At 45.9% G+C, this 288358-nt stretch overlaps 6 protein-coding genes and 1 long non-coding RNA gene across 16 annotated transcripts in view; 3 read left to right on the top strand and 4 right to left on the bottom strand.

Annotated features, from left to right (window-relative positions):
• The window catches only part of LOC142814328 (uncharacterized), a 15984-nt gene extending 11463 nt beyond the window's left edge, over positions 1–4521 (bottom strand). Inside the window, exons 1-2 of the mRNA XM_075893005.1 lie at positions 3323–4521; positions 1318–3263 (exon numbers count right to left, since the gene is read on the bottom strand). Coding sequence (XP_075749120.1) covers positions 1318–3263; positions 3323–4521 — 3145 coding nt within the window. The remainder of the gene's footprint in view (positions 1–1317; positions 3264–3322) is intronic.
• Positions 4522–8699: 4178 nt separating this feature from the next.
• LOC119171594 (signal peptide peptidase-like 2B) lies at positions 8700–26379 on the top strand. The gene is made up of 14 exons (XM_075893006.1): positions 8700–8786; positions 9997–10113; positions 11910–12092; positions 12681–12767; positions 13915–14048; positions 16047–16288; positions 17246–17342; positions 17784–17979; positions 18844–18918; positions 19303–19350; positions 21175–21328; positions 22673–22750; positions 23759–23913; positions 26269–26379. Exons 1-14 carry the CDS (start codon positions 8700–8702, stop codon positions 26377–26379), a joined length of 1764 nt encoding a protein of 587 aa, XP_075749121.1.
• A 23398-nt stretch (positions 26380–49777) lies between these two features.
• LOC142814211 (uncharacterized) lies at positions 49778–55391 on the bottom strand. Of its 4 annotated transcripts, none has more exons than XR_012894853.1 (8): positions 54072–55391; positions 53406–54011; positions 53169–53308; positions 52898–53070; positions 52615–52816; positions 52342–52535; positions 52070–52263; positions 49778–50448 (listed from the first exon to the last, which is right to left on the bottom strand). It is a non-coding gene; the product is annotated as an uncharacterized LOC142814211 (long non-coding RNA). The 4 variants fall into 4 exon arrangements; XR_012894852.1 differs by having other exon boundaries at positions 52898–53100; XR_012894855.1 differs by having other exon boundaries at positions 52898–53100; positions 53169–53328.
• Positions 55392–66831: 11440 nt separating this feature from the next.
• On the top strand, positions 66832–70949 carry LOC119171822 (uncharacterized). 2 transcript variants are annotated; one of them, XM_075892455.1, is made up of 3 exons: positions 66832–67145; positions 68073–68356; positions 70640–70949. In XM_075892455.1, the coding sequence occupies exons 1-3, from the start codon at positions 66903–66905 to the stop codon at positions 70731–70733; spliced, it is 621 nt and encodes a 206-aa protein (XP_075748570.1). In that variant the 5' UTR covers positions 66832–66902; the 3' UTR covers positions 70734–70949. The 2 variants fall into 2 exon arrangements, with proteins under 2 accessions (XP_075748570.1, XP_037278573.2); XM_037422676.2 differs by having other exon boundaries at positions 66833–67145; positions 68073–68607.
• Positions 70950–74699: 3750 nt separating this feature from the next.
• Rad9 (cell cycle checkpoint control protein Rad9) lies at positions 74700–75972 on the bottom strand. Its single transcript, XM_037422675.2, has one exon. The coding sequence runs from the start codon at positions 75836–75838 to the stop codon at positions 74867–74869; it is 972 nt and encodes a 323-aa protein (XP_037278572.2). The 5' UTR covers positions 75839–75972; the 3' UTR covers positions 74700–74866.
• Positions 75973–76280: 308 nt separating this feature from the next.
• On the top strand, positions 76281–79922 carry LOC119171823 (uncharacterized). Its single transcript, XM_037422677.2, has 4 exons — positions 76281–76638; positions 77617–77798; positions 78640–78711; positions 79436–79922. The coding sequence occupies exons 1-4, from the start codon at positions 76573–76575 to the stop codon at positions 79665–79667; spliced, it is 552 nt and encodes a 183-aa protein (XP_037278574.2). The 5' UTR covers positions 76281–76572; the 3' UTR covers positions 79668–79922.
• Positions 79923–86886: 6964 nt separating this feature from the next.
• On the bottom strand, positions 86887–237302 carry LOC119171824 (rho guanine nucleotide exchange factor 11-like). Of its 6 annotated transcripts, none has more exons than XM_075892450.1 (35): positions 237148–237287; positions 227943–228052; positions 222775–222873; positions 215261–215340; positions 204295–204399; positions 203520–203815; positions 201458–201538; positions 199228–199542; positions 188727–188888; positions 187991–188062; positions 186079–186138; positions 181269–181376; positions 179977–180093; positions 178058–178156; positions 176918–176963; positions 175280–175417; positions 174053–174167; positions 173500–173674; positions 172142–172268; positions 170115–170345; positions 168700–168775; positions 165099–165156; positions 128423–128481; positions 127826–127900; positions 125644–126055; positions 122203–122328; positions 117893–118159; positions 112710–113191; positions 105677–105939; positions 101855–101964; positions 93678–93741; positions 90464–90544; positions 89344–89426; positions 87909–88014; positions 86887–87243 (listed from the first exon to the last, which is right to left on the bottom strand). In XM_075892450.1, the coding sequence occupies exons 2-35, from the start codon at positions 228005–228007 to the stop codon at positions 87068–87070; spliced, it is 4929 nt and encodes a 1642-aa protein (XP_075748565.1). In that variant the 5' UTR covers positions 228008–228052; positions 237148–237287; the 3' UTR covers positions 86887–87067. The 6 variants fall into 6 exon arrangements, with proteins under 6 accessions (XP_075748565.1, XP_075748564.1, XP_075748566.1 ...); XM_075892449.1 differs by having other exon boundaries at positions 125644–126058; XM_075892451.1 differs by lacking the exon at positions 227943–228052 and having other exon boundaries at positions 125644–126058; positions 237148–237300.
• Between the last annotated feature and the right edge of the window lie 51056 nt (positions 237303–288358).

Consider the following 288358-nt stretch of genomic DNA (forward strand, 5'->3'; position numbering starts at 1 on the left):
AATACACAAAAATGCACACTCCACAATAGTTGCACACAATACGTCACCAATCAAACCAATCAATCAACGTACTACACAATACAATCAGCCACACTTGCAACAACGGACACGGACAACAATACGCACTACAATGCAGTCGCATGCATTGAACAACCAAGACACTTAAAGACTAAAGAGATAGAAATCCTATTCAGTCCAAAGTTCTTGGAAACAAAGTCGAGATGATACTCTTCCGAGAATCACTCACTCAAAGTCCAGTGTTGTTGTCGTTCCGCAGCCCTCGAAGTTTCTCTTCCAGGAAACCTCGCGTCCTCAAATGGCCACTCTCCAAGCTTCAAGCTTCTTCGCCAGAAATCCGTCGGCTTCCCACACGCAGCTGTTGCCCGCGTCTTCGCTCGATAGCGGTAAACCCACGCTCTTGCCTGTAGCTCGAGCCGTCCCTACGGACCAAAAACTTCGCCGACTACACGGCGGACTCTCTACGCACTCTGGCGCTCACTTCCGTCTCCTCCTGTTCTGTCACTACGGGCAGAACCTTCGCCGACTACACGGCGGAATTCCTACGCGCTCTGGCGTTAACTTCCGTCACCTCCTGCTTTCTCGTCTCGGCTGCTCGATTAAATACGTTCCGCGCCACCTTCCAGAACGTTCTCCTCATTTCGTCGGCGCGACGCGCAGCGAAGGCTGGGGAGAGGCACAAGACGGTTCGACTGCCCTCTCCGGAGGATGATTCACTCGGTCTGACCCCGCCTCTTTCGTTCTAGAAAAATCGCGGCCTTGCTGGGCCGCCGATGTGGGGTGAGGAGGATCGTCTGCGAAGCCGTGCTTCTGCGGGGAGAGCGCGCGCCCGGGAGCCCTGGATGTTTGTTTTCTTTTTTTTTTTACCTCGCGGCGTTTCTGCCGCCCGCTGTCGCAGGGATTTGGCGGCGCGCTCTTTTTTAGCGCTCGTTCTGTGACACTGCCCCCCACTTTAAGAATATTATCTCATAATATTCAAACCACACAAACGAGCGCGAACAGTCACCACACACTCTCACAGACTGTAACACAATCCGTCGCTCGTGACACGTCACATTCACAATATATCACGCAATACAATCTTACATTGTAGTTCAATTCCACAACACATGAAATATAACCACAGGCACATGAGTACAACACTCCACCACAAATTCCCAACTATACAAATGTACAAAGTTCATTCATTGCAACAATTGTACAATACATCACATCACATCACCGGAACAAACATTTTGATTCGCTCGATACTGGATAACACAATAACAACACAGCCTATTGCATTCATTACTGTCAGACCCTTCCAAAACATTCTAACTCGGCTAAGGTAGTCGGCACCAACGTTCTCGCTTCCCTTGATGTGCTCGACTCGGAACTGATACTCTTGCAGAAGCAAGCTCCACCTCAACACTCTGCTGTTGAGCTGTTTAGCCTGTTTGATGTATTGGAGAGGCTGGTGGTCAGTTTGGACCAAGAAAGGAACTCCGTAGAGATAAATATTAAACTTCTGTATCCCCCACACCAGGGCTAGACATTCTCTTTCGATGGTGCTGTAGGATGATTCCCGGGGAAGTAGTTTGCGACTGGCGTAGGCTATGGGATGGAGGGTCCCTTCGTGTGACTGCAAGAGCACAGCCCCAAGTCTGGTGTCGGAAGCGTCGGTGCGGAGGATGAATTCCTTGGTTAAGTCTGGGAGGCGGAGCACGGGAGGGTTCGAGATACATTCCTTGAGTTTCGCAAATGCTTTCTCGTGTGTCGTCGTCCATTTTACTAAATTGCTTTCACCCTTCTTGATCAGTTCTGTGAGAGGGGCGCTGATCTCGGCATAATTTGGAATGAACTCCCGGTAATAACTGGTCAACCCGAGAAAAGCGCGTACCTGTCGCTTCGTTTTTGGGGCGGGTGCAGCTTGGATTTTGTCAAGAGTCTTTCCCAGTGGAGCAAGCATGTTTTGTCCAATGTGATGACCCAGGAAATCAATCTCATTCATTCCCAACTCACACTTGCTCGGTCTCACGGTCAACCCGGCAGCCTGAATTCGAGCGAAGAGTTGTCTGAGAGTGGATAGGTGTTCCTCCCAGGTCGTGCTTGTTATGAGTACGTCGTCGTAGTAATGTTCAACGCCCGGGATTCCCTCAGTGACTAGTCGCATCAGCCGGGCGAACACGGCGGGTGCCGTTTTGATCCCGAAAGGCATGTAGCAAAACTGGTAGAAACAGGATTTTGTCGAAAACGCAGTTTTAGGTCTCGACTGCTGGGAGAGTGGGATTTGCCAGTAGCCCTTAACAAAATCTAACTTAGAGAAGTATCTTTTGTTTGTGGCACTGGCAAAAACGGCATCTGCCCTAGGCATGGGCTCTGCATCTGCTATCATGAGGTTGTTCAGGCGCCGGAAATCGACTACAAACCGCTTGGTTTTGTCTGGTTTGTCCACAAGCAACACTGGGGAATTATAGGGCGATTTCGAGACTTCAATTATGCCCAGTGTTTTCATTTGCTGTACCTCGGCCTCGATGTCTTTAGTCGTAGCAAAAGGTAACGGGTACTGTTTGACGTGGACTGGGGACTCCGTCACTGTCTCGAGGTGGCACTCCACCCAATCTGTCTTGCCCGGGACATTCGAAAATATTTTAGAGTGCGCTTTCATGGTTTTCTCCAACTCCTCCTTTTGTTGGTCCGTCAAACTTGGGCAGATCTTGACTTCAGTAATCCCTTCTGTCTGCACGAACTCCGGCACCGGTAGTTCCTGTTCATCTCCATTGTCAATAACCCCTACGATGGCTTGGCATTGATGTGGCGCATCTTGGTTCGTTTCCCGCTCCGCATACTTCTTCAGCAAATTGGCATGGAAAATTTTCGGCCCGCCCGGCGTCTTTATGGAGTAATCGAAGTCCCCAATTTTCGCCTGCACTTCGAAGGGCCCCTTCCAATGCAGCAAGAGTTTATTTTTGTCAGTTGGGAGCAGGATGAGAACCTTATCTCCTGGTTGGAAGACTCTATCCCTTGATTTTCGATTGTAGTGCTTAGCGTAGCGTACTCCCGCCCTTCGGAGTTCTTCGTGAGCTAGGCGGCACGTCTCTTCTAGACGATTTCGGAGATCCAATACGTACTGATAGGTTGTCTTCAGCTCATCGTCCAGCTCTTGGTTCGTCCAAACTTCCTTTAAGATCGCCAGGGGTCCCCAGACATGTCGGCCGTACAGAAGCTCGAACGGTGAAAAGCCGAGACTTGCCTGGGGAACCTCTCTGTACGCGAACAGCAACGGACCGAGGAGTCTGTCCCAGTTTTTGGTTTCTCCGCACACATTCTTTTGAGCATAGTCTTCAGGGTGCCATTAAATTTTTCCACCATACCGTTGGCCATCGGGTGGTAAGGGGTGGTATGGAGTTGGCGCACCGATAGAAGTCGTGCCACTTCCTTCATTAACTCCGACGTGAAATTCGAGCCCCGATCACTTAGGATTTCCCTCGGTACACCAAAACGGGAGAACATCTCCACGAGGGCCTCTGCGACTCGTTCGGTCTCTATGCCAGGTAGTGCAACTGCCTCCGGATAGCGCGTGGCGCAATCGACGAGAGTCAGGATATAGCGGTTTCCTTGACCAGATGGAGGTCGGATAGGGCCTACTATATCAATAGCTACCCTTTTAAAGGGGGTGTCTATGACGGGGGACTGGCCGAGTGACACGTGTGGCACCCTTCCTTTTGGCACAGTTCGCTGGCAGATATCGCAAGATGCCACGAACCGTTTCACGTCGGCTGTGACACCGGGCCAGAAGAATTCTTCCTGAATTCTGTCCTTGGTTTTCTCGGCCCCCAGGTGCCCCGCCATTATCCCATCGTGGGCTAGCTTCATAACAGCCTCTCGGTGGTTCTTCGGCACCAAGAGCTGTCGTATCCGCCGACCACTCCTCTCCGTATAGTACCTGTAGAGCAGTCCATCTTCCTGCTTGAACATTATCGCGCATTTACTATTACGGCATCTGAGGTCCTTGTCGATTTGCGCAAAGCAGGGTTTTAACGACTCGTCCTGGATTTGTTCCTCGGCATAGCTGAAGCTCGGGTCCTCTTCGGAATTGGGTGCAGGGAGGGGCTGGAATGGCTTCGACTGGGCTTTGGTCTGTGCTCGGCTTGCAACTGCGACTACGTCCTCGTCGGCCGTGGCTGGTTGGTCGTGAGGGATTGCAATCGATGGTAGATCGATTTCTGGGCCCTCTTCCAGTGGTTCGGGTTGGTCCGGCGAACGGGCGCCCTCGATGTTCCCCACGATTACGTCATACAATGGATCATCCATGCAGAAGGCAGAAACAATCCCACTGTAGAAGGGCGTCTCGATCCTGACCTTGGCCTCAGGCAGCCTCATGACCGAACGGTCGACGGTGTAAATCAGGCTGGTCTGGCCCGTGAGTTCATCGTCGCGGACTAGGTCTCTTCGTACTATTACAGTGGAGCACCCAGTGTCTCTTAAAACGTCTACACGCCTTCCCGCCACTTTTCCAGCCATCACAGGCATTCCCTTCGTAGCACCCGTTTGTTGTTTTGCCAATACAGCACCCACAATAGGGATTTTCTCCCCATTTTTCAACTCTACGAATCCATCGGTGACGTCATCAACGGTTTTTGGCGCCACTTGTGCACAGGATACCTGGTGAGTTTGACTCGCTCCGTTACGACATGCGTCTGCCTTGTGCCCAGTCTGACCACATTTGAAACATTTTACAACCGTGGGGCTCGTGAAGTTAGTTCGGCAGTGGCTAGCACGGTGACCCACTCGGTTACACAGAAAACATCGCGGAATTTTCTCCGGTGCACGCTTCTTTTCCTCGGGAGCCAATTTCTTCGAATCATCGGGACACTCCTTCTTGACCTTGGCCAAATTAGTTCCACCTTGTGCTTCCAAGAATTGATCAGCCAATTCAAGCATGTCTTCAAGTGACTTAGCTCTCCTCTCTTTCAAGTACAGCGACAGGCTTGGGTGGCAACTAGTAAGAAATTGTTCTCTAATTAGGAGCTCTCTAAGCTCATCGTACTCCTGTGCTGTCCCTGAAAGTTCAATCCATCTGTCGAAATAATGGCAAAGTCGGGCGGCATACTGCGTAGCCGTCTCACCATCAGCTGGCTTTCCTGTCCGAAATCTGTCCCGGAATCCTTCCACAGTGAATCTAAATCGCTTCAACAAAGCAGCTTTCACCTTTGCATAGTTGGCTGCATCGGTCGGCGTCAGCCTACCGTACACACTGAGCGCTTCACCACTCAAGCAAGTACTCAAAGCAGTTGCCCATTGCTGTTCCGGCCAATTCTGGCTCCTCGCAATCGTCTCAAATCTGTGGAGGTACGCGTCTAGGTCGTCCTTCCTTTCATCAAACGCTACGAGCAGCTTGCTTGGGTTCAAGCGGAAGCCGTGATCTTCCCGTTCGCTGCTTTCAACTCTAGCTTGGACGGGAGTTTCGCTTCGCTGTTGTAAACGGAGCCGCTCGAGTTCCATCTCGTGCTGCCGCTGCCGTTCCCTTTCAGCCATCTCCGCTTCTCTTTCTTCTCTCGCCCTTTCGGCTGCCAACTTTTCTCTCTCCAGCTCCAACTTCAATTGCTGCTCTCTTTCTTCTTTCAGCTGTCGCTCCTTTGCTTCTCTTTCTTCTCTCGCCATTTCAGCGGCCAGCCTTTCTCTCTCCAACTCAGCTGCCTTTTCTTCCTTGGCCCTCTCTGCCGCCAACCTCTCTCTTTCCAGCTCGGCTGCTTTTTCTTCTTTGGCTCTCTCTTTTTCTTCTTTTTCCTTCTGGGTGACCCACTTCCGTAGTTCGGCGCCAGAAAGACCCATCTTTTCACCAAGAGCAACTAACTTTTCGAGATCCATGGTGTCTCGCAACTCTCAAATAAAACCTTGCCGCGTGCAAAAAGTATCTGCCTAAATCAGTCTATCGGAACACTCCCCTACACTCGTTAACGAGAACACTGAACAACACACAAAATCGTTCCGATAGCACTATCAACAACTCGAGGCTCTTTCTCACTACTTTGGACACACTGTGCACCAAAAGGTCCTGTCTCGCGGACGCCAGATTAATTGTCACACATGTCCCGTTTATTAGGGAGGCGATCGCCGGGCTAATTCCAAGAGCCGAAGTATCGGCCCCCCGAACCGCACCACGAAAGCGTGGACAATTTAGAAGTGGTCCTTTTTGGTGCGCCAGCGGACGCCGGCCGTGGCCCAAAGAACAAGACAGAGCCGAGAGTTGATAAACAAACAAATTATAATCTCAATAATGGCAGATCGAAAACAATACACAAAAATGCACATTCCACAATAGTTGCACACAATACGTCACCAATCAAACCAATCAATCAACGTACTACACAATACAATCAGCCACACTTGCAACAACGGACACGGACAACAATACGCACTACAATGCAGTCGCATGCATTGAACAACCAAGACACTTAAAGACTAAAGAGATAGAAATCCTATTCAGTCCAAAGTTCTTGGAACCAAAGTCGAGATGATACTCTTCCGAGAATCACTCACTCAAAGTCCAGTGTTGTTGTCGTTCCGCAGCCCTCGAAGTTTCTCTTCCAGGAAACCTCGCGTCCTCAAATGGCCACTCTCCAAGCTTCAAGCTTCTTCGCCAGAAATCCGTCGGCTTCCCACACGCAGCTGTTGCCCGCGTCTTCGCTCGATAGCGGTAAACCCACGCTCTTGCCTGTAGCTCGAGCCGTCCCTACGGACCAAAAACTTCGCCGACTACACGGCGGACTCTCTACGCACTCTGGCGCTCACTTCCGTCTCCTCCTGTTCTGTCACTACGGGCAGAACCTTCGCCGACTACACGGCGGAATTCCTACGCGCTCTGGCGTTAACTTCCGTCACCTCCTGCTTTCTCGTCTCGGCTGCTCGATTAAATACGTTCCGTGCCACCTTCCAGAACGTTCTCCTCATTTCGTCGGCGCGACGCGCAGCGAAGGCTGGGGAGAGGCACGAGACGGTTCGACTGCCCTCTCCGGAGGATGATTCACTCGGTCTGACCCCGCCTCCTTCGTTCTAGAAAAATCGCGGCCTTGTTGGGCCGCCGATGTGGGGTGAGGAGGATCGTCTGCGAAGCCGTGCTTCTGCGGGGAGAGCGCGCGCCCGGGAGCCCTGGATGTTTGTTTTCTTTTTTTTTTACCTCGCGGCGTTTCTGCCGCCCGCTGTCGCAGGGATTTGGCGGCGCGCTCTTTTTTAGCGCTCGTTCTGTGACAAACATCAATAAAATGTAAAAATGTAAAAAAGACGCCAGGTGTTTTCTAAAGCAATGGTTTTATAATCAAAACCATATCGATACAGGTTTGTAGTTGCCGATGCTCGTTGCCGTCGGTGTGTGCTCGTATGGATAGCTGGCTATTGTACACTGGGAGGGCGCGCGTAGCTTAAAGATCATTTCATGTCTTCCGTCAATTTAGTCTTGGTACAAAGGTGACAAAGTTTAGATAACTAGCAATCAGCAAAACCTTCTTCCCGTCATGATCCTTGCAGCCACGTTAAAAAGGGTTTTATGTCCACACCGCTCGTGCATGTGAATATGACGCATATGAAAAGTTGGCAGTCGTACTGCATGTTCTTCCAAAACGCCCCCTATTTGTTCTTACACCATCGCAACGTATATGTAAAACCTTGGGGAATGCCCCGCCACAGTGGTCTAGTGGCTAAGGCACTCGGCTGCTGACCCGCAGGTAGCAAGATCGAATCCCGGCTGTGGCGGCTGCATTTCCGATGGAGGCGGAAATGTCGTAGGCCCGTGTACTCAGATTTGGGTGCACGTTAAAGAACCCCAGGTGGTCAAAATTTCCGGAGCCCTCCACTACGGCGTCTCTCATAATCAGATGGTGGTTTTGGGACGTTAAACCCCACAAATGAATCAACCTTGGGGAAACATTATCATCACCGTCGTTTCGTTAGCGTCCACAGCGACAGGTGCAGATATAAAAAAAATTCATTACGTGATGGTGACAAGTTTTAGCCATAGTTATCGTAATCGGCACGTACTGATTTTGTTCTCATGCACCTTCCACAGAGAGTCAAATTTTTTTGTTATTAACCCGCAGTCTGTATCGGCACAACAGTTGTAAAACCCTCCAGGGGGCGCTACTGTATCGTGGTCGCGCCTTTCCTCAACTTCACTATTTAAAGAAAAAAAAAGATAAATCTAGTTTTTAGTTCACTAAGCATTAAGGCTAGGTGGCGTTAGCCGCCGCCCGATATAAAGGGTACAACCATATCAATCCATCCATCCATCCATGGCACACACCATCTATAGCGCAGTCGCATGAAAGATCAGTCCATAGGTGTAGTCACCAGTGGAACCAGGAGCTCGAAGCTGGTCCGAGGTGGCCGGTTGGTTGGAAGTGCCGCGCAAGGTGTTTCGGTTTTCAGATCAACATCGAGCCATGGCACAAGCACGCAGCAGAACGCGTTGCCGTGATAGCTGATACACATGGTTTGGCCAGGATCGATCTCCTCCTTCCAAGGTAGAGGGCGTCTGATCTAGTGTGCCACGTTTGCAGCTAAGCCCCCCCCCCCCCCAAAAGAAAAACAGTGGCCCGGGTCGTTTACTGCGGAGGCAGGCACAGCCTCACTGATCCGCGACGACACAGTGCTACCTGGGACTGTGAGCGCAGCAACAGGAGGCACAGTGTTTGCTTGTCAAGAAAATGGCTCTGATAGCAGCTCCAAGAAAGGCCAGCACTAGGACTGTTTGCCTAGTAGCAGCCATCGTCCCAGCTTTCGTTGCTTTGACGGTAAGTGTATCAAGACATGATCTGATCGCTGCTTCTCCGTTTGCATGTCTTGCCTGCACTGAAGTGTTCATTCTTCGAAACCATGTTGGTGGTTAACCGCTTCTGCTCTACGTCCGTGACAGCTGACGGGCTCATTGAGGAAAAAAAAAAACATTACACAAGGTTGTCAGAAACATAAGCCTGCAGGAAAAGTCAACAAAATTGACGTTCAATTTGGCTCCCTTTCAGAGGGGTGACATTAGCTAAATCATACTGTCAATCATTGTGTGCGTAATTACGTGCGCTATGATCTATGATTGCACGCTACATTTACAACCGTTTGCTTGTTTCAAATTATAAGTCGGGCCTACACTGGAGCCGGGAAGCCGTGATCAAGTGCTAGCCAATTCAGTATGCGAATGTTCACTAGACAAAAGTAATGAACTAGGCTATTTTATTAAGGTTGATGCGGAGGAGGAGTAAACTTCCCCTCACCCTTTAGCCCCAGCCTCGAGAACGGACCTCGTACTGCCAGTGAAACCCAACTCGTTCGCCAACACAGGATTTACCCTGTAGCAGCTCGGCGCAAAGTGAAGCGAGCAAATGCGGCTGTTCTTCTAAGGCGTGCTGTCCATCGGCGCGTACGAAGTCAACCCACAACTGCGTTGACTCCAGGTTCGTGGCTTGGAAAGGCATGAAACGCCACGCAATCTCCGCTATTTTCCGCGACTCTACGTGCAGGTTCTCACCGCGCAGTGGTTCCCCGACACGTATTGTCACTCTGAATGATCGTACTCGCGCTGTGGGGCACATGTCAAATCAGTCAATGCGAAACGATGCATCACACGCACGCTTCAACACAGCAAGGAGAACCACTAGCACCATTAGCGAGAGCCCGACCGGAAGTCGGCTCCAAACACACTCATATCGTCAGCGTCATTGTTGCTAGCGTATCATCACTCAGGATGGTATTTGTGAAATGTATCAAACCAAACACTTAGCACTAGTTTCGATGTCGCAGGGCAGCCTATTTTCCGTTTTTTTCCTCCTCGGATTTTCTACGCTGTTCGACATCGAATAAAAATAACTTCCACGCGACGGATGTCATGCGAATTTGCCCAAGAAGGCCTATGCATACCAAGCGATCGAATGATGGGCACATCTCGATCTTGAAATTTGATGTCAGTGCTCCTTCAACTGACGGTCTTTGGTAAAAACACTGGTGTTACAGGATGCCAGACAAGAGATCGCCGTGACGTCCCTGATTATGTCGAGCGACCGTTCAGTCGACTTGTGCACGTTTTATTATCCGGAGTTCAAACCGCTGCCGCAAGGTCCGGATGCTGCGGTGAGTATCTCGGTATCCTCTTTGTTTGTCACTGCTATATCGAAAATGTCGCCATTATTTGCTTCTTCCATTATTTGTTGCGGCTTCGGCATAATGTAAGCTGGTGATAGAGCGTTTAGCGTTACAATAACTCGACGTACTTTTATAGCGTTTCACGCTGCACGCGCGTCACCTTGAATTGGGATGACTCAACTTTCGCCGACATTGTTGTCTCATAATCGCTGCTAGCTAGGAAGGCGTGCATCGTTTCACTTTCCGGCCATGATGGTCGCCAAGGACGTAGGCAGACATTTTTCGAAGGGAGGAAGACCTCCTTGATTTTCACTCTGCATGCAATGATGAGACGTTTTTGCTACGTTATTGACATTTCTATGAAGCTAAGAAACGAACTTCACTAGCCTGCTTTGCCAGCCACCCAGCCGCACACAGCTCTGTATGTGACTGTCGTGCATTGTAGGATCAGTTCAGAATACTAAGACGCTATGGTGATCAAAGACCACGCAAAATATACTATGGCACTGCACTGACAAAAAAAAAGTGTTAGCGAGTGAGTGTGCCGTTGATAGCATTACTCATAAAGAAACTAGTGTGTCGTTCACATGGATAACGGGTTTTTCATTTTTTGTTTGATTACGTTAAACTGTTAACAGATACCTTGCCACTCTCCTCCTCGCGTTTTCATAATGCATTTGCGTATATGTACTCCCTTGTACGAAATAAAGCCGTGGTTGTTTGTCAGCGCTCGGTCCGTCTTCGTAATTGTCCTGTGTTTCGCGCTGTTTCCCGTTACTTTGAAATCTGGAAACGTGTATTGTGTTTATATTGGGTGTTTACGCTTCAAATCATAGGAGCGGGCCATCCGAAATCCCCCGCCCCATTCGCATCTGCGTAGCTAGTGTCTGACGTCACCTCTTTATCCAAGAAACTTAGCCGCAATTTAGACGCGACAGAAGTCACTGTTTCACATTGTTGTCACGAGATGGCTTGAGTAGCTACACTTTTTTCAGTGTTTGGATTTTATTAACGTTAGCCTAAGCACCCAAGGCTGCCTTGAGATAAACGCAGGCTAATTTGTGGCGCATTGAATCCCAAGGTGCTTCGGTTCCCAATTCTCAAACACTGGAATCATAACTGGCACCGGTCAACTTTTGCTGGATCTTAAGTACGGAGCACTGTCGTGGGCTGTGGTCATGGGTGTGGCCAGGGGGTGGCACACCGAGCACGCCCCCCCCCCCACAAGTCTTTTTTCGCTATGGCATAGAGAGCGAAAACGGCGATTTTAAGGGCCCTCCTGAAATCAACGTGATGCCCCGCCCCTCTCGAAAAAGATTTCTGGGCACGCGCCTGGCTGTGGTCGTCGCTTTGCGTAACGCTCAATGTGCAACAAATTGGGAGCTCACTTGCACCAAGGAGAAGTATTCGTACAACTGTTCTTCGAACATCTTGATGTTTATCACTAATCATGAGCAAGCAAAGAACTAGTGTGCTTGGCGTAACGAAGGCAGAAGAATACAAAAAAAAAATATCGAAAGCAGTATGAAGAGAGAAGAGGAAAATGATTAAGGAGTAGTAAGAGCTAATAAGTGAGCGAAAAAAAAAAGAGGAAAGAGACCGCAAAATGAGTAAAAGAAAGAACAGAAAGGAAAGTCGAAGAGAAAGTGCTCCACACTTCCATCAGGCTTGGCACCATTGTAGGGCGAAGATATCTTTTTTTCTTTAGGTGGTTTTAAGTTGTATCTGTATCGCGCTCCATTTTGCATCAGCAGTTCGCTGAACATGTTCCCCGATTTTTCCAGGACGTCCTCCATGTGATCAGTTTCACGAGTCAGAGTAGCTGTGAAAAGCCATATGGAATCGACCTTAAGGATAAAGTGGTTCTCATTCTTGACACCGGCAACTGCACTCTGCAAAAAGCCATGCAAATATACAAGGATGCAAGAGCTTACGGCATCATGATTGGGCTTGCCGCCAATGAGATCGTAAGTATCGAGGCAACCCAAGGTATGCTTAATGTTATCGACGCCACAAAAAACATTTGTTCTTGCTAGGCCTGCGAATTGTCCCGCTGCTTTGACGGGTAAACTTTGGCTAGACATAAAAATAAAGCCAATTAAATTGAGTGATGTCAGTGGCCATATCTTCTTGTATTAATAACTGCAAGGTTTCACGAATAAGAAACTAAGGGGCCTTGCATACCATGCGGGAGTGATAGCACCTAGTTTATCTTGCCTAAGTGGGGACGCATTTGCATTATTTTCGTGTTTACACTCCCAAGAGATATGTAGATTGCGTTATTCTCTCCTTGCAGAATTTTATCTATTCTTCGTGGTACTTTGCCCATGGGCAGCACTAGCTCTCGGGTTCGTACAAGCAACCGCTAAACACGTGGGAAAATATTTATTTATTTATTTATTTATTTTTGTTGATGATGTTTTATTGGCCATGGTTTCCGTCAACACAGAGACTGTACCTGCTCAATTCAAACCACATTCTAAAAGTAACAATTTATTGTCGCTATGGCGAAAATACAATGCAAGAATGCGTTTTTTTTTTTCTGCTCTATGCAGCAAGACATTATTGTCGAGAAGACTGCTTCATCTGTGACGGATCTGGTACTCATATTTGCAGAAAACAGAACGGCTACTTTTCTTGAGGTATGCATCGAGCCTCTTGCACCACGTTTCTCTCTCTCTTCTCTCTCTCTCTCTCTCTCTCTCTCTCTCTCTCTCGTTGCGGTTTCTTTTGTTTAGCTAAGGCCACCACGCTGGCAGTGGTTACGTTTCCCGGATGCTGACCTGGAAGACACGGGTTCGATTCTGGCAGCAACATTTACATTTTGATGAAAATTAGATCTTAGAGGCTCGAGGACTGTGTGATGCCAGTGCACGTTAGAGAAACACAGGTAGTCCTGACAAGAGGTGTCCACGTGCCCCAGGTAGCCCGAAGACCCAACCCAGGCCCGGCCCGTGGCTCTGGCTCCGGCACGCCACCGTCTACTCATGTCATTCCGGGCTCGGGCTACCTTGTTTTTTTATTGGCCGTGCTGGGCCAGGCACAAAGCTCAAACCAAGCCAAAAATATATCCGTTGTGCCGCAGTTCACATCTCATAACATCACATCACATGACCGTACTTCCTTAAAGACCCTTCAAGAGGATATTACGTAGGGGTGGGTTTACACTGCAACCAGGCGAAGTCATTCGGAAAGAAAATTGGTTACATAGTCCAAGAAGTTTTATGGAATAGTGATCACTGCAATGTTGTGGGAAAGGCCATTTCAGACTGATGTTTCTGGGAAGGAAAACGAAAAAGGAAATGTGACGGTGTGAACAGGTGAACGTAACACGTGTAGTTCGTGACCGCCACGATAACATATGCGGGTAGTGTGAACGATGTAAGACGTATGGCCGAGATCACCAATAAAACAACGTGGAATGAAGACAGCGTATCCGTTGCTTTCTAGTATCCAATGATGGGCATACAATATGACCTTCGGGATTAGGTATCGATGGGTTCATCCTACGGTCCTGCGTCTGTGGCACTGAATTTCTGTAAGAACAACCAGTCGGAATACGGCAAGCTTGCTATGCTTGCGAAAAAAACTGTTGGTATTTCTTGGGGCCAGTACGATTACCAACTGTTTGGTGATATATGTGATGTAGGGACGCCGTGCTTCACTGAAACCTGAGCAATTGGGCAGCTTGTTTTTACGCAACTTGTAATCTCTGCATATATAGACTGTCTTGTGCCGGTTGCTATTTTTTCACTTTGATACATTTAATTAAATGCCACGTCATTGCAGTACAATATGTTGTGTCTAAAGAAGGCCTTCATGTTGTCGCACTGGATCGGGCCGGGCCCATGCCTGCTGACCGTGCTGAAGGCCAACCCGAGCCCGAATCTCGGGCGGGCCTTCGGTGCAATCAGCAGGCTCGGGTCAGGCTCGAGATTGGAAATGCTTCCCGTGCACGGCTAGCGCATGTTATCGAAGCATTCTATTACGACGTACTCATGCGGTGGTTTTCACTCGTGACCTCCCAGCAACTGTTATTTTGCGGGCCTATGAGCTGCAATTGACGGCATCGAGCACAGATAAGGCGGTAGGTCTTCTCAGTCATTATGAGTGATAAAAGTAAATCTTTAGTAGTGACAAGATTAAAAGATTATGAGAAGTTAGATGGAGTAAAGGAAACGATGGGATACAGCACTGACTCTTGAACAAAGGCCATTATAAAAACACGCAAACAAAACGTTAAGTTCACGCCCTCTGATATTGAAAACAAAAACGAAAACGAGAAAACAAACTCCTAATTTTCGTGGTGTAGAACGTTGTGATGGAGCACAAAGCATAGTAGATTTAAGGCGATACATCGACAACTCTGCAGCGGATACCCTTTATATACTATTTTTTAAAAATATTCTTTGACAGAAAAAAAACTATGCGACAGCAAAATGTTCTGGAATTGATTTCCATTTTCAGGAATTCATGATACCGAAACAGCCATATCCGGCGAAATTCTTCACGAAGGACATAGAATTCGAGCCTGCCTTGGCCGTAATGTGGTTCCTCGCCGTCTTCTCTGTCGGAGTTGGTTCATACTGGTCGGGAAACGTCAGGCATCAAGTGTGAGTGTGTGCTCTTGTTTCCCAATGAGTTGACGATGCATTATAGAGGAGGAGCTGTTTCACATGGCCGCCTTCCTTGGGGTATACGCTAACGGGTCCGCCCTTAAATATGATTCACACCGAGCAGTGCAACATCTGGTGCTCTTTCACTCGTAATCTACAAATTACAAAGATAAATGGCCGCCTTATCGCGGATTTTCACCGAGCAAACGAGAATATCGTCGCTTCCATGGATATATCCAAATGGCCTTACTTCAAAACGCGTTGCGTGAGCTTTTATTTTTTAACCGGATAAAACCTGGTACCGGAGATTTTCGATGCATTGATCGCGGTTTCAATATCCAGATAAGAATAATTTTTAAGCATCTATAAGACAATCTAGATTCATTTGTGGCTTCGAGCTACGAACGGCTGGTTTGGAAATTTCCCTTTCTTTTCATAAATGATCGTTCTACTTTTCATTTCTCTACATTTTTGTGAATCGGTGACTAGGCCTGTTACTGCATTAAGCAATTCAGGTCGATGAGCTTGTTAGTTAACCCGCTGGTTTGCGAACTAACCCCATCTAGCTATAGAGTTCATTCGGAGCGCTGCGTTGTTGTGGTCGCCATAACCCACAGTACTGTTATGATGGGTAGGAAGCCTTTGAATTTGGTTGGTTGGTTGGTTAGTTAGTTAGTTAGTTAGTTAGTTAGTTAGTTAGTTAGTTAGTTAGTTAGTTAGTTAGTTACCCACCGTGGTGGTCTAGTGGTCGAACTACTCGGCTGCTGACCCGAAGGTCGCGGGATCGAATCCCACTGCGGCAGCTGCATTTTCGATGGAGGCGAGAATGCTGTAGGCCCGTGTGCAGATTTGAGTGCACGTTTAAGAACCCCAGGTGGTCGAAATTTCTGGAGCTTTCCACTACGGCGTCTCTCATGATCGTATGGTGGTTTTGGGAGGTTCAACACCACATATCAATCTAGTTAGTTAGTTAGTTAGTTAGTTGTTTTGTTAGTTGTTTAGTTAGTTGTTTAGTTAGTTGTTTAGTTAGTTGTTTAATTAGTTGTTTAGTTGTTTAGTTAGTTAGTTGTTTAGTTAGTTGTTTAGTTGTTTAGTTGTTTAGTTAGTTAGTTAGTTAGTTAGTTAGTTAGTTAGTTAGTTAGTTAGTTAGTTAGTTAGTTAGTTAGTTAGTTAGTTAGTTAGTTAGTTAGTTAGTTAGTTAGTTAGTTAGTTAGTTAGTTAGGTCTGTTGGTCGGTCGGTTAGTTTGTTAAACCTGTGAGCTGCACTTGTGACAACGCTGCGCGTGGGGGCACTCTTGTGTACAGAAGAGACGGCGGTGCATCGGCTGCACGCAGGTACGAGTTCGAGGTGCACAGCCGTCGAATGCGCCGTCGACGTCTCTCGAGGAGCGGCGGAAGCGCGGCTAGCCAGGCTCCCGTCCGGCCACAAGGCATGAGTTTCATCGAGGAAGAGAGCTCGCTCGACATCACCCCGATCTGGGTGCTTTCGTACATCGTCCTCATGGCCACCATGCTCGTCGTCCTTTATTTCTTCATCAGATACCTTGGTATGGGTGCTTTCGTACATAGTCCTCATGGCCACCATGCTCGTCGTCCTCTATTTCTTCATCAGATACCTTGGTATGGGTGCTTTCGTACATCGTCCTCATGGCCACCATGCTCGCCATCCTCTATTTCTTCATCAGATACCTTGGTCTGGGTGCTTTCGTACATCGTCCTCATGGCCACCATGCTCGTAGTTCTCTATTTCTTCATCAGATACCTTGGTCTGTTCCGTATGGAGTAATCGCGCGAATCTCTCTACAGCTTCATTGCACTGGTTGTACGTAATCGCATAGAGTGCACGCTTAAAATGCTCACTAGCGCAACTTAAACTAGAGAAAACACTCACCACAAACAAACACTGCTCGCCACTATGTTCCTCAAATATGCAAAGAGCCGGGCAAGCATGCAAAGGGTCATCGTTCATTTCAGCCACAACGCAGCACATCATCATGCAGTGCGTATATGTAGCAGACAAATTACAACAGTTTTTTTTTTTTTGAAATGCTGCATTTCTTTCCTCGCGTTGTGCTAAACCTTTGCTATTGAGTACTCATGAACATGAAACAACTAGACAATCAACCAATTTTGTTGAGTAAACGCAGGTCACTTTAGTATTGTGAAATCCAGCCTGAAGGCTCGTGTTCTTTCACTATACAATAGCAATAAATTTAATTTACCCTCATAAAACTTAAATACCTAACACCAAAGTAACACCAAAGCGCTTGTTAACACCAAATCGCTCGTGGTGTTCACTTTTTTGTCCTCGTCCATTTTTCGGGCTACATTTACGCCGTAATTAATAATTCATTTTGCATTCTTCTTTATTACGATATTCCGTTGATGGCTGCTCTACTAGATGATGGCGTATGTTCTTCGTCACTTTTCGTTGATGTGGTAGCGCGTGATAAGACTGACATTATGCGTTTTGTGTAGTACAATGTTTGCATTCTTTCTCGCAGTTTACTTCATTCACGGCATGTTCGTATTGTCGGCGTCCATCTCCGTTCTTGGTGTGCTTGAGCCGCTTGCTTACAAGATGCCCTGTGGCACCGGCAGGTGTGCATACACACGCTACATGCAAAATATGCCGATGGCCTTCCATACGTATGCTTAGTTGCTTATTGATCGCACCACTGTGTAACGATCTTACTCTCTTCAGCAAGCTGTGCTTGGACATGTTTAAACTCTAGCTAAATAACTTGGCCCTCTGTGAAATAGACCCCCAACTGACTGAATCGCTGCTGTACAGTTGTTCAATAACTGATTAGCTTTACGCTGAAGGGGCCGGCTGTATGAGAGAGAGAAAAAAAGGAAAGACTGGGGGTAGCTTTTGATAAATTTGATCACCAGGACATTTAGCACACACCCTTCATTCTGCCCTATAAAGGAATGCACCCGTAGGAGTCAAGAATGGGTCGACTGTAGTGGCTGAGTTAACTTTTTAGTAAGTTTTTTTTCCCCCTCAACGCACGCAGTGCCATCTGTTGGCGCGTGCAGACTACCGGATGGCGCCATTCCCTGCTTCCACGGTTCCCTCGAGGTGCGGCAGGTGCTCGTGCTTCTCGCTGCAGTGATTGTACCCGCTTTCTGGATTTACCTCAGGCACAGCCCGCTCTCCTGGATTATGCAGGATTTGCTGGGTGTCTGCTTCAGCTTGTACATCCTGCGCGTGATTCGGATGCCCAACCTCAAAGTAGGTGTTACGTGCCACCAGTGCGCCAGTAGATGCCAATGAGTGCGTTCATTGACGTACACATTTTATTCTTGGCGTTCTCCCTAACGGTTGTTCTATATATGGCACTTATATGAATTATATGCAGCCATACACGGAGTATATGCATATGCGGCTACCGTTCACCATATATGCATTTGAACAGATATATACCGCATGACTGGTTCATATATGGAGCCAATTCAGCCATATATGACGTGACTTGTCCATGTGAGGAGTGAAATCTAGTAATATACGGTACGGCCACACCATATATAACACCAAATAGATTTTTTTCACGTGGTGAGGTGCCATCATATATGAATTGAACAACGACTACTTAGCAATTTGTGGTAGGCCGATTGCTTTTCCGCCTCGTCTTGCTATTCATTCTTCAACTGAAAATTGCGTTTCCGGTGGCGGGATTCGAGCCATGGATTCATAGCGTAACAGCGCGACGTTAGTCATTGTGCCACATGTATTTTTGTGCTTGTTCCCCACCTTTAGTTTATTTGCGTAGTAAGAATGTGTATCAGTTCGATTGGGAAAGCCGGAGAGTGTGTGCGTGCCCGTTTCTATTAAGCAGTTGACTGACAACGTCAAAGTAACTTTACGACTGTCTCTTGAGGGCAACGATTCCGTCACTGTCAGGTTGACCTTTGTAAGCTTATGCACCAGAGTCTTATAATTCATATACTAACGTCGCGAAGATCTGCACTCTTCTGATCTGTAGCCGAGTTGTCAATCGTTAGATTGAGGAGGCCCGCTGAAAGTTTCTGAAACCAAATGTGTTCGGTGGATTCTGCACCGCAGATAACGTTCTTGCGTACATTTTTTTTTTTTCAGATATGCACTATGTTTCTGACGATTCTGTTCTTCTACGACATATTCTTTGTATTTATTACTCCGTATTTTATTCCGGTGAGTCTACGTTGGATGCTTATCTTTTCTACGTGATTTTGTATTCTACTAACATAATTAAGAAGAATACTGACAACTGCATATGTGGCGTGCGATTTTTGTGAAACGCGCAGAAACACTTTTTCCAGGCGTTATCGAACTTATTCCGAGCATAAAATACCCTGATAAAGTTTTTTTACATTTTTACTTCTACGCTAGTTACCTTTAGAGCATCAAACTCGTTATTCGAAGGTCGCAGGTTCGCTCCCTGCTAGTGGCAAGTTACTTTTTGGTCCACTTTACTTTCTTCGCGTTTCCGTCTTATTCACAACAATTGAAATGCCCACGTACTTTCCTTCGCATTATGGTCTGTTAGTCCTAATAACTTACTTTTGACATTTACAGCCGAAAGTGATTCACAACACAACAGCGAGCTTCGTAGATGCCGCGGGGGTAAGAATTATCGTGTTTTTTAAATCTTTGTTATATAGTGATTTTTACTTTAAGCGCATTCTCCCATTCGTGAATGGTTATAGCGTCCTCTTGATTGTCGTTTGCCACAGCAGTTTCAGCGCAAATGATTCGCTGTTATGTCTGCTATACAAAACGGCACTCACAGTCATTGTCCCACCAATGTTGCCCGACTTGCCTGTTCTCGACATTGTCATTGCGTGGTCGTGGTATGACGGTTACGATGGCTGCACCTAGTCGGTGAAATACATAACTCTTTATTTGCGCGAACTTGGGCGCCTGATGAATGATAAGTCAATGTACGTACAAACAATTGCTTCTGTACAAAATAGCGGCGAGAACTATCGTCAGCCGTCGAGTAATTTGGTCAGCTGTCAAATGGGTCGGCATTTTATAACCGTGGCATTGAAATTCCACGCGTTATCATTGGTGGCCAGATTTCTTCCAGAATAAACTGTACGTTTTGCGTTGCACGCTCAGGCTTATCAGAACATTTTAAGATGATATGGAAAGTTACTAAACATTTGGGCATGGTTTGCGCCAGGTGGTGTACGTGTAGCGGGCCGATTTTATGAAAATGCAAAACGAAGCACGTTGGGCTATATGCATTACTCCAAAGAGCTTGATACATTTGTTACATTAGCGTCACGTGGCGACATGCATTGTTCATTTAGCAGCTATGGCGTTATGCTGATAAGCACGATGGTTCAGTGATTGTTTCTATTGGCACGAAACAAAGACTACCTTGTACCTAAACTTAGGCCTATGCTACAGAACGAGGGGCCAGGAATCATTCAGGTTACTGCAGAGCTAATTCATAATGACATGCCTTATAATGGTATGTAAATTGTGGCTCACAACACAGCATAATTTAATATCTTGAACCTCGTTCACTTTTTCGTTTAATGTAGTTTATAAAAATCTGGTGTCTCCTAGTACAGCGTGCCTCATTATTATATGTGGTTTTGTCGTATAGTGATGTTGGTTCAACAGTTATTATTATGTTTCGTATCTATGTTATTGGGCAAAGTATTATTGAAGCCGTGGTGGCAGCATGATGGCAATCGCCTCCCCCTGTCATGGATAACTACGCAACTTCAGCGTTACTATTACGCCAACTCGCGTTTTTACACCACCGCCGCGGTGGTCTAGTGGCTAAGGTACTCGGCTGCTGACCCGCAGGTCGCGGGTTCGATTCCCGGCTGCGGCGGCTGCATTTCCGCTGGAGGCGGAAATGTTGTAGGCCCGTGTGCTCAGATTTGGGTGCACGTTAAAGAACCCCAGGTGGTCGAAATCTCCGGAGCCCTCCACTACGGCGTCTTTCATAATCAAATGGTGGTTTTGGGACGTTAAACCCCACAAATCAATCAAATCATCGCGTTTTTACACACGTCTACTCAGAGATATTTCAACGCACTAGCGTTCATTCGCCAGCTCAATAATGCTTGATGAGGGGTGTTAGTCAAGGGGAAAGGGCTACGTGCTACATGCCCGGCCCATGTCCATTTCCTCTTCTTAATTGCAACTTCCCTACACGCTCCTTGGTTATATTGTCTGATATATATATTGCTGTCTATAATAAGGACGTTCATGGTGTTCCACGCGTTATCTTTTTTTTTTCGCTCTTAGCAAATATATCCATGCTGATCCACACAGTATAGTTCTTGGTTTAGCTAGCTCAATAATATTGTGTATGCTTATCATTTTATCTGAATCAAGTCTCAAGCTGTCGTGGAGTAGGTTGTCCCTTCGCTTTGTTTATTTTTATCAGGATAAATTGTACGTATTTAATTGATTTGTCCGCAGAGAGGCGACAGTATTATGGTTGAAGTGGCCCGCGGTGGTGGCTCCAAGGAGCAGATACCGATGTTGATGCGAGTTCCTCGTTTTGGAAACCACGACATCTCCGTGTGCCTAAACCCTTACTCGCTTCTCGGTTTCGGCGACATTGTCGTACCAGGTGAGTGATAACTCTCGGCCGCCTCGCCGCGGTGGTCTAGTGGCTAAGGTACTCGGCTGTTGACCCGCAGGTCGCGGGTTCGACTCCCGGCTGCGGCGGCTGCATTTCCAATGGAGGCGGAAATGTTGTAGGCCCGTGTGCTCAGATTTGGGTGCACGCTAAAAAACCCGAGGAGGTCGAAATTTCCGGAGCCCTCCACTACGGCGTCTCTCATAATCATATGGTGGCTTTGGGACGTTAAACCCCACATATCAATCAATCAATAACTCTCGGCCAACGACTCCATGTCGTAACCGCATTAATGGTGATTAACTCTGCTTTCTTATGAGACAAAAAGAAAGCAGAGTAGGGTCAAGGAACAAATAGATATGAATGGCATATTAGTCGAAGTCCAGAAAAAAAAAAATGGGCATGCGTATGTAGAGTAATGGGAAGACAAGACAGGCAGTCCTGTGTGCTTCCTATCTATGCACCTTTTCCATAGCGCTCGCCTGTTTCGCAGTAACACAGCCACTGATCATCCTGGACTCTACTTCAAAAAAAAAAAAAATACACGCCAGGGGGAAGCAGAAAGTTAGGTGGGCAGATGAGTTGCGGGTATAACGTGGGCGCGGTAAGCTCAAAACTACCTTGAAGCACATGGCCGTGGTCTAAGAGGTTTTCGCCTAGTAGTCGACGCAGTCAGGATGATGATGATGATAATGACGACGACGACGATGATGATGATGATAGACAACGTGGAAAATCAATTGGCAGATCCAGCGTTCGAGCACCATAAGATTAGCTGGCAAAGAATTTTATGATGGATTGGCCAAGCGTACATGAAACAACACCTAGAACGACGAGTTCGTTCAGTGTATACGTGTCGTTGGGACAAAAGTAGTGCATTGACACTGGAATAAGTAAGATAAAATATTGAAGATCGATTGAGATGGTCGGTGCGTGTTTCATCGTGGAACTACCACCCGTGCTGCACATGCGTATGTTGTGGAACGAAAATCCATGCTTGCAAATAAATACATAAAGAAAAATACTAACATATGCTTCAATGCAGTAATACTAAAATAGCACAAGACATGGAATTTCAGTCTCCCGGTACTTAGCATTCCCTGTTTACTTACATAAAAGTAAATATCCGTAAGGTATGCATAACGGGCCCACGGTATCACGAAATTTTAGTATGCGGTATGAATTAGCCCTAAAGTCGGAGCCTCGAGCTTTGGGATTGGAAGTGAGAGCATCGTCATCGTATTCACTCCTCTTTAACGCAATGAGCTAAGATGTGCCAAATTCGTCCAATGAAAGCGTACTGAAATGTGTAAGGTATGCACCCCATTTGTGCAGGCTTGCTTATTGCGTTTCTGCGTGGCTTCGACCTCATCAAAGTTGGTGGCTGCCTGTACTTCCCTGTGGTTCTAATATGTAAGCATATTTTAAACCTTTGTTTCTTAATGTGTGTTTGGTTTGTTTCTGTATCTGCCCCGCCGTGGTGTTGTAGTGGCTAAGGTACTCGACTGCTGACCCGCGGGTCACGGGATCGAATCCCCGCTGTGGCGGCTGCATTTTCGATGGAGGCGGAAATGCTGTATGCCCGTGTTCTCAGATTTGGGTGCACGTTAAAGAACGCCAGGTGGTCGAAATTTCCGGAGCCCTCCATACGGCGTCTCTCATAATCATATGGGTGGTTTTGGGACGTTAAATCCTACATATCAATCATTGTTTGTGTATCCACAGCTAAATAGAGGAGAAAGAAAAAGGGACGTCTAATTAGCAAATGAAAATAAGTAAAATGCAACCATTGAGCTGCTTGGATGGTGATCCTGTTTTTTTTTCGCTATTCAGCAATTCAGCAGCTCAGCAAATTGTCGTGTATATATGCTCAGGGGTTCTTTTAGAAAGAATACAGTCGCTTAATGTAAGAGTCTGGTGGGTTGACTATTACGTTATTTGAAAAAAGCTTTAGGAAATCGAAAAGTGTGTGCTACTTGTTTTCTATTCTACGTTATAAGGCGATGCACGTAAACTGTGTGTACAACACTGCAGCTGCTATTTTTGCGCTTGGTTTAAGCTTGTAGATCTTTTTCAGATGTCCCATGTCTAATGACCTTAGTGTCCGCAAAATTGAGTGCAGGCTGCGAAAATTCGAGCCTCATTATATTAATGATGTTTTTTTTGTTTAAGTTACGCGGCCACGCAACCATAGATTTCTAAGAATAATTTTACGGTATTTGCATACTTGTAGTTAGTGCAACCGATATAATATATACATGAACAGACCTTCTTCTGGCTACCACATTTAAAATTGTTTTGTTTCTCCTATGTTGCAATAAATATGTTGCACTATTCTCGAACTTTAATATACATATATATGCGTGTGCGTTCAAGCTTTAGTGTCACTACTGGTTTGCTTTTTTTTTCCTCGTTGCGCAGTTTATGGCTTGGGCCTTTTAGCGACGTTCGCCGCCCTCTACCTGATGCGCATGTCTCAACCGGCACTTTTGTACCTCGTGCCGTTCACAGTGATACCTGCGCTGATAATTGCGCGGTGCCGAGGCGAGCTTGACGACATCTGGAGCGGAAAGATGGCAAGTTTTCGATTTGTGTGTGCATACGTGAAGTACGCGTAGATTGATGTGGGCTATAAAAAGCGCTTAGCCAAAGCAATGTCGGCACCTAAGTCTGTTCTTTTGTATGTTTCTTTTTTTAAGTTTCAGGTCAATTTCAGGCTACCTCATTGTGAATAATTATGAGTGTAACATTTTAGTTTCAGGTCAGTTTCAGGCTACCGCGTTGTGATTTCTTGTGCGTGTACTTTGATATTAGAGTTCTTGTATAAGGGCTCTACGGGTTATGTTCACAAGCGTTGTGCCCGAAATTTCACCCCCCCCCCCCCCTGGAGCGACATCGTGTTACAATAAACATCATCAGCCTGTCCATGCCCGCTGTGGGGCAAAGGCTTCTCCCATGGTTAACCAACTAACTCGGTCCTGTGCTTTCTGCTGCCATGTTGTTCCTGCAATTTTCTTAACCTAATCGGCCCACATGGCATTCTGTCTCCCCTTCATGTGTTTATCTCCTCTTGGAATCCAGTTTGTTATCCTCAAAGACCAGTGGTTATCCTGCATATACGAGCTACGTGTCCTGCTCATGTTCATTTTTTTCTTCTTGATTTCAACTACGATGTCCTGAACGCCTGTTTGTTGCCTGAGCCACTCCGCTTTCTTCCTTCTTCCTTCCATGCTCTTAAATACACTACATCCAAAAAAAAATTTTCCTGAAGTAGAAATATTGAGATTAATAGCGAAGTGTAGCGTTTGTGCTTGAGCTCCTCGCGCTGTGCCACAAACCGAGGGGTCATGTTAGCCCGACGCAGAAAGCGAGTAATACTATGGCTACACAGAAGTGTCAGCTGGTGAATAACCACGTTCCGAAATGACGACTCGATGAGGACTGCCGGCAGCAGCTTTCCTAAGACGAATATTTTTCGAGGTGGGAGGGGGAGGGAGAGTCATTTTTTTTTTCAATTTGGAGGAGGGCCGGCAGGCAACTCGCTAGTCATTTTGCGCTCTGCATGCCATGACGAAAAAAAAAATGGTGGGAGGAGGGGGGAGGGCAATGAGGCACGGCCCCGGTGTGCCATCCTGTGACCCAACCAGTCCCGAAAAGTTTTCGTTTAGCGTAATAATTCTAATGAGTTTTTTTTTTTGCGGATTTCACTGCTTCGCATTACAAACTAGTGCGAGAGGTACAATGTTAAAGATTTCGAGCAATCTCGTTTCATTTCAAATCGAAACAGCTAGACCTAATTAGCATTGCATCAGTATACGCCTTGTCACATTAGGGACATTTAGAGGAGCGCACCGCGAACGCTTGCGGTGCAGTCGCAGCCACTGCGCATGCGTCGTAACGCGAGTCGCGTTCGCCGGCCGCACGCAGAAAATCCGAAATCGCGTGCGGCGATCGCGGCCCGAATGGGGCCCGCAAGCGCTGGTTTCGAGGATACGGTGTCACTGCGACCGTGCGTTGCGGTTCGCAGCAGGGCAAACGCTATTCTAAAACTCATATGGCGCCTGCTACGCCCGCAACGCCCGCAGCGCTTGAAAACGGTATTCTAAAACTACCTATTGTGTGCACAGCGCACCCGTTCCTGCATACACGTAAGAGGGTCGTAGCCGTCACTGTTGCTTTTAACGGTGTAACAGACGGTTGTGAAAAAAAAAATAAAATGAGGAAATATACCCAGGATCGAATTGGATTGGAGCCCACTCTATACGCGTGATAGCCGAGTATTCTGGCACAGAGTCGCGCTGGTGTTGTAAACTCATTCCCGAAAAACGCTATCAGGCATCATGTGCAAGGAGTTGAGTTGGCCTATGTAATGTAGCGTGTCAGAAGAGTAAATGAACAACCAGTCATTGCGCAATGCCAATTGCTCGATCAATGTGTGGTTTAAAATAGGCTGTTCAGGGTCCCCATCCATGGGGCTGGGGGAAGCCTCATCGTAGCACCCCTCCCCTCTCTCTAATAAATCAATGTATTTGGCAGGCTTCACACGCTACCACCCCCTACGTGCGCACGCGTATATGGGTTCACTGCCTCCCACCCACTGTAAATCGTTCAGCCATAGTTCTTCATCATCATCAGCCGCATATGCAACATTAAAAAGTATACATAATATTTCACAGGTGTGTGGCGAGTCCCTTCCTTATCCTCATACGGAAGAGTAATGGCTTTGTAGATGCTGTCTAGCTACTCAATAATCTAGCGTAACAAAAAGTACGATTTAAAGCGTAGTCAATATCTTGCGGTAAGTAAGAAGTTCAAAGACAGTGTGCATTTCCCTAACAAAAGGTTGAGCTTAGAATTCCCGTCAGGCAGTATAGCAATCGTAGGTGTCTTTTGTGTGTTTTTTTTCCATTACTTTTGCCAATTCGTTCCAGCCTGAAGATTCCGGCCTCTCGGAGAGCGACATCTCGGGAGCGGAAGAGCCCTCCAAACCCACCGACGCCTGGAAAAACCTGGAGGCCCAGCCTGTGCAGGCAGCGATCTAACCTGCAGGATCATGCGGACCCGCATTATATATTTGCGGGCGACGCTGCACAAACTCTTCTTACTACAGAACAAGCACGCCTACGCATCGCGGGAACATTTTTTAGCATTTGCGGAGGTTTATCGTATTCGAACTTTAAAAACGATAGGTAACATGCAGAAATTAGTAATGACTGCCTCATTATACTTAACATCTCATAATTATAGTACGTTGCCTGCCTGCATATAGTATCTCTCAATGACATTGTTGATTATGTGAGTACGTGTCAAGTCGAAAATATTACTTGGCTTAATTAACTAAACATCGTTAGAGTAAATAAAATAGTAGCGGCTACTACAGAATACTGGAGAACACATACACTGTATATAAATACTTTGCTTAACTATACGCTCCTTTTTTTAACACCATACTGCGTAATATATGGGATGCCCTGTATATATTTGGGATCATTACAGAGCTGTCTTGGTTGACGCGCCTTGACTAGGCGGGAAAAAGCTGGTAACAAAGGTCAACCCTTATACGACAGACAATCAGCAATGAACAAACAGAAAATGGGGTTTCCTAGTGGGCAAGGGAATGCATGCTGATACAAACGTGACCAAGGCCAACGCCTAGACGAGCCGTTTCGGCCGCTGCATTCAAGATAAGATTTCCAAGGGCTAACCCTCATCTTCGAGAAGGTGTCCACAATCGATATCCACATTGGAGGAAACTTATTGTAGATCCCGAGAACATGAAAGATTTTGAAAGTCTATATGCTTACCTTTTTCTTTAAGGATGTGTCTCCAATTATTTATTACAATTGAATGAAAGCTCAAAACTTCAAAAAATTTACATAGTACTGGTATCGACATCGGACGAAACTACAAATTCTCGAGAAATGCAAGATTTCCAAAAGCTTGCCATTTTTGTCAAAAATGGGCCCTGAAGATTTCATTAAAGTATGATGAAACTTTACTGCCTCGGTGAATAAAAGATTTCTAAATGCAAATTAAAATGTATCCATACTCAATTTTATTAATTGAGAATGAAGTGCTTGAACCTCCAAAAATGCAAGATTTTCAAAAACTATAGGCTTCCATGTTTGGTCAGAAATGCTAGTCTGGTGTGCCATCCCGAGCGTAGCCTAAATTTTGATAATATGTCTTACCAGCTAGCCCACCCAGTCTACGCTTCTCAAACCCACAAGTGAATTGGTTAAATGTAACTTAAGAACATCGAGCTATGCAAAATGCACGTCGGAAGTGTACTCCCAATTGATTTACTGATAATTGAATAATTTTTTTGAAATCTGGAAAAGTGCATGATTTGCATAGGGGGCAGCTAGGCTTACCATTACGATAAATAATGTATCCTGAAGTCATCGTGCTAGGATTGTATGAAAAATCGAAGAGAAATACATTTGTAAAAGGCGCGCTGCCAGAACTAATCACGGAGGTCACGACTTCTTGGGCAATAATTCACCCACAAATAGTTAAACCCAGGGAAGCTTCGTATGGGAGTACCTAGTCTACCGCTTTTCTTTCTTTTGTGTTTTTGTTTCGTTCGTCATTTCCTGCGTCTATTTATTTATTTATTTATTTATTTACTTATTTATTTATTGCGGCAGTCCCATATAGAACACTGTTTTCGAACTGAATTAATATGGTGTCCATGTGTTTTCCAGCGCATGGAGAACAGCCCAATAACAACGAAAGGACCATCAGGTGATCATGAGAACGCAAGTTAAGAATTTTATTTCTGAGAAGGCAGACTCGGTTTTCTTAAATGTGCCATTCGTCATATAGATCATACGCATCGATACCAGGGCCTCGTTTCTCCGGCTGTTTCGAGTGAGGAGAACAAATTTTGAGGGCCCCGATCGTCGTCCACTCATTTCGCGTGGTGTGATCACGCTTGCAATAAAGGGTTCAACACATGCAGTAACATGGCTAGCAACGCTCAAACTCGGTGGGAAAAATGAACGGATGAGATCTAAAATGATATAGCCTACCATACTGAGCTCCATTTCTACTACATCTAACCCTTTTCTACTTGTTCCCCGGGAGCAGACAGCAGCCATCGGGTTCATCACTGGTGCTGTTTGCGAATTTCGGCGTCTTTTCACTTGGCACCTGTGTGTGTCACGTTTCTCATTTCGTCCACTTTGCCAAATATTTCTGCTATCACGCTCACAACAGGAGCGTCTGAGCAAGACAAAAGCACCATTGCTTTTACATGTTATAGAAAGGTTCGGCATTTTTAAGGGCACCGAATTTTGCTGTAATGGCCAACTAAAATTATTTCAACTTTGCAGATGCTTGGAAGGTTTGGTATTCGAAGCTCTTTATACATCGGCGGTTTGCTAATTGGTAGATAGTATTTAGCGTCCCAAAGTGCCTCAGAGTATGTGAAAGGCGTCGTGGAAAATCACGGCCTTCTTCGAAATGTGACCGTGGCGCCCGTGATCGAACCCTTGAATTTCTGGTGAGCAACCGAACACCGTAGCCCATGTGACACCATGGCGGCTTGTACATCTCACAGGGGGGGGGGGGGGGGGAGATTCAGCACTGAGCACGACTGAGGCCATTGGCGTGCGCAGGGCTCACCTTGAGAGGCGAGGGGGTGGTCTTAAGGTGCGAGTCAAAGAAACAGTACGTGGTTTGGTATGGCCACTGATTCAAGATCATCACATTATTGCAAGTTATGCCGAAAATTTTGTTGCAGTTCCAGAACGCAATGCATACGCGCGAAAGCGACTGCATGGAAGCGATCCGGACAAATTCAGATCGGTGGTTCAAGCGCGTCTGGAACGTTCCGAGTCCAGCAATCATGCGCCGCACGTCGGATGATCTGTCTATTTTGTTTTTGTGCATCTTTTCTTTGATTTCGTTACTCCGCAGTACGCCACGCACAGATCTATCCGATAACCCGCGAACGAGCAATCCCGTGACATAGCGCCGGTGTGGCCACAGAAATGTATGCGCAAATGTGTGAGAACTGTCTTGGAACTGCCATTAAAAAAATGTTACACGTGGGTGGCCCACTTCCACTTTTCATTTACTGTCAGTGGCGCTGTGCATTTTGGAGACAGAAGTTTTTCGGCTGATGTTCAAGCACGGAGCTTGCGATACATGGTACGTACGAGTCGCATTTCAACATTCATTTTTGTGTAGACTTTACCGGGGGCATTGCCTGACTCTGTTCACCAGGAATCACGTCGCCTGGAATTCAAAGACCAATGCGAGCTTTGTCTTTGGCATGGCAGGCCTTCTAGGTGTTGGGGAATGTTCACCGAAAATCATTCGCTATAGATTCACAGTTCAACCTAAGTTTAAAGTTGCGTAAAGCTTTAGCGAGCGTGTTTATTGAACAATGTAATCATGGGTCTAACTTACAGAGGTAAATGAAGGACTTAGCTGACGGTTAAACAGGTACATGGCTTTGTTAGGCTGGTTTCTGGAATGCACACGTGGCTCTCCTGCGGCCATCATTTTGTGCCAATATTGTTTTGCTGGCGCGTGATGTGGTCTTCACGGGCCGTAACGTGGCGTCCCAGTGCTTAACCTCGGCTTGTCCCCGCCTTCAAGGAAATGGCAACGTCCAAACATCAATCCTTCACAACGTGTTGTGACGAGGACGTGCTACGGGGGGTGTGCAGGTGGGTTAACTTTCTTCAACGTTCACTCGTGTTAGTTGGTACTGCTCATGGTAGCTGGGCTCTTCTTAATGGCTTAGTAGTCACTTTGCCGTGTTAACCCTTGCCCTGTTTTGTTTTACAGCTTCATCTTGGCTACTAAATACGAGTGCACATGAACCAGCCATGGCTCCGCGCTCAAGCGGTATTTGTGAGACTGCGTTTATATTTCTACGCGTGCATCTCCCTAGAAGTTTTGCTTTTGTTCCAGGAGCGCTGACGTACTGACGCACCCCGTGCCACTCCGGCATGTCTTCGCACCATCGCCGATTGCAGTCTTTATGGCGGACGTGCTCCCAGCATTGCACCGAGTGAGCATCTCTCGTATTTCCATGAGTAGCACATTACGCGCGAAGGGCCATCTTGTTTCAAGCTTGGTCAATCGCAGCAATCGTTCTCTGTACGGCGGTCTTCGTAAGAAGCGGCTTCATTGGCAGCTTACTCGCTAGCACTTGGGCCCTGCGGTCACCACTGCCGGCCATGGTAGGCGCACGCGTCGCAGTTTGTAATGTAAGCGTGTAGTTTTCAAAATTTGTTAACATACATGTTTTCTGCTGTCTTTTCGATGGTCCGTTACAGAGCATGCACTTAAAAAAATAACTGTTAACATTTACAGTCAATATACTAAAACAAGTTCACTACAGGGGCAAAAAAAATTGTAAGGAGGAGGGGGGCTATGTTGGAATTGGAATACCCTTACGCATCGTTTACACTCACCAGGATTTTAACTATGTTGGAAGGAGTTACTTGCTACATTGTGGTGCACATAAATACTACATTATCTTATCAGAATCCCGGTCGGACTTGTCTATTCCTTAAATTCATGGCTCTTCAGATGCTTGTTGCTCTTAAAGTTGCTGTTCGTGTGCATTCGTCTTAGTTCTAATTAATGCTTTTTTCGTTAACTAGTAGTGCGCATCTTGTTCTGGGAGATTGGATGCCTGTTCGTATGCAAGGGACGATTGCTCAGCTGTCGGCTCGTAACAAGGTCACTTGCTTAGTGATGCCAGCACGTAAAAAAAAAAAAATGGCAGCATATCCACGGAGTGAATGATGGGTAGTGGGGCGAAGCATTCGTCCGTCCATTCGTTCTTGCTTCCGTCCATTCCTGCGTACGTCTGTGTAACCGTCCATGCGTCCATCCACCTGTCCGTGCGTGCGTCTGTTCGTGCGTCCGTCCCTGCGTTCGTCCATGCATCCGCGCCTGCGTCCGTTCATGCGTCCATCCATGCATCTGTCTGTGTGTCCGTTCGTCCATCTATTCAGCACTCTAAGTACCACCATCTCACATCTTTTCATCATATATTCTCCATATAGAAGCACCGCCATCCAGCGGACATTTCAAGGACTAAATGGGAGCTGGCACATGCACACTTTCTTACGGCTTGCGCTTCGGGTTTGCTTCCCACCTTTAACCACCTCGAGTTCAGGGTATATACTAGTTCACTGTATTCATGGCACTGCGGCCCAACGCTCGCTAAACCTTTCTAAAACCAAGGAGGTTACACCCAGCGAGTATAACGTAGCAACCCTTTCTGCGATCCCCAGTAGCCAATAGCTGCTAATGGGGATCGCAGCGTGCGCGTTACCTAAAGGCCGAATGCTCCTGTCTCTCATTCCCCCTTAGCAGCCATTAACATGTGCATTGAGCACTATCTTTTATTGTTCAACAACGCACAGAAGAAATCTCTCACCGGAACCACCTTGGAGGTCAAAATCGTAAGGACCGCTATTTCGGGTATGTGCCACTGGTGGTTACGTACTACGAGGGACGCACAAGCCACGCCATAAGAAGCTTCACCCCTAAAATCAAACTCGCCGTCGTGGATACTAGCGGTGCTGACTCGCGTACAAACTACGTTCGCGGTGCCACCACGGATGCGCTAATATCCCATCACCATTATGTTGGTCCAACAAACCTAAGGGGGAACAGTGTCTGATCATGGTCTTTAAGAAAACTTGTTCCATAGGGCTACCCCTTTGTACATTAGCGGAAGTTGTGTGGACAGTGTCAGTTTTTATGAAAAGGAACACGGTGACGCGTGGCCTGCCCGCTAGGGCGGCTGCTGGCAGCGCGTTCACGCGGGAGCGATAGCAATAAGTCTCTTATCGCATCATCTCGCGGCGAGCAAAACAACTATGCTGATATGGAACGGCAAGCTTGTAACCCCTCCCACATCAAGGCGATTACCGGCTCTCGCGTAATCGCTTTGAAAGGGGAGGGGGTCGCAATCTTGCCGCTGGTTCCATATCAGCAGTTGTGCTCAAATAAAAGTGCTCGTTTTATTCCTGTTGAACTAGCCTTAACAAGTTCATAGATAACGAGACACTGCATTTGTAAAGATGAGTCAGTTAACTGCAGTGCTCAAAACATATCCCTGATGTCCTCGTTTTTTTCAATCAGGCGAAGAGAGTTCAAGTCAATTTGAGGTTGGCAAAACAATTCCGTTATAGAGCAAGATTCTGTCAACCTTTTTAACAAATCGTGGCCATGTGCAGTACTACCACGTGCAACTTGCATCATCGCTTCAACTAATAATGAATCTACTACCAATACTGCAATTACATCTAGATATAACGCGTATTTTGAGGCTGTCCACTCAAAATAACCAAAACTTTATCTTTTAGTGTGTTAGCAGCGATAATGGACCTAACTGTATGATGCGGTGGTGTTTTAAAGTTGGTGTAATATGATATTAGTGAAAGTTAGTGAGATTTATCGATAAAACAGGTACAGCCTGTCTCGAAATATTGAACAGGGGACTTTTTTCTTCTAGCTTGCCAACCTCTACGTCTGGCGCATGCAAAAGACGACTTCGCAGCTCCCTTACGATCAGTGTAGCTGCTCTGCTTCGTGAACTTCCTCGTTCTGACATCCTTCATACAAGTATCGGACCTCTCTGCCTGGCATTATACAGTGACTCTGGTAAGTACATTTTATTTTTGTGGTGACTTCTTCAGGGCACTGTGTTTGAGTATTGCTAAGCACTGGTGAGCCTTCATGTAATAAGGTGTTCTGTAGCATTGGGGGCGATTATCTCTTGAAACCTAGTCTTACGAGATCACCTTAAAGGACAGAAATGGTAATCTGTAGGCTTGTGTGAACATTCTAGCTCTACGAATATTCGAAGAGCCAGTGGGCTGCTAAGTTTTGATACTCTGCAGTGTACAATAATCAAGTCATGTGCAAATAAGACTCTTTCCACCTGTCGATTACATTTCTACGACAGCATATGCTCGCCGCTGTAATTGCACTTTTACTATATAGCCTTTAACTGCACAAAAGCGTTGGGCTAGTTGATTTGTGCTCGTATTGGAACAGCGAACTTTTGTTTAGTCTTCCTTCATGATTAGTTTCTACGCTGTTCCAATATGAACCTTTAATCACTCAACTCTGCTCGTATAGATTGAGAACGACAATGCTCCTGCAGACATTGCTTACGGGTCTAAAACTACTGTGGGACTGCATTTCTTCTGTTACAGAATTCTGCTCGCCTCTAAAGCTTCCAAAGGCTTTATTAGTTTATTTCTGCTACTGTTCCAAGTTTAAGCAGACATTTTTCTTAGTCAAGATTTCACCTTAAATGTGCTGCTATTTCTACCTTCCCAAATTTATCAAACTGTTGATTATGCAAGAGGAACCATAGGAGGGACATGTTTGTATGTGTAGTGTAACATAAACAAAAGGGAGTTAAAGAATACGAAAAAGTAGCAACTTTCTCAGATCTGAGCCTGCAACCTTTACGCGTCCAATGCTCTACCAATCAAGCTGTGATAGGTGAATCGCCATCCACTTTTATTTTTTTGGTATCTCTGTACATGTAATCCTTTAAAATGTTAGTGACATGTCGCCTTAGAAGACGACATTAACGAAGTGCGCGCGGGGCACTGGCGCTGTGGCACGAGCGCGAGCCTGGCGTCGAACGCTGGCCAGGAGTGACTCCAACGCCTGGGCTACGCTTTTGAACTTGTTCACGTTTCCTGTCCTTTAATAAATCGTCTACAGTCACAAGCGGCTGTACAGACGTAACAGTTGGCGACGAGGAAGACTGGATCGACTCATCGGCACTCCACCGACGTCAAGGAAATAACATGGCGACGCCCGACTTCGGTCGGCTACCCGAATTCAGCGGCAGCCCCAGCTCCTGGAGATCCTGGTATGGGAGGCTACAGTTCTTCTTCGAGGCTAACGAGATTACGGACGCATCGAAGAAACGTGCTCATCTGCTAACGCTGTGCGGGGAACAGACTTATGACATCGTCTGCGCCCTCGTTCAACCCAAGCAGCCCAACCAAGTGAGCTACGAGGACATAGTCAAGATGCTCAAGGCTCACTTCGATCCACAACCGTCTGAGGTCTTCTGCAGGGCACGATTCCAGCGACGTGACCAAAAGCACGACGAAACGGTCAGTGATTACGTCACGGCGCTCAAGAAGCTAGCAGCAGATTGCAATTTCGGGACAAGCGCAGACACTGCAGCGAATCCGACAATGCTGCCTATGGACGTCATGCTGCGTGATCGTTTCGTTTGCGGTCTTCGGAACGAGCAGGTCCAGCAACGGCTCTTCGCAGAAAAGGACTTGACGTTCAAGAAAGCTTTCGACCTTGCACTGCGAGCTGAAAACGCCATCGAAGACCAGAAACGCGTGAAAACCGAATTTAAAGAGTTTCACGAATCCTGCATAAGCACATGCAAGATAGACAACCAGGGTCACTCTAGTGCCTCTGCCCAAAAGAAGAAACAACGCTGTTGGCGTTGTAACGCGCTACATAATCCGGACACTTGCAAGTTCCAGACAGTCTCCTGCAACTACTGCAAGAAACGCGGACACATTGAAAAAGCCTGTCTGAAAAAGCGGAAAGAAGCAAAAACGAGCAACAGCATCGAATATCCCCAACAAGGAACTTCGACAGCTGCCTCAGCACCAGTGTCGACTCAGCAGGACTCATCAGACGTGGCCCTTTACGAGCTCAACACCGTAACCAACGCGTTCAGCACACAGAAGGTCATGACTCGGCTACGCGTACATGGCAAGTTCTTGGATTTTGAAGTCGACTCGGGTGCAGCCTGCACACTCATCAGTGAGGTCACGTTCAAAGCTACGTGGACAGATGATCGACCACGGCTTCAGACCGACAACATGCTCCTACGCACATGGTCAGGACAGTCTCTTCGAGTTCTCGGATGTGCAACGGTGATTGTTACGCACGGAAACAAAACCATGACACTACCACTTGTTGTCATCAAGGGAGCAGGTTGTAACCTCCTTGGACGAAACTGGTTTCCTCACCTGGGTATACAGATCACGGGCATCAATGATGTATCCGGCGATGAACTTGTTTCGAAGCTTCTCGACAAGTACCAATCTGTATTCGACGAGGACATATCAGGACACATCGGTCCAGCGGTACAACTAGACCTCGTGGAAGGAGCGAAACCAAAGTTCCTAAAAGCACGGCCGGTTCCTTTCGCGCTCCGGTCAGCTGTAGAAGCAGAATTGGATCGACTGCAAAGTCAAGGCATAATCGAGCCAGCACAGCAGTCGGATTGGGCAACGCCTCTCGTACTGGTTCGAAAGAAGAATGGCTCGTTGCGAATATGCGGCGACTACCGTTGCACAGTGAACCAGGTATCAAAGAAGGCAGACTACCCACTTCCCTCAACTGATGAAGTGCTCAGCCACTTGAGGGGAGGCAAGGTCTTCAGCACCCTGGATTTAGCACAAGCGTACCAGCAACTTCACGTGACGCCAGAGACAGCAGAGATATTGACCCTGAACACGCTGAAGGGACTATACAGGGTCAAGAGATTGCCTTTCGGAATTTCTGCAGCCCCAGCCATTTTTCAACGTTTTATGGAGACAATGCTGTCAGGCATCACAGGCGTGTGCGCATACCTAGATGACGTGATCATCAGTGGGAAAGACGCCACGGAACACGCCGAGAGACTGGAAGAAGTGCTGAAGAGGCTACGAAACTACAATCTGCGCCTCGGAAAAAACAAGTGCTGCTTTGCGGTGCGACAAGTTTTCTTTCTGGGACACCGAATCGACGAGACAGGCGTCCACACAAACGAAGAGAAAGTTCGAGCCATAACGGACGCTCCAGCACCAAACTGCAAACAAGCGCTTCAATCATTTCTCGGAATGCTGGCTTTCTACGACAGATTCTTGAAGAACAGGGCAACAGTTGCCAGCTGCCTATACCAGCTTCTTCAGAAGGACGCCACGTGGAGATGGGAGACAAAGCATCAAGAAGCCTTTGACAAGCTTAAGGCATTGCTGCTCAGTCAGACCGTACTGGCACACTACGACGAACAGAAGGAGCTTCTTGTCTCTTGTGATGCTTCACCATATGGCATAGGAGCTGTTCTGTCTCAACGTGATGACCAGAATAGAGAGGCGCCAATCGCTTTTGCATCTCGGACGCTAGGGCCGGCAGAACGCAAATATGCTCAATTGGACAGAGAAGGCCTTGCTGTGGTGTTTGCAGCCCACAAGTTCCACAAGTATATTGCGGGAAGAAAGGTGACTTTCGTCACTGACCACCAACCACTGCTCGGCATACTGGGTCCACAAAAGCCAACGGCTCAAGTCCTTTCTCCACGGATGACCAGATGGTGCATCAAGTTATCGGCGTATGACTACAGCATAATCTACAGGCGTGGCAAGAACCATCAAAACGCGGATGCGTTGAGCCGTTTGCCATTACAAGAACGTCTCGATGAACCCTGGCCTCCAGGTGACGTACTATTGTTCGAAGCGTTATCGAGACCTCCGTTGACTGCTGCCGAGATAGCACGCCTGACACAACAAGACAGCATCATGCAGAGGTTGTACAAGGCAGTGCAGGATGGTACAGTGGAGAAACTCACTGGAGATGAGTTTGCTCCTTACCGACGACGAGCGACCGCACTAGCACTACAGCGCGAGTGCATCACACTTGGATCCCGAGTGATCATACCGAGCTCAGCACGATCCCGTGTTCTGGCACTTCTGCATGCGGGTCACAGAGGCATGGTAGCCATGAAGAAGTGCGCAAGGAGCTACGTATGGTGGCCCGGAATGGACAAGGTGATCGAGGAAACGGTGCGACAGTGCCGTGAATGCCAAGCAACGCAAAAGAGCCCACCCAAAGCTCCTATTCCTACGTGGGACCGTCCCCAGACAGCATGGAACACGGTGCACGTTGACTTCGCGGGGCCACTACTCGGACGCACCTACTTAGTTGTTGTGGACGCATACACAAAGTGGGTGGAAGTCCGGCACGTGACACAAGCAACATCCGCGGCTGTAATCGACGTGCTCCGAAGCCTCTTTGCAACGTTCGGCATTCCCCGAAAGGTCATCTCCGACAACGGAAAAGCATTCATCTCCAACGAGATCAAGCAGTTCTATGCGTCGAACGGCATACAGGCTGCAACCTCACCAGCATATCATCCGGCAACAAACGGCCAGGCAGAACGCTATGTGGCGGAGCTGAAAAGAGCGCTGTTGAAAGATGCAGACAAGTCCATACAGTGCCGACTTGCAAGATTTCTGTATCGGCAGCACACGACAATACACACTACCACAGGTATGACACCGGCGAGAGCGATGTTCGGACGAGAATTGCTCTGCCCTCTCGATCTTCTTAAGCGGGAGACGGATAAGCGAAGTCCTGAGAGCCAGGAGGCATTGCAAAAATCACGCCGCTTCGCTATAGGGGATAGAGTGCTTATCCGGCAGTTTTTGAAAAAGCCAGATTGGATTGAAGGCGAAATACTGCGCCGCGTCGGACCACGATCCTGGCTTGTAAAAAGCGACCAAGGAAAGGTTCGGCGTCACCTCAATCACATGAGGAAAACGAGTCAGACCAGACAAACAACCCAATCGCGGACAGATTGGAGCGCAGCTGACGATCTCTTGGACGCAACGCCAGAAGAGACGCCATCGAGCTCAGCTGCTCAACCGCCTGAATCGCCCGAGATGCAAGATCACACTCCCTCGCAACCGTCGACGTCACAGGCAGTGGCCACTCGGCAACTGCGACCACCAGAGGTTAGGCGACCTCCAGACCGCTATGGAGACTTCGTCTAAGGGAGGAAGAGTGACATGTCGCCTTAGAAGACGACATTAACGAAGTGCGCGCGGGGCACTGGCGCTGTGGCACGAGCGCGAGCCTGGCGTCGAACGCTGGCCAGGAGTGACTCCAACGCCTGGGCTACGCTTTTGAACTTGTTCACGTTTCCTGTCCTTTAATAAATCGTCTACAGTCACAAGCGGCTGTACAGACGTAACAGTTAGCTAGTGCCGCTTGTAGTCAAGATTGAGAGTGGGAAAATCATCACCGTAGGATGGCACGTGACGTTTGCTTAAGACAGCTAATTACTAACAAATCCTCGTATGCTAACCAAAGGCTATAAATCTACCAGGGTGAGGTTCCTGCTAAGAATAAGCAAAAGGGGTACTTTTTTTTCTTGGAGGGTACTTTTTGTTAGTTTCTACCACATAAATCCAATGGATAATCAGCCAAACGAAAGCATTGGGGACATTGTCATAGACTGTAGCATACCAATAATGACTAGAACTGAAATAATGCAGATGGAAAATCACCCTTTCAGTCCGTAGGATTTCAAGCCACCACTTTCAAATATCGTTTCCGATGATTCGCATATCGTGAAAAAAATGCTGTTCTTTTGTGCATTCCCAGGTTAAGCGAAAATTCGGCATTGCCTCAAATACTGGGCTCTCCGTAAAATTTAGATCCTGCGTATATACGCAAGGAACGCACAGCAACACATTAAATCTTGGTGTCTCTCCAGCTGTTCAACCTTCAATTTCAGAGGACACTTCTTCCGAACCCACATTGCTTTCCGTGGATGACCTGTGCCTTTTGGGTGGGCTAGACAATCGTCTAGATAGGCCTGTCCTGCAGCCATGGCGCCCCTTCATCCACAGGAATTCGTCTTCTGGTTCCTGCTTCTTGCTTGCCTTCTGGAGAATGCATCATGCAGGCAAGCCCATCGCTTTTACCTGCACTTCTGTCTACAAACCATGTGAGGGCTTTCTTTGGCGTAGCTGCTTGTCATCACTCCGCTGTGACCACTAGCGGGTGAAGAGTGGATGACAGATTACACCTTGCATTGCCTCCCACGAGACATGCCAATGTTTCCTGGATCCACCGTTGGCTGCCAGCTCCCAATGAAGTGCTGTGCAACACCTCCACGTCGGTTATCTATTGCCTATATTGTAAAGAGCCAACCCACCTCACGTCTCTTCCTCTCTTCTCTTTCTTCCGCTTTCCTACATCTTTACTCCTATCCTTTTTATCCCTCCTCACCCCCATTCCTCGTGAGCTACTGTGGCGGTGTCGCTCACTGAAGCAGACAATAACGGGGCTCACTTTTCTCTTCCTTCCTCTTTTTAAGAATCACTTCTTGTAAAGAGCCGTTTCAAGGATGGTCCCAAGGTTTACAGAGTCTATCGCATGTTATTATGGCACGCTGTTCAGCTGCCATTCAGCGTATCTAGTGTTTTAGAGACCATGTCAAATATATTGTCCTCATATTGATTAAATTTCTGTAGTGTAACATTTGGTGCAACGTTTCATCATCATCAGCCCCGCCGCGGTGGTCTAGTGGCTAAGGTACTCGGCTGCTGACCCGCAGGTCGCGGGATCGAATCCTGGCTGCAGCGGCTGCATTTTCGATGGAGGCGGAAATGTTGTAGGCCCGTGTGCTCAGATTTGGGTGCACGTTAAAGAACCCCAGGTGGTCAAAATTTCCGGAGTCCTCCACTACAGCGTCTCTCATAATCATATGGTGGTTTTGGGACGTTAAACCCCACAAATCAATCATCAAATCAACGTTTCATCGTCATGTTTTTATTTCATTACCTTATGACTTCAGCGACACTGATGGACGTGTCTGCGTATTTTTTTAAACATGATTGAGGCATCCATTCACATTGTGCAATTAGTGGCATATTGATGATCTTGCTTGCTCTAAACTACATTGAAAAGCTGGCCAACTTCGTACAGATTTCATCTATTGATCTGTGTAGCACGGCAACTTCTTTTGTGCCTGTGCGCGCGTGTGCGTGCGCGCGTGTGCGTGCGCGCGTGTGCGTGCGTGTGCGTGCGTGCGTGTGCGTGCGTGCGTGTGCATGCGTGTGTGTGTGGGAGAGAGAGAGAGAGAGAGAGAGCGTGTAATCATGCGTTTTTTGCGTATCAAGGTAACATGGTCCTTCATCCCTTCATATTTCAACTCGGTGCTCCTTTGGTTCGGTCTTGATGTTATTGTGTGGACTTGCTTGGCAGGTTCTCATTTGTCCAATTAAGCGGTTAAGCTGAAGCATTGCCAATAGTTACGTGTTGGGGATCGAGTAATCAATTTTTTATAAATAAATTTGCTTTGGGCGTCCTTGTTGGAGGGTGTCTGAATCATTGGTATAGGGTCCAATGCTAACACTTGGTCACCTGTTCCACGACTTCATCTAAGTACCCCTTACATCCTTCAGTCTGTTTCTGCTGATACAGGTTTTTCTACACTGTCGTCAAGTCTGCATGCTTTGATCTTCCTTCGCCCTGTCGGTGAACATGTAAGAGCATCAATGTGCTAAAAAGCGCGCAATGTGACTGGAAGCGTATGCGGGGGTGGGCCACAATCGTGGCAAACAAAACTTATCTGGTGGGAATCCGTTTCTACATGAATGGCGCGTTATACTTCCTTTTTTATTTAGTTTCTTACTGCAGTGTTCTTCTATCTGCTTTCATAGAAGTGTGGCAATGAAACTATGCGTTTTACTGTGAGTCAAGAGTTTTTGTTCCTTGAGAAGTTCTAGAATGTTGACAGATTGTTATTGAATGAATGGTAAGTCCATGCACACACTAAATGTTATTGAAGGTTTTTTTTTTTTGCCAGATTGATTTTCTCCAAGTTATACATATCCACCATTATGTATATTTAATTAAGATACACTCGGTAAATACATTTCCTCTTAAATCTCCTGATTACTATAATCTGATACAACTTCAGAAGACCAGAGAACGGCAACTATTCGTCTTTAAATGAACAAATCTGTTGACTTCTAAACTTGTTTAAGTCAATCTAGTGGGCTGCTAAGTTCTTTGAAGCCTTCATTAGTGTTACATTCAATAAAAATCAATATTCAGGAATATTGAAGATCGTGTTAAATTGCTTGATATTTGCTGCTGTACTATGTTCCTTTCTAGAATTTGTCCACGTTTACTATGTACTTCTCGGCTTCTATCATTTTTTTTTCTTCCGTTGGCTAAGACATGCATATTGTCCCTACATTGTTTGTTAGATTGAAGGTATGTACCAGCATGCCCTTTCTAATCAATGATACTAGCACAGGTCTTTGCTCAATAAAGTGTGAATTTTCATATTGCTATCATTTGTTTTCAGACTATATTTGCATGCTTCCGAAATGTATTTCTTGTCAAAGCACTTGAGCTGTTGCAATGGTTTACATTGTTTCTGTTCCAAAAATAACACCGTGGCTGCGATTTGTTCATTTAACATGTACATTGTGTGTCATCTTTCTTGCTTAGCGTTCTTTGGTGTTGAACCTGTCGAGCACTTTCCTGCTCAATCGAGCTTGCCGTACAGGATTGTACTCTGTAAGAGTCATTCATGAAATAGTTCGCGAGATATTGGAGCAATGGTTCAAATGAAAATACAGTCACAAGATACAAAAAAAATGAAGCAGAAATTATTAAAAGCAATACTTCGCTTGTCCTACTCGCACAATTGTGTGGAAGTGTTCTTTATTGTTCCGAATTCTAATTGCATATTGTCAGATACTGATATTCGGTGACCAAGCCTATAATTGAAAATCACTTGTGATCTAGCCACTTTTAACTGACATCTCTGCTGTGTCACAGTAGCCATTGCATAATGTGTCCTGGTATCACACAAACTTCACTTCTAAAGCAGTGTAAGATCATGTATCTGCCTCTTTGTAATGGGTGTACGTGAATGCTCAACTTTGCGGGCCATGTTTGATGTCATGCAACTCTTGCATACCTGCTGAAATCATTACCGAACTGAGCCGCTTTTGTTCGAGAGTAAAGTAGTTCTTGGTTCATATATTCCTAAGGATCTGATTGAAGTTGGTTAGGATATATTAATAGTGAACAGAAGTAGTTGAGGTGCTGAAAGTAATGTGTATCGTACGCAAAAATGTCCCAAAATTGCTCGAATACATTGTTGAATTTCACGTAGCAGCCCTTACAAAGGTAAGTTTTGCGTCTCGTAGTTAGTGGCAATTGCTAAGCAGGGGGGGAGGGGGGCACGTGCTTTTTCATTATTACTGCCCATTTCCTCCCCCCCCCCCCCGCTCAAAAGCGACAACTCAAAACACATCGAATAAGTTCCCAGCTTGCCTGCCCTCTGAAAGGACTGTCTGTGGTGGGTGCCACCCTCCCCCTTTCCTCTACCTCTGTTACCAATTAAACGTAATTGTTTCTTCCCGTAAACAAAAAAAAATTCTGGAATAATGCTTCCTTTGGTTACATATGTACATATGTGCACCCCGGCCCTTCACTGATATTCCGATGAAGGTGTAAATATTTGCATTAAAATTCGAATGATCATTGTACGTTACTGTCAGGTATCGCGTTCAACAAGGCACATTCTGGTGATGCATTGACCATTGTTGCATTGCCTTGCCTTGCCCTAGAGTAATGGCTGAATCTTTCTTGTAGCGTTCGCCCCGCCGCGGTGGTATAGTGGCTAAGGTACTCGGCTGCTGACCCGCACGTCGCGGGTTCGATTCCCGGCTGCGGCGGCTGCATTTCCGATGGAGGCGGAAATGTTGTAGGCCCGTGTACTCAGATTTGGGTGCACGTTAAAGAACCCCAGGTGGTCAAAATTTCCGGAGCCCTCCACTACGGCGTCTCTCATAATCGAATGGTGGTTTTGGGACGTTAAATCCCACAAATCAATCAATCAATCTTGTAGCGTTCCACGCACCGACGCATCATAACGCGTCCTTGGCGTGTCGATTCGGCGTCGCGTCACGTTCTATGGAGGGAGTGGGCATGCATGGATAGAGAGGATGCCACGCACTGATGGGTTAAACGTATATATGTGTGGTTAGAGGTCTGGGCCAGCCTGTGTCGTAGTAGTCGGCGTCTGCCGAAAATTTCTAGCAACTTCATTGGCTGATCAGGCAGAGCAGATAATCTTGCTTTGACCAATCAGGTGGAAGCGCGCGCAAATCGGGTCTAGTGGCGGACCCACGACATGACGATGCGTTTGCTGAAATGCCATTTTAGGGGCGAAGTTGCTTAAAGCGGCACCCTTTGGTCCCTCGTAGTCGTAGTCGTAGTGTGTAACAAGTGCTACATTTGACCTGAAAGGTGGTGCCGGTGGGAGATTTCTCCTGTGCTTTGTTGAACAATAAAAAGTTCGCGGCGTGCGCGTTAACTAAAAGCCGAATGCTCCTGTCTCTCATTCCCCATCGGCAGCCATTGGCATGTTCCAGTAAGAAACGTTAGTAGAAGTAGAAGTGTTAAAAGCCGACTTCTGCTGTCTCTTATTCCCAGTAGCAGCCATTGTTTACCTCCAAGGTAGTGCCTGGTGAGATTTCTCCTGTGCGTGATTAAACAATAAAAAAAATTTTTGTTCAAAACACCGTTGATTGATAAAATAAACCAACGACAGATGCCAGATGTTTTCTAAAAGCAAAACGAAAAGACGCCAGATGTTTCTAAAGCAAAACAAAAAGACGCCAGCTGCTTAACAAAAGACGCCAGGTGTTTTTTAAAGCAATGGTTTTTATCGGGCGAATTAACGGAAGAAAATTTCACGGTATTACTTCCGGGAGCTTCGCCCAATCTCATCATCATTCACCTCGTGGATCTGCCGTCAATTTTTCTGTTCCGGCAGAGCACGTGATCTTGATTTGACCAATGGAGGGTAAGCGTGCGTACTTCAAATCTAATGGTGTATTCACGACATCACATGAGCTTGCTAGCCATTAATTTGTTAATATGTCACCGTGCCGAGGACTGAATGTTTCGAGCTCGCAAAGTGGTGGTCAAGTGCTAGCGGATACTCCGAAATGTGAGCGTGCGAAGCCTAGGCAATACGGCATCGAGGAGTAGCTGGTACTACAAAGGGCAGCAAGGCCCATTGCAAGGAATGTCGGAAGGAGGCTTGTCATGCATTGACAGCCTCGATGTACCACCATTTTAACGCTGTGGATGCGTGCCAGTGGATTTTCTTTCTATGCGTCTTTTTCTGGAGCCATGAGGTAAAACGGTAAAAGTCCATTTCTATAATGGTAGTTCCAGTAACTAGAGTGTAGCCCAGGCCATCCTCGTTGCTCGTAATAAACAATACGCACAAAGCGTATAGCAATGGCGTACCACGTTTAAGCCGTGCATGAGGAAAACGTTACTTCTTCCAGGCAACAACTGCTTTCGTCCTTCCCGCAATAACCGCCATGGTGGTCTAGTGGTTATGGCACTCGAATGCTGACCTGAAGGTCAAGGGATCGAGTCCCGGTTACGGCAACCGAATTTTTATGCTAGCGAAAGGTTAACACGGCATTCATATAGCGTTTTTTTTTTTTCGAATCAGTATGACACAAAGGCACGGCTCTGCTATCGACCACCTACTTGTCACGCAAAAGGCCTGGGTTCAATTCTCACTGGAACAAAAGTATTATTTATTTATTTATTTATTTATTTATTTATTTATTTATTTATTTATTTATTTATTTATTTATTCTTTTCTCTACTTCTCGCCTATAGCCAATAACGCCGACACCAAAATTTCCGCAAAACGAGCTCCTTACTATTTCAAACATTTCCTTATAGCGATGCATGTCCAGTAACACAAGGACAGACAGACTGGCAGTTTTTCTTTTGTTAATACAGCACAGGAAGTGTTATGTTTTTATTGTTTTTCTGTCGCAGGTACAGCACAAATACGTAGCTCAGATGCATTCCCGCCCTGCAAGTGTCGGTTAAGATGGGCGCCTGCGCAGAGGAGAGCCTATAGGTTCAACTCCTGACACTACCGAGATTTTTTTTTAAATTTCTGAGTTGAAAGTTCCCCTTGAACGTTACCTTCACCGCAATGGTGGCCAAAAACAGTAAAAAAATTGGAATCCCTTATCACCCCTGATAAGGCTCAACTTTTGTGTAAAGTCACACTTTTCAGCGACGGGCGTGCTACGCGTTGTTTCCGATCTAGAAGTTCTTATGGCACGTTGGCATCACCGCAATAGTGGCCAAAAGCAGCCGAAAAAGTTTAGGCTCTTATCACCCCCGATAATGTTCAACTTTTGTCTGACGTCACACCTTCAGCGACGGGCGTGCTACGCGTTGTTTTCGATCTAAATGTTCCACTGGTATGTTAGCATCACCGCAATAGGCACCAAAACCAGCCGAAAAAGTTTAGGGTCTTATCACCCCCGATAAGGTTCAACTTTTGTCTGACGTCACACCTTCAGCGACGGGCGTGCTACGCGTTGTTTTCGATCTAAATGTTCCACTGGTATGTTAGCATCACCGCAATAGGCACCAAAACCAGCCGAAAAAGTTTAGGGTCTTATCACCCCCGATAAGGTTCAACTTTTGTCTGACGTCACACCTTCAGCGACGGGCGTGCTACACCTTGTTTTTGATCTAGAAGTTCCCTTGGCACTTTGGCTTCACCGCAATAGTGGCCATAAGCAGCCGAAAAAGTTTAGGCTCTTATCACCCCGATAAGGCTCTACTTTTGTCTGACGTCACACCTTCAGCGACAGACGTGCTACGCGTTGTTTTCGATCTATGAGTACTCCTGATACGTTAGCTTCGCCGCAATAGTGGCCAAGAGCAGCCGAAAAAGTTTAGGCTTTATCACTCCCGATAAGGTTCAACTTTTGTCTGACGTCACACCTTCAACGACGGGCGTGCTACGCGTTGTTTTCGATCTATATGTTCCCCAGGTACGTTGGCTTCACCGCAATAGGCGCCAAAACCAGCCGAAAAAGTTTAGGCTCTTATCACCCCCGATAAGGTTCAACTTTTGTCTGACGTCACAACTTGCAGCGACAGGCATGCTACACATTATTTTCGCATTGAAAGTTCCCCTGGTACGTTAGTTTCACCGCAATAGTGGCCAGAAGAGTCGAAAAAGTTGAGGCCTTTATCACCCCCGATAAAATCAATTTTTGTCTGACGTCACGCCTTCCGTGACGCGGTGCTAGTTCGCCTGGCACGTTGGCTTCACCGCAGTAGGGGCCAAAAGCAGCCAAAAACGTTTAGGCTCTTATCACCCCCGACAAGGTTCAACTTTTGTCTGATTTCACACCTTCAGCGACTGTCGTGCTACGCGTTGTTTTCGATCTATATGTTCCCCTGGTACATTGGCTTCACCGCAATAGGGGCAAAAGCAGCCGAAAAAGTTTAGGCTCTTATCATCCCCGATACGGTTCAACTTTTGTCTGACGTCACACCTTCAGCGACGGGCGTGCTACGCGTTGTTTTCGATCTATATGTTCCCCTGGTACGTTGGCTTCATCGCAATAGGCGCCAAAACCAGCCGAAAAAGTTTAGGCTCTTATCACCCCCGATAAGGTTAAACTTTTGTGTTACGTCACAACTTGCAGCGACAGGCATGCTACCCGTTATCTTCGTGTTGAAAGTTCCCCTGGAACGTTAGTTTCACCGCAATAGTGGCCAAAACAGTCAAAAAAGTTTAGGCTCTTATCACCCCCTATAAGGTTCAACTTTTGTCTGACGTCACACCTTCAGTGACGGACGTGCTACGCCTTGTTTTTGATCTAGAAGTTCCCTTGGCACGTTGGCTTCACCGCAATAGTGGCCAAAAGCAGCCGAAAAAGTTTAGGCTCTTATCACCCCCGATAAGGTTCAACTTTTGTCTGACGTCACACATTCAGCGACGGGCGTGCTACGCGTTGTTTTCGATCTATATGTTCCCCTGGTACGTTGGCTTCACCGCAATAGGGGCCAAAAGCAGCCGAAAAAGTTTAGGCTCTTATCACCCCCGATAAGGTTCAACTTTTGTCAGACGTCACACATTCAGCGACGGGCGTGCTACGCGTTGTTTTCGATCTAGAAGTACCCCAATGTACGTTAGAGTCACCGCAATAGTGGCCAAAAGCCGTCGAAAAAGTTGAGGCCCTTATCACGCCCGATAAGGCTGAACTTCTGTCTGCTGTCACACCTTCAGTGACGGGCGTGCTACGCGTTGTTTTCGATCCAAAAGTTCCCCTAGCACGTTGGCTTCACCGCAATAGTGGCCAAAAGCAGTCGGAAAAAGATGAGGCCCTTAGAGACCGTTAGAGGGAGGTTCTTGAGGGTGTTCTGACCTCCTGCCTTCCGAATTAGAACAAATTTAGAAAAAAAAAACAGAACAGAATGCACACGCAGCAATAGGGTTTGAACCTGGTCCTTCAGGCTCTGTAGGCCAGTGCCTAAACCACGGAGCTAACCATTTAAGCTTGCTTTATTCGAATACATCTGAACCATATGATAGCGTCCCACCGACAAAGAACAACAACAAGAAAAGGACTTCACCACAGCAGCGGAATTCGAACCTAGTTTCTCACGCTCCGAACACCAGCACCTAAACCACATAGCAAAGCACCAAAGCTGGCTTGGCTCGAACACATCTGAACCACATGAATGCGCACTAACGACGAAGAAAAAGAAATAGTATATTACCGCAGAAATGGAATTCGAACCTAGTCCCTCATGCTCTGAAGACCAGCGCCCTAAACCACTGATGATGATGATGATATGTGGGGTTTAGCGTTCCAAAACCACCATATGATTATGAGAGACGCCGTAGTGGAGGGCTCCGGAAATTTCGACCACCTGGGGTTCTTTAACGTGCACCCAAATCTGAGCACACGGGCCTACAACATTTCCGCCTCCATCGGAAATGCAGCCGCCGCGGCCGGGATTCCCTAAACCTCTGAGCTAAGCACTAAAGCTAGATTGGCTCGAATGAATCTGAACCCTGTGAAGGCGTTCCACTGACCAAAAGAAAAAAAAAATGACCATATCCACTATGAGCATGATGATTGAGCAGCTGGATCAGAGAAGATTTCATGAAAGATTTCATGTGCAATTCATGAAATGTTATCATAACCACCTCAATAAAATGAATATGGAATGAAAGATCGGTAAAAAAACCATGAATGTTCCGTACAAGTTTCATATCATCAAATTAAGGCGTGACACAGGTTGCTATTACCCACCTTGCGGCTGTGGCCGAACGATCAATTGAGGAACTCGCGCTTGAAGCGCGCGTCGGTGCCGGCAGCTGCGGCTTGCGACCGCTTTCGGCGCTTGACAGCCGCTTGCCGTGCCCGCTCTGCTTCAAGGTTCTCTTGCCTAGTAGCAAACACCATCAAAATTTCTAACGTAATGGCGTTTAGGGAATGAATATTAAGGTGTTGTCACCGCCAGACATTTCCTTACGCGCTTTTTTTGCTTACCAAGTCTCCCGCGCTCGCTGTTGCATTACTTTCTATCTAAATACTCAAATGGTTAAGTTTTATGCGCTGAAACCATACTTACAAATAGGAACGTTCTCCTCTGGTGATTCTAATTACGCGGCTACAATTAAGCCTGCTACTCGCATTTCGATGGCTGCGCGATGACAGATGCCCATGACGTGTAATGTGAGCGCACGGTAGAGCATCTCAAGTGGTCGAAGTTTCCGGAGCCCTCAACTATACGCCCACAGCGTGTCCTACCAGGAGTTTCTTAACGTACACCTATATCTAAGTACACGGGCCCATAGCTATCTTACCTCAATTAAAAATGAGACCACCGGTATCGAGCTTACATCGCAAAGGTCAGCAGCCAAGCATGGCCAATCTCCTAAACAGGGCAACCGGTGCGTGATCACAGCCACGTGCTGGAAATGGCGTAGAAATGCTGATCAATGACGGCCGCAGATTAGCTTACCTGTCTTTCTTGTTCCGCTTCGTTTACAACGATGGCTTATCCACGTACGACTGGACGATTGTAGAGGTTTTTCGACATAGGTCTGCTAAACACTCTTACATGCAATACTACACTACTTCTAGAAGGAATAATATTGCACGGCTTTGGACACATCACTACACATGATTGACATGACAGTATGACATGAAAGAAAAATTAAAACAAGATGCATCTAAAATATCGCACTTCTTATAGTAAAGCGAAAAGTGTACTAACGTAGCTTGCGTCAGCTAACGAAAGTTATGTTCCGGGGAAAAGGAGCGTTCTTCGGACGTTATTCTCGAAAATTTAAGCAAGCCTGTCACGTGACCTCTTGTTCATTAAGTACACAATACTGGTTCTTTCCTAGTCAACTGACCCTGTATGCAGTATCTCCAGTAGAACGACGCTGCTCAGGCCTTGTACTCTGAATAGTTTTCCTCATTAAGCAGGTCATTATCCATATTATCTGTGGATCTTTATTCAATCAGTACGCTCTCATATCTAGCAATGCCCATTTCCATCAGGTCTATATAGGACAGTTTCAATTTATATCTATATCGATCTCAATTGTCGGTTGGTTAACTAAGTGCAAAAAAGGTATCACATATGTACAACCCACAGCCGTGCTGATAATGCAAAAACGAAAAATACGTACCATTGTGCTTGTTCTTTTGGTTTAAGTCGTAGTCAAAGCGTATGAAAGTAGGGAAGTCGATGTGCGCAGGAAAGCCCCGACCATAAGAAATTTACAAAGGACAAAGCTCAGAACATTTTTATTTGCTTTTCAAGCAATGCGCGAACGTCTATTCAAGTTTACGGTCATGAAAATATCTGCTACTACACGCAATGGAATCATACATACTTTTTTAAATTACTGAATGTAGTCATGACATCATTGTGGCAACGCACGCGATTAACAGTACGAACAGGAACAACAGGAAAAGCTGAAGCCCACTGCAGGATAGCCGCGTCTGTCAGGATTCTACGCGTAAATAAAGTTCCTCCATCCAACAATTTCACTGGGCAAAGATTCACAAAGATCCGCTGGGTAAAGATTACAACACCTCGATGCCCCATACATTGGCTGGCATATTTTTTTCAATATAAGGCAACTTCCTTCACTAAACTATTTACATCCTTTCCTGCTTCTGTTAAAAAAAATGCTGCTTAGGATGCAAGATGGGGCAAGTGCTTGCGCGAAGGTGACTGGATTTTACCCGGAAAACACCCACACGCAGCGTAGACAATACAGGACACCTTACAAAGTTTTACAAATGTACGAAGACTTGACTTGTCGAGTGTCCCCGATAGAACGATCAGGCCGGACGTCGTCGCTCTTGGGACCATGCCGCGGTCGTTACCGATGTCAAGAGTGGACTGGACCAATCTTCTGCGGCGGGTCACGAGCTAGAAGACACGTTGAGATCCTGAAAGGACATTCGAGATGCCTGTTAGTATACTTAAATCAGAACAGGACGAGTTGGTAATAGAGCATATATAATTCTGCTGTGGGTGGCGCAACCCGAACTGAAACTCGGCGTTCATTCGTTTTAGTCGTCTGTCCGCGTATCACGACCCGCAGCAAAATTAAATATGCTTCCAGTTATCTTAAAACACATCGCTTTATAATTTTCACCTGCATTGGGAAACAAAGTGAACAGGAAGTGTCGCCGCAGCCAACGTTTCCGCAAGTGGACTTATTTTTGTCAAGGCAGCGAACATGCGAATACAGATTGACTGCATGAAACTTCCATTTCACCGACTTTCCTGACAGTTACCATGAGTTGCAGGCTTTTTCCTCCTGGTCGTTAGGGAAATTTCAGTCGCTTGACGCGTCTTCTACGCGCGTCAAGTGACTTCGTGCGGATTTCAAGGCAAGATTGAAATGCGCGCTTTTTGTGCCAATATAGTTATCCTTCTCTGAAATAAATTAACAAATACCGACCTTGTAGTTCCCTAATTGCGAACTTGTCAATTACTGTCGAGTTGTGCGTCGAACTTGACATACGTCGGTATCACTCGCGTAGCCGGCCGAGTATAGGGAGAAGCTATGAGGTTTTAGTCTCTAACGGCTTTTTTTTATTTGACGTGTTTGCACGTACATACATATACATTATATAAAATCAGCTTTCCTATACAACTGCATTTTGCTCAATTCCAATCTTTAGCACGCGAAGAGCAGGGACATCGCGCAGCTAGTACAGACGTAACGTTCTCGGGAACGTGCAGATTATTAGATCTTGCATAGACGTGCGTGAGGGGGGGTGCAAAGTCTGCCTTATTCATTAACTTAACAGGCAGGGGGTGCAAAATCTACCCTATACATAGACTCAATAGAGAAGGGGGCGCTACAACCCCCCCCCCCCCAAACCTGCGCACGCCTATGAGCTCTTAACGCACCACTGCCTCGTTTACACGTCTACTCGGTGAATGATGCCGTGAAGCTTTATTGCAGAAAACAGAAGCTGCGAAAAACGCGCACGGTTTGCGAGGTAAAGTTGGCAAACATGCACACGAAGGAAGAGTACAAGACACGGCGTTTTTTGTTGCCTGCATTGTTGTGGGCTTGTTTGCATGTCTTGTGTTAATTATGAAAAAGTTGTATATAGTGAGCAGCTCAGTCTTATTAACGAATAGTTCAGCACAATAAATTTTGGCGTGTATGGTTAGTCTTAGCCCTCGTCACGTAGAAACTACTAAACAAACGAAACAAAGCAACTGTGAATTTGTTTTTGTTTTGCAAACACTGTTCTTTCTCAAAAGAGATCAGTAAGGCACAGTGAGAGTGTGGAAAGTTCAGTTGCGACACCCCAACAAACGCTCATCATCTTCTAATGGCCGCTTCCGCGTGCGTACATGTATAGGCATAGCCTAAAGGAGGCTATGGTATAGGCGTTTAAAATAAATATGTTCAAAGGTAGAGAACATGTACAAGTGAACTTTATCCACATCAGTTCCTCTGTGCGGATTTCAAGGAAAGACCGAGGGTGAAATTACGCGTTTTAGATGTCAAAGATGGAGCTAAGATGAAAAAATAATACTTCTTACTTTTTACACGGGCAGCAGTAGTGTGCCGTCTGCCAGGATCACGTCATCAGCAAAGCTGTGAGAAGATGCCAAAAGCTTCGGCCATACGGCGACTGATGCCCCGGGTGATCTCAGGAACGGATAGCTTTGGAAGCAGACTGCAGGCACCAGCGCCGTGTCCTCATGGGTAATGATGAAAGACCGACACGGGGAAGCTGCAGCATATACGTCATAAATGTTATAAGCATGCATGTAAACACAGTCTGTAAGAGGCGTATGAATGTGTCACTAACCAAGCGAATTCCAAGGGTAGCCGCAGTGTTCCGTCTTCACGGATGACGTCATCAGCAAAGCAGTGCCAAAGGTTCAGCCTTGCATACGACGACTGATGCCCCAAGTGATCCCAAAAACGGATTGCTTTGGAATCAGTCTGCAGGCGCCAGCGTTATGTCCAAATGGGTAGTGATGAAAGACTTACACGGGGAAGCTGCAGCAATATACGTCATAAATGTTATAAGCATGTATGTAAACACAGTCTTCAAGAGTCGTTCGAATGTGGCACTAACCAAGTGAATTTGAAGGGTAGCCGCAGTGCGCCGTGTGCACGGACGACGTCATCAGCGAAGAACTTCGAAGGTGCCAAAAGTTCAGCCATGCATACGACGACTGATGCCCCAAGTGATCTCAGGAACGGATAGTTTTGGAAGCAGATTGCAGGCGCCAGCGCCATGTCCTCACGGGTAATGATGAAAGACCAACACGGGGAAGCTGCAAAAATACACGTCATAAATATTATAAGCATGTATGTAAACACAGTCTCTGTAAGAGTCGTATGAATGTGGCACTAACCAAGTGAATTCCAAGGGTAGCCACAGTGTGCCGTCTTCAGGGATGACGTCATCAGCAAAGCAGTGCGAAGGTATCGAAAGGTTCGGCCATGCGACGACTGATTCCCCAGGTGATCTCAGTAACGGATAGCTTACGAAGCAGTCTGCAGGAGCCAGCGTTATGTCCTCATGGGTCTTGATGAAAGCCAGAAGCATGCAGGAAAGCTACAATTAACGGCGACATCGTTAAGCACATCTGTACACAAGCGCGGTTGTGCGCAGGTGATATTTACCAAGATTAGGGCATGGTGCTTGTTGAAATATCTCCTGCTGCCAGAAGTATCGGCGATTGTATGTGAAAACGCTGCGACATGGCTATACGGTCTAACGCAACTTTCTCGTGGTCTGTGGCTGGACAGTCTTCGATCCAGAGCTAGTTCGGAAAGAGGACATCTGCAGGTCTTGGTGTGTATGAATGGATGCAAAAGTGGCTAGTTCAGCAATGAAAATGAAAACACTTAGCTACTCACCATCTCTGCAGTGTGCTGATATCCATACATTGACGCGTGAACGGTCGGCAGGACTCGGAAAAAAAAAAGCCTTGAAATAAACTTCCAAAGTGTCATGTAAGCATCGCAGTGTGAATAAAATGTGATTTACACAGCAACCATGAAAAGCAGCAATGAAAGTAATGAAACCTTGCTATATTGATGACAATACATTTTCCAGCGCGGTTAGATGAAGCGATGGAGAGGTAATGCTGGATGTCATTAGTTTTCCGCGACACCACATTTACCTCGAGCGCACTATCGCACATAGGCTACTTGACACGAAATAGTAGTCGCTTCACAAAAACATTCGAAACAGGTTAATGTCCCTAACAAAATCTCAAAAGGACACCCGTAGTATAAGGCCAGTCCTCTTCGACTCTGTCACAGACAAGACCCGATGCGGCTGCAACAGCCAGCCGCCAAAGCTGGGGGCACTGATTATAGACACCAGAACTGCAACCTCGTCAGCCTCGGATACCACTGTCAACCCACTTGCAATATTACGACTTCGGATTCACATGATGGTGCTCGTACTGATTGCCGTAGTTTGACGTCGATGTATGGCAGCCCGCAGTGACATGGCATCTGAAACGTTCAAGCAGCACTCTTTAGAAACACGAATGTAGGAACAACTGGTGTACTCACCGTGACGAGGTTCACACGCGTATGCAAACCATTCGTGTTCACAGAAGTCGATCAAAGCGAGGCACGTATCCACAGCGATGGACAAAGACTGCTCACACACGCTCATCAAGTGCAACAAGTAAGGTTGACCACCACTCACATTGGCTGCGACGGAAGCGCTGATCTACAACCTGAAGTTCCGCAGCATTAACAAAGCTATCGAGCTAACGAGGCTACTCCGTATGCCGTTTTCTTCCTCAATACCACATTTCACATAATAGGAAACCACGTGTCACTATAACTCATACTACGCGAGTATACCTAATCACGAAATAGTGGTCGAGGTCGCAACGTCATTCGGAACGGCCAAATGTCCGTGACGAAATTGAAAGAGGACGGATACCAAGCTAGTGTCGGCTACATCCTTCTCTGCGAGCTGAACCCGAAGCTATATGCGTCGCCACATCAGCGACGCAGCCCGTCCTCAAATTCCGTCACGGCGAACACCCGATGCGTGGCTGCAGCCCAGCCAGAAAAAGATTCGGGCTTAATTTTACGATGCAGCTAACTTCACACAACTTTTTGCGCGCGTAACCAAGACGCCCGGTGCCTACCAATTCGAGATTCTCAACTGACAGATTCTCTAAGCAGCGTACCACCCTTGCGAGCTCGGGAATTCCCTGTCCTCCTTGTTGACCGATGACCAAGCACTCCGTGAACGGTGACCCCACTGGTCCTCGGAGAGATGTCCACCATGAATAAAAGTTATTTGTTCAGGCAACGCCGACGGTCGGTAAACGCGCACACCGAAAAATGAGTCCACGGCAGGTATGACTTGAGTTTTGTAAGTTCTCTTCTCCGGCTTCAACGGAGCGCCATTAGCGTTAGGCCTACGATAACTTCGTGAACGAAGTTCGGTGAATCCGCCGAGCGTAGCAGGTATTTCAGAAGCTTGCGTGGATGGCGAGAATTGTCGTGCGGGAACAACTTGTGGTAGAAATAAAAGTTCGTGGCAAGTTGGTATCCACTCTTAATTGTTCATGCCGACCAGTGAGCAGTCCCTGCTATAGCAACTGGAACACATTGCCTGCGGCATTGTCCGAAGGCTTGACGGGCACGAAGCTTTCCAAAACTTTCCTTACATTTTCAATGTCCGGAGGTTGAAGCCGGTTCTTCTAGAGACAGCACGGAACACGCAAGGTAACACGGGCACCACATCGCCAAGTACAGCCACTGTCAGGGCGTAAATACGTCAGCAATGCGACGCAGAGCTCGGCAGTCAACCACAGCAAAAGTCGAGAGAATAGAGCAAAATGGCGGTTCCAGCCCTTGGAAAGATGCTGTCCGACTACGAGGGTCACGATCACATGATGTTTAAAGCATGCGTTGATATGCCCGAAAATTTTTCTTTATTCGCGCATTGGTCGTTCTTTTCTTTACGTCACTGTCACACGCCGGCACAACACCGTTGTTATCACAGCGATCAGTGGAACTGGCGATGTAGAAAAAAAATGCAACAACAAAAAAAGGCTGCGTCAGCGTGCTGTGGCCAAGAATGTAATGTTCTAGAAGCTTTCCCCGTGTTCTTCGACATCAACTGCGTAGTTGGCGCTGTCACCTTTGTTTTATCGATGGAAAATGCAGAAATCCGCGATAGCGCTACATTAACGCGAGATTTTAAAATTGCATTCGGCGCATACCATTATTTTTAAGTACTTGCGCACAGAAAGCCTGCCTCTGGTTTTCGAGAAGACGAATGTGTTACCGAACGTATCGCAGCAAGGCCGCCTTGAGATTTGCGACAACGCACTGATCACGAGCGTTGCCGCACGTTCTATAGTAAATAAAATATAAGCTCTTGTGCGCGCCACAATCCACTCATGAGGCACGCGGAGAGTGGCTGCGCCAGGATCAATCTTGTGGGTGTAAATTGAAGTACAGACGACTAAATATTTAACTACAGCGTGCGCGAGTAGCAATTTTTCGTGTCTGTCTATATATACATTATCACAATAATACCGAATGAAGTTCCAAAATAAGGTTGTCAGGTGCATTCGCACACAACTTTTTGCAACTTCGTTGCATCATATGGCGCTGACACAAAGAAATGTCGCTGCTGCGCATGATAGCTAGAAATTTGGGCGGCTGTAGCGAACTCGAAGAACAGCGCATCAGAAACATAGACGAGACAAAGGCAGGAAGACACGTAAAGGTTTTTGACTGATAACTGACGTTCGTTGTGTTTTCACGTGACCGGTTACTAGGAAACAACCCGCCACGGTGGTCTAGGGGTTAAAATGCTCGACGACTGTGGACCCGCACGTCAAAGAACCCCAAGTGGTCTATGGAGCCCTCCACTACGGTGTCCCACAGAACACCTACCAGTTGGGTGTCCCTTATAATATACGAAACTGAACGCTTTTTTTTAATAATATACGAAACTGAACACACCGCGTTGAAATGGTCCCAGGGACTGAACAGGGCAGACGTAAGTTTAGTCTCTTCACACTGACTTCCGAATAAATTGAAAGCCGTGTGACAAACTTGGCATTCAAGCAATAAAATTTCGAACGCTATATAAGAATGCACGCGAAAGTGATGTGGTAGTTTGCCGACAGCTCCGAGAAGACATGAATGCCCCAACAAATGCGCGTTTTACCAGTAACATACATATAAAATTTGCGCCGTAACCTCACTTTTAATGTCATATGAAGGCAGTTGTTCCCCATCGACATTCACATAGAACTCGCTCAAATACATTGTGTTTGACTTGCTTGGTCCCGCAAAGGTTCGCCCCGTGAAACATTCACACCGTGAAAATGTTTTTATAATCTTTTTAAGCCTTCGCAACAAGTCATAGGTGACGCTGCACGTAGCGGGCGATTATAGTTATGTGCAGTAACTCTAAGGGCAACCAGCCCCACCGCGGTGGTCTAGTGGCTAAGGTATTCGGCTGCTGACCCGCAGGTCGTGAGATCGAATCCCGGCTGTGGCGGCAGTATTTCCAATGGAGGCGGAAATGTTCTAGGCCCGTGTGTTCAGATATGGGTGCACGTTAAAAAACCCCAGGGGGTCGAAATTTCCGGAACCCTCCACTACGGCGTTTCTCATAATCCTATATATGGTGGTTTTGGCTCGTTAAACCCCACAATTGAGTAAATCAATCTAAGAGCGACCAGATAACAGTGCGTGCCGAGCGCGTGAACGTGCTGAGATAGCGCAGGCAGAAGGCGGGAGCGGAGTACCGGGCGACCGGCAGAAAGGCGGTGAAGGATGGATGGATGGATGGATGCGGCTGTACCCTTTAGATCGGGTGGCGGCTAACGCCACCTAGCTGCAATACTTAGTGAACTAACCATTAGATTTATCTTTTTTCCCATTAAATATTGAGGTTGAGGATTCGTGCTTTGCAGTGAAGGGTTTAATTTTCCTTCGTGCCTTGACTTTAGCCACCAATCAGATAACCTCCTTCTAGTTAAGTATACCCGCTTAACGTCTATTTTGCCCTCCCTGACCCTAAACCCCAGTGCTTTGAAAAACTCTGCGCCATCATCCTGAACCATTGGGTGTAGCCCTTTACAGAACATTATCAAGTGTTCGACAGTTTCCTCTTCCTCTCCACACGCACTGCATACCGTGTCTACCCCTTCGTATTTGGCCCGACATGTCTTGGTTCGCAATACTCCCGTCCTGGCCTCAAACAGTAGAGAACTACCCCGAGTATTATCATAGATCCTTTCCTTGGCAATTTTCTGCTTAAAAGTTCGATAGATCTCTAGTGCGGACTTCTTAATAATGCCAATTCTCCACATGTCAGTCTCCATTTCCTTCACTTTCTTCTTGACCGATAGTTCTTTTTGGTTTGGCCACCTGCTGCTTTCTCAGTATTTACCAGTCAATTTCCTGGTTCGCTTCCTCCATTTTGTATCGATATTCTTCATGTACAAGTAGCTGAAAACCTTTCTAGCCCAACGCTCCTCCCCCATTTCTCTCAATCGCTTCTCAAATTTTATCTTGCTGCTAGCTTCCCTGCCCTCAAATGATGTCCATCCCATATCACCTTGCACTCCCTGATTTGGTGTATTCCCGTGAGCTCCTAAAGCAAGCCTACCTATTCCACGTTGCTTAATTTCTAATCTTGGTTGAACTTCTGATCTCATGCACAAGACCACATTGCCGAACGTCAGCCCAGGAACCATGACCCTTTTCCATATTCCTCCCACAATATCATACCTATTGTAATTCCACAGTGCCCTATTTTTCATAACTGCTGCATTCCTGCTACCTTTAGTCGTCACGTATATTTCGTGTTCCCTTAGGCACTCGGTCCCATTGCTTATCCATACGCCCAAATATTTGTATTTATCTGTTATCTCTAGCGTAAGCTCCTGTATTCTAAGCTCACTGCCTTCGATATCTGATTAAAAATCAAGACTGCTGATTTTTCCTTACTGAATCTAAAATCTAACCTATCTCCCTCATTACCACAGATGTCCATCAATCTCTGCAAATCTTCCTTGTTGTCGGCCATTAGCACTATATCGTCTGCGTACATTTATGCTGGTAGTGCCTGATAAATGAGTTTTCCTTGCTTGACTAAAGAGAGGTTGAAGCCAAGTCCACTTCCCTCTAATTTGGCCTCTAATCCTTGTAGGTACATCATGAATAACAAGGGTGACAGTAGACACCCTGCATAAGTCCCCGTTTCACCTCTGTGGACTTGGATACCTGTTTTTCCCACTTTATAACTACCTTATTACTTTTATAGATTTCCTTTAAAAGATTAGTGACTTTATCGTCCACACCCAGTGTGTCTAGTGTTCCCCACAAGTCCTCTTGAACCATGCTATCGTACGCTCCCTTGATATTCAAAAATGCTAGCCACAGGGGCCTGAGTTCCTCTTCTGCTATTTCGATGCACTGCGTCAGTGAGAACAGATTGTCTTCCAACCGTCTGTGTTTCCGAAACCCATTCTGCAGTTCCCCCAGCGCCCCCTCATCTTCTATCCATGCCTGCAGTCTTTCCTTAATAATCTGTATCGCCAGCCTGTAGACCACTGATGTCACCGTTATAGCACGGAAAGTTGTTTATGTCATCTTTTTCCCCCTTTCCTTTATAAATCATGCTCATCCTGCTAAGTTTCCATCCATCAGGGACTTCACCATCGATTATAGTTTTGCTCACTGCCTCTCTCAAAGTCTGTTTAGACTTCGGACCCAATGTCTTTGTCAGCATAATTGGAATGCCATCTGGGCCTGTTGATGTACTACTTGGAACCCTCTTCTCAGCCCTTTCCCACTCTCGTTGTGAAAAAGGAGCCATTGCGCCACTTGATTCATCCCTGTCTATTGTGGTAGATAAGGCACTTCTTTGTTGAAATTTTTCTGTCAACCTTGTTCTTATATATTCAATAGCTTCGTCCCCGTCTAGCCTATCACCTTGAGCTGTAGTTATAAACCTCTGCTCTAGATTTGTTTCATTTCTTAGGGAGTTTAGATGGTTCCAAAATTTCGCAGCTGCCTTTCTGTCCTTTTTATGTACTTCTGCCAGCCACTTAGCACCCTTTCTTCTAATCTTTTCATTGATAAGGAGGGATGCTTCCCTTCTAGAGCTTAGAAAGATTTCCCATTTTCTTTCAACATCATCTGTCGGTTCACCCCGTTGCTTAGCATGTCTGTGTTCCCTAGAGGCGTCCTGACGTTTTGCTATGGCTCTCTTAATTTCCTCATCCCACCAACTTTTGGGTTTGTGTCTTCTTTTCCGAGGTGACTTCTCACGTGCCTTAGCAAGCTCTAGCCCAAACAGTCTAATTAGATTTGTGTACGTCCACACAGTTTTATTGTACTCAGTGATTACTTTCTCAATTTGTTTAGTAGCAATTTCTTTTTGTTTTTCTGAATGAAAATTTTCCTGTGGTTGCTCATCTTGTCTCCTTCCCACTTTCGCTGCTCTTCCAAAACATAGCTTGATACGTTTGTGACCACTACCCAGACTTCTGGAGCCACCTTCACCTATGTGCATTCCGCTGAGCTTATCATACATCCTATGTGACACCAGTGCGTAATCTATCGTTGACTGCAGCCTTCCTACCTCCCATGTTATTTGCCCTTCACACTTCTCGGTACTGTTGCAAATGATCAAATCAATCCAGCCCTTCACACATATCCATGATCATTTCGCCTCTTGAGTCAGTATACCCATCTATATCTTCTATGTGCGCATTCATATCTCCTAGTATAATTATCTCGCACTCTCCTCCTAATTCCTCAATGTCCTTTGATATACACTCCACCATTGCCTGGTTTTCCTCTCTGGCCTTTGCTCCTGTCCACAAGTACACCAAACCAAGGAGTGTCATCTGCCCAGCTACTTTCCCTCTTAACCCTAAATGTTCCATGCATCCCTGCTTGACTCTTCGCCAACCCACGCTCTTATGTATAAATGCACCAATTACACCCTCCTTTTTGCTGCCTTCTGTTCTATTGCAATATTCCCATACGTAGTCCGGATTGAAGGGTGGTTGCTCCATGTCCCGAAGATGTGTTTCCACAACCCCATATACCATCAGCTCCTCCTTCCTCAACTGCTCTTATATCTCTTCCCACTTTAACCTATTCCTGCCACTCTGCATGTTAATATAGCCTACGTCTGACTTAGCTCGGCTATTGTGCTTACGTTGATTTCTTCTCCCACGGACTTCGTGGGGCTTGAATATTTGTGCCCCTTTAGTTCCGTCTTTGGCTACACTGTTGACCTCAGTGTTCTGGGTCCCCCTAAAAAAGCTGCGGCTTGACTACCCATCCTATTACCGACCCTCCTGCCCGTCGCACCGCTGTAGTGAATGCCATCCTGTGCAAAGGGGCGAGCGCCGGGCTCGTACACGTCTTGGTTAACTTCCATTACGCTGTATCCGAGTTTCCGGCTCAAACCCTTGATCACACAATTGGCCTCCACTACCCTCCTTTCAATCCCACGAGGCTGCCCCCAGACCTCTGGGACTGTGCATATGGTCACACGCAAACTCCCAGAAGTTTCTCGGAGCTTACGCATCCCATCCTCTAACTTTCTTTGAAGGTTCTGATCCTTGCCCTTCAACACATCATTGAGCCCAGCATGACTAGATTTTCGCCCTCCATGCTGTTTTTTACAACCTCCTGAGCTTTGGCCAGTGCATCCACCATGCTCTTCCCTGACTGTGCCTCCACCCTGACTCTCCCATCTTCCTTCACTGTCTTGAAGACACCATCCCTAACCCTGGCCACGTTAGAGTCCCCCACCACTAGGACCCTTCTGTGCTCCGATCGCTGGCTTCCTGTTTGTGATGGCGCCCCTGTTTGCTTCACCTGTTTCGCGGTGAAACGCGTGCGGCACAGCGCCCCCTGGCCGAGCTAGAAATACCTTCTTCTTATCGCTTCAATGATTCCGCACACCATTGCGCAAGCTTCGGGGCATGCGAGCCGAAACCGAATGAGTGATTCTGTGCAGAAATATATGAATGAGGTGGCACGGGAGTTACTAGAAGCGTGTCATATCGGGAGGAGAGGGTGTGTGCGCGTCAGTGACATATCCGTGAGACTTTGGAAGGCAGAAACTGGATATCTTGATGATTTTTGGTGAAGTGAAAACGTGTAGACAATGCATTGGACTCTTGCGCTTGTGTTTGCTGGCGAAGCCTCAAATAAAGTTAGATTAAACTAGCACCCACCCTGCTTTTCTCGCCTCATGAATGTCTTGTTTTTGTGCTCCAAAAATTTCCCAATAGGTATTCACCATCTGCCTAACTAACGTCGAAGTTTTGTTAAACCTTACGAGTGCATGGCCAATCTCTTTGCTGGTAGCCATTTCATGACTACATCCCGTGTAGTCGTTTACGAAGGGGCCAGCTTTTTTTTCAGCGGAAGTGAGACATTAAGTACGCCAATTCCACATGAATTTTGATTAAATGCTTCCATAATATTTTTCTCCTACCACTGCTGAGGAAGTTCCACAAGCATCGGTGATGAGGCTACACGCTGGCCACCGACATCCACCCAACGCAGCGACAAATAAATCAGTCGAGGAGGCAAGCGGAGCACTGGTTAATCCGCTGAGAGTAATGCTGGTCATCACTCTATCATTAGTATAGTTGTCTCAAAGCGAACACCATTAGAAATAGTGGAAAAGTATAGCTTCTAATTATAGCTTCCCCTACCTGGCACATGTGCTCACTTTTTTACACGTCACCTATATCACATAGATTGCACGTCACCAATAGTTCCAAGCAGAAAAGTTTTCCCATTAATGAAGGCAATTATTTGTGTGCCTTTGCACGCCATAACGCAAGGAAAAATTTACAGTAGTTCCAGCTAGCGCTATGGGGAAAATTGATTGATATGTAGGGTTTAACGTCCCAAAACCTCCATATGATTATGAGAGACGCCGTAGTGGAGGGCTCCGGAAATTTCATCCGCCTGTGTTTTTTTAACGTGCACCCAAATGCTAAGGGGAGAGAGGGGGGAAGTGTTTATGTTTATAAGATGGAAAAGAAAAAAAGTGAGAAACTGTCTGCATAAGGGTGCGACATCTCAACAGTAGCTCACAAGGGATGGGGTGAGTAGGTATTAAAAAGATAGGATTAAAGGTATAGAGAGGGAGAAAGATGCTCTGGGACAGCGAGCGAGGACATATCGAGGGATAGGAGAGATAGGAAAGATGGAAACACGGTCACAGGAGTCCGAGGACGGGGCACCACTTGCGAGAGCTCTTGTCGGCGTCAGGAGATGGCGTAGAGCAAGTTCAGTAGGTCAGAGCTACGCTGTCGTCGGAGATCGGCGTCAGGAGATGACGTAGGGCCAGCCCAGTCGGCTAGAGCTGCGCTGACGTCGGAGATCGCGAGGGCACAACCGGTCGGCACGGAATCCAGCGAGCGAGACGCCGGGAGATAGAGCAGCTAGGCGAAAGCGTATGCTCTCACAAGCATATATACGTGCGCAGAGTTCCCCTTCAGGGGGAGGGGTGAAGATTCGTCTAAGTGCCCCCCTTACCTATTATGTATATGCACGGGGCTGGCTCTGCGCCCCCCCCCCCTCTATAGGTAACTATCTCCCACCCCCCTTCCCCCTCTGAGCATGCCTATGCTCACAAGGTACTCATTACATTACTTTGACGCTTTGAATGCCTCTTGGCATTCTCGTGACGTCAAGACAACGTCACGATTTCTGTGTCTAACTTCTGTTCAGGACAAGGATGTGATCGTGAGCCATGCGGATAATGCGGAGCCAGCGCCATCACTCGTCGAAGCAAGTCGTTGCAAGTCGTCGGTCCACTGTACGTGCGTCGATGTGTATTTAGGCGTATTTTAAATCGGGAAGTTAATTTGGCTTCTGTTGTCCGTGACCTTCGAGTTACCTTGAGTCTAAAGCAAGAGCCGTTATCCAGGCACTCAGACGAGAAGACGCACCAAGCCTATAGTTAATAAAAATGTGCTTTTCAGGCTATACATGACCTCATTTATTACGCCAGATAATGCCAAAAAAAGTAGCAGGTCTATCGCAGAGCCCCACCTCCCGATTTCGTCAGTGTATGGGGCTGAATTTGCAACTCACCCAACTCGGAGCACACCGCTCCTAATTATATGTACGTATAAGCGGCTCCCTTGTACGTCGTTAAGCCTGAACAAATGCATACGACAATAGCGGCTCACTCTGACCGCTTGAGTGTGTTGTCTGGAGAAGGAGACATTGTCGGACTCGTAAACTGTACGCTGCCCAGCACTTGGAAGTTGAGTATCGACGCGTCTGTCTTTTGTAGCGGGCTCCACTCCATCGCGGCGACGATCGGCTTCTTTCGGAGCCAGTACAAACTGGTACTGCTCTACATCTTCGTGCACGTCCTTGTGGAGATCGGCCAGTTTTATTGTGCCAAGCAGCTCATTCAAAAGGAGCCCACAGATGCCAAGAATATGTGTCTCGAAGCATGCCGAGATGTTGTCCCCGCAGTTATGGTATGCAGCTATCAGCAAGCACCCTCGCCAGTGTTTCGGGTACGGCAGAGCGGGGGGGGGGGGGGGGGTGGGCCGACATGTTCTACAGCGTCCGCAGGCGGTCGTCGCTGCTGTTTGCCGACATAGACAAGAAACATTGCTGCACGTGAAGCTGATGCATCACAACGTCTCATCGCACCTGCTCTTCAATGACTCTGACAGCGTGAACGTCTTCGTGGATTTCGAAATTGACTACCTGCCTCTTGAAACTTTTGAGGCGTCGCGACGCTTCGCGCAACCCCTTTACAAGGAATACGTTCTTCAGAACCACTACGAGATTACGAGTGACCTACGTAGGCACGCTCAACGCGGTGGTCTTTCCTTCGGCGCTGAGGCTTCCTCTTTTCGTTTACGCCTGCCAAGTGCCCGTCCAGTTCGGCATGGCCACAGCGGGCACAATGCTGACCAGAAAAGTGCTACAGGCCGGCCTGCCTCGAAGCGGAGAACATCATGCGCTTCCTACATTGCGCACAGCAGCTGATGAACAGACCGTTGCTGACGCCAATCCATGTTCGCGTGGACGCGGTCCCTTAAGGTCGCACATCTAGTCATAATAGACCAGTACGAGTGGCTGCTGAACGCGACCAAGTCCGAGTAGGACCACAACTTGGCGCATCGCATGTTTTTTGGCAGGTTATGCTTGTCGACATGCAAAGGCACTGATGGAAGTGACTCTAGGTTGCGCTGCCTGCTTCCCATATTAACTGTGGCAGAATTTTATGCGGCATTCAACTGCGCTTTTCTGGAGGTTGAAAGCCTACAACGATGCATTTATTGATTCCTAACAACTCTTGCATTGATAGCGCAGCAACTTCCCGTGTGCCTTTACAAACTACTGCGTCCCTGTATTCGTCTTACCTCTTACAGGTTGTAACACCCAACGAGCGGTGAAACTTTGATCATGTAATTCGTTATTAATGACGATTTTATCAGCGACATTCGGCAGAAAACATTGTTAAAGTTACATTCTTTTTCATTGCATGCTCACCTGTGAATCACTCGCAGGTATTTTTGTAGACAGAAAGTATTTGAGGCAATTCCACCCTGCGTGCATGCAGCCACCGACTGATTATTTTGCCGAACCCGGAAATCGGGTCTTGACCATTGTTGTTGTGAAGCCCCTTTCTCACATTTCTGCCGCACTAGTAAAATTCTGATTTTACCACTAAGGTGTCACTAAACCAAAACTTTACATCCGTCATTCTGCATCATGCGGGATATTGCCGTTGATTTCGTGTGACCACTCCATCAAGTCACGCCAGAATGATGACGCAAATTTTGACGATCAGCATAGGTGCGCGCAAGGGGGAGGAGGGGAGGGGGCCGAAGTTTCTTCCTTCTACAATAGTCTTCTCCTATGACCGTTACTAGTAACCGGGCCTATGACAGCGGGGGGGGGGGGGGGTACACAGACAATGCCTCATACACTTACTAATTAGGATGTAGGGAGAGGGCGCTGTGATGAACCTTCGCCCCCCCCCCCGTCTTAAGGGGGGCGCGTGGCTGATGATGATTTGTGGCTTTATAACGGGCGAACACGCATAGGAGTGCCTATGGCAATCAGTGACCTCGTGTCCGTGATGAGAATAATTAATATCTAATCACGCGACTTTTTGCAATGTTCGTGATCAAACGAGGAAAGTGACGCCGACGGTCACTTTTCTCGTTTGATGAAGCATGTCGTTGGGCATGTTCAGTTAACTCTACACTAGAACCAGAACCCATTTCTAACGACTATGCATAGGCGTTGTAGCGGCCGGTTGTAGCGTCTTCTGTTCGCGAGAAAACCATATGACAAATTAATTTTTATGAGGTGCGTTGCACAAGCTTGCCAGCGATGTGTATGGCTTAGATTTTGCAGATGATACTGCGGCAATTGGAGTCTTCCACCTTTCTCTGAAGTACTTTTTTTCTAACTTTTGCTGCAGCAGCGAGGATCATGGAGATTAGGTGTTTTCAACCCTCACTCCCAGCCTTCGTTTTTTGACATATATTCTATCTAAGAATGTTGCTCCCAGCTGGCGGATCAGTTTTAGAAAAGGACGTGGACTACACTAACCATGCGACCTCAATTCATGATGATCATCATCGTATTTGCCTATTTGTCCATGAGCATTTAGGACCCCGTCGACCAACCACCGTCGCTTGCAGGGCCCCACCCGCAATAAGCACAAACGACCAAAATTCCAAATCATGAATGCTTACGTGGGGTCCCATTTACAGGTACGCGCGAGTCATGCTCAATTCGCTCCAACTGCGTCGATAAAGCAGCCTTCCAGGCATATATAGCTGTAGCATATCCGACGTACCCCGATTAGCCAGCCTTGGGACGTTTATTCGTCACGTGTACACGAGTCCGAACGATATGTCTTGTGCTGACACAGCTAGGGGAAGCGTAGCGTCCCCGTCGTGGCACGTGGTCGACGCGGCACAATCAGCTGTGAAAAAAAAAAAAAGAAGGGGGGGGGGAAGCGCACCGCCTGCTGCGACTCTATTCAGTTTTTCCCGTCGTTCCTAATACTGAGACGCGATCTCTTAATTGCACAGCAGCGCACACAGCAAGAGAACGCGCCCCGACTTCTGGAACACTCGTTTTACGCTCATTTTGTTAATTAAAACGGCCAACGTAGCTCACGCACTCGCAAAATGCACCACGGACAACGCCAAACCCTCACGAAGAAGCCACAACAACAGGGGCAAATTCATCCATTAAATTTGATGGCAGTCTGGCAACAACAACCCCAAAGTCTGGCAACTGATTTATGCAATGCCAAACAGAACCTTGCCTCCATCCTTCCTCCGTGCTTGCCTCTCGTGAGGAATCGCAGGAATGGCAAAGCGGCCCTGGGTGCGCTGCTGCGTTCCTGGCTGCAGCAAAGGAGCGTTGCAGAGGGAGCGAAGTCGGGCTCTGTCGGTGTTTCGAGTGCCTCGCGATGCCGCGGCCAGAGAGCTGTGGGAGAGGCGGCTTGAAATGACACCCGGGTCTCTGCGGACCGACAGCCAGCTGTGCGAGCTCCACTTCGAGCCCAGCCAGATCCGTCGCGATTACGTGCACCACATTGGTGGAAAAGAGGTGAGGGGGCACCAGTTTGCCACCGGATGGAGCTAAAAATAGAGCGAAGCGTTGTCGAGACGGGTTACTGAACTCGTAATTGCGGGTGCCCCGCGGAACACTTTCGATCCCGATCGAATTCATGTGACACTCGTTTAACACTGTTGTCGAACGGTCACTTTTGAACGCGATCGGGCCTGGCCCATCTAAAATTTTGTGTGCTCGAACTGCAGATTCAATCCCTCCATTGAATAATTTAATCACTAATCGCGATAAGCGGTGCACTGTGTGACACCGGTTGAAGATGAAATGCGCACAGAAATTTGTTTGAATTTCTAAACTATATGAGTAGATCACGAAGTACACAAAATACTGCCAAATAAGATATATTGTTAAAATCTAGATGCTTTTAGTACGCTCAAAATAACATAAGTGGAGTGCTTTGACATTGTTAAAAAATAATAACAAATAACTGAATTATCAGAAGGATGCATGCTTGCTTTTGCTAAGAGCTGGTTTTAAAACTTTGCATAGGACAGTGTTCTCTCTTTTTTGAAGATATTCGAGCCTACCTTGAAAATCTCTCTCTAGTGCAGAAGCATCGTGCTTAATGAAAAAAAATCTACAAAAGAAGAAACAAATGAACAAGGACTTATTGCATGTGCTGCTGCACCACATACTTCAGGTAATCGCCCATTGCATGATAAATGGCCTTAAAAAGATAGCTACAATGCAGAAGTCCTTTGTTAGGCATGATTTTGTGTAGCTGGGAGCGGTTACACCAATCACAACTCAGTGCCTCCGGCCTTTATACATGTTGAACCAATTTGCATTATGTCTGGCCACAACCGCATGGAAATGTAATTTTGTGTTCGTGCTTTTTGTTGGCATTTGGGAAGTCTCAAGAATGCAACATTTATGCACTTTTTCTTCCTTTATCGAGTCCAGGTGAGGATACCACGCGGAAGGGCAGCATTACTGCCTGGTGCGCTACCTCTGGCACCTCCTCATGGAGAAGAGCATCCGGATCCCAAGAGGCCAAGCAGTGAGCTCAACTCCATCAAAGAACATGTGCACAAGCTCTCAGCCATCCACCTGCCCTCCAAGTACTGGTCCTGCATTCGTTGCCACAACCTCGAAGGAGCAGTGTTTGCCACTTCGTCATTTAATCCTGCCACAAACGACTTGATCACTGAGAAGATGGTGGTTGTGCAGTGGGCTCCCAATGAGAGGCGAGAAACACTTGTGTGTGAGACATTTGTACATGGACGTCGCTTGGGGGATGTGATTGTGGGTGATCTGTGTGTCGTTCAGCAGGCACTTTGTATGCTGGACGCATTGCAGCTCTGTTCAGGTGTGGGCAGCATTGAGTATGTGCTCGAGCAGTTGGGTGGTCGCCTGACAGCTCACTTGGAGCACAGTCTAGTGGCACATAAAGGCACCTACTTCAGCCATGCATGCGTGGCCACTGTGGAAGCTGTAGGTATGTGGAGATTTCGACCCCACATTTGGTATACATTCAGACATCTCTGTCACAGCACAAGGGTTCCTAGACGGGCCACTTGGTTTAAGCACAATGTCAGTGGCAATAGATTGGCACAAGTGACTAGTGGCCGGAGTGGCAAAATGGTGACATGCAGCGCTGTTCCCATGTGTGCTCATGCCGAGTGCTAAGCACACGGCTGCACAAAGTAACTCATCTTTTGTTTTGTGTGTCTGTGTGCCTTTTTGCACGGTCTTTGTGAGCAGCTGAGATTCTGCGAAACCAACAATAGCTTTCAAAATGTCTGCTTTAGATGGGTTGCCTTCTTCTGGCCACCCTTGCTTTAAGCCCCGCCACGGTGGTCTAATGGCTAAGGTACTCGGCTGCTGATCCGCAGGTTGCGGGATCGAATCCCGGCTGTGGCGGCTGCATTTCCTATAGAAGCGAAAATGCTGTATGCCCGTGTGCTCAGATTTGGGTGCACGTTAAAGAACCCCGGGTGGTCAAAATTTCCGCAGCCCTCCACTACTGCGTCTCTCATAATCATATGGTAGTTTTGGGATGTTAAACCCCACATATCAATCAATCAACCCTTGCTTTGGAAAATGGAGTATGCCTGGTGCACTAGCTATTGTCATGCTCGGGAACGACAGTGCAGCATGTCCCCATTTCGCCCCTCTGACCACCAGTTGGTTGTGCTGATCTTTCACTGAGACTATAAATTGTGGCGAAGCAGTGCGAACAACATCACCATTGGAAGAGCAAAAGAAGACAAAAAGCTGCCCAGTACCGTGATTTTCAATGTCACATTATAAAGATAAAAGAGCACTTGGGGCCTCCATTTTTTTTGGATACTGGTCACTTTGTTGTAAAAATAGCTCACTTCAAAGCTCGCAATACTGCAGACAAGGCCATTAAGCGAAAAGATTTTGCAAAGTTCAATGGCAAGCTCGGTAAACAAAGCCACTCAATTTCTTGCACAAACTATAGCTAACACAACTTGTGACCAGAATGGCATTCTATTAAACCTAAGGAATCTTTTTTCTTGAGATCCATCTTTTGCGCACACTCAAGTATTAACATATCATCACTACTATGAGCTTCACTATGACCACTACAGGACAAAGGCCTATCCCAACGCTTATCCTATTCTGTGTGAGCTGATTCTATTTTATGCCTACAAATAGCCCGATTTCGTTGCTCCATCCGACTCTACGCTGTCCTCGCCTGCATTTACTATTCCATTGCTCTAATTCACCACCAGTTGTCTGTCTAACGTGGCTGGTAAAGGTCAATTTCTGCCATTTACATTCAACTACAATATTGTCTACCTTTAATGTTATGCGTATCATTGTTTATAGTAGACTATATGGTCCTTTGTCTCAAGTTTCTTTGTCACCCGCCACTTTTTAGCCCTGTGTGTTAAAACAGGCAGTATGTAATGATTCCAACAGTGTTGCCTAAATTACCATTTGCACTTAGTATTTACAAATGCGAGCATGATTAAATAATGATTTGTTTAGCCAAAATGAAGTGAAAAAATTGTGTGCAGGCTATGCAGATTTTGTTTTAGACGGCTCGAAATAATTGGCTTCTTGCACAAACATTCATTTAGTAACCAATGCATGTGGGCAATATTTGTAGCTGCAGAATTATGTTTATCACTTGCACTTACTTGTAACCCTCCAATAGTCATGGATATTTATATTAAGCCAGACATGATATTCAAGTGGACAATTCCCACATCAAATAGGAAGAAAGTAGAATTTGTGTTCAAAATTTCAAATATGCTCAAGCTCTTATTAAAAACATCTACATTTTCCAGCTTCTTTCGAAATTATGAAGGTTGCAGGCACAAAATGGAATTGGTTCGCACAAGATAGGGTTAATTTAAGATCACTGGGAGAGGCCTTTGTCTTGCAGTGGACATGGCTTGCAGAAAATTTTGTATTAAAATTTGATGATATCTCCTGTGAACATAATTCACATGGGAAAAAATGTTTTTCTATCCTTCATTTATTGACTTTTGCAGGTGCATCCTGTGCTTCTTGCAAGCTAGCCAGGAAGGCTGTGCTGACCAAGAAGTCTGCGTTACTCAGGAAGAACTTCCTTGTGTCATATGTTGACAGCTCTGCAGAGATTAAGTGAGACAAAGAGACTGCTAGAGCCATGGGCAGCAAGAACAACATTGTAAACCAAACCAAGAGCTTTTTTTCTTTTCACCAGTTCAACTGCGGGTGGAGTCCGCTTCTCCTGCATTATCCTTCCCCCTCAAAAGTTCACTTGTTCATTTTTCTTTTCTAATTGGCATTGCCTGCTATATGTTTGTGGTGCGGGCTCAGGATTTGTTTTTCATACCTCACAATGAAGATTGCTAAAGCCATGGATGTGGTGGCAAGGTCGTGAAAGAGACTTGCCGTATGGTTGCCTTCTCATTCTTTGTGGCGTCTACTCAACTAGAATTGACTGTGAATTCATGAACAAAAGTGTGCATATTACGTCTACCTTGTATGCTTTGTAAAAAAAGATTAAAAATGGTATCAACTTCTGCATGTAACTACATCTGAGTACAAACATTGTTGTGCCTTGCTCTGGATCAAGCAGATTAAATATTGAAGAATGCGCCTCTTAAAAGGACCCTGCAACGCTTTTCCAAGTAGCCATCCAATGGCTTCTGTTATCTATCTCTAAACTGAATAGGTAGCTTGAAATAATTGAGGTCTACACGTGAGTAAGGATATAATGAAAAACTGTATTACATGCACATGTACAAGAGAACACACTTCTCTAGTCAAGTTCAATGTTCAGACTACCCCACACAACCAAATTCTTTCCTTGGGGAGAAAGCAGCCCTTTCTCTCCTGTGTGGGTTTTCACTCCACAGTGAGTCTGGCTCTCTTATGTCAGCGGTTCCATCTTCGCAGTTTCGACTTCTGCAAAAGACTGCCTTTTGTGGCTTGTTATTTTGTCTGGATTTTGGTGCTCTCGGAGTTTGTTACATCTTCATTGAAGGAGTATATTGGTTTGCGAATTGACCACCACGAAATTTTTTATGAACGGAGTTATGGAGATTTCTCACACGCAGTGATTGCATTCTCTCTTCTCTTGCCCCGACAAGCGCACTGGAATCTAAGCAGGGAGAGGGAGAAAGAAGTTTTGTCTCGTGCGAGCTATGACTTTGGGCACTCTTTTTTTATTCGAACAAGTGGTGTACTTTTTGTATGAACGTTAGCACATGCACAGGTACGTGGTGGCCTCTCACAGCGGCAGCAGTCACAATACAGCTCGCAATGCTCAAATCCACCAATGGCTGTGAACTTGGGTTTATGACGTAGTAATTTCAGGCATGGTATGTAGAAAAAGCATGGAACGATTTCTAGCTGACCTTGAGAATGAATTGTGAATTCCAGGCCGCCCACTACGCCATAATGTTTGGCTTGTGTGTTCTCAGAATCCTCGACTACCAATTGGCGATGTTTTCTGACGATGCTGGAAAAGTGTTGCAGGGCCCCTTTAATCAGTTGAATACTAGTTTGACTGAGCAGAGAATTCTTCTTGTAAAAACGCATTTTATGCTATCTCCTCCCATGGCAATAAAAGGTTTTAGTTTGAGCACATAAAAAGTATGGTCTATGGCTGTGTGCATACTCATCATTTGGTAGGCAATACAAATAATACTTGCATTGTAATGTATAAAATCAACAATTCTTTATTGTATAAATTAAGGCTGCACATTAGGCGTGCAGGAACAAGGCTGGATAGAAATCAGGTTAGCAGAGACTAAGGCTACGCAGTTTCATAAACTGCTTTAAATACCATAGATTCTTCGAAAACACCTTATAGTGAATGCATTCATATTATAAAGTAATTGAGTCTACATAATGCAAAGTAGCCATGTAAACTTGTCTATTATTTAGGATCATAATCCTAAATACCGGACAAGAGGTCACTTAATAATATAAAAGTTTTTCCAGTGGTTACTATAGCAGCGAATGAAAATTTTTAAAACAGGATGCTTTGGCCTGCAGTTTATGAAGAGAAAGTTATCCGATAGATATACTAGGTTACTGAATGAGTACCTTTCTAATGCATTTTTTTTTTTGTTATCTACAGGCATGGGCATGTGCTAGCATTGGCTACTGGCATGCATGGAATTGCAGATTGGCCAATAGCTGCACATATTTCAATGTATCTTATGTAATCCAATAAATCTGACACGATGCTTGGAGGACATTGCATAAAACTCATGTGAGGCAAATTTTAGGTATAAAATTAAGAAATTATAAAGTCTCTAGGCAAGGTGCACACATGATGGCTTTTCCAATACAATATTGCATGCCTCAGTATGTCTATACCTCTTAAATAAAAGATGCAGAGCATGGGATGACCAAATTTTTTGTACAACTTCTACAGCACTGCTAGTTTTGCATGAAATTGAGGGTACTGCCTAAAATGTGCCCTCAAAATGATATAGCCTGCTATACCCTGTGATAACTCTCTCATAATGTGGTCATTGCTTATTAGGTACTGCTTATCCTACTTACAGGGCAACACCAATGTGCCCTGCCTCCATAGCCTTCGCTCCGATGTCAGGATAAGTTGTCGATGAGTCTAGTACAACTCCAAATGATAAGTGCAGCTCGTGTGAGGAATCTGATCAATGTCTGCCTAAGCCCAATATGAACTCACGGAGATGGATGCATGCTGATGAAGTCACTGCAGTGTTCCCGTCACTGCTGCTGAATTGTGCAATACAGTAAGCAGTAAGAAACTAAGACCACATTATGAGAAAGACAGAAAACAGATCGTCCGAAAATCAGAATGGATACAAGAAAATTTGGTCCCATTTCGCCTAACTTAAGTAAATGCTGGTTTACAGGTTATAAGTCTCGCAGGTTTCGTGAAGTCGTTGGTACAATTATTGTTCACCTTACAAGAATGCCTTCCTTCCAATTTTTTAAATAGCACCACATTTACAGCAAGCCTGTATTCCAAAGTAAACGTGGCATTCATGACGTAGTGGGTGAGTGTGTGGCCACAGATGCGTTTAGTTTTCTAAAAAAAATATATTTGTAATATGGCCTTAAAATGTTCACTGAACCATCGAAACATTTTCCCCATTTACATTTTCGTGTAGACAATATTTGAAACGTGTTAATGATGCGAGCGAGCAAAACCAAAATTAGCCGCAAGCTGCTGTTTTATTTGCAGAGCAACACAAATGTGTGGAAGTCCTGCCTCTGTAGCCTTCGCTCCAATTTCAGGATAAGTTGCCGCTGAGTATAGGACAAACCTAAAAGGTAAGTGGAGCTCATGTGAGGTATCTGATTAATGTCTGCCTGTCACCAGTATAAACTTACCGAGATGGATGCATACCAGTGAAGCCACTGCAGTGTTCTCATCATCATGATCAGCCTGACTACGTCCACTGCAGGACAAAGGCCTCTCTTATGTTCCGCCACTCAACTCAGTCCTGTGCTTGCTGCTGCCACTTTATACCCTCAAACTTCCTAATGTAATCTGCCCACGTAACTTTCTGTCTCTACCTCACCAGCTTGCCTTCTCCGGGAATCCAGTCAGTTACCCTTTATGAACAGCAGTTGTCCTGCCTACGTGCTACATGCCCGGCCCATGTTCATTTCTTCTTCTAGATTTCAACGATGATATCCTTAACCCCGGTTCGTTCCGTGACCCACTCTGCTCTCACTGCTGCTCAATTGTGCTATACACCAAACAGTAATAAACTAAGACCACATAATGAGAAAGACGGCAAACAGAACATCAGAATGGATACCACAAGATTGCAAATGCAGACGGGGGGGTCTGCCAGGAATTAAACAGAGTGAGAAACTTAAGAAACTTTGTGGCATAAAATAGAAGCAGCTCACAGGGGATACACGAACTTAGAGATAATTGAGAGAGGCCTCCGTCCTGCAGTAGACATAAGACAAGCTGATGATGGTACAGTAGGATCGGCAGTTTCTGCAATATGAATCACTACACGTGGCATTTACAGTATTACGAGCAGGCAGCTGCACAACACAATCTTATTCGTTCCAGCACGCACATTATGTCGTACATACCACATGTGCTAATAAGTGGTAAATTCATTTATCGTGCTCCATAAAGTCCGCAGGAGCACTGCGAAGAACGAACACCGCCTCTCAAAGGTGCAGAGCCAGTACTTTGCTGCACTGGCAGCTGATTATCAGCGTAAGGTTTTACGTTCAACACAAGTCTCGCCCATTCGAAGAAAACCTTAGCCTTCTTCCTCGTCGCTTGCTTCAGCATACACCTGATCATCGTGCGGCAACTGCGACGTGAACTCGTCCAGCGGCGGCCGCGTGAGTCCCAGCAGAAACGCCCGGTGACGCTTGCTGGCAGCGTCTGTACACGGCCGCGCCGCCGGCCGGCGCTCGGGCGGCGCCACGTTGCTTGCCAAAGGTCGACCGCCGGCTGCCAGGGTGGCGGCGACGTACGTCGCCTCCAGGCCGGGCACGCCGTCCAGGCGTCCCACCAAGGGCATGCCTGGTTCGTCGAGTTGCAGCCGCACCGTTAAGCCCTCGAAGAATCCTAGCGCCGCCCGCAAACCGCGCAGACAGACCGTCAGTTCGGCAACGTCACCGCTGCACTGCAAGTCGTCCAGTTCGGCGGCTTGGACGCTCACGCTAGTGCGAACGGAACGCTGCGTGTCGGCGCCCTCCAGGTGCGTGAAGACGTCGAGCCGATCGGGCGATAGCCGCAGCGTCACCTCGGGCACGTTCACGGGAAAGTTGCCCAACACGTCGGACAACAGCTTGGCTTGGCCGCACACGCTTCTCGCGTACGAGTCGGCTCGGAAGGAGAACTGCAGTTCCTCGTACTCGATCAGCGGCAACCAGAAGCGCTTCGTCAAACCGCGCCGAAAGCGTAACGCGACCAACGCCTGATCGCCAGTCAACTCGACGATGCACTCTTCGACTGTCCGGTCAAGCGTCTGCACGGATCGGAAGGCCAGCAGGCTTGATCGAGCACTCAGTTTACCTCGGTAGCCTTCGCTCTCAACCTCACTTGCGCTGAAGAAGTTACGTTCAAAACTGAAGCACATATACGAGCTTCGAGAGGCACTGAACGCTTTCAGAGACAGTGTGCGCTCGTCGGCGATCACATACACTTCGTCGCCGACTTTCGTCAACGTTTGCACGGCGCGGCCGAATAACTTGACGTTTGATGCCGGAATGGTGTACTTCATGGCGTAATAACGTAACAACTTTACGGTGGTGCTGTACTGCTTCGTCGCTGCTTGATTCAATCGCCGTACTTTTATCCCGTGTCATCACACCACTTCACAGAAAGTTGTCTCAACCACGGCGCGTGCGGTTTCGAGTTCCCGCCCGCGCCATGCTTGACTTGAATTGGTTTCTTCTGGATGGCAAAACGTCTTCGACATAAACATGTTGCAAAAAAAAAGCAACAAGAAAGCTGCGCATTTAAAAAGACAAATTATTTTAAAAATTCGAAATAACTATAGCGAGCATGTCCCGAATCAAAATTTTTTTTTTTTGGTTTCAATCAGTGACTTAACCTAAGATGCTTTTCTGCGAACACAAACGCTTGTGTAGACGTTCTTACTGAAGTCAACCGACGGGTCTGCGTTGGTGTTTTTTTCTTTTTTTTTTCAGGCTAGGTCGTGTTGTCTTTAATTGAGAACGGTACTTGAATTGAGATTGGATGAGTAGCGATTTATTGCGGGGGCTGCAAGCCCTGCGTTAAAGCGAGCTTCGTTAAATATGTCGCTGTGAAAGTGCATATGAAGAGCGATCGACAGGCGCCAGCTGCGACTAGCCGATGTTTCTCAAGACTTCTTCGTGCCAAATAGTTGCACCGCCACAGAACTGTACGATTCTACTGCGAGCCCAATTCAACAAGGGTATGGTTGTACTGTGAGTGCTGTGCGTCGATTGAATTTGTGCGTCAGCGTCAAAAATGTTTACGCGCGCAGCGAAGGAACTTCTGCGCAATACCATCAGCAGTGTCGACCATCACAACAGGGTAAGCGGGCAGCAGCTGCAGTTCGCTAGTCTACGTTGTCCTGTCGCGACGCTTGTCTGGGAAGGCAAGGCTGCTCGACAGATCTTTCTGTTGTCGGTCATTTCTATCGAACACAATCGTAGTCTAAATTCGCTTCAGCTTGACGGTCGTGGGTTTACCAGAAAGTGTCAGACACAGTACACCTACCAGAAAGTGTCAGACGCAGTGCCCGTTGAACGAAATATCTCGTGAAACGTGACGGCAACTTGTAGTTGCGTACCTTTCGCAACATGTTGCGTGAGTTTTTCAATGCAGTCATTGTAAGGAGATGCTTTAGTGGTACCTGCCAGTGGGAGACATTTGACTTCAATGTGATTTACAAGTGCATGGGTTCGGTGCATTTGTATATATATATATATATAAACGTGCGGAAACACGTTAACATGAACTTTAAAGCCCCCAGTGACGACTAGTCCAGTACTGTTTCAGGCATGCTCTATTGACCTACGTAAACACATAATCTCTCTTCACTTATGCTTCGATCAAGACAGCATTTACAGATTGCGTGCTTCTAGATTAAGAAGCAGTTTTAATCACTTACCTTGACCTTTTCAAAGCATGAAAGCCGCTAGTAATAGCTCCGACAAGAACTTGTCTGCGTTGGCTTAACAGGAAAGTGGTCAGACAAGAAGACCCTCCTGATTGTTCATCACATCAAGCATACACATTGCCGTCTTGCTTGGCCGTCTCAGAGCCGAAATTTGCTAATGTGAAAAAAAAAGAGAGAACTGAAAAGTCTAGTAAAATTATTCAAGAGCAACTTTTTGTGAGAGTGCTATGGAGCGTCCATATAGATTTTATATGACTTTTCTAAACTGGTGCATTTTGTCTCAGCAAAGCCTTAGTGGCCAGAAAGTCTGTGACGGCAAGAAAAAAAAAGAAGTTGGGAGTGTGGCCACTTCTTGTTGCACTAGACAGCCATTGCTTTGTGGTCCGCAGGTTCTAGAAGAACAGGAGATGTGGCGCCAGTGGGAATTGGAGAGAGGTCTCACCATGATGGTGTCTGACGAGGCTCTTCGTGCGCGCCAACATTCCCAGCGGTCCTTCCAGCGAGGATCGAAGCGTCAACGGTCCCCTGAGCCATCACTGCCAACAGCCAGTAGCAGTAGCTCTCAAGAAAGGCAAGATGTACTTCGGAATTCAGCACCAACTTATGGTGTTTTGCTAGTGCATTTTGCGGTGTTACAGCTTTCACATTGCATGTGGCTGCTGCCTGAACAATTTTATAGTGAAGGTTTCATGGCTACAGAGATGGTCTTGCTTTTAATAAACTGGAAGCCAGCATTCTTTGTGTGTGCATCGCAGGTGCAGGCAACATACCTTACTTAATTCTAAAGTAAATGCGAGTTTTATTTTCCTGAAGTTGACTGTTAAGACACAACCAGCAAATACCACATGTATTGCACTTCATGCCTTTCAGTGGGTGTGATTTGCATAGCTGTACTTACATGCGTAATAACTGTGGCCATGGTTAGCTTTCGCTTGATGTTACCTGTTACAGAATACTGGAACTGTTGACGACAGTCGAAATGCTTGTTGCAACACCTTGTGAAACATCATCTAGGTACAATGTATTCAAAATGTTTTTGTCTTTGGAGGGTCAAAGGAAAATTATAAGCACACAATGATGTAACTACCCAGACCAAGAGTTAAGTAAGATGTCGTACTCGCACAAGGTGGCTTTGCCAGCATTGTTGCTGCTGTTTTTGCCCCTTCTCCAACATGGTGGCTCCATGAAGGGCGACACGTTTACATTCAGTCAAATAACTGTCTGTTATAAATTTTACCAGTGCGTTCATATTTTTTTGCTGACAGTTAAACATATATTGTGATGTGAAAACAGCCCCTTTGGCAGTTTCCTGTTCACTAATTCTTCTGGCGATGCATGCATGAAAAGTTAACATGCTATTCGCAGTGCACAATCTGAGCTGCCCTGATTGTGACTGAATGCCATGATTGCAGGTGGGGCCACAGTGGCTATCGAGAACTCTACCCTGAGGAGTTCAGCCCCCCGAGAGAGAAGCGGCAGAGACGGTGAGCATTGCTCTAAATTAGCTACAAACAGCTACTACTGATTGCACAATGCTCATCGATAGAAGAAGTGTTCAGGCATATTATCAGGGGATAACAAGCGCCAGTCAATTGAGGCTGATTTAGCATTCTCTGAAAATGCTTCAGCATTTCCTGGGAGTGGTTAGTATAGGTGCAAAAAATCACTGTTGAACCACTTCTTCAGAGCTTGTGCCCGATCATGTCAAGGATGAAAAATTACATGAGCGTTCAAAGTCAGGCCTGTTCATATGAACCTATCGTAAAACAAAGCAAAAGCCAAGACGCAGGCAGCTTTGTGTGTGCCGGTGTCTAGGTTCTCATACTGTTTTTACAAGGATTACGTGCAGGGCACTGTTCTTTTTAAAATTAAATATGCTCATCCTCATGCACAATGAATAAACTAGAGCCATGCTATTTCTGTAAAGAAACTGTGTTATGCATGTAAAATCTATGCTCTAAAGAACTATCTCTGCTTTGGTGTCATTTCTGATATGACGTGCCTAGTGTCATGGCAGTGCAATGCAGTTGGAGAATTATCATCTGCTTAACTGCAGGTATTTAATGCTAGCACTACCATTTGCAGCCATTCTATTTCTTTTCCTGTTGTGCGTGCTAGCACTGTAGTTTCACACAGCGTCACCAGACATGCTGTGGTCACATGCTCTTGTGGCTCATATTGATGGCCTAACTGTGTCTTGGTGAGCAGGTCCTCCAACCGGCGTCGCAAAGGAAAGTCACATCACCGCCATCGAAAGTCACGCCACAAGAAGGCCTCCAGCCAGGAAGGTCGTCGCAGCCGGTCACGCCACCGCCGCCAATGCAGGGACTCCTCGACCAGTAGTAGCAGCTCAGACAGCAGTACTAACACCTCAGACAGCAGCACCAGCTCCTCGGAGAGCAGTGATGGTGAACTGGTCTGGGAAGAGCGCAAGACTTGAACTGCCATGACGTGGTGATACTGTGAAAAAAACTGTTATACACATGGCTCTGTATTGCAATGGCTTGCGAAGTTCAGACAGAACAGCTTTCCGACGTTGAGCTGCATGCAGTGGCCTGTGTGGCTCATGAATCTCCCGAGTGCCACTAGTTTTCTTTCCCCCACTCTGTTCTATCTATCGAAAGCCTTCCAAGTTTATGGCTTGTGTTGTTCCCGTGACCAAGGAGCAATAAAATTAAAAAAATGTGGTGTACAAGGTTTCATTGACTGCATGAAGGGCGTACAAATCACTGTATGCGAGGAAGGAAGGACTAAAATACTACTGTGGTTGGTGAATTGTTCTGTGTATTATTACCCTTACACACAGTGGCGGATAAGGGTTGCCTGTTTCTTATAAAAGTAAGCTTCATCTTCAGCATAGTGTTATACATAACTTTTAACAGTTTAAATTCACTGCACTGTATCTTCTTTACGTGTACTGTAACGTCAGTGCAAGCTAGAGCGCCAGTTGGTCGAAATTTTTGGAGCCTTCCACTATGTAGTCTCTCATAATCATATTGTGGTTTTGGAATGTTAAACCTCAGATATTATCAAGTTTCACTGTAGTAGCTCAGTCCTGTAGGTTGTGGGCACCACCTTTCTGTAGTATCCACCTTACGATTGGAAAGGAGTGCAAAAAGACTAGTGTACTTCGTATTCAGTGTACTACATTAAAGAGTCATGAATTACTCTTGAGAACTCTATAGTCGTTGACTTTCCTATTGAAGTTTTATAATAAAAAGAAAACATTAAAAGTAAAAATTCAGTTTTCTATCAAGTTCACTCGAAATCACAATTGCAGTACGGTGGAAAACCAAAGTATATGTGCATTTTAACTTTGTTGGCTGAATACTTGAGAAGCATGCAAAATCGAGCTTGTTGGTGCACATTCATATTTAAAAAATGGTGCGAAAAACCAAATACAAGAAACACCAAACAGGACTTGCTAGGTGTGCAGTCAGCACTAGTCCTATTTGGTCTTTCTCGTCTTTGTTGTTTCGCACCATATTTTAATACGGCTGAATACATGCTTCTGAAACTTGCCAGATATTCAGTATGTGGCTCTTATTCAACACAATCTAACTACTTTTTACTGAATTATATATGCTTTAGCGGAAGCTCTCAAACTCTATGACACAGCGAGCTGCAGGGAAATTCAAAGCGGTGGTGGTGCAATCAGAAGCTCAGTGTCTTACCCCCTGGGTAAGACACATGCTAGCAAAATGTGAAGATATTAAGGTGATAGTGTTAAAGAGCTCGTTCCGCAGAAATTCCAGTGTCGGCGGTTATTAGCGCTTGTGCGTGACCGAAAAATCAAATATGTAAACAAAATAAATAAAACATTCTGGGTCTGAGAAAGGACAAACCCGGGTCGTTTGCGTGGCAGGCAAGTGTTCTACCACAGAGCCACGGGTCTGCTTGGAAATACAGTAAAAATAAATTCCTCTGTTTGGAAAGGCAGTGAAAGTAACTTGCATGCTTTACAAATGCAAACCCTGCATACATGCGTCAAAATGCATGTAATATCGCAGTAATAGTACATAGCACAAGCATACATTGTGATCGGGTGTCAGAACGTGTGATTATCTTAAATTCATAGTTTCAAGCGGGCCACCCACTATGAGAGGCACACACATTACTGCGCCTTTTCCCTCAAAGCCGCGTAGTGTGTGCATAGCAAGGTCTAAAAAAATTTCTCATGCACGATTGCCAGAGGTTTAAAGCATGCTGCCCATTTCACAGAAGGCAGCTATATGCAAAAGCTTTATTGCACAAGCAATATTGAACTCGTTATGCACTAGGGACTGAATATCGCTATCCCCCTCAACTCTTGAAAGCAAAGCTTAAAGATTCTCCAATTTCTGTTAAATTTTTTTTATGAACGCTTGGCTTACTTTGCTATCCCGCTCAACTCTTGAGAGCAAAGCTTAAAGTTTCCCCAATTTCAGTTTTTTTTTTTGAACGGCTGGCTTACTTTGAGTGATCGTGAGCCCCCTGGCAAGTCGCAGCCATGACAACTACACAGCTCAAGATGCTCAAGTTGGCCAATGGCTGCGGACTTTCGGCGTATGTCATTATTTGTAGAAAGAAGAGAAAGTGATTTCTGGCCGATTTTGAGAATAGTCAATTTCAGGCCGCATGCTGTACTACAATATTTGGCTTGTGGATTAGGAGCCTCGACTACCAATTGAAAGCGTTTTCTGACCATGCCTTAATGCAGTTGAAGTGTGCATAGTTGATTGACTGATTTATATGTGTGGTTTAACGTACCAAAACCACCATATGGTTATGAGAGACGGCATAGTGGAGGGCTGCGGAAATTTCGACTACCTGGGGTTCTTTTCACGTGCACCCAAATCTGAGCACATGGGCCTACAGCACTTACGCTTCTGTCGAAAATGCAGCTGCCGCAGCCGGGATTCAAACCCGTGACCTGCGGGTCAACAGTCGAGTACCTTAGCTACTAAACAACCACGGCGGGGCGAAGTGTGCATAGTGGCTTCGTGAGTTCATTCCATTGGCTTTTCCAAAAACTAAATTTTTGCCACCAAGATGCAGAAATATAAAATTTGCAATCTTTAGGATATTGTGTATGATTTGCCATGTTTGAAACTTAAACAAGTCAATCTAAAATTTGTTTAATTAAAAGCTTACTGTTGCATTCTTGATCTGCAAGTACTTACAGGGGATTTTCTGACCATACTGAAAAGTGTTGCACGGCCCCTTTATTGCAGCTCGAAGTGTGCATAGTGGCCTCTTGACTGCATTACATTGGCTTTTCCAAAACTAAGTTTTCCCCACCAATATGCAGAAATATATCATTTGTAATGCCTAGGATCTCAAGTATTGTTTCCAAAGTTTGAATCTAAAATTTATTTAATCTAGAGTTTACTGTTGCAATCTTGAACTGCAAGTATCAATAAAGGGACACTAAAGAAGAAAACAATTTTAATGTCGATAAATTACCCATTAACAATTCCAAAATCACCATGCTCGCCACGAGAAGGCACTTGGTAACTGAGAAAGCGTGCAAAAAGAAAATACGGGTGGCAACACCACCTTGAAATTCCTGCACCTCTAGTAATGAACATATGACGGCAAGATCAATGAATGACATCCGAATTCACTGAGAAAACTTTTATATAATCTAAAGGAATTCATTGTTTTACTTTAGTGTTCCCTAAACATGGTATAACTAACCTCAAAATAACCTAATTCTTAATATAAGACTAGTATTTACATTTGTTTTGTCCACAGAACACCGTGTACAAAGCTACAGTATAATAAAAGGTAGGCGAAGGCACTAAACTGATACCAAGACAGGCACCAGTACTAGTCGAATTGTTGAATTACAAGCAGCCGTCTGCAAATGTAGCATTCAAACTGTGTGCTTCACAAAGCAGGCACTGAATCAGAGAAATGCCTTTTCATGACTGGCCACAGCTTTGATTCATTAGGAAAGAAAAGTGAAGGTCTGAATGATAATTAACCCAATATCGTGATCAGGTGAAGCTTTTTAATTTAAAAGCAATTATTTCGCCAGAAACCATTCCACGGATAGCAATGGAAAAGTAGAGCTGTGCGAGTTGCGAAGCTTTGCGTGCAAAGCAGATTCAAATATTTCTTGAATATTTTTCTAATAGTTTGAAGCGAAATTGCGGAAAAAAAGTTGGAGAGGATTCCTAAGGCCCGTATTCTGAAATGCTCCTTACCTTACGCGAGGAGCCCTTCATGCCGCCTTATCTTAAGAAGCTCCTTGAGGGAGCCAGCGTATTCTCAAAGTTCCCTTCAACCTCCCTTTGCAAAGGGCCGCCTCAGTAAGGTAAGGCGAGTCTTCCACACGTCTGGGTTCAAGAGTACCTGTGAATTATGGACAAAACACCCGTTAAAAAAATAGTATAGAATATTTTCTACGCATTTCGTTAAAATAACGGATAGACTGCCTTTTTTTTCGCAGTATACTACAGATACCTATTCATGTTTGAAAAAAGTGCGGAACAAAAACCCCAACACACACACGAAGAAAACAGGACGAGGCGCGCATCTGTGTTCTGGTTTTTTTCGCGCTTTTTGTCTCTGGCTTGCATTCTGAGTTGTCGTAAACAGTCGGAATATTTGAAGGTTATCGGTCCACCTTGCCATGACACATGGAAGCTCGCTTTAGGCGGCTAGTTTGTTTGACGAACTTGTGAACCACGTGCGAATAAACCACTTTTTCTTACACACAGCAAACTTGTCAAAAGGGACATTATTGGGACTTGCTTTGTGAATGCATCAAACAAGTTCCGATGGGTCAGAGTAGGCGCCAGCTTTCAAGCAAAGGTCACTCGCCTGACAGCCTCATCACGAAAATCTGCAGAAAACTGAGAACGGATGGCACGTATAGTTGTGGTATGTATGACCGGCGTTGTGTACAAGCTGTTTTGCTTGTCCACGGCTTGTCTAGAGGTGCGCACTAGAAAAAAGCTAGCGCGCGTTTTCAGACCGGCCGTGGCTTGTCACGCATAAAACGATTTATCGTGAGAATATGCCAGCTATGTTAGAGAAAAAAAAGAAGGCTTTCGGCGACCTTCTCCTACTCAGCTGCACCAGCATTGTTGTAGGAAAAGCTCAAAAAGCAAGTAAAGAATCCCCATACATAAAAAGCCATCACTAGCTTTGCACGAACGAAAGCTGTCATTCCAGCAAGACGCTACGACGAACCTCTCGCATTTTCTATTTTTGTAATAAAAAAATGCTTGATGTAACACTGATCATTCAGTCTTCGCCATCTCTGCGTACCTGAACGAACTTAAGACAGCCGTCAGATTGCACTTGGGAAAACATGCCTGGGAAGCAATTTTTCACTGACGACGAAAAGGACGTGGTTACCGAGCTCGTGCAGAAATACAGGTCATCGATAGAAAATAAGAAATCGGATGCAGCGTCACTGGGAAGAAAGCAAAAAGCATGGAAGCCTTGGCGGCCAACGATGCTAGTGCACCATTCTGTTTTTTCGACTGGCAGCGGCAACGTAGCGCTGCGGTGCCTCCTTTTCCCCCCTGTCAGAAGACCCGCGAGTACAGCAGGGAAGCGCCTTTTCAGGGCAAGGAGCGAGGTAAGGAGACATGAAGGCTGCCCTGCCGCTACCTTAACTTGAGGGAGCACCAAGGAAGGCCTCAGGAAGGGAAACTTAGTAAGGAGCATTCCAGAATACGCGATAAGGTGCCATTAAGCAGTTGAGGCTCCCTCACCGAGATAAGGAGGGTTTTAGAATGTGGTTTTACGTATATTCTTATGAGATATAGCAACATAAAGTGTTTCTTTACGCTAGGCTGATGAAGCACTGACGTGCTGGTCTTATCAAGAATAAGGCGTTGTATAGGTCAAATTGTATAAGTACATGATTTAGTGCAACCAAAGTGTTGCCAACAACACTTTACACTGAAAGGCAAAATGTTATTTCCTCAGCCTCTCCTCCTTTTTCAGCTTCTGTGAAAGCCCAATTGATGGGGTGGACAAGGTTGTGCTCCCTTCAAGTTGGGAGTTTCAAATTTACACACAAATACATTTGAAATTTCGGATCTTAAAGAACTTTGGAATCTAATTTTTCGGACTTCCTGGCCGAATTTCAGATGCAAAACAGCATTAACTGAGCCCCCACTTCTGCCACATCTATCACCTCCATGTTGGAACCAGCGTTTTCATGAGTCAATACAATTGCGATCGCAGCAGTGCCTGAAAGGCAGCTTTGCCGCAATATGAGAATGTATTGAGGTGAAGCATACTAAGAATCTTAAGGGGTCATTTTTAATTGGACGTTGACAGCATTTGTTTTTGGGAAGTTCAAATACAGTTGACTCATAACCGGAACTTGAAGCAACCGGGAAAATATGTTCCATTTAACAGGAGTTCTGTTTACTGAGAGGTGAGCATAAGTGCACAATACAAGCCCGAAACCAAGCATTGCAGAGTTAATAGTTCCGTTTAAAGGGGCCCTACAACACTTTTTGAGCATGGTCAGAAAACACTGCCGATCGGTAGTAGAGGCTCCCGACAACACGCGAGCCAAATATTATAGCACAGCATGCGGCCTTGAGTTCACAATAAATTATCAAAGTCAGCTAAAAATTGCTTTCTATTCTCTCGTCAAATGGCGGAATATGCCCAAAAATCACACTTGAATTACCCATCTATCAAGCATTGGCTGATTTGAACATGGCATGCTCGCTCGTTACAGACATCGCGACAGGAGGCCGCGACTTGTCCACGCGCCATCACACCGAAAAAGCGGGGCATTCGATGAAAAACAAGAAAAAAAAAGTGCTCAAGGCCACGAGGCGCGTGTGATGTTTTTCTGTGGTCCTGCCATCCCTTCCTGCTTAGCTTCCAGCACTTTCGTTGGGACGAGAGAAGAGAGAATGCAATTGCAGCGTGGGACAAACCTTTAACTCCACTCGCACTGGACGGATTCTTAAAATTTTTGTGGTGTTGAATTCATGAAGCAATAACCTTTTCCTGTGAATTCATTCCGTGGTTACTTGAAAAAGCTTTTCAGGGCCTCTTTAAGCACTAGTTCCGTTTAACAGATTTCCATTTACTGAGAGTCTACTGTAGTAAAAATTACACAGCAAATCGAATCGAACAGCAAACACTATTCAAAAAATGTTCCAGTATTCGCACACCCCTAGCAACACATTTGCTGGAATTCCCAAGTATGTTGATACATTTATGATCAAGGTACCTATACACACATAAATAATAACAATAAAAAACAAATGACTTCAACATAGCCAATCAAGTAGTATACCACACCATAAAGATACTTCTTGATTTATAATGAATTATAGGCAGGAGCTTGAGTATCATTTGGCTTCGAATGAGTGTGTGTGTGCGTATGCACATGCGCAGATTTTTTAATTTTTTTGTGTTTAAAAATTTTTTTCATTTTTTCCTTCGTTGAAACATCTGTCCGGTATCTTTTCACCAAGTGCTACATTCTCTGAATGCAGCTCGTGATAGATTGACAGCGCCCGACTGACTGCTTTCCGGTAATGAATGACCTGTGTGAAATTCCATGCTTCAAACAAGTCTGGGTTTCTGCATTTATTGAAGAACAATGCCTCACTGGCCGTAGGTTTCAGAGCCCTGCTTCAGAGCTCACAACAAGGTCTTTTTCCAACAGCAGACCACACCGGGAATGCACGGCCAACTGGTTTATTTGCTGTCATTAAATTAAAGAGAGAGCGGACACATAGAAAAAGAAACTATATACAGCAGCATCAGCAGCAGTAGCAGCAGCAGCAGGGTGCCCCCCCCTCCTCTGGGCAAGGTATCTACAACTGGTGAGGGGTAGGGCATGCAGTAGGCACTTGTGCTTCATTAAAAGTAGACGGGCTGCGCCTGAGCCGGTTGCGGTTCGTCATGTGGCAGCTCGTCGTCTGCATCCAGGTCCGTGGTCGGACAGTGGCAGACAGCCTCTTCCTGCGTCTGCACAGCAGCCTCACGGCAGCACTCCGGAGCCATTGCAACGTCGTCATCAGCCGCTGCAACCGCACCTGCAAAACGAACCAACCGGCATGCACCTCAGGGTTTGAGACCGAAGTACACCGAAGTAGCCTCTGAAACCGGCTCCCTGTACTCTGTTTCGTAGATCATCTGCAACGCTGTGGAGGCCAGCGAGACTTCTTGCAGCCGATATGTTCGCAACAAAAATAGCTGTGTTCTTACCACCACTAACAGAATATTTTTTCATTATTATGGCGAAAAGTAACTGAATATGTTTTGTACCTTACAAGTGAAAACGCCATTGAACGTCTGCCATCATGCGGCTGGATAGCCTTGTTTTCATGTGACATCACAAATAGGCGAGATCTCTGCTCTGATATGTCACGATGGCGGCCATCTGAACTTTCTATGTTATGATACAGTGTCAGTACAGAAAAGGACACCAGAGTCGTTTTATCCCCGCGTTCTGTTGTGGTCTCCACGCTTTTTTTCTGTTCGCCAGTCACGCCAAGGGGGAGCATAAAGAAACACAAGGGTCAACTGGCATTAATAAGATTACCCGTGAGTGACCACAAGACACGCGCAGATTAATACATTTTGCAAGCCAAACTTCTCGCGTAGCTTCCACAGCGTTGCAACTGAGCTTAACTACACAATGACAGCGTAGCTGCCAGGATTCATGAACACGGGCACAGGGTGCCAGTGGAATGCATACCTCCATAATCGGGCTCCTCGCAGGGCGGCAGTTGTCGGGCATCCTGCAAGCGCGACAGCTCCTGGCGCAACCGCTGTCTTTCTTGCTCCAGCTCAGCCAGGCTCGGCTGCACAAAGGCACAGTCTTGGTGTGAAACATCAGCACTGTAAGCTCTACACTTAGTGTTTGACACTGCTGCTTGATTAATCTCCGTCAATATGGGCAAGCAGTGCAACCAAATGTGGATTAAACTGCCACAGTTGCTGCAGAAGCTATGCACACATGACAATCCTATTTATGCGATAGTACAGTTCAGGTGATAAAGATCTATGCCCCAAATATAATTTTCATTTCCCCCTGTTTTTACAGTCCTTGCATATAGTACTGTTACCTATATGCCAATTTTCGTTTATGCATTCTTTTCTTTACAGGAAGACAATCCTTTTGTCAGCTGTTTTAACTTTGTGTAAGACTGTTGCCATAGAGTTACATTTCTTTTACACAAAGAGTGAAGCACGTCTTGTTTTCCGCAGGCGAAATTTTCAGTTGACCACAGTACCACTTTTTTTTTCTCGTTCTGAAAGTAGCGAGGCTGGGGTGCTTGAGCTGCCACAAATTAGTATTGCTACATTGCGTCGCCTTGTGGCTCTTAAGGGCTGTTATTTCCACAGATTCGCGGAGAAATCGAAATCTGGAATTAGCACATGACATTTTAAGTTTTTGAATTAACTGGACTGGTGCTGACCGCCGCTTCAAGTTATCCACTCAGACTTGTACATTACAAAATATGGGACTGCAGAAATATTTCGAATTAAGCGGAATTCCGAAATAACGAGGTTCACATTAATGACATTTTACTGTAATTTAAGTTGTTGCATGCAACGACACCTTGTGTGGCAGAGGTTGCGACTATGAGAACTACTGCAGGCACACATCATGAAAGCTGTCTCGTTCCTGCATGACACGAAAGTGTGTTCTGTTATGAGTGCCGAACCTGTCATGTACTGAATTTATCAATAACGGCTAATGTAAACACGATGTTAGTTTTAAACAGTAGCTGGAGAAACAAAACAATCTGCTGCTTCTCGTCAACCGTGAAAAAATCTAATAGAGGTTAGTTTTCTGAAAACCTTTTTTTCAGCATCCCAATTTCCTCAATCTAAGCAACAAGGCCCGATAATAGATATGCTCCGTGTATGCACATGATAAGCCCACTTAACATGATGAGCGCACTTAACCATTACGACGGAAATGTACACAGCGGGCGCTAGCTGGCACCAGATTTTGCATAATGTCTATTCTCCTGCTTCCATCTGCAAGGAAGCATGCATAGTGACTACGCTACTGACAGTAGTTGCTGCCAAAATGATGCTTGTTTCCTCTTTGAAACAGCTTGTTATATTTACAAATAGTTTTTTAGTATAATCACTAGACAGTAGCTGAGCAAAGCACTTACAACAAGTAGAACGAGGTAGCGCAGTAATGGCTGTACAGATGACAGCAGGCGGTGAGGGCACACTCCTTGATGGCGAGCTGCACCTGCAGGAAGGGAATTTGCAGGAAGCAAGCCATGAAATACAGTGAGAAGTGTAGCATGTTATGGTTCAAAATATATGTGGGGCTGTGCTTAAAGGCCCACTGGTAAAATACACTATGCTTAAAAAAATGTACTATATTTAAGAATGGACACTGCAGCATAGCTGCAAGCTTGTTTACTTAACTATTTACAACACACAACGCAGGCTAGACAAGACTGTGCCCGTCCAACACAGCCAAAAAAGATGTGGACATACCCCTCGTTCAAACAGATACACTGCGGCGGCTGTTCTGTATTATTGTAAGCCCATGGTGTCTATGTAAGTTTCTGTGTGGTTGTTCATACGGCGCGACGTTGACTATATAATCAAAACCGTATAACAAGCCTTTAAACATAAAAAATTGTTACCAAAAGCGAGGGCAATATGTTCATTTAACATTAAAATGAGACTGCAGTGGTACGTATAGCTCCCCAAAAGATGCCCTCACAGCATTCCGCTGCTATGCTGAAGTGAACCCACCTTTACAAGGAGATTACATACAGTTGAAGGCTACCATGCTACCAATTCCATTTGTGTCGTTGGCACTAACAAGAGAATTCAGAATTTATAAGACATAGATGGCGTTGAAAGAAGCTGTAATAATTTGCAAGACCAAAGTAGGGAGACTTCAATCTGATGCTGCTTAGGAGTTCGAGTCGGGCAACGATAGGTTAACAATACACTTGTTCGTTCATTTCAAATAATTTAAATTCATGTCGTAAGTGAATTCGAATACTGTAATATTCAAATATTCGAAGTGCTCCAATATTTGCACATGCCTACTAACAACCTATAAAATTGAATGACATGTTACAGAGTAAAAAGGATGACCATACAATCTTGCGCATCAGAAGTTGTCCAGAAAGGATAGTTTGAACAAAGCCCTGCGTCAGCTGTATGCTGACAAGCCATGTAAAAGCCCACCAGCTTAGTCAAGCCTGTTCCCGCATCACAATATCTAGTCTGAGGCTATGCATGCCAGATTAATAAAACACTCACCTTCAGGGCTTGAGGCAGCAGCAACAGCGTCCTCCTCCGTGACGTTCATCGCCTCATTGATCAGCACCGGTAGTTGGTTCGCTGCGCCACACAGACCAGTCATCAGCCACTTTCTCAGGATTATATGCTTGTGCTAACTGTTGCTTGCACTGGACTGAAGGCAAGCTACAGCTGCTCTGCTTTCCTATAATGTCAAATCTTAAAAGCACAATTCAGGGGTGGGACAGCTGGAACTACCTCAGAAACAATCCTTGGAGCGTAAAAATCTGTCTTTGAATTGAATACATTTGAATTTTGATACAAAGCAGCAAAGGCAGTGCTGAGAAGGTGAGTAACATATGATTGCCCATAGCTGCATTGTTGCAAGGTATGTCACCTAACTTATGGTGCAATTAATTTCATAATACTGTAGCCAAAATAACACAGTACCATACCTGCCAAGTTCAAGGATTCTGAATCTGGGAGATTTCCACAATGAGGAGGAGGGGGGGGGGGGTCGCCGCACAAAAAGGGACATACAAACAAACAAAAAAACATTGTGAAAAACAAAAGAAGGTGGGAGGGGGGGGTCTTTTCAGTCACAAGTGCCAACATCAGCGTTGCAGTCTTATAGTGACTAGGAGTGGCTGAACACACAAGGGTAGAGTTTTTCGCTAAGGCGAGAGTCTCAAAGGATCAATACAACTAGCATAATCTATTTCAGTCAAAACAACTCGCGCGTGTCTTCCTGGGACACACGTGACCGGACGGGACAGCGCAGCTAGCTGCCGCAAAAGCGCGGGTCAAAGCTTTCCTCCCTACTAGATTCTTTTGACAGGAACGTCAAAATGCGTCTGGCCCCATTTTATTGCGATAGCAATTATATAGCCTGTCAAGGCTGTTTTCTTGCTGGCGCCACCGCCGCCGTCCTTCACAATATATTTATATATATGAACACTCAAAGAAAAAAAGCTGCCCGCGCTCGCTTATTTCTCACGTGTACTTTGCTTCGCGGATGAATGCCTGTGCACGCGCGCTTATCCTTTGGCGGGGGAATCGTGTGCCTTCGGCTTTCACTGAAACGAAAGCCTCAGTTGCCGGGCCCACAAAGGTCACTTTGGTCTCTGAACAGGCCTCTTTTGCAAAAACAGCGTGCTTTTCATACACAGGGAGGTATAACAACCGGGGCACCTGTTAGTTTGTACTCATCTGTACATGTGATTACGTATCGTGCATCGTTTTTGTTTAAACAGTGCGTTACGTGTCGAGCGGTAAACGTTGTTAGTTTGCTCTCGTCCTGCGAGTATCAATTTCGTGCGGCATTTATGAGCAGTGCGCTGCACGTTTCGATCTGCTTGCCGTTCTCAGCGTTACATTCCAAGTTGTTGCTGTCGCATTCATTGCGGCGAAACTAACTTTTTTTTATTTTTTACATATTTACTGTTTTGAACCTACCGTTGCGTGCCCTCGGAGCTCGTCGATGGCTATCGCGTCACCGCATACGCGATTTTGTGCGCGGCGGTTGCGGCAAACGGTGGTTCACTTTACAATCTCCATGCGCTTGGCTGCGCACGCGCCTTCAAAGCTAAGTCATTTTATGCCATCTACAATAGCATTTGCCGCAGTTTTGTCCACAGAGTTTGCGGAAAGTAGCATTGTTTTGACTGGTTGAGCGCACACTTTCGGGGTTCTGTCAGTCACGTCGTTGCCATACATGATCGTGTCAAGAGCGACCGTGGTTTCGTCCGCAGTGGTTGTGGCAACGACAAACACACACACTGTAGAAGGCAGTGCCTGCGCCGGTCTCACGCGTACTTTCGAAGCTCTGAGTACGCTGCTCTCAGCCTTCGTTCAACAGTTTCCGTACTAAACTTGGTATCACCCGCCGCGATTAGGAAATGTGTTCGGAGCATTCAAATCGAGGCCCAATGAACATAATAAAATTGAGCTGGCAAATTTCAAGAATTCGTATCTGCTGTGCTTTCGCATCACTGAGATTATACTGTATGTTTACATGAATGCCTCTTATACTTATTTATAATAAAATGGGGTATGTCCGAAAAGCCTGGAGCAGATTGAGCTGCTTTTTTGTCAATGCAGCCAGATCACATACAGAAATTTCGATTTCCAGGAGACTTTCATGACAACCGTACAACCGGAAAAAACAGTCAAAATCCGGGAGCCTCCCAGCCAATCCGGGAGACTTGGCAGGTATGCAGTACAGTTACTTCAACCATACATTCTATTTGATTGACTTGATTGACCATGAGAATATACGATGGTAGGTGTAATGTGCAGCTGTCTTACTTTTTTTTCTGTCTCACGCTCGGATACGTGGGCACACATTTGGCATATGCTAAAGGAATTCATGCCAACTGAATGTTGAAGGTGACGCCAGCACCAGAATGGCAATGAACCTGCAGCTACTTCCACACTTGGCTTGAGAGCAATCATTTCGAAAATTAAAAAGTGTACCATTACTAGCTTTCCATTAAATGGGTTCACACGAGCTGGAACCGTTGCTTTATTTCAACCACTGTGTTTTTCCTTCTGATGAAAGGACATGCTCAGGAATCCCCTCCAACTTTTTTTTTTCTGCAATATCACTTCCAATTGCTATGCATACTTTAAGAATTGGAACTACACTCGCACTGTTTATACCTAGAGCACTGAAAAATGACAGGGTGTATTCGCACAACTGTAAGATAGAAAGGGAAGAGAGAAATGCCTTTCGTATAGACATTTGACCCGCACAAGCAAAAAATTCAAAGGCAAAATGGTAGCCAGTGCCACTGTCGTGCTTTTGTAGTCAAGTGATCTATTTTGTTGTGGTGGCATCTGCTTGGGGTTCAACGAAAAAGCACAGAAAAGAAAAACATAACACGCTATCAGTCTTACTTTTGAGGCCACACCAAGATCACTTCCAACGTTACATTTATTCAATCATAGGCTTACCCCACCTGTCATTTCTGCCCACAGTAGTTCTGGCGAGTGCCACCACATGCTGACGCGGTCGGCAGCGATGTAGTGACATTATTGCGCGATTAAAATATTGAGTCATTCTGATATTGGAGCTTAGACCAACGCTAAAATTATCTCTAGCCATCAGTTTAAGCAAAGCACAAAAAAAATATAGGTGCATCAAAAGTGTTGGAGGGCCCCTTTAGGTCAGTAAAGCCCTGGTGCTAAAAATGCAGCACAGAAACAAAAAGCAGCTTATGCGCCAGATTCTCACCATGGTAAGTGACTTGCAGTAGAAGCTCCATGAGGCCCTTCTCAGCATTCATCTCTTCCGAGATCTGCAAGGCAACCAAACTTTGATAATCATGCCACAAAGTGGTCTTGACAGCGAGTTCTTTGAAAGAGCTGCATACAGAATTTCTTTTCTCCATGCAAGGTCGCCAACACTCACTGCTCTGATGCAAGTCGTGTCTTGACTAGCATTTTGTTTGAAGGTTCAAGACGCACACCGTCTCAAGTGCTAACGCTAAATGATTCAACCACAAGTGGAAAACAGCAGTAACAAAGCAGTCTTGTATAACATAAGCTTAGCAAAAGAGTGAAAAATTGCAAAATGCAAAAGAAATGAGCACACTATTAAAATTTGGCCTTCAAGATAAGAACACCATAGCGCAATCAAGCCCCGTGCGCAGAGCCCTCTCGTTTGCTTGCCTCGATTCTGTTTTCGGTACATGCCTCAACCGTGCCATAAGGAAACAATTTGTTCACTGAAAATTGGCTGTTTCAAACTATGCTAGAATGCCTGCTGCAAGAGCACTTGTTAAACGCTCACTATGCCATAAATATTGTTCTTTGGAATCAGCGGAGGGTCCACTACACATACGTAAGGCAACATGCTAACCTATGCAGCTGCTCATTTTGTTGACGTTTCAACGCGACAACGTTAAAGAGCTTGTCTCGCAGAAATTACGACGTCGGTGTCAGCGTCGGTGTTGTTGATTGTGAGCAAAAAATCATCATCTCATGTGCTACCAAAAAAATCGTGAACGATGCAAATGAAATAAATGATAAAAAACTCTGGTGGAGAGCGGGGACTGAACCAGGGTTGTTTGGGTCCAAGTGGCGATCGAACCCGGGTATAGTTTGCGTGGCAAGCGGATGTTCTACCACACGGCCACACCTCTGCTTGTGAAAACAATGAAAAGAACTTTTTCTGCTTGGAAATGCGGTGAAAGTAGCTTTCATGCTTCACAAACAGATGCGTCCTGTATACATGCTTCACAATGTAACATGGAATATTGCAGTAATAATGTGTGGTAAAAGTGTTCATTGCCAATGGGCGTCAAACCATGTGATATCATAATGACTCCATGGTAGAAAGCCGGCACCCCACTACAAAAGGCACACACTCTATTGCACCTATTCCCTTAAGGCCACGTAGTGAGTGCATAGCAAATTCCAAAACGTTTCATGCACCAAGTGTTTAGAAGTATGCACTAGGAACAGGATATCGCTATCGCGTTCAACTCCTAAAGGCAAAGCTTTAGGGTCCCCCAATTTTTTTTTTTTTTGTATCTATGATGAGTAAGTATGTCTAAGCACTTTGTAATGGATGGGCCGTTAAAACTCATGCTCGTGCAATTCCCATATTTTGATGCCTCACGTGATTCTACACTTCTGCCACACAATATTACATGCATTAGGGAGACTCCTTCTACTACATTATATGAGTAGCAGTTTCAAGCAATAGCATGGCTCTTTGGTAGAACATGTTTTCACCGTGCGAATAGCCTGGGTTCGATTCTCAATCGAACTTAAGATCTTATTATTTATTCTATTTGCATCTTTATTTTTCGGTCATAAACAAGGTGAATTTTCACTCACAACAAATGACACCACCACTAAAATTTCTGTGATATGACCTCTTCAACGCTGCCGCATTGAACTAACACACAATGTATGAGTGTGCTCGAAAACCCGACTTATTCCCCCTAAACCTGTATTCACATGACACGTGATCGTGGACAAATCAGTCACGTGACGTGACATAATTCTGATCCCTCCACAGCCAGCATTCACATGACAAAGGGGAATTCACGCTGCAAGCCAGAATTTCGGCATTGCTCCCCGAGGATCCCAACAATGATTTGGGCTTCCGTTGTTTCACAAACCTGTCCACGCAGACCGAAGCAGGAACGCGGCAACAGCTGATGTATGGTGGCGTAGTAACGCAATGCACAGGCTCGAATCTCAATTTCGTTCGTGTGAATACAGCTTAATGAGCAGGCCAATGTCTAGCCCATGCTTGTCGCTTTAACCTCCAGTTTGGCCCGGGCCCATAGCCTTGTGGCCATGCCCTGCCAAAATTTGTGGACGCAAGCCTGTGCAGTGCTATAGGCTGTACAGCAGTCCTCCAAGCAGCGATGCATGCTTCTCTGTGTGGCTGAGCACCCCAACAAGTATGTATTGGCAACAGCTGATGTATGGTGGCGTAGTAACGCAATGCACAGGCTCGAATCTCAATTTCGTTCGTGTGAATACAGCTTAATGAGCAGGCCAATGTCTAGCCCATGCTTGTCGCTTTAACCTCCAGTTTGGCCCGGGCCCATAGCCTTGTGGCCATGCCCTGCCAAAATTTGTGGACGCAAGCCTGTGCAGTGCTATAGGCTGTACAGCAGTCCTCCAAGCAGCGATGCATGCTTCTCTGTGTGGCTGAGCACCCCAACAAGTATGTATTGCAGAAAAGGCCAATAATTGATATGGTATTAAATAGAAATCTTCTAAAAGGAACTCCTGGTTAAATGAAAACTGCCTCTAATGTTAGCCCCTGTTTATCTCTCAGTAAACAAAACTCCCCTTAAATGGGACACGCTGTATTTACTCGCACAATTTGCGCATCCTAGCAAAATATTATACAATGAACTCCCAATAAACAAAACTCGCTTAAACGAAAATGCCTCTATAACAGAATTGAACGGGCTCATATGGCTGGATTTCTATGTGCTGCGCAGTAAAATTCATCGGTTAATCGAAACAGTGCTTATTCGTCATCTACGGTTAAACGGCACAAACTCTAAACACGGCATAAATTCGCTCATGCCAAACGTAGTCTCACAACCATGGCAACACCTTGAGATCAAGACAAACCAATCCAGTAGCCATTCTCGCTTTTGGCTGTGGGAGTCAATTGTGCGTGCGTTAGGCCTATTTGTGCGACGAAGTGCAGTGGATCACGGTGTTATTTCAGCCTGATGAAAAGGAAGCAGCCGCACCATACACTCTCACTTGAAAAAAAGCTGCACATTCTTCAGGAGCTCGATCGAAGCGGCCTGCCCAAGATGGAGGTGGCCAAAAAATAGATCCCGAAATCGACGCTGTTGCAGATTTGGAAAGACTGAGAAGAGATTGAAGGCACTGTCAAGTACGAGACCTTTACATCTAAACAGATGCGGATGCGGACGACGCCTTATGAACTACTAGAAAAGTTCTTTTTCTGTGGTTCAAGTGTGCACGGAGTTTCAATTTGCCCATAAGCAGACCATTCTCAAACAGAAAGCTCGAAAGATCGCCACGCAAATGGGTGTTAATAACTTTAGTGACGGATGGCTCAGCCGCTTCAAAACACGCCATGGCCTAGTCTTCAAAGCAATTTCAGGTGAGAGTGGTGCAGTCAACAGGGACATTTGCACAGACTGGCAACAGGGGCAGTTTAAGGAAATTTCGATGAGCTTTGAGCCACGAGACGTCTTCACCGTCGACGAGATGGGTCTTTTTTATAAGGCACTTCTGTCAAAGACTCTCACCTTCAAAGGCGAAGCCTATAGTGGAGGAAAACACAGTAAAGATCACATTACTGTGCTGGTGGGTGAACACATGGCAGGAGATGAGAAATTGAAGCTGTTGGTAACAGAAAAATCAAGGCACCCACGTTGTTTCAAAGGCGTTTAACACCTTCCCGTTGCGCACCATGGGGCGGAAAAGCGTGGATGACCATGGCCATTTTCGAAAACTGGCTTCTCGAGGAAGACTCAAGATTTACGAGGCAAGGCAAGATTTACGAGGCAAGTCTCCATCGTGGATGATTGCCCAGCCCATGGTCAGGTTCAAGTACTCCAAGCCATCACTCTGGAGTTCTTGCCAGCCAATGCAACGGCAGTGATTTAGCCAATGGATCAAGGGGTTATTCAGAACATTAAAGTTCATTACCGCAGACAATTTCTCCTTCAAATGCGGCGTAGAGCAGGCAGCGGGAAATGCTACAGCATAGATTTATTGGCTGCCATCCACATTTTGGCTTGTGCCTGGGAGCAAGTGAAGGCAACAACAATACACAGATTCTTTCACCATGCTGGCTTTCAAGCGCAAGAAAGCAGTACCTGATGAAGAAGAAAGCCCTGCTGATGCCGACATTGAGACAGTATTCAGTCAGGTCGTACCCTCTGCCCCTTTCACGATGCAGGACTACAAATCAATTGATGAAAATGTTCGTAACTGTCGTGAAGAGACTGTTGAGGAAATGATTGCCGAAGCGCACGATGAGGATCAACCTTTCAGCGATGAATGTGATGGCAATACTGTCAGTGCAGTGGTGCCACCAGACCGATCAGCTAAAGAGGCTGTTGAACTTTTGCAGCGCTATTTTGAGCATGAGGCTTGTCCAGAATTTTTAGCCAGTTTGTCAGGCATGGGTGCGTACCTTGTAAAAAAAACAACTCAAGCTTGCCAAACAAACCACTCTTCACTCCTTTTTTTTCTCCTACTCATCCTCATGAGTAAGGTGAGCTTAGTGCGATTTGAATAAAGGTCTTGGTTCACTAAATAAGTGTACTTTGCTTAAATGAAACTTCTGATAAATGGAACAGTTTTATGAATCCCCTACGAGTTCCATTTAAGAGGAGTCGACTGTAGCTAGCGTAACTAAAAAAAAAGTTTACTCCCATACTTCGCACTTCCTGACCCACTTAAGCCAGCTAGCCGGCGATTGTGCAAGACTTTGGACCTTTGGACGGGCGTGCCCCTCGCCAGCTGAGCCCAGTCATACAAACACAACCAGCCGGTGTGAAGTCCCTTCCTTCGAGGAATTCCCCCGAACTACGGTCCATAAATTACTGCACCCAAACACCCAAACCTTTCGAAGGGTCTTCGGAACTATGAGTGTTTGCTTCCCTCTATCTCCCCATCTCTTCCACCGTGACAATGCACTCGCGACACGGCATGGCGTGTGAGAGCCTATCGCCCCAACTCTTCCCCTTGTACTCGGCATCTGCGCTGCAACATACGCTTTGTTGATTTCGAAAGTTTATGTTTCGCCATTCACCCGTCACGTTTTTACAGTATTTTGAGACGGGCCACAATAATTATATGTACAACAAAATTCAAGCTCCCTGTTATAAGGCTTGTAAAAGAAAACGGGAACCATGGCATCGCCACGGACTTCAGCGTGAAGTTCTTCAACATGTGATGTTCTGTACGGGAGAAAGCAGAAAAGTGCGCACCTACAACCGTATAAACCGGAATGCAAGTCGAGATTTTTCAATAAAACAACGAGCTAAAGCCGCCCCTCGTCTTATATAGCGGTGTCTAGCCGACAGTGCACCGCTGTCTGGCAACATGTGGCTTGCATGTGCATGAGAAGCTGGACACGGCCATATTCTCATTCAAATCCAATACCAGGTTGTTTTTTTCTCTCTTGTTTGTTTTTTTGTGTTTGTGATTTGCCTCATGTCATTGTTTGTGATTTGCCTCATGTCATTTCGTGGGCGAAGTGTGGTTCATCCCCAGCTAGAGAATACACTAGGGAACTTTGTGTGGGAAGTTCATGCGTGCTCGCTGCCAGTGACCGTGGATACCATTCGCAAGAAAGCTGTGTAACTCGCTCGAGAAGCTGGGCTCACTAGAGAAGAGTTTCGTGCACCAAACTCTTGGGTGCGTCGATTCATGAGACGCAAAGGATTTTCTTTCCAGTGGTGCACATGCATCTGTCAGAAGTTTCCAGACGAGTTCAAGGACAAGCTTATAAACTTTCAGGGCTTCGTGAACCGGCTTCGGGAGCAGAACAAATACATGATGGGGCAGATTGACAATGCCGATGAGACCCCCGTGTGGTTTGACATGCCTTCATCGACCATGATAATGCAGCGTGGCGCCAAGGATATGAAGCTGTTGCCCACTGGCAATGAGCACTCGCGCTTCACCGTCATGCTGACATGCATGGCAGATGGTAGAAAGTTTCCGCCCTTCATCATTTTCAAAAGTATGACAATGCTGAAAGAAGTGTTCCCGCCCGATGTTGTCGTTCGCGTCAACAAAAAGGGATACATGGATGAGGCCATGATGCTCGAATGGATACGAGTAGTCTGGAGCAGTCAGCCAGGTGCACTGCTGCATCTTTGCAGCATGCTTTGTGGTCACTTAACCGACGCTGTGAAGCGCACACTTGATGAAAAAAATGGACTTCGCCGTGATACCAGGTGGTGTGACGTCGACCCTCCAACCGATCGACGTTACACTAAACAAGCCGTTCAAGGACAGAGTATGGCTGGAGTACCAAAAGTGGATGTCCGGAGACAACTCAAAGACACTGACGGACCGCATACAGAGGCCTCTGCCTGCGACTGTTTGTGGCTGAGGGCTTTCTGCCTGGCGTTCCTTGCCAGATTCTATTGTGGAAAATGCTTTTAAGAAATGTTCCACCAGCAACTCACTGTATGGCATGGAAGACAACGCACTGTGGAAGGCGGCCAGCGACAAACCCTCGTCTTGAGAAGACAGTTGTGCTTCGTCGAACTGGTGGTTGAGGAAAGCTCCGACGATCGAAGTGCGGTGCACCTAATTATCAAATAAATGTCGTTCGGCAATTTTGGATTGTTTTCCTTCTTTGTTTTTCGGTAACCTGAACTTGGGGGAACGACCTATATTCCCACTCGACCTATAGTCCGGTTTATACGGTAATACAAGTGTCCTGCCGTTGAAAAAGACCTCTTCAATTATGTGCCAAAGCTTGGGTCCTCTAGTATTACGGTGTCTTGCAACCCGGTTTCTCCCAGCATTTTCAAGAAAAGCTACAAGAAAATAGGGCATTCGAACGCGCTCAACAGAATCAAGGGCAATGCACTTTGGGAGGGCGCTTACAGCGACCGCAGCGATGATTCTCAATTGGACCTCTCGGTCAGTGATTCCAACAACACCGTGCATGACTGTATCTGGCTAGTACGTGGTATAATTCTCTTAAATAAACAAGTACACTTCATTTATGCTCCAGTTTATTTTCTTTATTTTTTTTGGCGGAAAATTGATGCAAAGTTGGGGGGTGCAAGAATTGCGCAGGAAAAACTTTTCACGAAAACGTACAGAGCGAAAAAGAAAAATTGGCCACAAATCAGAATTCTCACACCAGAAACTAACAGCAAGCTTTGAGAAGTACTAGTTATAACTTACTTCAACAATAAAAGCCCTGGTTCAACACATGGAGAGATTTATTTGAGCCACAAAAAGTACAAGCTAATAGTCGAGAATTAGAATACCACACGCAAAGCTTGTGGGCGTTAGGGGCGTAGCGGTAGCGTTCGTCACTGAACAAGAGCCCTCAAACGGTAAACGTAGGACATCAGTATTGGGCTGATGGCTATTTAACAGAACCGTCGGCAGTTTCCTTTTGAAGAAATGAAGTTTACCATCAATCTCAGTCTTAGGCACACGGCAGGCCCAACGCGTCTTGGTGGCTTTCAGCCGCCATCACCAGTAGCAATCACAAAACTCGTCAACTCCGAAGGCCCTACCAGCGACCCTGTTGCCGTTGTTTAGTGCATGATCAATCACTTTCAACTTGAAAGCAGCCATGTAGTTTCAATATCGCCCCATAACGTGACAAGATTACCGATACAACATACAAAACTTGCCGCAATGCGCACTTGCCACTTTGGCCTGGCTTGGATTGGATTGAATCTCCGTGCAATAATAGTACGCTTGATGCTTAAGAGATGGCGTCAGATAGTGCGCGCTATCATCATCAATGGCTGGAATGAGCAGACGACATTATGGCGGCAATTTTCGGGGGTGTGATAATTACTCGAGGAAAAAAAGAAATCGTATTTCTGTTGGGTGATGTGGGGTGTGTGAGAATTGTGTGAGTGCGAGGATTACGCGAGCAATTAGGGTATACCACACGTGAGAGCTATGTAGTACTGCACATTATTTAGGATATTTCAGATGCATTCGTGAAATCTCCACGTAATTTGCACACACCCTTTTCGGAGCACCCCAATCACACAAAAAAAAGTGAAACTGTGCGAGTAAATACAGTATTTTTCTGGTCTCTTCAGAATCCATTAAACATGAGTCTACAGTGTAACAAAAAATTATGGCTCTTGATATGGTGCACTTGATATGGTGCAACTAGACTAATATATGCTAAATAGCCGAGGGAAAAAGAGATGAAAGCATGCTGCTTGCCTCAGCCATGTGAACGTAGTCTTCACTGGGGATTCGCAGGATCTCTGCAAGCAGTGCCTGCTTCTCAGCCAGGGCTGAGAGAACTCGTTGGTCCTGGCGTCGAAGTCGCTCTGAAGAAAGAAGCATACAAGGGTCCCCACATATAGGCAGCCTAATTATCTAATGCAGCTTACAATGGCATGTAATTACTCGAATCTAATGCGCACCCTTTTTCCGGTTAAGGGGGGAGGTGGCATTGAAAAAAAACATTTTTGTTTGTTGACCTAGAGCAATGAAACTTGGCATGCATTCTCATAAGTGTCTTGAATAGGGAAATGTGCAGTTTCATCATGATACCTTGAGTAGTTCTCAAGTTACATCATGCTACGTGGTTCTACTTATATGGTCTGCTCGTGGAAAGCCTAGCGCTGTAACAAAACATGCCAGGAAGCTGCAAATGGTGTTGATCTTTACTCAAAAGAAAGCTACAGGGTATAGCACTCTCAAAATTCTGTAATAAATTCTCTTTTTCTTTTTGAGATCATCATGGCTGCCGACACACATTGTCAGAAACAGTGGCATGGACAAATCATCGTCTAGAAAAAAAAACCGGCCATAAAACAGAAACTGAATATTGCTGAACCCACAAGCAGTGTTCAGGGATTCAGGAAAAAAAAAACAGAATCAAAATCGGTTCAATCATTCCCGTGCTACCCTTTTTACGAGCAATGCACAATGTCCAAAACACACTTGTGAGAAAAAACCTGTCGAAGTTCTCGACAGGCTTTTTCCGATGATCTTTCTTGTTTCTCATTGGATATTGATGAAAATTGGCACAGACACTAAAAATGACCTCACCGAGCTTCCATAAAAATTTTACAGCGATACCACAAATACTTTTACGAGAGACAAATTATTTCTTCATTGAACCTCGTGGAGGGGCTGAGCATAATGTCAAAATAACGGTATTGAGAAAACTGCGTTTAAAGTTTCAACTTTTCTTTACGTCTCTAAGACACCTATAAATTGTGATCTCAGGTTTGTCTTGTGATATTTGACTTCTTTTCATGATTTACTCCTTTTCATGATTTACAAAGAACAAGTATGGATTTCAAACCAAGTTCTTTGTATGAAGGAGTGGTGTGATAGGTATGACAGAAAAGATTGTAAATGAATAAAACCATATACTGAAATGATTACACAATTTTTGTGCTGAAGTTGTAATTAGCATAATTAAGTACTTGATTACAAATAATCACTGAACATTTTTTTATTTAGAGAGGTTTATTGCATCAGAAAAATGGATCACACCATGACGGCCTATGCTTTCTTTCCAAATAACAAAGTTATGGGCAGAAGACTGGTGGCACAGGAATTTTAAGCAGTATAATTAATGATGCGAAACGGGCATATAAAAATTCGTGCCCCTGATTCATACATGCTCTTTTACCACTCTAGCCGTGAAACGCATCATCATACAGCCGGTCGCGGAAACTGTAATCTAAGAGGCTTTCATTGCCTCGGAACATTCATAGACGTTCATGGCGATATCAAGCACGGCTCCAAGCCCGTCTGAATCACATCACTATAGCTTATTGACAGCACTCTATATGTCTGTGAAGTGCGAGGCCGCGTGGACAGTGCAGCCAGCGCGTAGTGCACTTGCCGGCGGCTTTCGATGACGATGCGCGAAATGTGTAATTACGATGACAGAAAATCGGCGCGCACTGTGCCTGTTCTCGCATTTTCGAGTGCCGACGCGCGAAATTGCATGCTAGCCGCTGTTCCGAGCAGTCCCTGGCAGTGGAAGGGGGGGGGGGGGGGGGGGGGAAGGGTCCGCGAGTTTGACTGTGGGGTCCGCTGCCGGAGCGTAAAATGCCCGCCCGCGGTTCCGGGGAGCTAGCGAGTAATGTGCTTCGTTGCTTGCGAAGAAGCATGTTCTTTCCAATGAGCCCAAGAAGCCGGCTTCCGGCCCAGCCATCGCGAAGCTATAATTTTTTTAACATCACTGTTTTCTCGCCATTTCCAGAAAAAGTTTAGCTACTTAGGTGGGTGAAACGAATTTTCCAAAGCACTTTTGCGCGGTTTTCAGTGTAGATATTTTGAAACGAGATAGAAAAAGGGTTCCAGAAACTGAAAACTTGATTTTCAAAAAATCAATTTTTTTGGCATTTTTCGCGATCGCAAAGCCGCGTCCCCCCCCCCCCCCCCCCCGGTTAAGCGAGTTCATAGATCGCATGCGCATTAGAATTGAGCACACACAAAAAAAAAAAAAATGAATACGGTCATTTTAATGACATCGGCGTTTCCAAAATGGCCGCCCCCTACGTGCGTCGGCATGGCGCGTCGGTCGTTTCTGCCAATGTGTTTCCCATGTGCGGCTCTTCATATGTGTGCTGAGGAGTTCGTCATGTTGTAGTGCATTAGATTCGACAGCATGGAAAGGCCGACTCCAAAACTCGACGACTGCACCACGATGCCGCTTTTAAAAGAAAAGTCACCGCGTGTGCCAAAACGGACGGAAATCAGACTGCATCGCGGTCGTTCGGAGTTCTCAAAACATGCGTGCGGGACTGGCGGAAACAAAAGCAGAAGATTGTTGACAGCAAAGCTTCACGTAAAGGCTTTAGTGGACTACAGCAGGGTCGGTTTCCGCAAATTGAAGAGCTGTCGGCGAGTATGTGCTTGAGCAGCGAGCGGCACAGCGGCCCGTGACGATAGAACTGCTCTAAGTGCGGGCTATGCAGTTAGCCTTAGAATAAAAAAAGGGCTAATGTGGAGCCAGTTTAAAGCGAGCAGGTGCTGGCTAACTAACTTTATGAAGAGGAAAAGCTTTTCCCTCCGAAGGCGAACGGGCATATGCGGAAAGTTTCGAGAGGAGTACGATGAAAAGATTCACAGTTTTCAGAGGTTCGTCCTAAACTTGCGGCACAACAACAGCTACCTGCTTGGGCAAATCGGGAATGCCGATCAGACGCCTCTTTACTTCGATATGCCTGGCACCGCCACCGTCAAGAAGGGGCGAAGCAAGTTCACGTGCTGACATCGGGCCACGGAAAAACTAGAGCGACGGCAATGCTCTGTTGCACGTCAGATGGGCACAAGCTTCCCTTGTACCTCATATTTAAACGGAAGACGCTCTCCAAAGGAGTCGTTTTCCCGAGTGGTGTGATCGTGCGGGCCAACGAGAAAAATGGGTGCACGTTACAATCGATGTCTTACTTTTTTTTCGTCGTGGAAACCGGGCGAGCGTTACAATCAATGGCGCGGTAGAATTGAGTAAATACGGTATAAGGCTGTATAAATGCATGCAGCCCTTCACAATTATGCAATCAACATTGTTGACACGACAGATATGCACAGGCAATAGCAGCTACTAGAAGTTTCTCTCATGTGAAGTTTGCAAAGTTGTATGCAAGCAAACAATCGTTTCAGCCAAACGTTTTAATGCAGCATATATTGGCGTTACTCTGCAGACACTCCTAAGAGCATAATAAAGGGTTACGAGCAGTCCCTTGCCACAATAATTCAATTATGCACAATGATTTAGAGGCTTCAAAAATGCCCAAGCACACATGTTGTAGCAGCCCTTTGGTACGATGGATATCAACGCAACATTGCGATTTTTCACCAAGTAGAAAAAATAAAGGAGAGAGAACGCATGAACCGATTGTCAATCCTGTCTTCAGCTTTATGGATAGCAATGCAAAGTACACAATACTGACCCCCCCAGTGCTTGAAGAGTGCTGCCTAGTACTTTGGTAACGAAGGGGCTGTCATGTTTGTTTATCACTTCACTTGCATACATGTAAGAGATAGCGACAAATCTACATGAATACCCACCAATGGGAGTGAGCACAGGTGTGGCTGTTTCACAAGGAGCACTGGGCACCACGACCACTTCTTGGAAGTCCACCAAGGACAGGCCTCCCTGGGCCACCGAGGGGGTCGCCACGGGAGCACCGACCAATATCTCCTTGCTGGAGCCCTCCTCCTTGGCAGGCTCTTCTTTGTCTGACTGATCAGCCACCGGGGCTGCCGGCTCCTCTTTGTTCTCTCCTTCCTCCGTAGGCACCTCCTCTTCCTCATGGTCGGTTACAGCAGGGCTACAACAGCACAACAGCAGCAATACTGTAGACCTCCATATTACAAAGCATTCAACACTACACAGCAAAAGTACGTTAGCTCGAACTCGATTATTTGGAAGTCCCATTTATTTATAAGAATTTCTGTGGCTTTATTTGGTGGTGGCCTGTATCAGCCTGATTAATTGGAAGATTTTAGATGTTATCAAGCGATTTCCAGTTCCAATTTTTCCAAAAATCTGGGAAAATGATGGCCCCTCTGAAGCCACGAGGTAATGCTGCATGACAATGCTCATGACTGATGACAGGTCAAGCAACCTGGCCTTGTTTCTGTCAGCGAGGAAAAAAAAAAGACCCATTAAAGGGGCCCTGAAACGCTTTTTCAAGTAACCACGGAATGAATTCACGGGAAAAGCTTATTGCCTCACGAATTCAAAGCCGCAAAAATTTTAAAAATCCGTCCAGTGCGAGTGGAGTTACAAAGTTTTGTCGCATGCTGCAATTGCATTCTCTCTTCTCTCGTCCCAACAACAGCGCTGGAAGCTAAGCAGGGAGGGATGACAGGGCCTCAAAAAAAAAAAAAAAAACGTCACACGCGCCTCGTGGCCTCGAGCACTTTTTTTTCTTCGTATGCACCGCTTTTTCAGTGTGATCGCACGCGCACGCGTGGACAAGTCGCGGCCTCTCGCGGCGACCTCTGTAACGAGCGAGCGTGCCATGTTTATATCGGCCAATGGCTGATAGATGGGTAATTCATATGTTAATTTTGGGCATATTCCACCATTTGTCGAGAGAAGAGAAAGCAATTTTTAGCTGACTTCGGTAATGTATTGTCAATTCCAGGCCACCTGCTGTGCTATCCGCATGCTGTGCTGTGCTAGCCTCTACTACCGATCGGCTTTTTCTGACCATGCTCAAAAAGTGTTGCAGAGCCCCTTTAATGATAAAGTTCACAGACAACCAAAATATGCTCCTGTAGAGGAGGTGTGCTTCCCTGCAACACGGCGGTCACATGTGGGAAGTGTATCATGTGTTTGCCCAGCATCAACACATAATGATGCCACGATTCGTACACCTGCCAGCCCTCCCAATTTGCACAGGGACAGATGTGAATCCCCCCAAAATACCGTCCTGAATAGTAAAGATGCTATTTTCTCAGCCTCTCCTCCCCTTTCAATTTCTGCGGAAGCCCAACTGCTGTGGCAGACAAGGATGTGCTCCCTTCAAGCTTGGAGTTCCAAATCTGCCGCGAAGACCTCAATATATACACGTAAGAACACCCAAAATTTTGGATGCTAAAAATCTTCGGTGTCTGATTTATCGGACTTCCTGCCCAAATTGAGCCCCCACCTCTGCCACATCTATCACCATGTTGAAACTAGCGTTTTCTTGATTCAACACATTTGCGACTGTAGCAGAGCCTGGAAGAAAGTTTTGCCCCCATACAAGAGTGTGATGGAGTGAAGCATATCGATAATCTGAAGAAGCCATTGTCAATCTCATGTTGACTGTATTCGTTTTCGGGAAGTTCAATTCCAGCACGAATCGAATTGAATAGCAAGCACTATTTCAAAAATAGCTGAAATTTCGAATATTTGCACACACCTACTAAAACATTTATTTTTCAAAAAAAAAAAAAACAGATAGGGAGACATTTTTTTTTTTTTTTTTAGTTCTGGCACCTTACTGGCAGTCAGAGGTCAGCCAGCTTGTTCCAGTCCTGAAAGAAAATCGTCCTGTGTGCTGAAATCCCAAGATAACTCCAACATTGCTGAATTGAATGCTGAGACAACTAGCATTAACATAAAAAAAACGCTAATGCCAAGGCAGAAAATGAAACTTTGTGCCGAGTTGGAAACAATTCTTTCTGTGTTGCCGCTTGGAAATATAGGGTAAGGTTTGCTGGAGAGCAGAAGTGATATCTTCGATCATATGCATTTGGGATACGATAACGTATGTTGGCCAGATTTTTCCCGTCCCTGAAGACAACTGCCGTCCCGTTGATGTCTCAACAAGCTCAACTGTAGGCAGTGCACGTAACAATCGTGGTACAACACGATATGCGAAATCTCATGAATGTGATAAGCATCTTCAAAACCTACTGCTGTATGCGACTATCATAGACATGTGGCGGTATGTTCACTGCCACTCGTAATTGCACCATCTAGCAAGGCGAAATGGGTTTTAAAAGATAATGGTAGGCATAATGGCAACCGAAGGTAAAGTCTCCAAGTGCCCATACTATACTTATCCGTCCAGTCATCCCAAAGATGGCGGTGAGTGCGCATCAACTCTTCTGGTGTCTTACAGCCAGAAATCTGCCAGATACTTTCCAGAACCAATTCATCCAGGCAGGTTCGAACGAACCAATGGTAGGCAGAATTGTCCAGCCAGAAAAAAATTAACCCTGACTGGAAGTGCGTGACGCGATGGGTGGAGCAACCTAAAAATGAAAATGCTCCAGGAGAAAAGTGCACAATTCGCCGTCAAACACTCTTCACGTTGAAAGTACACCAATGCTTGCCAAGATACAGTCAAATCTCGTTACTACGAACACCGAATTAACGATTTTTTCAGATTTACGAATATTTTGAAAATCCCCGCCAGATTGCCTATATATTTTCAATGTAAAAATATTTCAGAACAACGAATTTCAGTACAATGTATATTTCAGAATAACGTGCATAATTTATTTGCTCGCCTATACGCAAGGAACATCAGTATTACGAATTTAGTTAAAAGTAGCAGCACCGCAACTCTCACGCGCAGTACCCGCTGTTTTTTTCCATGCACGGAAGCTATCATCATCACCGTCCACCACACAGGTATGGTTTGATGTGTGGCAGCTTAGCAGGCCTAGCCTCGTTGCCTCGTCCTTCGTCGTGCGTCCTTCGTGCCACGCACGTGTGAAGTCTGCTGCGTTTTGTTGTCGTTCTTTTTTTCTTAGCTTTCTGCAAAGTGTTTGGAGACCCGACGATGAATGCACCAGGTGACAGCGCTAAGAAGAGGCAAAAGCAGTTTTCCCTGCAAGAAAAGGTGGATTTGTTGAGGGAACTTGACTCGGGCAAAAAGCAAATCGACCTCTGCAGGGAGCGTGGCATTGCCCCGTCGACTGTCGCGACCATTTGGAAAGACAGAGAAAAGATTCTGAAGCTTCACCGAGAGTCACAACTTGCACCTACGAGGAAACGGTTGCGCCTGGGAAATTTTCAAGATGTCGACCAAGCTGTGCTGACCTGGTTTAAAGATGCCCGGCTGCCAAACATCCCAGTGTCTGGCCCAATGCTTCAAGAAAAAGCCCGCGAGTTCGCCGACGCACTTGAAGTAACTGGGTTTGATGCAAGCGCGGGTTGGCTTTTCCGTTTTCGCCAGAGAAACGGCATAACCTGGCAGGTAGTCTCAGGTGAAGAAAAGGCTGCGGACAAAGAGGGTGCAGATTCCTGGCGGAACGATCGTTTCCGAGAGGTGGCAGAGTCGTACTCCGAAGACGACATTTTCAACGCGGACGAGACCGCGTGCTTCTACCAGCTCTTGCCAGATCGGACGATGCACTTCAAAGGTCAGCAGTGTAAAGGAGGCAAGAAGTCGCATCTCCGCGTGACGGTCTTGCTCTGCTGCAATGCGTCGGCCACGAAGAAAATCAAGCCGCTTGTCATTGGAAAATACGCAAAGCCTCGCTGCATGAAGAACGTCGTATCCCTACCGTTTGACTATTGTGCGAACAAGCGTGCCTGGATGACAAGAGAATTGTTTTCGCAGTGGCTCATCAAACTCGACGAACAAATGAGGAAAGAAAATAGAAAAATTCTTTTGATCGTCGACAACTGTTCAGCCCACATTGTGAATGTTCGCTTGACGCACGTTCGCCTGGAGTTTCTGCCACCGAACAACACGTCGTTGCTGCAACCACTAGATCAAGGCATCATAAAGAGTGTTAAGGCGGAATTTCGCAAGCGCCTTGTGCAGCGTTTTATTATAAATCTCCGCTTAAAGCAGCCGACATCAGTCAACATTCGTCAAGCGGCGGAAATGCTGACGGGAGCTTGGTGGAACGTGAAGACGTCAACAATCCGTAACTGTTGGCGAAAAGCAGGCCTAATCAAGGCACCTGCCCAAGTTGAAGACAACCTGGAAGAGGACCACAGCAACCCAGGAGACCTGTGGACTGAGGTTGAGGAACTGTTGCCCGACGTCTCTACCTTCGACGACTACGTGGAGAGCGACAGCGCAGCACTAACGTCGGCGGACATGACAACCGAGGAGATTGTCAACAGCGTTCGCGACGTCTCCAGTGACGACGACGACGACTCGAAGGAAGAGGACTCTGTATCACCGAACACTGAAGAGGATGAGACCATATCGCACTCGGATGTTTTAGTGCACATGAACAAAGTCCGCACCTACATTGGTCGGTGCAGTGATGTGCCCGATGAGGTGCTACGTAAGGTGGAAGGTGTTGAGGCGTACTTAATCAGCCGTTTGTGCTCCACGCGTCAGAAGAAAATCACAGATTTCTTCAAATAAAGAACGTTTGAAGTGTGTGTAATTTTTTTTGTGTGTGTGTGTTTGCTTGCCGGCGCACACGGCAACTGCCAAGGTACGTCATGTTCGCTCCTAGGTTTGACCTCTTGCTTACAATCGAAGTTTTTCATTACAACGATATTTCAAAATAACGTACGAGTTGCGGCGGTCCCACTTAATTCGTTATATCGAGATTTGACTGTAGCATGTGCGCCAGCGATCGCGACAGCACTTAAAATCGAAGTTCACCGTCGCTACTTGAGCGAACCCCCACCCCTTGCCCTGCGCGTTTTTTTATGCTCGTTCAAGATGGCTGGTTTCCTTTCTGTTTGAGCATTCAACGGCAGTTCTAATATGCATGATGGATGTTATCGTATTTGGCCTCCAGGCGATTGAGATGGGCTGGCTGATTTTATAACTGCTTCAACAGCGCTCGTGCGCTCTTACCCTGTCGTAAAAGTTACGATGCGCAGGAGCATGCTATCAATTTGGACTTAGCGGCGACGGCAAAAACCAGCCAAGAGTGCCCATATAATTGCTATCACAACAGAAACGCAGTTTCCTTACTGCTAAATAACTGTTTTGGGTTAGCTCTGTCTTAAGTTCCGGTTTTGTTAAAAATTGTGGGTTTATTTTTCGAACTTTTATACCGAACCTGCATATAACGTAATCCTCTTTATAACGAATGTTTCCGGTAATTTGTAATTTTTTTTCGGTATATCCAGGTTTAGGTTTAACTGTAATCGTACTTTCCAAGTACAGTCAAACCTCGTTATAACGAAGTTGAAGGGGGAGTCGTAATTACTTCGTTATAACCATTAGTTCGTTATAGCCAATATCCATTTCTACCGACAATTAGCCAGCAAGAGAGAATGTACTCACCACCGAATATCACAGCAGCCCGCCGCGCAGAGAAAAACGGCCGTCGGAAGGCAAAAAACTAGCAAAATAATAAAGAACAATGCACTTTATTTCTGCCAAGTTCAGCACACCAGCTGGCAGATCACTTCGAAGAAAAATAGTCCTTGATAGACTTTTGCCGACTCTTCTTCAAGCGGATGACTGCTCTTTCAGCGGCAGCCGCTATTTCAAGTCCGTCCTCACCGTCATCATGAGCACCAAAGAAGCGGCGCAGCAGGTCTGTCGCATCCAGCGCTTGCGCGGGCGTCGGTACGTCGGGTTCGTTAGGCTCCGGGGTGTCAACACATTCGTCACTGTCATCATTATGCACCCCCGTCACCGCGCGCACAATTTCCGCATCTGACAACTCTTCGGTTGTCACCGCGTCAGCATCGGCACCGACGTACGTGCAGAAGTGCCCCGCTCACAGGAGTGCCGCTTGCTCTGATTTCTAAAAACCAGTTGAACACCGCCTTCTCGACAGCTTCGAAGGCGGGGGCTCGCAGCTTCATTCGGTCGCCTTTGACGCCAGCGGCAATAGCTTCTCTCTTGCTTAAGATCGTTGACAGCGTGCTCAACGATACGCCGAAATCTTCGGCCACTTTTTTTTTCTTGACGCCGGACTCAACGGCTCTCAACATTGCAGACTTCTGCTCAATTGTGATGATTTTGCGCTTACGTTTGCCGTTGTCCATGTCTAGCGGCGGAGGGGTGTTGCTCTTCCACAGCGAACGACAAGGAACCAAGCACAAAGCCAACAAAGCCGCAATCTCCGCCGACCCAGCGTGGAGCTGAGGGAAGGAGGAGGTCAGATGCGCGGGCGGGTCAACGAGTTCCACAGGAGAGGGGAGGTCGGCTGACGCGCACGCTCGCGCGAGTTGCTGCGCGGGCGAGTCCATTAGTTCCTGAGGAAAGGGGAGGCAGGGCGACGTGCACCCACGCGCGTGTTGGCAGGCGGCGCAAGGCGCGAGTTTTGAATTACCGCTGCCGTGATGGGACGTGAACCGGCGCGCGCTATAAGATATTGAATTCACGTATACCAAAATGATCAGTAAATGCTCGTTGTGGTCAAAGAATGGTTCGTTATATCCATTGTGAGGAAATTTTCGCTTCGTTAAAACGAGGTTTTAAATACATGGGCGTCTATGGGAATTTCAAGGGGAATTACAATTGCTTCGTTATATCCATTAGTTCGTTATATCCCGCTTCGTTATAACGAGATTCTACTGTATTAACAAAGATGTATCACAACACAGCTCTATGAGGGTTATCTTTAATTTCTGCAATTGCGAGCTTAAGAGATGGGAAATCACATTAAGTGGAAACATAACGCAATTCTACTGTACTGGACATTTTCGCTTTTTACTTACTCAAGCACTTCAGGTGTGTCGACAGGGGTTGTGTCCGGAGCCTGTTTGCCTTCATCTTCACCCGGAGGCGCGTGTGCACGCGTGGCAGCAGCAATGTGCTCTAGCCAACTCCGTTTCTCAACAGCTGAGGCCGCAGCGAATTCCCACATGGCACGCTGCTCTGGTTCAGTGTCCAGGAGAAAAAAGGCACGTGCGTCGGTGGCAACATCACGGGCATGCAAGTGCCGTAGCCGCATGACGGGGCATTGCAACATGCGGTCCTCGGCCGTGGCTGTTGGCAGGCTCACTGAGTAAAAGCGCAGCACCAGCCGTTCGCTGCCGTCTTGACGTTGCAGAACCAGAAGTAGGTCTTCTAGCAGCACCAACTGGACATCGAGTGGCTTCTGCCGAGGCAGCCGCATCGTCAGTGCACCTTCGTGCACCAGCCGATGTTGCTTGAGGTCCAAGTGCCTGTACACTGGACTCAGGGGGTGGTTCTCGACCTACAAGTGGTATAGTAAAAGCTTGTTTCAAGGTCACTGGCACTGCAAAAAATCTATGAATTAAGTGGGTTTTTGAATGAACAAAACATACAAAAATGAGATGCAAAGAATTTTGAATGACTGAGAGCAATCGGAGGTGGTTGTTTGCTGTGTTGGCTAGTTTGCGGCTCCAAGTATCGTGTTTTCCAGCCACACCTGGTCCCAATCTTGCTGCAAACACGGGTGAACGACGGGTCTCACTGCTGCCAGTGTGGAAAGGAGGCAAAAAGAAAATGTGCGTGAAACATGTGCTTCACTGTGTGGGAATTGAGGCTGGCCCGCTGCCTTTGCGCGGGCTTTCCCGCCTTTTCTGCCATTCTCATGTCCCGACATGTCTGCCCTCCTTTGCTGTCAGCCGCGCTGGGAAGGGCGGAGTGACGTTTAACTCCCTCACCCGGTAGCGGATGTTGACGGTGGCGCCGCGCGCGGGGACCCCCGTGAGGTTTTCGCGCGCTGCGTCGTGAGCGGTGAGTACAGTCCGGGACTTCAAACGGTGAGCCACGCATTCTTTTCCGTCCGTCGAGTCCCGTCGCTCGGGGCTCGTCGGACTTCGCTGACGGCGCCTCGCGCCCGATGCGAACGCTCACCTTTTGTTGCCCCGCTGCGTACTCACGGCCGAAGGGCAGTACGGTGTCCTAGTGCGTGGCCTAGCTACGCCGACCCGTCTCCCTTCGAAGCCAACGCGAGCGCCTTTGCCCTCGCTCGAGCAACCGGGCCCTTTGTCCCGGTGTCTCCGTGGATCACCTTTACCGCGGAGACGTGCTCGTGGCACCCCTGTGTAGTACTTTGTGCCCGTGGCGTGGATAAGCCTACTTGCTTTCCCGCCGCGCCTATTTGCAACGGGCTGTACTGCGTTTGGTGTTGCCACAATAAAGTGTTGCGACTTGAGCAGTATCGTGTTTCCCGCCACGGCGACGGTTAACGCGTGCCCTGCGGCTCGCTAAGACCGGACCCACGCTGGTGGCCGTACTCCTTCGGGATACGTGTACACCACACTGGCGCCCAACGCGGTATCAAAAGCTCTAGCTTTTGACTGCTCTTAGCGAGTCAGTTCGCCTGCGCGATTCGGGCTCGTCGCAACATGTCTGCTTCGTGGCATGCCGCGTTGCACCAAGAGGCCACCGCCTCTATCGACGGGCGCCCTTCGGCGCTCGCCTGTGTCGTCACCCCTTTTTGTGGTGAATACACTCCTACGTGGTAGCTGACGCGCTATCTCGTGCCCCCTGTTGTCTGCCGAGAACCTGGATTTCGGTGCGACGGCCGCTCGCGGTGCCTTAGCACATGCAAGCGTCGGGGGCGAAACAGCAGCTTCGCCGCCATTCGGCGAGAAGGGTGAGTCCCCATGCGGACAAACCTTGGCTGCTAACCAGGTAAGCGGCGCACCGCGAAGCGGCCGAGCGGGGGAGCTTTCCGAAGGCCACGAGGCAGAGAGCGAACCCGTAACGCCGACTCACGTGGCGGTTGCTGCGGCCCTGAGTGGGCGCGATACCAGACTCCCCCATTTGGGAGAATGGGAATTGCTTTCGGCAGCGAAGAGCTACTGAAGGCTCAGCAGAGTGATCCGTTTCGAGTCTCGGAGGGACGGAGCGCCGTATACGCTGCTTGCTTTGCGGCGGGCGCCGTTAAACCGTCTTGAGAGGCGCGCCGTTACGCTGCTTGTTCTGCGGCGGGCGCTATTAGGGGGCTGAAACAGCGTGTGTCGCTGAGTCCCCGGCGGATTCATTTTGCTGGACCATGACGGGCTCCTGCTGAAGTATATAGCCACTGACGACGAGTCCAGCGACCCGTTTAAGGTGGTTATGCCCAAAAGTCTGAGAGCCGCACTGTTGCGATCCTCTCACGACGAATCCATGGCCGGTCACCTGAGTGGCTCGAAAGTTTTTGCAAACTGAGCAATGTTGTGACCTGGCCCGGCACGAAGCGTGGCTTTTATCGCTATTCCGTGCCTGCCACGTCTGACAAACGGTTGAGCCAAGGGTTGGAAAGCCGCCCGGTTTTATGAACCGATTGTCAGTGAGCGTCCGTGGCGCGTACTAGCTGAAAGATCCCCTTTGGGAAAACTCAGCCGTGCCCACATCGCAGACCTGAAGCCCTTTGTCACGGTCTGACGAGCTCGCGCCAGTGCCCTACGGCACTTCGCGCAAGCAACGGGCACACCCGGAGCGGCGGACCGCATTCGGACCCCGCACCGGTATAATCTGAGGAAGCGGTCACCTTTGTGATTTCGCGCCAGACGGCGGACTTCTCCGCAACCGAAGGCCCTCAGTTTACTGTCTAGCCTCAGTATAGGTTAGCTTCTTTACGGCCTTTTTTCGTAAAGGAGTTGACCCCGCCCTGTCTGCTGCCAGTGTTTCTTTTTTTTTGAAGTGTTCATGTGTATTTTATGTTTCTTTTGTCTAATATTAAGTGTTATTTGTATTTTATGTTTTTTGCCAGATGTTTAGTGTCAGTTTGCTCTGTTTTACTTTTTTTCCGTGTTTTTATGTCGTCTACCGCGAAGGGAGCTGTGTGTGACTTTGAGTGTCGGTGCTTGCCGGGAGAGAGAGAGACGAAGGACGCTTTGCGCCTACGCTCGCGCAGCTGTCGGCGGTGTGTGTGCGTGCTTCTGTGCGTGTGTAAGTGCGTGACGCTTCAGTGCGAGCCCGCGAAGAGTGCGTCGGCTTCCCCCCCATCGATGCGGACACTGGAGGTGCTGGGGGGGCATTGACCCATTGACATCAGACCGTCTGGCTGTGCTCTGCTCTCGGCCGCCGTCGAAGAAGCCGTGCTGCCGTACCCACCATGGCTCCTGCGCGAGGCCAGCTGAAAGCAGCTATATGCTGCCGGCCAACGCCAGGGCGCCTCGCAGCCAATTCGGGTTCGGCCTCCCTGACCACTGGAGAGGCCCGGCTTCCCGCAACGTCCAGCTCCGTCATCGAGCCAGAAATGCGGGGCGGCCCCGAACAACCGAAGCGGCTTTCGTCGGACTCGCGGCTTATCAAGAGCAGCAACAAGCCATCAGTCAGCCCCCTTTCCGTACCTCTGACCTCGCACTCGGGCATCGCACCCAGCGGACACTGTCACGCCTTTCCGCCCCTCCGCGCAGTGGACGCTATCCCCCTTCAGCACCACGAACACTAGTGCCACGTTTCTGTGCTCCCTTCCGCAGTTATCTTTATAGTGTCGTGTGTTTATTTTGTTAATTATGTTTTTGTTTCTCCTTTGTAATCATTTTTTTTTTAAGCAGCAGTAGTAGGGCTGGACTGAGGTTAGCTACCGCTCATAGCAGTGTCATTTTAACTGCATGGGTGACGTCCGGCTGCCTTTTGCAGACCGGTAAAGGACAAGTTTAGGAGAGGGGGATGTGGGAATTGAGGCTGGCCCGCTGCCTTTGCGCGGGCTTTCCCGCCTTTTCTGCCATTCTCATGTCCCGACATGTCTGCCCTCCTTTGCTGTCAGCCGCGCTGGGAAGGGCGGAGTGACGTTTAACTCCCTCACCCGGTAGCGGATGTTGACGGTGGCGCCGCGCGCGGGGACCCCCGTGAGGTTTTCGCGCGCTGCGTCGTGAGTGGTGAGTACAGTCCGGGACTTCAAACGGTGAGCCACGCATTCTTTTCCGTCCGTCGAGTCCCGTCGCTCGGGGCTCGTCGGACTTCGCTGACGGCGCCTCGCGCCCGATGCGAACGCTCACCTTTTGTTGCCCCGCTGCGTACTCACGGCCGAAGGGCAGTACGGTGTCCTAGTGCGTGGCCTAGCTACGCCGACCCGTCTCCCTTCGAAGCCAACGCGAGCGCCTTTGCCCTCGCTCGAGCAAACGGGCCCTTTGTCCCGGTGTCTGCGTGGATCACCTTTACCGCGGAGACGTGCTCGTGGCACCCCTGTGTAGTACTTTGTGCCCGTGGCGTGGATAAGCCTACTTGCTTTCCCGCCGCGCCTATTTGCAACGGGCTGTACTGCGTTTGGTCTTGCCACAATAAAGTGTTGCGACTTGAGCAGTATCGTGTTTCCCGCCACGGCGACGGTTAACGCGTGCCCTGCGGCTCGCTAAGACCGGACCCACGCTGGTGGCCGTACTCCTTCGGGATACGTGTACACCACAACTGCAGCACAGCAGTGACACACGGGCAGCATGTCACCTTCCCTTCCGCAGCACCAAGGCGCCATGAACCGACGATTCGGCCATTATTTCTGGTAGAATAGAATTTAATAATTATCAGAGTGATGGAATTTGCGATATGTTTTTGGCTAGAAAACATGGTCACTGAAGTTTTCGAGCAGGGTTTTCGAAGTAGGTGTCGCAGACATGTACCCCGCCAGCAGTGGAAGTGTGCAAATCACTAGAGCAATCACCAATAGAAGGTTTGCATACATCTTGAATTCTGTCAGACTGACCGTTATTCATTTCTTCATATTCCCAAAAAGAAAGGATAAATCATGATGTGCTGGTGTTGTGAGAAGCGCGTCTTCTTTTCCGCAGGCACACATTTAAACTGAACCGAGATGAAGCTGACATCGTGAAAGCTAGTGATTTTTAACTCATTTTGACACGACATCGTTAATTTGATACCGCATAATATTCCACCTACATATTTACAAGAGCATCGTCTACAGTGTTCAAAGAATGCTACCTTCAACTATGCAACAGGTGCTCCTGCATTTGTAATGTAAGAAAGAAGTGCGAACCTTGTCTAGGGCACTTTTGTCCAGGCGTCGCTGCAACTCTGCCAAACGATGTGCATTCTCGGCTTCGCGCACGGCCTGGTTGACGTGTGCCAAAATCCGCTTGGAGCACTGCAAGGCACGCTGCAGCTGGGCATGCTCAGTGGAACCCAGGGCACTGTGTTTGGCCACATTCTCAATCAGTAATGGATACTTCGTCAGACGCTGGAATCCGGCCGCAACCAGGTCCTTCAGCTGCAACCGCCGACACAGCGGGTGCATCTCTGCATCCTGCATAAAAAATCCATCAAACTATTTGAGGACAGTGTGAAAAGTCATACTACTTGAGAATGCACTCACTTTCTGGTAAAACAAATGTGTAAAAAATACATAATGTACATAACTATGTTCCTTTTTCAATCTTAGCTTCATTTAAAAACAACTTTCACATTTACTTTTTTTTTACAGGAAAGATGTTGTGAGCTACCGTAGAATGCGGAATATAGGTCGAGGCAGAATATAGGTCGACCCCCTTACCTAGACCAGCAAAAAAAAACGCAGAATCGTTCACGGATTCACTTTATTCAGTCCTCCGAGCTGTCAGAGCTCTCCTCCGACGACGACTGCTTATCACTAGCCGCCTCCAATAGCATGTCGTCCTCAGTGCCGTCGAGAGCGTTGCTGATGCAGCACTTCTTGAATGCGCGCACTACCATCTCTTCAGGCAGATACAGTCAAACCTCAATATATCGAACACGGATATATCGAATCATTTCTTATATCGAACGGTTCCTATATCACGCGGGAAATCGCATGCGTTATTGTTTTTTTATTTCGAACAAAGTTTGACATATAATGGATATATCGAACTCAGCCACCCCAAACTGCCCGCGCTCCATTGACAGGCGACGAGCTTTCCCGCAACTCTCGAAAGTAGCGGTAGAGCGGCAGGCGTTTACGAATGCTGCACACATCGATGGCGCCAAGAGCGCCACTTTAACGTAGCGGCGTACGCGCGCCGCAGCCTTGCGGTAGAGGTTCTTGAATGAGGAAAGTGAAGAGAAAAGCGCAGAGCTGTTATTTTCTTTCAATACGAAGGCACCGACACGGCTTCGCGCGGGGGAAGGGGGAGTGGGAGGTAAAGATTGAGGAGGAAAGTATAGGAGGGAAAGGACGCAGACGACTGTCTCGGACACGGCCCGCGCTGCCGCCAGGAAAGAGAAAGCAGTTAGGCGAGCCGGCATGAGCACGCCATGTGCGCGCTTCACACCCCGACTCTTAAGCACTGCGCCGTGCTCCCGACCAGGTTGCAGAAATTAGGTGCCTTTTCTCATCTTCTAACCACTACCACCACCACACCCGGACTCACGCCGCAGCCTTGCAGCTTGCAGTCGTTGCAGTCTCTATGGTGTCAACGGCACACTGTGCACTTGTTGCAAGCTCCTCCCCCGTAGCATCGGCAGGCATCGGTCGTTGTGCTCGCAGTGTTCGCGCGTTTGGAGTTAGGCCTGTCGCGCACTGTTCGGAGTTGGGCCTGTCGCGCGCTGCGCGCAACAGGGCTAACTCCGCACGGCGGAGCTCACGGATGTGGAGATTGTCGCCGAAGCTACTGCTGAGCAGCCAAATGAAGACTCTGCCAAGGTAAATCCTGCAAGCGCTGATGGTGCCCCGCTCCCGACATCAGCTGAGGTCGTAGCTGCCTTGGCCCTTGTGCGCCGCCACTGTGGCGCGATTGAAGGCACCGGCCTATCACTTATGGATCGCCTGGACTATATTGAGGACGCAGTCGTCAAACACACCATGGCCAACAAAAAACAGGCCACTCTTTTTCAATATTTTAAACCAACACAATATGTTTGAATTTTCAAGTCAGTATTTACTGCACCACGCTTGAACGATTCGTTGGTCGTTTTTAGCAAGCTGTTCACGCATTTTTTTCGTAATTTTTTTATATCGAATTCTGGATATATCGAACTATTTCGCGATCGCCGCGCCGTTCGATATATCGAGGTTCGACTGTACCTCCATGCCTCGGAGGGCCAACCAGAAACTGTCGCGAGAGGTGGCCTGCGCAGCCAGCCTGTCGGGGTCCGCGGGTTGTCGCCAGCCATCTATTCGGTGTACAGCGCACGCACACGGTCTTTGAAAGGTTTATTAAGGACGACGTCCAGCGGTTGGAGTGTTGACGTCATCCCTCCCGGAATGACGACAAGTTCCGCCTTTCTATCGCAAAAGCTCTCCTTCACTAATGCCGTTAAGTGCCCGTGAAACACATCCAACAGGAGCATGTTCCGGTGCTGCAGGAGTGCTCCGGGCCGCCGGTTCCACACTGTGCGGAACCACTCGCGCATTAGGGCCTCATTCATATACCCCTTCTTGTTGACGCGGACGATGACATCCCGCGGGAAGGCCTCTTTCGGCATCATCTTCCGCTTGAAGATGATGAAGGGGGGCAACTTTCTGCCGTCGGCCGTGCAGGAAAGCATAACGGTGAAGCGCGAATGCTCGCTTCCGGTCGACAAAAGCTTCACCTCTTTGGCCCCGTGTTCACAGTCGTGGACGACGGCATGTCGAACCACACCGGCGTTTCGTCGGCGTTGCCGATCAGGCCTAGCACGTAGCCATGCTGACGCCGGAGGCTGTTCACGTAGAGTTGAAACTCTATCAATTTGTCCTCGTACATCTCCGGCAGCCTCTGGCATATCGACATGCGCTGTTGAAGGGCACATCCCTTGCGTCGCATGAAGCGACAGACCCAATGAATGAATCCCTTGAAGTCTTTCTTTGACAGACCAACTTCACGGGCGAGCTCGACGGCTTTTGATCGAATGAGTGCTCCGCATTCACTGGCAGGGATCTGGCACGGTACTCGCAGGCGAAATCCGCCACCTTGTCCTCGAGTTTTGGGAGAACAGCTCGGCGACCGCGAAACAACGTCTTCGTGTTACACACCGACAGTTTGGATATTTGGTTGCACCAGTCCCTGACGTCAGTGAAGTAGTTTGGTTCTTGCACCAAATCAGATGCACGCATGGTATTAAAAAAAGTCATAATACAACAAAAAAAACTCGCTACTCTCACCGTCGGGCAGTTTAGGGCAACGTACACAAGGAGGATGCGGCAGCACATATGGTGCAATGGCTGCGTCCGTCATGTTGTTTACTTAGAGGCACACTTGCACATGCGTACGCGGGTTGTTCTCGTCATTTAAGATGGCATGTGCCACAGGTGCTACTTCCACGAAGACAACATGGTCGGACGATGAGACACAGGCACAAAAATAACATGTATGTCGTGCTACAAATCCGTCAGTGGCCACTGCCATCATTTCCGAGGTACGCTTCGCTTCCTCGTGTAGCAGCGAACCACCAAAATGACACTTCGCGAGCGTAAGCACACTCGCTCAAAGTGCACTTAAGTTGCCACGTGTGACAGCGGTATTAGAACTCCGGACTTGAAGAGAGCACTCCCTTGTCCGCCACATCAGTTGGGCGTCCACAGAAGTTGATTGATTGATTGATATGTGGGGGTTAACGTCCCAAAACCACCATATGATTATGAGAGACGCCGTAGTGGAGGGCTCCGGAAATTTTGACCACCTGGGGTTCTTTAACGTGCGCCCAAATCTGAGCACACGGGCCTACAGCATTTCTGTCTCCATCGGAAATGCAGCCGCCGCAGCCGGAATTCGATCCCGCGACCTGCGGGTCAGCAGCCGAGTACCTTAGCCACTAGACCACCGCGGCGGGGCGCTTCCACAGAAGTTGAAAGAGGAGGAGAGGCAGGGAAACAGCATGTTTGCCTTATGTAAAAAGTGTTGCACTTAAAATGTGCACCAAATCACGTAGATAAGTACTACAAAAACATGTCATCTGCATTTCCTTACTCTTGATAAGACAACTACTAAAGATCACCCTGTCAGCACTTCATCATACAAGCCAAAAGAAACACTTTCATGTTGCTATTTCATAAGAATATGCTTAGAGATTCTTTCCAATATTTTATGTGCTAAGTGTGATTCGACGTACTCAGAAAATATCACAAAAGTATGCGAAAAAGAGTTGATTAGATTTGCACTCACACTTTAATATTCAAATTCACTTGGCACTTAAATTCTTGCTTTTTGCACAACTTTTGTTTTAACCAATAGTACATTTCCAATAAATACATATTGATGAGATCTTACTGAGGGCAAATGGTGGATAGACTTTACGCATGCAAGAAAAAGCTAGCATGCCAAAAATTGGCTGCTGACTCTGCCTGTTATCCTGTCCATGTGTCGCATGGAAACCAGTGTTTTGCAATGCTGGTGCAAAATGTATTAGGCAACTCACGGCAAGGAACTGTGCCAGCTTCTGATCTTTCTTCTGCCTTGCCTTCAGGGCCTCCAGGGCTAGAGACTGATGCTGGCAAAATGTGGCCACTGCCTGCTGGAGTCGTTCGCCAGACTCACCGTCAAGCTGCGTGAACCATTCATCATGGTCGTGGAGGACACACAAGCAAAAACTGCTGCAGAAACATCAGTTTCTCATCGAAACATAAAACATTGTGAGTTGGGCAACTAAAGGGGACACACGAGAAGGAGCAGAAGAGTACAGGTGCACATTAACAACTCTAAGTTCTCGCTATTGTGTGCCTGTAATCGTTTGTTTCTTCTCGTGTGTCCCGTTTAGTTGCACAATCCACGATGGCTTTTAGTATGTCAAAACATCAACTCGCCTAACAGTTAAACTCTTTTTAAGTTCATCGAAACAACCTAAGCTGTCGCCCCCACCCACATAACTTACATATCAGGTTAAGCTATGTAAAGGATGATAAATCAAAAATACTACCCAATTGTATAGAAGTAACTCTTGGGTGAGATTGAAAACGCTGGTTCATGTCTGCCGACATTGTTTAATATGGCTGGAAAAAGTATACTTTGCTACGAGTGTCCCCACGGCCACTACATTACTCTTAGCTTCAAGGAAGAAAAATAAAAATAAAACAAAGAAAAAAAAGAGAGAAGAAAATCTGTTTGCCAAAAAAAGAATTGGGAAGTCCTTAGTGAGCCAGAACCACTTTTCTCAAATGGTGCAAATATGGAACTTTGACAAGATTCTTAAAAAGTAACTGTTGGTTACAATATTTTTCTTGCATTGCACGAGTTTTAAAAGTGTTATCTCGCAGTCTTGTGGCTCTATTATAAAGAGCAAGAAAATTGCAAATATGGCATATTGTTGAACAATACTCAAATTTCAAATTTTACCCGCTCCTCCTCTATATAAGTAATAATTTTATAAATTTTCCATAGCGTTTCCACACGCAAGGCCAGTGATTATGACAAATATGATTGCTCAAAATGACACTGAATGTAAACCAAAATGTTTAAGTAAGGGCATGCCTCTATATATGCCATACATTGTAAGGCATTAAAAAAAGAAACAAGATTTTCTTTCACTTCCCCAGAATTAAAGCAAGGCATATGCAATAACTTAATCTACAAAAACATGTTGCATTGCTTTTGCGAGATTGAAGTCAGAAAGCTGCCAAAATGGCCACATTGACATTAGCATGCAGCAACTCGGCAATATGCGGCAAACCTGCATGATTTGCAGCCTATACAAATGCCCATTTTTCTTTTTATTTCCTGCGTTAAAGCAAATTTTCAATTTTTAAAGCAGGCTTACCACTCTGGGAATATGCTTAGAATCATAAGAGGGGCCTAGAAAAGTCGGGGTACAATTTGGAAAATATCAAACAGGTAGACACTTTGCTATTATTCAGAAAAGCCACACTCCAATTTTTATGAGTAGCAGGTCATTCACTATCTACATGTCTACAGTCTTGATCAACCAAATTGAATTTTTTTTGCTTGTTACTTCTCAACTGTGCAATGAAGCTTAAACACTGCAGTTTGAGTTTGAGTTTAGTTTATTTATCCCGTACAGTTGTACAGTAAGTGGTAAATAAGTCTTTTTGTTGTATATTAATGTATCTTTATTTAATGCCCTAGCACATTGTCTAGTAGAAATGAAAACTGCTGTTATCTGTAAACTGAATCATTGATCAAGCTGTTTAGCACACTAAGTAGCCTGGTATAAATATTTGCTCAGATGAGCAACAGAACATCGCCGCCTTAGCGCCATTGGCATGTTTTTTAACTAAGTATATGGTAGGCAGTGTTTTCTTTTTCATAAGTCTTCAAAAAAAACACATTTTCATTCCTGCTGATTGAACAAATGAAGTGTATTGATAACACTTGTACTGCGTCTAATTATACAGCAATAAGTGTGGAATGCCATGTTCGCATATTTGAAATCTGTAGTGAGGTGGTAAAAAAACAAAATTGAGTACTTTTTCTGTTAAATTACCAACATGCAAGGTACGTTGCTTAATCATCCATATCTTAAAAAAATCTTTTGGGTTGCATTGTGCTTCAGTCAGCATGCCCCAACCATGGACAGCCTGGTTTGGCCAAGAGTCCGACTTATCATTTCACTTTAGCTGTTTTGGCTAGGCGGTACACAATATTAAATTGCAGTGCATGTAAGGGGACTTGCTTGGACAAGTTGCTGTGTGCAAGAATGTAACAATGAATGCAGTGCATAACAACAAATTTTTTTTCTGCTGATTCTAAGCACATTCCCAGACTGGTAAGTCTGCTTAAAAATTGAAAACTAATTGAAAATTTGCCCTGAAGCAAGAGAAAAAAAAAAGGAAGATGGGAATTTGCATGGGCTGCAAATTATGCAGGTTTATTATATTCCTATGGCTAAAACAATTCAGAACATTTAAATAATTCTAAAATACACAACAGCTGTGAATCTATAGAAAGAACAATTGCTTCGTTAGCATTAACAATGATTTTATTTTCCAAAGACTCAATTTCTCATTGAAGCATAGGGATCTGAAACTGCATCTTGCTTAGTGCTAGTTGAGCACACTTGCACATATGAATGACTTTTTTTCTCTGGTTGTTACTCATAAGCCACTCCTGCTTTATAAGCACACTAAGGGCTACGACCATGTCTAACATACTATCTACCTTTTACAGCAACTTCTGAGATCCCAGGCTGCTAAGTTTTCATCGTTTCAATGCTCTGTATGGAGACGAGGCACAAAAACATTGATATATTTAATTCTAAATCTGTAGAAACATAAATAACTGACGGTGAAGTTATGCCATGCTACCATTAACACGAGCTAAAACATGCGGAGTTTAGAACACCTGAATGAGATTCCCCTGCCCAACAAGTTCTGTAATACACTCCAACCTCATTATGAGAAAGTTGCATATTACATGCAAATAAGCTTGTTATATTGAAAAATTCACCATAAAGGCTTATTCCTAACCCTATTTTTATTGCATGACTATATTTTTTTTACTTCGTTATACCCAATGTTTTGTTATATTTGGGTTCCGTATATTGAGGTGTGAGTGTAATGATTTTGGCCTTACCAGAATTTCTTCATGCCAAGCTGAGATCATGACCAAGACAGACAAGCACATATTTATTTGATTCATGCTTGGGAATATATATGCTGCATAATATGTAGAAACAACAATTATGCCTTTTCTTTCTATACTACTTCTTAGCTATTCACTGTGGTTGCAGCTTTAATCACAGGTAAACATGACTTCAGTGATGGTTTTGCATGCTGCTATATGTCAGCTTCTGTGGCAATATGAGGTTTTTCAAAAATGCATGACGGCTATTCTCCGACCTTTCTAAATATGTCTAAATTCTCGACTATTTTGAATACTTCTGCTCTGCAACACAGACAACACTAACCATGGCAAGCATCATGGGGCCGATGTCACCTATGAGTGGCTCCTGAGCTCGCCGCCGCTTCATTAGGCTGCTGAAGCCTTGATGAATCCGCAGCAGCTCGTCTAGGTTAGGGAAGAGCCGCTGCAGTAGTTCAGGAGCCAGCAGCTCCTGCTGCTGCAGGGGTCGCCGAAAGATGCGCTCAAGCACTTTGAGCGTACGCACATGTGACCGTTCCGTGTGGAACAGCTCGTTCAGCACATCCTGTCGCTTCTTCTCCTTGGGTTTGAGCTGCCGCAGGGTCTCGCGGCCCAGTGCAGCCTGCCAATCCGGTGGCTCCAAGTCCCACTCCAGGTCGGAGTCATCGAATGGACCAAGTGCGGGCACTTCACCGCGATGCACCGCCTCCCAGGACTGACTCGGACTCTCCAAGCTCCTGCTGGCAGATGTGCCATGCTTGTCATTCAAGCAGCACTTCAGCTAGCTATTTGCAATGTTAAATGACTTCTATTCGCTACAACAACTCTGCCTCTTTGGAGCCCCACCACCACATATAGACAAAATGGCCAATGACTGGCCAGAGTGAATTTCCTCAAGTGTCTCATTCCTACTTAAGCCGAAGAGAAATTTTTATGCACCCACTTTTGCTGCAACACCTGAAGACATACTGAGGAGCTTACTAGTGAGTCATCAAAGTGTGTCAAGGCTGCTTGTCAGTAGAACAATCTTGAGATCCGACACACCGCTTTGGAAAGTAAAGGTGCTCCATTTTGACCTTCAATTGAACTAAAAGTCATAATATGTATGACAAATTATTATAGCTTAAACCAAGGAACAATGAAATGTAATAAAAATATAGAACTGCAATCTAGTCACCACTGCTAACTAATAACTTTTCACAAAATCTGGAGTGCACTGGATTGTCATGTGGTAGCTTTGTCAAAGAGAAAACAAAAAAATTACCAACAGTGCTTGATAAGACACTATTACAACTAAGGCACATCTGTTGCAGCACACATGCAACCATTGTGTCTTTTGCTCTCATTTACGTGCCACAAGAATTTCGATTCCCTAAACTACCATCCAACTGCAAGTGCAGTTTCTCAGCCAAGGGCCCAGCAATGAGCTAGCCTCAGACACAGAATTTTGGCGAAGAGGAGCGAGTCCTAATTGGTGCACAGCCAATGAAAAAGCAAGGCTTCCTCCATATGTCGCTCACACCAGTTACTCACTAGTGCTGCATGAAAGCGCAGCGCGAGACATTGACGAAGAAAAGAAACGTAACACGCGCGAAACTGCAAAGCCACAACAACATCACTGCAGGGCCAAGGCACACTTCCCTAATGTAAAGAGCCAATTGGTAAGCTCATTGCTATGCAAATTTGCCAGTGGGCAACACTATGCCACTATATGGGTAAAGAAGACTGGACAAGCGCCGGAGAGGGGTGCAGAAAATGTTTTTCGATGCGAAAAATTTCTGCAATGCATAATGCTGTAATACTCTCTAAATATGTTTGCCTTGGACGCCTGTACAGATGTGCCAGCCAGTTTGGAGTAAACAAAAAAAAAAGCATGTTTACAGGCCCTTTCAGATTGAATGCAGTGTTTGGTAGCACCTATCGAAAACAGTGTGGCTTTGCTGGCATTAGTATTGCCCATAGAGACATGTTAAAAAAAAGAAAATAGCACAGAAAGCTTTATTGACCAACCAAAAAACAACCCCTTTAGTATTGTCTACTATTGTACAGTGTCAACACAATCAGCTACTGCACATCAACTGCGTTGCGAGCACAGACTATCGGAGAAAATTTCTTATGGTGTGCAAGAATTTATCTGTCATGGGGATGCTACAAGTGTTCGATATAAAGATTATATTACATATCCAGGTTTGACGTACTTGCTGAGCATTTGATACTGCTAGAGAACATACAAAATGACTTCGTTACATGTTTCCTCTTGCCTTGGCTTAGTAACACTACCTGGTAATGAAGCCACTGGTCTCTGAGGGCCTGCTTTTTCAAATGATTCTGGTTAGCACAGCTGCATCACAATGACATTCAGATATAGTCACCATTAGAAACTTTCCTTCCCATGGCATGAAAATTCTAAGAATTGGGAATAATAGCCATGTCCACACAATCTACAAAACTGCAACAGTCTACAGCATATTGCATGTAGTGTGCAAGGTAGATAGGAGGACGCTTACCTGGTAGAAAGACTGGAGTTAGAAGAACTGCCCGAGTTGTTGAGGTTGGTTGGCTTGTCATCAACGTCCACATCGCTGCACAAAGAAAATCAAGCACCGTTTGTAATGGTCATTGCATCAGCTTTTTCAGAGTTCGATGCCTTGTCTTACAATGTGCCAGACCAATTGCCAGGCAAAGTGTTAAGTCAAAATAGAATTTGCCAGTTACACCCTCGTCTGCAGCACATGCATATGGTCTTTAAACGTTAGCTTTTATACGGTCTAACATCTTTTATGCAGCATACCTCCACACCAAATCACACATAAAACAAACTTTTCAGTCCAAGTTATTTGTTGACAAAGGGCACCAACTCATTGTACCATCATTTGACATGTCTAATGTAATTATGCGCACTCTATGTGACCCTCCTTAACCAAATACAAAAACAGCCCACAGAAAAAGCCTTCAATAACATGTACATGTCACAGGATTTCACAAACATTAGCATGTGCATTCAAATTTCCACCAGCTGTTGTGCTATTACGTTTGGGCTGTCACATTGTGTGTACCACTGCACATCAAGTTTGTCTAAGAAAGACAGCAGCGCGTACACTCACCTCTTGGACCTTGGGATGTTGGGGTCGCTACGCTTCCGATAAGATGGCCGCGTTTCTCTCTGCACATAAAGACAGTCCACCACTGTTAACATCACTTCACATTCATTGTAACCAGAATCATAGCTTGAAGTTGTGCGAGGGGTGGAAGGGGGCACCCCTAAATTATCTCCCTGACTATGCCACTGGTTTTAACTTGAAGTTTTCTACAAGCCTGTTTAGCAACTGCTGTGGAATGTGTCACTGTAGCTCACTGGCAGCCCCAAAATATTGCCACGTTCCTTTCCTAAAGTTTTGTTATCACCCTGTTACAGTACGTTCAGCCCATACCGTGCCTACAATGTTCAAGAAGATTCGAGGCTTTAGCAGATAGTTTTGTTAAGATTACGCCCACTTCGGGAACGTCATTGATTATTGGGGAACCTACATCGCCGCTAGCGATAACGCTAGAATATTCGATGGCAAGGGTATAAATGCCGACACGCCCCACCGCTTATCAGTTAATTGACAACGGACACTCCACTCCGTTCGCCGGAATCAGTCCAAGACTGCTGCTGTAATCCGACTGTTTATTTGGGCGAACCTGTGCCCAGTAAACGGAGTTTATTATTCGACTCGCAGTGTGCTCCATTCGTCAACGTCACGACTCCGTGACAATATCTAGATTTCATTATAGCCAACAGTGTAATTCATATGGCAGGAAGAAGAGGAAACATTGTGCCTTCTTCAAAAGCGAAGCTGTTTTTAACAGCCTTTCATGTCCGCGGGCCATTAGCAGATAATAAACCAAAGAAAGTGGGTGAACCTCACTACAAGTAAATGCCACTCCTGCCACGAAGCACACCATATGCCCACTTCATTCAACCCCACTGCATTCGAATCTCACTCAATTAAATCAGCTAAAATATTAGACGAAGCGAAGGCTCTTCTGTAACCCATGAGCTTTGCTGTTCCACGAGTCTGCCAAGAGGAGCTGGCAGAATTTTTTTTTCAGACGGCCACAACCCTTTCTTCACTAAGTACACTACACCATCAACAATATATATATATATATATATATATATATATATATATATATATATATATATATATATATATATATATATATATATATATATATATATATCAACATACAACAATATAAATAGTTTTGTGTACAATTTTTCCACTGCATGGCAATAATTTTCTAAACTGTATCAGAGAATAAAGGAGTCAGCAAAAACGGCTATGAGCGTTGTGGAGCAATCTCAAGGGAGCATGGAGGTCTGAAGTGATAAAAAGTCAAAGTTGTGTAACTGAAGGAAATTTTCTGACAAGCGGACCTGAATAGTATGACAAACACAGTTGTTATTCCCCTTATCCATCACCCCTAAAGCAAGAAAAAACTATTGTAGTACAATAAAGCACAAAATGATACAAGAGCAAATTCCGATCAATATTTTTGCATGTTCCAATCGTCAGTTGGACCCTTTTGTCAATTGGTCCGGCTGACCTAATCGATAATGAGGACGAGGCGTCGTTAGGGCTCCCCCAGAAAAAAAAAGAAGCAGCGGCCCATTTGCCGAGGCTCTACCTGTTTTGAGCACTATCCTATTGCGCCACTCACTGACGACGGCCACGCCAATGTGTGGGTGGAATTCCGGCTGAAACATCGCGGGTAGTGGTTCGTGAAGTGGCGCGCACACACTATGCCGAAAAGGTGTTTTACCTTGTTGTGCCTTGTGTCCGAGAGGACGCGTCGGCCAGCGGGTGGCCGCTCGGAGCGTCGCGACGGCATCGCGGGACTGGGGGCCGCCGTGGACCCGCGCCATGCGAGCCCAAGGTCGCGCCCCAAATAGCGCGCCCTGGACGCGCGCCAGCCGCTCCTTTCGCCAGGTTCGGCTGCGCAGCGACAGTGCATGGACAAGTGCTGCCGCACCTACGTACTAACGGCTCCAGCGGGCGGTCCAACAGGGCCGCGGCTTGTCGAGCGAGCTTGCGACCCCTCTCCACGCGAAAGGATGCCGGCGCTGCACCGTTTCGGAAGACGGTGATGTGCGCGCATTCATTTTGCACGCCCGCGTAGTGATTACCGCCGCGCGGAAACCGACAGCGCGCGGTGAACGCAACGCATGCGAAGCGAACGGGGATCGCGGCAGCGCGAGTCGGTAGGAAGAGCATCGACACAGACACGGTTAGTCCGGGTCACTGGGGGAGGAGGTAACGGTAGGGCGGGGAAGAGGCAATAACCAACGCTTCTCCGTATTTTCGGAGCAGGGCCGACAGCGACATGCCGTTTCGTTGAACGTGTGGACGTTTCGGGTCAGGTCTAGTGAGTGACCCTCCCAACGCTCCCGCACGTGACAGCCCTGACTCTGGCAGAAGCGATGCTGACAAAACAAGCGAGAACCGCAAAACGGCACAGCATACGTTGACGTAACGACACCACGGAGGAGGAGGAGGAAAGAACTTTATTAAGAGTCCGGTGAGTAGATGGGGTGGGCGATTGGCCCCGCCTAGGTTACGGCCAGGAGTCCTTGAATCCTGGCGGCTTCCTCGGCCCACTGGACGGCCCACATTTGGTCTTCACGGAGAACAGAAAAAAAGAAAGTGCCCGGTCGGCGCGCTGGGAGAAAAGTGTGAAATAGATGACGTCCACGATGACGTCTTAGCGGCCGCATCACGGATGTGCCACATGCATTGAGCACAATGGCGGCGTTGCTATGGTTACGTAGTGCGGCGCGGTGCACAACGGTGGCGGCATGTGCGCATACATAGTAAATACGTAGCTCTTGTACCGAGCCGCGGCGGCCTGGAGTTATTCGACGGTGTGCTGCGTTTTTAGCTACGCGGAGTTCTCGGGGCGGTTGTTGTAGCCAGGCGGTCTGAACAAGAGCGTGAGGAACAAGTGTGCATTCACTTGCAGCGCGACGGATGAAGGATTAACAGTGCTCAGATAAATCACGCTAAGATAGCACGACAAAACGAAAAATGTGCAACACAATCTGCCCGATGAACACCTTGCAGGCCAGTGACAGTTGCGCAGTGTTCCTCATAGTCACACAGCCGACATTTCCGTGCCTCTCAAGACGAAGTATCACCGCCATAATCTACTTTTCGGCGTTACATATGTCTACAATAACAACCCACTTGATGGTGTTTTAACATTTATTTTCTACATTGGCTACGTTACTCATTTCTGGCAGGGCATGACACGTTCGAGCGTCATTCACGTACGTTGTTCACAAGTGCGCCACAGTTGCACAGTGCTGATTCCAGAGACGTCTTGCGCAGAACACACGAACGCCACCGGACGAGATGCATTCCAACCACAGAATCCGGTGCACGGCCGCATTTTAACCCGATAGCGTCAAAGAGCTCGTCTCTCAGAAATTACGGCGTCGGTGTTTGTAGGTTGTGACCGAAAAATCGAGAAAGATGCTAATAAAAGAACCCTGGCTGCCAGAGGGGATCGAACCCTGGTCACTTGCGTGACAGGCGGGTGTTCTATTTACCACACAGCCACGCCCCCCCTTTTTTTTCCTTTATTGCAGTGCTTCAACAATTTTCAACAGAACAACTGAATTATGAAAAACAAAATCAATATAAAAACAATATGAGAAAAACAAAAGTAGCAGCATGAAACAAAAGTGTTTTCAAAGAGACATACAAATTGCAGGTGCTTGTCGGAACAGTAATTTGGCTAGTCCGCAAAGGCATCATAATTTTCCCGTGCGCTAATAAATTCAAGATATTACTGCATATCTCAGAATATTCATGGTTAACTTCTTTCACCGCGAAAACGCTAAGTGATTTTTACCCACGGTTATCGCGGTGGCCAGGAGTGTTCAGATGGTTTCGGAACGCCACGCCGCCCAAGTGGGTTTTCAGATGTAAACGAGAAGAGAATTTGAACAGTTTTGATGGTTCTTATGAAGCGCAACACGACACCCGTACACGAGAATGCACAAAAGATCATTCGTGTCCGTATATGGGTTCGCGTTCCATCTGAAATGTTCTTCAGGTGATCCACGAAGATTGCAACCCTTGTCCGGTCAATATGGCCGACTTCCGGCTTCGGACAAGAGTGACGTCAAAGCCTCCTCTTCCATTCACCATGAGCGATACTATACGTAACTCTGCCAATGTTCCTGCCTATCCACTTCCGGTGCCGATGCACACAGAAGAGCCTACAACGATCGATGTTCACGCGAACGACACCATGTCAACATGCAGGCAGAGAAGGCTTGATGCCCTGCGCTCCATTGCAAATTGTAACCGCGTTCGTGAAGGCAGGCAGCGCTGAATGTCAGACGTTTAGTTGGCTTAACAGCCGATTTCGCTGACCTCTGGCAGACACGTCTTCATGCAAAGTAGAGATGCCTCAACGCAAAGCGCGGTTTGCTTCACGCGCTAAGGAAAACACCGGCTTCGATTTTTTGGTTAAAAAAATAAAAATAAGGCACTCGCCGTAAGTTCGCGGTGTCAATTCGGAAATCGTGGGTTTACTTCGCGTCATTTGCCCGACAACGTTTCCAACATCAAGCTTCGGTGCGCCGTTCATGATGAGCACAGACACAGAAAGGACAAGCGACACTCGAGCAACTGTTTGCGCTCTTTCTGCTAGCTCATGTTTAGTAATCCACATCACTATGCAATACCTAATACGGAGACGACGCCTGCGGGGAGCGATAAAACAGAAAACCACGCGCTGCAAAGCACGCCCATGCAAGTCAACAACAAAAAAGAGGGGGGGGGGGGGGGGACGTCAACCACATGCGGAAGCGAGTTGTGCCGTGTTTGCATGTCCCCGCCCGTATGCGGACCGCAGGGATTGCGTCGTATAATGTATTTAACGACGACTGCCGCACAGCGATGGCGAAGCTATATGGCTTGTAACCGACCAGCCGAGAGAAAACGTCAAAGCGTGGAAAGCTTGTCTAGAGGCGGCAAATACTGCAGCGTATACCACTACTCGTCTAACCACTGGGAAACGGTGCAACCGCTGTGAATAACTGCTGCTCATTTAAACATTTGTAGCGGTACAAGACTTCGATAATGTCATTATGCGCCGTAGCGTGAAGCGTCAATTTCCTTTTTAGCCCCCCCCCCCCCCCCCCACCCCAACTCAGATGTAAGGCTGAAAAGAAGCATAGAGCGTAAGCGATGCGGGCTGCCACGCTATATTACTACGTTGGCTACCGCCATCAAAAAATTAGGCAGGATAGGGCTGGGTGTCGTTTGCTGCACCACAGGCTGCCACCGTAGATTTTGCCGCACCAATGCGAGAGACTTATTAACAGACTATAGTGGGCCAATGTTGTTCGCGTTCGACTGTATCTGATGTTGGTGCACCAGAGGGTGTTCGAAGAGCGGGCTCTGCTTGCAAGTCGGAGACGACAGTGCGGTGGCACGGTACGAGGCCGACGCGGTTTATTCACGACGAGCCCCGCCCCTAATGGCGTGCCCCGTCGTTCGGCGAGGATACGCCCTCCGGCGGCAACACGGCGACCGCACACGGTCACGTAAACACGCCGGCCAGATTAATGCGGAATCATTACGCGCGGACGGACGAACTGGAGCAACAGCTCCTTTGACGCAACGAGCGTGGCCGAACGTGGAACAACACTAGAAACTTGTTACAGTAATTGAAGGTAAATCGGTCGGAATTCGGAAAGTGAAAAAAGCCTCACCGGCGACAGAGTCGCTTCGCGTGACACGGGGCCGTGCGAAACCGGTGGCGTAGCAGTGATCGGCCGGCATGGTGGCGGCATGCGAAGGCCCAAACAGACGATCGCAAATCTGATATCGCAGTAACAGCGTCGGAACTGAGGACACGATTCCTTCCTATAGAGATAACACTAACAAAAACCAGTGAAGCGTGTCTACGGATGAGACTGCGTGAAACGTCATATAACACGTCGCGGCCAGCGTAGGCAAGAACCACAGCGTATGCCGGAATATCGGAAACGAAGAGACATGCGGACGGGCTGCCAAATTTGACCATGCGCAGCAACACGCCATGAGGCCCTGCATCATTTTTTTTTTCATCGAATCACCTTACTGTCGGAGTTTAATACCCCACCAATCCACCACAGCACTTTTCTTTTAAGGGATGCGTCAAGATATACAAGTCATTAATCACATGGTTTACAGGTGCTTTGAGTGAGAGAGAGAGAAAGGAATGATTGGAAACAATATGGGGTCGGCTTCAGCTTGAGCACTCTTCCCTTCCCAAGGCAGTTCTTCCCTCATTTCGTACTAAAGGGCGTGCTGAAGGCTACACAGGTAAGGCTGGCAATTAACCAATAAATATACGTAAGGTGGTGGTGGTATAAACATTTTACTACAGAAAATGTACCAGAGAGTTGCGGCATGTTGCATGATTGAGTGGCAAGACCCTATTCCGGGATGCCAATGGAGTTGGCCGCTGCTCGAGCGCGCCTCACCAAGGTTTGATTGATTGATATGTGGGGTTTAACGTCCAAAAACCACCATCTGATTATGAGAGACGCCGTAGTGGAGGGCTCCGGAAATTTCGACCACCTGGGGTTCTTTAACGTGGCCCCTCACCAAGGAGCGTTAAGCATACGTAAGCGCGCCTCGTGACCTCCAGCACTTAATTTTATTACACACGCCGGCTCACTTCAGAGTGATCACGAGCACGAGGGGCGCGAATAATTGTCGGTAAGTATGCGGCAAACGAATGCTCAAATCGACCAATGGCCACGTTTCTACGCCTATTTGGAAAGAGTAAGCGATTTGCAGCTGTCTTAAAAACGCAACGGTATATTCCTTGCTGCGTGCGGCACTGTAATGTTTGACACACACGTCAACAAGGCATGCAGCGGCGCGTAATGTATAACGGACAAGTTTCAGATATTTCGCTAATTCGCACCGCAACTAATTAGGTTTAATGAGCATTGCAAAACTGTACTTGCAGTATGCAAGGATTTCATGAAAGTTACGAACGGCCATTTATTATTATTATTTATTTGACAAGTGCGGAAAAGGAGCCATTTCTTTCCCGCCGTTGTCGTGCGAAAAGCAGAACGCAGCACAAACTTGGCGATGTTTTTAAATATTCAAAAAGCACTGCGACAATGTCACGCGCGTAGCCACTTGTGGCCAAACACTGCGTGATAGCCGATCAGAAGCAAATGGCAGCGAACCATGCGAGCCAGTGTACACGAATTACAATATCATGCATAGGTAAGCACCGCGCTGCTCTAACAAGATAAATACGGGAGGCACATTTGCGTGCAAGATTGCTGGACACGTGTGTAAACGCACCCTCAGCGGCACTGTCCCGAAAACAAATCAGGTACCTTTACTGCAGAACTTAAAGAATTTGGAATAGCAAGCTTAAGGAATCGCAAGCTAGTAACGTCAACTAGTAACGCGCGCTAGTAACGTCAATTCGCTCTTTAGTCAACCAGTCACGATGCCCAACTTGCTGCTCCTGGAAGAGTGGCAACCGCATTGATTATGTCGGGTGCCAATACCAAGACAGAGACTATAGCTAACTACCTGTTTATAGCATCAGAACATTTCTTTCTTTTTACGACAGAGCTGTTATGATCGAGGTTCGCCGTGAGTAGTGGATAGGAAATCGTCATTGCCATGAACGGGCACCCGCTCAATCTTCGCCCAAGAATTTCGTACAGGTGGTTACCAAGAAATCTGAGAAAAGGTGAAACGATTTCTTCGCTTTCAGTAGTACACATGCGTTTTGAGAATTCCACAGTAGAGCTGTTATGCTCTAGCTTGACCATGTGTCGTAGATAGAAAATTATCATCATCATCATTAATCGGCGCGTGCTAAAGAACCATCCAAGCATTCTGTATGCAGATGTTTAACAAGAGAAACTAAACGTGCCCTCCGTCTCTACTATGTCGCAGCCCTGCGCGGCGTAGTGCTTGCTACGCTAACTTGTTATTATTATTAGTTTTAATGATTAGCTGTCGCGATTATGACGTCAACGTTTCCCGCCGACAGAACGCATGTTAATGCGCTATTTCTAGCTGGCATTAGCCAATGTCCCTGCGATCTCTCATCAGTTACCAGTGCTGTTACGGAGGCGATGAACGATCCTCGAACAGAAGTAGGGGGAGCCGCTGGTGTCTTCCGTCACGAACGAAATCACAAGGAAATATGGCCCACCGACTCGAGCCGTGCCTTGCACGTTTTAAAGGAGCGTGGTGCACTTCAACATGACCTTACACACGCCGCCCGAGAAGTGGCTAATTGCAAAGGCTATAAGGATAGAGCACAAAAGTGCGTCCTGACACTGTGCTCACCAGCCCCGCCGCGGTGGTCTAGTGGCTAAGGTACTCGGCTGCTGACCCGCAGGTCGCGGGTTCGAATCCCGGCTGCGGCGGCTGCATTTCCGATGGAGGCGGAAATGTTGTAGGCCCGTGTGCTCAGTTTGGGCGCACGTTAAAGAACCCCAGGTGGTCGAAATTTCCAGAGCCCTCCACTACAGCGTCTCTCATAATGAAATGGTGGTTTTGGGACGTTAAACCCCACATATCAATCAATCAATCAATCACTGTGCTCACCAGGCTGAGCGTCCGGCGCATGGCGACACGGCGCAGCGTCTCCGGCTCTCCGACGGGCATCGTGTTCCCGAAATCACTGAGCGGGCGCCTGCTGCACCTTCTTCCCTCACCGGAGTCGTCGCCCGGGGAGACCGCGAGCGATCTATACCGCCCGCTGCGCCACCGTATAGCCCCCTCCCAAGGTGTACAGGCGAAGGCCCGAGTGAGGTTTCTCACTTGCGTAATCTCGCTTCTGGCGGCACCTCGGGACAATAGCGCACGTCTAGTTCACAGTCCCAAGGGAACTGAATGGGAAATAGGCTGGGAAAAAAATACATCTAACAAAAAAAAAAGAAACAAAAAGCTAGTCATCAAAATCGACGCTCGGTTCGATATATGATCGGAGATCCACTTAAACATTTTGGTAAGCGGGATCAAATCCCGGCTGCATTTTCGACGGAGGGGAAAATGCTGTAGGTCCGTGCGCTCAGATTTGGGTGCGCGTTTAAAGAACTCCAGGTGGTCGAAATTTCCCGGAGCCCTCCACTATATACGGCGTCTCTCGTAATCATATGGCGGTTTTGAAACGTTAAACCCCCACATACCAATCAACCAACATTTTGGTAAACTTGCACTAAAAACGCGTGACTTCTCAAAACGTTTCAACAGAAACGCACGTACGGGTCGCATAATAATACGCTTATAATATTATAGGAAGCTACGTACTTTTTGCCGCGTAATTGAAATTTCGCCCACCTCTGCCACATAAGCGATAATCGATGTCGCTAACTTGTTCGTTTATTTCCCCAGATAAGATATTTATGTCCCTAGTTTCCATTCAGTCATGGCAGGGCGCCGCTGCCGACGCTGAGAGATGCGGTGAAGCAGGGGCGTAGCCAGAACTTTTTTTTTTTTCGAGGGGCAGGAGTTCAATCATACACCTTGTATGTTCATGCATTTGTATGTGTGCGCGCATAATACGCAAGAAGAAATAAAAACTTCGGGGGCAGGAGTAACCCCCCTGGGCATGCCCATGGTTAACTAGAAGCTACGCCCCGGCGGTATGGGTGCTTTTCCGAAACGGCGCGGAAATTTCAAATTACCAGGGACGTGGGAGTACGGTCCCTAGAATACAGTGGGAGTGAGCGCTTACTCGGAATTCCTGCAGGGCCATACTCTTGCTTATCTCCACTCTTGTACGTGTACAAGAGTGGAGACCAGTGTGTCCAAGCTTTGACAAATGCATTGAACAATTGATGCTACGAACGAAGCGGTGAATTGCGCACTACGCTCGAACATATAAAGAAAAAACAGCTTTTTAATTGTTATTTTTAATCCACCGAGTGCTCTACAGCTACCTCAATTACATTTTGGTTCCTATACAAAAAAAAAGTCTCTAAATTGACAGCCCAACGTTCAACTCGCTAACTTTTGCCATTTCTTCTTACTTTTCAGTCACCAACTTCCCAACAGTCTCCTATGGTGAATTCGATTAGCTGATTCGGAGCACTTTGGGCAGAAGCTTTTTCTCCTCCAGGTAAAGCAAGTGCGTTCCATTGAAAGATTGATAGTCGGCCCTGTACTTTTCATTGGCAGATCTGGAGCAGCTCTCTCTACTCCGCGAAAAGCGGCGGATCTAACATGAAATAGCAAGCACGCTGCGCGGAGCGTGGCATTCCAAGCGACCAACGCTGGGCGCTGCTTGAACGCTAGCGCCCCCTGCCATTGGTTCTGGAGGGAGCGACTGTGTTCCGTTAGCAGATTTTCTTCGGTTGCCCTCCGCAGAGTTCATCGGCAACTCCGAATCTGCCATTGGAATTCACCACAATTACTTATTTCTATTCGACAGTGGACCCTTGTTTACCTTTCCAGCGCCGACATTTTTACAGAGCTGCCCCTGAAGCCCAAGGTTTCACGTAAGCTGTAATGCTACAAACGGGTGTATATGATCGCATGCTCTGCAAGGGAATCTTAGCTAGCCCTACTCGACCATGGCGATGGATGCATGGAACGTATTTTTTCGAACATTTAGTTGCATTCTAAATAGCGCGGCAGCTGATACGAGGGTTTACTGCTAAGCCAGGCTAAGCTCTTTCCGTCAAGAAGCTGGCGCACGTGTCGCCACCGATAAAAAGGTGCTCACCGCCAGAGCCATGAGCTTTCTTGATCTTGTTCCGCGTTTATTTACGCAACTATTTTATCCGTCATAGATAGCACGTCGGAATAATAGCTGTCACAAAGATCCAAGCATCAATATATGCTTTTCGCCCAACGATTGTGGAAAAAAAGTTCGGCTAGAAGCTGTGCAAGATTGCTTTTTCCACCACTTTCACTTTCATTTAGCGTACACCACCTGCATAATTAATGAAACCACAAATACTTTTACACCATGATTTCCTGTACTTTAAAGGGGGCCCTGCAACACCTTTGGAGCATCGCCGATCGGTGGGCGAGGCTCCCGATAACACGCGAGCCAAATATTACGGCGCAGCACGCAGTCTGCAATTCGCAATAAATTGTCAAAGTCAGCTCAGGATTACTTTCTCTTTTCTCGACAAATGACGCTACAAGTTCAATATTCACTCGTCACAGACTCACAACCATTGGCTGATTTGAACATGTTGCGCTCGGTCATTACTGGGGCCACCGCGGGAAAAGCCGTGGCTTGTCCACGCGTGCGCGCGCAATCGCACTGAAAAGCCATGCACTCGAAGCAAAAAAAAAGGGGGGGGGGGAGAAAAAATGCTAAAGGTCACGAGGCTCGCGTGACGTATTTACTTTTCCTGTGACATCCCTCCCTGCTCAGCTTCTATCCAAGCGCGCGCGCGCAATCGCACTGAAAAGCCGTGCACTCGAAGCAAAAAAAAAGGGGGGGGGGGAGAAAAAATGCTAAAGGTCACGAGGCTCGCGTGACGTATTTACTTTTCCCGTGACATCCCTCCCTGCTCAGCTTCTATCCAAGCGCGCGCGCGCAATCGCACTGAAAAGCCGTGCACTCGAAGCAAAAAAAAAGGGGGGGGGAAATGCTAAAGGTCACGAGGCTCGCGTGACGTATTTACTTTTCCCGTGACATCCCACCCTGCTCAGCTTCTATCCAAGCGCGCGCGCGCAATCGCACTGAAAAGCCGTGTACTCGAAGCAAAAAAAAAGGGGGGGGGGAGAAAAAATGCTAAAGGTCACGAGGCTCGCGTGACGTATTTTCTTTTCCCGTGACATCCCTCCCTGCTCAGCTTCTATCCAAGCGCGCGCGCGCAATCGCGCTGAAAAGCCGTGTACTCGAAGCAAAAAAAAGGGGGGGAGAAAAAATGCTAAAGGTCACGAGGCTCGCGTGACGTATTTTCTTTTCCCGTGACATCCCTCCCTGCTCAGCTTCTATCCAAGCGCGCGCGCGCAATCGCACTGAAAAGCCGTGTACTCGAAGCAAAAAAAAGGGGGGGAGAAAAAATGCTAAAGGTCACGAGGCTCGCGTGACGTATTTTCTTTTCCCGTGACGTCCCTCCCTGCTCAGCTTCTATCCAAGCGCGCGCGCGCAATCGCACTGAAAAGCCGTGTACTCGAAGCAAAAAAAAGGGGGGGGGGAAATGCTAAAGGTCACGAGGCTCGCGTGACGTATTTTCTTTTCCCGTGCCATCCCTCCCTGTTCAGCTTCTAGCGCTTTCGTCGGGACGAGAGAGAAGATAATGCAATTCCATCGCACGACAACTCCGCTGGTACTGAAAGGATTTAAATTTTCTTTTCGGCGATGAATTCGTGAGGCAATAATAGGCTCCTAGTGAATCCATTCTATGGCCGCATGAAAAAGTTTTGCGGGGAAATTTCAAAGAATGCGACGAACAAAAAACGAGTGCCTAGTGCACCCGTCACTTTTTCGACAGGAAAGTATAGCAAGCACCCCGCCACGGTCGTCTAGTGGTTAAGGTACTCGGCTGCTGACCCGCAGGTCACGGGATCAAATCCCGGCTGTGGCGGCTGCATTTCCGATGGAAACGGAAATGTTGTAGGCCCGTGTGCTCAGATTTGGGTGCACGTTAAAGAACCCCAGGTGGTCTAAATTTCCGGAGCCCTCCACTACGGCGTCCCTCATAATCATATGGTGGTTTTGGGACGTTAAACCCCACAAATCAAAGTATAGCAAGCACAGTGTGTTACTTGCAGGTTCATAGAGAACAACAGTGCTAACTGTACCGGGTCAACGGAATAAAAGAGTTCCGGTAAGGCAGGTAATATTCTGAGGATGCGCACGGGCCAATTTCAACGACGACAGCGGACAGTCTTATTTCACATATTCCACGCAACATCCTTTCCGAAAGCGAACGCCAAAAGAGAAGTTCCAGAAGAGGCAACTGACGACAGGCGGCGCGTGCACGGCACCCGTGTCCCTTGTGGCCGAACGGTGCAAAACTTTAACCCGGCCGTGGCGGTCACGCCACGGCCGGGTTAAAGTTTAGCTGATGACTACTTTAGCTGATGCAGGCGACTGCGCCATTTAGGAAGCGACGACCCCCGCAACTGGATGTATTCGCGCTCGATATGAGGTATACCGCGGTCCTTCGGCACCACATCCGGAAGCGCGCACTATGCTCTACTTACCGCGTCGACGCGAATACGGTGGCTGCTATGACGACGGCGTTAGCGCCAAAATCTAAGCACTATCTGAAACCGTTACTCATATCCATTAAAAAAATATATTTTCTGAACTAAAGAAGAGGAAAGTACTTGGACCGGCAACCGAACCGACATTTCACGAATCAATATCTCGTCGTTTCATACGTGTCTCGCTCGCAGTCCTGTCTGCTAGCACAAATGGGCTTCGACTGCGCAGCCGCGCCCTACTTTCCAGCATCCGAGAACCGGAAAGAAGCCGGTGGGACAGGGAAACGTGCCGCCGTCCGATGCACGTATGCGAGAGCGAGGGGCTTCCTTTTCGCCCAGGCACGCCGTCCCTTTATCGGCGGCCGACCCGATCAATGGCGCACGTCACGGCTATACAGCACAGGCGGCCGCCGGTGCTTGCGCAATCAAATCCCCCGCCTCAAGGCCTCTCTTTCTACTCCCCGAAATGCAAAGCGGATGGAGCAAAGAGGACGGGCGAGAAGACTGTTCGGGCGCATTTCTTTCTCTTTTTATAAGTTCTTCCTGTCCTGGGTCATTACACGCCTGATGGCAGGCCATCTAATGAACTGCGAAGGGGGAACCAACCAAAGCATAGGTCTGCATCAGGTCAGCTAGGCCTGACTCCGCGCTTTCTCGTCTCCCCGGGCTCCGCCTGTTCATCTCTTTCTCATTATGACGGCATATACCACAAGCGACCAGGCGGTCGACAGCAGCACGATGGCAGGATGGGCTAACATTCAATGTCATGAAATTATAGGCAATTTTCCACGTTTTCTTTGCTCTAATACGCTCGCTCGGAGAGCGCCATGCAGGGAAAGGAGGCAAAGGTAATGCAAGCAGGTCTGGTTTACTGGGGACAGTGATACAAAAACTTAGGCAGTTCAGATGAAAAAAATAATGTTTATCCTAGCGATCAGTGTCCCAAGCAAGATACGGTTTCGGTGTTTGTAAACAAACTGGCTTGCGCCGAACGGCCTACCCCAGAAGACTTCCGATGCGGCTCTTCCAGTAATGCTATTTCAATGGCTCCGGCGGTGTTTGCGTGGTGTTAGGGTGGCTAGTGGTGTGTTTGGGTCACGACCTTCTCTATAAACTTACGACCTGCTCATGCCACCGCTCCCCATGTCGCAAGGTTTGCTTTTGCTTGTTTAATTTTTTTAGTTCTAAAAAGTGCCGCAACACACCATGGCGCCACAACCAACCCTCATCTAGAGTTACTGTATATGCTACCTATAGGTATGCTACCTAAAGGTAGCACATACAGTTACTCTACCCTTCTCGCTGCAGCCGCCAAAGCGCTTTCCTGCGTGGTGCGTGCATTGACTCGTTTTTGTGCCATTTAAAGGTAAGCGTTCGTCAGGATATTTGTTCAAGACTCGGGAGCGTTAGGGTACGACAGGTGCAGCACCATTCACATAATGGTGTACAGCTGCGTTCCATTCTGCAAGTCGAGCAGCCGGCGGTCAACTAGAATATTATTTCACGCATTTCCCGTCACTTAGATTCGATAGCGCCAATGCTAAAAGCTCGTGGAATAGAACAGGGACAGTTCAAAGTGATTTAGCCAGTTAGAATGCATGGTTTAGACCGATACTCGCGTTTCTAGAAAACATTATTCCCTTTAAAGAAATGGAGCACGACAAAAACTGGTGTCACTTAATGCGCTGCATTTTGCTGCTCCAGAGATAAACACTTGGTGACATTGCCGGTAAGACATACACGGAAACGCCAGCGGCGCTCGAACAGTGTTGCAAGGAACTTCTGCAGGTGCGAGAAATCACTGTAACAACATTGCTGTAATCCATCGGTTTTATCGCATGCTTCCATCGATCGTTAGACAATCGCCAGACGATAGCACAACTGCTCCATTCTATTGTTATCCGTGAACAGTATCATTAAAGGACGATATGCAGGGCATGAAAACTTACACGGGTCATCGCATGCGTTGTTAGTACCGTGTGCGTCTTTAATTGCGTCGCAGAAACCCCCTGATTTCAGGTTGTAACTCGTTACAAGATCACCGTTTTGCCCACGGACAAATTATTTCAGCACCTTCTAGACAGCGGGGGGCGCACTGCGCAAAACAAACTGGCGGTGTGTCGCATATTGCTCGCGTTCTCCTGCGCTTAGACCAGGACACAAAAGCGCTCACGCAGATTGGGTTCCTGTAATGAACATCCCGGAGCCAACCACCATGGTGCTTCTCACAGCTAGAATGTTGCTTGGATTCGTTAAATCCGTGGGTTGCTCGATCAGCGCGTTATAAATAATACAAAAATTGCAGAAACGCGCACACACGAGTGCACCCCTTCGGCAGTGCGTCATCTGCTATGAGGGTAAGTCGTGGCGGTATCTCGCAATATCTCGTTCCTACGCGCCAATTTCTGGGCCCACACGCCTTCATAGGCGTGGCGCCGATGAGCAAATCGCAAGTTTATAGAGGAGGTCGTGGTTTGAGTTAGCTGCTCTATTATTTCTGACGCATTCCTTAGGATGTGTTTGGAGCAACGTTTAGCGGCTACATGAAGGGGCTCGACGTAGTGCACGGCTCCTACGGGCGCGACCACTGCTGCCGGTAACAGGGCTCGCGTGGCCGACAGGCGCCGCGAAAAATGTCAGTCATGGCGTTCCGATGATCGCGGCCCCCTGCTCCATGTTACCTCTGACAGTGGCCGTCTCTATACAAACAGAAAATGTATGAACTGCAGGAGACGTTTGTCAGCGAACTTAATTGGGTCAGTTGGTTCTGCATGTCAACAATGTGGGTGTGGTTTGAAGACGCGGACAGGGAAGTGACAGCGCACACCTGCATTTTTCCTGCCCGCGTCTTCAAAGCGCAGCCACATCGTCAACATGCCGGAGAAGAATTGCTTGATCCATAGCAAAGCTGTTCAATTCAGCTTTTCAAATAGAACTGAAAACCTTCTTCTTGTCGAAGCCCGAACATACCTGTGTTTTCGCCTAAGCACACAACCTGAGGATAGAACACTTATTTCTGCGCCTGTGTCACACAGGCACTTCTTACAGAGATCAACGGCGATCGGAATCGCTCGCGATCTCAAGTGTTCGTGTGACTGAGAAATTATGAAATGTTCTGATTATGTGATAACGTCAACTGCAGCTGGGTCACGCGAACTATTGTGGTTTACTCACGAGTAAGCTATTCATGAATCAAACTTTCAAGTTGAAGCAACTGAAACCTAGAGTCTATGCTCACACCGAAAGATAAAGTAGCTGGAATGTGGTGATGTCCATTAGCTGCAGAAAGACAGGCGAAGGGTTGTTTGCTAGCACAGATAATAACCCACTGGCCGGCGTCGCTTTCAAAAAAATCAATTGCAACGACAACGAAACCTGAACACCATCACATACACTGTACGACGATTCATGTTGAGCGCAGCTACTTCATGTCCCATGTTGTTTAGAACAGTGCACATCATTGATGACGCTCAAACTAAAATAAACACTTCTGAGAAGGAATTTCAGTGTATGCTTTCACATTTCGCTACCCATTTCAGGCATCAGTGCACTTATCTGCTGCGGGTGGAAGATGATAGCGACCAATGTTCCCGGTAACCGGGGGCCTTTCACTAGTGTAATGTCCGAGTATCACCCCTGTGCCATTAGTCTGCACTGAACATTACATTGCCTCTGATGAAGCCTGCAGAACAAACCTGCGCGCTCTTAGTGAGAATATATATATATTTTTTATCTGGCCCACTAAGCGTTGAGTCGTGCACTTCAGGACTAACAAAGTTTTTATGCGTCCACCCATTTGACTACCACCACCAAACTTTGATGCCACCGCATGAATGATGCGATAGGCAGGTCGTCTTTTTTTTTTCTTTTTTATAGTTGCGTGTAAAAGAAAGCTGCCTTAATTTTTGTCCGCAACACTTGTGCGGGGTCACGTTTACCTACGCCTCTGAGCTGTTATAAAAGATACTCTCGCAGTGAACACTCGATGCAGAGATGCCTCTGTTTAACTTAATTTGTGCAAAAGACAAGGTTCTTGTTACGAACGAAGCAGTGGACTACTCGATGCTTAGCTTTCTGGGTTCAGCTGATGTGGTAAGAGTTTTTCTCACTGGCTGCCGTGGCTAAGTAACATTGGAATTCACGCCTTACTAGAGAAGTATCAAATGTTTTCGATTTTCACTCAATGTTTAGCTCGCCTAACAATACAGTTTCAGTTTTCCTCCTTGCGTGTTTTGGCCTAATATGAAGGTGTCTGTTCAGCATCGATAATTGCTAGGCTTTCATGTGCCAAACAAGATATCATTTTGAGGTACGCTGTAGTGTGTGTATCAAGACTGTGATCGCTTGGGGTTCTCCAATGCGCACATATATCTTGGTTCAGTGTTCTTTTTATACTTCACCCTCATTGAAGTGCAGCCACAATGATCGCTAATCTATCACGCACCCTTAAGAATAGCAGCACGACACCACACGTGATATGCTGCCATGGTGGTTTGCTTGATCAACGTCCCCGTGCATACATACTGTGGACAGGGCGTACAAACGACGCCAGAAAAAAAAATGATGCAACTAGGTACTGTTGTGACTGGGGGAATTTGTCGGGCCTTGAGCCATCCAAGGGTCAGGGCGAAGACGGGCCGAGGAGCCGGAGCTGATAACTTGAACGATTTATTTACACTATTTTACATGATGTTGAAGGTAGCGTGTTACATGGAGTAAGCATCATACTAGATGATGGAAGGAAGCTCTCTCTCCGAGCGTCCTGCGCTCGCGTTTTTATGCCCCCGAAGAGAGAAAGTCACACCGCCTCCTTCCCAACCTGGGAAGGGAGGAGAGGCCCGCCCAGTTCGCTGCCCGGCGAGGGTGTAACACACACAATACACGACACCACTGGCACAGTGCGAGAACGGGGAGTCGGACGCGCCGAGATGACTCCTCGAGGAAACATCGCTCGGGAAAGGCGCCATGGAACGTGAGGAATGTCCCCGAAGATGAATACAAAGCGCTCGGCTCATTGTCCGCTGAATGTTGACGACCCAAGCAATGACCACTCCTTCTAGGCAGCCCAGACAGCGAACAGCCCCCCCCCCCGGTAATCTGTCGGTCGTGCGTGCCCAAAGGGCTTTTTGGCAAGCCGAGCCGACGACTCCAAGGAATTCGCAGTACTACTGCTGTGTTGTTGCCGATTCTGGACGTCTCAGGACGCGCTGCGAAGCCGGAACCATTCCACGCGTCCAAGCGGCGCCCAGACATGGGGGCCGATCACAACAGCTCGTCCGCCGCCGGGAAAAAGGACTCGTAGATGGGCAGCCCAACGCTGCACCTTGAAGAGGCCTGGCAGCGCAGCAGCTCTGGAACGGCTGCGGCTCAGGTTTTCTCTCTCGCTCAAGTGGGGTCAGCAGGTCCGTAAGTAGTACTCTCCGTCGAAGGGGCCCCCGCAGGTCGAAGGCTGGGACTGACATTAGTGATCAAATCCGCACAGTACCCAAGCAGCGACAAGGCGGTACACCACCCCTCCCGAGATATGCCAGGCTACTGAACTCTTAGCCCGTTGTCGGCATAAAAGCAGCCACACTAGAACGTTGCCTGGAACGTCCCCAAACAAAGCAATATGGCAACGCTCCTAAAGTTTTGAAGAATTTACCTTAAATAAATTGCACTCAAGCCGCAAGTCGCATAGCCTTGAGGCAAATGGCGAGTGAGAAGTGAGAAGGTCGGGAAACTCAACTAACAAATTATATCCCTTTCTCAACGTCTGGCCGTGGCAGGCAGACTAAGCAACAGGTTCACCATGCAGTAAAGGTTAAAAAAAAAATCCAAAACGAAAAGATACACGGAATGACATAACAAAATAAAAAACCCGGGCTGTCGTAACTCAATCGGAATGCGCTTGCTCCTTATCACAGGAAGCCTCGGCTGAGAGCATCAGCATTTCCATTATCCCGCCCCTTTTTGTAGCGGATCTCAAATTTATGTTCTTGCAGTGCCAAACTCCATCTCAGTAGGCGGCCATTTTTAGGCGACATATTCCGAAGCCATGACAAGGGACAGTGATCTGTCTCGACAAGAAAGGGCGAGCCGGCCAAGTAGCACCGAAGCTTGTAAATAGCCCACACTAAGCATGCACACTCTTTCTCTGAGGTGCTATAAGCCTCCTCACGTGTGGAAAGCTTACGACTAATGAAAAGCACGGGGTGCTCCTCTCTACTTTCATCTCGCTGACTCAGAACAGCCCCAAGACCCCTTTCACTAGCGTCGCACTGAAGTACAAAAGGTCGGTTATAATCCGGAGCTCGTAAAATCGGTTGAGACGTCAGTGCTGCTTTCAAAGCCTGGAACGAACTTTCCCTTAACTCGTCCCACTGGACTTTAACGGGCTCTCCCTTCCTTAAACTGTCGGTCAGAGGACTGGCGATCTGTGAATATTTGGGGATATAGTGTTGGTAATATCCAGTGAGGCCTAGAAAGGCCCTGATATCAGTTTTAGTGACAGGTCGGGGATAGTTCTCGATGGCGGCAAGTTTTACCTCGTGGGGCCGCCGGCATCCTCGCCCAACAATGTGCCCTAGATACTCTACTTCCGCCTGTCCCAATTGACACTTTTCTGCTTTAACAGTGAGGCCCGCGTTCCTTAAGCGCGTCAAGACGTCCCGCAAGTGGCTCAGGTGTTTTTCCCAGCTGTCCGAAAACACTGCAATATCATCTAGATAAGGAACAGCGTAGTTCTCTGCTCCCGCCAGCACACGATCCATGAGCCGTGAAAAGCAAAAGGGCGCGTTTTTGAGCCCAAAACTCATGACCAGGGGTCGGAAAGTGCCCAAGGGGGAGATAAACGCTGCGTATTTACTGGCTCGTTCGGTCATAGGCACCTGCCAGTAGCCGCGTGTGAGGTCTAGCGTGGAGACGTACTGAGCCCGGCTAACAGTTTCCACTCTCTCCTCTACGTTGGGAATAGGGTACAGCTGGTCTCGCGTGACGGCATTCAGTTTCCGATAATCGATGCAGGGTCTCGGTTCCTTCCCGGGTGCTTCCACCAGTATTAGAGGGGAGGTGTACTCACTCTCCGACGGGACGATGACACCAATTTCCAACATTCTTTGAATCTCGCGTGCGAGAATTTCCCTTTGCCTGGGTGACACGCGATAAGGCCGTGAAAGAATGGGTTCATTAGAAGTTAGTTCAATGTCGTGCTCAACTAAATCGGTTCTTCCTGGCCGGTCGACGAAAGCTCCCTCAAACTCGCGCAGTAGGTTCTCCAGTTCTCTTTTCTGTTCTGCATTCAAATTCGAGTTACTGGTGACCGTGTCTAGCAAGATGTCGAGGGACTGAGAATCAGAAGCCTGCCCGGGAAAAGGAAAATCTGTCTCTAATTCTTCCGGAACGTTAAGCGCGAGTTGAACTACTGCTGACCGCTGGTGGTAAGGTTTCATCAAGTTTGAATGGTAAATCTTTACCTCTTTCCGCCTTCCCGGTAGTTTGACCACATAATTGGTGTCCGACAACTTCTGCATAACCTTCGCAGGGCCCTCCCACTGAACCGCGAGCTTGTTCGCTTTAGATGATGCTAAAAGCATCACCTGATCTCCTTCTGAAAACGAACGTTGACGTGCGTTCTTATCGTACAGACGTTTTGCTTTAAGCTGCGCCATTGTCATGTTCGCCTCAACGAGTTCTCTGCAGGTCTGAAGTCGCCCGAGTAAGCCCAACACATACTCGATCACAGTGGGATCCTCACCCCTCCCTTCCCAAGATTCTCGCAGCATGCGAAGTGGGGTCCTTAGAGATCTCCCATATACTAGCTCAGCGGGACTAAAGCCGGTGGCCTCGTGCGGCACAGACCTCAGGGCAAACATGGTGGCTGGCAAGCATGCTTCCCAATCTTTCCGATTCTCGTAGCACAATGCCCGTAATACCCTTTTGAGAACCGAGTGCCATGCTTCTACTGAATTGCTCTGAGGATGTCTGACGGAACTGTGTATTATCCTAATGCCACACCTCTCCAAGAATGTGGTAGTTAGTGCGCTAGTAAACACACTGCCCTGGTCGCTCTGTAACTCTGACGGGAAGCCTACTCTCGAAAACACTGAAAGCAAAGCATCCACTATTTCTACAGATGACTGCTCCTTCAAGGGAACCGCCTCCGGGAATTTTGTGGCAGGACATATCAAGGTTAAGATGTAGCGGTACCCTGACTTTGTCACAGGCAGGGGGCCCACAACGTCCACGACAAGGCGGCGGAAAGGTTCACTAATGAGTGGCACCAACTTTAAGGGCGCTTTCTGCTGGTCGTGTGCTTTGCCTATTCTTTGGCACACATCGCAGGATTGCACATACCTCTCGGTATCCTTGAAACAATTGGGCCAATAAAACTCCCTAAGTAGACGAGTCTTCGTTTTCTTTTTGCCAAGATGGCCCGACCACCCGCCACCGTGACACAGCTCCAGTACTTTGGCTCGGTATTTCTGTGGAACCACTAATTGATCATAGTGCACCCCCTTCGAGTCTTTGTACTGACGGTACAAAATTCCGGCGCGGCGGTGCAAAAAGACGTTCTTCCGCGCCAACCCCTCCTCCACCATATCGCTCAACTTTTGCAGCGTTTTATCCTCGGCCTGTTCCGCAGCGATAACCTCCGGGCTTACTTTCGATAGCTCCAAGAACCCGCCCATGCAAGGTAGCACGGAAAGAAGGTTAACTTCCTCGCTGGCCTCACTGGAACTCTTAAAGCTGCTTTCGCCATCGCTCGGGACGTTCTCCTGATTCGCGTCTGCCCTTGTTTCGTCGGGGGCCTGTGCCTCTCTATTTTGGGAACTGCCGAGCTCCTTTGCGATCTCCTTTGCCTTAGACCGCGTTAGAGCATGTACAGTGTGTTCTCCAAAGCTCAGACCTTTCTTTCTTAACAGGTCCTCCGAGTGGTTAGAAAAAAGGTAACCGTACTGCTTCGGCAAACTTTGTGACACGGCAGCCTCTGTTTCCAGTTCTCCGAAGGGACCCTTGATGAGGACTTTGGCCACTGGCAGACACACACTGTCTTCCTGCGCTACCTGTCTGATCCACGCGCAGTCTCCGGTGAACCCATCCGCGGGCACGTAAGATGGGTGTATTACATCCATAGTGGCCGCAGAATCGCGTAGAACCCGGCAATTTTGCCCATTGACAGTCATCTCTCTTAAGTACGGTTCAAGTAACCTCATGTTCTCATCAGTATGGTTAAAAAGGGAGAAAACGAGTTTTTCCTTACGGCAACCCACTGCTAAGTGCCCCGGTTCATTACATCGATAGCACACAATGGGTTTCTTTGCCTCAAATACTCTGTCGCGATTCTTATCCTGTTCTTTCTCTTTGCCAGCGCGTCCACTCATGGTCGATTCCCCGTGCGTGTCTTTTTCATTCGTCCCTCCTGGTGCAATAGGGGCATAACTGTTGCGCTCAGACTGCTTAGAATTCTCACGGTATGGTTTCTTTGCGGGTTTGTTGCGCTCTCTTATTTCCTCACGCCTCATGGTGTACTCTTCAGCCAGTTCTGCGGTACGCTCCAAATTCTTTTCCCCGGGCTGATCTAATACCCATAAGCGTGCTTCGTCACTTAGAACGTTCAGGAATTGCTCCGTGCAAATCAACTCGACTACCTTGTCATGGTCTCCAAAAGCTCCCTCGCCCTTAAGCCACTCGGTGAGATTGCACCTCAGACTGTATGCAAAATCGGCAAATGATTCACTGCTACGTTTGCTACTATTTCTGAAACGTCGTCGGAAAGCTTCAGCAGACAGCCGATACCTCTTTAGTAGCGCACGCTTTACAATATCGTAGTCATTCGCCTCATCTCGCGGCAAACGAGCCAGTACATCCGCTGCCTCGCATGGAAGCACGGTCAAGAGCATTTGTGCCCATAACTCACGCTCAAACTTGCCTTCGCAACTTCTCTCAAAATTGACCAAAAATAACCCGATATCCTCTCCCATCTTAAAAGGATTCAGGAGGTCTTTTATTTTTGGTGCCTTGCTTACTGGAGCATTGAGTGTTGCGCCTCCTGAGGTAGTTGCCCGAGCTATTTCTAAGTCTAGGCGCTTCTTATCCAGTTCGTGCTTGCGCTCGCGCTCGCGCACGCGTTCCTGCTCTTCTTTATGGCGCTCGCGCTCCTGATCTTCCCTTTTTTTTTTTTATATCCTCCCACAACTCCACGATCTCCTCGTCATCTCTGCTTGCCTCCATAGCCCTGATGACTTCCGCCTTTTTAAGATGTTTCCCGCAATCAATCCCGAATTCCCCGCATATCACGTCTAGGTCCGATCTGTGCAACTTTCTCCAAGCCATGGCTGCTACTTTTCTGCCGACAAGTTTCTCAAGGGAAAGCGTTGAAGCAAGGTTCCCGTGAACAGGCTTCCAACACTCTTGTTACCAGGAAGAACTAATTTAAGCCTGGCAACTCTCAAGGAGAAAAGGTCGTGCACTCACCAAGCCGGAGTCGAATTCCTGCGCAGATCATCCCACCGCTGCCACCACTGTTGTGACTGGGGGAATTTGTCGGGCCTTGAGCCATCCAAGGGTCAGGGCGAAGACGGGCCGAGGAGCCGGAGCTGATAACTTGAACGATTTATTTACACTATTTTACATGATGTTGAAGGTAGCGTGTTACATGGAGTAAGCATCATACTAGATGATGGAAGGAAGCTCTCTCTCCGAGCGTCCTGCGCTCGCGTTTTTATGCCCCCGAAGAGAGAAAGTCACACCGCCTCCTTCCCAACCTGGGAAGGGAGGAGAGGCCCGCCCAGTTCGCTGCCCGGCGAGGGTGTAACACACACAATACACGACACCACTGGCACAGTGCGAGAACGGGGAGTCGGACGCGCCGAGATGACTCCTCGAGGAAACATCGCTCGGGAAAGGCGCCATGGAACGTGAGGAATGTCCCCGAAGATGAATACAAAGCGCTCGGCTCATTGTCCGCTGAATGTTGACGACCCAAGCAATGACCACTCCTTCTAGGCAGCCCAGACAGCGAACAGCCCCCCCCCCGGTAATCTGTCGGTCGTGCGTGCCCAAAGGGCTTTTTGGCAAGCCGAGCCGACGACTCCAAGGAATTCGCAGTACTACTGCTGTGTTGTTGCCGATTCTGGACGTCTCAGGACGCGCTGCGAAGCCGGAACCATTCCACGCGTCCAAGCGGCGCCCAGACATGGGGGCCGATCACAACAGTACCATCTACTCTGCTTTTGTTTTTTTTTTTTTACTGCAGATGTTGGTAGCGTGGTATCGCCGCAGCACGGGCTTATGAATGGGGGCATGTTGGTCAGCACTAGCATTAGCCCGAAACCCAGCACACAACCAAACAATTAGGACGAGGGAGCTGCCATCACGGCACAGCACTGTTCCTTCGATACTATATGCATGGACAAAGTTCGCTTTGCAGGGCTTCTCTCCAATTTTTAGTGCCTTTATGTGACACTAGCCTTCAGACAAAGTTATTTTACTGAACCACAGTGCCGTATTACTGACAACGACTTTTCCAGCCGTTAGTTCCAAATGAAGCATGGCAGCAGCGCACGCGCATGCTCTCAGAGTGGTACACTGCGACCGGTCGTCTACACGCGAGCAGCTGAATTGTGTCGTGACTCTCTGCCAGGTGCTCTTTTCCAGCGCGCCATCTATCTAGCGCTGGTCCACCATAGCGGTGACCAGTTGAGCCAAACGCACCTGCCATCTCGGGGGCCATGGCAGGAAATTGTTCAATAGCCGTTGTTGCTGCTGCAGCTCTTGCTACTTTCGCTCTGCTCCTATAGTGCCGATCGCCGCACAGTAAAGCCAGGTAACGTTGTGCACGGCCACAGAAACGTGAAAGTTTCCACTTTAGGTGGGTAATTTGAAGTGTGATAACGCAATTCCGACAACTAAAACATGCTTTTATTCCAAACTAAGCACATTGTTGGCACAAAAGTAGCACTACAAGATTTCTGGATTGCTATTTCAGCAATCAACATTGACTTGATATTTGCCTTTAGCTACTTAACGGTAACTATGGTGCATAATTAAAATGATGCTATTAGCGATTATGCCAAGGAACACTTCCCGAGTACATTCTAGCACGTTGAACAAGGAAAGAAAAATGAGCAATTGGCACGAAGGCTTTTTTATTTCCTTCTCTTGTACGGGTATATTGTCACGAGAATGTGACAGTGAAAAGAGAGGAACTCCAGCAGGTAACATTGAGACACTTTATTTGGGCGAACTTGGACCCAAAACGAAAAGAAGCGATACACTCTCTGCACCAATACCTTCAATCGCAACTATCAGTAATCTTATCTGCGTGCATAAGGCGTATCGGCATTTATTACTTCGGCATCAAAGATTCCAGCCTCATCATTCACTAGTGTGCTAGTTCTCGAAAAAATTCTACTGTTCTCATTGTGTGCTCAAGCTTATCAGACAATTCTAAAATAACCTGGAAGGTTCGCAGACACACTCAGTTTGTCAGACACTTACACGCAGTTTGTGCAAAGCAGTGGTTATACATGTAGCGGACTAGTTACACAAAAATATAAATAGAAGAACACGTGACATTGGCCCCCTTTGAAAAAGCATCGTCCAGATGCTTATAAGATAACTTAGAAGGGAAACAAATATGCAGGCACAAGGAAAGAACAATAACAAAGCAAAACTTAGAACCTTCAGGTTCGCTAACACGTATAAAACGGCTCAAGGAGCATGACACATGTATTTACGTGAATTGCGGCACCTCAAAGTTGGTCATGCCATCAGAGACAGCCAAGACATTGGAGTAGTGAATGTCAAGACCCAAACAAGGCCTCTGGGATGATATTCCGTTGTGTCCTCAAAGAGTTTAGTGACAGCTGCGGACTCAATGCTGGTTCTCAATACGCAGGCAGGCGGGCTGTCTATAAGCATTGCAGGCGTTGCAAATAAGCGGCAACATTGAGATTGTCTTTGTAGCTGAAAGCATGGCATCTAGTGTCAATGCAGAGTTTTTTCCGTAGACAAACTTTTATGGCATCATCTGCATCGCTTCTCCTATGGCCGCGTTTTAAGCGAGGGTCATGTACCGGATAGCATCTCAAATGTAGAGCTCGACGTCGACGTACGAAGTCGCCATGTCGATGATGGCATTATTTAGACATCATCGGTCTGTAGGTGATAGGCGGTGGTCTTGTGGTGGCTTGTCTGGCTACATCTTAAGATCATCTAGGTCAGCAGTAAAGGCCGCACCTTTGTCGGTGATGAAGACCTCTGGGCACCAGGATGAAAGGACGATATTCTCAACAAAGAACTTAGCTGACTGATTGATATGTGGGGTTTAACGTCTCAAAACCATTATATAATTATGAGAGACGCCGTAGTGGAGGGCTCCAGAAATTTTGACCACCTAAGGTTCTTTAACATGCACCGAAATCTAAGCACATGGGCCTACAGCATTTCTGCCTTCATCGAAAATGCAGCCGCCGCAGCGGGGATTCGATCCCGCGGCCTGCGGGTCAGCAGTTGAGTACCTTAGCTACTAGAACACAGCGGTGGGTGAGAACTTTGCTACCTTGGGGGTGCTGCCTTTGGCAGGGCCCTTGTGTCAGCATGTGCGTGAGGTAGTCGGTAGATACGACATTTATATCAGGAAGACAATGTCAGGAATGACCCCAGTAAGTCCACAAGTCTTGACTTGCTGGAATGATTGGCGAGGTAGTTCGATAGCCTGCAGACGTGTAGTTAGTCTAGGGTCTAGTCAATGGTGTCTTCTGTCGCTGACAATCTCGGCAAGTCCTTATGTAACGGGTGACGTCAGCAGTAAGGCAGATAAAGTAGTAGCTTTCTTGTACCCTTCGGATAGTGAAGGAATATTCAAGGAGTCCAGCTGTCAAATTGTCATATGCAAAGCTTTAGGAACTTCTGGCCCTAATGCTGAAGGTACTACAAGGAGATAGTTAGTGCGACGTTTAAAGTTCTTTTTTAGAAAAAGGTCATTTAGCAAGAACAACACGAGTCCTTAATTAAATAGATTCAAGACGTCAGTTTTGCTCTCTATATATTGCACAAGGCCCCCGAATTCCGAGTTCCCTTGCTGTCATTCAACGAAGTCGTTGGCACTTATGGTTCCCTAGAAGCAGTTATCGTACTAGTTGTCCTGTGGCGGTGATTTGACAGGGGCACGAGACAGACAATCCGCGTCAGAGTGCTTTCGTCTGAAACAGTAAATTATGGTAATGTTTAATTATTGAAGACCGAGACTCTATCATGCGAGGTGACCTAGAGGGTCCTTTTTAGCTAGCCAACACAGGGCGTAGCAGTTGCCCACAAGTTTGAAGGGCCTGTCGTGGAGGTATAATGAACTAGAATACCCTTTAAAACATTGTGGTAGAGATAGGGGCAAAAGCCCATGGAGTTGATGGCAAATCACTCCTTTTTTCATGGTGGAATAGTTGGTTTCTGTCTTCGATACCGACCGTCTAGCCTAACTGATAACTATTTATAGTCCGTCAGTCTTCTGCACAAGAAAGGCACCAAATCCTACAATGCTTGCATCGGTGTGGATTTACGTGTAGGCGTATTCGATATGCGCAGGTATAGGAGACGTCTGCAGGCGTCATTCCAGTTTTTTAAGCGCTTCAAGTTGCACCCTTTCCCACTTGCATTCCACATTAGTATTCGTGAGGTGCGATCGTAGCTTGGTGATCTGCTAATTGCTTGATGAAGCATGTGTAATAAGTGCATGGGCCGGGAATTCGGTGTATGTCCTTCTTGTAGGTGGTTGGCAGGAAGGCAGCGATGGCAACTGTTTTTCGCGAGTCTGGGCGTGCTCCAGACTTCTTAATGACGTAACCCAAAAATAAAAGCTCCTTGTACGCAAAGCAGCACTTTTCTGATTTCAAGGTGAGGTCAGGGGTCTTGACTGCCTGAAGTACAGCTTCGAGGTGTCGGAGGTGTTCGTTGAAGTTTGAGGCAATTAGTATGTCATCCAAGTACACGAGGCAAGTCTTGTCCTTCCAAGCATGCCAGTACTGTATCCATAATGCGTCGGAAAGTCAAAGGTGTAGAACTAATACCTAAGGGCGTGCGTGATCTTGAACTGGAAGATGCCGTCTGGTGTATGTTATAAAGGCAGTATTTTCTCTGTCTCTCTCATTGACTACAATTTTCGAGTGGCTGATTATGAGTTCCACCAACAAAAAGTAATTCATGTTATAAAGTCGTTCAGGGTGTCGTCTATCCTTGAAAGATAATACCTGACCATAGTGATCTTGTGCAGGCGACGATAATCGACACAGGGATGTAGGGTTCCATCGTTCTTCCCTAACACCATGGGATATGCCTAAAGACACTTAATTGAATAGTGGGAGATGTTGCGTAGCATTTCATCTACTTATTTCATTGAGGCCTTGCTTTGTCATGTTGAAACTCTGTACGAGCTCCAACGATTTGGTCAGGCTTTTCTTTACCAGCGTATTAGCTGGATTTCCAAGTTGATTGCCATAAGAACGTGATTTTCCAATAGGCATAGCAATTTATGCCGATGAGATTGCAGTATGCATGGTCCATCACACCATGGTCCACGACATTGTGGAGTACTGCAGGAACAGAAAACTCTGAATGCAACTTTGGTAGTACTTGGCAGAAGTTGGCCGTAGATTTCTCCTGTGAAGTACGCTGTGACTAAGAACCATTTTAGGCTATGCACTCGTTGAGGCATGCGCAGGCTTTACCTCCAAGACACACTGATACTGGGGGTATAGCAACACCGCTAGCTGGGCATAATCATCGATTATCACCTCTCTTGGTGCCCTGCTGTTACCATTGTGGGGTACAAATCGCTGTCCCAACATTGACCAGACGACAACGCCATAGGGGTACGAATCATCTGTACTTTATTGCATGATGTATGCCCTTACAGTCATGAGCGTGCTGCCTGGTTTAATATCTGAATGAAAACGGGATCATCATGTCGCCCTCCCAGTGATGCTTGGCTTACCTCGTGACGCTTAATCTATTGAACTACTCACTGAAGCACACCAGTTGCCCCTAAGGGCACAAGCTGACTAACGAGCGTTACATCATATTGAAAGTATGCACCAAGCCCCGGATGACAAAACACTCATTAATAGGCTGATTCAGCACCCACTTCCTAGCATAAAAAAATGGCAGATTTATTGTTTACTGGCAATTATGATGCACTAGAAAGCAGCCCATTAGTCTGTCCTTTTGAAAATTTCCCTGTTTCCTAAATGTGAACGCAAGACCATCGTTGTTGCCTGTAGCAGCAGAAGTGTAGTGCTCACTGTTAAGCATGTGGGTGAAGGTCCAATTTCTGGCATGGAGGAAGGAAAAAAAGCAACCATTGTGCAACACGGTAAAAACAAAGTAAGTTGTACATCAGGCATATAGACGCTGAGCTTCGCTGGCGCCTATTTCCCTGGAGGGCAAGGACGCCCAATTTTCCGAAACTTGTCTTCCATTAGCAGAGTAGGTACAGTCCAACCCCACTGCAACGAAACTGACGGGGTGCGGCAAAAATTTCATTGAAGCAAAAATTTCGTTGTAGTGAAATCGAAAAAAATATACCTCATCTGAGCTTGCGAAACAACGAAACTGTTATAATGGAAATTTAAGAAGTGTCGACTGCTTCCTTTTCTTTCACAGCAGCGTCGCGGCGCAATTATGACCCACGTATAGTGACGCCATGGGGAAAATCACGCTGAAACAATGGTCACAATGGTTTTTGTGAATGAATCCAACAGTTGCATTAACACGCCAACACCAGGAGCTGTGCATTCGACAACGCCAAGATGAGGGCGTGGTATCTTGGTGGTGACTTTTGCCTTTCTCATGCTATTCTCATCATACACCACTCGCGGCTGGCTGATTTTGTTAACGCAGATGAAGAGCCGCTTTGATTAATTATCAGACTGGCCACGCACAAACAGAAGCAAAAGCATTGGCATAAGAAAAAGCATCGTTCCGCTATTGCACCCAGCAGCTAAGTGAAGGAAACCATGAAATGAGCGACTCAGCTTCAGCTTCAGATCGTCTGTGGCTCAGAAGCAAGCCAGTGGCACCAGCAAGGCAATCTAATTGCCATCGCTATTGAGCAATGGCAGCACCCATGCTTGGTAAACACCGGCGGTTCCTGGTGGTGGCAACGCGTGTTTTAGACTTCGTCGACGTATTTTCATGTAGGGACCAATTTATACGCAGGTGCACATCGGCTCAGGCGAAGGGCAAAAATTACCTTGTTAACTCGAAGTCGTAAAAAGCAGGAAAAATTTTGACATAAATGAATTTTCAAGATAAGCAAAGTTGCCCTAATTGCAGCGAAAAATGAGAGTGATTTTCAGAAAAATCCCTACTACTTGCCAGCTCTTCAGCAGCAGTTTCTAATCTTTCTTCTTGCACAGGTTTAAAAGAGAAAAGAAAAACATACAAGAGACATTAACCGGCTGGGTTTTGTCCCACTGTCATTTTATTTAGCAGATAACTGCCTAATGCTCGCCTGCTTTACGGTTGTACTCGGGTCTAGAAAGGCGTCCTCCAGCTGCTTGACGCATCGCATCAGTCAATCTTCCCCGCCGCTGCACTCGACTTTATTTTGAAGCAAGTGCAGCAAATTTCTCATCTTAGAAGTAGTCAGTACCTCTCGAGGTAGTTTGCCATCGCACGTTGTCTCCGCCGTCGCCTACTTTAGCAACCATTTTGAATGATTTTGGCGTCCGTCATTTTTTTTGTCACCGCCACATCCTGCTCACACATCGCGTACTCTAGAAAAGTCACAGCATTTTTGGTCGCATCGTTACCTGTAAGCTTGGCAACAACAAAAAAAAAAAACCAAAGACAAACAAACAAACCTCACAAAAAACAAGGGGGGGTGGGAGTCTCAATCACAAGTGCTACTATCAGCGTTTCAGTTTTATGGTGGCTTGGAGTGGCCGAACACATGAGGATAGGGTTTCACACTAAGGTGCAAGACTCAAAGGATGAACACAACTAACAGAATCTATTTCCGTCTAAATAACTCGCTTATGTCTTCCCAGGATACACGTGAACGGACGGGACGGCACAACTGCTTGTCGCTCGCAAAAGCGCGGGTCAAAGCTTTGCTCACTACTAGATTCTTACTTTTGGCAGGAACGCCAAAATGCGTCTGGCCCTTTTTATTTATTACGATAGCAATTATATGGACCGTCTAGGCTGGTTTTCTGGCTCTCGTTGGCTTCATTCACTGTGTGTGTGTGTGTGTGTATGTGTATATATATATATATATATATATATATATATATATATATATATATATACACATATATATATGTAAATATGAACACTCAAAAAAGAAAGAGAAGCCCCACCTCTTCCGCAATGCACTGACGCGCGCTTATCTTTCACGCCTACGTTTCACGCTTATCTTTCACGCGCTTATCTTTCACGCGCTTATCTTTCACGCGCTTATCTTTCACGCGCTTATCTTTCACGCGCTTATCTTTCACGCGCTTATCTTTCACGCGTATGGGCCTTTGGCTTTTACCGGAGCGATTGCGTTAGTTGCCAGGCCCACAAAGGTCACTTCTGTCTCTGCACAGGCCCCGTTTGCGAAAAGAGCACACTTTTCATACACAGCAAGGCATAACAACTGGGACACTTGTTAGTTTGTACTCATTAGTACCTGTGATTACGTAACGTGCATCGTTTTTGTTTAAACAGTGCGTTACCTGTCAAGCGGTAAATGTTGTAGTTTGCTCTTGTCCTGTGTGTATCATTTTCAAGTGGCATCTGTGCGAGAGCAGCGTGCTGCACGTAAATATCCGCTTGCCATTCTCAGCGTGACACTCCAAGTTGTTGCTGTCGCATTCATTGCTTGGCCCTTACGACAAAACTATGACTTTTTTTTTTTAACGTATTTACGGCATTTATTCTACCGCTGCACGCCCTCAGAGCTCGTAGATCGCTATCGCGTTGTCGCGACGGTGGTTTTGTGCACAGTGGTTGCGGCAAACGGTAGTTCTTTTTACAATTCTCGTGCACAATAAGTCATTTTATGCAATTCAAGGTCGCATGTGTCGAAGTTCTGTCCGCAGAGTTTGCAGAAAGCAACGTTGATATGACTGGTTGAGCGCACACTTTCAGGGTTCTGTCAGTTACGTCGTAGCCATTCATGATCGTGTCAACAGCGACTGCGGTTTCGTCTACAGCAGTTGTGGCAACGACAATCACACGCACAGTAGAAGGCAGTGCACGTGCCGATTGCACGTGTACTTCCAAAGCTTCGAGTGCGCTGCTCTTGGCCTTCATTTGACGGTTTTTGTACTAAAGTTCGTATCACAAGCCGTGATTAGGAAATGTGCTTCGAGCATTCGAATTTAGGCTCAATGAACATAGTGAAATTTGGTCGGAGATTTTCACAAATTCGTATCTGCCGCGGTTTCCGATCACTGATATTCTACTGTACGTTTAGATGAACTCCTCTTAAACTCATTTATAATAAAATACGATGGGCTCGAAAAGCCTGGAGCGGATCGAGCTGCTTTTTTGCCAATGCGGCCAGATCACGCACAGAAATTTTGATTTCCGGGATATTTTCATGACAACCATACAAATGGAAGAAACAGTCGAAATCCGGGAATCTCCTAGCCAATCCGGGAGACTTGGCTTGTATGCTGCACTCCCAGCTATCTGCGATACGGCCCAAAAATAATTTGAAATAAAGGGAAATATATACATGGGACGTATAGAAGAACATTTGGTGCCGTGGAAAATTTCGACTTAGCCGATTTTTCGAGATACTGTGCAAGTTCGAGTTAACGGGGCATTACTGTACATGCACCTTTATACCAAGTGCTAATGTACGCAGATAAGTTACAGGTAGCACCACATTTTGGTGGCAGCCTACCACAAAGGCTAACTATGGCAACCTCTACAATTGCTGTGACCCATATCTTTCCATTTCCACTCGATCTCACAATAAATTGCGCATAGCCTTCCTCCTGCTCTGTTAGTGCTCAGGGCATGTCCAGATGTATCAGCCATTTGATCAATGCTGCCAATCTGGCCAAACTGCAAGTTCCCCTACTTTCGCAGACAAATCACATGCCGCTAAAAGGTTGCGAATCACTCTTCGTAGATTCCTGGCAGCTTTAGTGATAGCAATGCGCACTGAAACAAAAAAAATTCAGGGTGGTGCATAAAATATGACAACTGGCATTCGCTTGCCTTGACGTCTGCCTTTTGAATGCCCTTTTTTTCCTATTGTCTTTGCCTTAGCTGGTAGCATCTCAGTATCAATTGTAAGATGTGTAGCTTGCTGCTGCTCTCAAATGAAGTCTGTCAGTTCTCATTCAAGTTCAGTAAACAGCCATCTGTTTGGCTCCCCAAAAGCTTCTTCTCAGGCACTTATGCGCACAAAGAGGGATCTTAACCTGTGAGTACTGTGCTCATTCAGTACAAACAGCCCCCTTGCAACACAGATGCCAAGGTTCTCAACAGCTACAATCTCTTTTCTTAGAATAGCCAAGTACTCCTGTAGTGGTGCTGACACGGTCTAAGCATCCAAAGTATAAAAGAGGAGACAGCTGTTTTGCGATACTATTAGGATTTTCAGAAGTGAGCACAAGAGAATATTCGTAATTCAAATTTTCAGCCTAATTTCAGCCTAATACAATGGTATAAAACTCCCCAGCCAAATCCCATTGTGTCCAATGAGCCACATTTCAAACGTTCCAAACACTTCTCTGCGTCAGAACTGGCGACACGAAGTTTGGTACAACCGTTGTGCAACGGCCATGCTCCGGGAGCTGGAAGCACGCGTGAAGAGCACACATGTACTGTAAACAGAACTATGGCAGACTCTCGGTAAGTGAAAATCTGTTTAACGGAACTACTGCTTAAATGTAACAAATGCTTCTGACAAGATTGGCTTTGTTGTTGCATTGTGCACCTCTGTTCATCTCTCAGTAAACGAAACTCCTGCTAAACAGAGCACATTTTACTGGTCTCTTCAGGTTCCATTTAATGAGAGTCTACTGTACTATTAACCACAATCGCTACGTACTAAACCACAGTCATTATTGCTACGATAATCGATAGCGAATTCTCCACTCTAAAGCTAACACACCAGCACATTAGAGGTAATTAAAGTCATAAACATTATGGTGACCCCGCTCCTAACTGCAGCGGACGATCACCGCGGGTTCACTCTTAGCGAGCCACAGGGCCGCTACTCCGTTTACTCGCGTGTAGCGCACCGCTCCGCGCGCGCTCAACTGATAAGGCGTTTAGCGCGGCGCGGCAAATAGACAGTGTTCTAATGTAACAGTACACAACACTTTATTGCCTCTGGCGGCACCCCGAACAACAGCACAACGTCCGCTCCCGGGACGCGGGTAGCAAAGGCACCCGCACGCGGACGTTCACAATAAGGGGAAAACCGCGAGCACGTCGCAGCTGGCAATGGCGAGCTTTGACACGCCGGTCGGGAAAAGGCCCCTCGCGGCTATGCTGCGCACTCTCACGATGGCCACTGGGCCTGGTCGCGAGTGTTAGGGCAAACCTCGTACGCGCTGGGCCTACGGCAAGTGCGGCTCGTTGTGGTACGACCACTCCAAGCACTAGGCACCGCTGTGGGCTTAGCGTACGCTACCGAAGCTAGCACTCAAGTAAACACGCCTGCCGAGGTGCCCAAGGCCACCCCAGGCAGGCTGCAGTCCGGCGATTCCCAAAGGGGACGCGGACGAAGGAAAACACGTGCTTACCCGGCGCCGACCAACGGAGAAGAGAGCGCTCCCTCGGCGCGCGCGTAACGCGCGCCGTGCCCGCACGTGGCGCCATCTATCGCCACGTGGTGTTAACAGGGCAGGAAAGCAAAAGGGTGTGGCCGTGTGGCGGAATGCCCGCGAAAATGGTCGCGGGCGCGCCTCAGATCCCCACATCCTCCTCTCCTTAATTCACCCTATATACCGGTCTGCAAAGGCAGCCGGTCGTCGCCCATGCATGTATGGTGACCCCGCTCCTAACTGCAGCGGACGATCACCGCGGGTTCACTCTTAGCGAGCCACAGGGCCGCTACTCCGTTTACTCGCGTGTAGCGCACCGCTCCGCGCGCGCTCAACTGATAAGGCGTTTAGCGCGGCGCGGCAAATAGACAGTGTTCTAATGTAACAGTACACAACACTTTATTGCCTCTGGCGGCACCCCGAACAACAGCACAACGTCCGCTCCCGGGACGCGGGTAGCAAAGGCACCCGCACGCGGACGTTCACAATAAGGGGAAAACCGCGAGCACGTCGCAGCTGGCAATGGCGAGCTTTGACACGCCGGTCGGGAAAAGGCCCCTCGCGGCTATGCTGCGCACTCTCACGATGGCCACTGGGCCTGGTCGCGAGTGTTAGGGCAAACCTCGTACGCGCTGGGCCTACGGCAAGTGCGGCTCGTTGTGGTACGACCACTCCAAGCACTAGGCACCGCTGTGGGCTTAGCGTACGCTACCGAAGCTAGCACTCAAGTAAACACGCCTGCCGAGGTGCCCAAGGCCACCCCAGGCAGGCTGCAGTCCGGCGATTCCCAAAGGGGACGCGGACGAAGGAAAACACGTGCTTACCCGGCGCCGACCAACGGAGAAGAGAGCGCTCCCTCGGCGCGCGCGTAACGCGCGCCGTGCCCGCACGTGGCGCCATCTATCGCCACGTGGTGTTAACAGGGCAGGAAAGCAAAAGGGTGTGGCCGTGTGGCGGAATGCCCGCGAAAATGGTCGCGGGCGCGCCTCAGATCCCCACAACATTTTGGTATTCCCATCGTTTGCTTAGAATGCGGTGGAGCAGGCAGCACTTAGCTTTCAAAGTGAGGCTCTCCCATGTGTGAATTCATGGCAGCCTTCTTCGCCGTTCGTTCACGTGCGTCCCAGGATCACATGCCGGAGTTCTTCCAGTCGCAATACATATCAAGTATAACGTGGTTTGAAAACAGACTTTGCAGGCTTTTTGATGTACCAAATTCAGGGCGATAACAAATGTTATTGCTTTCCCTTGAGATTTGTGTCCTCGAGATTTTAACTGTACCACATGACGATAATATCCCTGATAATACCAGTTAGAAATTCCTAGAAAAAAGGCACTGTCACGTGGTAGTCACTTTTGACTTTATCCTTTTGACTTCCCCAATTCTGCATGCAGGCCTCTCCTCCTCCCCAACCCCTATTTGTGCAATTGTCTTTTCCTCCTTTTTTATTTGTGTTGGAGAAGAGGGTATGACACATAGGTGCATGAACTGAAGTAGGCAGAGCAGCCTTGACAAAGAGAAGTCCGCTTGTCGTAACGTTGGCTTCAACGACACCCTGTGTTCCCAAACTTTTTACTTCTTCAGGTTCCATCTTTCCCTGCACTTCTGCTGTTCTTAGATATACAATTTCTAGAGTCACTTAATACTGAGCAGCAGTGTTTTCCATATACGGCGCAGCACTACAATTTGCTTTCTTTATATGAAAGGTAGTGTCAGAGAGAGGAACATCCTAGATATACTGCAGCACACCAAAGACACTGATTACCTCCCATAACTTTTACACCCAAAACGAAATATGAGCAGCACTCACTCTTTGGCGAAAGCTCTCCGAACGCCCGACAGCAGTGGCAGAGTTTTTGCGGGCAGCCCTGCATAACAATAGTGTCCATCCTTCTGTTATCAAATAAAATAATTTCAAATAAAACACGTGATGACAATGTGGTGTCAACATATTTTGTACAAGGTATAGTAAGTGTTCTGGCATGGTACAAAATCATCATCATCATCATCATCAGCCCGACAACGTCCATTGCAGGACAAAGGCCTCTTCCAAGTTCCGCCAGTTAACCCGGTCCTGTGCTTGCTGCTGCCAATTTACACTCGCAAATTTCTTAATCTCATCTGCCCACCTAACCTTCTGTCTCCCCCCAACTCGCTTGCCTTCTCTGGTACAACATAAAAGTTTCCTAAAAAAAAACTTTCAAAAACGCATATTGTACACACAGGTTGAATTTCACGTGACGGTAAGAAGTAATGAAACAGCTAAATGTGAGAATGAAATATTCTTACTAAGAGCCTCATATTAGCTATATATGCACATTTGGGATATCAGAAGTCATTTAAACAATATGCACACCACTGCTAGCACCACCATAACCAGTAAAGCAGGCCTTACCAGACAGCTATAATTCTGAATTCATCATTGCTGCCATGACCTGCAGTTAAGACTGCTTGCATAAACGCAAATTAGCACGTCCAAAGTGTGAAAACGGTGAGACTGCACTATTTGCCTCACGCATAAGCATTTTAAAATGTGTCGTTTGAAACATGTGTGGATAGGAATAAAATCAAAGGGGGGCTTGAATTGATCTCTTTTGAAACTTGGCTAATGACTGCAGCTACAGTTAATGTACACTGCCTTCATTCAAGAAAATGAACGTGTGAGCACATGGCCTGTGCTCTGTGGCGGCTGCCTATAAAGTGCCACCAACAAACAGCTAAAGAAAGCACGTCTGCTGTTTGAGTCATTTATCTGCAAACCAAATGATTCGTCGGGGCTGGTGGACAACCATTGCTTGATCACGCTCCCTCTCAGCTCGCGCAACGAACAAGACCTGCAGCTCGTCGACTTCTGCCAACAAAACAGGCACGGTGCATGAGCACAGTCGAAACGGAGAATCTGTCGCTTAGCTTACTCGCTCCGCTTACAAGAGTTCCACATTTTTAAGAGTACAGACACAACATTGATTGAAATGCTTACTAACAAGTGGAGCATTATTTACTTAATATTTTCTTACATAGCCACATCTTCTTCATTGTGATCATGGCCAGAGTAATTTGACTGCGCATGATGTTACAGCATCAAAAGTGGATAAACAAAACAACACAATAGTATTACTAGGGGCAAACCAAAATTCTTCCTTAAAAAAAAATTTCCACAGAACTCACTGACACACTTTTGTAAAAGAAAACCACAACCAAACCTTCACTTCACATAAGTCAAGAGACTGAGCGTCTTTGTTTACACCATGCTCAACAACTAAGCTTCATTTGTTCGCAGCAGTCCACGTGCTGAAGGCCTTGCACATCACACAAGTGAAGAGGGAGTCAGGTCAAGCAGTGCTTGTTCATCAGCCCCGACTTGTAATTTTGTATGCCAACAGATGACACCAATAGCGATGACTAAGCTTGTGCGAATATTTCAATGTTTCGAATATATGAATGAATATTACAGTATTCATATTTGCTTAGATTCTAATTTAACTTATTGAAAATTTGGCAGTATTTGAGATGAGTGAATGAATTTAAATTAATGCACATGTAACCCCTCTAAAGTTGGTTTCATTGCAGTGGAGGGGTGCTAAGCAGTGAAAGCGCCCATTTCAATGTAAAATGTAATTCTATGAAACTCTTTGTAAAGATGGTTTTCTAGCAGTAAAAGAGTGCTATGCCGTGAAAACGCATACCCAAAATAAATCCAACTGCCGCAAAGCTATACCGTATTTACTTGCATAATCCTCGCACTTTTTTTTGCTGGAAAACTGATGCAAAGTTGGGGGGTGCGAGAATTATGCGGGGAAAACTTTCCACGGAAACGTACAGAGTGAAAAAGAAAGCGAAGTGGCCGCAAATCGGGATTCTCACACCAGCAACTTACAGCAAGCTTTAAGAAGTACTAATTAGAACTTACCTCGACAATAAAATCAGAAGTTCAACACAAGGCAAGATTTATTTGAGACACAAAAAGTGCAAGCAAATAGTCCAGAATTAGAATACCATAACAAAAGCTTGTGGGCGTTGCGGGCGTAGCGGTAGCGTTCGTCGCTCAACAGGAGCCCTCAAAAGGCAAGCGTAGGACGTCAGTATTGGGCTGATGGCTATTTAACAATCGTCCGCAGTTTCCTTCTGAAGAAATGAAGTTTACCATCAATCCCAGTTTTAGGCCCACGGCCGGCCCAACGCGTCTTGGTGGCTTTCAGCTGCCGTCACTAGTAGCGAACACAAAATTCGTAGACTATGAAGGGCCTACCGGCGGCCCTGTCGCCATCGTTTAGTACATGATCTATCACTTGCAACTTGAAGCAGCCGTGTTGCTTCAATATCACCCCATAACGTGCCAAGATTGCCGACACAGCGTACAAAACACACCGCAACGCGCATTGGCCAATTCGGCTTAGCTTGGATTGGATTGAATTTGCGTGCAATAGTACGGTTGATGCTTAGGAGATGGTGCCAGATGGCGTGCACTATCATCATCGGTGGCTGGAACGAGCAGACGACATTACTGGGGCTGTTTTCGGGGGTGCGATAATTACTAGAGAAAAAAAAAAGAAATCTTATTTTTCTTGGGCAATGTGGGGGGTGCGAGAATTATGCGAGTGCAAGGATTACACGAGTAAATACGGTACTTGAAGGTCAACAATCCTCACATCAATTTATCTAATTTCAAGTTTAAAATTTTGTTGATACAGGCTTTGTGATTGAAGAATAATAAGTTTTAAAATGAAAATATTTTACAGATTATCGCTTGCATTCTCCAGAAAGTAAAATTCTGCTACTATATAAAGTTGTTCTCACTTTTTTGAACACGAAAATACACATACAGGCCTTGTTTCTAATTAAAGAAAGCACTGTGCAGATTAGTTAGGTCCCGACAAATACACCCATTTTTTTTACAACATGTAACATACAGCATTTAAATTTAATTTGAAATTATTCAAACAAAGTCACTATTAGCTTCTAATTCGCTTTGAACCTGAAATTCACTATTCGCACAAGCCTAGCAATAACACCACAGATGACAACAAAAGCGACGTGCTTGCTCGTCGGCAGGATTTCGAGGTAGTCACATTACAACCCGCTTTTTGTCTTAGGCAAGTGTTACGCGGGCACATCGAGTTCTTCTATGGGGCGCTAAACTGGACTAAGTAAGTATCATGTTACAGCCAGTCCTGTACTGCAAGGGGTGGCGTTATAAGTGATCTGAGCTGTACATCGTATCCTCTAAGATAGGCAACATATGGAGAATTGAGTTGAAGTTCACCTACTTGAAAGCTCACTGAACACAACTGAGAAGCTCTCGCAGGGATGAGATCCAGTTCTGTTTTTAGTTCATAAACACTTGCGCAGCAGCCATCATCATCAAAGGTCAGTGGCAAAGCAGGGTTTGTGAGACTCCCATGGTAACTTACCCTCTGTCAAGCAGCTCTGCAGCACCACCCATCACGGAGGCTTCACACTCATCACCGGTCTCTGGACGGCTCCGATCTGCACCAATGATTGCATCCCTTTGCATTAGCCTCTCCACAAGTGCCATGAGGAAAGACTGTTCCATGACAGAACGAACTACAGTAGACTCAGGACATTTCATACTTTTGGACAACTTAAATTTCAAATTTTTTGTTTGCCCAATATACTTTTATATTTTACAGTCACTCAATTCCATATTATGTGAACTTGAATTACACTTGAGACGAGATACGGGAGTAGAAGTAGACGGGAAGAACGCAAATTAACTTCTACTGTGATGTCTCGTCTCAAGCCCCATCTATACATGCACGTAATAAAAACCCAACCATATGCACGCGATTTTCGAGTGACGGGAGTTGCTGTTGCAGAGGGCCACCCATCGCTGTCGCTTATCCCATCACAGGTTTCTAAAAAAACCAGGAAAAATTACTTATAGACTGGAAGTGAGACAGACGATTTCAAGCAACATGAGAGCACTCCTGATTCTTGGTACAGTTGCAATTTGCTCTTGGCTTTTTAAGTATACAGACTTCAAGGAATGCAAGATATAGACTGCCTTCCTTACAGTGACATCTCACGCGGAGAGAGTGGCAGCGGTCGTCATATTTTGTCGTTCGTCATGTTATACACAGTTTGCTTTGATGTTTTGCCAGTAGCTTGCTGCAATGTCAACATTTTCATAGTGTGAGTTTGCAAAATGCATCATAGCATCTTTGAACACGCCTCTGGGCACACCTCCAGGTTGCAGCAGATAATGGTGTTGTGGTTAAAGAAAAGATTGCAAAAGATGAATGCCGCATCACGCTTTTATGGCTCCCTCATCTCACACAAGGCAATAATATGTTTGCCATCTACTTTTCAATTCTTTTTCACAATTTATCAGCGTACCCGTGATGTGTTCAATCGAGCAATAGTGATACCTAGTTGCACATACTATTGGCAATGTTATGATCATTGTGATGCAACAGAGCCCATTTGTCGCCGTCACTCGTCCCCGTTGCAGTAAAATCGCGTGCATGTGGTTGGGCCTTAATGTCGTACCAACTAGCTTCTAAACGCATGCTCCTTGAGTTCACTTAATTCAAACTGCTTCATTGCGTTAATTAAATTAATTCACACTTTTTGCGTACTTGTGCCAGGAAATATGTGCACTAACATTCCCACGTTGATCGAAGAAGAAAGAAGAAAAAAAAATTGATTGACTGGCCTGAACCTATTATATGCTGAAGGCTCAAGTAGCTTTTGCCGCAGTACAGTGGTACGATGCAGAAAAGAGAATGAAGACTAGAAAGGAGCTTTAGCCGTTGCGCTGCAGAGGCATGCAATGTCGACAGTGTGCAGATCATGATGTGCTCACCATTGTCCAGGGGTAGCGTGGTTTGGTCGAGGTTGCCGCTCCAGTCCTCCACAGAGTGCTGGGTGACTCGGCGAGTGTTCGGGCGGCGTGCCTTGGTCTTGATGCCCTCCATGAGGTTCAGACCAGACATGCGGTGATTCTTTTTGCCCTTCTTATGTGGAAGTGACAGCGAGCCAATGCACTGTTCCTCCACCACTCGCACACATGTTTTGTGGATATTCATCTCGCAGTCTGAAAATGACAACACAACAAAAAATGAAGGGCATCGAAAAGTCTCTTACATGTCTTGGTTCAAGTGAACTCTGAAAGTTGGTACACTAAAGCACAAAATCCTTCTACTGCTTCTGCAGTACTTCTTTTTCTGGTTTGACAGTGGCAGTTACAGACCACTCCTTATTTTTTAAATTTTTGTCATTTTTATTCTTCCCAATTTAATAAAATTAGTCTATTTTGATTCACTGAAAATGAATTTGGAGGCAAAAATTGGAGAGCAAATGAGCCAGCCTTAGCAAAAAAAAGTGGACTGTGTGGCTTGAGGCATTAGCTGTTTGGTTACATCACCTAACAATCAGTCACACAACATGCTTCCGCCTAAAAGATGTAACAAGCAGTCATTGACTGATATCACTAAGATCACGTAACTACTAGTCACGTGACTAAAATCACGCAACATCCCATTAGGCAACTAAACTCACTTAGCATAATGCACACATCTAGTCACATGAAGTGTTGCCGCCAAAAACGTGTAACATAACAGGACGTTTAGTCATGTCACTGAAATTGTGAAAGAACTAGTCACATGACTGAAATCATGTAAAATTGCATAACAACTTACCACGAGGCAAATATCACGTATGATCACACTGCTATCACACAATTTAAATCGCATATCATCTAGTCATGTGACTGAAATTACGTAAGATGACGTAATGCTTAACTATGAGATCGAAGCTGCGTAGCATCACATAGAATTTAGTCTAGTGACAAATTGTGTAACATCATGTAACATTTCGTCAAATGAATGAAATCCTGTAACTAGTCCTGCGACATGATCATGCAAAAAAAAAAAACATAACTAGTATTATGACTACAATCACTTAACTTAAAGGGACACTAAAGAGCAAAATAATTTTTCTGTATTAGTAAAGTACATTTCCATCATCCTGAAAATTCTACTCTTATTGCGAGACGACGCTTGGAAAACGAGCAAATGCACGAGAAGAAAACGTGAGTGGAGACAGCACCTTCAGTTTGCCGCACCAAACCCTGTGACGTAGAAGATTCTGCCGGTATCTACTGGTTCCTACGTATTTCCAAATTGGTAAAAATGAAGTACATTGTCATCTGTGAATGCCATAGACCTAACGTAAGAAGTTTCAGAAAATTTCATGGAGGTGATGTCGCGAAAATATGAAGAATACATTTAGAAGTTAGTGACGTCGTGTATAGAGATTTCGGCCAGAAATTTAAAGAGCAAACTTTGACTTTGATTTTCTCGTCAAATAACTAACTTATGTTGGTGAAAGCTGACATCAAAGTTCTCGGAGTACGATTTATCAATATAAATCAAGTATTGTTTCACCTAATGTTAGACAGTCACATGACATGTTCCTGCCAAAAACATGAGAATTGTGTATTGTGGGGAACCGGAGAATAACATACCTAGCACTACTAACAAAAATTAAACTTCTCTAGCAAACACTTAGCATAACTAGCAAAACTATTCTAAGTCAAACACTAGCTCCATTGTTGGTTCCAGCCTCGTGCCACTAGTGTAACTGCGCACATTTTTTTTTTTTTCTTCTGTTAAAAAAAGTAAAAATAAGATTGAACTGCTTTACAGAAAGCAACACCAAAGAAGCATTCACGAGAATTCAGAATTGATATCATAGAGCCTAACTGCGATTGCTATGACACAGAAGGCTTCAGCATTTTGGAGCTGTGTCCAAACAGAGGCACGCCTCGAAGTGGCCACATAACCATAAGCCTTTTTGCCATATAGCAATGAAACAGTGGAAGCAGCTCACTAGTGCACTGGTAGCCCTGGTCACCGACACCCCAGATGATGTGCTGGCAGTGGTTGCAGTAGGTGACGCGGTGGTACTGCTGTGACTGGAAGTGGTGGCCTCGCGTATGGATCGTCTGAAATGCAAACTGGCACACAAAAGAGCCCATTGCAAAACGGGAGACCATAATACACAGTGACAGAAACACCACCAGTGCAGTAAAATGTTTCACTGAAAGTGTCAGAAACATTTATCTTCAATGCAAACTAGGAAAGAAATTCCACTGGCTAGTAGTCTTTCAACTTGGCATAAAATTGCTTTGCACTTTTAGAACTGCATAACGATCTTTTTTCCACACACATCAACCACAAATATTGCTAGCATTGTAACATAAGTTGCGTAGCTAATACTAGTAGTATATTAAAAGTAATTTATCTTTCCTAGTGCACTAATGAATAGAATATAATTCCTGCTTGACAAACTCGTGTTCATTGTTCATAAATAATCAACAGCGAAGGAAGCATCGATGGATCAGTTATAAGATACTTAAAAAATCTGTTTCCCTTAAATTAGATCATGACACCTTTGAAAGCTGTTCTTGAATAAGTTGAATGAAAGGTTATGTAACTCACTGTGGTAAATCACTGCACACTAAATTAAATAGCACCCTTGACATTTAAGTGAGGTGCTACATAAATGTACTCCAATCTCTCAAAACTGAATCTAAGTCGCTGCTATCAGTCTCAAAAGTGGCAGTGTTTGATCACACAACATTTCGTACACTGCAAGTAGATCCAGAAAACTATTGTCATCATAAATGAGTATGTGCATTGGAAATGGGGTAAATCCCAATACTCTCCACTGGCGTACTAAGAATGAAGAAGGCTACAGTTAACACGACAAGTAGCTGATAACGTCAGTGGAGCTGATCGTTTTTGAGATGGACCATGACTCTATGACATACTGTGACACTAGATCCCGATGAGCTGAGATCCTCCACCATGTCATGACCACATCATGATTAGCACGATTAGATCATAAATTTTGTCGACCTTGTGTCATCACGATGTCAAGCTAGGATGACATCATCACGTGATACAGTATACATTACACACCATGACATCAGGAGACTCTAACAAGCCAAGCCCATAAAGATTCACACCCTAAACGAAGCTGGGGACAGCAGCCAGTTTGGTGGGGTCATAAAATAAAGGAGTTGCGCATCATAAAACAGAATCGGCTCGCACAGGACAGGATGAATTGGAGATCATCGGGAGAGACCTTCGCCCAGAAGTGAACATAGAGTAGGGTGAAGATTATGATTGTCATAATTCTTGCCAAGGACAGCGGCAAATCAACGAAGGAACACAATGACCCACCTTCTTATTGCGAGGAAAGAACTTCAGGCGTGACTTTTCACGGGCTACGAAGGTGGGAAACCGCTCAATGAGGGCCACTGCATTGGGTGTCTTGACACCAAAGCTCTTTAGCACTGTGGCCAGTGCAGACGCCAGGGCAGACTTGTAGTCCGATAGATTCTCTGGGTCCTCTTTCCTGCAAATGTGCAACCAGCATTCACTGTATCAACTGCATACCACAATATACAGTCTCTTCAAAGCAAATATGTCATTAGGCCCACATCGCTTACAATTGCACCAGAACTTATGTAGAGTCGGCTACAGAAAACAATAGATACTAACTGCATGATTTATTTTACACAAGCATTGGCAAAATGTGCAGAGCAGTGTCCTTCGGAGTTCCTTTTTGATTATCTTTTTATGTCTAAGACTCTAAACTTTGGCCCATCCCTAGTTCAAGAGGGAGTTACTCTAAAACAAAAGCTTCGTGGTGGAGCTAAGGGTCAACACTAAATACGGTGCATGTCTAAGCAGGTATGATTGCAAAGAAAGCAAGTAAAGGAGGGAGACTCACCCCAGCGTTTCAAGCTCCGTGAGGAGCAGGGACTCCACTATGTGCAGCTCAGCGTTTTTGTCCCTCAGCGAGTCATCCAGCGTCACGTCATTCGGCATGTACAACCCCGACAGCCCTGAAGGAAACACACGACCGTGGGTACACAGTGAACACAAGTGTGTCCTTTAACCAGACCACCAACAGAATGTGGGACTGCATCGTACAGTTGCCCATCCCACTTCAAGAAAAATAGGTGGGCAAAGAATGAAGCGGGTGGCACTACTTCTGGCCCCAGCCACTTTCATCTTATGTCCCTAGATCAGTCTTCCCAATTAAACATCATTCAGTTCAAGCTCGGTGCAATAAGCACTTGTGTGATGAACACTCGTGTAATGATAATGCCCAACTCAGTGACACAAAGTGATTTAAAATTGTAAGGGCAACAGCATACAAAGATGTACAACAAGGTTCTCCTAACCACTTCTGCGAACAAACCCTTGTAATATCGGCACCACAGAATTGTAACCGCTGTAAACAAAAAGCTAAAAAAAAAAGCAAACAGCAGCCACAGAGACTGACCGCATTCTATCCTTTTCACTGCATGCCAGCATGCAATAAACATGGATTATTTTTGAGCATGGACAGCCTGCACTGCCATCACTCGTGGACAACTTATACACATAAAAAAAAAGAACGCAAGTTTGTCTGCAAGTTTTGACAGCAGTAGCTGAAGCTAATAGAATGCTGACTTACATGTACTGATCTATATCTGCAGGTCCCTGCATAGTCTATTTCTACACTGTTCTCCTGCAATTGCCACTGCTTTCAGTGATTTCTGTTCGTGATGCCTACTTGTGCAGAGTTTGCCAAGTCAATGCTCCACCTCACAAGTTAAATGAGGTAGTAGTTGAAAGGCTGCTAGTAAACTTCTGCGACAAGCTTCATTCTTCTGAAGCCGATATCGTGACTGCAACAGGAGAACACAAAGGCTTTGTTTCTAGCCTAACACTACTGAATCCTATGATCAAACCAGTGAAAGCAGAAAATTCAAACTTTGTTTCAGCCAAGAATTACCTGAAATATGATGAGCATGAAATTCTGACTAAATAGGTTACAGAAATAAAACAAGTGGCTCTTTGCAAAAAGCTTTGTAGCTCAGGAAAAAAAAAGGGGGGGGGGGAGCAATATTAGCATTTTTTGATTGACAACCACCAAAACAAGGTTTCGTTGGCGATGGAAGAAACTGACCAATGGTGCGGGTGTTCCTGAACTCGACCAGCAGGCGCTTGAGCTGCTCCATGGCCTTTTCTCGTGCCTTGAGGAAGATGTCCTTGAGTTCGTCTTCCTCCTGGCCCTGCTGTTCCTGGCTTGTCTGCAGAACTTTGTCTGCAAGGTGCACCACTGGTCCCACACCTTCTCCATAGCCAATCAACACACGTGCCCTGACTGAGGCTCCCAGCAAGAGCCACTATACTTAATTAATGTATAGCAGTGACATTCCTTTTGGGCACATTACAAACTGACATTTTGATAATCTGCACTTTGCCCAAATAGCCCATGCACTAATTCAGCCAACACCAGTCAAGCATAAATTATCTGCTATCATGAGTTACTCGCACATTTTCAATAGTGGGGTTCAACTGAACCAGTTTTCACCAACCGTCGTGTCAGTACAAAAGGGCAAGTTAAGTCCAGTGACAGAAGCCAATAGTTTGCCACCACATTTTAATGCACCCAGAATTTGTCTGTACAGTCAAATTCTGTTCATCTTTACTCAGACAGCATTAAAGAAATTAGTGTTGCAGAGGCTAAAAAATAAGAGAAGCAGAAAATACCACAGAAATATTGCTGTATTAATTCGAATCTAGGCCGATAGTTTTTTCTGTTTTAATTTTTTTGCATTGAACTCCAGAGTCGGCTTAGATCCGAGGATTCTGAAAAACGAGTCATCTTTCATTGAGAAAAGTGGTGCACTAGCACTACCTAGACAGTATTATAGCCGTTAGTAGTCAAGCCAACACCTGAATTTCAACAATCATTTGAATTTGATTATGGAAAGTCTGCGTTCTTTTCTGTCCTCATTTCATTGCTTCTGTACTTACACTGTAACTACTTTCAAGTTGCGCTGTTCGTATATTCAGTTATATTTAGAATATGGCTCGACCTAGATTCAAGTAACTACGGTAATGGTCTTAATTCAAAAGCGAAACTCAAATATGACTTTCTATAAGAAAAACGCAGTGCGCATCTAACTCGGACAATAAAAAAAAAAGAACAGATAAGAAATAAAAGCAGATGCGGAGGTTCACTCATCTGCATATACCCTGCAGATTATAATATCTGGTGTTTCACGTTACGAAACGACCATATAATTACGAGAGGTGCCGTACTGGAGGGCTTTGGAAATTTTGATTACCTGGTGTTCTTTAACGTCCATTGACATCGCACAGTAAACGAGCCTCTATCATTTCGCCTTCAACAAATACCCTGCAGGTGAGTGAACTCTTGCTGCGAAAGGTAAAATGGGTGAATTTGTGAAAGCTTTGTTTTAGAGCAGCTTTATTTGCGCAATCATACCCAACCGCGTTTTAGGCCAAGCCTCGGCTCAGTGCCAGCTCAAAAAGTCTTGCAATCGCATACGCCGTCTATCCTCAGATGGCAACGCGCCCCTAAGGAAGCTTGCTTAGATGGTGGTACTAGATTACCTTCTACATGCCTGATATTACTTCCTTTAGTTGTCATTGTGAGAAACCCTATGTCCAAGAAAGAATAACACAATGATGCACGGCACAGTTACAGTAGACCATGCAAGCTGCCACCACTTCATTTACAGTAAGTGCATCAAGAAAATATTAGTTTCATTTTAAGTGAGGTCAAACAACATACCAATTTCCTTTAGTATGGTCTCGTCAATGTTCTCGATACCAAGAGGCTGTAAACAAACAAAACAGAACAAAGAAAGTGGCATAAATAACTTTTTTGCCTTCCTTGAATCTCATTCTTGCTCTTTCATTAAGCCACACAGTTGTTGCTATTAGGCTTGTTCTGTTAATATTTTAATTTGGCTCAAACTTCATTTGGCAAGTTAAAAAGCGATCTTATACCGATCTGCTGAGAGTAAAAGCTTTGTATTTTCAAATTTCTATGCACAACAAATGTGCACATTAGAGGAATGAAACCTGACTTTACAAGAGGAATATTTCAGTAGAACTGTTCCAATTTCCAAAGCTCCCAAAGCTGTTAAACTTCTACCAATATGTTTAAATACGGTGCGAATAAAAATCACGAAATAATTATTAGGAGCACTGACACTACTATTCAATTGTCCCCCTTACAATGCAGCCATGTGGTGTTACACTCCACCTGTGCTATGTAACACTATGGCTGGATGCAAGCAGACAACAGCGTTGCTACAGCAGCCAAGAATAGCAATGAAACATTGTGCTTTGCACAGCTGGATATCACATGTACACATCATCTTTTATGCTCCAAGGATCAATGCAAATATGTATAATGGGCATTTTCACCTACAAAGGCTGCTACAGTAAAACTGGCTTGTCTTGTGAGCTGTGAATTATATGAATCATGCATATCTGCTGGCTACTATGGCTGCGAACACTTTGCGAAGTCTCTAATTTCGATGTACTTTAGTGGAGAATTTTCTTTTTTTTTTTAAATATCAGGATGGTGCACAAGCCACTCTGATTTACTTGGAGTGGGAACACTGTATTTCTTTGGGTACTTGCAAACAAAAATTTTCCTTGATACAAGTAACATAGAATGTAATAACACTTTAAATTTGTTCATTTGAGCAGTTATTTTCTGAAATAAAGCAGCTACGATAAAATTTTATATCCGATGATTCACTACGCATATAATATCGAGGTATAGCTACAATACCTATGTCACCCTTCGCTTGATCAGTACACATACAAACCAGTGTACCACGTGTTGCAATGATGTTCACTGACACAAAGCTAGAAGCGTCTACATCGATTTTCCCAAAAAGACATAGTAATGCCTCACCGCATTTTGCACCAGAAAGGTGGAGGTGATCTCGTAGGCCCACTTCTTCATTTCCTTGCCAGTGCCCAGCTTGTACAAGTTCGTTATTATCAAAAACAGCTGCACACAGAAACACCAATGGAAAGCCTCAGCACACACTCTGACAACACGTCAATGCAAAAAGCTCTGCACAGAACTACCTCTGCTCTTTCGGCTTAATTATTGCACTGTTTTATCTGCACTTAGGGGTTCGCACATAAGTGGATCAACAAATTGCTCACCACCATTGTTTGTGAAGCATAATTGGCAAAATAAGACCATTAGCAAAAAAAAGAAGGAGGCAGCTTCGCACTAGGGATGCTAAGCCTGAAGTAAGTGCAGAGCTGGCCAGCCTTCTGCTTTGCCTGCATTACACCAAGCACAGTACAGTGAAAGCTCGTTAATTCACACCTCATTAATTCTAAATTTTGGATAATTCGAAATGGTCGCCGCAGTCCGGTCCGCAGTGCATAGGAGACCATGTGTAAAACGATTCGTTAATTCGAACAGAAATTGCTGCCTCTATGAATAATTCGAAGCGCGCGCCACCGAGCGTCATCATCGTCAAACACTATAGTGGAAGCTTTTACGGTCAAACGATAGGTGGCACGACCAGTTTTTTCGAGCTTCAAGTGGCCTCGAGCAAAGGGCGAGCAAAGTATGGCCTCCAAAATCCAGGGAGCATTTTTTTTTTTTTCGTAGCCCTCCCGCTATTTCAGCGCCTGGCGCCACTTGTACGCGGGACCCACGGGACGCTGAGGAGTCGGCGGAGTAGTCCTAGCAGCCCTAGGCCACTCCCGGCAGCGCCACTTTGTTCCTCGAGCACGTTGTTCGTTCACAAATGATTTTCTACGCGGGCGACAGGAAGGACTTCGGCATTGCGCTGCTCACTGCCATGCGCATGCGTGCATGGGAACAGGTGACCGCGACCACAATCGCAAACTGTTTCCGCCACAGTGGATTTGCAGCTGGAAGTGCGCAGGATAGTTGTGACGTCGACATGGATGGGGCTGAGGAGCTCATGCCAGTGGCATTGCGCGACACTCTTCGGGGCGTACGTTTTGCCGATTATGTTGAAGTTGACACCGGTACATCGGTGTGTGGTGCCCTGACTGATGAGGGCATTATCGCTCAAGTAGCCGGTGCGCAGCCTGATGCTGAAGAGCCAGAAGGTGAGGAAGACGAAAATGACGAAGCGCCTGTGCGCCCGTCAGCTTCTGCGGTGATGGAGGCACTTAATGTGGCGCGTCTATTCTTCAGCTTTGAAGAGGGTGAAGAGGATTCCCTGCGCCGCGTTTGTGCGCTGGAACAGGGAGCCGCAGCTGTGGCATTCAGAGAAAAGAAGCAGATGGTCATCACCGACTTTTTTGGCCAATAAATATTTTTCATGCCCCCACCCCCAAAATCCACCCATTTTTGCTCACTTTCATTATTTCGAATTTTCTTTAATTCGAAATTGCTCAGCGTTCCCGTGGAATTTGAATTAACGAGCTTTTACTGTATTTGTTCTTTTGCTGCTGATGACTACTGGATCTTCATCAGGCACTGAAACAACAAGAAGACTTCGCTTTGGCATGAATGCACATTCAGTATGTATGCATGGAACGTAACACCAAGTGACAATGACACCACACAACAGCATGCGACCGCCCGGCTTTCTAACGTGCTTTGCACTTTAAAGAACAGCATTAAAAAAGAACATCCCAAGCGCCTTGTAATAAGTTTGAAAATTTCGAGAAATCCTTGCGATAGCCAACTTGCCCAGTTGTGCCTCCCAAACAAAATCTCCAAATGCCTTGATCATTTTCTATTTACTAACCAGGCTTTCTAATAGCCAACTTGCCCAGCTGTGCCTTCCAAACAAAATCTCCAAATGCCCTGATCATTTTCTATCTACTAACCAGGCTGGAGGGCTTCATCTGGCTTGAAAGCAGGTAATGCAGGAACACAGCCAAGTGTGCAGGATGGCGCAGAAGTTTCCAGATGTTATTGAAAGGACCATTGTCCCCCAACTGCGTCTGCAAGCAACAAAAGCCAGTTGGCAAACATTAAGCACATTACACCCTTTGTGGGAAATCGCATTCACTCATTTGCTTTTATGCCACCTTAATTAAAATGCATAGAGCTTTCGAGGTGAAATAGAAAATTTCGGGACTGCATGGAATTCGCAACACAGTCACAGCAAAAGTTGCAACAACGGCATTTCAACTGCCACAGGTTGGTTGGTTGGTTCCTCAACAACTTGGTGCAACCCACCTAAGGGGATAGGCCATGAATGGGACAGTGCCTTGCCTTTTAAATTAAGTCACTCCTTAAAAGGAAGGGTTGATATAACTAGGTAATATAGGTAATAATTTAAATGTGTTAGATTTCTTAGCTACACTTGCATGACACCCACTACGCAATTAATCATCATAACCTTTGTGAAGCAGGGAAGCACGCACTACTCCATTATTCGTAAACGAGGTACCCAGTACACACCTCTAAGACATTATGTGCAGAGGCTTTTTCGTTTTTTAAAAATATATTCCATTGCCTTCACTGTGCTGCATCACAGAGCGCCCTAACCTCTCCAGTCATTAGGGCAAAAAATTTGTCACTGAAGTTTAAAAATAATGTGCAAAGACAAGTGAGTCTGTGAAAAAGAAAAATGCTTGTGTGGGTTTGTTTACATCTATCGCTGTCTACTGCTGATATTTGAAGACATGGTAGTCGTCGGAATCTAATAATATAGAGAAAACATGGTGCTCTGTGTAGTTGCTGCAACACTAACAAGAGAACTGAAATTTTTTTGTACCAAAAACTTTGGCAAAGAAGTATTTTTTCCTTTTTTTTTCTTCTTCACAAAGCTATAGCGGCATGCCCATGTACAGAGGACGACGACACTTGCCAGTTCTTGTTACCAGAAAAAGTCCTATCTCAACCAAAATGAACGCATTCAGTATATTTTTTTACTTGCAAGCCAAAGAAGACTTTGAAAAATGAGTTATGGTAGCTTAATTGTGGCGCCCCGAAACACTTCTTCCAGGGTGGACGAGCCCAGCTTGTCTTCAGTTGCGGGAATTTCGTTGGCGAGAGATTTCATTATTACAAGATTCGACCATATTCTATTTCATTATAGCATGGTTTGAGAGTAGCTGGATGTCATTTGAAGTAAATGCAGTGCAGTAAAAAAATGATCCATAGTGCTTACCAGCTCGTTGTCTGAGGTTCGTTCCTCGTCGTCCATGGAAAGAATGCTACTCTGCTGCACTGGCACGCGGCCACCAGTAGGGGGTGGTCCTTCTGGAGGAGTGCCGTACTGCACACACAACATGGGCCTCACTGTTACCTATAGTTGATATCCTTTGCCTGAAAAGCCAGGCACTTGAAATTCGAATTTACACTCCTTGAAGCTGAACAGAATGCAGTGCCTGTTGTTTCGTAAGCTTACGTGTACAGAAAACACGAATGCAGGTGCTCATCTTCAAGTTCAGAATGTTGTCAAGTATATTGAGGTAAGTCAACAAATGTTGAGTTATGAACCCCTACCTGTGTTGAACACTCAGTCAATATACAATATTTCGAAATAGAACTTTTCTGCTTGGTAGCTATGCACCTGCTATTCGTGAAGACATTTTACAATCAGTTTGTTTAAGTAACAAGGTAAAAATGAGAAAAGACGTGAACACAAGAAGCATCCACAAGCGATTATTTTTTTTACTGCACTGATACTTCTAACAGCAACATGTTTAAACTTAACATGTTGTTTCTGCTACCAAATAATTGATGTCAGAACATTCCTAGGCAGTTTAGCATCAATTCATGCATTCTCAGCATGATATCTAGCTTGAAAAGCTTTATTCAATTTTCAAGGTGTGATGCAAGTTAGAGGCAATTTGGCTCACATCAAGCACCTCAAATTAATGTCACAGTTATCAACAAATGTACAGTAATGCAAATCCCACAGAAAGTGTGCTTAGGTGGACACAACTCTGTAAGGGGTAACTGGCTTATACGTGTTTTATAGCCCAAGTCCAGCCTTGTCCAAGAAAGGGCCATGCGTTGGCTCGACTCAATCATTTCAAGTCTTGCCTGCACCCGGCCCAGGCCCGTAAAATTTCGACCCGGCCCGTTTGAGCCAGCAGCCCTTGAAGGTAAACAAGCCATGATCGAATTCTCAAAGAGGTACTGACACAAAATTTTGAAGGCGACATAACTTGTGGGGTTTATTTGTGTGCATACAGATGCATCATCTACAAAACATAAACAGCTATTCTTGCCTAGAATATATTTAAAACCAATTTCGAAGTGCATGTGATGCAAGTGTGCGTGATATGCTCCACCTCGGGACATCGACACCAACTTAGTTTTTATGTAAGCAACCAAGAGTCATCTGCATCAAGATTTTGTGTAGACCATCGCAAAGCTTGCGAGCACTCTCTCCTAGCAGACCTTTCAATGAGAGAGTGGCTGCCCCACCTTTATGGATTTACACGTAAGTACAAAGACTGAATTTGTTGCCTCATCAGTGTAAGGGAGTCATTGCTGAAAATGGCTGTAAACACAGCGTTCAGGCAAATGCGGTTATGCGTGCTCACGTAGCCAGCTATGTTTAAAATAAAACAACTCTGGGTCCCCCCTCTCTTGACACATTTTGAAACATGCAGTTCGGCATTTCATCTCGTTTTTGAATCTCAAATACCCATCATAACATACAAGGGTGACACTTGTGCCAATAAACTCGTCGAGAAAGTAAATATTAATATGCTGGTGCTTAAGCTTTCTGAATGATTATTACACTGCTGCATAAACCTCAACAAATAATACGAAGTGGAAATGGGCAAAATTAATCCTCATGCATGATCATATTTTACTTATTTATTTACTGAATAATGCGGACAAAAAGTCCAAGCAGGGTGAGCATACATGAAACGCACTAAATAACAGAATGAAACAAGGTTGCAAAGCGTTTTTTACACCATTTCTTTGCATATAAGACAGAGGGGTTATGACTTAAAAAAAAGTAACAATTGAACAACAAGGTGATAATACAATTTAAGGAAGTCATGGAAGAAGAGTATTTACACAAATGGTCAAGGGCGTTGAGGAAATGCTTCGGTTAGTTTATTCCAATCATCTATTGTTTGTGGGAAGAAGGAGTACCGAAAAGTATCAGTCCTTGCGAAGATTGGCGTTATGGAATGAGGATAGTGGTGTCGAGTGGGTCTGCTTAACAAGGGGGATACGTATACTGCGGTGTCTAAGAGTCTCTATATTGTCACATGAAAAGAATTTTTTTTTTTTTAGTAAGCAACTGCTACTGCTTTCACAGGAATCGAAGATCAATGGTGATGAACACAAATAAGTGCAGTGCACCAGAGCTGTGTCACGATCTGCTTGCCTCATATTGCCCAGAAGCGAACAGGCCCCACTGACCTATAAATATTTCACACGGCTTTAGTATTTATGGGCTACAGTTTGCTGCCTAGGCCTAACGCCTGGACTTTATGCCTGGACCTAATGCCTGGCAAGCTGATGGCCGAACCCAAAACTATCAGAGTTCCTAGAGAGTTGAACATTGCCAACACTGTATTCACAGTACAATGTACATGTATTATGCTGTTTTGAGTGGGTTACGTTTTTATTTGTTTTTATTAGCATTCATAAGATTATTAGCATGTTACTAGTTATGCATTAAGTTTAGCTGGTGAGCGCGCTGTGACGTAAAAGCAGTTAATGATTGCCCACATTTATGTTGCACGACAACGTGGCTGAGTCCTTGTGTTCCACGTGAAGAGCATGTTTTCATTGCACATGCAGTGTTGTTTCACTGAATAAGAACAATGCGATAAAAAAGCACAGCACATATTTAAGCAATCATAAAGCATGCTGTGATTAGCCAAATAATAGCTTTAATAGGATTCTCATTTAGAATGGGGGGTCATTCCAGATGGCCCAACAACCTGTATTAAAGAAGCCTTGCTGGCAGTCATTGCTACTTCAACATCACTGAACAATTGCTCAAACTTGATTATAATAGTGTGATGACTGGCTTATGACCTTAAACCCTACTAAATGCAAACTAATGTCATGCACTCGTCGTCTAAACCCTCTCCGCTTCTCTTGTAACATAGCTAACATCTCTATGTAATCAGCAGCGATTTATAAGTACCTTGGAGTCGCCCTATCCTACAAATTGTCATGGAACACTGACATTAATAAAATCTCATCAACATCTAACAGAACCCTGGGCTTCTTAAAACGTTATTTACACAGCACTCCGAGTCATGTGAAACTACTTGCTTATACAAGTTGGAATACGCATCTCTCATCTGGAACCCACCTGAAGTTGGTCTTAAAAATTCCCTTAAAATCAATCAAAATCATGCAGCTAGATTCACTCATGCTTCATACTCATACGACATCAGTGTTTCATCCCTCAAAGCCGAGTGTAACTGACCACATTTACCTTGTCGCTGATGCCATTGCAACCCTCTCATCACTATTTCACAAGTTTTTTTTTCACTTGCCACTTAACCGTTCTCTTTACATTATACCTGCAGCTCACATATCTCATTACACCGGCCATGCGCTCCAAGTTTTTCACCCACGTGCCCGTACTGAAACATTTTCTGCTTCTTTTTTTTCCCAGAGCAGCAAAAGACTGGAATCACTTTTTCCACGATATTGCCAGAATCAGCTGCCCATCTAGCTTCACGCATAGCATTTCAAATGTAACTTCACATTGACCATTGTGACAACACTATCAATTGTATGTTAACCCACCCGTTATGTAATACCCTCCCGGGGGTTTCTAAGGAAATAAAAATTAATGAATGAATAAATGAAACAAAAAAATTACAGAAAGGGTAACACTTATGAAAAGCACAGAGAAAGGATGAATGACCTCATGCTAATAATTCTAACTCTGCCTCCAAGAATTTTCAACAGGATTCAGACAGGATATGTGGCCCAATACTTCAAGCACTAAGTGGTGGACATATGTATTAAAATTCAAATGTTTGATGCAGTTTTATTTTGTCACAAATGCATGGGCCTTATGTGCCATGTCACCCTCTCATGTTGCAATACTTTGCTTATGGCTAACGGCGTTAAGCCTTTGTACTTTTCTTGAATTTTTTTTTTCTTATGAGATTGTCAGGCGCATTTCTGTTGGCATTTACTCATGTCAAGTGTTTTTTTTTTTCTTCGGCACATCTCATATGTTGACACTGTCATCTCTTTTTTTTTTTTTTTCAAACCTGCTAGGATGCTTCAGAAATGAGAAAGCCCTGCTCTGCAACAAGGGAGCACAAGAGCAACAAGACAGTGAATGTCATGCATGCCAAACGTATGCGAAGTTCCAAAGATACGAAGAACTTGGTATACCCTAAACAACCAAACAAGTTGGTTTCTATACTATTAGGACAACATATTTTTTGCCTCCAGCTGTAAATGCCTTTTCTCACAGCTATCTTCCATGCTTTTCTTTTTTTGTCATAAACAAGCAGCAAAAATACTACTTTCACACTTACGCTGCAACCGATCATTTCACCACAAAAAAGGCCCTATGTGATACATCTTCTTTATTGCAAGTCTCTGAGATGCCTCAGACCCAGAGAGTATGCAAAAAAGCCAAGAATAAACATTGCAATCTAAGTCGCACTTCTTGTGTGCACGGCTCAAAATATCGGCACTTCCATGAAAGCTAATTGACAACACAGTTTGCATTGCAGCCTAAAAACAAAAACAAGAACATGGCAGTTCTACAGCTGTCTTCAAACAAAAAATGAACTTGTGAATCTCACTCAACAATTATTGTCACTCTAGCACTATGTTAATGCAGTGTGAAGCATTTCAGCTACTTTGCGACGAAAGTAAATCACTGCTCTGAAAAATCAGGCATAATGCCTTTCTGCAGGGCTTTAACTGCAAGCTCAACATTTCACTAGCAGCAATGAAAAGTGCAGTGCGCTCTAGCCAGCTGCAGTGCTGCCCCCTGGGAGAGAACAAAATGTTACCTGCAACGGTCGGCCTTCAAGGCTGTCGTCCAATCCGGGAAGCTCACCTTCCAGGAATCCCTGCCAGCAGTGGTTAGCAGCACAGCAAGTGTGAAAGGGGGGGGGGGGGAGGGAGGGTGCACTACGTTAGCCAGTGGGTCAAGCCATGCATTCCTGACACTGTGAAGCAAGAAGTGAGGCTAGCCTACTCAATGAGGTGAGCGATCGGGCAAGCTGTGCGAGTTAATGAGCTGCTCCAAACAGGACAGTTCGTTCACACAAACTTCTGCATTCTCAAGGTGAACAGCACAGCTTTGTTGAGAAATTGGCCACATCTAAACTGGCCGCAATGCTACACTCGACTACGGGGTTGTAAAAGAACGACTCAAACCCCACAAACCTGAACAATGTGCAGTGCGAACCCTTGTGCCTAGGCTTCCCCGCAATCAAATCAACAAAAGCACGAAAAGAGTTCTATTGGTGGCTACTGTAGGCTACAACAGAACGCAGGAGTCATAATTTGTATCTACCATATTTGCTCGCATAATCCGCGCTTTTTTTTCTGTGTGAAAAACATATGCAAAGTTGGGGTGTGCGAGAATTACGCGGAGAAAACTTTCCACCAAAACGTACAGAGCAAAAAAGAAAACGAAGTGGCCACAAATCGGGATTCTCACACCAGCAACTAACAGCAAGCTTTGAGAAGTACTAATTAAAACTTACCTCAACAATAAAAGCACAGGTTCAACACAAGACAAGATTTATTTGAGACAAAAAGTGCAAGCAAATAATCGAGAATTAGAATATCATACGCAAAGCTTGTGGGCATTGCGGGCGTAACAGTAGCGTACGTCACTCAACAGGAGCTCTCAAAAGGTAAACGTAGGATGTCAGTATTGGGCTGATGGCTATTTAACAAAATTGTCCGCAGTTTCCTTCTGAAGAAATAAAGTTTACCACCAATCCCAGTTTTAGGCACATGGCAGGCCCAACGCATCTTGGTGTATTTCAGCTGCCGTCACCAGTAGCGAACACAAAACTCGTCGACTCTGAAGGGCCTACCGGCAGCCCTGTGTTCAGTGCATGATCAATCACTTTCAACTTGAAAGCAGCCGTGTAGCTTCAGTATCGCCCCGTAATGTAACAAGATTACCGACACAACATACAAAACACACCGCAACGCGCACTTGCCACTTTGGCTTGGCTTGGATTGAATTGAGTTTCCGTGCAATAATAGTACGCTTGATGCCTAAGAAATGGCGCCAGATGGCACACGCTATCATCATCAATGGCTGGAAGGAGCCGACAACACTATTGCAGCAATTTTCTAGGGTGCAATAATTACTCAAGAAAAAAAAGAAATCGTACTTTTGTTGGGCGATGTGGGGGTGCAAGAATTTTGTGAGTGCGAAGATTACGCGAGTAAATACAGTAACTAATTAGCACAGCTTGTCATTTATATGAACAGCACTGCGCTTCGCAGAAACTCCTGAGTGCCCTTAGGCTCGCCCTGCAAGTAATGTATGTATTCACAAAGCCCATATGCCCAACCATCTTTGCTTCACAACTGCAAGTGGCTCATGGATGCACTTTATCCATGCCCCATTTTACAGTTCTATATTTCTACGTCACACTGAATCATGAAACACCTCAGTGGAAACACGCTTTAGTGCAAGCACACATTAGTAGAAGCCAGACCTCTAAACAGTGGTCCCATCACAAAATAATTCAGAATTTGAGACCATGATACATGACTCATGCAAGTAACTTGGTTTAAAAGTTGTGTGAGTAAGACAATGGCTAAGTAACTGCTCCCTAAGAATAATTGTCTCAAAACTAAGCAAGCTCATTAAGAAACTTATAAAAAATACAAAAGAAAGGCAGAGTAGTCAGCTTATGCTCATAGAGTGATCCAACAGCAGCAAACGCTTACCTCTTCAGAGGTGTTGTCAGCCTCTTCAGCTGTGTCATCCCCACGCCATGTCTCTGACAGGTCACTGGGGTCCTGAACACAAAATGGGCAGTCTTCAGTTCCACAAGCTGGTGAAGCACTTTGTTGCATGAAAGGTAGACAAGTAACGAACACGCACAGTACTGATATGTCCAAACATGCATGTGCTTGCAAACAAATGCACATACACACACATGCACACACAAAAGTTATTACCCGTAAAACCACACTAGACTGTCGTCGATTGGACAGTCTTTACAGACGAACCCCCTAACTCAGATGTCAAAATCAAATCCTCGCTACACCCCTATTCTAGCAAATTAGAAAAGAAACTTGTCTTTTGTATAATACCTCAGATACAGAGCTCGAAAGGTAACAAAAAAATGGCGAGCTGACAGTGAAGAACTTCCACTCTGACAAGGATATCCCCCCCCCTCACCCAATGTGCTGCCCCGACAGATGTCTCAGAATGTTGTCTACCAAACCTTCTTGACCTTCCACAGTAAACAATTTAAAATGGGCATTTTGTACAATCAGAATATTTACAGCAAAACCTGGCTTCTCTGAGCATTGCTGAGCTGCACAGCAAAATATTTTTGCTGCGAATTTTTCATAATATTTAGTGTTGGAGGGCTCTCTGCAACAGGGCACTGCAAGGTCTGATAGCTCTGAGCAGCAAAGTATCCCTGCACTGACTAGGATACAGAAGCAAGCTCACTCTAACAGGGGTCACCGGGGGATTATCCGTGCAGGATGAAGGTGCAAGCCCTAGGTCAAGACTAGGCCCCATGGGCGGCTCCTCCACTGGGCCAAGGGGGCCTTCGAGGGTGCACAGCAGAGTCTCGGGGCTTGACCGCTGCCGCAAATGCGTCGGAACACTCTGCAAGACACAGAACACACAAAGTTCAAGCTCGAATCTGCTTGTTCTTCTGCGTTTGGCTATCGCAATGTAGTGGTGTTGCATGTATCAATTGTCATGCATCGGCTGGTGTGAATATTCGAATGCTTTACAGTATTCAAGTTCGCTTTGATTCGAATTTTCATTACTGAAAATTTTGAAGTATTCTAAATGAACAAATAGGCACGCATTAATCCGCACGTAACCCCCTGTAAAGATGGTTTAACTGCAATATAGGAATGCAAAACCATGAAAACACCTATCCAGAAGAGATCCGCACTGCCACAAATCCCATTTCAAGGTTAATGAACAAATTATGCTCACATCAATTAATCATTCTTTTACTTTCCAAGTTTAAAACTGGCCCATATGCTCCAAGTATAGTAAATTAAAACGCTTAACATATTTTACAGGTTACCATTTAAATTCCCCAGAAGTCATATCCTGCTACTATTCAATGTTGTTTCCACTTCTTTCGAACCAAAAATGGCATTTTCACAGGCCTTGTTTCAATTTTCTAAAAATGTTGTGCCCGTTAGTTGGGTCACGACAAATGTGCTCATTTTTCTTCATAACATAAGATACATACTATTCAAATTCGGTTCGAAAGTTATTTGCCCAAATGGCTGTTCACTTCCAGCCTAAAATTTACTGTTCGCACATGCCTAGTCATGTGGCATCAGCTAGGCGATTATTCTCAAAAGAGAGGATGATTGCTCTCTTATGGCCCACATGATTCGAACTAATGGGCACTGCAGTGATGTTGCTACTTTATGGACAGGTAATGTGCACTCTAGTGTGCTGTGACCGATGGCGCTAATATAGGCGATGACAATAAACCCAGCTAACAATTGCTGCTCCTGGCTTCATCAGTTACACTCTGAGTCTTTGATCAGCCACGTTGTGGCTGATACAAATACCACAGCTGCATGCGACACTCTTTGCCGCTTTTTTCCCCCCCATATTGATCTCGATGCAATTGGACAAGTTTGTGCAGTTTTTCATGCTGCTTTTCAGTATATAATTACTTCTGTAACTTGTCTCGCTCCTATGTAACTAAAGTTCATCCACTATTGTTTTAAGAGCCACTGACACCAAAATCAAAACACTGAGATGTTTGCCATTGTTCAATTGTCTTGTATACGTGAGCACTTTTGACCTACCATTAGCGACAAATGCAGCCTTTCCCATATTTTCATTTAAAGCTAGCAATTGTGCTCATCTGAGTAGGAGGAACATTGCAACATCGCCACTGGTATGACTTGCATATTGAATCCCCTTAGATGTTGAATGAATAAAGAGAGTATCATCAACGTCACAGACAGGTTTATGGTGCACAGACACGATCACAACTGGAAATCGACCGCAGCTATTGATTCTTGATTCTTGCTGATATCACCCAGCGCGCAGAGGATTACGCCAATCAACTAGCTGCAACTAATTGGGCCAATTTCTGTGATTCACTCAATGGAACGCTGAGTACGGCCAAAACATGGAACATACTGAAAGCCATGATAGACCCCACGAAGACAAAAAATGAAAACAGTAAAGCCGTTGAACGATTGCTGCACTTATACCCAAGTACAAAAGAGGACCTCATTCAAGCCATGCATAGAAAATGCTTTGGGGAAGACGGAGCGACGCCTTCATATTAAGGAAGGTATAAAGGATCACCGCAACCTGATTTAGACAAGCCTTTTACGGACGCTGAGATAAGAGCAGCCATATTTAGTAGCAAGAAGAACACAGCCGCGGGTGCAGATAAAATCACCGATGGTATGATCAGGAGCCTAAATGACGAAGCCATTGAAGCTCTCACTAAATACATAAACAAACATTGACTGGCTGGAACTGTCCCACCAGAATGAAAACATCCGATTGTGGTCATGGTGCCTAAACCAGGAAAAAGTTGCCATTGAGAACATGAGACCTACCTCGCTCACGTCCTGCTTAGGAAAAATCTTTGAACAACTGGTGAACACCAGGCTCCTCAACCATCTCGAGAAGAACAACCTCATGCCCAAAACTATGTTTGGCTTTCGCTCATACCTTTCTACGCAAGATGTTCTACTACTTTTAAAAGAACAAGTATTAGTGGACATCTCTAAGGTTGGGGAAAATGTCGTTATGGCAGTTGACATGAAGGGAGCCTTTGATAACATCAGTCACAAAGCAATACTAGAAGGTCTGGAGGAAGCTAACTGTGGAGAACGAATGTTCGACTACGTCAAAAGTTTTCTTAGTAACAGGACTGCAACAATCAAGCTGGGAGATTACGAATCCGACATCATTAAACCTCCAAACAAAGGAACACCCCAAGGAGCGGTCATCTCACCGACACTTTTCAATGTCGCCATGACAGGCCTTGCAGGAAAACTCAAAGATATTGCCGTTCTACAACATGCGATATATGCAGACGATATTGCGGTATGGACAACTACAGGCAGCCTAGCAGAGAAAGAAGATAGGTTACAACAGGCAGCTAACACCATAGAAGAGTACGCAAGGATACGGGGTCTTCTGTGCTCAGCCGAAAAGTCAGAGCTCATTTGCTTCACGAAGAGAAAAGCAGGGAGGATCGACCCGAATCTAAAGCTGGAAGTCAAGCTCGACGGAAATGTCATTCCGGAGAAAGATACCGTACGCATACTAGGAGTGTGGCTTCAAGCTAATCAGAGATGTCTGCACACACTAAATCAACTCAAAACATCAGTACAGCAGATCTCATGCATGATCTCACGAATAACAAACAACCATAACGGCATGAGAGAACAAGATACCCTAAAATTGGTCAAAAGCCTCATCATCAGTCGCATTACATACTCCCTTCCGTATCAAATCATGAACAGGAAAGAGAAAGAAAAAGTAAACCAAATAATTAGAATGGCCTACAAGACAGCCCTGAGATTACCGCGGAATACTTCAAACGACAAGCTGCTGGCGCTTGGTCTTCATAACACAATTGAAGAATTATCCGAGGCCCAGTTACCAGCGCAAGAAAATCGCCTTCTCCAGACCCCAACGAGCAGAGCAGTCCTAACAAAACTAGGGCGCGATACTTTATTACAAACACACCAAGAAACTAAAGAAGTACCAAGCGAATTCAGAGAATGGTACACCGTATTGCCAATACCAAGCAACATGGATCCTACTCTGCATGCTGGAAGAAGAAAGGCAAGGGCTGACTACATAGACAAAAAGACAAGATTTTTGAACATGGCCAGATTCACTGACGCTGCGCCTTATCAGACCAATGCAAAGAGATATGTGTGTGTAGCCACCGACCATAGAAGGAAAATTACAGCCTGCGCTTAATAGATCAGGCGTCGACAACACAAGCAGAAGAAGTTGCCATAGCACTCGCAATAAAAGAGGGATGGACGCGAAACGCTCCAATAACAATCATTACAGATTCGCAAAAAGCTTGCAGAAACTATCTAAAGGGCGAAATTGGAGCACAAGCGCTCCGTATATTGGTTGGGACAGGATGGGACCCCACAGTGAAATACGTACAGGCTGTGACTTGGGCACCGGGGCACGAGGGCGTGACAGGGAACCTGCGCGCGGACAAGGTGGCTCGAGGCTTCACAAATAACCGAGCCACTCAAGTCAATGCAAGTGATGACCCTACACCCCTGAACCCTTGCTTCGCAACAGTTTTAAAGTACTACAGAAAAAATAGGCAGCTGTATCCACGTCCTCATAGCAAGCTCAGCGCTGCAGAGGCAACAGCGCTAAGAAAAATACAGACTAACATTTACATAAACCTGCACACTCTTCACCTGATCTACCCCACGGCGTACAGAGATATATGCCCATGGTGTGGAGCCACTCCAACACTCTTTCACATCCCGTGGGAGTGTGCAGAGCACGACGAAGAGCACGACACCACTGGCACGTGGGAGGAATGGGAGGCGCTGCTGTCTAGTCCAGCCCTAGTGGATCAGCTGCGACTGATCCAAAGAGCTGAACGGATGGCTCGCGCCAGTGGGGCCCTGGAATAGGGGCACCACCCTGCCAGACAGACTTCACTCTCCCCCTCGTATATTCCTCGGGGCACTGGAGTTCAAGCCTGTCTGGATTATGTATATAATAAAGTTTTGTACTACTACTACTACTACTTGATTCTTGCTCCGATTGCCCTACTGTCAGGTTGCTCTCAAGATGGATAGGGGCCCTTACACTATTGGTGTTTAGGAATGTTTTTTCTTTCTCTCTTTTTTCCTAGTGGGTGCTGAGCATTGTTACGTTATTGCCCACCCCTTAGAAGACGAACACTGGGCGACAAAGAACTATACGGTCACAAATGCAGGTAGCTGTACTGCGTGTCATTTCATTCCATATTGGTTCAAACAAAAGGAACTAGCAGATCATTAGCTGCAAGCCAACTAGGAAAGCTTTGCATTGGCATAAGACAGAAAGATGTCAAGATGTCAAAAATAAGCCAGCTAACTATCACTTAAGCCACTCCGTGTAGATCGTCATATTTCTACCTAATGTATAATGAAAACATATAAACTGTGGGGGTGCTGACACCCCCCCTGTAAAGTTGTCTGTGCCGCGTGGCGCACGTGTCTCGCCCCAGGGCGTTATTTCGGTGGTGACCACCACCGGGCGATAGATGGCGTTGTGTTCGCTCTGAGTACCACTGTTGGTAGAGCGGTAGCGCCGGCAGTGGCCCCTGGCGGAAGGCGGGCCTTGGCGGTGGGCGAGCGTTGAGCGAGCCTCTTCTGCGCGTGGCGGCTGCCGCGAACGGTTGTCTGTAGCGCGGGTCCCCGGTGCTCGGCACCGCGGGCTTCGCGCCGGGGTCCCACGTGGAAAGTCAGGCGTTGGCGACGCCGTCTTGGGTATGTGCTAGTGTGTTGAGTGTGTTAGTGTGTGTTTATCATGTTATTTTGTGTTTAGTGTGTCACTGGGTTATGTTGTTTGTATGGTAGCGTGTTAGTTGAAATTGGTGTATCATTCGGCGGACGATATCGTCGTCTAAATTAGTTAATAAATGTATGTATGTTGCGTGCGTTGTACCGACCGCGTCTACTGTGTCCGTTCACTCCAAGAGCGTGGCGTGGCGAAGCGCTCGTTCGTCTCGCCGAGACCCCACACTGGCTGCCCAACGTGGGGCTCTTGGAGTGTCGGACGACAGTTCTTGCGGTTCGGTACAGGGATTTTGTTAGAGCCGGAGTAGAGTAGGCCTAGGGGAGACTTCTTTGCTAGTGTCGGTGGTGTGCTTTGTTGAGAAGCGAGGGGATTGGTTTTGTAACGTGTTTCAATTTGTCGGCAGGTTGACTTTCTTTTTTTTTGCTCGCAAGTGTTCTTATCTTTTGTTGTTAGTTTTCAAAAACGTTGTTGAATTAGGACGAGAGCCATGCGGTCCGCATCCTGAAGTGAGCAAGGCCTAGAGCACGTGGTTTGTAGGCCAGGCCCGAAGCGAGTGAGTACGGAAGCCTCGTGGGTGGTCCGATTTTCTGTAAATAGCTTCTTCTATCTCTTTGGGCTCAGGGAGCCGGGCGTCGTTGCTGACTTGTATTGCGGCTCGACGCCGGGGCGTCGTGACACCGCCCGGGGCGGTGGACGCCGATCGCTCGGTAAGCTGCTGTGCGCGGCGAGCGATAGGGCCACCTCACAGAGTGGACGTCTCCTCGCGGCTGCCTCTCCTGCGCCTAGGCTGGGTGCTGGGTGGATGCCGGTTGTTGCCGAGCGACTCATTAGGCCTAAGGCTCTGCGCAGCCGCCTGTCGCACGTGGCACAACTAGGTGGATCGTAGCGTTGAGGTGTTGCGCTCTGCTTCCCTCACTTTTTTTTTCTTGTGAGCACGAGTTAGAAAAAGTGATTTTTGTTTTTATTTTGATGGGCGTCTCAGCCGCCACCGATGTATTAGCTAGCAGTACTAACCACCGTACCACGTGGCCGAAAAGCCTGAAGCTCCCTCCCCTGGGCCGCGCTCCTTTGTTTCTTTCGAGTTTTGTTTTTTGTTGATGTATTCAGCGGGAGGGATGTCATCCACGGCCGGCTGTCCTGCGCATCGTCAGCGTCGCTGGCCAGGAATGCGGTCGTGAGTTCGGGCGATGAAGATGCCTGGGACCTGCGCAACTGCCTGCAGTCCGGCGCCCTCGTGAGTGCTGGTCGCAACTGGAAGACGTGTCGGCGCTAGCGACGGATCGTCGCGCCGACGGCAACGTTGCTGTTGCGGGGCCGGTACTGAGGTGAAGTCTAGCCGGAGAGTGCAGCAGTGTCGACCAGCGGCGGTGTCGTGGTGCAAGGACATTATGGTCGTGCGATATCATTTTTTTGTTAAAGCTTGTGTAGCTAATTTCGGGATATGGTTTGATTTAAGGTTGGGGGAATGTGGGGGTGCTGACACCCCCCCTGTAAAGTTGTCTGTGCCGCGTGGCGCACGTGTCTCGCCCCAGGGCGTTATTTCGGTGGTGACCACCACCGGGCGATAGATGGCGTTGTGTTCGCTCTGAGTACCACTGTTGGTAGAGCGGTAGCGCCGGCAGTGGCCCCTGGCGGAAGGCGGGCCTTGGCGGTGGGCGAGCGTTGAGCGAGCCTCTTCTGCGCGTGGCGGCTGCCGCGAACGGTTGTCTGTAGCGCGGGTCCCCGGTGCTCGGCACCGCGGGCTTCGCGCCGGGGTCCCACGTGGAAAGTCAGGCGTTGGCGACGCCGTCTTGGGTATGTGCTAGTGTGTTGAGTGTGTTAGTGTGTGTTTATCATGTTATTGTGTGTTTAGTGTGTCACTGGGTTATGTTGTTTGTATGGTAGCGTGTTAGTTGAAATTGGTGTATCATTCGGCGGACGATATCGTCGTCTAAATTAGTTAATAAATGTATGTATGTTGCGTGCGTTGTACCGACCGCGTCTACTGTGTCCGTTCACTCCAAGAGCGTGGCGTGGCGAAGCGCTCGTTCGTCTCGCCGAGACCCCACAAAACCCACCCCTTACATAATGCCCTTGGGCTTCCAAGGTAATAATTGATTGATATGTGGGGTTTAACGTCCCAAAACCACCATATGATTATGAGAGACGACGTTGTGGAGGGCTCCGGAAATTTCGACCACCTGGGGTTCTTTAACGTGCACCCAAATCTAAGCACACGGGCCTACAACATTTCCGCCTCCATCGGAAATGCAGCCACCACAGCCGGGATTCGAACCCGCTAAGGTACTCGGTCAGTAGCCGAGTACTTTAGCCACTAGACCACCGCGGCAGGGCCGCTTCTAAAGTAATAGTACTATGATGAAATGAATTGAAATCGCGTACCATATTTACTCACATATCTCACACTCCCTAACCCGGCCGAGCCAGTTCACCGGCGCACGCACGAATAGACTGTGGACCTTTGAATTCTTGGGACGGGCGCGATGAGCGCGCGCCCGGCCGATGGGGCAAGCGCAGTAAGACGGGCCACGAGTCACTTTTTCCTAGGGTCTCTAGAATGCCGTGCACAAACACTCAAACCTGTTGATGGATTGCCGGAATTGCTGGAGCGTTTGTCCCCCTCTACCTCTCCATCTCTAACAGCATGTGAATGCACGCACGCGTCTTGGCACAAACAACTTTCGGAACCAAAGGCGTGCGAAGACCTGTTGCGCCTGTCATGCCAACTCTTCCCCCCGTTCTCTGCGTCGGTGCTGCAACGCATGCTTGGTTGATTTTGCAAGTGTAGGTTTCGCCCTCCGTCCTTGGCGTTTCTACTGCTCTTTTGCGATGGGCTAGAGTAATTATATGTACAGCGAAATTCAAGCTCGCTGTTGTAAATTTTGCCGAAGAAAATGAGAATTGTGCCACCGCCAAGCATTTCAGCGTGAAGTTCTCCTATGTGAAACAATCGACGTGATCAGTACGAAAGAAAGAGAGTGCACGCTTGCTGATACAAGTTTCCTGCCCGTGCAGAAGGACTTTTCAATTATGTGCAAGCACTCAAGTCCTCCAGTATCACCATGTCGTGGGACCTAGTTTCTCGCAGCACTGTCGAGAAGAGCTTCAAGAAAATGGGACATTCGAACGCACTGGACAGAACAGAGGGCGATGTACTTTGGGAGGGCAGTGGCAGCGGGCATGACGATGATTCTCAATCAGACCTCTCAATCAGCAATTCCGACCAGGCCACGCTTGACCGGATCTCACTGGTTAAAGTACGTGCTAATTCAGTTAAATAAAGAAGTATATTTCATTCATCTCCAATTTCTTTTATTTTCTTTAATGTACATACTTTCCGTATTAAGACTATCGGACATTATTTTGTGTGGATTCGCGAAATCCCCGCGTAGTTTGCGCACCCCCTTCTCGGAGCCCCCGAATCATGAAGAAAAAAGTGCGCAAATTTTGCATGTGAATGCGGTAAGTCATTTGCCTTTATTAACAGTGCTTCTTGAGGTGACAGGCCCTGAATTGAGGTGCTACTAAGGGTTGACCAGAAGACATCTTAAAGCGAGTAGAAACTGGACTGCAACATTTGTGAGAAGACAAAAGCTTCTCCTTTAGAGACACACGGGTATCTTCCAGAAGATCAATGATGACGTTATAAAAGGGCGATTTCTTTTCTATTAAATGTCTGTGTATTACACGCAGCTACACCTTCATTTACACATCACTGAACTAGCAAATATTGTGTACATGTTATAATCATGTAAATACGGTATGTTAGCTGTTGATACCTTTAGATATTCATGTACAGCAGCTGATATTTCAGCTTTGTTCGAGCTCTGTGAAAATCAAGATTTCCTCTCGCAAAATGCTGCTGAGTGGTATCCTGTAAAGCTAAAACAGAACTTATGTACAGAAAGCTGGGCCGGCAATGTGTCTAACCATAACTTCCAAACAGGTATTCTCTAGGCTTGTGCAAATAGTAAATTCTAGGTTCAAAGTGACTTCAAATAGTAATCTGGTCGAACCATTTTGAATCGAATTTGAATTCTATATATCACATATCACAATTTTGAATAGTAACAGGGTTTGACCTTTGGCAGCATGCAAGTGATAACCTGTTTAATGTGTTATGTTTTAAAATTTCCTATAATTAGAATATATAGGCCAAAATAACAAGCTTTTAAGCTTCCAAAATAATGAATCGATGTGAAGCTAATAGTATGTTCAATTAGCTTTAAGGGGACATGCTACTCAAAAAAAAGTTTCTATATTTGACAGCCTAGGGAAGTGAAACTTTTGCAGTATTTAGAGGTTTTGATGCTCGCTTCAAACATGTAATCAGTTTTATAGTAAGCTGCATAGTTTTCATTTTGTACCATGGCAATGTGTAAAATATAGATCTTTTTAGAGACACTTTCTGCCACTGAGTTTTTATGGTTCTGAGCCAATAGTGGCTCATACTGCTCCACAATAACTGCAGACTGCAAGTAACTAACTAACAAGAAAGCGCATCTTAGCCATTTTAACAGGCAAGAAAACTAACAAGAAAGTGCATCTTAGCCATTTTAACAGGCAAGAAAAATTGTAATGTGAGAAGTCTTAGAATGCCGAGGCCTCACTAATTGTTTATTTCAGTTTCATATTAATTATAAAAGTGATATCAAGCTTCAAAGAAAATACTTGCATTCTTCACATGTTAAGGAGCATGTGGGCAAAATTTTATTATGATCTGGCTATCAAAAGTGCCAAAAACATGACGTCAAAACTCAAAAAGCTGCCCAAAACAGTATCTTGAGAAAAACCGCATCTTTTAGGTATAAGTGAAAGCTCAATATGTGGCTAGGATGCATTTCTTAAAATTATTTCTTTCGTCATGAGAGCTTCGGAATCATGGTTATTTTGAGCATGTGGCTTTGGTGAACTGCTCATGCGAAATACAATGGCAAGCAGCTGGGCGACAATTTCCAGGAGACTATAGACAACGAGCTGTCTTTTTTTTTAGTAGCCACCTTGTGTTTTTTTTTTTTAAGTGGTTTTAACCTACTTCAAGTTAAAATACAATCTTCACTTTTTGTGTGTGAAAGCTGAGAAACTACACTTGTGAAAACAAATAAAAACAAAGAATACGTAATTTTGGAAAAAAAGAAGTTTCGTTTTTCGGCTCACAGTTTTCCTTAAAGTAACGGGTTCGCGGCAATGCATATTTTGCTTGGAAAAGTGTAATCATGGTAGAGCAAACCTCCAATGCAGTGAAACCACGTTTACAAAAGGTTACATGAGGACTAATATACCACACTTACTTGTTCTTTTGAATAATTCGAAATTGTTAATAAGTTAAGTTCTAATCGATGTAAGTTCAAATATTCCAATATTCGTTAGCATATTCGAAGTGCTTGAATATTTTCACAAGCCTAGTATTCTAAACTGCGACGCATTAATCAGGCCCACTTACCCACGGACTGGGCCCGAGCGCATGCGAGAGGTTCTCTAACGAAGCCGAGCTTGCCAGTGGTCCCGACCGGGGACGCCCCGTTGTTGTCGCATGAGGTGCTACGTGGAAGGAACTCGAGCGCAGCCCCTCGGGTCCTTCCGTACTCCGACGGGCCTCGGTGGCCGAGCGCTGACGAGGAGCAGCAGCGCTGGCCTCCTGATTGGAGTTCCGCAAGGCCAACAGTTGTGTCTCCAAGTGAGCAATGCGCTTGCGGGCGCTCTGCATCTCGGCATGGCTTTTCTCGGACGACGTTTTGCCATACTCGTGCAGCAATTGCTGTGAATGGGGCACCGATGTAGCAACCGTGAGACTGTGAAGCAACTGAATTATTAAAAGGTGAACATATTCAACAGAGATCTGTCTGGCTGTGTGAAAATTCCTATGAATAAAATAAACTCTTCAGCCACCTATAGTACTCAGTCTGTAAAGTTAAAATTTAAAAACTATTCATTGACCCGAGGTTTCGGGACAGATTCGGTCCTTTATTCAGGGGTGACTGTTCGGCCAGCTTCAAAGCTAGCGACGTTTTTGGTGGTGTCCCCCTCTTCATGGTCATTCTTCCCACCACAGCAACAATAATGGCGGGAAGAAGGACAATGAAGAGGAATGTCATGAGCAATCTCCCTTCAGAAAAAAAAAAAAAGATAACGAAGTATAGAAGATGGTCGCTTCTGCATGAGCGCGCACACCATTTAGCGAAGCCCGAGGCACTTGACCCAAGCTGCGATCGGCGCGCAAGCAGCGAGGAGCTGGATTGTCGACCTGGACGTGGCAGAGGAAAGTCACATCGCCAGTTAGCGTACTGACGACAGGGGCGTCAGGACAACGACTTGGCAACATGTGACGCGGGTGTCTCGACAAGAAAACGGATTCCTCGACCTGCTTCGAGGAAGGCTGCTCGAGATGAAGCCACCTACAGCAAGCGCCAATGTTCCTGGCGCAAATTCCCTTCGAAGCAAGCTGCCGGAGACAGTCCTTGGGTGACCACATCAGCGTGCAGCACCGGGTATCGCCTGTGGCTGCTATGCCCAATCACCGAGGCATACGCCACGTAACCAACATCAAGTGATAACGACGACGGGCGACCACATCAGCAGCGGCAGGGACGGCTATATTCGTCGAGAACCACGAAAGTGACACAGCGCGACCGATCTTGGACATTATCGAGTCGTGAATCGGCTTGGTCAAGTAAGGTCGGCGCGAAACGTGTAGCGATAGTTACCTGATGATGATCACGACAGTTTGGAAAGTGAAGGGATTTGTTGGAAGATTAACCTTGGGAGCTATTACTGCTTGTTTGGTACATTTTTATATATATTTTTAAAGTGCCGTTAGTGTTTATTAAATGGGTTTTCTTGTTAACCGAGTCTTGTCTCAGACCATCAACCGCAGCAGCAGCCCGTAAATCCATGACAGGGGGACACTACCAAAAAAGCCCCTAGCTTCGGAGCCAGCCGAGCCCCTGAAGATGGGGCCGAATCGGTCCTGAAATGTCGTGCCAGCTTATAGTTTTCAAATTTTAACTTTATAAAGTGTAGACCATAGGTGGCTAGAGAGTTTATTTTATTCGTATGAGCTGAAGTGTTCTAGTATTGCAAAAGCCGCGCTACGTAGCTGCATTATGTTTTATTTTTTCGAGAAATATAACGACAATAATTTAGAATAATTTTACCAAGTTACTCTTAGCAACCCTCCAGCTGCGAGCTTTGTGCATCAGAGCGGATTATCAGTTTCGCTTAAGCATGTGGCAGGAATGAGGTTCAACTCAATGAATTCAACTAATAAGCAGCGACAAAATTGGCAAGGCACCTTATTTATCAACATTCTTTCACAAAAATAGAACACATTTTGCAGAAAAGCATTGCGAGTGCTGGTGCTGAAAAAATTCTGATTTATCAATGAGACCGTATTTTTTCAAACCTACCCAACAGAATACAAGAGGCGCCACTATGTGTAGAATCGTTGTCCTCCTCTGGGGGCGTTTTACGATTGCACTGCTACTACAGTAAAAGCTTGTTATTTCAAACTCAAAGGGCACTATACTGCTGTTAGAATTAAGCGAAGTTCAAATTAGCATGCGGCCCCAAAATTGAACAGACACTGCACCACAATGCGTGGACAGAACCCTCTGAAGCCACGTTTACACTTGCTGTTAAGAATGAAGTTTATGAAGAATGAGCACAGCACTCACCATCAGGTATGCCTGCTCCTTTTCCAGCATCTTCTTGATTGTCAGGTACGAGATGTTTGTGCATTGTTGTTGCTTTTCAGGCTGCAAAAAGAGAAGGGCCTCCTTTGTCGGCACACTTACACAATCCACGAAACGCAATGAGTTCTTTCCAAGCCGGTGCAAGCAGTCTTCTACATTTTCAATAAAATACTGAGTAATTTTGCATCTGCCTCAATTTAAAATATCATTGTTATAAATCTTCATTAAAGCACTCAAATGAGCACAAGTGTGAAAACATAGGCAATTGAAAGTTTCTTTTTGTCACGTAAATGGTATTCTAGTGGCTTAGCATGAAGGCAAGTTATAGACAAAGCACAGTATTGAGATATTTATTTTGTCAAAGCCAGTTCTGTTAACCCTTCTCCCCCCCTTCCACCCACATACATTTTGAAGTAAAAAGCAAGAAAAGGACAGAGAAGACACGATTACGTGTTCCTCCTCCTAGCGCACCGAACCATTTTTTTTATTCTTCCCATATTTTCTTTTTTTTTTTTTCACACTTCACTTAAAAATAGAAGTACACCAACTTATCCAGTTTGTTCTGTTTATGTACCACTGTGCCCTTAATCAGCAACTGCATTTTGTTGTAGACATGTAGTATAATGTTGAAATGCATGTGCCACAATCAAGCTTTCAAATCTTGAACCCAACAGTGACAGATTCATTTAGTTGAAGTCGGTTGTGTCAGTGGCTTTTGCTCAAATAAATAACAGTTTCCTTATTTTGAGCTTACTAATTTGATGCTTACTAAAAAATTTGATGCTTACTAAAAAAACTAGTAACAGAAGGATGCACTTTGAGCACTATCTGACCAATAAAGATTGCCACGTTAAACTCGCTGGGTGTAACCTCCTTGGTTCTAGCAAGGTTTAGCGAGGGTTGGGCCGCAGCGCCATGAACTAGCGGCGGTGAAAGGTGGGAACTAGACATGAAGCGCAGGTCCTAAGAGTGTGCACGCGTGCAGCTCCTCTAGTCCGGTTGTGCCTCCTCTCGTTTAGCTCTTGGCATGTTCACTGTATGGCGGTTTCAATATGATGAATATATGATGTAAAGATAGGAGATGGCGGCACTTGGAGTATTCACTAGATGGACAGACAGATGAACAGATGCTTGCACGGACGGACGGATGCACAGACAGATGCACTGATAGATGGATGCACGGACAGACGCATGAACAGATGGACAGACGGACAACACACGAACAGACAGAAGCAAGAACGAGCGGACGGACTGATGGATGTTTTGCCCCACTCATCATCATGCACTCAGCGGATATGCTGTGATTTTTTTTTCCCGTTCCTAAGAGCGCATCAGGCATGCCTGTTTTTCGAAGTAAACACGATGCCCCCCTGGCGTCCATTGGTTCGTGTAATGTGTCAAACTCCATTTTAGTGTTTCAAATAAATTATACTTCAAACGTCACATTGAAATGTATGCTGAACACTCAAAATGTCTCTTTCCCTTTAAGGTTTTTTTTTTTTTAATATAATTTGCTTTTCTAAATGCATTAAAACTGTGAACAAGCAAAACCAAAACCAGAATTGAAATCAGCTGCAAGTTGCCATAACGTGGCTGCGTCGAAGCGCCACTTCGATAGCCTTCATTCCACTGCCCAGATGATCTGCCTCCAAGTATAGACTGATGGATTTTATGAGATGACTCATTTGAGGGCTGGCTTATAATATCCACCTCCTGAGTACAAAAGATTTTGCTGTATACCAACCATATGCAGCATTTGTGGCTACAAATTGAGCCTTGCTCTGAGTAGCACGTTCACCCAACCACTCAGCCAACGATATGTGTTTAAGTAAACGGTTTACTACACACTTCTTTAACAAAGCATTTGTTGCATGCTTGAACTGGTGAACAAAGGTTGCTGCAAACAATGGCTGTACTCCTTACCCAAAACTGAGAAGTATAGCGTTGTTAAATTAAGAGGCTTGAAATATGTGCCACCCTTTCATCCAAGAAATACCCTATTACTTTAACACATATGTATCGGAGCAGGAACAGTGAAACATACATCAACCGGTTGGGGCCCAGTGATACGTTCTGAAGACTGTTTCGAAACTAGCGGCTGGTGGCTGGGGGGTGAGGCTGCAGGTGCCGTGCTGGTGGTTCCACCAGCACTGCCAGTGTTGTTTGACCGCTCACCACCACCCACACCAGTAGAAGGTGGTCCAAGCAAGGTGAGTGCCACGTGTGCTCCCGACTTGATAAGATGCACTACGTCCTGGTGGTTGGACTGTGTCACCAACGTCCCATTGACTTTGATGATACGGTCACCTTGGTGAACACCCGCCCGTGCCGCTGCCCCACCTGCACACAAATACACACATTAAAGGGTAAAGTTCCTTTTACAAGCTACAGCTTTGCTGTGCAGTAATGTTATTCAGGTTAATACAATAACTGTACATTGCCAGAGTAAAAGATCTGCTGCTACGAACACTGTGGCTAAACTGAAGTACTTACTGTATGTGTGTCTTTGAGCGGATCCAGTTTATACAACTTTTAGGTAGCAGCGATAATGATAAAAATCTAAAAGAAATGCACAATGGAAGTACGATTGGAACTGTGCAACAGAATCCTATGTGACAATTGTATAAGGCAACCTGTTCCATTGCACTAACATTCTGGAAAAAAAAAAAGATGTGCAGACGTGCTATATATGTTAGAAGCACAACTAGCCATATTATTTCCTAAGGTGAAAAACACGCACATGCTAAATGCCGAACTGATCAAGCACAATTAAAATGAATGGCTGAATAACAGTCGAATAATGCAGCGAGGGAGCTCACCTGGCTTGACAGACTGCACGAAAACAGGGTTATCGCCTGAGACAGTCAGACCATAGCCCTTCTCATCCCGCCGCACGATCAGGCACCGTTGAACCAGCAGAACACCTGCATAAACACACAGGAATATGAACCATTAAATAAGTCCCAACACAAACATTCAAACACACATCTGCTGCTACATCCCACTAATGGGAGCACATATGCATCATCTGTACAGTATCAGCTTCAAATGCAGCATAAAGCATATTTTGATAAAGTTTCAATGTTTGTGAAAGCACTGGATAGGAATGTGAAGCCCAGAGGAATGCATCACGCAGGTACCCTTACAAAGTTTAGATTTCACCGGTTAATCGGAGCCAACGCAGGAGCGATACCTGATGATGCAGAGCTAAACAAGAGAACAACAAATGTAACACTGCAGCAACTTGTCCACTTACCGGCTCTGCTTAATGCATTGACAGTAAGATGAATCATTAGCTCAGAGTAATCTCATTATTTCTCTTCGACAACACACTGATACAATTAAAAGAGAAAAGTTCTAATACACTGTAGTTGTACAAAACGCCACAAGATGTCGCTACAAGCTCACTGCTATCATCAATGGCTTCGGTAACTGGGTGTCTGCAAACAAGCTCATGGACAAATCTACCCCAATATTGTTGCACAAGCTAGAGCTTCCTGCTGCCAGAATTATCCAGGCTGTGGAGAGATAACTACTTCAGCACTCCCCATCACACAGCATCGTCTGCATCGTCATGCAAGATCAGTGGAGTTTTACATTCAATTGAATGAAAACAGCCATGTGTGCCATACACATGTGAAATTTGTACACCTTTAGAACTCAAACTCAGCATAGCCCAATCTAAGTACAAGTCAGCACAGTGTTACACCATGCCACTTACACATATTACCTATTACACAAACTATTACAGAGTGCACAAAAGCAGCCATCATTTTGCAGGAAAATGATGTAAACAGCTATTTGAGTAGCCGATGTGTCCAATCTAAATCTAGCACCAAATTTGCAATGTCATTGCTTCAATCTTCACTTCTCAACAAGATGCTTTACAAAATTTTGAAACAACAAGGGTTCAGCACTTTTGACAGTGCAGCAAGTTAGGCAACGAACATGACAAAAACAAAACTTCAGCTGCCGGCAAGACTCTAACCGATATTTATACACTTCCTGGCTTCTTTAAAGGGCTACTCACCAGACACCATACAAAATTTTAGTTAGACAGTGGAAATTGTTGGCTGTCTGATCAGGAACATTTTCTCACAAAATTTTTTTAGTCAGTTCATTCCGAGCTGAGAAAACAGTTTTTTTGAAGCGGCGCGAAACGAGGATGAGAGGAGGCGAGCTCGAAACCCTTGCCGCTGCTCTGCATAGCCTTCGTAACCAAATCTCTTCCCTGCCCTCTCCGGCATCCGACCAAAAGGTCACGTGCGTATGACATGCCCGAATAAGCCCAACCCCTGTGCGCGCGAGCGGCGTTTTTTTTTTTGACCAGCGTTGTTTTGAAGTCTACTACTTGTGTCTGTGGGCTGGTTTAGAAACGCTGGATTAGACGCGGTAGAATAGATGAGCACAATTAGTGTGCGGACGCGTAGGAGCATTCCACGGCTGTCTGCCTCTATGCGCTGACCGCAAAATCGCTGGGACACAAACGCATGCAAAACGCTGGCACATTAGCTCCGCATTTCGTTGCAATTCACGGGGGAAAAAATGAAAAAAAAATTACTCACATTTCCTTATTGCATCTCATTATTTATCTAGAGATTTATTAATCTATTGAAGTAACAAATATATAAACTATGCATGTTCTGTTAAATAATTTTCGCGATGTCATGTGCCACTATTGGCAATGTCAGAACATAGCCGTCTATGAGAGGACCAACGTCACTGCATTGCCGTGTATGTAGGGCCATTCATACATGCACGCCATGCCCTCACTCTCTGGGCGCGTGCCCGCAAAAGGAAAGGGGAGCAGCGTTCAGCTTAAAATTTAACCCATTTACACGGCACGTAGCGTTGCAAATTTTGGCAGGCGTGATCATGAATGCCTCATCTACGCATTGCGTTTGTCAGCTCAAGATTGTCAAACCTGGTGAGTGGCCCTTTAACAATCACCATGCTAAGTAAGTGCCGCGGTTTGACAATCAAAGAAACAAGCAGTCGCAGTGCTCAACATAGCAGAATTTCGTCTGTTTGCTGAGCACTGCAACTTAGCACACTGACATGGCAGCACTTACAACATGGCACAAGATGGCCAGTGTTACATTCGGCACCAGTACCAAGAGGGAGCGGCATTCTCTGTCTTTGGAACAATGCTTAGAAGGGCTGCTTGCCAGCTGACAGTCGTTCAAGCATGTGCATTACCCTGCCGAGCTGGTGTGTGAGGTGCCAAAGAGCCCAACACAGCATGGTGATACTAGACGACAGTAATGGTTGGCACACCACCCTTGAGCAGACAACAGCATCAGCACGGACGATGACCCATTCCAGCTAAACAAGCAATTACATACTTCCAGATGGCGAAGCCTTTGAAGCACCCAGTTGTCCACATGTGCGCCCCAACACCCTACAGCCTTCATGCATCAAGGATGAACTCACTTGACGCCACATGCAGAGAGTCTGGTGGCTGCGCCCTAAGCGAGGACACTGACCTGGGCGGGTGGGAGCGGCACCCTTGACAGCGCTGTATATAATGTGATTAGACCATACCAACCAACTTGAAGCATTAAATGCAAACATTTTGACAGAAGTCGGTCTGGCTGGGTGGAAGATTAAGGAAGTGTAATTACCTCCAGCCACACTCTTGCACAAAACCTGACGTTTTCAGATGAGTCACATAATGGCCAGGAAAGCGTCGACGTGCTTCCCTGACCATGAGAGAAGAAGAGAGGGCCAAAACTAAGCTTCGAAAGAACGTATGCACAGCAGCTTTCATTCACCTTGTGGCACATCATATGTCGAGAAATCAACCACCTCTTCACAAAGACTCCTGTGAACGACGCATACAACCCCCCTCCCACACTGGCCACACCAGCAGTTACAATGGGAACAAAAGAGAAGCCCAAAGAGTCATCAAACCGTCTGTTCCAGGAACTAGTGAGCAGCTCACCAGAGTCCTCGGAAAACCTGGAGTCAAGGTAGTTCGTAAGCCGGCTTCAACGCTTGCATGCTTATTACCTTGGCTGAAAGATCGACGATTCAGGGAGAAACACCAGGGCGCTGTATACAAAGTGATGATGATGATGTTTGAAGTTTTGTGGCGCAAGGGCCATTTCACGGCCAAAGAGCGCCCGTTCATGTTAGTAAGAATATGGACAATGATTGTGATAATGATAAGCGGCTGTATAAGGGCCATAAAATTCCTCGCGGTAAGGCGGGTAAAAACATACAAGTAATAAAATCATGACCATGCCGTGAAAGATGTGTGTGGTGAGGATAGATGACAAGAGTTGGTGCTTATAAAAAACGATAGTGGATATGAATGGCATTAGCACAAGTGCCTCACTCGTTCATACCCTTGCGTCCAAGGACCGTGAGGCAAGTGCTTTCTTGTGTAACCGCCGCAGCAAAAACCTCTCTAGAGAGGTCGTGCTACGGAATGCCCGGGTGTATGATATGAAAATTATTAATTTCTTTTAAAAACGCTGACAATGATTTATGACTAAAAAGCGGTTCCCTACCAACGAACATTGCAGGGTGTAAAGGTATATGTTGTCGGTAGGGTAATGTAAAATGTTGTTTTCTTATAGTTTCTAAGTGCTTACACTGGATTAACATGTGAAGGACGGTTAATGGTTCACCACATCTGTCACACAATGGTGGATCGCCACCAGACAAAAGATATGTGTGTGTCGTGTATGTGTGTCCTATCCTGAGTCTCGTTAGTATTACCTCTGTATGACGCGATTTCGATACAGGCAGCCAATGACCAAGGTGTGGCTTAATAATGTGTAGTTTGTTTTGTGTGTGTGTATCCCACTTGCTCTGCCAGTAGTCCCGGAGGTTTCGTTTGAGAGACGGCTTAAGATCAAGGGCCGGGATTGATATGGATGTAATGGCGGTGCTCTCATGGACGGATGCAGCGAGCTGATCCGCCCTCACGTTGCCTTGGATCTCACGGTGCCCTGGCACCCAGCACACTACAACATGTTGTTTGAGTGTGTAGAGTGTGCACAAAATGGAGTAAAGTGAGACAAGGACCGGGTTTTTTTGTTTTTTAAGACTGTGCAGAGCCGTTACCACACTGAGGGAGTCTGTATAAATTACCGCTTTTTGTATTTGTAATTGTTTGATGTGTTTAGCTGCCACAAGTATCGCGTAAGCTTCCGCTGTGAAGTTACTTGTGCGTGGATGTAGAGGGCCAGCATCCGAAAAGGATGGGCCGACAGCAGCGTAGGACACAGAGGAGTTAGTCTTGGAGGCATCTGTGAAGAACTCAGGACGTGTGTATTTGTGTTGAAGTTCCAAAAAGTATGTTCGGATATGGGCAATAGGTGCATGTTTTGTAACTTCTAGGAAAGACACATCGCAGTCTATAGTCTGCCACTGCCACGGTGGCGGGTATGCTACAGGAGCCATTAAACTGTGTCCAAGTGACACTGCAGTTTCTTCAGCTAGACACTTCAGGTGAACTGAAAAGGGCTGCCTCATCGAAGGCCTGTTTTGAAACAGGGTTGAGCTCGACAAATCATTAATTGTAGAGTATGAGGGGTGCTCCTTGTCTGCTTTCACCTTAAGGAAATAAACAAAGGACATGTAAGTTCTCTGCAGATGAAGCGACCACTCATTTGACTCAACATAAAGGCTTTCTACGGGGCTGGTGCGAAAAGCACCCGTATAAAGGCGGATGCCCAAATGGTGCACGGGGTCCAGCATCTTCAAGGCACTTTGAGCAGCAGACTGATAGACAACGGCCCCATAATCTAAGCGGGTGCGAATGAGGCTTCTATAGAGGTTCATGAGGCATTGCCTATCACTACCCCACGTAGTACATGACAACACTTTTATAACATTCATGCCTTTTAAACATTTTGTTTTTAAATACTTGATGTACGGTACGAAGGTCAACTTGTTGTCCAAGATTAAGCCTAAGAATTTATGCTCGGCTTTGACGGACAGACGTTGCCCGTTCAGTCGAATGTCAGGTTCCAAGTGCATGCCTCTCTTTCGAGAGAACAAAACACACGTGCTTTTTTGTGGGTTCAGTCGGAATCCGTTTTCCTCTGCCCATTTGGAGAGCTTGTTTAAACCTAACTGAACCTGCCGCTCACACAATGCCAGATTGCAAGACCTAAAGCCAAGCTGGACGTCATCGACATATGTACAATAAAACATATTGCGAGGGATGGTCAAGCGCAAGGAATTCATTTTTATGAGAAAAAGTGTGCAGCTAAGTACACCACCTTGTGGCACGCCTGTTTCCTGAACAAATGTTTGGGAAAGAACCGTGCCCACTCGGACACGGAATGTCCGGTTTGACAGGTAACTTTTGATTATGTGAAACATTCTTCCGCGCACGCCAAGGTAGGAAAGGTCTCTTAGAATTCCGAAACGCCATGTTGTATCATAAGCCTTTTCGATATCGAGGAACACAGAGAGAAAATATTGTTTATGGACGAAGGCGTCTCTGATCTGTGCCTCGATACTGTCACGGGGTCGTGACGTGGCCGAAGACAGGAGACTTCGTGTTAGGATTTAACTGTTTATTTGGGCGAACCTGTGCCCGGTAAACTGAAAGTCCAATTACAGCAGCAGTCTCGCACAGATAGCAGTCTCGGACTGATAGCGGCGAACGGAGCGTCGGCCTTCGATCAACAACTGACAAGCGGCGAAGCGCGTCGGCATTTATACTCTTGCCGTCGAATGTTCTAGCGTTATCGCTGGCGGTGGCGTAGGTTCCAGAACAATCTGTACCGTTCGCACAGTGGGCGTGATCTTATCGAAATGATCTACTACAGTCCGGAACCTTCTAGAAAACTGCAGGCGCGGTTTGCGCTGAGAATCGTGCGGTGTTTTCGGACGATAACAAAAACTTGGGAAATGGAACGTGGCAATACGAACAAGGTGGTCTGTGGTAGATCCACCTTCTCGAAACCCGCACTGAAATGGGTCGAGCAAATTATTTGTTTCAAGGAAATGTACAAGTCGGCAGTTTATCATTTTTTCGAAGACTTTGCACAAGCAGCTTGTAAGTGCTATAGGCCTATAACTCGAGGGTAAAGAAGGGTCTTTGCCCTCTTTCAAAATGGGAATAATAATAGCCTCTTTCCAGGAGGTAGGAATAGCGCCAGAAAACCAGATAGCATTGTACAAACAAAGTAAGGTTTTTCGTGATTCGATTGGTAGGTTTTTTAACATTTCATACACCACACGGTCAGAACCTGGGGCAGAAGTACTGCAGGAGTTTAGAGACATTTGCAGCTCAGCTAGACTGAAAGCTTGGTTATATGCCTCGGATCTAGTGCATTTGTGTTCAATTTTCTGCTTTTCTATTCTTGTTCTGTATTTTTGGAAAGTGTCAGTATAGTGGGATGAGCTGGACACCTGTTCGAAGTGTGCACCGAGGAAGTTTGCCTGATCTTCCAAGGTATCACCCCGAGTGTCCACGAGTGGAAGTGTGTGTACTTGTTTTCCTGCTATCCTACCGACCATGTTCCAGACTTTAGCCTCCTGTGTGTATGAATTGATCCCTGATAAAAACTTCTGCCAGCTTTCTCTTCTGGCCTGCCGACGCGTTTTCCTGCCTTGAGACTTTATTTTCTTGAAGGTGTCAAGATTTTCGGCAGTCGGTGAGTTCCGAAGCAGCCTCCAAGCTCTGTTTTGCTGTTTGCGCGCGTTTCGGCATTCAGAGTTCCACCATGGCACACGCCGTTTTCCTGGGTGCCCATTTGTTTGTGGGATGCATTTTGTTGCAGCATCAATCAAAAAAGCTGTGAAGTAGTCAACAGCAACATCAATGCTTAAAGTACATATGTCACTCCAATCTATACGAGCGATGGTATGAAACCGTTCCCAGTCGGCTCTGTTTATGAGCCATTTGGGAACACGGGGTGTACACTCAGTTGCTGTAGTTGTGCTCAAAACTACGGGAAAGTGGTCACTTCCGTACAGATTACTGACGACTTTCCACTGGAGTAAAGGCACAAGAGATGGAGACACTATGCTTAGGTCTATGGAGGAGTAGGTGTTATGTGCGAGATTATAATAGGTTGGTTCTTTTCTATTTAGGAGACATGCGTTCGACGAGAGAAGGAATTGTTCGATCAGTCGACCTCGCGCGTCGCAACGAGAGTCTCCCCATAGCCTGCTATGCGCATTGAAGTCTCCAAGGAAAACATAAGGCTCCGGAAGTTCATCAATTAAAGAGTGTAGATCACGTTTTTGCAGCTGATAGCTAGGAGGGATGTAAATAGTGCAGATTGTGATTAGTTTATCAAAAAGAACCGCTCGAACAGCCACTGCCTCAAGGAATGTCTGGAGTTGTAAGTGCGTGCATGCAATTCCTTGATTCACTATGATGGCAACACCTCCGGATGATGTCATGGCATCATCACGGTCCTTTCGAAAAATGACGTATTTGCGAAGAAAATTTGTGTGTTTTGAATTAAGGTGTGTTTCTTGTACACACAGAACTTTTGGTGAGTGTTCGTGTAGGAGTTCTTGGATGTCGTCAAGGTTTCTGAGAAGGCCCCTGACGTTCCATTGTATAATTTGAGTGTTCATGGTGAATGTAAAATAATGCTGTGTGTACGAAAAGCGAGTGGCTGTTTACACGGGGAGTTTGAGTTCACTTAACAGGGCCGTCACCAGGCCCTGTTATTTGCTTTTTTGTTTTCTTGGCGAGCTCCAAGGAGCCACGCCGCTCTTTCGGCACCAAGGGTGCCGACGTATCCATTGCCTCCTCGGAGGCACTGGATGCCCGCACGTGCGGGCTGTTAGTTTGGATTTTGGGCCTCGCCTGGTGAGGGGAGGCCTTGAGACCCGAAGACTCTGGAGTCTCCAGTCTCTGTTTGGGAGTAGGCGGTGTAGCCTGGGCTACAGCCGCCTTGGGGGCAGGTGCCACAGCTGACGGCTCGCTCTGTGCAGGCCGAAGGGGTGGCGAGGGCTGGTGCGGCGTTGCCCCCTGACGCGCCGCATCAGCATATGTTGCGCCGTAAAATGGCGACACTCTTCGTCTTGCTTCTTTGAATGTGATGTTTTCTTTGACTTTAAGAGTAATTATTTCTTTTTCTTTCTTCCAGTTAGGACATGAACGCGAATACGCGGCGTGTTCCCCGTCACAATTCACGCAGTGAGGCGTAGTAACACAGTTATCAGATGGGTGGCCGTGGCTACCACATCTTGCACAAGTTTCCTGACCCCGGCAGTTCTGCGAGCCATGACCAAATCGTTGACATTTATAACACCGTCTTGGATTGGGAATGTAGGGACGGACAGAGAGTTTGATGTATCCTGTGTCTATAGATGAAGGCAGTGTGCTAGATGCGAAGGTGAGTATTAAATGTTTGGTAGGTATTTCTTTGTTGTCTCGTCTGATGACGATTCGTTTCACATCTGTGACATTTTGCTCTTTCCACCCTTCAAGCAGTTCCTGTTCAGATATTTCAAGAAGGTTTGCTTTTGAAACAACTCCGCGTGAGGTGTTCATTGATCTATGAGGTGAAATAGATACTGGGATATTACCAAATGCTACGAGACTGCCAAGTTTTTCATAGTGGTGTTTTTCAGGCAGCTCAAGGAGAAGGTCTCCGCTAGCCATCTGTGTAACCTTGTATCCTGGGCCATAGACCTCTGTCAGAGATTTAGCAACAAGAAATGGAGATATTGCTCTGGCTTGTTTTGTTGGGTTTTCGCTGTGCACAACATGGAATTTGGGAAAGCATTGTCTGGGTTGGCTGAAAATTGATATGTCATTGGTGCGTCCCCTCTTAGGCGGGAGACGATCTAGGAGACGGGGAAATGCAGGTGTTCCCATAGTAGTGTACTTTTTGTTCGGCAGCAATGGCGACCACCCACCATGGAGTCCAACCAGGGGACGCTGAAGCACTTAATAGCATAAGGCTGCAGACGCCAGCCGTACATTGCCACTATAACCAAATATAACTACTCAAGGTTGAGTAATTACACAAGGTTAACCCTTGCCGCCATGAAAATTCGGAAGTAAATGGAAGAGAGAAGAAGACAGGACAGATTTAAAGACGAGAAAAGACTAAGATGTAGGAAGAGAGAGATAGGAAAAGGCGACTGCCGATTTCCCCTGGGTGGGTCAGCCCAGGGGTGCCGTCTACGTGAAGCCAGGGCCAAAGAGGTGTGTTGCCTCTGCCGGGGGGCCTTCAAGGTCCAATCACCCAGCTTTGGCTCAACCCCCAGGATCCCCTTTTCCCCGGACACGGCAAAGCCACGCACGGCTAGGCGTGGGAGGGAGCCGAAACTCCCCCGTTAGCTCGGGTCCGTGGTGTCGCTACACACCAAACGCCTACTTGCGCAGGCGCCCCTGCGGGGGCTGTATACAAAGTGTCGTGTGCGGAATGTCCAGTGAGCTACATAGGCAAGAGTAGGTGCTTCCCGGAAAGAATACGCCAGCACAAGAACGACATCAGGAAGATGGAGGTGCAACGCAGTGCCCTTGCAGAGCATTGTGAGAAGCACGACCATAAGATTGACTTCGGCGGCGCTTTTATCATAGAAACGGAAAATCTGGAAAGGAGGCTCTTGCTCGAGTCCTGGCACATAAAACCCTGGAAACAATGCCTCCGATCTATGTGCACGATCTTCGAAACGAGAGAGAAAGGAAAAGACTGAGCCTATGACAAGACGCGTCGACGCTTCCCTGACCATTACAGTCACCCCTGAGGAAGGGTCCAAGCTGGTGTCGAAACGTCAGGTTTTCTCCAAGATTGTGGCTGGAGATATTTCCACTTCCTTAAACTTTAAACAGATTCCCCATCTATAGATCCAGGAAAAAGACACTCCTTATAATGAACCAACAAGCTCCGTCACTACGCGAAATGCTAGTCATGTATAAACTATAACAAACTGCTGTCAAGTTTCTCTTCCGTCTCCACATCCAGCTCTGCAACTTCCTCTTAGGTACCACTGCCTGCCATCATAATGCCAGTGACGTCGTTGGTACTTGCAATGATGTGCTACCATTTTTTTCACGAGAAGGTCGAGTACCCCACAATGCTAAAAAGCACTCTTCAAAATCGAGAACTACCAATCACAATACACAAGCATATACACTCAATACACTCAACACATTTGAGTCACACTAGGTGAATCAGTTTCTTTGCCGTAAATCACAACTCTCTAGCCACTAACAAGAGCAAAAGCAGAAATTCACTAATTTTGTGTCAGTACTCCTTAAATGGGATGCTGCTCAGGGGATCTGCGAAAGCACCATTGTGAAAATTCATTTGGAACTGGTATTCGAGAATCCATACAGTTCACACCCTTTATGTTTCTGGGTTAAGAGAGAAGTGTACATGATGAATGCTAAAAGGGACACATGACAATGCAGAACCTAACCAGAGACCTACAAAGTTAATACTGCAGTGAATAACACATTTTACTCACCTACTGGTGCAAAAAATTGCCAGTTGGGTAATTACCAGATAACACTAAGGTCATTATTTTGTTCAGGTGAGAACACTGGTACGATTAAAAGTTTTTGCCAAATAATTTTCGCTAATGAGATGTTTGACAAAATGACACAGCTAAACCACAACCTTCAGGGGCTCTAGTAACCTTTAAATATGTAAGTGTAACTATAGAACAATTGGAATCCTATATTACAGCAAGTGACAGGTTACACAAATGCACTTGATGGCACATTCCACTATTTTGCAAGCGTCTGCTGTCACACCCATACTTGACCTAAGCTTACTTTCAAGGAACCCTAAAGTGTAACACTAGGTCAGTTCACACTTACACAACCACACCCCTGCTCACCTTGGGTGTCGTATCCGTCAGCAGTGTGGGGTAGCTCCTCCCGTTTCGGCAGTGCATCACCCTTGCTGAAGCTGCCCAGCCTGCGCACCAGAAACGCATATTTAGTGGAACCCATTTTAACCGCTCGAGCATTAAAAGGACACTGACACAAAAACTTTGCCTCTCACTTTTTCATTGGAACAGGAAGGGGCGGGGGGGCTTGTTCTTAAGCAAATTAAATCACTGTGCCCCTTTATGTGGCACATTCATTCAGAAATCGCAAGAACAGGACCTGCATAGTATCCAAAACAAATGAAGAGTTCATCGGCAGGTCTGATCTGATTGTTGTAGTCTTCAAATATCCCGAAGTTGCTTACGACTCCTGCTGACATTACGCATATATAAATATCAGTAATATATTTTAAAGGGGCCATCTTAAACTTTGCAGGCCCTTATTTTTCATCTGTAGGTAATGTAAACTAATAATTGAAAACGGCTTTAACAAATTTAAAAGCATCGATATCAAAATACTTGTGTTTTCAATGTGCAAATAATTCACTACATGAATTAGTATGTACTAGTGGCGCTTACCAGATGCCTATCTGATGTAAAGGACGTAGTCAAATGTTCACCCATAACTGCTCAAGAACAAAGTTACAGTTAATCACATTACTGCCACCAAATCATGTTTGAGATGTGGTTTGTTAGCTCCATTTTTTATTTAAAGGCAAATAGCTGCACGCTGATACTACAAAACACGATAAGTGCACTGTAGGCTGCTGCGGCCTCGTAGCATCCAAAAATGCGCACAGAAGGTGCGTCTATGCGGAAGTTCCTCTTGTAAACTGTGTGCTCTCATGTGCAACCACGTTTTTAAGAGGGTGTGCAAATATTCAAAAACACCGAACACTGTCCCAATAGTTTTTGAATGGCTAGGACAAATCGAAATGGCCCTAAAAGATCAAACATTAGAATTGTGAGAGATCACTTTCCTCAAGTTATTTTTTTATAGAATTGCAAAGAAGCAAGCTGACCACGCTTTAGTGAGACTACTCATAGTGTGCACATCACTGGATGAAGGTGATATTGCTTTAAAATGCAGTGTTGCAACATGTCCTCAGTCCACCATCATCCTCACGAGATTTATGATAATGTTGATTGATGAAACGCAGTTCAGTTTTTGTCTCTCAGATTTATGTAAAAGCTGGTGGCAAAGTACTGCCTAGAAAACTGAAGTAGCTGCTGCACACAATATCTTGAATGCTCTAGTCGCTAATATATGCAAGCTTATCTTATTTCACATAATTATGCCAATTTTTGTCAATTAAGGGTAATAGTAATGCTCTCTCGTGATTGTTAAAGTTTCTGAACATCTTTTTCGAATAAAACAAGATGTAATTCTAGAACTCTTAGAAAATGGTTGCCTATAATTTGAAACCTATCCGAACAGTATTCTGTTCATATTTGTATTTGATATGGCTCTAAAATATACTATTTGCACGCCCCTAATTGTTTTGAGTGTCCTGTACATTAGTGTTATCCGAGAGGTACATGTTTCCTATTTCAGTGCATTCTTTTTGTCTCGCCAATTTCCTTTATTTTCAGTACTATGTTGTTTGTTACTATGGTGACAGCATGATCGGTCATTATGAAATGGGGCATTATGGGGCACTAACTTGCACTGAGCAGGTCCTTCAAGCTCTGCCATCAACAGTGCAGTGTTTAGTAGGCAGCAAGCACATAAAAACTCTCATGTACAACACAAGACATTTAAAAATTTGTTGTATCCACTGTTGATACATGAAAGATGTTACAGGATTACATTGTATTGTGTAACGATGTTAAAGCTTTTGAGGGTGCATTGCTTCAGTCAATGTACTTTTCTACTTAATGCCGTTTTCAATGTTGATTTGAGCTATGCAAATGCACTCACTCACCTGCGCTCTGCTGAGTTGTGCTGTAAGTATGTATTGAGTGTTAGAATTTTATTTACATTTATTTTTTACTTTCTTAGTTTCATTTTGTGAAATTTTCTTCTCCCCTTGAATTGGTTTTTGAAAATGATTAACTTTTGCCCTACTGAGCAACTCCTGTTTTGGCATGTATTCTAATGGCATGAATAAATATTAAAAAATGTGGGTGGGAGAAAGTGAGACACCCAATCCTGTGCAATTGGAGTTGATGGCAGGCCCTTTTTTGCTTTTTGCTTTTAGTTTTATCCACTGCGAAATATCAGGCTAGGCATATGTGTTGGCATCATTCGTACTGCACTAAATATCCATTATTCAGTCTGCGAAATCAGCAAACAAAAAATTCGGGTTTGAAAAGTCTTAAAGAGCTCATTTACAACTCTGCAGGTTCCAGGTTAGAGCAACAACGAGAAGCACTTTGCTAATGAAGTGTGAGCAAGTTTGCCTACTTAATCAGCAAGGCAAGAAAAACCAGTGCAGATTCGCAGCTAATGCTCTCTTGGCTTGCCTGGTGCAGCAGAGTTATGGGTTGGACGTCGCTCATTGCATGTCACTCTCATATGGTCTAACATCACTAAAACTTCTAGACAGCTTCCCACAGACTGGTGTCGATGTTTTTTGCACAAGTGATGGGTATTGATCACGAGAATGAGCCTTTAGGTGCACTTTAGGAGCGATATAAAATATCTTGTAAAATGTTGTGTCCAACACTTTGTGCTGAGTGTCCTTGCTTGCATACAGGAAAAACCTACAGGCTCGTTTTCGGTTTCTGGAGCTTGTTCTTCATTAACGACATTTCTCTGTGGTCTCATAGTACAAAGAATGTACTGTACAAAGAAATGACACTGTCAAATGTGTTTCTCTTGTAAACTTAAGTAAGTCTCCCTGTCTGCCATGTGGACTTGCCTTTTCCCAGCACATAGTGCACATCAATGGTTTTCAAACACCACTCTAGGTTTACTAACAATAAACTCAATTAGGCCTGGTTGCATAAACAAGTAACATGACTGTTGCCCTCTGAGGTACTGAGGTTATTGATACAACATCATGTGCACCTAACTGGGCTGCTTGGTACATGATTAAAGGGGTGGTGCCATCAAACTTGTGACTTGTGCTTTCTTTGTTACAAATCTTTCTTATTGCTCTAGAAAGCATGGCACACATTTCAAGATTTGCATATTCTCGCAAAATAATTAGATTGTGGTTTATTTATATGAGTGACTATCGGTGTCGTCTGCTGAGTTTGACAATGACATCACTCTTTAGGAGACTTGAACATGAGGGCCTACAAATCTATGATGCATGCAGTGCTGCATTGTCAGCTACTGCGCACTCATGTGATCAACTGTCGCGATGCCTTCAAACCTGGCTAAAATACTGCAATAACGAATATTAGCATGCATGTAATACCGGCATACCAAAAGATCTTTGTGGAGTACTGGATTGCTGGAAAATTGTGTCAACATCTCACGACGCTTCATGTAACCGCAATAATTTTCGTCTATATTTGGTGGTGAAAAAAAAATTTAAAAAGGCAACCCATTTGAAACTGCATCTCTGCCGAGAATTAACACCAGCCCAGAAGCATATTTCTGAAACAATTCTGTGCTTCCCTGGTGCACCTTAGTAGCTTCAGGTGGTCTCAATTATCTGGTCTCACTAATACTGGTAAAATAATCTTCTATGCTAAAACAAAGAACTGTGTAAACAAACAAATTTTCTCACATCGCCTTCACAGGTTAGAGCAACAACGAGAAGCACTTTGCTAATGAAGTGTGAGCAAGTTTGCCTACTTAATCAACAAGGCAAGAAAAACCAGTGCAGATTCGCAGCTAATGCTCTCTTGGCTTGCCTGGTGCAGCAGAGTTATGGGTTGGACGTTGCTCATTGCATGTCACTCTCATATGGTCTAACATCACTAAAACTTCTAGACAGCTTCCCACAGACTGGTGTTAGTGTTGATTGCATAAGTGGTGGGTCTTGATCATGAGAATGAGCCTTTAAGCACACTTTAGGAGCTAATTAAGATATCTTGTAAAATGTTTGTTGTGTCCAACACTTTGTGCCGAGTGTCCTTGCTTGCATACAGGAAAAACCTACAGGCTCGTTTTCGGTTTCTGGAGCTTGTTCATGTTCTCATGCTTCTTGCTATCAGAATGCAATGTAATCTCTCAAATCCGGAAGCGATATCACTTTTTCAAGCAGTATGCAATGAATGCTCATCTTGAAGTTGCATTTATGACAATGTAACAGCGGCTCACAAGATATTTTATATATTATTAAGGATGCTGCATTAAACTATGTCAAGAAATATTTCATGACTTTTTATCCCTGTACTGAATAGCCATAGCAATGTCCCAAACTAATACTGTAAGTAAATGTTATGAAGCTGAACTTTAAATAAGTGACTTAAATCAAGCATCTAAGCTGTCTGCTATCACTCTACCTAATACTAACAACACAGCTTATGTATGAACTATTTCAAGCTATCCTCTAGTTAGGCTGGCTTCTTCTCCCCACCTTATATTTCAAACTGACTGCAAACACTGTTCAACATAATAAACACTTCTGTATAAACACCTAAGCAACACAACACACGAAGAAAGAATATCACCATCATGATTGTCTTTATTTTACACAGCACTTCATCAGACCTTCCACAAAATAGCATGCGCAGACAAGCAACCCTTCCAGCAAATAAAGCACAAGCAACCATATGTGTGTATGTGCAGTGCCATGCTACATACAAGCACTACTAGTACTAAAAATATACATGTTCCAGTGGACAAAAACAGTGCCAAAAAGCAAAAGCAGACGATGTGGGTGATGTGCACCAGAACCACAGATGGCCATGCACTCTATCCATGACCAGCACATTTGTAGCATAAAAGACACCATCCACCACTGTTTCAAGAACACAGCGTGCCATTTTATACACAATGCACACATGCCACCTTCAAAATGAGACTCTTCCTAAACAAATAACACAGAAGCATAAAGCGTTTAGTTTGCTTTTTATTAAGTCTTCACACCCATGCAGTTTCATAACACATTTGAGAGCTGCAGGTCATCACAAAGACAGCTGTTGATATAATACCCACCTCCAATTTTTTTTTCATCATTGAAACAGCATGATAAACAACATCAGTAGTGTGCTGTGTGTGTACAACAAACAAGCTTTAGAAAGGTAGGATTACTAACTGCCCCTCAAAAAAAAAAAAAAAAAAAAAGTCAATCACATGTTTCTGATATATGCATATATATACATATATACCTCTCATATTCTAAAATCATTAGTATGGGTCAACTCCAGCAGCGTTGGATTTGTCTTAAGAATGGTGGGTGAAAGGGAGCAGCAATTGATATTGATACAGAAGAGTTGCCACAGCCTTGCTGCATGAAAAAAAAAAAAAAAAGACGACGATTGCTGGTTGTTGTTGGACTGGTGCCATCTTGTTCACCCAGTACTCCGATTACTTAAATAACCAACCCGTAACATTATTGGTTGAGGTGGACGACTCCTGTACATCGATAAAGACGTGCAGAGATCGCAACACTGGGGACCCCTAGGCTAGTTTGATAGCTAGTACCTCATCACCATCGACCTCTTCAGACTAGTCCACAACCTACGTCACCCTCCCGCCCCTGCAGGACCCTGGCGCTTTCTCCGCTGATGGTACCATGGACGTTGACTCCTGGCTGTACCAATATGAGCGTGTCAGTGCTACTCATTGCTGGAATCACACGCTCATGCTTGCGAATGTTCTGTTCTACCTGAATGGCAGGCCGCTGACATGGTTCGAAACCAATGAAGTTGAAATCACAAGCTGGGATCTTTTGAGAACGAAGATTCATTTTGGTGATTAATCTGGGTCGTCAGCTTACTGCCAAGAAGACTCTCGCCACGCACGCCCAGACATCTACTGAATCGTATGTCTCATACATTCTTGACGTCATGACCCTTTGTAGCAAGGCCAAGCATCGCATGCAGGAACAGGAGAAAGTTAATCATGTCCTAAAAGGGATTGCTCACAATGCCTTCAACCTATTCTTCTTTAATACTATCACGAGCATGCCACCGTCTAAAACAGGCTAAAGCCCACCGCGTCACCCACGGCATCACGCACCTGCCGAACACAGAGGCTACTTGCTCTTGCAATGACGCCTTCCATCAGGTCTCCCGGTGTGACAACCTCACCCACATCATTCGTAAAGAGGTCGAGGCAGCCCAGCCAGTAGCCAATCCATTCCCAATGCCTGAGCCTTCCCCGACCACTATCTCACTGCTACAAGCCGTCGTTCGTCGAGAATTATTGAACCTCGGCCTACATCCTGTTCTACCGGTTTACTCTGCAGAGCATTTTTATCGACGTCCCTCCACTCCTCACTTTAATTCCAACTATTCTCAACGACGCAATTTGACCACATGGCGTACACTTAATGGCGAAGAACTTGGCCTACCTTTTGACACCTTGCTGCCCTCGGTCACTGAATATCTCGGCGAAGCCATCGCGCGAGCTGACCACACACGCCAACTCCCCCGTAAACGTCTACAGGCCTCACAGGAGCACCAAGAACAGCTCTACGACTCTCAACATCAAAATGTACACTTTTCGCCGGGTTCCCTTTCCCTTGTCCTTCTATGGTGACCCACTCCACGTGTAGGTCTTTCTCAAAAACTGCTCTCAGGCTACACTGAACCATACTGCGTCATTCACCAGGTGACTGATGGTACATATGAGATCGTTCCAGCCAATCCAACATCATCATCGTCAGCTTCGAGCAATATCGTGCACGTAGGTCGACTCAAGCCTTATCACCCTCCTTCCACCGCATGCGTGTAGACCAAGCACTGAGACTGTGCTTCTACCGCCGGGAGGTTATGACATAAAGATAACCACAGGTCAATGCAATACTAATGACTTCAGCCTGGTAGTATGTGCTACCCAATCTATAAAATATACATCCTACATGAATCCCAAAGTTACATTACTTATGCATGAACCTAAAAGGATGTATTATAAGTGACAGTACTGCTATTACCCGCTGTTTTGAAAGATAGCTCTACCTTCAGATACACTGCAGTACATAGTGGAAGCTAAACATTATTGGACAATATAATAAATACACAATCCCCATAAACACTAGCCATTTGAAACAATCAGAGGCGGTTGGCAAATGCTTTCACGCCGCTTCAAGGGACGTATATAGTTGGACAATACCAATATGTTTATATTTGGCACTGAGCGACAAGCTGTTCCCGATAACAAAATAAACATCTTAGCCCACAGAGAATGACTATAAAACATGCCAGACAATCAGTAGCAAGCAGCACAAAGTGTCTTTCAAGTCAGAAACCATATGTGCACCAAAGCTGGCATGACATGGCGGAGCTTACAAGCACGTGACAAGCTGAACGCGAAGCGAGCAACTGCTGCATACGCCACTAGCACCACGTGAGCAGCAACATGCAAGCCGTGATTGGAGTGCTAAAGCAACCTCATTTTCCAATGCCAACATACACAAGAAAGCAAGGCAGCAAATGGTGGGAGGAGCTGTCCTTACCGCACTGCACCTGCGAGCGCAGTGGATCCAGCTAACGATTTGTTTTTCGCGCGTGTGCGAGCACCCGAGTTGTGCCTGTGAGTGGACCGGGTGTGGCACCTAGACAAAACACAAGCGCGAACAGTCACACAAGTGAAACGCCACAGCGTTCCAACACTGTTTCAACACCCGCCACGTTCAACCTGTCATGCGGGGGACAACATGCTTACAGCTGGCAAATGTGTGTGCATCGCATATGGAGCAGACACATCGACAGCCAAGCTGGACCGCTTTCAGGCATAAACACATCACTTTAGAAGATGCTTGCAATAAGTAAAAAGTCAGGATCAGTTGAGAACATGCCAAAAACACCATATCAATATATGCACTTCATAAGTTAGGAATAGAACATATCAATATAGCGAAAAACCTTTGCATGGCTGGTGAAAGTGAAAACACAGTGAAAACAAGTGAAAAACACAGCAGAACATCTGCTTTTGCTTAGTGTCAATATAACAATAACATAAAACTTAAAATCACAACATATTTCATCTATGGAAGTGTGGTAGCTAACAGGATGAGTTGGTTCATCTCAACCTTTGCACACACTGCCATCAAGACAACCAATACACTAAAATGAGAAGGATGCAACTTGATTGCCACCTCACAACTGAAGACTTTATTCTCACAAAAACAACATACACAGAAAAACTTGCACAAGCATGCACCAATGCGTCTGGATCTCCACCAAACCAGGCATAAAAAACAAACACATCAATTAAGCAGTTTTGCTACACGCCTAGTACACCGCCTATAGAGGCACCACTAATAACCACCTAGTGGGCGCCAGTAGAAGTACGTGCGGGAAGCCGAGCAGATACCAATACTCTGCACAGCTTTGCTTGAGAAGAAGTTCGTGGCTGTGATTTCCCCTTCGTTTGGGTGCCAGACAACTAATTCTGCGTTAACATCTATAAGGAAAAACACGAGGCCTTTCGAGAGAAAACTGGTGCATGGTATTTGTCACAAAAAAGTGCTTAAATAAGTGTGCGTCGCTGATTTCCAAAAACAGCATAAAAGTGCAACTTCGGTGGCTCACGCACGACAGAGCGAGTGCACGCATTGAAAAAAGCGAAGTATCGAAATGCACTGAAAACACGACCCTAACCCTCTCTAAAAGACTGACCCATGGTGTAAGAGTTTGTTCTCACACTGTTACCTGACCACACGTACCCGTGTGATCATCAAGTGTCCTTTCAGTTTTTTGTACATCAAGTATCCTTGTAGTTTCATTTGTGCCGAGTGTAAAAATTAAATTCATAAGCATATTCCTCAGCAGCTTTCCCCAAAGCTTTCCTTACAAGGGGATTTCCCCTGAAGCCGATTGCATGGAAGAGTGCCACTGCATCCAGTGCTAACCGAGTCAGTGACCAGCATTTCATTTCTATTTTTTTTCTTTTCCAAGCCATGAAATTCTGAAGTCCCATTAGAGCCCATATCAATGAGCCTGTGCATGCCGAAGCACTGCTACAGCTTTTTTAAACTTGCTACCGTTGCAGGCATCAGCCTAAACGAAACATTAAAAAGCAAGAAAGAATGTAAATAAACCTATTAAGATCACTAAATCAGATTCTGCATTATAATTCTGCATTATAACTTATAACAGTTTGCAAATAATGCAAGATTATGACTCATACTATTTTTAAATGTCTCATACTTACCAAACTAACTGTCTTTCTACATGATGTTACATCACTAGCCATGTATCCACATTCCTTGTTAAGCAGACAAAACATAATTGTTCCCTTGAAGCTTTTTGTTGCTAATGAACAATTGGGTTTGACTGTACACAAGTAGATCACAAGCCATGTATATACTTATGCCACTTGCCAGGAATTAACTGTAAAGAGGGTATTACACAAATGGGCATTTTTGCTGTCCCATCCTGTTTTCCTGTGTAAACAGAGCCCTCTGCCCTACCCCCGATTCATGGTAAATCCACATAACCATTCACTGCTGAGCCAATAAATACTCCCTTAAAGCTTTTCTTCACCAATGATTAAGGCTAGTACTAGTAGCTATGACACGTTATAAAAATTTTAGAGCTTGGTTGGGTAGATATATCATTCCACAATATTTTTATTCTGCTATAGTCAGATACAGCTTAAGAAATCCAGGGAGACACTGCCCAGATGACGAAAGCATGGCAGCCAAATGCCTCCGTGAGTAACTAAATAGTACCACTCATGCACTTTGTAGTGTTCTCCAAAAGCAGACGGTGTTAGTACAAATATTGTACTAACACCAATTATTACTGTTCTCTAACTCAATCTACAACAATTAAAAACTATTGTATTGAAGTTAACAATGTAATCTCACTATCTGGTTTACTAGAAAACTGATTATGCAGAATGGGCGAGTTGAAATTGTACGGTGATAGTGACCTTTGAACAACACAGACCTTGAGTGTCAGTCCTATGACCCCTCGAAGTTAGTGGTACCATGCATATGGATCTCTGGCACCTTCCTTCAGAAAAACTTGCAAAAACTATGTCTTGGTATATGCACGGTGAAAGTTACAAATTTTTTACCAAAATATGGACAAATGAAGCAGACTCCACCTCTTAGTGCAGTTTAGTGCAATCAGTGCAGCTGATGCATCACTGGGTAAAACAATCTATCGGAGCAAGTACGAGGACTTGCCAGTTTCTATGACAACGTAGTGCCACGGCATGCTTTAATTCGAAATTCGCTCACTTCCTGATCACAGGAACTTTTGGTCTGATGTAACAGAGCAAACACGTTTCCTGTAGGCAAGGCGTGGTCAATTTCTCTGTTGCATAAGTGACGTTTTATTTTTATTTTACTAGAGAGGAACTTTATGCATATCTCAAATTACATGAAGCTTTTGCAATTTACACGAAGGTTTTGCAATTTTGCACCATAAATTGCCCTGGACTACAACTTTTTATATAAATGACTGCCCTTAAGTCAGTAATTAAACAAAGCTAATTAACAAGTTCTTAATTAATCAATTCAAAGCAACATAAGGTGTGGCAAACCACTTCATACATGGCAGGAGCCTGACTGTTACACACACCTATAAAAAACAAACACACTGTCTAGTAAGGCCGCTTATTTTAACCTTTCCTTCATTTCACTTTCTGGTAAACAATCCGTAAGTGACAGTGCTTACTAGAACATTGGTTTAAAGAATATGCTTAAACGGATTTAGTACTCCTCTTTAGCATTCTTTTTAATGAACTAAAAGCTGCATAACTTGCCCTGCAGTCTAAACTACACAGAAAATCAATGCAATTTTTGAGTCGCAGAGAAATGCAGTAATGCCATTAATGATGTCAGCCTATTTCATGTCCAGTGCTGGTCTCCTAATTATGTCTGTCTTGCATGAGCCGGTTCCACTCTATGCCTTTCTTAATATTTTATCCACCAGCTGAACCTTTACTGTCCTTAACCGCACTGCATCTCTCTATTTATTCATTTATTTATTTACAGATACTGCAAGAACCATTCGGTTATTTTATCAGAGTAGTACAAATGGCAAGTACGTCGGCATATAATATATACGGGTTATACAATGTGTGTGGAGTGAATACTAACTGCCAAGGACAAGAAGATAAAATTTAAAAAATTACACTCATACAAGCATTCATACAGCATGAAATACTATTGAACTGGTAAGAGCACTTTCTACTTCTGCTGAAAACAATGCCAATGAGGGTGCTGAAATAATCGTGTTATTTAGTTTACTCCGCTAGACTATGGTGCAAAGAAATAATGAATACCTAAACTATTGTGTATGGCAAACGAAGTTATAGTAAAATCACATCTCTGTCTGATAAAGTAGCCAGAAGAAAAAGAAAAAATATCGGCTATGCTTACTTTATATTGGCCGTTAATTAGCTGGTACAAAAAACTTAAGCTTTGATTTACAGAACGTTAATGGTAAGGGTGAAAGTTCTGATCTGTTCAATAGGTCTGTAACGAAAATCCTTGAAGAATTAATATATACAAAATGTGCTCCTCTTTTTTTTCACACTTTTCTAATTTGGTCTTAGTGAAAGGATCCCCAGATAATAGTGGCATAATCTAATATTGGTAAAACAATTGGTTTGTATGCTAGAAGTTGATATCTTTGCTATTGCTTGTGTTTAATATGTTAAGCTAAGTCGCTTTTTATTTTCCTGCTATTGCTTGCGTTTGATATGTTAAGCTAAGTCATTTTTTCAGTGCTGCTTTAAAAAATTGACTGTGCAGAGATGTGTGCTCAATAACATGAGCCTCTTCTCTTGCTGATATCTTGACTATCATACTTAAACTGATTAAGTGAACTTTGTTTCTACCATGACAGATCAAATTTGCAGTTTAACAAAAATTGCACATCACTGATCTGCTTAAGTTTTTAGACAAGAGCACACTGCATTAGCCAATGAATAGTAACTATATATATATTTTTAAATTAGCTTTTCATTAACTCAATTAACCTTCTCCTCATGAGTGTGGTCAATGTTGTTCCAACTGAAAAGCTTATAGTATTTATAAATTACAGGTGGTATTAAGTAGGTAACTACGAAGGCAGCACCTCGTAAACTTATAAATAAACTAAAAAAGTAAAAAGATATACTTTTGACGCTTCTGGAACGTGGCATGTCGAATGACCTGTCAAAGTAGCGTCTTCACCAAAGTCATCAGCAGCACACATACCTAACACACTTAAGAAAATTGAACATTCATTACCTATGCACAAAGTTCAGTTATCCCTATTCACAATGTACATTGCTCTTTTCTAGCCACAAGTGAAAAGAACTGGACGAAACAAGCTAAATCTATATATGCATACACTGTGCTCGAAGCGAGTATTTTTGACGTTTAATGTTACTACACCAATAACTAGCCTGCAATTAGGGCAGTGTTGTTAGTACGAATTGCACATTGTGCTGCAGCAACCAGAAATCTTTCGGGTTGTGTGAGCAGTGCAGCACAATAGTCAAACGGTGTTACGTCGAGACAGGCAAGCAGCTTGCATTGGCGAAAATCAGCAGAGTGATGAACTCATAAATGCACCTCATTCCCAATCCAACTTTTGCCACCGCTCTTCTGAGTATATCAACTCATGAAAACCTTGGCGAACTTTAACGACAAAAAAAAGTGTAGCCTGCAATGTTTACCTGAGCCTGTCCATAGTTATCGGTGCCATAGAGCCCCTTGTCATTCGATCCAAGACAACAAGCATTCAAGTCCACTCATATTGTTCATCTGCAGTGTACCTGTGAATTGACTGATTGTAGAGTGGGAGTTACTTAATAAGCTCATACAGTCGGAAATGAAATATACAGTTTTAAAATCCTTTTTGACGCACAAAAAGGTAGTGAAAAAACTAAGAATAAGCTACCCCGCAAAGTAAGGTATCTATAAGAACTTAAAACAAGCTAGGCCTGCACAAATACTGCAAGGTTTCAAAATTTGTGCTACACAATAGGTGACTGAGTGACTGGTTCATTCCTATTACAAGCATACTAATACAGTTCCATGCTGGTCATTTTGTCTTTGTAATAATTAGCTATCAGGAATCACCATTTAATTAGTGACATTAGTTTAGTGCATCACATTGTGTGCTGAATTCGCTGAATCTAAAACTTAAGACACGTGAATTCAAAAAAGAAAAAAAAAATGTACGTAACAGAATGTTTCCTAGTTGCGTTCCTTCCTAAAATGATGCTTCACAATGACTTGTGTTAATGCTTTCTCTGCTCTCTCATATTTACAGAATAACGATTTTATCTTTGCATGGCACTATAGCACCTTAATATTCTCTGAACAAAATGCAAGCACTATAAAAACCAGACTATGCTGCGATCTTCTAAATCCTTACTTTTTATGAAGAGCACAAAAGCAGACAATACAGATGCAGCCTCATACCTAGGCTTGAAATATGTTTTGTCTAAGATTCACAATCCCAACTGCTAGTAATATCAACCTTGAAGAGGCCTTGCAACACTCCTGGAACAGCCTTATTTAGCACCGAAACACGTGTAGTGATGGTTAGTGAGATGAATGCAACATTATGATGTAAATTGGTGCACGGAAAGTGAAGTCATGAGTCCTCAAAGTTCAAAACTCGAGCAGACGACAAGAAACATTCTCTTTCACATTTCACTCGCCTGCTGACATGAAAGACCGCTTCCAAACACAGCGCGCGTTTCACAAAGACATTCCGGAAAGGTCACCTCATTGTGGCCTTCACACAACACCACGCTACCGCTCCTTTTGATGGCGTCGTTAGCATGGTTACTACAAACCACGTGCGTCAGGTAGCAGACGCTTTCATGGTTACACTGTGTAAGATACACACATACGCTTTGAGCGGGGTCACTTCTCGTCTTGCATGCAAAATGCATTATACGGCAACACCGGCACCCACTGCCTGTCGCATTTTTGGCTCACTAAAAACGTTGCATGCGTTTCTATTTTTAGTTGCTGGAGAACCATAGCCTAGTTCGCAGGCCAAGTGCTGCGTTCGTTCTTCTGGAAATACATCATTTAGAAACAAGAATGATTTATTTCTGAGAAAGTATAAAAAAAGGTTTGTGCTGTTTATAACATTCACTCGTATGGCCTAGCTACCACCATATGAATAATGCACGCTATTTCTCGCATCAAGCCAATCAAAAGCAAACGGTGTTTGTCATCACGTCACATGACACGATGCCACTTCCTACGACAAAAATAGACGATGTGGGTCGCCGTAGTCTGAAATCGAGGTAGTCTGTCCAGTTAATTAAAATGATAAAATTGTCGATTTCGGCATTGCCATATACGCATCGATATCGGCACATTCCACAGCACCAGAAGAACCGATAAAAAATACATGCTCAAAAAGTGTCGCAGGGACCCTTTAAGCAAATTTTTCCACAGTTTGACCAGTAATGTGAGCCCAATAAGTGAACCCGAGCAATTCTTATGTGCTTGTATGACGGTTCCGCAGTTGAAGGTTTTTGCAATTCTTGTTTTTCAGCACTCGCTCCCTCAGTCAGCTAAAAGATAAGATGATAGAAAAGGAATAGAACCAAACAAAACTAATTGTCATATCAAGACAGCCTTTGCTGTGATGTGGCGTGTGTACAAACGAGTAGATGCTACATAGGGTAGCTGCTTTCCTGGTCTTCAGGCTGCCATTACAACTTGAAGTAATTCCTGCACAAATGCCACTAGACTACCATTTGAGTGATACCTAATATACAAGTAGATGCCCTTCATTAAGTGGATGTATGACTTAATTGGTATGCCACAGTCATGAGCCTATTACCATGAAACTACACAATCAAAGTATTAATGTCAATAAAACAATTTTATTCATGGCTGAAAAGGCTTCACTTGGTATGGAGATGTAAAAACTTTATTCCAAAGCTTGTTGAAAGATAACTAAGAAACCTAAATATAGTAGCATAATTACAGAAAATGAGCATGCACATGCCACTGTTGCAAAATAGGATGCATGTTCTGGGCATCTTTTCAGATAATGCATTCCAAAATTGAGGCCCCATTGCTTTTGCATGCCTTAGTTGCCTGTGCAACTAATGCAGTAACAACCCATGCAAGAAATAGTATTACAGGAAAATATGAAGGATGTCCACAGTGCTCAAACAAGGAAGGCATCTTAGACTGGATTCATATTTCAGACAAGTTAAAACATCACCAAAAAGATAATTTTTATTATTAGTAAATTACTCTTTCACATTAACAAGCTCCCAATGCTTGCTGCAAGATGTTTTATAAGCTATAAAATGTGTCCGAACAAAATGAGAACGGTGACACCACCTTTAAGTTCCTGCACCGATCATTACCACTTTGTAGATTTGAATAGTGTTTACTACGGCCTATGTAGTCCCAAATCAGTAAAAGTGAAACACATTGTCCACCGAGGGGCAGAGACTTCAATGTTAATAAGTTTAAACAACGAAAAAAAAACCACTTTAAAATCTATGATGTCACCTGAAGAAATTAACACAAATTATGAACTTATAATGGTGAAATTAATCAGAGTAGACTTTTTCAGAGTAGAACTTATAAGTCAGAACTGAACTAATTTATTCTTTCACATCAGTGTCCATTTAAGATCTGACGAAAGACTGGCTTTAGCCCAAAGGATTCCCAATTCAAGCAATGCGGTTTACTAATCAATAGCGGAAACTCGTAGAATAGCAACCACTCCTCAGAATGAAGACAGGCAAGTTAAGTCAGAGCTGTTGAGAACGCTTTATGCAAACGTTGACAAACATTTGCAAAAGGAATAGCTGGGTGGACTTTCATCCCACGGTTTCTGTTAGGCCCAAATTCTCTAAGAATAATGGGATTCGCAAAACGAAAATAAACAAAAAAGTTTCAGTAGAACTTCTTATCAAAAACTCATTTATGCTATTCACAGGCTATATTGTTCGTTAAAGCTTCATGAGAAGCATCATTATGGCTAACACAGAAAAAAAAAAGATACTTCACAACATGCGGCAACATATATTAAAACATTTTCATGCACACTATTTCAAGGTAGCTTGAACCACACAGAATCATTATGTTGAGACAGTCTTCACAAGGTTGTCCACTTAGATTGAGTTGGCGCAGCAGCAAGGGGAGTTCATGTGGCACAATTTCATCTTTCACAGAGCAAGAAACAAGGATAACATATAAAGACTCATGCGCCTTTCAATGTTGTCTCCATTCCCTACACTGTGAAACATCGAATTATAATGTACTCAGAACAACGAGACAAGAGATCAATAAAACAGGTGATGAGAATATGACAATTACTTGTGATCACTACTGAGTGCACGAGGTTAAAAGTTAGCGTGACGGCTACGTGTTTGTACTGCCCACATGAGAACTTTTGTACTCGCCTGTATATATGTATATATGCTATATTGTTTTTTTAATTCTTTATTTGTCACAATCAAGTGGTAATAGGTGGCCATCACCAAGTAACAGTGACAACTCCTTCGTTTATTTTCTATTGCAATAAAAACATAATATATAAAATATATTAAGATAATATAAAGAAAATCTAGGTACAACCCTTAAAAAACAGTTGTCATGTTTAAAATGTAACATTTAACATGAAAAAAAAACAAGAAAAGTAAGGAAAAAGTTTGGGCTTTGATTGCCTTTATAATTTATGCAGCTCCAGAATCACGTATGTTAGCAAACTTTATTGTAGCAGTGTCATTCTTTTAGTGCTCAACTGACTCAGTATAGCCTCATTTGACTTCAGAGCACTTAACTATCCCATTAAACTAATATTTTTAACATAAATTTCAGTGGATGGTTTCAGACTGAGTAGCTTTTACTAGGTTTCTGGTACTGTTTAGATGTTACAAATTTTCTCTAGAAACTTGGCATCTATCACCCCTGTATAGACCACAACAAGAACCAAGGTCTTAACAGGTATAATTGCATGTGAGACGCTGCAATTTCACAGCCACTGGCCAAGTTCGGATTTCAAGCAGGAACTGTCTGGAAAAAAATATGCATCTCAGTAGCAATAGCAAGGTGAGATAAGATGTACTTTGTCCACCAATGTCAATATCTATGCCGCTGATAATGCAAGAGGCTAGGCTACACGTTCCGCCTTCAGTGGAGTGGTAGGGCATTTTACAAATAGTGAGAAAGGAGGACTTATAATGTTAGTATTGCATAGCATCTTTTTATTGTGAAGTTTATGTTACATTTTACTGTCTTACTAAAATAACTGACAGGGAAGTTCCCAGGAGACAAAGAAATTATGTAGTATACGCATAACGAAAAAAGTTTTCACTAGTGATGTTCCAGTTCCTCTTTTGAAGACTGATAAGATTTTCAAAACAGCTGCGATTACTGCAGAAAGTAAATTTGAACTGCATGGCTGCCAGGGTGTGAACCTATGAGTAGCAATAGATGAAAACAGAAGTTGGCAATATCAATGAAACGGAGACAAAAACGAACCAATTCAGCAAAATAACCTGAAACATGCTAGCTACATTCATATGTGTTACAAGGGGCGTTGAATAATTTATCTAGCCAGAGTATCAATATATTAAGCAAATAAGTGTCACATTATAACACAAATGTAATATTAACACTAGAACAGCTGTGAAATTTAGTGGGCAACAGATTCACTCACATCAAGAATTCATGCCCCAGAAAACTAACATTCAGCATGCTGCTACTTGATGACAAAGCATTAGGCGATTCCCAAAGGTCTAATCTAGTGTCCTCATGCAAAGCAGTAAGCCACTAGAAATCTATTCTGCTTTATTTTTCTTCAACACCTCGTGTTGTGAGACAGTTTAATGCCTTCTTGCACTTGATGTAGCTTTCTGAGTATTGTGGGTGCACCGGGCACATTGATTACACTGGCACACATAGGGTAGCTTACGGTTTGATGTAACACTGCCTCTCAGATTTCATCACAAAAGTCAACAAGGCCTAGATGGAATGTAGTCGGTGTGGCATTGTTGTTCTGTGCCATAATGACACACAAGAATACATTTATTTATTTTTTATTTTATTTATAGTACCTTACAGAGCCCTCGTGGGGCATTGTGTAAGGTGGGCAGTACAGATAATACGCTATAAATATATATATACATATATATCTACACATACTTAGGCAAATATTGAATATAATATAAATGCAGTTCAACTTATGAACATGTAAGCAAAATACAGACTAGAAAAGTGAGACAGTATGTGAAGGTGAAATACAAAAAAAAAAAATATTGTGACAGTAACTACAACTTAGCAATAGTGCAAAAACATGGGCAACAGCCCTATAAACACTGATGATAACGAAGTCTTATAAACACTGATTACGTGTCCAGTCTCATGTTTTTTTTGTTAATTGTTTTGTTTTTCTGGTATATCAGTATAGTACAGCAAAACAATGACAGTATAGTCGTCAGTCTTATCAAAACAAAATGCACACTACAGTACGATGATGTGCACATCATAAGCGGCAGTTGTCACGTACTTCTCTGGGCATGAACAATGCCCAGAGGAATAGCTTGCTAAGTCAAAGAAGTACTTAAGTAATGTTATTGTCGTGAAAGTGGATGGCCAAAACTGCAACTGCCCCAATGTCAAGCTTCCACAAGGTCTCTTTCCAAAGTAGTTTCAAGCACCAGCTGGCAAGGCTCCGTGGTACAATACACTTGACTGCCTTGCGAATACATGGGCTCGCATTTGAGCTGATGCCATGAGTTTAATCTTTGTGTCCATTCGACTCAATGACAATGCTGCCAGCGCTGGCAGTAGATTTTCTGCGACACTGCCTCTTTACCGAGTAAAAATTTCTAAAGTCTCTTCTCCCAGGTCACGAGTTAACGCAGACTGTGAATTACATATGGCAAATACCCATGTTTCAATGGCCACGGTAGGTCAGCATGCCCCACACGTGACCTGGTTTCATGACGTATCCGACAATCATGTCCTGTTAGTCGTATCAAACCTGTTAACTTCATTCGACATAGACTAATTCCTCAAATGTCAATTTTGATATATGTCAAGTTAAAGAGAGAACCACGAGAGTATCTAGATGTAGACATATGGACAGACAGATCTAGAGATGAAAACAGTTAAAGTACTCAGTTTGTAAAGAAGTGCTTTGCACTTAAAAAGAAATTTGCACATGCGTATCCTATCTCCATGGAATCCTGAGGTGGTCTCTTATTCTGATTATATTATATTTATCAAAGGAGACATAAGTTTTCAAGCGATGAAAAAAGTTATGATCACTGCTGGAGAAGTGTACAAATCTGTGGAGTGACGTAATCATGAAATAAAAAATATTTCATCCCAATTACCCTTGCTCTACCCATGCTGTACAATTTATTTAAGACATCGCACACCTATATGCACGCAGCAAAAGTGAAGTACTGGCTTGTGGCAGGTGCTTATTGCTAGTGACCTGTTAATTTCAATCATTAACAATGTGTATCTGACCACCGTCCTGGATTTATGAAATTTTCCTGAGCTACACAAGGATACAAGAAGTACAAAAAATAAACCCAGCCCTTGTAATGAATTATTTGCAATTTTCTCCTAAGCCTGAAAAAATTAGCTTACTTCTCTCTATACAGTGCTACTGGAATCTGGCGCAGCTGTAATACAATCACAAAAAGAGGTAAATCCCGCACACTAAAAGGGACCTTATATCAACATTCTGTTGGAGAATGATAGTAACCACTTTTTTTTTTTTTTTGCTGTACAACACCCAACTCAAACCACTTTGCTTGTTATCCAGTTTGGCCCAATTTTTGGATGGGCTATCTCTTGAGAATTATGGCACATTGTACGCATAACCACCCTTCCTCTCAAGAAAACTTATGGGAAGGCTATCAACATTACTCTTTCCTGATGTCGAGAACACAACTTGCACAGGCAGATGACCATATACACTGTGCCACAAGATCAAGGTAATGTATACATATCGAATAAGCATGATCAAGTTTGCCTGCATTAATGTACTTTGGCAGATCACAAAAGCAGAGATGTTTGGTTTGATATTCCCCCTACACACAGATTGTTCTACATCTATTTGTAGTGAACAAGCCCACTGCAACGCCTACACTTTGTGCTATGATCCAGATGTGAATGACAACTCTCTCAGAACTATACATAATATGTGGGCCCCACCTTTGCTTATTAATTCTATGTCATAGTAAAGTGAATGGGTCCACAAGCAGTAGTTCCATAAGGACAGCATTTAGGCAAGTCTGATTTGCACCACGTATATCGTACAGCAATTCGTTTCCTTTAAACTGTGGCTAATGGTCATGGCACACTGTTTATTATAAAGAAACAAGACGGTGGTAAAGAAAAGGCAGCAAAAACTATATAAAATAAAGGACAAGTACTTTTGGCCCTGGACTACCTGGGCGTGCCAAACGAGTTCTTATCTGGCAGGTCGTCTGCATGATCTGCAAGTTTTCTGGCAGCCGTACTTGTGTCAAAGTTTGGGATTTATGGCGCTGGTTAACATTTGCCTACAGCCCTCCCACCCTTACTGAGAATACAAGGCGAAAACAAAACAAACAGAAAACATTAATTACCTGATGATACGCTCCTGCAAGTGACAATCGCATGAAAAGTGAACTATACGTAATCTTGCAGTGAAAAATACGTGGGAGCTTCATTTTAAAATTTAACTACGCCACACCAACACGATTTTATTCATAGCTATGAATGAGATGGTGAAATGACGTCTTGTTACTAAACCAGTGATTTTGTGGAGCAAAGGCGAAGCCCGCCTTGTGCCGCACCAGGAAACATGAGCAATCTTGAGCACCGTCGACCAAAGAACGAATTGAGAACCAGGTGTATGCACATTCACACTTAACAGCAGTTCCTTCGAACAAATGTGTGTACTGTACGGTGGCCACGCGCACGCAGTCAACGTTTTGATGAGCAGTGTGGTACACATTACCACCGCAAAACATTAGTCGTGCCGTCGCAGGCACTTTCCGCTGCCGCCGGTTCGGTTGACCCAGCGACGACACACCGTTCGACAAGGACAGATTAACCAGTCCGTGCAGACACGCCCCTGCCGGGTGAACGGAAAGCTCGCAACAGGAATCGGGGCGCAGTCCTTCCGTTTCGCTCCGCGCCCGGAGCCTCGCGCGTGGGCCGAATTCCGCGTTCGGCACAGCCGAGAACCCGCTCGGATCTCCATTCAAAGCTGGCATGACAAGGGTCGCAGCGGCGCCCACCCCTCGGGCGAAGCGACGGGGTCCCCACGGGAGTCCCGTACGCGGCCCAAGTGCCTCCCGCAGACCTCAGGGCCGTGGGCGAAAGGCGCTCTGTGAGGGAAAGCCTGTAGTCCTATATTGCTGCCGGGTGTCCGCAGTGGCACCTCTTCCAAATGTCCTGTTCGTCGACGATGGGCTGACCGACTCGAAAGCGAACCTCTGTCGTTAGGCCTAACCAGCTCACGTACAAGTGCTCAGGCACTTCATCAGACTGCTTCTGTGCGATGCTTGGCGTATGCAGACTTGTTCCCGGGCCGTAAAAACGCTTGTAATCCATTCAGGACCGCGTGAATCGCTGTTCATGGCGCGCAAAGAACGCGGATAGACACACCCTAAAGGCCGTCCGTGCGTCTCCGGACGGTTGCTGTGTCCGGACTGATTATGATCACGCTCCGTTTGAACGCTCACTTGGGACTCGAACAGATGGCTTGAGCACGCGTATTGCGCGATGTAATCCGGCGATTTGAAACAGCTGTCATCGCTCGGTATCGCAGGCATCTGCATCGACCCCCAGCGATCGCACCCGAGGGCAAAGCAATACATCAGCGCTTTTGACTGCAGAAAGCGCAAAACTGCGTGAAACGCGACATTAACTCACCTGTCGTGCAGGCCGGGAGATATATCCATTATTCCAAGTATCAAGGGTAATCACATAATCCCACTGCACTCAAGTCGTATACACAAACAAACTTTCCATAAACAACCAATGCACAAGCCATGAAGACTAATATGGCTGACGAGCAATGCACGAAATGCATGCTGGGAAATATCCGCTGCTGGAGAGATGAAGTCAAACTGGGCCAAACGAAGCGCCTGAACATGGAGGAAGGAGGAATTCCTCTGTGCCAAAGTGAAACTTCGTTCCGAAACCAAAACTTCTGAAATCACAGAACTAGTACGGGCTCTGGAGAAAAATTTGGACCTAAAGATTGCTAATCACAAAACTACTGCCATTAAATTTTCAGTTTTTAATTACTTTTTGATTAGCTAAAATTAGTTCTACGTTATGTTGGTAATACAGAAATCAAGCATGGCTATTTTTTACAAATAATAAATGCGGACAGTTTACTTTAGGAAATGTTTGATTCGATGGTTCAGTTCATTCAAAGATTGGTTTAATAAAGTCAGGAAAAATGGCACTAAAAGATGCACCTGATTGTTGACGGAGGCGTTGTCATGAGTCAGTGGCAGTATAGTGGCCAACTTTCTAGCCACCATAAGTGCAGTTTGTCCTTATAGTGGCTAGAAAGTTGGCCACCCACTATCAAGGAGGCCACGGAGATAGAAATTCCTTCCTCCGTGAAGGAGGCTTAAAAAAATTGCTGGAATAGAAATGACTGCCCAGGAGTGAAGCCGTTCCACTGGCAAGATGACGGCTGTGATGGCCATCTTACTAGAGGCATAATAAATTATCACCGTTTAGCGAATAAAAACAAAGCGTTTCCCTCGTACGCCCAACAAGTTTAATGTGGGAACTTTTTCTGGTCACATAGTGCTCCAAGTGCGTCTTACAGTTACTAGTTTTCCTTAGTGAGCCTAATTGGAGGCAAAGTTTTTTGAAGATTCGGTCATCGATACTCGTTTCTGTGTGTTATTTCGTCGGGAACAACTATCTTTTAACATAGAACTAACGTTGCATTTACATAACATATCAAAGCCACTTGATATTTAAGTGGGCACCATCAGAAAAGAGCATGTTTCCGCCATCTTGGCAGTGGGAAAAGATGGCTTCACTTCTGCTGGCGAGGCATTGCTGGAGCTTCCACTCCAGCAATTTTTCTTTAATCCTCCTTGGCCACTACACAGCCACTGACTCATGACAACGCCTCCTTTATTTTATCAATGCCAGATGCGCCCGATTCAGCTGTCCACCACCCTCTCCTCTAGCTCTTTCCTGCTCTTACCCATCGCCTAGCCTTCACGTGTGCTTTGCGGTCATGGCGAAGATAATGAAGATGATAGGTGGCTGCTCTCTTTCAATTGAATCGGGTGATCACAGATAGTGTGACCTAGACGCTGTAAGAGAAACTAGGGAGCCCTCATGTGCGCGCGTCTTCGTGTTCACATGAAGGCTCCCTAAGAGAAACCCTCATACAGCGCCTCGTATCATCTGTTGGCCGAAGCATTTTTTCAATAAGTTGTGCCAATGTGCATGGGGCGGCGCTTTGAAACCCTTTTGATTAGAGTTACTGTATATGCTACCTTTTACCTAAAGGTAGCATATACAGTAACTCTACTTTTGATTAGAGTAAAAGGTAGCATGTACAGCATGGATGTGCAGTAACTCTACACAATTAGGGCTCCTCGATGCTTGAACCCGTATCCTCGTATTGGAGGGTGGAGACAACCGCGTTGTCCGCTACGGGGTCCGCCATTACAATGCATTCTCCGCAAGCCCGACGGTTTGCCAACGAGTGTTGCGCGGCTGCATAAAGAGCTTGTTGCGTCAAAACATGAGGTACTCAAACACACGAGAAAAATACAAAGTTTTTTTTTCATTGGGAGTGTGAAGGTCTTAGATATCTGGTCTCTAGTATTCATTTTAAAAGTGACATTAGCAGCTGGAGTTGCTCGCAGCAGCAAAATACCGCCGACACAAGCCGCGTTAACACCTTCAATTAGCGTCTTTTTGGACTAGTCACTAACTATTTATATAGGTTAAAGATGTGAAACACCCCCACTTAAGTCACATGATCTTTCAATGTGTCTGTGTGCTGTGCGAATTCCCCAAAAGTGTAAAAACAGTTTGCCATTTGCCAGCTGGCGGGAAAAAAAGAATAAAAAATACGTGCTGTCGAGAGAAAAGAAAAAATCTCAGCATATCCAAGGAGTGAATGATCATGTGTGGGGCGAAGCGTTTATTCATGCTTCCGTCCGTGATTCTGTCCATGCATCCGTCCGTCCAGCATATCCACGGAGCACAGCATAGCACGGACGGACGAACACTTCGTTCCACTCATCATTCGTGATGAGTGGGTCTGAGCGTACGTGCGTGCGTCTGTTCTTGCTTCCGTTCGTCCGTGCATCTGTCTATCTGTCCACTTGTCCGTCTGTCCGCTTGTCTCTCTGTCACTCAGACTAGCACCACTCGCTGAGCGAGTCATACAACTAGGTGGTTACGAACTGGTCACAGACATGCATGGATAAACCCACGGCTTTCGAAGCTTCGCCCCTAAAACTGTGATTGCATACCATATTTTCATATATTGTTTTTGAATTATTCAATAGCTACCTCATTTCAGACCACACCCTGCAACGCACACTATATTGTACGTTGTTTTCATCTTTTATATCTTACTGCGAAAAGAACATTGGCAAAAAAATGTTGAAACATACCATACTATTTGATGGTCTACATGTGGCTTTCATGGCATTAGATCATGGCTCGCACGCACAAATTGACTGTCAAACCAGGTTTAGCGTGTTTTTATAGGAATATATGGTAAATTATCAATTTTTAAAGCGTTCATAGATATCGTAAAATGAAGCGACCACACGGCTTTACAACATTGAGCGAGTAAATTGCATTTATTAAACAGCAATATCAGATGCCACAGCTTCATTTGGACAACTTTATTATACTTCAAAAGAAAGCGTTATAACTGATCACTGCAAGTTAGCCGCAGCGCGTGTCTTGCTTCCATTTCAACTGGTTCTCTCTGTTTCGAGCTTGCGGATATGAATGCGCAACTTTAGTCGTGCATAACTTGATATCAACATTTTCTTTTTCAGAGAACCCTTCTATTGCTGGCATGCCTGCAAGCTGCACATCGCCCTATTGAATAAATATTCAGAGACAGCTTTGAGAGGGGACATCAGGGTAAACAGGTTGTCTGCTCAGGATGTGATTCATTTCAAGTCCTCTTCACAAGATATGAGCGAGCTCATAACCTCACCGCTCCGATAACACAAGTTCTCACCATACTGAACATACTCCTTCAGTGCAGTTGAATATGCGCGTTCATGGCTCGCCGAGCCCTTCATTGCTGTCCTGCACTGCCCACAATCTGTTTTCTTACTTACACAAGAATTCCACCTATATGGTGCAAAATGCTGCATTCTATAGAAGTCAACGCTTCAATGAAAAGATTTTCCAGATCATCAATTTTTTTTCTTCAGCATCTCCACGAAACACTACTTTCCCTTGGAAAATCATGTCAACCAGGTACTGTGAGGCATCACTTTCATAACTAGAGTTTGCCAGCATGTGCAAAAACTGGCTGAAGTATACAAGCTTTAAAGCGCATTTCATAATGTAGGCGTTAGGAACGGACGCACAGACGGACCAACGCGCGGACGAACGCAAGGACGGACGAATGACTGGATGCCCAGACGCACGAACTAACGCAGGAATCAGCGAACAGAAGGACGGACGGAAGGATGAACACACGTAAGCAGGGACGGACTGATGGACGCTACGCCCCACTCATCATCATTCACTCCATGCATATGCTGTAACACCGTTTCAATTGACATGCAATGCAATGCAACTGGCTACTACAACTACGACGACACGCGACATACGACCCACGGCGTAAAGAGTTTTGCCCCTAAAAGAGATAATTGAAGGCGCCGGCAACAAGCGCACAACGTTGACACACATCTTCGCGCAATCGCAGCTTGTGTACAAAAAGCGATTGAGAACAACGCATGTTGTGCGATACAAAATGAACGAGTTAAATACGCATGTACACAGCATGCGAATGAACGTGTATTGCACCCGGTGCACTGGCGATTGCAATTAAGCCCGATCGGAATCGAATTTCTCAACAGTGATTGGCGCCGTTGTGCAGCTGGTGTAAGATAGTCAATCACATCAAGCTTTATCCAGATTGAAAGTGCCCGTGTGACAGCGCTTTAAGTTATAACTCTCGAAATACTGAAATGGCATAAATTACGCTGCACGAACAGCCCGTGGGTCGCCACATCTCGCGCTTGATTTTTACAAGCCACAAAAGTCGCCTTTTCGGATCTTTCGGGACTCTGAACATCCTGTAGTCATTTCACGAGTGGTTTGTGCACTGTGGCACGCAACAACCAGACATTTTGACCGAGAAAACGCTGCGCACGTGTCTTCCTCAACCAGCCGCGACGAGACGGGGGGAGCCGAATGGCGGCTGCCGATCGGAAGGCAGCATTCACCCCTTCAAAGAGTGGTTCCACCCTTCAAGGGACGCGCGCATCAAGGAACCTTACTACCACGGAGGGCTGTGTTCCAATACTCACCGTAGTCGGCTAAATAGACAGCTAAATGAACAGCGGCCATCTTAAGTCGCATTCCAATTTTCACGTAGCTGGCAAAGTAGACCGGTCCGAGAAGACCGCATCGTATACCATATAGTTTCTCAAAATTAAATAGAGAGCACTCTGGCACTGCGATCGACATTTATGGCTAAAAGGGAAAGTGGCAGGTCAAATGACACTCCTTGGTTTCGTGTACTTGTGGACGGGAGCAAAGGCCAGAGAAGAAAACCAGGCAATGGTAGAGTGTATATCAAAGGACGTTGAGGAGTTAGGAAGAGAGTGCGAGATAATTCTACTAGGAGACATGAATGCGCACATAGAAGATATAGATGGTTATACCGACCCGACAGGCAAAATGATCATGGATATGTGTGAAAGGCTTGATTTGATCATTTGCAACAGTACCGAGAAGTGTGAAGGGCAAATAACATGGGAGGTAGGAAGGCTACAGTCGACGATAGTTTATGCACTGATGTCACATAGGATGTATGATAAGCTAAGGGAATGCACATAGATGAAGGTGGCTCCAGAAGTCTGGGTAGTGATCACAAACGTATCAAGCTAAGTTTTGGAAGAGCAGTGAAAGTGGGAAAGAGACAAGATGAGCAACTACAGGAAAATTTTTATCCAGAAAGGCAAATCGAAATTGCCACTAAACAAATTAAGAAAGTAATCACGGAGGATAATAAGACAGTGTGGACATACACAAATCTAATTAGACTTTTTGAGCTACAGCTTGCTAAGACGCGTGACAAATCACCCCGGAAAAGAAGACACAAACCCAAAAATTGGTGGGATAAGGAAGTTAAGAGAGCCATAGCAAAACGTCAGGAAGCCTCTAGGGAACACAGACATGCTAAGCAGTGGGGTGAACCGACAGATGATGTGGAAAGAAAATGGGAAACCTTTCTAAGCTGTAGAAGGAATGCATCCCTTCTGATCAATGAAAATATTAGAAGAAAGCGAGCTCAGTGGCTGGCAGAAGTACATAAAAAAGATAGAAAGGCAGCTGCGAAATTTTGGAACCATCTAAGCTCCCTAAGAAATAAGACGAGCCTAGAGCAGAGTTTTATAACAACAGCCCAAGGTGCTAGGCTAGAAGGGGACGAAGCTATTGAATATATGAGAACAAGGGTGACAGAAAAATTTCAACAAAGAAGTACAAGGACGAATCAAGTGGTGCAATGGCTCCATTTTCACAACCAGAGTGGGAAAGGGCTGAGAAAAAGGTTTTTAGTAGTACACCAACAGGCCCAGATGGCATTCCAATTATGCTGATAAAGACATTAGGTCCGAAGTCTAAGCAGGCTTTGAGAGAGGCAGTGAGCAAAATAATAATCGATGGTGAAGTTCCCGATGGATGGAAACTTAGCAGGATGAGCATGATCTATAAAGGAAAGGGGGACAAAGCTTACATAAACAACTACCGTCCTAGAACAGTGACATCAGTGGTCTACAGGCTGGCGATGCAGATTATAAAGGAAAGACTGAAGGCATGGATAGAGGACGAGGGGGTGCTGGGGGAACTGCAGAATGGGTTTCGGAAACACAGGAGGTTGGAAGACAATCTGTTCTCACTGACACAGTGCATCGAAATAGCAGAAAAGGAACACAGGCCTCTGTGGCTAGCATTTTTGGATATCAAGGGAGCGTACGATAGCATTGTTCAAGAGGAATTGCTGGGAATACTGGACACACTAGGCGTGGAACATGTAGTCACTAATCTTTTATAGGATATCTATAAAGGTAACAAGGTAGTTATAAAGTGGTAAAAACAGGTATCCAAGCCTGCAGAGGTAAAACGGGGGCTTAGGCAGGGGTGTCCCCTGTCACCCTTACTATTCATGATGTACCTACAAGGATTAGAGGCCAAATTAGAGGGAAGTGAACTGGGCTTCAACCTCTCTTTAGTCAAACAAGGAAAACTCATTGATCAGGCACTACTAGCATTAATGTACGCAGATGATATAGTGCTAATGGCCAACAACAAGGAAGATTTGCAGAGATTGATGGACATCTGCGGTAATGAGGGAGATAGGTTAGATTTTACATTCAGTAAGGAAAAATCAGCAGTCATGATATTCAATGACAACGAAGGTAGTGAGCTTAGAATACAGGAGGTCACGCTAGAGATAACAGATAAATGCAAATACTTGGGCTTATGGATAAGCAATGGGACCGAGTACCTAAGGGAACACGAAATATACGTGACGACTAAAAGTAACAGGAATGCAGCAGTTATGAAAAATAGGGCACTGTGGAATTACAATAGGTATGATGTTGTGAGAAGAATATGGAAAATTGTCATGGTTCCTGGATTGACGTTCGGCAATGCGGTCTTGTGCATGAGATCAGAAGTTCAAGCAAGATTAGAAATTAAGCAACGTGGAATAGGTAGGCTTGCTTTAGGAGCTCACGGGAATACACCAAATCAGGGAGTACAAGGTGATATGCGATAGACATCATTTGAGGGCAGGGAAGCTAGCAGTAAGATAAAATTTGAGAAGCGATTGAGAGAAATGGGGAAGAGCGTTGGGCTAGGAAGGTTTTCAGCTACTTGTACATGAAGAATGTCGATACAAAATGGAGAAAGCGAACCAGGAAGTTGACTGGTAAATACTTAGAAAACAGCAGGTGGCCAAACCAAAAAGAACTATCGGTTAAGAAGGCGAAGGAAACGGAGACTGACATGTGGAGAATGGGCATGATTAAGAAGTCCGCACTAGAGATCTATCGAACTTTTAAGCAGGAAATCGGCAAGGAAAGGATCTATGATAATACTCGGGGTAGTTCTCTACTGTTTGAGGCCAGGACGGGAGTACTGCGAACCAAGACATATCGGGCCAAATACGAAGGGGTAGACACAGTATGCAGTGCGTGTGGAGAGGGAGAAGAAACTGCCGAACACTTGATAATGTTCTGTAAAGGGCTTCACCCTATAGTTCAGGATGATGGCGCAGAGTTTTTCAAAGCAATGGGGTTTAGGGACCAGGAGGCCAAAAAAGACTTTAAGCGGGTAGACTTAACTAGAAGGAGGTTATCTGATTGGTGGCTAAAGTCAAGGCACGAGTGAAAATTAAACCCTTCAGTGCAAAGTACGAATTCTCAAACTCACTTTTTAAAGAAAAAAATAAATCTAGTTTTTGGTTCATTAAGTATTACGGCTTGGTGGCGCCCAGCCCGTTCTAAAGGGGAGAGCCTTATCCATCCATCTATCCATCCGTTCAGCGATCATGGGAACGACGGGTAGACCAGGGTTGTAGTATAGTACACACATTTGCCTAGTCTTTGTACGTGCGGGTGGCGAATCGTACTTGCGGCTTCGTTTATTGCTGTGTTTCGATTTCGTTTTGAAATAAAGATTCAACCCTTTGAACTTCGTGACCCAATTTGGAAAGGTAATCTGAAAAAAAAAAATAGGGTGGTGAAGCGTAATCGCTGAAAATTTGCTGATTTTTGTTTCGTGAGAAAACAGCTGCAAGCCACACCAACACACACGGAGCCAAAAGCAGGCCAGAAGTACGAAGTTTAGACAAATGTGTGTACTACCCATCATTTCCATGCTCGCTGAAGCGCCGTGCATTGCAGCTCCCCTAGACACTAGTGCCAGAGTTCCCTCTATTGGGAAACTCTATGTCGTAGACAAATACGATGCTTGCTACTTTGCTGTCTAAACAAGATGACAGCTCAGCGAATCGCTCAGATAGATTAAATTTCGTCAGAATGGTCGTTTGCACACAAGCAGACGCTTTCCCAGACGATTAATATGAGTAACATTTGTATGTTTTTGATTTCAACACTAAATAAGCCAGAAATTACTACTTTACCGTTTGTTTCTTTTAGCTTTTTTTTTCTGACGCGAGGTGGCGAATCGTCATGTAAAAGCTGTCTAAACGTGTTCCAATTCTCGGACAGCATGGGCTCAGTGCGGTCTTCTAAGCAGTCTGCGTAGACTGTCTACGTGCTGTCTAATAATTGGAACACAGCCGAGGAAGGAATGTCTACTACAGTTAGAGTGTACTAGAAGTGTTGAGTGTCATGACCACGCCTCGCTGCCTGATCCCTTCCGCGTTGCCCGTAGCAGCAGCGCTGCAGTCGAATAGTACTGAAAGAGCCACGCACCGCGTGCAGGAACTGATGTGCGCTTCGACTCCTCCGTCGCGCTTTCTTGATGCAGATTTCTTCGTACCTGCCCAACATTCATTTCTAGCACATGGTGCCATGGCCCTTGAAGTATGACACGCCAATCTAGTGAATTTTAGCTCGATTTTAGCCATTGTGACAGACGAGAATAATTCAGAAATGGCATGTTTTATACTGACTTCTTCTGCCTTAACACTTTCTTCGTTGGTTAGGCCTCTACAATATACAAAATAACTGAGCCAATTCATTGGAAGTTAGCTGCACTCAGAAAGCTGTGAGATTGAAAAAAAAATACCGTTTCAAACTCACGCAGATCCAACAGGCCGTTAGTAAAGAGGGGAGAGGAAGGGAACCTGAAACCCTACACCTAGAAATTTTTTCGTAATTTAACTTTTTACGGTATACTAAAATATTTACACGCATTCACAACAACCACCAATTGCCAAAGTTAGTCGTTCTGCTGCACCCCCTCCCCATATAAAAAAAACTTGGTGCTAACCTTGCTCCGAAGGTTTACAGTTGGCGAAGCTTAATATAGCGTGATTGATGTGATTTGTGGGGTATAACGTCCCAAAACCACCATATGATTATGAGAGACGTCGTAGTGGAGGGCTCCGGAAATTTCGATCACCTAGGGTTCTTTAACGTGCACCCAAATCCGAGTACACGGGCATAAAACGTTTCCGCCTCCATCGGAAATGCAGCCGCCACAGCGGGGATTCGATCCCGCAACCTGCGGGTCAGCAGCCGAGCACCTTAGCCACTAGGCTACCGTGGCGGGGCCTGAATATAGCGTGTCTCTGTACAAATACGCATTTTAAATTTTACCTTTTCGACAGTATGACGTCATAAAACTGGTTCAAGTCTAACGTAGTCGGACGAGAAATGCGCCGCCTAAAAATAATAGATGTGCTAAGGGACATTGTATGGATATTGTTAATGGGGTGGTGACGTGTGTCCTATATGCGTGTACTTGTGGCTATATATATATATATATATATATATATATATATATATATATATATATATCGCCACCGCTTGGGTACTGGGTGCTGGGCTTCGCTCGCTCGGCTCGTGCTGATCATCGCCGGCATCTGCTTGACCGTTGCTCTTGCACGATCGTGTTTCTTCGTAGGACCACCGTCGCAACAGTCGTCAATAAACCCTTTTTCAATTGGTGGAAGGTGCTGACATTCCCCGTCGCCTGAACCTGGGTGCTGCCATTCGCCGTCGCCTGAACCTGGAGCTGCGCAACCGAACGCTACCTCCCATCATGGCTACCAACAACGCGCAACCTGGCTCTTCCACTCCATCCCCCAGCAACCCCGGCGTTCTTCGTTTGCGAGAGCCCAAGGTCTTCAGCGGAGCTGATGAGACCGACGTGGAAGACTGGTTCGCTAACTATGAACTGGTGAGCGCAAACAACAAGTGGGATGACGCGGACAAATTGACTTACGTCATCTTTTACCTCACTGACGTGGCCGAAATGTGGTATAACAACCACAAAAACGACATCACGACGTGGTCCACCTTTAAAACCTTGTTTGCTGACGTTTTTGGCCGACCCGCAGTCCGCAAGTCCAGAGCCGAACAACGCTTGCGGACTCGCGCACAAAAGCCAACGGAATCTTTCACCAGCTACATCGAATACATTATTGGTCTTTGCAACCGTATGAACACCACCATGCCCGAGTCGGAGAAGATTCAACACATCCTCAAAGGGATAAATGACGGTGCATATCAGCTGCTCCTGGCCCGTAATCCTGCCACCGTTGCGGAACTTGTCACTTTGTGTCAAAGTTTCGACGAGTTGAACAAGCAGCGCGCCCTGACTCGGCCATTTTCCTCACACGCCGACTCGCTCTCCAGTCTCACTTCTGTTCCCGACCACTCACCAACCCTGCAAGAGATTAAAGACTTTGTGCGTGAAGAAGTAGCTCGGCAACTGTCGTTGATTCCCTTCACGCAGCAGCCGCCGTCCTCTCGTCTGCCCTCACCACTCCGCGACGTTATTGCCGAAGAGGTAGCTCAGGCTGTTCCCGTCGCTGCCCACCAGCAGCCTGTGGCCATGCCCGCTGCCCATGCGCCGGCTATGCAGCCCGTGGCCGCGCCTCTCACGTATGCCCAGGTGGTACGTAGCAGACCCCGCCAGCAGCATTTGCCACCCATGTCTTCAGTCGCTCCCCACTCCGCCCCATTTTCGACACCTTGGGCCGCACCACGAATCAGCAATTCCTGGCGCACTCCTGACAATCGACCGATCTGCTACGCCTGCGGTACTCCAGGACACGTGGCACGATATTGTCGCCGTCGCTTCCAACCCCTCCACGACGCTACTCGGCCGTTACCGTATGACCCACAGCCCATGCACATACCTGCTCCCTATCCCTCACCGCAGTATGGATACACTAACTTTCCTGAGTCTCGGTCACCCCAGCCTCAAACTCACTCTCCCCGCTCTCCATCTCCTCGCAGGCGATCACTGTCTCCAATGCGTCCTAGACCCGCTTCCTCCAACCGGGAAAACTGAACGCCGCAGTTCCAGAGGCAAGAACTGCGCCGTCGTCGAAATGCTCAAGTCCTCGCACTTCACCAGCTAACGTCGTCGCTATATCTGTCGATGGTGTTTCTACCTTTGCCCTCGTCGACACAGGTGCTGCCGTTTCTGTTATAGCCGCCCAGCTCTGCCGCTCCCTACGCAAAGTGACCACGCCGCTCTCTGGACTATCGCTTCGTACAGCTAGCGCACAACAAGTTCGACCTCTTGGCACCTGTACGGCCCGCATATTCATCCAAGGCTCTATGTACGTTGTCGAGTTCATCGTCCTTTCGGTGTGCTCGCATGACGTTATCCTCGGGTGGGACTTTCTGTCAAATCATCATGCCATCATCGACTGCGCACGCGCTGAAGTTCAATTTTCGCACCTGTGTGACGAACCTTTGCACGACACCCTTGAGCGGTCGCCAAAACTTGTCGTGCGTGAGGACACTGAAATTCCGCCAGCCTCTCTTGCCGTTGTCCCGGTTTGCTGCGATGACTATAACGATGCTACAGTAATGTTTACACCTTCCGACATTTTCATGAGACGCAGAGCCGTTTCCTTGCCTTTCGCTACACTCGACGTCACTGCGGGCCGAAGCAATATTTTCGTTCACAACCCCCTTTCTGCACCGCTTACGCTACTTGCCGGCGAATGTCTCGGTCGAGTGGAGTACCTCGATTCCTCTTTATTCCTTAGCATGCCAGACGAATCGTGCAGTAGCGCCTCGACCGAACTTCATGCCCTTTCCCCACTGGAGTGCTCATCGAGTGACACCTTCTCGAGTTCCATCGCCGACACCTTAAGTGCCCATGAACGCGCCGAGCTTCTTAATCTCCTCCAGCACTTCGCGAATTCATTCGACGTTTCTCAGCCGCAATTGGGTCGGACTTCCGCAGTGCACCACTACATTGACACCGGTTCGCACCAGCCATTGCGTCAAAGACCGTACCGTGTCTCTGCTGCAGAACGTCGCGTCATCAACGACCAGATCGAAGAGATGCTACGCCGTCGCGTTATTCGACCATCGCACAGTCCTTGGGCATCTCCTGTCGTTCTAGTTCGAAAAAAAGATGGATCGATTCGATTTTGCGTTGACTACCGGCGATTAAACAAGGTGACGCGGAAAGACGTCTATCCATTACCGCGCATAGACGACGCCCTTGACAGCCTACAAGGAGCCGAATTCTTCTCCTCCTTAGACTTGCGATCTGGATACTGGCAGGTTCCTATGGCAGAAGCTGATCGCCAGAAAACTGCGTTCATTACACCAGATGGCCTGTACGAATTTAACGTAATGCCATTTGGTCTTTGTAATGCTCCTGCCACGTTTGAACGGCTCATGGACAACACACTGCGTGGACTGAAGTGGTCTGTGTGTCTATGCTACCTCGACGACATTGTCGTTTTCTCTCCCGATTTTCCTACGCATCTGCTTCGGCTCCAACTGGTTCTGACGTGTTTAACCAACGCTGGGCTCCAACTGAACCTTAAAAAGTGCCGCTTCGCCGCGCGAGAGCTGTTCATCTTAGGGCACATCGTCTCCAAGCATGGTGTTCGACCCGACCCTGCAAAACTGGGAGCAGTCGCTGAGTTCCCGAAACCTACTACACTGAAAGAATTACGCAGTTTTGTCGGACTATGTTCGTACTTCCGGCGCTTCGTGCGAAATTTTGCATCGATCATGTCACCACTGACCAACCTCCTACGCGGTGATGCAGACCTTTCATCCTGGTCTTCTGACTGCGACGTCGCGTTTGCCACGCTCCGTAGTCTGCTAACATCTCCTCCAATTCTTCGGCATTTCGACCCAACAGCTGCAACGGAAGTTCACACAGACGCTAGTGGGGTTGGTCTAGGCGCCGTCCTCGCCCAACGCAAGCCGGGCTACTCCGAATACGTCGTCGCTTATGCGAGTCGCACACTTACTAAAGCTGAGGCCAATTACAGCGTCACTGAAAAAGAGTGCTTGGCGCTAGTGTGGGCGCTTCGCAAGTTCCGCCCTTATTTGTACGGTCGCCCATTCGACCTGGTAATGGACCACCATGCACTTTGTTGGCTCGCCACATTGAAAGACCCTTCTGGCCGCCTAGCTCGGTGGGCACTGCAAATCCAGGAGTACGACATTCGTGTCATCTATCGCAGCGGACGCAAGCATTCTGACGCCGACGCCCTGTCGCGTTCGCCTTTACCTCCCGACTCGGCCTGCGGAACCACTGGTATCTCCATCGCATCTCTCGACCTCGACTCCTTTACCAGTGAACAACACAAGGACCCGTGGATCGCTTCTCTTTTTAACTGTCTTTCTGGATCGTCAACCACTGCGGTACCACGATCTCTCCGACGTCAAGCTGCTCATTTCGCCATTCGTGATCGGCTACTACACCGACGCAACTACGCCCCCGAAGGTCGTAAGTGGCTCTTGGTTGTCCCGCGCAGCTTGCGATCACAAATCTGCGCCTCCTTTCACGACGATCCCCAATGTGGTCATGCCGGAGTTTTCAAAACTTACGAACGCATTCGCCATCGCTTCTACTGGCGCGGAATGTATAATTTCGTTCGAAAATTCGTTATGGGCTGTCCTGACTGTCAACGTCGCAAATCACCGCCTTTCCACTCGTCCGGTCCGCTTCAACCGCTTCCGTGCCCTGCCAAACCTTTCGATCGGATCGGAATTGATCTCTATGGCCCTCTACCGACAACGTCAGATGAAAATCGGTGGATTATAGTCGCTGTGGACCATTTAACACGCTACGCTGAGACCGCCGCCCTTCCAAGTGCCACTGCGCGGGACGTAGCATCCTTCATCCTTCATCGCTTCATATTACGACATGGTGCACCTCGAGAACTACTAAGCGATAGAGGTCGAGCCTTCCTATCAGAAGTCGTCACGTCTCTGCTTTCTGAATGCCATGTTGTTCATCGCAAGACCACGGCATACCACCCGCAGACTAACGGGCTCACGGAAAGATTTAACCGCACCCTTGGCGATATGCTCGCCATGTATGTGACATCCGATCATACTAACTGGGATCGCATTCTTCCATTCATTACGTTCGCATATAACACCGCGGCACAGTCTACCACTGGATTTTCACCTTTCTTTCTTCTTTATGGACGCGAACCATCCCACACCATCGATACTCTCCTTCCATACCATCCTGACGCATCCGAATGCCCATCTGTATCCGAAGCTGCCCGAAATGCGGAAGAGTGCCGTGAACTCACACGCACCTTTACGTCTCGAGAACAACAGCGCCAGAAAGAAAACAACGTCGACTCTTCCCAAAGCCCCAGCTATTCCCCGGGATCACTTGTATGGCTGGCTGTTCCTTACCAATCCCCCGGCATTTCCTCAAAACTCGTTCCAAAGTACGAGGGCCCATACCGCGTTTTGGAGCAAACCTCGCCGGTGAATTTTCTCATCGAGCCACTTTCCCCATCTGACGACATGCGCCGGCGTGGACGTGACATCGTCCACGTCGCCCGCCTTAAGCCATATTATAGCCCTCTGCCTCCAGACTCTTAGGTCGCCAGGATGGCTCTTTTTCGGCGGGGGCAAATTGTGAAGAAGAAAGAGCGTCGTTGGCAAGCAACATCGCCACCGCTTGGGTACTGGGTGCTGGGCTTCGCTCGCTCGGCTCGTGCTGATCATCGCCGGCATCTGCTTGACCGTTGCTCTTGCACGATCGTGTTTCTTCGTAGGACCACCGTCGCAACAGTCGTCAATAAACCCTTTTTCAATATATATATATATATATATATATATATATATATATATATATATATATATATATATATATATATATATATATATATATATATAAGTCAAGTAGATCCTCCAAGAGAACGGTAACAACGGAAGTGTTTAATTCGACAGTTTCGGCCAGAGTCTGGCCTTCATCAGGAGTCTGGCCTTCATCATGACTCCTGATGAAGGCCAGACTCTGGCCGAAACTGTCGAATTAAACACTTCCGTTGTTACCGTTCTCTTGGAGGATCTACTTGACTTATTGCAACGCTACGGCCATTTTCGCCACCATGCCATATATATATATATATATATATATATATATATATATATATATATATATATATATATATATATATATATAGAACTTGAAGGGAAGGCACGACAGGTCCGGGTATTTTCTATATTGAATTAACTTTCAGATAGCACATAAGAAAAGGATCGTATTTACTAACGTTTCGGCCGTGGCACGGCCTTCGTCAGAGTAAGTAGGTATGATACAATGCAGCCGCTTTTAAAGGCTCACGTTATATATATATATATATATATATATATATATATATATATATATATATATATATATATATATATATATATATATATATATATATATATATATATATATATATATATATATATATATATATATATATATATATGTATATGTGTGTGTGTGTGTGTGTGTGTGTGTGTGTGTATGTTTGTGTGTGTGTGTGTGTGTATGTGTGTGTGTGTTTACTACACTCATCACACTACACTCATCACACAAAACATCAAAACATCGTCATAAGTTTGCTGCCTTGCAGAGTCGTTACACCAATTGATTATTTGGAAAGCAGCACAATTTAAGCTGTCGATACAAAATGAGAACTGGTTACAATAAATTTATGCAGTATAACAGACGGGCTTTATATACAACTGGTACTTTTTAATGTGCTTGTGTGTTGCTTTTAATGTGTTCAATATGCAATAAGCCTTTCAGAAAGCAATATTTATTATCTTCTGTGAAATCGGCATGATAAAACTGAGTCATCACCGATATAAATGTTGTAACAACGTTACTTATACTCGGGTTTCTAATGAAACAATTGAGTGCATGCGAACCCATACGAGGAACAATGCTCTGAATATCGTAGGGACTGCCGACAAAACGACCGCATGATTTAGTCGTGGTCGTAATACTACTCATCTCTTTGAAGTTCGCTAGTAGTCACTTGTGATATAGCGCAGCTCAAAGCGCTATTTGATCGAGAAGCTAGCCGGATCCACGCGAATTCCGATTGTACATGTTTCTTTTTTTTTTTCGTTTTGATTTTTGTGGGTCCGCAGAACCTTGAAACAGTCAATGTATCGACGCAATTTCAGCGTGCCTGCATATTCACTCGTGCACTATGGTGCGTAGCAGGTGAGTCCACTTATAAAGGCTCAGAAACGCATTAAACGCGCTAAAAACGAGGAATTACACGCTTTCACAGGCTACGGCGCGCGCGCTCCCAATGCAGACGCTCGTGAGATCTTCAGTACTATGGGACAACAGCGCCGCCGCTACTGTCACCCGCCGGAGATTCAGCCGAGATGTGGCGCGGCCGCCTCGTTCACTTCACTGCGCTCTTCTAGTACACTGTACTACAGTGGCTGCAATAGGAAAGTGTGATGAGCGGCAAGCGGCACCTACGGGTCGCACTGAAGCCTCCGAGGATGAGCCGCGTGGAGGAGCGCGCAATCGTTTATACGTGACATCAGTAGTCTGGTTTACCAGTGACATCAGTGGTCTACAGGCTGGCGATGCAGATTATAAAGGAAAGACTGCAGGCATGGATAGATGATGAGGGAAGCTGGGGGAACTGCAGAATGGGTTTCGGAAACACAGGAGGTTGAAACTCAATCTGTTCGCACTTACGCAGTGCATCGAAATAGCAGAAAAGGAACACATGCCTCTGTGGCTAGCATTTTTAGATATCAAGGGAGCGTACGATAGCGTGGTTCAAGAGGACTTGTGGGGAATACTGGACACACTAGGTGTGGAAGATGGAGTCACTAATCTTTTGAATTATATCTATAAAGGTATCAAGGTAGTTATAAAGTGGGAAAAACAGGTATCCAATCCCACAGAGGTAAAACGGGGACTTAGGCAGAGGTGTCCTCTGTCATCCTTGTTATTCATGATGTACCTACAAGGATTAGAGGCCAAATTAGAGGGAAGTGGACTTGGCTTCAACCTTTCTTTCGTCAAACAAGGAAAACTCATTCAACAGGCCCTACCAGCATTGATGTACGCAGATGATATAGTGCTAATGGCCGACAACAAGGAAGATTTGCAGAGATTGATGGACATCTGCGGTAATGAGGGAGATAGGTTAGATTTCAGATTCAGTAAGGAAAAATCAGCAGTCATGATTTTTAATGATAATGAAGGTAGTGAGCTTAGAATACAGGAGGTCCTGCTAGAGATAACAGATAAATACAAATATCTGGGCGTATGGATAAGCAATGGGACCGCGTACCTATGGGAACACGAAATATACGTGACAACTAAAGGTAACAGGAATGCAGCGGTGATGAAAAACAGGGAACTATGGAATTACAATAGGTATGATGTTGCGGAAGGAATATGGAAAGGGTTCATGGTTCAGGGTCTGATGTTCGGCAATACGGTCTTGTGCATGAGATCAGAAGTTCAAGCATGATTAGAAATTAAGCAACGTGGAATAGGTAGGCTTGCCTTGGGAGCTCAAGGGAATACACCAAATCAGGGAGTACAAGGTGATATGGGATGGACACCATTTGAGGGCAGGGAAGCTAGCAGCAAGATAAAATTTGAGAAGCGATTGAGAGAAATGGGGGAGGAGCGTTGGGCTAGGAAGGTTTTCAGCTACTTATACATGAAGAATGTCGGTACAAGATTGAGGATGCGAACCAGAAAGTTGACGGGTAAATACTTAGAAAACATCAGGGGGCCAAACCAAAAAGAACTATCGGTTAAGAAGAAGGCGAAGGAAACGGAGACTGACATGTGGAGAATGGGCATGATGAAGAAGTCCGCACTAGAGATCTATCAAACTTTTAAGCAGGAAATTGCCAAGGAAAGGATCTATGATAATACTCGGGGTAGTTCTTTACTGTTTGAGGCCAGGGCGGGAGTATTGCGAACCAAGACATATCGGGCCAAATACGAAGGGGGTAGACACGGTATGCAGTGCGTGTGGAGAGGAAGAGGAAACTGCTGAACACTTGATATTGTTCTGTAAAGGGCTTCACCCAATAGTTCAGGATGATGGCGCAGAGTTTTTCAAAGCACTGGGGTTTAGGGACAGGGAGGGCAAAATAGATTTTAAGCGGGTAGAATTGACTAGAAGGAGGTTATCTGAGTGGCGGCTAAAGTCAATGCACGAATGAAAATTTAACCCTTCACTGCAAAGTACAAGTAATCAACCTCACCATTTAAAGGAAAACATAAATAAATAAATCTGGTTTTGGTTCACTAAGCATTACGGCTTGGTGGCGTTAGCCACCACCCGATCTAGAGGGTATAGCCATATCAATCCATCCATCCAACGTTGTTTGCACGTTTCCGACAGTTTCGTCGGGCGGAATTCGTCCTCGTTTTTTTTTTTTTCATTGCGGTGGAACTCTGACACCAATGCTTCTGTATGCACTTTCATGGCGCAGAAACAAAGTCATTGCTTCTTCCCGGGGTGCACTACAGACTACAAGACAGCTAAGAAGAAGCGTGCGTTTTTTCGGCGTTCCAAAGGACGAAGCTGTGTTAGCGCAGGGGCGGAGAGCGAACCCGCGCGCTGACAAGCTGCTTCAAGAAAACTCGGCTGTGTGTGAGCTGCACTTTGGCGAGAGGTACATCTCCCAGGCACTTCGGGCACACTGTGATTGGTTAAATTGTCCGCTTTGAAAGGAATAGACCCATGGGCGTACTTGCCGTTCAGGGGAGGGGGGGGGGGGCAAGGTTCATTGCAGGGCGCCTTCTCCCTATTAAATCAGTGTATGAGGTAGATTTTGCGCCTCTTTTAGACGACTAAAAGGGTGCCCGCTGCCTAGTGAATGTATGGAACAGATTTAGCGCTTTCCACCCAGGTGACCAGCCCCCTTTGCCCCCCCCCCTCATTCGGACGCCTATGGGTAGGCCTTTCGGAGAAGATCTTAGCATTTGTAGACGCCTTTGAAATCACTTTTTCAAAGTGGTTTAGCTACAGCTAGCTTCACAGTGACAGCTTGAAAGAGCTTCTTTCCTTCCTGAAAAAAAAAAAAGATGTCTCACTGGGCTGCGCACAACATGGTCCGAGCCTCACCAAACAAGTAAACATGTTCTTTCTGCTCACCCATTTGCGATTTAACACAAAAGGTACTCCACAAGGAAATATCATCTTCCCGTGAAAAGAGGAAGTACCTGAAGCTCAGGCGCATCACCTAGGCTTACAGCCCAATGTTCTGTGGAAGCTTGTGAACTATAAAACTTTTTTTTCTCGTGGATTAAAAGGGACATGCGACAAATTATTAGGAATGCATTGTTGTAAACAGATATTGAGTCACTACTTGGAAAAGCGTTGTATAACCTTTGCACAGAAAATAAAAGGTTTTAATCTAGATACCGCTCGTGATTCTCGTCTCTGAGTATGACGTTTTCAATGATGGGGCTTTATTTACAGATTAGTGCTTGAGCAAATGATAGTTCGCCGTGGAAAGTGTTGCAAGCAATGGCTCACAACTTAGTTTATCGTTCCACTCTTCTACCACTTCACACGATAAAATGTTCACGCGCTCACTTTCGGCATCCTGTCGACCTGACGATATTCCAGTTCGGTCGGGCACTCACGTAGGCCTCCTGTTTTCCAGAAGCTAATTAACATATTTTCTCGGTCGCCATTTGAGGCCCCCCGCCACGGTGGTCTAGTGGCTAAGGTACTCGGCTGCTAACCCGCAGGTCGCGGGATCAAATCCCGGCTGTGGCGGCTGCATTTCCGATGGAGGCGGAAATGTTGTAGGCCCATGTACTCAGATTTGGGTGCACGTTAAAGAACCCCAGGTGGTCAAAATTTCCGGAGCCCTCCACTACGGCGTCTCTCATAATCAAATAGTGGTTTTGGGACGTTAAACCCCACAAATCAATCATTTGAGGCCATGCACGTGCAAAAAATATATATTTAAAATGTTTCACATTGCCCGTGCGCGTGGTTGATAGCCGTCTCTGCACAGCGCATCACCGCCTCGGGTGACATGCAGACGTGTGCCAGCGCCATTTGGCGGTTTCCTCTCAAGGCGTGACGCACTAGCCGGCGCGTTCATCACATCTTTCTACTCTAGCCACTGTAACCTATACTCTCATGGAGGGAGTATGCTTGATTATCATGCTGGGCTGTCCTGCAGGGCGTCAACGAGACGCTGCTGGCGGGTCTTCGTTCCGCTTGCATCGACTTGGCGCAACGAGCGGTGCCGATGGAAATTTGCAATGTTGTGGTGTCTTCGGCAGCGCAACTAGAGATATTCGAGGTCTCTCTCGCTCAGCGTGCGCTGCCAAAGACAGCGTCGCTGAATGCGACTGCTTGAAAAAAAAAAAAAAAAGCGAATGGGTGTTGTGTGGCACTGATTTGATATGCCATTTTTTGCCTAAACTGCATTGCGGTTTTTCACCCCAAAATCGAACGTCAGTAATGCCTAAACTGCATTACGGTTTTTCACCCCAAAATCAAATGTCAGTAATAAATGAGAGTTTACAGTTCGTTATTAGAGCAATGTCTTGTTTTGAAGTACTTTTTTGACAGGTTGCAATTCATGCTATCAGAATCTGTAACATCAGAGAGAGTTGGTGCCAGCACCATAAGGTGACTAAGCCACTTTGATTTGAATCCTCTGTGTAGCCTAGCAAACCGGAAATCTTTCTGGTTAACCTCCCTACCTTCTTCCTTTCTGTTTACTTCCTTCTTCATTCAATTTTAATGCGAAACCTTTATTTGCAAACTTCTTCCACAATGACCGTATCTATCTATCTATCTATCTATCTATCTATCTATCTATCTATCTATCTATCTATCTATCTATCTATCTATCTATCTATCTATCTATCTATCTATCTATCTATCTATCTATCTATCTATCTATCTATCTATCTATCTATCTATCTATCTATCTATCTATCTATCTATCTATCTATCTATCTATCTATCTATCTATCTATCTATCTATCTATCTATCTATCTATCTATCTATCTATCTATCTATCTATCTATCTATCTATCTATCTATCTATCTATCTATCTATCTATCTATCTATCTATCTATCTATCTATCTATCTATAACAAGGTATGCACAACAAGGCATGCGCAAGTCATTTTTTTTTTCGAAGGGAAGCGGAAGCAACTTCTAATAGTAGCAGGACTTGGCTTTCAATATAATGCAAGTTATAACCTTAACAATATGTTACGTTTTCAAATTTACTACGAACATATAAGACGGTATTACACGCTTTTAAACCTAAAAAAAAGATTAATCGATGAGAGAGTAACATGTTCTTTGAAGTAGAGCTTCGCAACACTGCGGATTTTTTTTTTTTTTTCAAAGTTGTATTCACGGTACATCATTCCTTTACTGCGGCGAAACAATCTTTACAAGATGTTACATGCGGAGTAAGATTTCATTCATTTCGAATACTTCGAAATATCAAATAATTCAAATTCGAATCGAGGTAGATTCAAACAGTGTAATAATCGTTGTAATATTCGAAATGCTCGAATAATTACCCAAACCTACAAAATACATGTCAGGCGGAAACGATGAATGAGTGAAGATTACTAAATTTTAAAAAAAAAGTGAAAAGTCGCGTAGACACTGGTGTTACAATTCTGTCACATGCCGAAAGCACTCAACTATTAGGCGTTAATTATTGAGATTGATTATTGTCTTCCGCAGATTCTGCCGTATGTGCATGTCCGGCTCCTTTCCGCAAAGGGCACCTGTCGAGCATGTGGTAGCCCGTGGGTGCGTCGATGTAATTAGGGAGTCACCTATGAAATCTGCCAGACGAAAAGAAAATGCATGTCAGAATCTGTTGGGACCACATTGATAAAGAAGACCATGATAAAGAAAGTTTGACATAAAAGTGATTTTATTACAACATTTCGGAATGAGTACGTTTACTCGCCACACCGATTGGGAAGCCAGAATTTTTTTTTTAGACGAGGGGGGTTGTCATTTTTTACTCATGTTCTATAAAATTTAAAAGAGCATACGACTGGGCTTGTTTTTATGGCTTAATTACTGTAAAACAGTTTTTGTCCCTGTCTGTTATAGCTACGTCTGTTTTTCGCGCTGTTAGTATGTTATTTACATGCAGTTACTATGTAAGTACGTTTGTCCTGTGTTTGTACGTGTGCGAACATGGGTACTCATTGAAAATGAAATTTTAGAATCGCTGCCATGACGGCTGCTATTTATATAGGACGAAATGGGAATGGGAGCATGTTGAAGAACCCCAGGTAGTCGATATATCCGCAGCCCTTCACTATACGGCATCTCTCATAATCATAGCGTGGTTTCGGAATCTTATGCAAAATGTTTTTGGGGGGAGGGGGGGCAAGATACTGTCATGGCTACGCCAATGCGGAACTGAGTTGCTGGCATTTATGTATAGGCAAGCACTATGAACGGAAATCTGTCATCGCTATTCAGTCATGTATATTTTATGCGGCATGCAGAGGTTTAACGTAATCGTCAAAAAAACGCAGCTGTATATTAAATGCGAGGTATTTCATTGGGCAAGTAATAATCTGATGAAGACAGTTGTACATGCAGTTACGAATACGAAAAAAAAGGAAAACATATAATTACAACTTCCTGGCGATTTCTGTCGTGCGCATCATGCTCGCAGCGCAGATCCGCGGTTATACATGGTCACCAAACTGATTGATTGATTGATTGATTGATTGATTGATTGATATGTGGGGTTTAACGTCCCAAAACCCCCATATGATTATGAATGGTCACCAAACTAGCCACAAGCTTCCGCACGGTGTTGTTGTATACAGCACATTGTTTGAACGCCAGTTTCAATGTGGTATCTACGTCATTGGCGTGCACGCCAATCAAGAAATGCACACACTCCGCAAAGACGAGTATACCGCGTACTGCTCGCATGGTGAGAGCTCAGAATGGTCAAGGGTGTCCCCAGAATGGTTCCATAATTTTTCGTACGCCGCAGCGAAACGTTCCAGTCACATTAAGGGGGCCCTGCAACACCTTCTGAACTAGTCCCAAAATAGGTAGTCGAGGCTGCTTCGAACACGTGAGCAAAACAATATGTATGTAGCGCAGGGCGCATCAGGATTTGCCGAATTAAGTTTTCAGACTAAGCTAGTAATCACTTGTCCTTCTCTCTACAAATGATTAATTACTCGGTTCTGCCCGATTCGGCCGTCGACTTGTGACTTCATATTCATCAACGGCGATAGCTAGGTCATTTAATGTTTACTTGGAAATGTGTTACAGGGGCGCTTTAAGTCCCCTAAACCACTCCGATGTCACACGAAAGAGTGCCAATTCTTTCAAATCTTTATACACGTGGCATCTCTTCCTCGTTACTTCTTCAAGAGTACCTCTTCCTAAACCACGTAGACAGTGCCAGCACTGGACGTCGAGCCTCGCAGAATTTCACGCTTATCGGCTACGCGCAGTTATCTTCGCTTGCGCATATAGTCGGTGACACACAAAACAAAGTGAAATCAGTTGAGACAAAACAGAATGGGCGTGCGACCACACGCATGGAAAAGCAGGAAAATAGACAATTTTCAATTTGCATCCCTCGTATATGGACCAATAGAGAGCTTATTTCTTCATGACGTCACGTGAATAGACTGCATGCTTGTGACGCGAATTTTCCGAAAAAAAAAAAACGGAAAACGCAATGCGAGAAACGCGCTCATTTTTTGTTTTTGAATTTTCTTAGGGTCCCTTCAATGTATTCTAACAGGCACAGATAAATCTATTCCGGAAGGGTAAAGTGGTCATGTATATGCCTATGCATGTTCAAGTGCGCTGTATGTGTGTGCGAGTGCACGTACGTATATATACATTGTAGTTACGCCAGGAAAAAGATAAGGAATGCAAGGGGGGGGGGGGGGGGAACGCACACTATAAAAATTCACTATAACATCGTAGAGTTCCCCTTCACATTGACCTTGCGAGCTTTCGCGCCGATAAATCGTATGAAACCGGAACGTATCAACGAAGGTCTGTGTGTATACATACAAAATTTAAAAAAAGAAAAAAAAAGATATGGTAGTGGAACGATCATGTACTAACAGTATCATTAGGAGTGAAATAACGTATGAATGAGTCTACCGATGGTGTCACCATCATGTCGTGTAAACTGGCGAACGGCCCAACGAACAAAGAGGAACATATATAAACAAATAAATGATCGATTGAAAGCACCGCATTAATAAACCTGGAGGAGCGTGTTGTGGATAGATGGTGTTCGGTCAGGAAAGTCGCCAGCACAAAAAACTACGTTCACGTCACTTCTAGATTTAGTGTGTTATAGAGCCTGCCGACGATGCTTCACGTTGGGTTGCATAAAGCTCGAATTCGGTCATTATGTCAACAATAGAAGCTGGACATTATCCCGCAATAAAAAAATGTGGATAAATAAATAACGTTATGAATATATTAAGAAATGGCGTGGCACTTGACTGCTCCTAAGAGCTATATGAAAAATGTCCATACCTAGATACATCGATTTGAGCGTTCTTGACATTCCGCGGCCTGATCCCAATGAACCGACGCTCACTCCAAAGATTAAATACCAAAGAAGCCTTGCCGGAAGTTGATTGGTATGTGGTGTTTAACGTCCCAAAACCACCATATGATTATGAGAGACGCCGTAGTGGAGGGCTCCGGAAATTTCGACCACCTGGGGTTCTTTAACGTGCGTCCAAATCTGAACACACGGGCCTACAACATTTCCGCCTCCATAGGAAATGCAGCCGCCTCAGCCTGGATTTGAACCCGCGACCTGCGGGTCAGCAGCCGAGTATCTTAGACACTAAACCACCGCAGCGAGGCATTTTGCCGGAAGTTACACGAGCACCTTCCGAAAAACCGCAGAGGCTATGGATGGCTCCTTCAGCCGTCTCAGTAGCAGTATACTTAAATGTAGGGCTGCCAAGTGCAGTCCTGTGCCGGTGGTCATTATCTCATGCCAGGCATTGTGAGCACGCTCAAAAGGCGCACCAATGTCAGCGTTTCCTTGACATGCACTCTTTCACACTATCATCTTTTCTCCTGAGATCTGACTATTAACCCATACGTCACACATCGCAAGATATGAATAAATCATTGTTGAGATTGCACACATCAAGGTGGGACTGCTTTGTTTTATCTCCGCGTCATAGTTTATCAGCTCAAGAAGAAATCATGTCAAGTGAACGCAATATCGTCTTCTTGCCCCTTCTATTCATACCACTCTGAGATGCCTTCTCCTTGTAAAGATGGAAAGAAGAAAAAAAAATAAAGACATGAAAGCTGAGGAGCTTACATTATTGCTATGGGAGATCATGTTATTCTTGTCGCGTACATCACAACTTGTTCAGAAATGGTTCAGAAAATTCTAGTCCACTATTAGGGATAATTTCTGGGCAACAGACCCGTCACTACCTGAAGAGCGTCCTAAAATGCGGTCATCGTGATTAATACGGCATGCCAGACAAACTGTCCGATACTTGGAACATTCGCACTCGCATGCGAACAGCGCCGACGGGCAACTGTCACACGAGCCGACGTAAACCACAAGCGCACATCATTTCACCATACTGTTTGAGCTGATGGAAGCAAAAAGATGCCAGACACGGTAGTATTACTGCAAAAAGTAATAATTTGCATTGCTCATTACCTTTCCACAATTATACAGAGTGTAATTACACTGCATATACGTATAAGGGTGAAACTAATGGCATCATGATTATACCTGGGAAAAGTAATAAAATTACGTCGAAGTTACTTCACAAAAGTTCATCATTGATGTCCAAACTCACGTGAACCGTATCTACATCGCATGCACACTGAAATCGCAGAAATTTGTATTAAATTACTTTAAAATTACGTTAACAAAAAATCATTATTCATACACGAACTCGCGTTCGCCTTATTTACAACTCTTGTTCACTGAAACCTAAGAGATGTTATGAAGTTAGTTTAAAATTACTCTTCACCAAAGTTCATTATTCATAAACTAGCTCACGTACACTTCATTTTTATCTAATTAATAGTTGTTTAATAACTACAATTATTATTAATTATCACTCAACCTTTCTTTATTTATTACAATTCCTTATATTATATATACTTTCGATCTCTAACGTCAGAGTTAATTGACCTTCACCCAAAAATTGTGTTTTGAGGTGAGTTGACTGAAAAATACGAGTGCGTGCTCTGTGATGCTTCCTGACCCCCCCCCCTTCCCCCTCCTACCCCCCCCCCCCTAAAAGGACCTGCAACACATTTTCAAGTGATCATCGAAATAATTATTTAAAGTAGTGCATTGCCTGCGCATCGACTGCCACAAAAGCTTTTAAAATCCTCAAGGTTCCAAAGGATTTATAGCTGTTTGTCGCACGATTTCAACTCTTTATCTCTCCTTTCGTATCAGCCAGCATGCTGTAAGCTATACGCAGGAGGTTCGGGGCAGGGGAGGGGGCGGGGGCATGGCAAGGAGGCAACAAGAAGTTGAGCTCATTCGTCAGCGTGATACGAATTCTGGAGCATTTTTTTCCCCTTTTTCTTCTTCTAATGAGTGGCTTACTTTAGGTACGATCACGAGTGCGCTGGTGTAATTCTAAATGCTGTGTAAGTGTAGCACTATAGAGTGCAGCGCTGGAACATCACGGCGGCCACAATAAGAATACAGCTCACGATTCTCAAATCAGCCAATGTGTTGAGAGGACAGTGAGCGATTTTAGCTAACTTTGAGAATCATTTGTGAATTCCAGGTCACTGGCTGCTCTCTTATGTTTGGCTCACATGCTTTCAAGAGCCTCGACTACCGATGCACAGCGTTACAAGACACTTTAAGGTTAAACAAACGAAATCAGGTTGTTTAGTCGGGTTATCATAATACTCTGGACATATGGCCGTATTACCATCGATTGAACAAAGCAGCGCCACTTTTTTTTTTTTTCGCCGAGAAGCAGTCACCTATGTGATGAGTTCCTCGGGCTCTACTGCATGATGTGCTGACGACGACTCTTGTGGGGGTTGTCAGTGGGCGTGAGGGCGGCGCAGCAGCGGAAGGCCAGGGCTACCAGCCAGCAAGAGACCACCAGCACTAGCACTGCTCCTGGAGGATCCGACTGCACAAAGATGGCACACCAGCTTGCACACGCACGCACACACACGTTCTGTCGCACGTCATGTTCATTAGTAAATAGGAGTTAAAACTCCTCACACTAATCAGGTAACCGTATTCTAATACCAGGATAGCGAAATTTCATGCCACGATATTGAATAGAGAATACCCGCTAACGCGATGGTACGTGTGTGTGGAATCGGTAAAAGGTCATCTTCGCAGGAGCTCTTGCATGAAAGCGGCCGCTTATGTTCGGCAGCGCCACCTGGGACAACTCTTGGCAAGCCGGCTATGCCGGCGACAGTCCTGTCCACTCCTGCGCCATCTATTAATCTCCCTGCGCCTGTCTCTACCGTGCTGCAAGCATGCATGCTGCCGACCATGTGGTCTGCTCTACTAGGTCTTCCCTACTGTGGCCTGGCTCGTTCTCCGTGCCGCAGACATCTCCAGGAAGCCCACCCGGCATATGGTCCACCCGCTTGAGCTCTGGCCCGAACCCAATCTACGCCTACTATTCAGCTGTCAGCTGCTCTTCCAGCACATCGTCCCAGTGACTGTGGGAGTCGGTTGACGCCTCGTACTTTCCCGGCTGCCTCATTCTCCCTACCGACGAATTTAGTAGGCTAGCTGGCTGTCCTATTAGTGCATTCGTGCCTCGTTCCTCCAAAGCAGTGTGCTTTCCCTGGTACGTGGAACTTTTGTGTAACACTATAGTCCCCCCCTCGCCTCAACCTAATAATTATGCCTCCTAGAATAGTAGCAGTACGTGGCGAGCAATAGAAGCAATCATGAGGCCTTGAGCATTGTGACACAAACAAGCAAATAAAAAAGCGACGCTTTTTAAGGAGCTCAAAAACACTCTTTGAAAGTTGAAACATAATATCGAACGTTAAAGACCCCCCCTTTTAACTGGCACCATCTTCGTAACGATAGCTTCAAATAAAATTTGAAATCCAAAATAAACTCGTACCACGATGAACAGTCTGATAGCATCGACAGGAGTGCCGAAGAAGAGGCGCCGAATGTGCGTGAGTGGTCCTTCATCGTCTACCGGCCGGCAACGCTGAAATACGTCGCAGTAGCCCAGCTGTTCGTTGCACGGGGAACCCGGAGGAAGGCGCAGGCCACACAGAGCCTCACGAGCCGAAGGCAAAGCCAGATCGCAGCCGGGCTTGCAGGAACCGAACTCTGTTGCCAAAGGTCGGCGAAACATCAACTCACTTGGAGAGAAGCATGATACACAGATCTTGCACAATGGGAAAAAAAAAATCCTCTGTTCACAGATGCTGGTAAATCGGTTCCATAGGCATTTCCTTAAATAAGGAACAGCCGGCTCCATTTTACGGACACTCCGTAGCTTTTTTTTTTGTGTATCACCAGCACAATTCCGTTATTACATGCATGCCACATTTTTTGTACTTGTTACACTGCAGAGAGTAACTCAGAAGACCACTCATGATTGCTGAACTGGACACCGATAGCAGAAGAATATATAGGTCTGAAAATGAATAACCATAAAATTAATGTAATGTGCAACAGTCTCGACAGAAAACAGCGCTTTGCGATACGAGCTGAGACACTGGAAGTTGTGAATGAATACGTCTACTTAGACAGGTAGTAACCGCAGAGTCGAACAATAAGAGTGAAATAACTAGAAGAATAACGTTCGGCAAGCATGCTAAAATCACGAACAGTAGTATACAAATGTCCTTCAAGAGTACGGTGTATAACGGCTGTAGCATGCCTGTATACTTAGCTGCGGAGCAGAAACCTGGAGGCTCACAAAGAGGGCAAACTTACATTGAGGATGTTGCAGCGAGCAATGGAAAGAAAAAATGACAGCTGTAACGTTAAGAGACACGAAGAGAGCAGAGTTAGTCGGGAAACGAATGGGTGTTAAAGGCATCATAGATGAAATCAAGAAGCAGAAATGGAGATGTACCCAGGTACGTAGCGCGTAGGCAGGATAAACGCAGATCATTAAGGGTAACCGACTGGATTACAATATAAGGCAAGCGCGTAAGAGGGATACAGAAAATTAGGTATGGGTAGATGAGATTAGGAAGTTTGCAGGTATAACGTGGCATAAAGTGACCTGGTTGACCTGGTTGATGACCTGGTTGATTGGCGGAATATGGGAGCGGCCTTGGCCCGGCACAGGGCGTAGCCGGGCTGATGATTGATGGCTGCAGGGAGGTGCTCACCGTCTTGGCAGGCGAGTAGGCAGAGTTGCTGAGCGGAGTAGCGGTCGCCGGCTAAGCTGCACTCGTGCAGTCCGTACTTGAGGCACACCGAGCGGGAGCACTCGCCCTGGACACAAACGCGGGTGCCTCCGGCACACGGAGTCGTCTCGGCCTTGGCTGGACCCGGGGTGCACGCAGCGTTCTCACCGCTGACCATCCGTTAAGAAGTGTTCAGTTTCGACGAATACGTGTGCGCAAGCGTTTTAAATGTTTGTCGGGTGGTTCAGTAGAGTGTTAGAATGAAGTATAGGCGTCCCTACTGAAACGTTCCGTATGTGACTCCAATAATTCCATATATTTCCGTAAAGAATACATATGTTTCCCATATAGTTTCCATATATTTCCGTAAGATTTTTACGGAAACATACGGAATTATTGGACATCGCACACGGAACGTTTCCGTAGGGGTACACTGTGTCCTGCTGGATATTTATACATGAATTCGCTTAAACAAAACACCCATGTAAATCACATCACAGGAATACTATGTTCCGGGAAAGTGTGACGTGTATACTGTGCCACGGTGCTGCCAAGAAACTGTTTTCTGCTTTGAGAAATTGTATTAGGTATTGTAACACTGATTACATATTTACACTGCGCACTTAGTCGCTCACGTACTTAATTTACGCAGACGATGTGTTTTTTAGCGATTTTGATCTATTGGTCGACACATCGTACTTTGCTTTCTGTTTTCTTGTTCATATTTTCGTATCACATATATTTTTTTTTTCATTTTGAAGCGTAGGTGAGTATCATCAGGCGACTTCAATAAATAAACCTTTCAGAAGTAGCGCGCCAAGAGCTATGAGGCGCTTTTGAGATAGCTTCACCGATATTAGAATATTAGCCAGCATATCGGCGCGCATTTATGCCCAGGCAGTTTGTCTATATAACCTATTTTGTATTTTGAAGTGTATTTTTTTAAATTTTTCGTTTCGTGTTTGCTTATCTTCTTACTTTTATTTACTCAGAAATCGAATACATTGCATATATTCTTGATGAAAACGGAAGGAAACATACTTTTCAAAAAGAAAAGCTCTTTCAAATATACCTCCGAGAAAGCCACCGAGCATTTCACAATTACAATGGGATAAAGTTGAACTACATGATATTTATCTTTAGAAAATTCAGTTGATAGTGGGCGTTGGTGTCCCCTTGATCCTTTGAGCGTGCGTGCGTGCGTGCGTGTGTGTGCGTGCGTGCGTGCGTGTACGCCCACCGCTCGTTTGCACGCCCACTGTACTTTATTAATCCAAGCTCACGCATGCATATATTGATAGTTAGTGTGGCATGTGCAAAACGTTATGTTGACTTTTTGTACAATTACGTTGCTAAATATCCTGTAAAAAAATCAGCTTTTTATACCTCTTCAGCACGTGCAAGCTTAGAGAAAAAGAAGGAAGCGGGAAGACTAAATGGTTTTCGCACCCAAGGCCCAACCCGTCTGCTTTATACATCGAGCGACGCTGTCAGTCATTGAAACATAGCGCTATAGTTCCGGTTTCAAGGAACAGGTTCACTTCTGCTGGTTGCTGGGTATCCTCGAACGAAGTGAGGTTAACGTGAATGTTCGTATTCATTGTCTTTCACCAGTTTTTGCACTCGACAAAAGTTGATTGAACTGTAAATAACTCCTATTTTGCTCATTTGTCTTTATTCATCATTTTGTGAATTCTGAATCGGGCGAAATGCGCGAAGACGTGTTTAGCACTTGCCTCTATTGGCTGACCTCACCAGTTACGTCACGAAGAAAAATGTTTAGTTTGTGAATTATTTTGAGTAAGATATCCGACAGTGCCGGCAGTGGTGTAAGCCGCGCTGCCGCTGCGTATCCCCATGCGAGAGCACGTCCCGTGGAAGGTATATAGGAAGTTTCCGCCCCCTGGCAATGCATATCGATGCAAATCAATGAACCTCGTGCGACAAAAAAGGGATACTCGCACACGGCCTCCTCCCTGCACTCGGTCTCCTCGCCGCACACGGTGGACACGTTCTTGAAGCCACACGACTCATCACAGCACTGGCCTGCCGACGGGCTGCACACAGAAGGTCACCATATAGACAGATGTTTACTGCATACGAGGCCACACTAGTTAACATTTGGTTACTATGACGTATATGTGGTTGTGATTCACCGCATATGTTAGGTGAGCCATGGTCTCCGAGATTGCGGGCGTGTAGCTTACTATGACGTATATGTGGTTGTGATTCATTGCATATGTCAGGTGAACCACGGCCTCCGAAATTGTGAGCGTGTAGCTTACTATGATGTATATGTGGTTGTGATTCACCGCATATGTCAGGTGAACCACGGCCTCCGAAATTGTGAGCGTGTAGCTTACTATGACGTATATGTGGTTGTGATTCACCGCATATGTTAGGTGAGCCATGGCCTCCGAGATTGCGGGCGTGTAGCTTACTATGACGTATATGTGGTTGTGATTCACCGCATATGTCAGGTGAACCACGGCCTCCGAAATTGTGAGCGTGTAGCTTACTATGACGTATATGTGGTTGTGATTCACCGCATATGTCAGGTGAGCCATGGCCTCCAAGATTGCGGGCGTGTAGCTTACTATGACATATATGTGGTTGTGATTCACCGCATATGTCAGGCGAACCACGGCCTCCGAAATTGCGAGCGTGTAGCTTACTACGACGTATATGTGGTTGTGATTCACCGCATATGTCAGGTGAGCCAGGGCCTCCGAGATTGCGGGCGTGTAGCTTACTATGACGTATATGTGGTTGTGATTCACCGCATATGTCAGGTGAACCACGGCCTCCGAAATTGTGAGCGTGTAGCTTACTATGACGTATATGTGGTTGTGATTCACCGCATATGTCAGGTGAGCCATGGCCTTTGAGATTGCGGGCGTGTAGCTTACTATGACATATATGTGGTTGTGATTCACCGCATATGTCAGGCGAACCACGGCCTCCGAAATTGCGAGCGTGTAGCTTACTATGACGTATATGTGGTTGTGATTCACCGCATATGTCAGGTGAGCCAGGGCCTCGGAGATTGCGGGCGTTGTTATGCCAGCGAGTCCTCGTCAAACGACCGTGCCTCTGAAAAAGGCAATCTGGGTCAAGGCCAGCCCGCAGTCGGCCTGGCGCGATCACCTCGACGGCGTGAACACGCGCGGCGCCCCTCTGGCCCACGTGCAGTGAGTCAGCTGCGCGCGTGACAGCGAGCCGGCGTCCGCGTGTCTGGTGGTCTGACGCATGGCGCGGCGACCCCCATTGGCGGAATCTGCCCTGACGACCAGCGGCGCTTCTGATTGGACATTTTGGTTGGACCCGGTGTAAATAAAAGAAGCCCTGCGGCGCGTCGCGATCGGAGGTCCTACGAGAGAGGAGTCCCCATGTCGGAGAGCCGACATGTGTGTGAGTCAGCGGTCTTAGGCGAAAGGCTGATCTATGTGTTAGAGAGGAGAGCTCGGCTCTTCGAGTCTCTGTCGGCCCCCAGTGCCGAAATTGTAACGCCTCTGTATATATGCTGTACATAAACCTTGTTTAACTCACCGTCGTCTCGTCCGCTCGTCTTATCAGCTCGGCGCAGAAGCAGTCGCGGGCTGAGAAACATACGCTACCAAACGGCTGGTGACCTTCCCGGCGGAGTTGAAAGCAGTGGCGCCTTCGGGGCCGTGTTGGCGTCGCCGTCTTTCGCGACAGTGGTGGCTTCGGCGGGACCGGTCCGGTTCGCAACAGTGGTGGCAGCGGTGGGATCGGTCCGGCCTTCGCAACAGTGGTTGGCAGCTGCGGGATCGCCCGGCGTCAGCGACACCGATGCGGTGAGTGCCTGATGTTTTCCCCTCAGTTCACCAGACTACTCTAGCTCAGGTTGTAGTAGTTTAGAGAAGGGCTGTGGGAAGCATTAGAGTGAGCTTTGATCGTTTCAAGCAAAGTCGGAAGTGCTTTCAAACCAAAGCTAATGCGGAGGGTGTAAACACGGGAGTGTTAAAATTTGCTTGCGCGTCTTGCTAGTAGGCTTATAGTGGGTAGGCAAGTAGATTCTTAACAGGGGCAAACAGCAAGAGGCTAGTGTGAACGATGGAGAACCTTAAAGTGAAGGAACTCGTCGAAATTTGTGAGGAACTCGGCATTACTTTGGGCCGTGCGAAACGAAAGCAAGCGATCCTTGAGATCATGAAGGATGAGGGAGTGTCGGCTGAGGAAGTCGATGAGGCCTGGGTGGATATTAAAGCACGCCGTGAGGAGGCTGAAAGGCGAGAAGTAGAAGCTCGCGAACGTGAGGAGGCTGAAAGGCGCGAGGCTCGCGAACGTGAGGAAAGGCGAGAAGCTCGCGAACGTGAAGAAGCTGAAAGGCGCGAACGTCGCGAGGAGGCCGAGAGACAGGAGCGTCTCGAGTTGAAACGACTAGAATTGGCAATCCTACAGTGTTCGCAGGCGCCTAGCGTAGCTTCTCCGACGATTCAGGTCAGCGGTTTTAGAATTCGGGACCAACTGCCACCGTTCGTAGTAGGCGAGGACATAGCGAAGTATCTCGTCAAGTTTGAACACGTCTGTGAGCGAAACGCTTTGGAGCGGTCTCTTTGGGCGCAGAACCTGTTAGCTCTTCTTCCCGGCGAAGTGTCCGACGCGATAACTTGCTTGTCGAGGGAAGCGTTTGAGAGCTATGACGAGGTTAAGGAAGTGCTCTTGAGACGTTATAAGTTGTCACCCGAGGCTTTCAGGCAAAGGTTCCGGTATGCTGAAAAGGGGAATGAGTCACACGTTGACTTCGCGTTTCGTCTTAAGGCCGATTTAATTGAATGGCTCAAGGGCGAAGGTGTTTATGACGACCGCGATAAAGTGGTGGAATGCGTTGCATTGGAGCAATTCTACCGCTGCATCGAGGATAATGTCAGACTTTGGCTGCAGGACAGACTTGGGGAAGTACAGTTAAATAAGGCAGCTGAGTTAGCTGAGGAGTATTATACTCGCCGAAAGTTGCATAGCAGGGCAGTGCGCGTTGAAAAGGATGAAAGGAAAGAGGGCTTTTCAAGGAAACCTGATCAACGGAAACCCGTTCCGCACCGTAATTTCAAGAAGGACCCGTGTCTTACGAAGGACAGTGTAGGGGAAGGGCAAACAGAATCGGAAAACAAACGGAAGCCGCTAATCTGCTACAACTGCAAAAAGGAAGGACACATCGCGAGAAACTGTCAGGAAAAGTTTGCCTTCGCAACGATCCGAGAATCAGAAAGAAACATGCGGTTGTTGGAGCCGTATCTCCAAGAAATTAGGGTGAATGAGAAAACGTGCCGAGCACTTAGAGACTCAGCGGCAACCATGGACGTTGTCCATCCTTCATTGGTGTCTCCGGATGACTTTACAGGAGAATGCGCGTGGATCAGGCAAGTCGCCGAGGAGCAGAGTGTTCGCTTACCAATCGCCACCGTTGTCATTGAAGGCCCGTTCGGTAAGCTTCGCACCGAAGCGGCTGTGTCTGCCGCGCTAAACGATCGTTTTCCTTATCTTTTCTCCAACAACTCGGAGCAGCTTCTCAAAGAGCAGGGCAAATCGTTCTTCCCCGGCTTTGCGTGTATGGCCCTCACGCGATCACAAGCGCGGAAGTTATCGCGGCAGCTTGATCTGGTTCAATGCAGTGAACTCTCAAGTGACCTTGTCGGCGGGTCGACGGAACCCCAGAAAGAAAATTTTCCGCATGAGTCATGTGAGCAGTCACGCGAGCGGCCCGTCGCGGAAGCGGCCGGCGCGGTATGCCTTGGGGGAGACGGCATGGCGCCATTGAATCAGAGCGAGAGGGCTGCAACGCTCTCGCCTGTAGCGGAAAGTTGGAGCGAGCTGCCGAGAGTTGATCGAGAGACGCTCATTCGAGAGCAGCGTGAGGATCTCTCGATTGAAGCGCTAGTGGAAAGCCAAATTGAAGCGCTAGTGGAAAGCCAGAAAAACGCGGCAAAAGTGCTGTCGAAGGAGCACTACGAGGAATCGGTGAAGAAGCGTGCTTTTGAAGTAGGGAGTCAGGTAATGCTGCTGCAGCCGTCCAAAAGGAACAAGCTTGAGGTTGATTGGGAAGGGCCCGCCACAGTATTATCGAAGCCTTGCGATTCAAATTATGAAGAGAAATTAGGAAGGCGGCCGGACAAAATTTACAACTTGATGAAACCATACGTTCAACATCAAGCGGTCGTAAATCTGTTGTTGAATGCTTCAAAGGAAGAGGAAGCAGAAATTTTGAGTTCTAGTGAGGTAATTGAAGGGGGATCGAAAGTAATCCGGGAGCAGATAAACCTAGAGCCTAGCTTAAGTGAAGGAGGACCTGAGAAAGAGGACCTGAGAAAGATTGGTTCCGAGTTTGAAGACGTGTTTTCGGACCGCCCCGGAAACACGAGGGTGATCGAACACGATATCGAGCTAAGCGGTGAGGAGTCAATCCGTAGCAAGCCGTATCGTTGTTCCCCTGTGCAACGTCGAAAGTGTGAGCCGCTCTTGGTGCCGCATAGGTATCGTCGCCTAAAAGTGGCCGGTTACTGAGGTGGAGCACGTTGCTCCACAGCGCAACTTTGACGTTCGCTAAAAAAAAAAGGGAAAGCTAAACGCTAATGGAGGTGCATTGAGCAGTGCGTTCTAGCTGGTACCTTCTCAACCTTTCGGTTTCTGGCTGGCGATTCGGGGCAAAATTTTGACCTCATCACGACCTGGGCTGAGCGCTCTCGTTCAGAGTGATCTCAAGGGGCCAACTTTATGTGGTATTCTAATCCGTTACGTTGTTGTACGTGGGAAAAAAATTGAGTTGTCATTTTAAGAGTCTTGTGTCCCACATGTGCCTCTTGATGTAGAGGGAACAAAATTCCGATAGACACGTAGATAGGTATATGTTGTACTATACTTTGTCTGGTGTTCTGTCGGGTGACCGAAGGCACTTGCGTGTGTCGTGTGTTGTCTGTTGTCGATCCGTTCTTGGCAAGTTGCAGAACCCTCGACAAGTGCTGAAACTGAAGATGGTCAGAAGAGACGAGTGAAGCTGGTCAGCAAGTTGTGGCGACAAGCCAGTGGAGCTGGGATCCGTCGTCAAAAATGGGATGTGTTCCCGGAACAGTCTGGAGCTGTAGTCTCCCCATGGCCCTGGAGGCGAACCTGGAGGGACCTGGCGAACGAGCGCACCTGACATCCGAGCCCCGTGGAAGCAGCTCGTCTTTCCGGTGCATTGTCTGGCGGCGGGGGTGCTGTTATGCCAGCGAGTCCTCGTCAAACGACCGTGCCTCTGAAAAAGGCAATCTGGGTCAAGGCCAGCCCGCAGTCGGCCTGGCGCGATCACCTCGACGGCGTGAACACGCGCGGCGCCCCTCTGGCCCACGTGCAGTGAGTCAGCTGCGCGCGTGACAGCGAGCCGGCGTCCGCGTGTCTGGTGGTCTGACGCATGGCGCGGCGACCCCCATTGGCGGAATCTGCCCTGACGACCAGCGGCGCTTCTGATTGGATATTTTGGTTGGACCCGGTGTAAATAAAAGAAGCCCTGCGGCGCGTCGCGATCGGAGGTCCTACGAGAGAGGAGTCCCCATGTCGGAGAGCCGACATGTGTGTGAGTCAGCGGTCTTAGGCGAAAGGCTGATCTATGTGTTAGAGAGGAGAGCTCGGCTCTTCGAGTCTCTGTCGGCCCCAGTGCCGAAATTGTAACGCCTCTGTATATATGCTGTACATAAACCTTGTTTAACTCGCCGTCGTCTCGTCCGCTCGTCTTATCAGCTCGGCGCAGAAGCAGTCGCGAGCTGAGAAACATACGCTACCAAACGGCTGGTTACCTTCCCGGCGGAGTTGAAAGCAGTGGCGCCTTCGGGGCCGTGTTGGCGTCGCCGTCTTTCGCGACAGTGGTGGCTTCGGCGGGACCGGTCCGGTTCGCAACAGTGGTGGCAGCGGTGGGATCGGTCCGGCCTTCGCAACAGCGTGTAGCTTACTATGACATATATGTGGTTGTGATTCACCGCATATGTCAGGCGAACCACGGCCTCCGAAATAGCGAGCGTGTAGCTTACTATGATGTATATGTGATTGTGATTCACCGCATATGTCAGGTGAGCCATGGTCTCCGAGATTGCGGCGCGCAGCGGGTTGCGCGCCCGCAATATTGGAGGCCATGGGTGAGCGAACGAATGCAAACGGCGTAAGTGTTGAGAAGTTGTGAGACATGAGCGTAGCCGAGGGGAGTGAAGCATTTATTTCCCGAAATTGTCAATTTTGCTTGCGTATATACACAGGCACACATAAAAACGCACGCACGAACATAAAGTATAATTTAACCTCTACCCTTCCACGAAAAAAAAAAAAAAATGCTGGCTACGCTCTTGTTCTCCTCGTACTACCCTGACCATCCTTAAATTTCGCAGCACTGTATCACGCCAACACCTTCGCTGTTATGGTATACGGTACACTATAAAAACAAGAGGCGTAATTTGGTGAGTTTTTGTCCCACAGCGATGATCGTCATCTATCTAACGTACATTTACTTGCGTCATCAAAGCCCACCCGGTTATTCGCTGTCACGAAAGGCGTTCGCCTTATCAGCGTGACGTAGCATACGTCACAAATAATAATAATAATAATAATAATAATAATAATAATAATAATAATAATAATAATAATAATAATAATAATAATAATAATAATAATAATAATAATAATAATAATAATAATAATGAATTTATTTAACGTGCCAAGAAACAGCCATAAGGTATTCCTGCAGGCGCACGCTAAAATAAAACAATACAAATACGCAATAAAATAGTCTATGAAAAATGAAAAAGAGCTGAAACGCAAAGACAAAATCATCGCGAAATGATAAACACAGCACGAGATATATGAAATGGCAGTTAAAAATAATGGGAAGTGCAGTGAAATGAAGTGCAGATTCCAGAAAGTTCGCGTCTGCTGCCGGCGAAGCGCGACAGCCTCCTGTCGCGTGAAGGACTCTGGTTAGAGTTGGCATTGCTGTCGTTGGCGTATTTAATGTTTTACGACTTCGTGGTTAGTAAGCAGCTGAGAACCTAGCTCCGTGTTGGCTGCCTCACTGTGCCGGGCTGCTCGGAGGGCGAGTTCTCGAGTGGCCGCATGAGCGAGAACTATAATAGCTGTTACAGCTATTATTAACTATAATAGCTGTTATAGCTGTTACCACTCGCACCGCCGCCGACACGGTTGCGTAGTGCTCTGAGGTCACGGGCCGCTAAGGTTGTTCCGTAGCGCGTTTCTCATCTCGCGGCTGCTTCTGCGCAGAGCTGATAGACGAGCGTACAAGACAACGGCGAGTAAAGGCAATGTTTATGTACAGCAGAGAAATAGAGGCGTTACACATTCAGCACTGGGGCCGACAGCTTAGGAACTCGAAGAGCCGATATGTCTTCTTTCTGACGCATACGTCGGCTCCTTGGCGACGCACCGCTTGATAGGCCCCGAGTGAGCCTCTACGTCAACAACGTCCAATCAGATGCGCAGTTGGCCGTTATGTCAGATTCCTCCTATCAGAAACCGCTGCTGGGTTGCACTCGTGGATGTTGCCGCGCATTGCGTAAGACTAGCCAGACTGGATGGCACCTATTGCATCACCGGGCTGCTATCGGGCTCGTGGGTTGATGGAGCTCGCCGTGCGTTGCATAAGAGAGACTGGCGCCGCCGGGCTAGATGACGTCGTTGAGTTCATGGAGTCAGGTGGGCTCGCTCACTGGTCTTTACGCAGGTTGCCTTTGCAGAGGCAATGACGTTCAATCTGAACTCTCAGCCGTAACACAGAACCAAGAACGCTTATCTAGTTCGTTTGCTCGCGCATCGGGCATGTGGCTCTTCTTTTACAAAGATCGGCTGGATGTGCCTTTTCTTGCGCTTCAGCGGCTCAAGGTCATTGCGACGCGATAAATGACCTTGCGAGACAAAGTGCAAGAGAGCTTTCGCTGTGAAATATGACGGTAAACAAGTTGCATAATGTGACTTCGTGCGTTCGCGCACCTGCAATTAGCTCCGGCCCGTAGAGTGCACCCCGCTGCACCGTCGACGTTGTGTCTAGAGTGGCAACACTGGTCAGAGCAGTCGGCGTCGTGGGAGCCGCAGTCACACTGTTCTCCTCGCTCAACTACGCCATTGCCGCATATAGGGCCACTGTGAGCTGAGAGCACAAAGGGCATAAAGTCACACGAAGTATTGTGAGCGCCATAGGATATATATATATAAGAAAAGAAGCTGGTACACGTACGAGAAAGCAAGCAGTTCCTTTATCGAATATATATATATATATATATATATATATATATATATATATATATATATATATATATATATATATATATATATATATATATATATATGTGTGTGTGTGTGTGTGTGTGTGTGTGTGTGTGTGTGTGTGTGTGTGTGTGTGTGTGTGTGTGTGTGTGTGTGTGTGTTCCGCACAAATCACACATTCCACATGTCGCCACAGAATTACTGAACACACTTGTCATGACAAACTTCACCGCTGAATTGTGCGGGGTATCAAGCTGCGGAGTTCTACATGGCGGCGTGAATTGGACAGCCACCGAGGTTTAAGGAGTGCATCCGTTCACACCGTAAATATGGGTTACTGATTACCAGCAGTAGTATAGATCAGTCGGAAATATTCTTCTAAGGAATTTTTTATGAAAAAAAAACGGTAGTGTTATTGAGCACGAAACCTACGGATGTGCACACTACTTCCATCTAATTATTTCCCGCAACTCGCTTTCACGGTGAGCATGAACATGCACCCTAAAACTACAGTTGCTGTTGCAGGCCTGCTGGTATCCCAAAGCTTCAGAGACCATTCAGCCATTATGCAGCCTCCCGGCTCAAACAATTAAGGCTGTCATCCAAGTCCGTGTCAACAAGTGCTCTTAAAAATTGACAGTGTATTGCAACAAAAGAAACTGGAAGGCAACCCTTTCTTTGATGAAATGTGCTTAGTATAGTAAATGTTCGCTCATCGATGTAAACGTTTGATGATGTTGATCCACCTTGGCCACCGTCCCGCCCTTAAAAGACACACGTCCAGCAGTTGATGGGCATACCAGTGGGGAAACGGCTCCCTGGGTCGCTCTAAGGCCAACATTTTTCTTTCTTCGCTATTTCTCTGAGCCTTAGGCGAAATGCCGATCCCGTTATCTCATTTGGAGCATCGGATTGAATTCAGCCGTGTTACTGCACACATCATACGTTCACAAATTGCAGACCCTGTCAAGCCTATTTGACGCGAAACACAAGCATACAGGGTGCTTCCGGGATATTTCAAGGAACAGCGCGAAAAGTGCCAGGACAACCGAAAAAGACGAAGACAACATTAAGCTGCAAGTTTCAACCCACCGAATATGTGTACCACGTTTACTCAATGTGACCAGTCACTATGAGTACAAAAAACACAAGATGTTAAGATCGAAAGTGATTTGCATTGATATTAATAGCCACCACTCGAGATGAGGGAAGATAATGCAGTTGGAAGACATCTGCGTCAGTACTTCGTCAATATCGTTATACTACAAGGAGCTGGAATTCTTGCGCCAAAATTTATCGTTAACTGTATGTATAGTGCTGCTGTTAACTGTCATTGTGAACGTATCTGCGGCATCGTGTGTCTTCGCTACATAATCTTCACTGAACATGTTATGTATTATATGCGGTGCCACGGTTTTGTTGCAATAGGGCTGCTGAGAGTCAGCGCTGTGTGCGTCCTGTCGTTTTTTATTTGTGTGTTTGCGTGTGTGCGTGTGTATGTGTTTGTGTGTGTGTGTGTGTTTGCGTGTGTGTTTGTGTGTGTTTGCGTGTGTGTGTGTTTGAGTGTGCGTGGGTGTGCCCTGTTGCTTGAAATATGATGGATGCCTTTTCACCTGCATTCATCGAGTACCATTGATACTGCAAGAAACTGATTGATATGGCGTTGAAGCGCGAACTGTTGAGCCGGCAGGTGTCATACTTTTTTTTACTTTGAAGAGCGCGTCCTTCCCGTCTGACCTTAGCTCTTCAAACCCAAAACATGACTGATATATGGCTCTTTGTTGATATGGTTCTCCAGTTCGCGTATTAAGAATCAGTGACGCTTTGTATTGCAAGGACCGCTCACCTTGCAGGCAGTTCTCGCGTGCGCTCTCGCCAGCGACCATCGGCACCAGGATGCGGCCGATGCTGTTCCGGCTGCACTGCGAGAACTTGTCGTTGTTGGGCTTTTTGCCCTGAGTAGGCGAAGGGAACATGATGTAGTTTCCTTCGTCGCCACAGGGGGCACAAGTACCGTAGCAAGAACGTCCCGGGGGTGCGTCATGCTGCATACAAAAATCATCTGCTTGGGCGTGAGTGCAATAGTTGAACGAAGAAAGGCATGCGATTATTTTAGTGCCTTCTCTTAAAATCGCCTATGGTAAGTGTGAAGATATTTCGTGTCTGCTTGGAAACAATGCCCTACAGGAATAGCTGACAAAACGGCATCTGGAAGCGCAGTGATTGTCTGAGTTTCGAGCACCATAGTCCGCACTTGAACCAATACCGTTTTGTGTCGATGACAAAATATGACAGCGTTTGAACGCGTGAGATGCACGACTACGGGAGCGAATGAAATTTTTTTTCTGGACGGTATATATGACGACCCCTATGGCCACAAAGGTCACACTAGTACAGCAAAATGAAAGCCAAAAGTGCCCCTTTCTGCTGTATGCCCGTCACTGAATCATATTCCAGATGGTCAAGAATCTAGCACTTGGGTCGGGGCGCTTGCTTTAATCAGACAACATTTTCGGCGAGATAAAGCGCATCTGTGGAATGCAAGAAGTAATAGATAGCAAGGAAATAAAACAGAGCAACAAACACAGAAAATGGGTAGAAGCAAAGCAGGGACCCATTGTGTTACTTCTGTTCAGAGTGCATTCAAATTCCATGGTTTGGTCCGTATGTACTACATAGGCGACAAAAAAAAGGCTGCAAGGGTGCCAAATCGGCAACGTTTCACACGACGCCCGATAGGCTTATTAAAAAAAAGAGAGAGGAAAGAAGGTGCTCCTCTGTACGCCCCTGATAAAAGCGGGAATTCTGCCCCGATATGGCGTTTGGTGAAATAAAACAACAACAACATGTCGACAAGCATCCGCTGAAATTAGCCCATCTTCATCTGTCCATTAGCTCTTTGTGCTTTACACACAGAAAGTCTTCTGTTCCTTTAATATTATTTTTTTGATGATAAGCCAACTCGCGCACTGTGCGAAGCACCACAATATAAAAAGCACATGCATCCGCGGCATACTTCACTATTTGTCAAGAAAAAAAGCTTCCACAGTGCGCAGGTTGTTTGAAAAAGGGAAGTGTGTGGGACAAGACGCTACAGGGTTGAGTGTGTGCGTTCTACGCGTTGAAAAGGTTTGCCTTGTTCGACATGTCAATACCAAGCAGCCGAAACAGCCACCCCGACACATCAGCCGACTGACTGCACTTTTCCAAGCTAACGTATCAAAGCACATTTGGTGGAGTATTGGATCGCGTACGTCGGCGCCAAAACTGTGGCCGAGCTCATGGCAGAAGACCATCTCGGAGACCGCGGTTGCCACGAACGAGTTGTGGTTGACGAAAGTGAGCACGCCGACGTTGGTGCTGAGTCTGAGCACCTCGGTGCTGCCGCCCACCGATACTGCCGACGGTCGCGCCTTTTCGCAAACGCCGCCGTAGTTGCCTGCATTATTGAGGAAGCACAGCGCCATCCAGGGCGCCGACAAAAAAAAAAAAAGCGGCACACAAAGCTAGCTTCGTATTCAGAAGCATTATTTCAGGTGCGAACACAAACATTTAGCACGTGCCTCTTTCCAGCGCTGCACTTGCACTGCTGCTTTCACTGTACCTTATCGTGCATCTAACTTCGTGAAAACATTATTGTGGACGCCGGAAAGCAGTTGTTAGAGTGATCTGCGTGCCGTGCTCGCTTGCACTGGTTCAATAGCAAGGCGTGGCTAAAATCAACCAATCTCTGTAGCCGACTCATTCTGGTGACAAAATCAAGGACAGATTGCTTACTTTTCAACTGACTGCAACATTGATGCACCAAATTGACATTACGACATTAAACTTGCGCATACGCGAAGTTGCGTTTTCCTAAAAAAAAGTGTATAAGAATAATTTCGCACGTCGAAACCAGACGTGTCGGCTAACAATTAGTGCAGGCTAACCATGCTTCTGTCAAATCCTTACACTAACGTAAAGACTGCTCTTTCGTTCCCATTTGGTGAGCCGTCGAAAAAAAAAACATATTTGCAACTTGCGCTACACCTTTATAATACAAGACTACTGGTTTTACAGTTCCCGTTTTCTAAAGCTCGCGCGCAAGACAAGTGTGGCGACATTTCTGCAGCGCCTCGTTTGCTTTGTTATATCGTAGTTCGGAACGTCCCAGATAAGTTTAGCCAAGCTCAGACAAAATAAAAGCAAAAAAAATGCACAATATATGTAGCCGTTATTAGGGAGTTTTAGAATAGCGCACCACGAGCCCTTGCGGTGTGGTCTCTGCCACTGCGCATGAGTCGTAACGCGAGTCGGCGTTCGCGGACCGCGCGCAGAAAATCCGAAATTGCGTGTGGTGATGGCGGCCCGCATGTGGCCCGCAAGCGCTGGTTTCGAGGCTATGGTGTCGCTGCGATCGTGCGTTGCGGTTCGCAGCAGGGCAAACACCACTTCTAAAACTCTTATGGCGCCCGCTTCGCCCGCAGCGCTTGCAAACAATATTCTAAAGCTCCCTATTTTACCTATATATGGAGCTCAGTTTATTCACTTTGGCCAGAAATTCTATGATTGAGCATGACCGCTTCGTCTGATCAGAAAAAAAAAAAAAACAACGCACGTTCTGCGTTGGCGACCCAGGCAAGGCCCAACACGCCGCCAAAGAAGTCTCGGTAGGTCCACGTGTACGAGAGGCAGAACTCGTCGTGGTTCGAAAGCGACGTCAGATGAAGCAAGTAGCCGATGTCGGCAGCTGGGGCACAGAACGGGTTCTTCTCATCCGAAGTCTTATCGGTGGCGCAGCTGAGCGAGTCGTTGATCTGCGCACAAAAATGTCTTCTCGAGTAACTACGTGGATGACATGTATGAACAACTCGCGATGGTTACCGGTTGTGATTCTCGGTACGTCTACAAAAAATTGTCTCAGTGATCGGCAGTTGGGAAAGCTTGGGCCTACTTTTTAGTTTGTGTAATGTGCGCGTCTGTTTCGCCGGTCTCTGACCAGTTAAGTGCAGTTGAGTACACGATAAGAACAGCTGACTCTGCAGTTGTCCTGCAGACCATAACGACACTATCATCCCCTCCACAGTGGAATGTCTGATAATGTGGCCATGAATTTGTCGCAGATTACAGCATTTTGATTAGATCTGCCAAAATTTCGAGAAACACCCGCTGCCTCTTCTAGCCTTATGTATGGTGCATAAACGGCAACGCCCGATATCGGAAGAAAAATGTGGGTCCATAACGTAGGCATTGCAGTCGAACAGAGCGTCTAAGTCACGTGATCTTAAGCCTCTATTTTCCCTCATCCTACTGGCATCAACGCGGGATAATATTGGTAATCGTAGGTTATAGTGAGGCTAATGTCGACTAAGTTATGCCTAAAGTGCTTGGTAATCGTGGCATTTTTATTTTTGTTACTGGATGGCCTCCAAGCATGCAAGGTACCCTAATCCTCTGCACTGTGAAGCTGATGTCCTCGACACCCCCGAAGTCGACTAAGTTATGCCTAAAGTGCTTGGTAATCGTGGCATTTTTGTTTTTGTTACTGGATGGCCTCCAAGCATGCAAGGTACCCTAATCCTCTGCACTGTGAAGCTGATGTCCTCGACACCCCGGAAGTCGACTAAGTTATGCCTAAAGTCCTTGGTAATGGTCTCATTTTCGTTTTTGTTACTGGATGGCCTCCAAGCATGCAAGGTACCCTAATCCTCTGCACTGTGAAGCTGATGTCCTCGACACCCCCGAAGTCGACTAAGTTATGCCTAAAGTGCTTGGTAATGGTGACATTTTTGTTTTTGTTACTGGATGGCCTCCTATCATATGAGCAAGGTACCCTAATCCTCTGCACTGTGCAGCTGATGAGTCGCTGAGGGTCCCCCTGCAGTCGCTTGACTTTGGGACCCTCGTCTGCATACTACACTCTACGAATTTTGTATTTTGAATGAATGAATGAATGAATGTCCTCGACACCCTCGAAGTCGACTAAGTTATGCCTAAAGTGCTTGGTAATGGTGACATTTTTGTTTTTGTTACTGGATGGCCTCCAAGCATGCAAGGTACCCTAATCCTCTGCACTGTGAAGCTGATGTCTTCGACACCCCCGAAGGCGACTAAGTTATGCCTAAAGTGCTTGGTAATCATGGCATATTTGTTTTTGTTACTGGATGGCCTCCAAGCATGCAAGGTACCCTAATCCTCTGCACTGTGAAGCTGATGTCCTCGACACCCCCGAAGTCGACTAAGTTATGCCTAAAGTGCTTGGTAATCGTGGCATTTTTTTGTTTTTGTTACTGGATGGCCTCCAAGCATGCAAGGTACCCTAATCCTCTGCACTGTGAAGCTGATGTCCTCGACACCCCCGAAGTCGACTAAGTTATGCCTAAAGTGCTAGGTAATCATGGCATATTTGTATTTGTTACTGGATGGCCTCCAAGCATGCAAGGTACCCAAATCCTCTGCACTGTGAAGCTGAGGTCCTCGACACCCCCGAAGTCTTCTAAGTTATGCCTAAAGTGCTTGGTAATCGTGGCATTTTTTTCGTTTTTGTTACTGGATGGCCTTCTAGCATGCAAGGTACCCTAATCCTCTGCACTGTGAAGCTGATGTCCTCGACGCCCCCGAAGTCGGCAGCGCGGAACACGTCCGAGGCTCGCGCCACGTGCTGTGCCACCATGGCCGTGATGCGTTCGCGGGCGCGCGCTCCATCTCCGCGGGCGTCGTCCAGGAAGTGCGCGTGCAGCAGGTGGTCCACGTTCACCTCCAGGTTGCACACGCGCCGCTCCCGCATGCCTCGCGCCAGCGTCGTGTTCGGCAGCTCGCCCGTGGAAGAGAGAAGGCGTCGCATCGTTGCTCTGTCGGAACGTTGTTCGGATGCCTGGATGCACACACGCCAGCTCGCGTCGTTCAAGACTCCAAGTGTATATCCTGTCCGCAGAATGCCTTCAAAGTCGTGGGCCTATGACAGCGGTAGACTGAATGTTCAAGTGAATCTTCTTTGAACGAAAACAGCGAAAAAATAAAGGCACGTCGAGCGGCAAGCTGACCCACCCGGCGCTCACTTTCAACACATTTTTTTTTTCGACACCGGTCAAGTCGTATAGAGAATCGTGAAATGCTTTTAGCCCCAGTTGTCGGCGAACTTCTTGAGCCTGAAACCAAGGTTGTTATCCGGGTACAGAAACGAGAACATCCGAGTGTCCAGCCAAAACATTAAAAATGATGGACGCTCGAGTTTCGGCTTCAAGAGTTTTACGCGATAAGCGTTACCGGGTGCCGCACCCATCTCCTTCAACCATGAACGTCTGTGCACTTGGCCCTTTCAGACTATTCTACAATGCCTACTACAAATGCAGGTGTGAACTGGCCACTACACCATAATTTTTTTTTTACAAATTAGCAAAGTACCCGCTAAGCCCCTGTAAGGTAGCACATGCGCCCGCGCAATTTGTAAAGAATGGATGCGCAGGTCGAAAACGTTCGTTCCTGACGCAGTTCACACGTTTTGACATCTGGTTCTGTTCTACGACCCTGCCACGCAGTATTAGGCGCATTAAGACTCATCCCGCAACATAATATTCTTATAGAGTTCTCTTACGCAGCACCTTCAAGCACTGGAGTTGCCCGTTGTAGAACGCAGCTGCTTGCCTCGGAGAAAGCATGGGTTTCTATTTTCAGGCGGACTAACAATTTTCTGTTATTTATTTTCATCTATAACGAATTTGCACTCACGGACCACGCTGGATTTACGCCGACAGCCGAATTTCAACACAGAAGCACTGTAACGCTATCGCGAGAAAATGCGGCCACTGGAACCCGGCCCTTTGTCCCGTCGCTGAAGCCACAAAAGCTGCCTTAAGTGGTCACGCGGCCGGTGCTTCACCTCGGTTGTCTCGACCAAACACCGCTAATTGTACCTAGCCATGCTGCCTTTAGGTCCTTCGTCTGTAAATGTTTGTCAAAGTTTTCATAGACTAACTGCTTGGTTGTAAGCGACGAGAACAGGAAACCGCGCGTAGAGTACTAGGTATAATTGAAGCACGCATGACTATACAACGACGCTGTACTCTACATCACAACCCGAGTATCGAATCAAGTGGTTCAGTGACTTATTACTCATGTGGCTCATAATTTGGTGGGTGAGAACACTGTTCTCAGTATGAAGTTTCTGCGGTGAATCGACAATGCCTGTTACTTAAAAGGGCTATGACACGGCCACCAAACAATTTGTAGCTTCCAGCGAAAGCAGGAAGGAGAGCTTCGATTATGCCCACACAGATATAAATATGTGGGTGGTAAACTAATATTTCAGTGCGGAACAAGCCCTAGAAGTTGGAGGCTGCAAATCTGGCCCCCCGCCGGTGACCACCGGTAATGGCGTCTGTGACGTCACAGGCAGCAAGGAGCGGCGGTGTATGCAATATGTATACAACACCGCATGTATGCAATACTTTACTTTGATTTTTAAGTTTTCATCACTGCGCATCACAGCAAGCCAGCCCCACTGCAATCTTGACGAGTCAACACAGTCCCACTAAGTTTGCGATTCCTGCGTACTGCATGCAGCCTGAATCGCCGAAATCCCTGTTGGGGTCACTGGAGGACAAATTTTATCACCGCTGTTTACGTGCACCACTAGCAAATGACACATCTGTTACTAGTAAGTTGTGAGGTACTGTATCTCCGTGACGTCACGCTGCCATGACACGTCATTAAAAAATCCCTCTCTCGATATCAAAACCAAAAGTGTTTTTTATAAAGGTATCGGTATTAAAAACATATTCGATGCATGCCCAGGCACCATAAAGCTCTTTCTACGGTTCTCGACAGTAGTGTTTTCATTTATAATGGCAACAAGAAAATGTTTAAAATTCGCGTCAGTACACCTTTAAGCGCTAATGGAAATGCCCAATAAAGCGTGCGATATGTATGAGTGAGCGTTATGAATACATACTCAATCAGCACCAGCATTGCGTTGTCTGTGGTCACTGTGAACTCACGGAAACACCACTGTTCGTGGATATTCCTGAATATTATTGGATGTTATTCGGTTATATGCTGTACGAGAAAGCCTATACTTGTCGAAGGCCCAGAAGCGCAGGAAGATGGCGCCTTGTTGGTGTTGCCGCCGCTGCTGCTGTAGAGACCTCCTGAGGCGCACGTGTTGACGCTGAATACGCAGTGGTTCGTACCACAGCGGCTCAAAGTGGGTCACCCACTCGTTGAGTCGACGGGCTGCAAAGGAAGGAACTACTTCGCACGTGCATGACGGCAGCATCGCGCCTGTGGCTGTTAGGCTCAGTGATTGTTCGTGGTATACCAACAGGAGTGACAATGACTGAAAACACCGTCGTCTGTTTTCTTTACTTTGCAAACACATCCCAGAAGTCGCGCAAGTGTGGACACACCACCGTAATCTGTAATGATTTCCACATTAGGTTAATGTGCAAGAGTCAATTAAGAGAGACAAAATGATTGACATCAGCCCATCAAGGCATATTAGTTTTCACAACGCACCGAGTTTTCATTTACTTCCCGATGTGAATTCTAGTGGCGTGATTCCTCGGTGAGCACGATTCAGCCAAGTATGCAGTGCATGCGATGCAGAAACTTCAGTGACGCATTGCGTGCTGCTCCATGTGAATGAATGAGCAGTCGGAGCGTCACACAATATACTTGACTAAGCCACATAACTTCTGTATCCTCAGTTCATTTAGCAAGGACATATACTGCCAGCCTAAATTGCTTGAAAGGAGCAGTTTGAGTGCGAGTGAAGGCTTTCGCGATGGGAAACACGAACTGCGAAAGGACTGAATGCACCCTACGCGCTTCGCTAAAAAGACTAATCGCGGGAGAGAGGTGTTACGGGCTACGATCTGCGTAACTAATGCGTATATGAAACAGGGCAGCCCAGCGAAAGTTCCACCTCTGAAACTCCCCGCTCTGTTTTACAGCAATCGCGATAGCAATACATGTGGGAAGATACTATCACTTGCTCAAAACATATTTCCGTCGCATTCACTTATATTCACAGTTTAAGAAAAAGAACGCGTATTGTTTTCTGTGATGAACGACATTGATGCTTATTCAATAGCGATAGCCCAAGCTTGGTTGACTAGCTAAATATCAAACGCGGAATTGTTCCACTGTCGCAAAAACAAAAATATGCTGTGTAGGCTAGATTGGGACCGTCTCTAAAAGTAAAATGTCTTTTTCTTTGCCCGTTTTACTTAACGTCTATCGTAATTGCTATCATAAACAAAGTGTCAAAACGTGCATTGGTCTTTTAATGAAACTTGATGTCATTTTTTTTTTTTTTGCAAATACGCCGTAGTGATCCAAGTTTTCGCAAATACTTTTTTTTTTGGTTCGGCACTAGACAAATTTCACCCACATCCTTGATTCCTGTTTAGGTGAAACAAAGCGGCTTGTACACAAAAACCGGTGTCTTAAAAGCTTGTCCGCAATTCGTGTTGATTGATTGATATCTGGGGTTTAACGTCCCAAAACCACTATATGATTATGAGAGACGCCGTAGTGGAGGGCTCCGGAAATTTAGACCACCTGGGGTTCTTTAACATGCACCCAAATCTGAGCACACGGGCCTACAACATTTCCGCCTCCATCGGAAATGCAGCCGCCGCAGCCGGGATTCGAACCCGCCCCTGCGGGTCAGCAGCCGAGTACCTTAGCCACTAGACCACCACGGCGGGGCAATTCGTGTTCCCACTTTTGTCGACACTAGAGCTAGCTTTCATTTTTGCGATCACACACGCCACCTGGTGCGACAGACGTGCTCGAGATTTCACCTAGATTACATTATATTTCATTACCTCTGTTCCTTTTAGCACAATATTCTTGTTTCTTGGGTATTGCCTATTGTTAAGCAAATGTCATTCAAACTCTTCTAGACCTTTATTAATCATTTCTAGCGTAAACTTTCTTTTTGTTCTCTTTTTGAACAATTTTAGCCAACCTTGATGGTTTTACTAGTTCACCTCACGTACCTGACAAGGTATTAATGCTTTAGATGCGAAGCACCTTATGGGCTATGTCAGCGTTTCCTGTCTTCACAGTGTGTCATGTAGTGACGGTTCATCATAAAGGCAATTTGCCGCGATGACGTCGTCCTGTCATGGCATCATGACGACACAATGTCCACAGAATTTGTGACGCAATCAAGACGTGATCATGACGTGTCGAAGCACCTCAGGCTATTGGCTTGTCACGGTGTGCCACGGTGTGCCACAAAAACGGGTACGTAACACAAAAATTGGGTAGATCGCGTGCAACTCGCCAACGTTTCACTAAATATGAATACGGCAGC

Source organism: Rhipicephalus microplus, chromosome 4 (genome assembly GCF_043290135.1).
Source record: "Rhipicephalus microplus isolate Deutch F79 chromosome 4, USDA_Rmic, whole genome shotgun sequence".
Taxonomy (NCBI): Eukaryota; Metazoa; Arthropoda; class Arachnida; order Ixodida; family Ixodidae; genus Rhipicephalus; species Rhipicephalus microplus.

Coding starts and splice junctions, on each gene's coding strand:
- LOC119171594 (XM_075893006.1), top strand. CDS start 8,700: ATGGCTCTGATAGCAGCTCCAAGAAAGGCCAGCACTAGGACTGTTTGC. Junction 12,093..12,680: donor GGCTTGCCGCCAATGAGATC/GTAAGTATCGAG, acceptor TGCTCTATGCAG/CAAGACATTATTGTCGAGAA. Junction 18,919..19,302: donor TTACTCCGTATTTTATTCCG/GTGAGTCTACGT, acceptor TGACATTTACAG/CCGAAAGTGATTCACAACAC.
- LOC119171822 (XM_037422676.2), top strand. CDS start 66,903: ATGGCAAAGCGGCCCTGGGTGCGCTGCTGCGTTCCTGGCTGCAGCAAA. Junction 67,146..68,072: donor ACCACATTGGTGGAAAAGAG/GTGAGGGGGCAC, acceptor TATCGAGTCCAG/GTGAGGATACCACGCGGAAG. Junction 68,608..70,639: donor GGCCACTGTGGAAGCTGTAG/GTATGTGGAGAT, acceptor TGACTTTTGCAG/GTGCATCCTGTGCTTCTTGC.
- Rad9 (XM_037422675.2), bottom strand. CDS start 75,838: ATGAAGTACACCATTCCGGCATCAAACGTCAAGTTATTCGGCCGCGCC.
- LOC119171823 (XM_037422677.2), top strand. CDS start 76,573: ATGTTTACGCGCGCAGCGAAGGAACTTCTGCGCAATACCATCAGCAGT. Junction 76,639..77,616: donor GTGTCGACCATCACAACAGG/GTAAGCGGGCAG, acceptor TGTGGTCCGCAG/GTTCTAGAAGAACAGGAGAT. Junction 77,799..78,639: donor AGCAGTAGCTCTCAAGAAAG/GCAAGATGTACT, acceptor CCATGATTGCAG/GTGGGGCCACAGTGGCTATC.
- LOC119171824 (XM_075892449.1), bottom strand. CDS start 228,007: ATGCTTGTTGTCTTGGATCGAATGACAAGGGGCTCTATGGCACCGATA. Junction 201,539..203,519: donor CTGGGCCCCAACCGGTTGAT/GTATGTTTCACT, acceptor CTCTTTTTGCAG/CCTGAAAAGCAACAACAATG. Junction 101,965..105,676: donor ACCTGTGCTCACTCCCATTG/GTGGGTATTCAT, acceptor TTCTTTCTTCAG/AGCGACTTCGACGCCAGGAC.